Here is a 288358-nt window from a genome sequence, read left to right as displayed (position 1 = left end):
GGGCTAATAGTTGGTAACAAAGTTCAGTCTCTAAAATGTCATCTATAAATGGAGAAAGGAAAATCATAAAAGAGAAAGATGAAAACATTTACCACTCTGGTTCCCTCACACTCGGTTCCTCTTGGGTCTCCTGATTCATCAGCCAGTTAGCAGGGCAGGCAACCACCTGTACTGCTCCAGTTACCGCTGCTCTCTCCAGTATTGGCGGGGTACCATTTGTCAAAGGAGGCTCACTGAAGAATGATGGAGCATCCGTGCTGGCAATCAGTCCAAGAAAACAACTCACATTATTGAATGCCAGCCACCGAGGGTCCACTCCCCTTTCCTGCAATAACTTTAAAAAAAAAAAACCTTAATAGGCCAGCAGGTTTTTGTTGCGATAGCAAGAGTTTAAATAACCTGCCAGATCACAAGGTAAAGTTCTGCACCTGTGCCCATCTTCATAGAGGGGTTGAGAGTTAGCAGAAAAAGAAAGTGAATACTCTGCTAGCATATGCAGTTAGAAAAAGGTAATTCGGAGACATCAGACTGTATTAATACTGTTGGGATTTTGTGGTTCCCAGAGAGTCAGGTGCTGGGCAGAATCAAGGGTCTTAATTCAATTCAATTCAGTTCAATTCAATACTTTATTCAATGTGCACAAAGGGAGAGCCCCTGGTACTAAAATCAGCCAGAGCCCCTCGAGCAAGGAGCCCCTCCCCTTGCTGTTTTATAGCACATGGTTACAGGTTACATAACACAAACTTCTAAACCAATCAGATTCAACCTTTCCATATATGGCTTTGTTTGTCACATGCTTGTACTTCTCCACTCCACATGTTGAGTTCACCCCTCTCCCCTTGGCCTTTTCTAGGCTGTTGCTAGGGTGGTGAGCCACAGCATGCTTCTTTATGCATATCTACTTTCCAAACCACATTTTGTTTAAAATGAACACATGCATACCCTTCAGCTCCCCCACTTGGTTTTGGGGCTAAGAACAATTCTTAGACCCCACTAACACCACTTCCTTGTATTTATTAGGAGCTATAAGTGACCTTATCAACACTTAACTGCAGTTTTGGTAACAGAATTAAACAATACATTCAACCTTTAATACGTAATGGTATCTACACTAAAAGTAATAGTAAGTCCCCATATCCATTGCGAAAACACAACTGAAATCCATCCCCAGGGAATCTCTGTTCCCACAATAGCAAACTCTTCTATCCACTGAATCACTGCAATTGCCTTAGCACTTCTTTCATAATATCTTCCACAATAGGAAGAACGAGATGTTCAAGCCAGGCTTACCTTCCAAAGCTAAATACCCAAATCCACACCAGGTAGTGGAGTCTTTCTTCACTGTTATATCATCCATTAAATTAAACATTACATGCACCATTAAGTCAGGTCCCAACATTTGAGATAGGGCTTGTCCTGACTCCATGTTTCTTATATGCAAAACCCATCCTCACAGGATGGAACATTGGTCCCATGGGAAAGCTATATAGTTATCTTCAGCCATTATTACATACTCAGCTACACAGGTGTCTATGACATGAGAATGGGAGTGGGTGGAAGGGCTGAGCCTCCAATCCAGGAGACCAACCCACAGGAATTAACACCTCTCCAAAGATGGAATAATCAATCCAAAATGCCCGTTATCAATAGAGACCACTCCTCTGCCATCAACCAAGGTGAAGACATTCAGTCTTTGAGAACTGCAGCTCTCACCCAACAGGGCACCTGTGACACGAGCAAGTCTCCTATCAGGGCTGCAACTTTCATGTTAACACCATGCCCGTATGATAACATCATTCCAGACCAATGCTTGCTCAGACATTTTAGTAGTTTTTAATAGATGGCTGAGTACAACAGTGAGGACCTAACCAACTATGTTGCTGAGTTAAGGTGATATCTAATTAATTAGACATGAGCCCTATTCTCACCACAATAAACTGTCATCCCTGCTACTAACAAATTTTCAACCCAGTCCCTATTATGAGATTTGATAGCTTGAGTAATGGCATTTACAACTGATCCAGTGGCTCCTCCCCAGGTGACTACATCAATAAAACACTTAACAATACTGAGAATGGCCCTCAAGGAGTCCATAGGGTAAACAGAGATTATTGTGCCCTATGTTGAGTGTCACCCTTGTATACTTTTACTCGTGACAGGTGCACCCAAACTGGAATTCCAGTGACCTGGGCCGCTGAAGGAGTTACCAGGAGAACCATGTGAGGTCCAGTCCAGTCTGGTTCAAAGGTTCGTTTTCTATAGGCTTTCACCAGTACCTGATCACCGGGCTGCACCTCACATGTGTCCTCTTCGCTAGCCTTTGGGTCTGGTTCAGTTTGTGGGTCCTGTGAGACACACTGAGATAACAATTTGCAATATTCAGCAAGCTGGTCACCCATGACATACAACTCCCCCGCTCCAATGCACAGATTTCCTGGCGTCCTCATCGCCCGCCCTGTCAGCATTTCAAAAGGAGATAAGGAATGTGGATTAGTAGGACTGGATCTCATAGACATGAGAACCACTGGTAAATTGGTGACCCAGTCTTTCCCTGTAGCAGAAAACATCTGTTTGGTTAGTTTGTTTTTAATGGTTCGGTTAGCTCTTTCTACTAATCCCGAACTCTGGGGATGGTAGGGACAGTGGAATTTCTGTTTGATCCCCAGTGCCATGCATACTGTTTTCATCCCCTTCCCTGTAAAGTGGGTACCTTGGTCACTATCAATGAAGCATGGAAATCCCCATTGGGGAATTATTTCGGTCATCAATATTTTAGCTACATCAGACGCAGTGGCCTTGGCCACTGGGAAAGCTTCTACCCACTTAGTAAAGTGATCCACAATCACCAGAACATATTCTTTCCCTCTGCACCTTGGCAGAGGTCCAATGAAATCTATTTGTAACTGTGTAAAGGGCTGTGTTGGTCTTGGCTGATGTTGCATTTTCATTTTCACTGTGGGAGCAGAATTGCATTGAGCACATGTTACACACCTCCTCACATAATCATGCACATTTGCATTAAGCTTAGGATGCCACCAGGTGTCTGACATCCGGTGGATCACCCTCCGTGCTCCATTATGTCCCAACATGTGATATATTTGTATCATAGTTCCCATCAGCACATTTGGTAACACTAATGTGTTTCCTGGGCCTCTCCAAGTGTTATCATCACACAGTTTTCCCCCATTATCCATCCATAACCACTTCTCTGCCCTTGGTGCAGCATATTGGATGTTTGGGGCTTTTATGAGAGGCTGTGTTGCAGCAATCAATTGCATCTCTTTACATTCCACTGCTGCTCGTTTAGCTAGTTCGTCTGCCCTTCGGTTCCCCTTACTATGAGGGTCTGTCCCTTTTGTGTGGGCCCTCACTTTTATCACTGCTAATTCGGTAGGTTTCTGCATGGCTTCATGAAGTTTCTCCACTATTCCCCCATTTTGTATTGGGGATCCTGTACTCGTCAGGAATCCCTGATTTACCCACAAGTTAATATAATCATGTACAACCCCAAATGCATATCTAGAATCAGTATATATGTTTACAGCATGACCTTTCGCAGCTTCACATGCTGCAACTAATGCCTGTAGTTCTGCTACTTGTGCAGATGCCCCAGGCAAACTGCCATGTGCCACCAGCTGTCCATCTTGAGTACAAACGGCCCATCCTGTGTGTCGCTTGCCATCCACATAGAAAGAAGAACCATCCACGTATAGGCAAGGGGCACCAGGTATTTCAGTTTCTTTTACCAATGGAAGGTCCATGGGCTCTTCCTCAAGGCAACAATGATGTGGGTGTCCCTCATCTGGGGTAGGCATGAGGGTGGCAGGGTTTAACGAAGACGCTCTTTGCAGATGTACCGAAGGCATTAGCAAGCTCGTTTCCCATCGAGTCCATCTTGCCATATGGACTGCTGAAGATTTCTTCCCTGATAAAATAGCAAGGACAGCGTGAGGTACAACAATATTTACATCCTGTGCACCAATAAGTGGTGTGGCCTGATTTAGAGCCATAAAAGCTCCTTCCACTGCCTGAAGGCATGGTGGCATTGCTTGAGAGACAGCATCTAGTTTAGAAGAGTAGTATGCTACTGAGCACTGTTTGTCCCCATGTTTTTGCATTAACACTGCTGCCATATGTCCCTCACTGACATGCGTGTACAATGTAAAAGGCATTAATGGATTAGGAAGTCCCAACCCTGGGGCAGTACTTAGCCTTTGTTTCAATGTGGTAAATGCCTGTTCACAGTCAAGTGTCCATTCAATTGCCTCATGTGGTCCACCAGCACCCTTCAGGAGATTATTAAGAGGCTGGACAATCCTTGAATAATTGGGGATTTGAGTTTGGCAGAAATTGAATAGCCCCAACACTTTCCTAACTTCCCTGACCGTAGTTGGTCGTGGGCATGCATTAATAGCCTCAGTGCGGTCAACAGTTAAACGCTTGTACCCTTTGGATATTAGGTACCCCAGATATGATACTTCCTCCTTTGCAATCTGAGCCTTTCTAGCATTACATTTTACCGCACTGTCTGCCAAGTGCTGCAGGATCACTTCTAAGTCTTTCATGTGCATTTGGCGATCTGGTGAGGAGATAAGATCATCAACATACTGTACAACACAAGAAGCCATGTCTGGCAGCTTTGCCAGCACATCAGCTAATGCTCGATGAAACAAAATAGGTGAGTTATGAAAACCTTGGCTTAGGCGAGTAAAAGTATATTGCTTCCCTTTAACAGTAAATGCAAACCAAAATTGACTGTCAGGGTGCACAGGACATTTTGCTTTTACCATGGTGAAAACATCAAAAGCATGCAGGCCTCCCACGACCATCCACTCCTGCACCTTTTCCCAGAAGGGTAGGTTTGGGTTATTAAGCTGCAAAGATGGCAATTCTTTTAACATGCTCTGCAAGTCAGATGGACTCATAGGAATGTGCTCTAGGCGACTAACAGTAGCAGGGTCCCCTTCCCCTTGATTAGGATTAGGGACAGTGTGCACTCTCACTGGAGCCATAAAACCAGACTGATATCCCCACATTCCACATGTAGGGTCCAAAGGTGCTGAGGGACAAGATCTCTCTTCCTGCAAGGCTGTTTCTTTATAGTTTTTGGCTTCTGTTTGCAGTTTTTCTACCTCTGCTTCTAACTCTCCTACCCTTCCTTTTAGCATATCACACTTTCTAACCAGCTGTTCATAATCAACAATTAAACACATACCAGCCAATTTGTCCTTTGATAAATATTGTGGTTTATGCACAAAATCAGTGTTGCCCACTTGTAATGGGGGTTGGTCATCCTTCTTTCTTTCAGTCATACAGCCAAGATATCTCAACAAGAAAACTAATAAACTTACTGCTACAATAGTTATAAAAGCACTAATTAAACACTCTTCATATTGTGGATCACTAAATCCCTTCATCTTAAAATCTTTAAATATAATTCTGTTTACAAACTAATAACAATTTCCAATTAGGAGATCTGGGCCAGCCAACACATTAACTAGAGGTACTTATGGCTATACCTGCCCCTACACTAACTGTTGGTTCTTATGGCCTCTTTGATTTCCCACTTCAACAACACTTAGTCAGAGGAACTTACAGTTTAACCCACCCCCACACTAAGTACACTGTCTTAAGACTGCAACCAAAATGTTTCAAAACTGCAACAAACCCCTTAAATTCCCCAACACCCAGATTCACTTACTACAAAAGGTGTGAGAGTCACCAGTCAGGTCAGGGACACACAACCAAATGAAAAATGAACAAAATCACCCTCTAATTTGATTGTAGATCTTGATCCTGAAGGATATTTCTCACCCTGCTCGCTGCGCCAAGAAACTGTTGGGATTTTGTGGTTCCCAGAGAGTCAGGTGCTGGGCAGAATCAAGGGTCTCAATTCAATTCAATTCAATTCAATTCAATTCAATTCAATTCAATTCAATTCAATACTTTATTCAATGTGCACAAAGGGAGAGCCCCTGGTACTAAAATCAGCCAGAGCCCCTCGAGCAAGGAGCCCCTCCCCTTGCTGTTTTATAGCACATGGTTACAGGTTACATAACACAAACTTCTAAACCAATCAGATTCAACCTTTCCATATATGGCTTTGTTTGTCACATGCTTGTACTTCTCCACTCCACATGTTGAGTTCACCCCTCTCCCCTTGGCCTTTTCTAGGCTGTTGCTAGGGTGGTGAGCCACAGCATGCTTCTTTATGCATACCTACTTTCCAAACCACATTTTGTTTAAAATGAACACATGCATGCCCTTCAATACGTACCAATAGGCTAAGACTAATGTTGTAAATGTGGCTCCTATATTTTGCATTTTCACTTGTTCAGTCATGTGGTCCGCATGGCAGTCCCATACATGAGTTATTTTATGTGTGGTTATTTTGCTATTTCTAGGCTCGTAAAATATAGAGCCAGCTTGTGTGACCTTTGTGCACAATGAATAATATCTGACTTTCTGAGTAAATTCACTGATTTCACGAGGGCGATTCATGAAGAAAGGCATTACTAAATGAGAGAAAGGGGTTCACAGGCTGGCCCAAGGTGAGTGAAGTTGCATTTGCAGGATTGGTCCTGCCTTGGGCAGGGGGCTAGACTTGATGACCTCCTGTGGTCTCTTCGAGCTCTATGATTCTATGGACTTTTTACTAGGGCAGCAGTTGTGTTCCATTGCCGGCTACCCTATGAGTTTGAGACTGAGCTTTGAACCTGAATTCATAAGTGAATCACCAAGATTGTGCTAATTTAACCTGAGTTAGTTAACCTGGGTTGGCTTCTTTTTTTCAGTGGTGACACGCTCACTGTGTAACTAGGAGAGGCTGTGAATGGAAGGACAGCGAAGTTCTGCTCCAACCTTACCCAACATTTAATAAGTTGTAGGAATTTTTCTTGTTGAGTCTGGCACAGCAGCAAACAGACACCTGAGCATATGTAAATCAATTAGTGACTGGGGACTGCACTGGGGCTTTGTGTGCCTGTGTTGCACATTACTCAAGCTAATACAATAACTGGGATTCTTCTGCTCTGCAGACATCAGCTTCCCTGTGTTGGTCAAAAGGGAATCGATTCCTGGTTAAGCTAGTAGAAACTATGATAAGATGCTGGAATTTGTTTTTGGCATGATTTTCATTTAGCTCATTTAACTAGCCCACCTTGTGCTCATGGGGATGGTTCCTTTGAAGCGCTCTACCTGTCAATCAACAAGCTAAATTGGCATCTCCAGAAACACCACTTACTTCCAGAAGTGCTAGCCGAGTGCCAAAATTTGTGATTCACTTTGCCTTTGAAGTACTTCCAGAAAGGCTTATTTGCCGTGTCAGAGGGATGTAATGGATGTAAAAAGCTTTCCGACAAGACAAAAGGAAGTAAGACCCTTACACTTACTCAAACTGTAGCTTTTTGTCAAAGTTCAGGAAGTTGCTTTTGTTCCATGCCATTGTGAAATGTATGCAGTATGTTGTACTGGCTCAAGTAAGTGGGTGAATGGAAAGACTGCTACTTATTGTGCATGAATGACATTTTCAAGTGGCTAAAATATATTAGTGTAAGCTAGAGAGAGTCCTGAGTGGCAAAGATCTGAACTGGATTTAGGTTTTGTGATTTGGTCTCATCTATAGAGAAAATGCAATGTAAATTAAAGAAAAAGTGAATTATGAGTATGTGAATTGAAGAGAATGGAACAATAATAGAATATATTAATATAATGCCTTGCATTATGAAGGTTTCCAAAGCACTTTTCAACTAAATACATCAGCATCACTGAAATGCAACAATGTTGTCATAACTAAACCAAACAAAAAAATCTCCACAACTGGCCACCAGCAGGTGGAAGGGTTACTTGGTGGTTTTGATCACAGAAACCAGAACAAACATCAACTCTTATGAAAGGTGCCATGGCTATTCAATGTCCAGACAGCACCATTAAGTCCTCTGATCTGAAGGTCTCTTGAAAAATACACATGCTGGTAAAGCCACGGAACTTTGTACATAAAGAATGGGTGTTTCAGTAGGGAGTACTACATTCTTTCCTTGAACCAATGCTCAATTACTGTGGTAGAGAGTACATGCTTTGTTTGTTGTGAAAAAGGGTCAGAGATCTTATTCCATTGTTAAGTGTAAAGGGTTATCGCCCTTCAGAGTCTGGCGAGATTTGGGAAATACAGTTTGCCTAACTAAAATTCCCCTTGTAATTTAATTGGGTATGCTGTAGTTGACTGTGCGCTTCATTGTGTGTAAGATACTAAGTTGTTAAAACACTGCTATGTTTCTTCCTAGAGATAACTGCAGTTTGGTAGTAGGTGACACGCTCATGTAAATTAGAGATCTTCTGTGACTCTTGATTCGCTAATATTAGTCAACCACACCAACATCCTTATCAAAAGCTGCTGTTGAAATTATAGATCGGGGTTGGCAACTACATCAAAATTCTTATGTGGCTCTCTGTTGACTACAGGTGATCAACAAAGAGCCCTATAAAAATGCCCATTTGTGTGACTGAAAATATACATCTTCATATTATTGATGAATGACAGGATGATTAATGGCATAAATGAAACATTGTACTCACAGACTTTATTTAATGGGACTTCTGCTACTGGGGGTGCAGTTTGTGGATGTGGGGGTGCAGGGGTCGGGGTGCATGAGGGGCTCAGGGCAGGAGCTTGGGGTGGTGGGAGGTGCAGGAGGTAGAGCAGGGCATGGGGGTGGGTTGGGAAATAGAGTATGTGGGGGGGGGGGGGCTGAGCAGTGTTCATTCTAAGGTGTGTGGCAGCACAGCTACACAGGTGATAAATCAGCGCACCCAGTCAGTCAGCTCTGTGCATGGCGCCCTGAGCCTCTGACTAGGCTGGGCAGATTAAGCTGCCTATGGCAGCACAGCTCCACAGGGGATTAGAGGGAACACTGGCCCTGGGCCCAGATTACCTGACCTGGCTGCCGCACCCGGGCAGCAGTGGCTGGATGAGGGGCCAGGTCAGGATCGCCACAGTTGGATCGTGGCCTCCCCTCCTACCTATGCTGCATCAAGAAGGGGGCCACCACCAGCCCTTCCTGTGGCCTGATGGGGGCTGGACCACTGGGCCTGCTGCAGGATCAGGCTCATGGACAGGATGCCATGGCTGGATGGGGGCTGGGCCACCGTTGGGCCTTTTTGGCCAGGCTTCATTTTAAGTAAAGTAAAATATTCTGTCCAGCACAAAAGGTTTCAACACTGTCTTTATTTATGGCAGGGGTGGGGAACCTCTTTTGGGTCAGGGGCCCAGTACTGACCTACAGAAAAATCAGCTGAGGACCACACAAGTAAGAAGCAAAAAAACCCCATTCAGAAACCCCCAACCTTCACTTATATGGGCCCCAATTGAGAGACCTCACTCCCCTGGCGCTCCAGCCCCATGGGAGGGGGAAAAGGCAGGGAAGTCTGAGGTTCAAGGCCTCAGGCCAAATGAATTCTTTTGGGGTTCCAGGGTTAGTGGATTTTGTGGGTCTCCATAGGCTCTGGGGTGGGACCAAAAATCGGGTTAAGTGTGCAGGACAGAGAGGCCAGTGAGTGGGATAGGGATGGGGGTGCAGAATCTGGGTTGGAGGAGGGGTACTGGATGGGGGTGCAGAATCTGGGTGGGAGGAGGGGTGCAGGAGCAGTCTGGGAGTATAGTGTCTAGCAGGGAGGAGGGGAAGGTGTGTGCTCAAGGGGGAGGTTGCAGGAGCAGGTTGTGGGGGGGGGTAGGGTCTCTGGCTGGGGTCAGGTGCAGGAGTGGGCTGGGGAGCGTGGTCTTGGGGAGAGGGTGTGGTGCATGAGAGCATGTGGGTGTGGGGACAGGGCATGAGAAGGCCAGGGGGGCACTTATTTGCTTTCACACCCCATGCTGCTCCCAGGCACCATGCCTTCCACTTCTCCCATGTGCCAGATTCCAGCCAATGGAAGCAACAGGAAAACCTCCAGGCAGTGCGTCTATGTACTGCTTTTCCCCCAGTGGGGAAGGGGGAGCAGCAGTGTGTGGAGCTGCTTCTGGCTCCACTTCTTTCCCAATTGTGTAGTGAGGCTTGGGGCTTTCTCTCCCCACCCCTCCACTCCAGCAAGCCGGCACTGGGGCTTCAACCATGGGGCAGGGGAGAGCATGAGGCCAGAGTGCCAATGCAGGCTCCCCACTGTCAGGGGTGCGGGGGAGGGTCTGAGCTCAAAATGTGAGCCATATTTGGCTCCATACTGAGCCATAGGTTGCCAACGCCCATTACAGATGGTTAGGTGGTGGTAGCATTTCTCTGCACCTAGATGGATACCTTTAGTCAGTGCTGAGGGGACAAACAGAGCCCAGGACTGACTAACCCTACCTGCTGCTAAAATTATGCCATGAATGTTTCCCCTTTTTTGCATCTGCATGACATAAGGTCAGTGAAGTAGTAACTTTTACTTGGCCAACTTCTGTCAGTAAGGGTATGTCTACACTACCCTCCTAGTTCGAACTAGGAGGGTAATGTAGGCATACCACACTTGCAAATGAAGCCCGGGATTTGAATTTCCCGGGCTTCATTTGCATAAGTGGGGAGCCGCCATTTTTAAAACCCCGCTGGTTCGAACCCCGTGCAGCGCGGCTACACGGGGCTCAAACCTAGGTAGTTCGGACTAGGCTTCCTATTCAGACTAGGCTTCCTCGAGGTGTACCGGTAGTTCGGAATAGGAAGCCTAGTCCGAACTACCTAGTTTGAGCCCCGTGTAGCCGCGCTGCACGGGGTTCGAACCAGTGGGGTTTTAAAAATGGCGGCTCCCCGCTTATGCAAATGAAGCCCAGGAAATTCAAATCCCGGGCTTCATTTGCAAGTGCGGTATGCCTACATTACCCCGCTAGTTCGAACTAGCGGGGTAGTGTAGACATACCCTTAGGGACTAGCTTTTGAGCCACAGAGAGCTCTGCTTCCAGTCCAGGAAAGGTACTCCAAGGGTCACAGCACAATGCAAGGTGGAACAGATTGTTTAGTTTGTCTCTCCCTCCCAAATAGAAGTTGATGCAATAAACTGCAATATTATCTGCCACCTTATCTGAAATATCCTGGGACTGACATGGCTACTGCTGCATTGGCACCTCTTTATGGATAGTTTATGGGTTCAAGTTAGTATTAAAGCCATGACTTTGTAAGGAATTGAACCTGCTCGTAGGGAGAAAAATATTTCGTTGCCAACACAACTGCCTAAGTTCACTTATGGGTACGTCTATACAGAAACGCTATTTTGGGATATCGGAGTATCCCGAAACAGCTATCCTGCAACTTCACAGTAAGTCCATTATTTCGGGCTCCCTATTCCGACTTCCCTGTAAACCTCATTCTACAAGGAGTAAGGGACACTTTGGAATAGTGCTTTATTTCAAAATTTGCATAACTCAAATTGCATATCTTATTTCGAGTTACGATGCTGAGTAGATGCACCCTAATGTGGCAGTTAAACATGTTCCTTAAGCATTAGAAAGGGGTGTTTTCAGGACTCAAACTGAAATTCTCAACCTCAAGATGCCTTCAAAGCCACCTAAGGCATTTGGATACTTAGCTGTCCAAGTTCTTTGTGTCTTTGGAAATATCAGTTTAAAGTTTCTTCCCTGGAGTGGGGCTGTGGTTGTATATTCTGCCCATTTATCAAGCTGTATGAGAGCACCTAAAAAGAGGGAGATGGAGGATACATAGAGTGAAAATGACATAGAAAATGATAGCTGGAAAATTCTAAGAAAGCTACGTCAGAGATACAGTCTAATTACCAGGGCCTAGTAATCAATACATAGACAGTAAGTACTTGGTTCTGAAGTCCCTGGAATGATTCCTTGGTTACATCAATATTCACTGCAACTGGGATTTGTATTTATAGTTTAGTTTGTTTTCCATTATTGTAAGAGGCCTGCAAATCCCAGATAGTCAAAATATCTTTTCAGTGCTGCCTGCTGGGCATTTAACAAGAGCTCTTGTAATAGGACCCAGTACAAGTACTAACATGAATGAAAAATGCAGGGGCCAGCATAACACCACAGGCTGCAAGGTAGCCAAGTGGAGGCAGCTGGAGAAAAACAGAAAAAAGTAGACAATGACCCTTAGTGCCTCAAGGCATTGCTTCAAAAGGTGTCAACACCAATTAAATGGTAAAGGCTCTGTCAGCTTCTGAAAACTTATCCAGACAGGGAGAGACAGAACATAATCAAAGGGTCTGAAATGTGGTTTTGTATATTTCACAGTAGACCTGGTGTATACACATGTCTGACAACTTGTGATCCATACAAGATCCTTCAAAAGAAATATGGTCATGCTTCGAGACTGGAAAAGAGCGTAATCTCGCTTTTTTAGGATTTCCCAATTGTTCATCTTTAACTAGTGTTGGTGGATGTAGTTCCCAAATTAAAAATGGAAAATTCCAGGCTGATCAAAAAATGGTGACATGGTTTTTGTGGGGAAAAAAACATCTAAAGGCTAATAAACAATGAAACAAACAAACAAACTACTCTAGTCTGCATCATTCATACATTTATCTCATGTTGGACATCCTTGAAGTAAGTAATTCTCCACACGTTTGTCACCTATGTACGGTATCGGCTGTGGGCCAAAAGCAAGTTGCAATGGCTTTTCTTTCTCTTTTTTTTTTGACACACAAAATTGTTAAAGCGCCCACTCATTATTACAACTGTGACAGGATGGTAATATTTTCCATTTCCTTTTACTGCCTTGGAGGAGATTAAAATAGCTAGCAGTTCTAGGTGAAGGTATCTTATTCATGATCCAATAGATGAGGTTTAATTCTTTAGCCAGAGGATCTTTGTGATACGTATGAATGTGGTTTTCAAAATGACAGCAGAATGGTAGATTCTCATACTGACAAAAACCAGGAGGAAGTCAGTAGGCTGCGGACATTATAGCTGTATGTAAGTAGTCATCTTTGTCTCTGGTACCTAGATTGTCACAGGAGAAACTGGAGTGCCTCAGGTTGCAAGCAGATTAAATGATTCATGCTAAAAAAGACTAATTATGATCGTTAGTCTCCTCTATGCTGCTCATTAAAATAAGGAGAAAAGACCTTGCTGATTTTTTTTCTTTCCCCACTAGTTAAAACAAGGAGTTCAAAATGTGCTTGGTGTTCTTGGAATTTGTAGAGCTTCTTGTGGCAAGTCAAGTGACTGCATCATGTTAGGTCACCTTTGTAGATAGGCACAGCAGGTAACCGGGATAGCACATGCTTTGTGTCTAAGGAGTACTAAATAATGCATCATGTCAAGCCCTAACTCTTGTAATAACAAATTATATAATGATTTCATTGTTTAGACACTAAACGACTTTGCTTCTTCCTATTTGAGTCAAGAGGTGACAAAACTATGAACTAGCAATCAATCCATTTGAAAACAGTAGTGAATTTTCTTTGAATTTTTGCATTTTCATATCTGACAAGTAGGGCCTGATTCAACCTTCTGAGGCAAGCATGCAATTCCCTTGATTTCATTAGGACTGCATAAGTGTCAGGGCAGAATCTGGCCAACAAACCCTAATCATCCTTCATAAGCCTTCAGCTAAAGGTAGTACTCTCTGTTACATGCTACAAGACTTTTCCAGAATGGTAGAGGAATGAGTTCATGTAATACAAGAATCATCTTGAAAATTCCCAGAATGCTCTCATCTAACTAGAGAGGGAATTGTTCTCTAGTCTCAGATAAGTTGAAATAGGTGTAGTTTCCCATCATATTGTCATTATTAATCTGTGAACTTTCTGATGAAATACTATGAGAAATACTCCTTGCCAGAGGAGGCTGTGAAGGCTAGGACTATAATAGAGTTTAAAGAGAAGCTAGATAATTTCATGGAGGTTAGGTCCATAAAAGGCTATTAGCCAGGGATAAAATGGTGTCCTTGGCCTCTGTTTGTCAGAGGCTGGAGAGAGATGGCAGGAGACAAATCGCTTGATCATTGTCTTCAGTCCACCCTCTCTGGGGCACCTGGTGCTGGCCACTGTCGGCAGACAGGATACTGGGCTAGAAGGACCTTTGGTCTGACCCAGTACGGTCGTTCTTATGTTCTTATGAGAAACTATAAGAACTGTTTCTGGCTGAATACAAGGAAATGCCAAAAATCTTATGAGCCTGTTTCTTCTGGAGCTCAGCTCACTTTTGAAGACTCAAGATGTTCTCATAAGCTTCCAAAATGGTGAATTAAACTGAAGAAAACCATCAGACTTTATATAGAGGTCACCACTTGATACAGGGAGAGAGCCAACGTCTGTTCCTGTTTCTGTGAGGATCTTAGCAATGTCCACACAAAGCCAAATTTCTAAATAAGGTGCTATTCTGAAACGTTCCTTAACCCTTGTGCAATGAGGTTTACAGTGATGTCAGAATAGTGAGCCCATTATATTTCGATATAACAGACTTCCTCTTAAGAGGTGGAATAGCTATTTTGGGATACCAGAGGTATCCCAAAATAGCTCCGCTGTATAGACATGTTACCTTGCTATCTAACCTGTTAGAGCAGTGTAAAAGTAAGCCAGTTCCTACAGTTCTTATATGGATACAATAATTTTACTGAAGCAGCTATATGGGTTGAACCCCCATGGTCCGACACCCTGACCAGTCCTGAGCCAGGAAATTTGCGGGCTGGGGTAGGTCAACATTTGCTCCTCTGCTCCCAGGAGCCCACTCCTCTGGGGCTCCACTGCTCTGGTCTGACAGGGCCCTGCCCCCGCACTCCAAGCTACACGGCTGTTGCCCACTGGGGTGCCAGCCTCCCCAGAGCTCCACTGCTTTTGCCTGCCGGGGTTCTAGCCCTCCCTCCCCACCAGGGCTCTGCTGCTCTGGCCTTGCTGTGGCTCTGCTGTGCCTGCCCACGGGCCTGCCGGACCACAAGGGTTCTGCTCCTGGACTCCGTGGCTCCATTCTTCCTTAATCCAGCAGTGCTCCTGGCCCCAGAAAAAACCAGATTTTTCCCAGAACACCCAGGGGCTTGTTGACCATGCTAGACCAGGGGCGTTACCAAGCTAGGGAAGTCCGGGTTAATGTGGCTCAACTGGTCCCAATACAGCCCGACAGTTATACCAGTATAAAGATGCCTTATCCCAGTATGGCTCATTTCACTTGTGTATGGGAATAATTGATACCAGTATTAGCACTTTCACACTAGCATGGCTGTATTCATATTAGGGAGGACCATATTGCTTGAGGATACTGATAAAATTCTTGTGGTATAAAACACTCTCTGTAGGAATTCTTTAAAAATGCTGGAGAAGTGAATTTTTGGTGTTTAACACACTAATAATTTTACCTGCCAATATTTTTTAATGGTGACTGCTATTAACAGGAAAAATTCCTGACCTTCTGTGACATAACAGGGTACAAGCCAGACTAATGAGCATCTGTCTCACCTCTGCCCTGCAGCCGTGGGTGCCTTACAAGGCTTTGCTGTTGTAGCTCCCATCCAGACTGCTCACAAGCAGCCTTCCACATGAGAGCCACACCCGGAATGTCACAGCAGCCTGCCAGCCATTTCTGGATTACATTCTGGCTCCCCTCAGCCTGGTTATGCTGGGACCCAAATACCTCCTTCCTGCCTCATTTCCTCTCAGAAATGTACATCCAGCCCTCTTCTGGATGGTGCAAACTATTTGAAATTTATTATTCCTTAATGGGAATATCATCGCAGTTGACTATCTCAAACAGTTATTTTAGATACTTCAAATTTAAACACATTGCATTAGATAAAACAGCAAAATAAGTTTAACTACAAAAGGAGAGATTTGAAGTGAGTCTAAAAGTCAAAAATCCTTACTCGAAAAATAAAGTCTCAAGCAAAACTTCTCATCACCTACTGTCAGCAGCCTTATTGACCAAACTCTGTAGGTCAGGACCCCTCTCCCCCTCTCCTGAGTCCAACACATGCTTCCTTTGTTGCATCAGATGCATGAAGGAGAGGGACAGAGGAAGAGAGAGGGGTTCTATGAGGTGTTTGCTCTTCCTTTTTATACTCTCAGCCCCCTATGGCAGGGCAATCCAACATGTGGCCCGCAGTGCAGTTTGGGTTTATGTGGGGCTCAACACACGGCCTGCAGGTGGGATCCTTTGAACATGGCCTCCCGTGGGAACACACTCCACAAGGGCGAGGTGTCTCCCGGGTGGAGTGAGCATTGAAAGACACAAGTGGATGGGCTGGCTGGAACAGATGGGTCGGCGTTTCTAGCCCCGAGGGAGGAGGTGATGGGAGCACCAGGGCATTGTGGGAAGTGCTTTGTATTCATGCCTGTCAGTGTGAAAGAAGCTATTTGCATATATATTTGTATGGATATGCAACCACACTTAAGTTGCAGCCCTTGGCATGTGCTGTGAGTATCATTGTGGCCCCCAGGGCTTCCAAAGTTTAGTAGCCCTGCCCTATGGAAAACCATTTCTAACTGAGCATTGGGAGGTCAAGTGTCTATATGGAAGGAGATAAAGAGATTCTCTGATGGTTTGTTCCTCACCTGTTTCAACACAGTTATTTTTTGTTCCCTTCTTGCTTGGTGACTCTACTTACTACATGGATGCAAACTAAGCAGAGCACCCATTCCTTTACGATGGAGCTGTTTGCCACCTTCTGTCTGGTCAGGGCAGTGGAGTTTGATACATCTGGCTAAGGCTACACTGGCACTTGACAGCACTGGCTCAGGAGTGTAAAAAAACACTTATAGACTCATAGACTTTAAGGTCAGAAGGGACCATTATGATCATCTAATAAAGAGAAATGCAAAGTGCTCCACTTAGGAAGGAACAATCAGTTCCATACATACAAGATGGGAAGCGACTGTCTAGGAAGGAGCATGGCGGAAAGGGATCTAGGGGTCATAGTGGACCACAAGTTGAATATGAGTCAACAGTGTGATGCTGTTGCAAAAAAAGCAAATATGAGTCTAGGCTGTATCAACAGGTGTGTTGTAAGCAAAACTCGTGAAGTCATTCTGCCGCTCTACTCTGCACTAGTTAGGCCTCAGCTGGAGTACTGTGGCCCAAGTTCTGGGCGCCACATTTCAAGAAAGATGTGGAGAAATTGGAAAGGGTACAGAGAAGAGCAACAAGAATGATTAAAGGTCTAGAGAACATGACCTATGAAGCCAGCCTTCATGAACTGGGCTTGTTTAGTTTGGAAAAAAGAAGATTAAGGCGGGACAAGATAGTAGTTTTCAAATATCTAAAAGGGTGTCACAAGGAGGAAGGAGAAAATTTGTTCCCCTTGGTTTCTGAGGACAGGACAAGGAGTAATGGGCTTAAAGTGCAGCCAGGGAGGTTTAGGTTGGACATTAGGAAAAAATTCCTAACTATCAGGGTGGTCAAATATTGGAATAAATTGCCAAGGTAGGTGGTGGAATCTCCCTCTCTGGAGATATTTAAGAACAGGTTAGATAGACATCTGTCAGGGATGGTGTAGACAGAGCTTGGTCCTGCCTCGATGACCTCTCAAGGTCCCTTCCAGTTCTATGATTCTATGATCTAGTCTGACCCCCTGCACAGTGTAGGCCATAAAATCTCACCCACCCCTCCTAGAATAATCCTCTCACCTATATCTCAGATATTGAAGCCTTCAAATACTTTGAAGACCCCAAGATGCAGAGAATCCTCCAGCTGTGATCTGTACCCCATGCTACAGAGGAAGGTGAAAAACCTCCAGGGTCTCTGCCAATCTACCCTGGAGGAAAATTCCTTCCTGACCCCAAATATGGCGATCAGCTAAACCCTGAGCATGTGGGCAAGACTCATCAGCCAGACACCCAGAAAGTTCTCTAGTAATTCCTATCATCCCTCCATTGACCTATTTCCCACTGATAATGAATGGTCAATTAGTTACCAAGATCATGTTATCTCATCAAACCATCCCCTTCATAAACCAATCGAGTTTAATCTTGAAACCAGATAGATCTTTTGCCCCCACTACTTCCCTTGGAAGGCCGTTCCAGAAACTCACTCCTCTAATGGTTAGAAACCTTCGTCTAATCTCAAGTCTAAACTTCCTACTAGCCAGCTTATATCCATTTGTTCTTGTGTCCACATTGGTATTAAACTTAAATAATTCCTCTCCCTCCCTGGTATTTATCCTTCTAATACATTTAAAAAGTGCAATCATGTCTCCCCTCATCCTTCTTTTGGTTAAAGTAAACAAGCCAAGCTCCTTGAGTCTCCTTTCATAAGACAGGTTTTCCATTCCTCAGATCAACCTAGTGGCCCTTCTTTGTACCTGTTCCAGTTTGAGTTCATCCTTCTTAAACATGGGAGACCAGAACTGCACACAGTATTCCAAATGGGGTCTCACCAATGCCTTGTATAATGGCACTAACACCTTATCCCTACTGGAAATACCTCACCTAATACATCCCAAGATCGTATTAGCCTTTTTCACGGCCATGTCACAATGGCGGCTCATAGTCATTCTATAATCAACCAGGACTCCGTGGTCCTTCTCCTCCTCCGTTACTTCCAATTGATGTGTCCCCATGTTATAACTAAAATTCTTGTTATTAATCCCTAAATGCATAACCTTACACTTCTCACTGTTAAATTTCATCCTATTGCTATCACTCCAATTTACAAGATCATCCAGATCTTCCTGTATGATATCCCGATCCTTTTCTGAATTGGCAATAGCTCCCAACTTTGTGTCATCCACAAATTTTATCAGGACACTTCCACTTTTGGTGCCAAGGTCAGCAATAAAAAGATTAAATAAAATTGGCCCCAAAACTGATCCCTGAGGAACTCTGCTATTAACCTTCCCTCTGCACGTTCTCTCCTCTCCACCTCCAGCCCCCAGTGCAGCAAGTTACAGCATTTGCCAGCACTGTGAGCTGCTTCCCTTGCAGAGGTGGTTTATATAGAGCTCTGGGAGAATTTTCTCCCAACTCTCATGCCTGGGCCACACTTTCAGTTAAAGTGTTGCCTTGTCTGCGCTTTAAACTTTTACATGTAGACAAGTAAAGCCATGTGTTAATAGCACTGTAGAGAGCCATCTTGCAACTTTAAATACAATGTTGCCACATTTATGTCACCATGACAGAAGTGAACCGGAAGTTGTGAGTTTTAAAATGGTATCTCACAAGGAATACTTTGTACCAAAATTATTACAATAATGTGTAGGGTGTGCATACAGGGGAGTAGTCTTTCCCCCTCCCCCATTCAAATAATTCTTGCCTTGGGATCCAGTGCCATTAATGTGCGACACAGAATCATGTCTCAACAGGAGTTTGTAAATATTTTTCAAGACGACATAATTTTCATTAGTCAGAGCTTGCTGAGAATGAGCTCATCAGTTGTATGCTGATGGAACAGATACCCAGTTGGGCAAGCACCAAACCCCTAGTTCAGACATCCTGAATTCAACATTTGGATCTGAATTTTCCACTTGAGCCATCCCTGCAAATAGAGCCAAATGATCAGCTGGCAAAAATTGTCTTCAGTTGATCATACCATTCATATAGGGTGGCTCCATTGACAGGGTTGGGCTCACGCATTAAATCTCTAGTCATTGAATCACATACCAGCTAAAACCCAGATGGAATATTATATCCCAAAATAATTATTTTGGTTCTAGCACAATTACTAGAGTAGGGGATTTCTAGTTGAATAACATCCTTAGTAATGTATTTAAAAAAACTTATTAAAACCCAAAATAAATTGGACTGGTCCCATCACACGTCAAGGAAATGCCCTGTTTTTGTCTCCATGCCAACACCCTGGAGAAGTATACACTAGTTAGTCATTTTGTACCATCATTATAGGTATATTCTCTCACTACAGACAATAAACTTGCTTTTCCTCATATCCTCCTGATGTAGTCTATTCATTTAGAAATTGTTTCATTTTTAAAATGCTAATGTTATTCTCACCAGCTTGGCAACCCTGGGATAATAGCATATATCAGTGAATTATGTTATCTTTGTTTAAGGCATTTCTAATTTTTAATTAAAAAGAAAAGTCAGACTCTTGGTGATCACCTACAGGATTGTGACTCTCCATGGTTACCTGTCACTCAAAGAGATCTAGCTCTGAGGAATGCTAATTAGCACTGCTAAAGCACTGGTAATTGAGCTGAGGAGACAGGCTGCAGAAGAGGGCTGTTTGCATTCAGCACTGCCTTGCCATTTAAATGGACTAGCACAGTCATGAAGGTATGCTGGATAAAAGAGAAAAAAGCACTCACAGCAGACTGTAATTTTTAGTGCTGACTTCAAAGTTGTTTACTAAAATATATCTACAAACAAGTGTCCCCACAAAAAAAGAAAAAAAAAACCCAAACAAACCCTGGAACTTAGCAGCTTCACTAAAAGCCTGTATTCTAAAAGATGCACAGGAAGCTCAACTTCTATTAATTTTCATGGTATTCAAGCACTTTGTAGGAATGGGCCCTAAAATATATCCCTTGATTCTCAGGGTCTACCATCATTGCTAGATCACTGCTGGTCTTCTGATACATTGTATTTGACCAAGAAAGTAAAATAAATAAAAAAGTAGCATGAGTTTCAGAAGATCTGTATTACTGGTTTGGCCCAAGTTTTCTGTGCCTTTCAAAGTCTTTTGAATCCATTTATTTCCACTGCATGCCTGTGCTATTAGCCCCATCTTAGAGATGGGAAAATGGAGGCACATAAGTTAGCAACAGTAACGTGAGATCTGGTGCAGCTGGAAATTAACTTGGTATTTCCAAGGTCCAGGATAGTGCTTTAATCACTAGACATTCCTTCCTTTCTGGAGGTACTTTAAAAGGGCCTGATTTTCACATGGTGGGAGCTCAGAACTTTCTGAAAATCAAGTCCCTTTTAAAAGAAGTCTAAAATTGGGTGCCCAAAAAGTGAAGCATCCAAAGTCACGAGTGATATTTGATATTCTTAGTCTTAACTATGTCAGCTCTTTCATGTGTGTCATCTCAGGAGGCTTGACTCATTGTTTCAGGTCTCAAATTAATACCCAGTTCCATGAGTTAAATGTATACATGTAAATTATATATTAAAGACTTACTGACTTTGAGACAACTTGCCTTTGTAAAGCTAAATGCATGGAAATATTTCAGGATCTGGCAATTAAATTGTGAAATCTTTGGGATAAAAGATACAATATACCCAAGAATTATGCTTAAAATCCTTCTGTAAAAATAATGAATATTACTATCAATTATTTTAAGTGAACAGGTAGGGAATAACATCTCACTGATTACTTGTGGAATACTTATAATTCAATCTGTGGTAGTCAGAGTTTTGCATTTGCAAAAGTGTGTCTGGGTTATTCAGTTAGCTGAATTAAATGCCTACAGCAGTTCTTCACCTTCCATAATGAGCGATTAATATACTGTGAAAGAGAGAGAGCTGCTAACTTAATGTTTCAGGTTACTAAGAGCTTCCTTGGTTAAAACACTAATGGTCTGTCTGTCTACAGTTGAACTGGGGGTGCAAATTCCAGCTCCAGAAGATGTACTTGCTCTAGCTGTGATCCAGCTAGTGCACTAAAAGTAGTGTGTGTTTCAGCAAAGCAGGCAGAGAGTCTAGCCAGGCCAAGTATGTGCCTACTATCTGGAACTGGTATGTACTCAGGGCAGCTAGCCTCTCCTGCTGCTTGTGTTACTTGCCACAGTTCTACACATTCTCAAGCACTAGTTTGATCCCAGCTAGGGCAGGTATGTCTCCTTGAGCCAGAATGGACACCTCCAACTTAGTGTGGACATACAGTATTTTCATCATCACGTCTAAGGGTAACTATTAGTCCTGCAGGACATACCATGGGATTCTTATCAGGTACAAATCAAGCACTCACATTTGCTCTACACCCCTCACTCCTGCACATAGTGCTAACTGGCTTGCACATTATCAGTGGATGTAGTTCTGGCTCCTGCTAAAGCCAGTAAAATAAATGGGAATTTGCCAATGAAGCTAGGATTGCACCCAGTGACTTCAGTGTTCAGTAATAAGGATTTGCAGGCCAGTATCCCAAAGTCCCGTTACTATACCATGAGTACAGTGTTAAAAGCTGGGGTGAATTCTCTGGAGACATTTCCTGATTTGTTTGTTACTAAGTTCTTGTCAGCAATGTGGAGGGAATTTTCCTACACTCATTTCAAGGTGTTCCAGCTTGCTTCTTTATGCATTTTGGTATTCTTTACAAACTGTGGTTATAGAGTTATTAGCAAGGTGACCTGTCTTCTAACATACTTGAAAGACCATGATGCAGATGAAGTCTTAAATCACGATGCTATAGCATAAGAATAGCAAAGAACATTTAAAGAATTGCTTGTTATCACCTTATCAAGGGCTGTGTCTAGACTGGCAAGTTTTTCCGCAAAAGCAAGAACACTGACTTCCTACTGTCTGAAATCAGTGCTTCTTGTGGAAATACTACGCTGCTCCCATTCGGGCAGAAGTCCCTTTTGTCCAAAGCTTTTGCGCAAAGCTTTTGCGCAAAAGGGCCAGTATAGACAGCTCAGATTTGTTTTGCGCAAAAGCACGTCTAGATTGACACGGACGCTTTTCCGCAAAAAGTGCTTTTGCGGAAAAGCATCTGTGCCAATCTAGACGCTCTTTTTCGCAAATGCTTTTAACAAAAAACTTTTCAGTTAAAAGCGTTTGCGAAAAATCATGCCAGTCTAGACGTAGCCAAGGTGTTTTATCTATCTCTTTTTAAACACGCTCCCATCCATGAAATAAATGGCCCTGTTTCAGTAGTTGTATTTTAGGTACCTCAGTTATCTAACCTTTAGGAGGTGGACAGCTAAAATCAAAACAGCATGTCCCCACTACGGGGGAGCCTTGAAATTGGTCTGAGGCAGGCTCCGTTAGACACTACCTCAACTAAGAGCTCCAGGAAGCAATGGGGAGTAATTACTTTGAATTACTCTGGGGAGTAGCTATTTGAAATTAGCATTATTTCCCCAGGAAAGCAGGAGTACAGATTTTGAAATAACCAGCATGTTATTTCAAAATAATGGGCTTGGTGATGTGGATGCTCTGCTTATTATTTTGAAATAGGTGGGGTTATTTCGAAATAACTCCCTAGTGTAGATGAGAGCTCAGATGGATAAATCCACTTTCAGAGAGGCCCACATTTTCTATTTAAACTTTCTATTTTTTCTGTTATCACAAGCTATCAGCAAAGTGAAAAGGCAGCATAGCCCAAGCAGTTTTTAGTAATGTTATCTGATACACCAGCATATAAACTCAAGTAGTCTCTTAAAATGAAATCTCTGAATACGTTGTTATATTTTATGACACTGAGTCATTTTTCTTCTGTTTGCTCTCCTGGTACTAAGGTACCTTCTCTTCTTCTTGTTTACAAACCACACTGGCCTAATTAGCTGGCCTTGTGTATTTAGACTCTATGCACTTTATGGCATCTTGTCTGGAAGGTACCCAGTATATTCTGTGTGTATCATGAATTTATTCTGTGTAACCAATTATGCCTCATCTCTAATTCAAATAGCCTTTAAAATCAAAGTAGACAAGTAGTGTCCTATCTGAGCAACCACTGTGTCTATATGGGCCAGTCCAGGCCAGGCTTGATACTTCCTTTTCCTTATTGCTCCATTGTTGTTATGGAGACTTATTTCTGGCATAATGCAATTCTGTCCCTTACATGGCTCAATTTCCTGGCATGCACTGTGGTTACCATGGAAATACTTGGCCATTTATTTTGCTGCTCCTTTCAGCAGCAGATACCTTCTGGTGCCTCAGGCAGATACGTGTGATGTCACTATGTGGCTATGGGCACTTTTTAAAAAATTGCAACCAGTTCCAGCCTGTCGGCTAATCACTCAAACAGAATCCATATTAAAGTGATGCTGGGGGTCTGACTTAACCATCACCCAAAAGAAGCTTGGAGTTTAGACTGGTGTTTTAGGAATTGTTGAACCAGGAACTCCCACATTTGGAAGGTCAAGGTATAGTGCAGGAGTGTAAGGGGGAAGGCCAGACTGGATTTTCAACATCACATTGAAGCTGTGTTGGTTTTGTAATGAAATGCCCAAATAGTTTTGCAGTCGATCTTTTGGGTTTCTTACTTTCTTTTAGCCTCACAGTGTTAAATGTAGACACTTTTAATCGAATCCAGCAGACTGAAAAGTACTGTATGTCTTGGAGGTCAGATCAATAATGGTCTGTAAATGTACTTTTAAGAGCTTTTAGAATGTAGCTCATTGCCCTGTTATATTCCATTAATATCCCAGGGCAAAAATTTACTTGCGGCTCTATTTTAGGGATTTATGCACCTCTCTACAAAATTAAGAGTTGTACCTTACTTGTCCAGAAAGCGTTTTTGTCAGAATGTGAATTTGAAACTAGAAGTTGTTTAGGGCCCAGATTCTCACCTGGTATGAATCAGCACAGCTGCAATTGCTTCAGTGTAGCTGTGCTGTGCGACCCATATTCAGGGCCGGACTGAAGGAAAATGGTGCCCGGGGTGAACTTGTAGGTTGGCACCCCTGTCCCCACCCTACTCCGGGCATGGTGCCTCCCATTTCCTTTGGCTGCCATGGGGTCTCCCACCCCGGGACCCCCATCCTGTGCCCCTTTGCCATTAACTCCTGCCTTTCCTGCACCGTGCCCCTAACCCCAACATTTTGTCACCTTCACCCTCGACCTCTTTACTTCCCAAAACCATCTTCACCCCAGCCCCTGCACTTCCCTCCCACCTTCACCCCCAACTTCAGCCCTGCATGGCCAGTGTGCCTGCCACGTCGCCTCCCTGCTCAGTGTCACCCAACACCTTATGCCAGTGGTTCTCAAATGTTTCTGGCCTGTGGCCCACCTGACTCAATGCAAACCTTTCTGTGGACCATCAGTTGCTAATGGGAACTCGCTGTTAATTACATAATTACACCCGAGCCATTTTGGCAGTGCTGCTGCTAGGGAGAACAGTTTAATGTAACCATTAAGAAAGGAAATATTAATTTAAATGATTAGACAGACTAAGTACTTCTACTTTCTCATGCTTATTTAAAATGAAGTTTAATAAATCAAGTAAGATATTAATTTATGTCCAACATAAAAGGTTCCCATGTTTTTTTTATGGCAAGAGTGGGGAACCTTTTTTGGGTTGGGGGGACACTGACCCACTGAAAAATCATTTGGGGACTACACAAGTGAGAAGCCCCAAACAAACAGCAACAGCAACAACCAAAAAACCCCCAAACCCTCCAACCCCCCCCCAACACTCACTGATGTGGCCCCCAACTGAGACACTTCCCCCTCCCTTGGTGGGGCTGGAGCACGAGAGGAATGAAGGGCATGGTGGACTGAGGTTCAGGGTTTCCTATGGGCCAGATTTACTTTTCTGGGGTACCTTTCAGGGTTAGTGGATTTCATAGGGGTTGGGACAGTGTGCGGGACAGGATGACCGGCAAGAGGAATGGGGGTGCAGAATTTGGGTGGGAGGTGGGGTGTAGGAAGATCTGAATGAGAGGTAGGGTGCAGGAGCAGGCTGGGAGTAGGGTGTTTGGCTGGGGGGGAGGGAGGGCGAAACAGGAGCAAGGGAGGGTGCAGTGTGTGACCAGGAGGGAGGATGCAGGAGCAAGGGAGGATGCAGGAGCAGGCTGAGGTAGGGTTTCTAGCCAAGGGGGGTGATGCAGGAAGGAGCAGGTTGGGTAGTCTCAGCGAGGTGGTGGTGTGTGAGGGGGCTGGGAGTGCAGGGGGCTGGGCATGGGGGGTGAGGGGAACTTACTTGCTTTTGTGCCCCACACTTGTCCCAGCCCCACCTATGCTGTTCCCATTCACCGATTCCTTTGGAGCACCAGCACTGGCTTCCTACTGGGCGGGGTAGGGGGAGAAAGCCCTGCGCCTCCCTGCACAATCCAACGTGCAGGGAAGAAGCGCTGCCCGTGTGCTGCTACTCCCCCAGCCGAAAGAGAGGGAGGGGCAGTGCATCTTCCCTGGGAGCCGGATTGAGCAGCGAGGCTCAGGGCTTTCTCGCTCTCCCCCACCTCGGTGGGAAGCCAGTTCTGGCATTCCAACTACATCAGGGGGCAGGCAGGAGGGGAGGCTTCAGCACCAGTGCGGGCTCCCCGCTGTGGAGGGAAGAGGGGGACTGAGCTCGAGCCGCAGACCACATGGAAGGCAGCCACCGAGGCCTTTGGGGGACCCTAGGAGGTGAATTTGCACCCTTCACACCCCCATACAGGCCTGCAGGAAGAGAAAAGCCTGCTTGCAGGAAAAAGGAGCCAAAGGGAAGGGGCGGTTCCTACCTCCTCGCCTGGCTGCAGCGTCCTGGGCTTTGGCCTGGATTGCCCGGCCCTAAGGCTGGCACTGCGTGTATTAAAGGTGCGGCTATTTGAGTTGGAATCCAAGAGCCTGAAAACCCAGTTTGTCTGTCCCCCAGGTGAGTGATAAGCTCTTTACAATTTTTCTTTCATAGAAATGCTGAGAAACTTTTATCCGTTCTTGACAAACAAATTGGTAAGAAGATGTTCCATGCACAGCATGTGCTGTCTTTGTTGCAAGAAACGGTTTGGGATGGGGGGGGGGGGGTGCAAAGGCATCAGGCAGACACCTCATCATTGCTAACGACTGAGCCAGGTCCCCATCCTGCCAGCTATTCTGTACAGTGCAGGTCTCGGTGCTCGTGCAGAGTCATGGCCTCCAGTGGGGCTTGGTGCAGGTGTGGGATACTGACCATGAGGGCAGTTGGAGAGCTGGGCTTTTTAAAATTAAGCCTGGGGTCGTTCATTATTCACTGGATCAGGCCTACAGTCCTTAACAATGGGCAGTCTGCATCTTCTCTGTAACACTAGTACAGTGCCAGCAACAATCGGGCCTGCATTCAAATGTTAGTGATTTGATTTAAATATTGGGATTTCTTTTCTGAGTGTTAAACTCTTCCTAAGCCAGCCTTGGAAACCAATTCACAGTCTTTCCCCCTGAGCTCTCACATTGCTAGTGGCACAAGGTGCTTTGGGTCAAAGAAAGATGGCTCCCTCCAGCACCAGGCTGAGAAATTCTAGTGGTAATAAAACACGTTTTAAAAAATGCATTTCACAGTTTATTCTTAGTGCGAATTGCTTCATACATTGTGAACTTTCAAACTGAAGCTCTAAGCTGCACGGAGGCAGTTTTCCTTTAAGGCCTTTCTCCTGTGTGGAACAAATCAGGCTCTCACATTGAAACCAGGCAGGCTTTTTATCTGAACTCTGGAGAAGGTGAAAATGGAGTACTAATCAGGATGCAAACTGGTCCTACTCTTGCTGATCATAAACCCTTAGTTTATAATAGTGCGCTGAGCTTTGCATTGCCTCTTTAAATGGACCTGTTGAAAAAGACTGATTTGCTTTTATGTGGGCTAGGCCCCAGTCTTAGACTTGCATAAGGCAGTAGGCCAGCCACTGTGCCAATTGGAAGTGGATTCTTTTTCACACACCCCTCCAATTCAAATAATGCAAACCAGTAAATTAGGTACTAGTCTTGCATCAGCTAAGAGGCACATGGACTTGCTAAACCTATGAAGTACTGCAGGAAATTTGATGGGTTATGTAAATCCTACACCAGGTAACATGGGGTGAATAAACTAATAGGGGCAGGTGATCACCCTGATACATCTGTGAGAGATGTCAGAATTGGAGAGAGATACTTGGAAGAAACACAGTTCAGTTGAAAGCAAAACAGGCAGGAGAGGAAACCTTTGATCCTTCTCTTCTGGAGAGAGCTTGACTAAAGACAGGAGCTCCTCAAACGGCTGCTCCCTGATGGTGCATCCCATTTGGAAGGAGTGGCCAGATGCTGACACACACTGAAAAGGGCCTGTTCCTTTCTGTATACTTGTGAACTTCTTTTAGGGCCTCAGCCTGATGAGAGTCCTCTGAAGAAAAAGAGCCTCAACCTAGCCTTTGGGTTGTTATTTCCCCTTGTTCCTGTTCCTGGACTATCTGGAAAGGGTGCTCGCTCTGAGGTGAAGTCAGAGAGCTGAGCCTTCTAGGTCCAAAAGTGGAGCAGGAAAACCATCTGGGTATTCCACCGCACTGGCCTGGATCAATGCTAGGGCTACATCTAGAGCCCAAAGGATACCTTGTGGAAGGAACCTCTGGTGGCATGGAGTAAGTGTTAACATATCTGACTTAGAGTGGAAAACGGAGACACATACAGGCTAAGATCAATATTTTCAAACTTTGACTGGCTATGGGAATATTCACAATGAATTCCTGGAAAACAATTTAAAGACCAAAAATGAGTCGTGGATGAATCATTTAAAAAAAAACGAATGAATTGAAGAGGGGCATGAGTTGCTTCTCACAAATTCCCATACAGGAAGGTAAATATATCAGCTAAAATTGTTCACTGGTATGTACTCACTCCGCTATAGTTATAAACAATTGGACTGTGTGTGTGAGAGGGAAGAGTTATAATGAAACTAGCATATCAGTTGTTGTGGCTTATGTTATCATAGAGGATATCTGTCCAAATGCTATCTAATGACGTGTGTGTCAACCGGACACTGGAAATATCACATGTTTATTCTCTTATTGAGGGCCTTTTAACTTCTTTTTGCACATCTCATTGGCTGAACGATCTTATTGAGATTCTTCCCCTATATGTCTAAGTAGTAGGAGGGGGTATTTTGGAGTGAGGGGAATGCTTCCCTCGCTAACAAATAATTTTGTCTTTTTTTTTTAAATGGTAACTTCAGGTACATGGGGAAAAATATGTGAAAACTTGGCAGACAATAAAGAATCCACTTTGAACAGGAATAAAAAAATACATCAATAACAGATGGTACAAATGTAAATAAAGTAAGTAAACTAACTGATGTTGTTGCTTGCCCCTTTCACCTCTCCACAGTGGTGAGTAGTGTTGAGACTTTCTTTTTTGTTTTGTTTTATGTTTTGCTTCACTTGGGCAGGAATAACAGGCTGTTGGATTTTTAGACTAATTTTCAGGCAGGTAATTCCTCATTTATGTGGTATACTTCAGTGTTCACTATGGTTTGGAGACTAGTTGAGTGAGGGAGTAGATAATGGGTTATGAATGCTTTCATATCAGTTGTGTATGTGTATTACAGTAGGGTCTTAGAGGCACCAACCTAGATCAGGGCCTCATTGTGTTAGGCACTACACAGTGAAGGGCATGCATGAGTTCATTTTAAACAAAATGTGGTTTGGAAAGTAGGTATGCATAAAGGAACAGTCTAGAAAAGGCCAAGGGGAGGGGAGTGAGCTCAACATGTGGAGTGGAGAAGTACAAGCATGTGACAAACAAAGCCATATATGGAAAGGTTAAATCTGATTGGTTTAGAGGTTTGTGTTACATAACAGGTTACATAAGTTATATAATTGCCATGTGCTAAAAAACAGCAAGGGGAGGGGCTCCTTGCTCGAGGGGCTATGGCTGATTTTGTACCAGGGGCTCTCCCTTTGTGCACATTGAATAAAGTCTTGTTGAATTGTATTGAAGTATCGAAGACCCTTGATTCTGCCCAGCATCTGACTGTCTGGGAACCACAAAATCCCATCAACCGACATTCATAGAATCATAGAACTGGAAGAGACCTCAGAAGGTCATCAAGTCCAGCCCCCTGCTCTAGGCAGGACCAATTCCAACTAAATCAACCCGGCCAGAGCTTTGTCAAGCCGAGACTTAAACACCTCTAGGGATGGAGACTCTACTACTTCCCTAGGTAACCCATTCCAATGCTTCACCACCCTTCCAGTGAAATAGTTTTTCCTAATATCCAACCTGGACCTCTCCCACCACAACTTGAGACCATTGCTCCTTGTTCTGCCATCTGTCACTACTGAGAACAGCCTCTCTCCATCCTCTTTGGAACCTCCCTTCAGGAAGTTGAAGGCTGCTATCAAATCCCCCCTCACTCTTCACTTCTGCAGACTAAACAGACCCAAGTCCCTCAGCCTCTCCTCATAAGTCATATGCTCCAGCCCCCTAATCATTTTGGTTGCCCTCCGCTGGACCCTCTCCAATGTGTCCACATCCTTTTTGTAGTGGGGGGCCCACTACTGGACACAATACTCCAGATGCGGCCTCACTAAAGCCGAATAAAAGGGAATGATGACATCTCTGGATCTGCTGGCAATGCTCCTCTTAATGCAACCTAATATGCCATTAGTCTTCTTGGCTACAAGGGCACACTGTTGACTCATATCTAGCTTCTCATCCACTGTAACCCCCAGGTCCTTTTCTGCAGAACTACTACTTAACCGGTTGGTCCCCAGCTTGTAACTATGCTTGGGATTCTTCCGTCCCAAGTGCAGGACTCTACACTTGTCCTTGTTGAACCTCATCAGATTTCTTGTGGCCCAATCCTCCAATTTTTCTGAGTCATTCTGTACCCTATCTCTGCCCTTAAGCGTATCTACCTCTCCCCCCAGCTTAGTGTCATCCACAAACTTGCTGAGGGTGCAATCCATCCCCTCATCCAGATCATTAATAACGATATTGAACAAAACCGGTCCTAGAACCGAACCTTGGGGCACTCCGCTAGAAACCGACCGCCATCCTGACATCGAGCCATTGATCACTACCTGCTGGGCCTGGCCTTCTAGCCATCTTTCTATCCATCTTACCGTTCATTTATCCAATCCACAATCCCTTAACTTGCTGGCAAGAATATTGTGGGAGACCGTATCAAAAGCCTTACTAAAGTCAAGGTATATAACATCCACTGACTTCCGCATGTCCACCGAGCCAGTTACCTCATCATAGAAGCTAATCAGATTGGTCAGGCACGACTTGCCCTTTGTGAATCCATGCTGACTATTCCTAATCACTTTCCTCTCATCCAAGTGCCTCAATATGGATTCCTTAAGGATCCCTTCCATGATTTTTCCAGGAACCGAGGTAAGACTGACTGGCCTATAGTTCCCTGGATCATCCTTCCCTTTTTTGAAGATGGGCACTACATTTGCCTTTTTCCAGTCATCCGGGATTTCTCCCGATCTCCATGACTTTTCAAAGATAATAGCCAAAGGCTTCTCAGTGACATTTGCCAACTCCCTCAGTACCCTCGGATGCACTAAGTCCGGACCCATGGATTTATGTATGTTTAGCTTTTCTAAATAGTTCCTAACGTGTTCTTTACCCACCACGGGCTGTCCATCTTCATCCCATCTTGCGTCACTTGGCGCAGAAGTCCAGGAGCCGACCTTGTACGTGAATACAGAGGCAAAGAAAGCATTGAGTACTTCAGCTTTCCCCACATATCTGTCACTAGGTTACCTCCTTCATCCATTAGGGGCCGCACACCCTCTCTGATCACCTTCTTCTTGTTAACATGCCTGTAGAAACCTTTCTTGTTATCCTTCACATCCTTAGCCAGTCGCAATTCCATTTCCGCTTTCACCTTCCTGATAACCCCCCGGCATTCTCGAGCTATACCTTTAAACTCCTCCCTGGTCATTTGTCCAAGTTTCCACTCTTTGTAAGCTTCCTTTTTGTGCTTAAGTTCACCAAGGATTTCCCCTGTAAGCCAGTCCGGTATCCTACCATGTTTACCTCTCTTGCTACACGTCGGGATGGTTTCTTTCTGTGCCTTCATTGATCTACATGTGTGTATATACATGCCCCCAAATGGATCCCCATTGGATGTTGTTGTGTAGAGTTGATTGCAAGATTACACTCACAGGCTGTGATGGCCCTTGCTGTAAACAGTTGAGTCTAAACACACAAAGCACACAAAAGATGAGAGAATGTGGCAGAGCTGAGAACTGAACCTAGCTGTCCACAGTCAATGTCTTCGTCATCAAAGCATTGTTCTATTGCACTGAACTGAATCTAGCCAAAGACATTTGGAAGATGTTACCAGCAAAGGCTGTTTGTCTTGAAAGCAAGGATCCAATAAGCTAGTATTTGGAGTTTTCAGGTATATTCGAGAATCCTCTGATTAAAGGAGTATGTGGTCTTTGATTACAGACATTTCTGAATCCCATTACTACAGTGCAGTAACAATGCGTTCATCTACACTAATGTACTTGTGTACTTGAATTTTACAGTTTGTACTTAGCTTCATCATAACTATGAGGATTAAGGAATTATGATAATCACTCCCATTTACAGATAGGACACTGAGGTCTTGTGGCTAATGCAATGTTAAGAAGCTCTGGGCTCAGTTTCCAGCTTTGCCAGACACTCTGTATGTCTACACTGTGCGGCTATTTTGGGATACCAGCAGTATCTGTATAACCTCTGTGTAACCTTGGTCTTGAAATTGCCACTTAGTTTCTCTAAGGCAGGAATCTGGCTTCAGATCCAAAAGCTAGAGGATCTGGTAAATAAGGCTGGATGATTTCTGCAAAGTGCATCTGGGTTGTGATTGTATCTCAGCGGCTGCCACCAGAATCTGGAGGGCCAGGGGGCAGAGCCTTCCCCCCCACTTTTTAACAAAAGAAATATAGGCACAGAATTCCTGTGCCTCACAAATCCCCCTGAGCCAAAGAATAATATATTCTCCTGGGGAGCTGCTGCAATTACCTTTCACCCACCCAGGCTGCTGTGCCACCAGAAGAGAGGGCAGCTGGCTGACTGTAGGGCTGTGTCCAGACTCAGGGGTTTTTTCGAAAAAAGTAGCCTTTTTTCGAAAAAACCTCACCTGCATCCAGACTCAAGCCGCGTTCTTTCGAAATTAAATCGAAAGAACGTGGCTTTTCTTTCGATGGCAGTAAACCTCATTTCACGAGGAAGAACGCCTTCTTTCGAAAGTTCCTCTTTTGAAAGAAGGCGTTCTTCAATGTAAATAGGGCTTCTTCGAAAGAGAGCATCCAGACTCACTGGATGCTTTCTTTCGAAAAAGCAAGCCGCTTTTTCGAAAGTTCAACGTGCAGTCTAGACGCTCTCTTTCGAAAGAGGCTTGCAGTCTAGACATAGCCTAGGAGAGGGAAGGGCCACTTTGGCCTGGCTCTCCATTGCTACAAGGTTCCAGTGCCCTTGTTTCAGTTTTCTCTTGTTTCTCTAGGAGGGGGCAGCTGATCTAGCCAGTATCTAGGAGTGCCATGCTCACATCACCAGATTTTTGCTGTCTTTACTGGATTTCATTGTACTCCTATCAGGATCCAGCTATGTGGCCGAAGTTGTGCTAGCTTCTTCCTCCATTGCTGTAGCTTCCTCGTAATTCACCTTGCATGCTTTCCCAGTGTGTAGTTGGTGCTGCAACTCTCCTCTCCACTCAAAGATGCAGGTCCCCAAACATAAAGCTCCTAGATGGTTGGGTGCTGTAGAAAACTGCAAGAGAGAAAGTGAACATTCAGCCTTGTTATAATGCTGTGGAATTAGTGCTCTTTAAAAGAGCTTTGCTACAGATGTACAGGTCTATAGATTTGCCTTCTGTGTATTTGTAAAACAAGCAGCCTCCTCCAGGGCTGGCACTGGGTCCTTCTGCATGTGTGACATAGAAGTCTGGAGGACATGAACCAACCCACAGTGCTTATTTGACTCCTTGCATCTGCACAACCCTTAACTCAAGTGTCCTGCTTCTGAAAGACTATTGTATCTTAATCAAGCGCCCTAGTGTCCTGCTCTGGGGAGAAGTGCCACCGGATGCTTTTTTTCCTCAAGAAAGCATGATGTCTCACTCAAAACGGGTTTCATTCATACATATCCGAAGGTCATGGTATGGCCAAGTCACCTCTGTCATCTGAGAAACTTGGGAGAGAAATGAACAGGGAGTAAAGTCAAAACCAGCCAGATGGACTTGACTTAGGTGACTAGATGGTACTATGCAAAATGGGCGTGTCTGTGTTCTGTTCCATTTATGTTTCCTGACAAATATTTTAAATTCATAATTCTCATGTCTGCATTTGGATTGGGCCATTCATGGAGGCTATGGTAGCTAGCAAAAGTTCAGTTAACTGTGACTGAAAGTTTAGTGAAGACTCTGTTATGTGGGAAAATATAATCAATTCTACTCCATGAACAATATTTTATCCCAGAGCTCACTGCTACTGTAGGTTTTAACAGCCACAGAGAGGAACTTAAATCCAGCTAGAAGTCCACAGGGTTAAAACTATAACTAGGTAACAAAATGGTACTTGTTATAATAATTACATGATATGAGAATTCTGGAGAAGTAAAGGGATTTAGTTAGCCTATAAATGTCACTGATGTGATTTGTGCCACTGATGAAAATTTCTAGCAGTAAGCAGAGGCAGAAACCTCCAAATAACAGATGGGTAGATAAGATTCATACACCTACTGGATGTATGTAAAAGCATTGCTATCCCATTTAAAAGACAGCCCTTGCTTTTTTTATTGTGGGTGAGTGTGTCTTGTAGTTTGGCACATGGTTGGGAACGTGAATTCTGTTTGCTCTAAGCATTGAGTGGAATGGACAACATCCTGCTGAGGCCTGTGGGAGTTGAGGAGGAGCCGAGTGGGTGCCAATTATGTGTTCAGCAAAATAGCTATTTCGCTTGCATGGGCTGGGGTAGCTCTGGTTGAGTGAGGGGATGAAGGAGCAGCTAGATACACTGAATTGCTCCTTAGAAAATGTTTGCCTCACAGCAAGCACATGCTTCAGACTGCAGTCTGAGCCCGAACCAGCACCAACGTCTGTTCCAGCAGGCATGACATTCCTGTAGGGATATTCCTACACTGGCAAGGGTGGAAGGTGGGTCAGCCTCCTCGGGTGCTCCTGGAGAGAAGGCAGACATTTTGCTTTGCTGCACACACAGGAGGAAGAAACTTTTCTTCCATCTTACCATGGTTGTTTAGCACAGGGCATGACGTAGCCTGAAATGTGGCCACCAAGGAGCACACTAACAATGAGTACCCATAACTGGAGGGATGTGTAACCCTGCTGATGTTTCATGGTGCTCAAGGACCAGGATTAGATTCAGTTCATTTATGGAACAAATGTCAGAGAGCATTCCAGGCTCCATTGCTGTCACGTCAGCATCACTCTGCTGCCACAGTGGCAGTCTTGATTTGGTCCCCATGCTCAGCTCCTGGAGAGATTTCCCCTGATATCCTGAGTCGAATCTGAGGGGTTGACATCGTCTCTAACAAACATATTATTCTGGAGCTACGAGACAGAAATTTAAAAAAAATCCCATAGGTCGGGAGCTAGTACAGGTCACCCAGGGCAGGTTCAAGGTCAACTATGCTTTAGCAGAGCTACTGTTCTGTGCTTCACTGCAATACAGTTTATTCCAAAGTGGACTTTTTTCACAATAGAAATTTGTCTAAAGCAAATGTTTCACAATAAAAATTTGTCTTCTGATTTATATATGCCAAATTAGTGTATAATTTCTTTTTTCTTTTTCCTTTTTTTCTTTCTTGGGTTAAATTTACACCACTTGTTGGTTTCTATGTGGTTTGATGAGTTCAGGGCACCATCTAGTGTTTAGAAACAGAATTATTGTTCTTTTCTTGTCTAGAGTATCTTTGGAGGTAGAAGAAAATGCAGGGACTCATTATGTGATTAATTAACGATTCATAATCTCTTAAATACTAACAGCCATGATTTCAAAACAGCTTAGCACACAACACTCACACTGAGCACATTTGAATATCTGGCCACGTGTTTAGGTTCCAAAATGAGCACTGAGTTATTTTGAAACCTGGTCCCGAATTTATAGCAGAGCACTCCAGAGAGCACAAGGTCAGATTCCACAGCAAGTTACTGTTTTTTCAAATAATCTTTTCTTTTTAAAATCAGTAAAAGTTCCATTTTTGGGGTAGGGGGAAAGGCTTCTACACTAAATGGTGATACCAAAGTTAGTTGCCACTGACAGTTTTTTAAAAATGGAAAAGTTTGGGAAAATGCTACTGTGAATTTCCACTTTTGGAAAACAATCATAATGAATCTCTCTCTACCACATGCATACACCCAAATGCACACACCAACGCATATATGTCAACGAGGTCTAGATATTATCTTATCAAAAAAGAATCCTGCATTGCTATTCTTTTCCTGATCATAGTTGCTCAGCGATACGGATCCTGACTTCCCCCTTCTTCAAGCATCATGGCATACTCTTGGTTATACCTCCTTGGCTTACCTCCTTGCTTCTAACTGATCGATACACCTTCTCCTTCCCTAGCAGATGGGCAGCAGTACCAGTGTGAGAGCGAGGAAGCCTCTCTATGGTATGGCTTTCATTTGATTCCTGACTCCCAAATGACTCTCCCTGTGAGGAAGGAATCAGACATTCCCATAAATGCTAGACCACAGAAAATGTGAAGCAAACAAAAGGGGGGAGGGGGAATAGCAGAGTGGTTGAGTGCTAAATCAGAGTGGTAGGGAGATCTGGTTGGAATGAATTAGCTCTCCACCAGCAACTTTGTGTGTGAAAGAATGCAGAATGTAATTTAACGGCTTACTCTATCTGTATTGGCAACCTCTGCAGAAACATTTCAAACACAGCCTCTTTCTTGCCCTCTTTCTTTTAAGCTAGTGATTGCTCATTATAGCTGACCACTGTTCTTTAAATTAATAATGCTACCTTAATAGTGGCAGTGTTCCATGTATTGGGATTTATGTTAGGGAAGACTGCAAGAATGAAGGTAAATGGGAATTTTGTAAGGGAGGCCACTGGATAGACGTGAAGGAAAGATTAGCAAAGCAGAGCTGCAGAATTCAGGAATATCTGATACAGGTCACAACTGGAAGTCAGTTGGATCATTTTTCCTTGAAATAGTGGCTCTATAAAGAACTGTGAAATAGAAGCCTAGCCATAATTTCTACTGATTAATTACTATACATATTGTTATAGTAATGGGGTTAGCCAACAATGGCTGTAGTCTGTGGAAATAGATTCCTCTTTTTCTGTAGACCTATTAAAAGAATCTTACCAACAGCAGTGAAATGATTTGTTTAGAAATAGACATGCTATAAGTATGCAAGGTAGATTATAGCTTGATTGGGGAATGACTTTGTAGCAACACTCCACGTAATCCAGTTACGTTGTTTTGCACAACCTCTTAATGACAGGAGACTGAGAAACCTGTATAAAAGGCAATTACTATGTAAGAACTTAATTGAAGTGTACTGTGAGTTACCAACCACAAAATAATTATCTAGAGAAGGTCCAGGAGTTTGGGGTCAGCATTTTTAATTGAGGGTGAAAGATACATAACAGTTCTTCAGTTAAGTACTCTCTAGACACACTCCAGATGGGAGTTTTTTTCCCAACAACTGTGTCCCTTTTTAATCAAGGAGGGGCAGCATTCTCATTTAATAAGATGACTATTTAACTTTCTGTGCCTCGGTTTCCCATCTATAAAATGGAACTACCCTTCTTCACAGAAATATTGTGAAAATTAAAGATTACAAGGTGCTCAGATAATATGCACATACATATTGCTGATAGATTTTTTCACAAAAGCCCAGTTCTGTGGGCTTTCAATCGTATTTAGGTTCTGATGACACTAAACAGCATTTTTCTTGCTTTTTGAAAGTAGCTCCAGGTCAGAGGTCTGCACACTGTCCCCTGCACTACTTACTTAGGACATTTCTCTAAAAGTGAGTAGGGCTATGCAGGAGCCTCTGCCCTGCAGGAAATTTCCCCAGTGTGCTCCTTTGCATGTCAGACAGAGGGCTTGTCTCTACTTACCACAGATCAGTGCTGTGGAGATCAATCTTTCAGGGTTTGATTTAGCAGGTCTAAGAAGGACCCACTAAATGGACTGCTGATCACGCCCCTGTTGATTCTAGTATTTCACCGGGTTGAGAGAAGTAAGGGAAGGTGATGGGAGAGTATCTCCCATCAGCCTCCCACGATGTCGACACCATGGAAATTTGACCTAAGGTATGTCAATTCCAGCTACACTACCACTGCGTATCTAAGGTCGGCTTTCTCCCCTAGGCTGTGTCCAGACTCAGGGGTTTTTTCGAAAAAAGTAGCCTTTTTTCGAAAAAACCTCACCTGCGTCTAGACTGCAGCCGCGTTCTTTTGAAATTAAATCGAAAGAACGCGGCTTTTCTTTCGATGGCGGTAAACCTCATTTCACGAGGAAGAACGCCTTCTTTCGAAAGTTCCTCTTTCGAAAAAAGGCGTTCTTCAATGTAAATAGGGCTTCTTCGAAAGAGAGCATCCAGACTCACTGGATGCTTTCTTTCGAAAAAGCAAGCTGCTTTTTCGAAAGTTCAACGTGCAGTCTAGACGCTCTCTTTCGAAAGAGGCTCTTTCGAAAGAGGCTTGCAGTCTAGACATAGCCCTAGTGTAGACCTGTCTTCAGACTACTGTTCCAGTTCTTAGAAGTGTCAACTCGGGTTCAGGTCTGAACTTGAGCAGCTGTCTAAAGAAGTCCACGAATGCTAGTGTATCCATGGAGATCTCTGAACACACTTTCATAACAACCGGCTTTAGTGCAAGACTGGTTGACCTTTGAACTTTATTGCTCTTAGAATGCTGCAAGACTCCACTCTGATAATGCCAACAAAAGAGAAGTTAGGCTATACAATGTACACAAGCATATCTGCATTTATATTACACACACCATCAAACTGGTATTCACCTTCCATGGACCTGAAGTTTACAAGACAGAAGGAAAAAAAGAGCTAGAACTGGACATAGGACCCAGAGACATCAAAGAGACTCATTACATTTTATACTTGCATTTTCAAATTTAAACCAACCTACTGCTTTTTTCACGGCTTTGAATTTTAATGACACAGTTCCCCAGGAGCTGGCATCATCTGAAGGTAGGGAGGATAAGACATGGGCTAATGGTAGGGAAGTGGGGTGGATTCCAGGACCTAACTAGCATGCATGTGATCTTGCTTTTTGTCCATTTCAAATGTAACATGGCCGTTTCACAAAATTTCCTGGTATATTGAGTTGTGCCTTCATTTTTGGGTGAAACGAACTTACTCAAGATTGATAAATGATGAAGAAACATATCTCCTTTTCAAAGCATGGCAAAGAGTGTATTTTCTGGCCATAAAGAAAACTAACAATGTAGTACTCTGGGTGACTGACCTTAGTGTCTGGCAATGGGTTGTTCACATGGCTACATACAGTGCACATCTCCTTCTGAATATAACACCTTTATTAGCCACTGAAGAGTATGTCTAAAGATACATAATGAATGCTTTTCTCATGCAGTAAAGGATAATGATCAGACTAGTCCAGTCTCAACAAGTGCATTACATTTTGCAGAGCACTGTATTATAATATTAAAATACAAGATTAATTAAAGGTGTGACAAATATCCACACCTCTGAACATGGCCATCTCTATTTGTTATCTTACATCTTTACCCCCTTCTCGGGGTGTTGCTGTATGTTTTAAAATTATCCCTACTTCCAACAGATGCTAGAGCATCAAATCTTAATGCTGAAATCTATATGGAACATGCAGTTTGTGCTTTTTTACTGAGACCTTAAATGTGTCAAAGTATGCCTACACTACAAAGTTAATTTGAAATAACAGCAGTTATTTTGAATTAACTTTAATAGTGTCTACTCAGCCAAACCACTATTTTGAAATAAATTCGAAATAGTGGAGCACTTATTTCGAATTTGGTAAAACTCATTGTACGAGGAATAACATGAAATTTGAAATAGCTAATTCAAAATAAGTGCGGTGTAGACACTTATTTCAAATTAGGGGGCCTCCAGCCCTTCCCAGGGAGCCCTGGTGGCCACTCTGGGCACAACCAGGAAAACTCGTCTGCTCCCTCTCAGCCCCGGAGCCCTTAAAGGGGCAGACTCTGGCCACAGTGCCTGTGCCAGTTGCCAGCCTGCCAGCACACAGCCAGCAGACTGTGCACCTGGCACAGTATGAGCCAGCAACCCGCTGCCACCCAGCCCTCCACCGCTCCCCAGGACCAGGCTGGCAGCTCCCAGGAGCCTGCCAGGGGCTGCAAAAGGTGGCTGGTCTAGTGAGGAGATCGTGGACCTCATTGAGGTTTGGGGGAATCCTCCAGTGCCCATGATCTCTGCACTAGGTGCAGGAATGTGGCCATCTACAGACACATGGCTGCCAGCCTGGCCACCAGAGGCCACATGCACAGCCAGGAGCAGGTGCAGAGCAAAATAAAAGAACTGTGGCAGACGTATGCCAGGGCCTCCCAACCAGGGGTTGACCTGGAGGCCTGCCCCCACAGTATGAGGCCTTGGACCGCATCCTGGGGGGTCAGACGGTCCGTGCCCCGCTGGTCTTCGTTGACCCCAGGACAGAGGGCCCTGCCCCTGACACGGGAAGAGGAGAAGGACAGCAGCCAGGAGCCTGCAGGGAGTATGCCCTGAATCCAGGACCCCCGTGCCGTACTGGAGAGCCCATCAACAGCGTCATCCAAGGCTGGGGAGGCCTCCACATGTGAGTGCCATCATGGTCCCCTTATTCGGGGCGGGGGGGCGGGAAGGGGGAGCCCAGGGACCGTGCGTGTGGGCCTTGCCGACCATGGAGCATGTGGCAACTGTGCATCTGCCATGCTAGCCAGGACATGTGGCCCCAGCTGGGTGCCATGCAGGAGCCCTGGCCTGTTCCCCGCAATTGTCTACGCATGAAGGCACATGACAGGGTCCTGACCCCAATGGGAGACACTGCACACTGCCCTCCCTCCAGATGCCCCCTCTACACAGAGGCAGGGCACATCTCCCCTCTTCCCCCCCACCACACTATAGGCAGCACAAGGGCTGGGGTGCAGTCCTGGGCCAGCTCACACTCCCGGGGATAGCAGGATGTGATGGTGCGGAGACCTGCCATCCTCGCCTTGCAGAGGGGGGCTGGGTTTCACCCACTGTCCCCCCAGGGAGAACTGACCACTGCTCTTGTTTCCCTGCAGCCACAGCACCTGCGAATGCAGGGCGCACCACCCTGCCTGGAACATCCACCTGCACCCGGGCCAGCAGGCGCACTCGCAACTAGGAGGAGTACCAGAGGCAGCAGCTGCGGTTACAGGGAAGGCAGGTCCACAGCCAAGAGCAGTGGGTGCAAGAAGACCTGCAGCTGCGTCTGGAGAACTTGTGGAAGCTGTGGGAGCAGGGCTGTGACCTCTACGAGCACCTGCAGACCCTGGTGGACTGATTGCTGCCTCCTGCTGCTCCAGACCCTGCGGCCTCCCCAGCTATCGCTCTTCCTCCCAACCCTGCTCTCCTTCACGCTTCTTCTGCCACCCCGTCCCTCCTGTCCCACCCTCCATACCCACTCTTCCCCGGGAATGCCGAGGCCCCCGCACCCGCAGTGCTGCGAGACAGGAGGGCTGGCAAGACCCTCAACCCTGAGCTTTCCCTCCCGCTTCCTCCTCTCACCTCCCCCTTCCAGCTCCCTTCTCCCAAGTTTCCCTTCCCCTCTCCTGCCCTCATTCCCTCCCTCTCCTTACCCCAGTTATGTTAAATAAAAAGAGTTTTTTGTGGCAGCCAGGTGTTTTTATTGTACATTAGGGAGGGGAAAGGGGAAGAAGGTGGGGGGTGGAATGTAAGGCACAAGGCCCCAGTGGGGCACACCAGAGGGACTTCAGTCCTCATCTGCCTGGAAGTTCTCCTGCAGGGCTTCCCGGATGCGGACAGCCCCCCCAAAGGGCCTCCCAGCTGGCAGCCATGCGAAGATGTGCATACTGGCCAGCCAGGTGGTCAGTCTCTGCCATCCAGGCTGGCAGGAAAGCCTCCCCCTTCCTCTCACATAAATTGTGGAGCACACAGCATGCTGCCACCACGTGCAGAATATTGTGCTGGGTGAGGAGGCATCTAAATCGGGCTTTCAGTCGGCCAAAGGCCCCCTTGACCACAATTCGGGCCCTGCTGAGCCTGGCATTTAAGGCCTGCTAGGAGGGGTTGAGGTGTCCCATGTAGGGCTTCATCAGCCAGGGCTGTAGGGGGTAGGTCGCATTCCCCCAGCAGGCACACTGGCATGTCCTCGTCCCCAACCCTGATGTGGTCTTGCCGGACCAGCCCACGTTGATGTCCGTGAACTGGCCCCGGTGGTCAGACATGGCCTGTGGGATCATGGAGAAGTACGCCTTCCTGTTGATGTAGAGGGAGGCCTAGTGGCCTGGGGCATGGATGGGGATGGGAAGCCCAGGGCGCTGAACCCCTAGATGACCGCGTCCAGGTCGGTGAGGCGGATCACTCTGTTGATGGCCTTCACCACCTGCAGAGAGACACACAAAACCGAGGGTCACTGGGGTGCCTGGGTGGTTGAGAGTGTTTGTTCCCCGCCACTGCTCTGTGCCCCACTCCCAGGAGCAACCCCCACTGCAATCCTGGCCACCGCGGGTGGTCTGTAGCGCAGCTGGGACAGACTGAACCCTCCTGGGGAGGGCACTTATACCACCTCCCACCCGTTTTCCCTGGGGCAGCCCATCTCCTCCTTGTAGCCCCCCTCTCCTGGCCCAGTGGCTGGTGAGTGCCATACCTGCTTGAGCACCGCTCCGACGGTGGATCTCCCCATGCCGAACTGGTTTCCCACGGATCAGTAGCTATCCGGCGTGGAGAGCTTCTAGAGAGCAAAGGCCACCTGCTTGTGAAGTGGAATGGTGGGTCTTATGCGTGTGTCCTGTCGCTGCAGAGCAGGAGCGAGCCACTCGCAGAGCTTGAGGAAGGTGTCCTCCTTCATCCTGAAGTTCTGGGTCCACTGTTGGTCTCCCCAGCACTCCAGGATGATGTGGTCCCACCAGTCACTGCTGGTGTCCAGATGTGGCGAGGCACGCTGGTGTCCGGGCGCCACTCTTTCACGGCCCCTGGGGGAGCAGGGGGAAGGCCAGGGGGCTGGCCTGAAGCAGAAGGTGCCAGGCAGCCTCCAGCAATTGCTGCCAGGCTTGCAGCAAGATGTTCAACATGAGCTCCAGAGTGCCAAGTGTCGGCTCTGGCTCCATGATGCCAAGTGGTGTGGTGTCCCAAATGAGAACGACCGAAGCAGGTGGAGAGGAAAACGCTTTGCTGTCCCTTGGCGAGGTTGGCAAGCAAGCGGGAAAGCTGAGAACCGGCTGTCCAGGCAGGTCCCTTTAAGCAAGAGCCTCAGATAGCCTCAGACAGCAGCCACACAAAGCAGCTACTGACCTGATGCCCTGCTGGGAACCGGTTTTGGGTGCCCTTAAATGTGATCCAGCATCCAATCAGTGTGGACGCTCTATTTCAAAATAGCAAAGTGCTATTTCGAATTAGATTTTGTGTCTAGATGTGTTATTTCGAATTAGCTTAATTTGAATTAACTATTTTGAATTAAGTTAATTCAAAATAGCACTGTAGTGTAGACATACCCTTAGTGTGTTCCCTTTGAGGCTCCAAGTACCTTGCTGATTGGCACTAAATAAATGCTACTGATAATGAATGTAGTTATTGATCATAGGAAGCAGCAGACAGTCCCCCTGTGATTTTATGATAGCCACAGGGTGCTGCACAATGTAGAGATCCAAAGTATACCCCTTGAAAGCTGAAAAAACACTTTTTTTCAGGTGCAATGCTAAGCATCTAAAAACAAAAGTTTAAAAAAATATTTTCAAGTAACTAAAAAGGAGCAGTTTTCTGATGTATTATTCAGTTTGTAGTATGTTTATTTTTGGGGTATGGCAAGTAAAGTCGCTTTGAAATTCAATTTGAAATATCCCACTCTGTTGCATTGCTGGCACTATGTGCTAGAGAAAACATAACTGTTCCCACCTCTGATTGCAGCCCAAGGAAATCTGAGAGCTTACAAACAGGGTTTCATTTAGCACACATGATCTCAAAAAGAGAAGGTGATTCTTCCCAGTTTTCACAATCTGGTTCCCTGTTCCTTGTTCCTCTGCGAGCTCCTCCCCCCTTGTCTTGGTGGTTCTCATTGTAGCTGATACTGGATACAACAGGCTAACTAGCTCACCGTGACTCATGAGGGATACGACGGTGCAAAGTTAAGATGCTAACAAAAGAGGGACCAAATTCTCGGCAGGCGTAAATGGCATAGCTCCATTGACTTCAGCTGAGACACACATTTAAAATATTTTAGAATCTGGCCTAAGAAGTTTGTCTCATAATGACCCTTCCACATAACCAGAAAAAGTAGAAAGGGCTAATCCCAGGAAACGCAAAGGGATTGTTCAGGAAATCCCTTTAGAGCAAATTTACATTGGGGTGGATTGGCCCCCTATTGGAATCAGTGGGAGCCCTCCGACTGTAAGGTATTATACTCCACACCAGATAGCAGGATCAGGCCTACTTCCAGGAAAGGAAATCCTTGGGGAAGTGAGTTACACTAGCACAGTTGTTCTCAGTAGGGATGTTAAATATCAGTTAATTGAATAGTCGATTCATGAATTCTTATTGGTTAGTTGACTAGTCGATAGTCCTAAGGGGTGGGACCGGCAGCCAGTGTACTCCAGCCCCACTCTTGGGGAGCTCCCTGCCACTATGCACTGTTGAGTCTCTCTCAGAGGCAGCAGTGCGGGCTGCCAGGCGGGAGCTGGTCTGCAAGGGGAATCAGTTTAAAAACCAGCTCCTCTCGTGGACCAGTTGCCTGCTGCCCTGTGCTGCTGCCTCTGATACAGAGGCAGCAGCATGGGATGGCAGCAGCCCCTGTCCAGCAGGAGATGAGGAGCTGAGCTTGCGTCCTCATTTTAATGGGGTCATTAGGGTTGGCTCAGACATGTTTGGGCTTGGCAAAACCCGAACTTAAGGGCTTCAGTCTGGGGGGGGGGGGGGGCAGAGCTCCAGTTGCAGGGCCCCTGCCTTAGGAATTGTCTCCCCTCCTCCAGGTTTTGGCTCTGCCACTGGGGGCAGAAGGAGTCTGGCTTTGATCCCACCTCTTGGGGTCATATAATAATTTTTGTTGTCAGGAGGGGGTCACGGTGCAATGAAGTTTGAGAATCAAACCAAGCACTGTCTAGACCAGTGGTCTCCAACCTTTTAAAGCATGAGATCACTTTTTTAATTGAAGTGCACTCCAAGATCTACCTCATACCCAAATACCCTGGCCCCGCCTCCTATGTGCCCCTTCTCTGAGGCGCCATTAATAACTACTCTCTGAGTATGATTATCCAACCAGTTATGCACCCACCTTATAGTAGCCCCATCTAAGTTGTATTTGCCTAGTTTATTGATGAGAATATCATGTGAGACCATATCAAATGCCTTACTAAACTCTAGGTATACCACATCCACCGCTTCTCCCATATACACAAGACTCATTATCTTATCAAAGAAAGCTGTCAGATTGGTTTGACATGATTTGTTCTTTACAAATCCATGCTGGCTGTTCCCTATCACCTTACCACCTTCCAAGTGTTTGCAGATGATTGCCTTAAATACTTGCTCCATTATCTTCCCTGGCACAGAAGATAAACTAACTGTTCTGTAGTTTCTTGGGTTGTTCTTATTTCCCTTTTTATAGATGGGCACTATATTTGCCCTTTTCCAGTCTTCTGGAATCTCTCCTGTCTCCCATGATTTTCTGAATAGGATAGCTAGAGGCTCAGATACCTTCTATATCAGTTCCTTGAGTATTCTTTTGCTGATACCTCCTCTATCAGATCCTTGAGTTTCCAGCATGTCTCTTGGAGGCTCCTCCTTCTGCCTCCAATGTTCCACAGGTCTTTACCCTTGGTACTCTTCTCTTCTCTCTCTGTAGTTAATTGCTAGGTAATCTCATCTGCAAATACATCTTCAGTTACCATCTCCATGTTGCCAACACACAGACCTACCTCTACTCTGTATAAAATTAGTTTGGCTGTCTGATGTCTCCCCTTGGACATCTAATCAACAGCCCAAGCTAAACATGGCTCAAACACAGTGGTCCATGACTTGGCCTTCTAGGCAATGCAGTAATGCAGATAATAAATAATAACATTGTCATATATGCAGAACTGAGCTGTGGTTATCTCCTTCCCAAAATATAACTGGTGGAAATAGTTTAGAAGGATTCACAATGCATTAGGCATTTCTAGCGCTCTCCCATCAGCACACAGTGGCTACATGAGAGATCTTACAGTGGTGCGGTTGCATTGGTACATCTGGGCTGACAGTTAGCTCCTTATTGTAGATGTCTGAGATTGAAGCCAACTGGTAACTACCTTGGATTAGGTAAAACTTCCCTTTATGCATGTTATTCATGATACCAGATAAGACAAGCTATCGTCTTACCACTCATTGGAATTCCAATATTCCTTTAGCTATGTGATTGCAGATATGGGGACACTACTAAAAACCTGTCATATGTATCTGGAAAAAAATGGCATCTCTGTGTACCCTGCACCTTCAAAGTCAATGGCAAAACTCCCATTGACTTTCACAAAAAGGTTTGGTCCCCATAAAGACTGATTAGCACTAACCATGTAAGAATTACACTTAACCCACCAGGAGACAGAAACATACCCTGATGTCTAAGGGTAAGTCTATACAACAATTCAACTCTGATGACTGACCAATGGCAGTTGACTCAGGCTAGCGGAGGTCCGAGCTGCAGAGCTATGATATTGTGGTGTAGATGTTCAGGCATCAGAGTTGTCCAAATTTTCAGCCTCTTAGCTAAGCCCTATCTGACCTGGGCCAGGCATGCACATTTAATTGCTGTGTAGACATAACCTATGGGACCTGTCAAAATGGCTCAAGTTTTAAACATTGAATACTAATAACAAAATGCTGACAAATGAGCTACAGATCAAGAATTGTTTGCAGAAATTATTTAGTGAATACTATTAGATAAAAAATATAGTGGGTAAAATGTTGAGCTACTTACAGACAGTAGACCAATAAGCGATATGCATTGAACAAATGTTACTAATTATTTGTCCAGGCCTAGTCATGGTATTTTGGAGTAAATTCTCATTTCATACCTTTTCTTTATGTGGGTGACTCCAGTGGATATTTAAAGAACATTATAGAAGAAACATTTGTTTAAGGAAAAAAAGACGTGCTGAATGTGAATTTACTTATCACCTTACTTAATCACTAATGGAAAAGCCATTAGGGAAAATATATAGAAAGGGTTTGGCAGCATGAGTTACAAAGAATATATATTTCCCACGACACTCAAACAGAACAGTTACAAACTAATATGAAATGATGGCTAACTACCCCCGTGAAACTAACATGAGAAGATATGTTTTTGAAATGTGATAAGATGATGGAAATTGTCATTATTTCATTTATTAAACATTCTTTACTGCCAGCTCCAAACTAGCAAATCACTAATAAGATGTAAAATTCATTCTCTTGCAGATGAGGAGCCAGGGATATGTAGGCAATAATGTAACACCAGAGGTGATTAAAGGGCCACAACATATGACCAGGCAAGTTAAGAAAATTATTCTATCAGGGACATAATGGTGCTTGGAGAGATACTGCAGTATATGGACCACAATATAGGATAGCAATATTAACAGTGGTTGTTTCATAGTGTCCCCAAAAGGTGCTAGACACCTGAAAGTACTGACACCATCCAGTTCTGCAATGTACTAAGGACTTTGATCCTCATCAGGCAAGGCTCTTAAGCATTTGCTTAATGTTAAGCATGGGAGCAATCCCATTGACTTTAATGGGATTTCTCATCTGTTAAATTCAAACATTTGAAATCTCAAAGACTCTCATAGAACAGAAAAGGATTTTCCATCCAACTCTTGCTAGAATGCTGAGCCCATAATGCAGGGGTGGGGAACCTTTTTTGGGTTGTAGGCTGTTGACCCACAAAAAAATCAGTAGGGGGCCAAACAAGTGAGAAGCAAATAAAATAAAATCCCTCACTGACTTGGCACCCAACTGAGAAGCAGAAAGACACTCCTACATTCCCCTAGCGGGGTCACACTAGTAGACTTTGTGCCCCCCCAAGCTTTGGGGTGGGACCAAAATTGAAGACTTCAGTGTGTGGGAGGTAGCTGATGAGAAGTGAGCTTAAGAGGAGGAGGATACAGGAGCAGGGTTGGGGTGGGGGAGTCTGGGAAGAAGGAGGGCGCAGGAGTGGGCTGCAGGTGGTGGGTTGAGGCAGGAAGGGGTGCAGGAGTGGAATAGGGGTGTGGAGTCTAGGTGATGGGGGACACTTACCTGGCACAGTTCCCCAGGGATGTGCATGGCTCTGTGTCCCCTGCCACTCCCAAGCACCGCCCACTGCTGTTCCTATTGGCTGTGATTATAGCCAATTGAAGCAGCAGGAGAAAAGCCTCCAGGCAAGGCTTGGCTGTGCTGTTGTTTCTCCAGCCAGGGGACAGGGGAGGAGGAGTGGCAGCACATGGTGTTGCTCCTTCTCTCCACCAGTGAATTGGAACTGGTCCTGGCTTGCCCGACTGTCCCTCACATCTCCCCTGCCCTCCTGCCCACACCGCAGCGGGGATCTGACATTCATGCTCCAGCCCCACGGGCAAGGTGGGTGGAGAGAGGGGAGTGCTGCAGGGCTGGAGTACCAACATCAGCTTCCCAATGCTAGTGGGGCAGGGGGAAGGGGAGAGCTCCAAACCTCAGGGGCTGCATCCAGTCAAGCCAGGGGCCAGATATAGCTCCCAGGCTGTAGGTTCCCCACCCCTGCCATAATGCATAAGAGATCTGGTCTCCAAAGATGATCCTTAATTTTGTACATGTTTTTAAGGATCAGAATTACAGCTGTTTGGGTTTTACTAATGAAACCTTATTTCCTTAGAAATTGCCAATTTGACACAATCTCAGCCTTCCCTGTGAAAGGGTTGCTTTCAGTAAAATTCCTGCATCAAAAATTTCTTGGTGGTAAAAACATTTTAAAATTGTTGAAATAAAATGTTTTATTTTTTGGCTCAAAATGACTTAACTTGGTAATTTTTCTTATTTTATAGTAAAAAGCTAATTTCCACTTTTTTTTTATTATGGATTATAACAAAACATTTAAATTTATCCAAAGCAATTTTTTTTGGATAATCCTTTTGCAGAAATTTTGGAAAATGGTTTTTTTTTTGGTCCAGATTTTGGATAGGAAATTCTCACTGATTATGACAACTGTTTGCCATCCAGTGCCAGACAGAATGCTTAGACTTTGCAGAACTGATATCCTAATGCAAAAATAGTCTGTTCCTCAAAGACATTGCAGTCTAATTTCACATGTGAAATAATGAAAGAAGACACAAACAACAAAGAAAAGAAAAATGTTAGTAAAGGCATGTGCGCAGCATGGCTTAAGTATTTGCTATCTACCTACCTACATACTATCTATGTAAAATATAGGCATATAGAGATGCACAGAATATATATATATATATATATATATATATATATACAGGCAGTCCCCGACTTACGCGGATCCGACTTATGTCAGAGCCGCACTTACGAATAGGCTTTTCTCGCCCCGGAGCTCACGGGCGGCGGGTCACCACCCGTGTCCTCCGGGGCGAGAAAAGCTTCTTCCGCTCTCCCTGGTCTGCTGGGGGGGTCCAGCGGCTTTGCTGGACCCCCCCAGCAGACCAGGGGGACAGGAGCAAAGCCGCAGAGCACGCCCGCAGCGGGACAGCCCGGGCGTGCCTGGGCTGTCCCGCTGCGGGCGTGCTCCAAGGCTTTGCTCTCCGTCTCCCTGGTCTGCAGGGAGACGGGGAGCAAAGCCTTGGAGCACGCCCGCAGCGGGACAGCCTAGGCGCGCTTGGGCTGTCCCGCTGCGGGCGTGCTCCAAGGTTTTGCTCCCCGTCTCCCTGGTCTGACCAGCAGACCAGGGAGATGGGGAGCAAAGCCTCGGAGCACGTCAGCGGTGGGACAGCCGCAGCGTGCCTGGACTATCCTGCTGCCCACGTGCTCTGCGGCTTTGCTCTGCATCTCCCAGGTCAGCAGACCAGGGAGACGGAGCAAAGCCGTGGAGGACTTGGGTGGTCCCGCCACCCCCGGCTCCCTGGTCTGCTGGGAGGGGGTGCAGCTAGTGCCCCCCCCAGCAGACCAGGCTTTTCTTGCCTACCCCTGGGGTAGACCAGCTGGGGGCTGCCGTGTTGGTCCCGCAGCACCACTCCGGACCAACACGGCAGCACCCCAGCTGCTGGTCAGTTTCAGCAGCAGCTGAATCAGGACGCCTGGGGCAGAGCAGCTGGGGTGCTGCTGGGTTGCTCCAGTAGCGCCAAGGAGCAGCTGACTACAGGAAGCCTGAGGCAAAGTTGCTCTGTCCCAGGCTTCCTGGTATCAGCCGCTGATGAGTTTCAGCAGCAGCTGACTTGGGGACGCCTGGGTTTCTTAAGTTGAATCTGTACGTAAGTCAGAACTGGTGTCCAGATTCAGCCGCAGTTGAAACTGATCAGTTTCAGCAGCGGCTGACGCCAGTTCCGACTTACATACAGATTCAACTTAAGAACAAACCTACAGTCCCTATCTTGTACGTAACCCGGGGACTGCCTGTACATTAGATAGAGAGGCACAGAATATATATATATATATATATACATTAGATATATATAGAGAGCGAGCTAATTTCCACCTTTTTTATTATGGATTATAACAAAACATTTAAATTTATCCAAAGCATTTTTTTTTGGATAATCCTTTTGCAGAAATTTTGGAAAATGTTTTTTTTTGTCCAGATTTTGGATAGGAAATTCTCACTGATTATGACAACTGTTTGCCATCCAGTGCCAGACAGAATGCTTAGACTTTGCAGAACTGATATCCTAATACAAAAATAGTCTGTTCCTCAAAGACATTGTAGTCTAATTTCTCATGTGATATAATGAAAGAAGACACAAAACAACAAAGAAAAGAAAAATGTTAGTAAAGGCATGTGCGCAGCATGGCTGAAGTAGTTGCTATCTACCTACCTGCATACTATCTATGTAAAATATAGGCATATAGAGAGGCACAGAAAATATAAGTATTAATTATTATAAGTATTAAGTATTATATATATATATATAATACTTAATACATACATGAGATAGATATATATATAGAGAGAGAGAGAGAGAGAGAAATAACTGTTATCTCATGATAAATAGTAAGTTAGATTCTGTTGAATTTGCTGTACAATTTTTGCTTTTGTTTTCATGTATTTTTGAATAATAGCAGTACTGTATAGATTTACAAGGGTACATGGATTTTCTAGCTTGTTAAAGCTCTGTCCAATTAAAACCAATTAGTGGGATCATCTTCCTTTTGTGATCTGCATTTTTCAATTTACTGGAGAGCTTTGTTTTAGTCATATTTACAGTTTGTGGAACACTGTACTGAGCAATCATTTTGATATTTCCTGGGGTGAAAGGATAACACAGTAGCCTTTTAGGGAAGTCTGCATCATAGGTAAATGAAATATTTAAGAGAAGACGGACTTGTAGAAATCAGCATAGATAAGTAATTTATTCTCAGCACATCCTACCTAGTACTTCCAGTAAGATAAGAAGCTTGCAAGGCAGCATGAAATTCCACATGCAGTCATGTGCTGTATGTGCAATAGAGTATATTAAATAATACTCCAATGTAACATTTTCCAGGTGTTTTGCAATAATGCTGGTTGGGTCATGTATTCATAACAAGTGGTAATGTTCCTCAGGGAAGATTCCAAGTTTGAAGTCACTTTCCCTACCATAAAATGAGGGATGATCAATGTAAAAAGTACTGGCCACCATGAAAATGGCAGTAAAATGTCACATTCATGTATTGTATAAGTGGCAGTTACTTGACTTTTGTATATGCCTAGAATTCGTAAAAGCACTGCTGGTCTATGTGTTTATGTACAATGTGAGTGTATAATATTTTTCATAATGTTCATAATTGCTACTTAAACAGAGCGTGACTGTGCTTGGATATTATTATATGATTATCTCTAGCAGCAGGTGATATTGTACTGTTAATCTGGGCTTCAGCATATATTATGGAAAATCTCACTAATACAAACCCTGTTGCAACTTAAATCAGGGGAATGGAACCATTTGAGTTTACAGTATACACAATCCAACAAGTTAAAGCTGATTCAGTTTCTGAAAACTTGGTTTCCTTTTTTGTAGGGAATTGCTTAATGGTAATTCAGTAAAACATCCAACTGAATTCATTTTCTAGACAATATAAAATGAAATCACGATGTGGAAAACACTTCTTCACTTTGCATGAAGGGATTTAGATGGAGTCATAAATTTCTCATGAATAAGAATCATGCCCTTAAATCACTGTGGATCATAACTGAACATTTATCTCTAAGTGTTGCTAGCTACAGAAACTCTGTCAACACAAGTATGGCAGGATATTGTTTTTCAAGATGAAAAATCCAAAGACTTGGAAATAATTGTTCATGCCCTGAGTTATTCGGATCAGCAATTTCATTTCCTTCCCAGTTTTGGACTGTATTTCTTAGTTCTCTTTTTCTGGGGAACTTAATTAGTTCAGTTTTAAGTAATCTTTTATAGTGCATCTCTTCCTTTTAAGACAACACACATTTTTATAATTTTAGATTGGAAACCTTTAGAGGGTTTAACCAATTCTTTACTCTCTATGACAGCAGCAGTGCTACTGTGGATCCCCTCTTACTCCCACTGAAATTAACAAGTGTTTTATGATTGATTTTCAGTGAGAGCAAGATCTAGAATGAAAACAAAATTCAAAATTATGGAATTTCCCATGGAATTGAAATTTTGGTCCCTGCACAGTTGTACAGATATTAAAACCCTATTGTAACACAGAGGTCCAGGAGGAGATATGAGACTGGCACAAGGAAACCTTCATAGAGAATTGTCCGAGGCTTATTTAGCCATTGATTTCATTTGCAGGGGAGGTAGGGGAACAGCAGTTTTAAAGGTTCCAGTGGCAATTAGGCTCCCAATTATCAGTGAAAATCAATGTGTCTTTGCAAACATCCTCTTAAGTGCCCATCCTGTCCTCTGCATTTGTGTTCAGTTTCTAAACATGGATAATCCGTGTTGTTGTAAAATCTGGATTTAAACTGCAGGGCTATGTCTAGACTGGCATGATTTTCCGCAAATGCTTTTAACGGAAAAGTTTTTCTGTTAAAAGCATTTGCGGAAAAGAGCATCTAGACTGGCATGGACACTTTTCCGCAAATGCACTTTTTGCGGAAAAGCATCCGAGCCAATCTAGATGCGGTTTTGAGCAAGAAAGCCCCGATCGCCATTTTCACCATCTGGGCTTTTTTGCTTAAAACAATACCGCGTTGTTTACACTGGCCTCTTGCGCAAAAGCATTTGTGCAAGAGGGCTTTTGCCCAAACGGGAGCAGCATAGTATTTCCGCAAGAACACTGACAATCTCACATGAGATCTTCAGTGTTCTTGCGGAAATTCAAGCGGCCAGTGTAGACCGCTGGCAAGTTTTTGCAACTGCTTTTGCGGAAAAACTTGCCAGTCTAGATACAACCCAGCAGTTTAGGTTGGACATTAAGAAAAACTTCCTATTTGTCAGGGTGGTTAAGCACTGGAATAAATTGGCCAGGAAGATGATGGAATCCCCATCATTTTATATTTTTACAGCAGGTTAGACAAATCCTTTTCAGGGACAGTCACAATAATTAGTTCTGCCATGAGCGCAGAGGACTGGATCAAATGACTTCTTGAGGTCCTTTACAGTCCCACGATTCTATGAATTTCTGTCATATTATGAAATGAGCAGTGTGTTGATGAAATTGACATGGAGTTGTGGAAAGGGGTGTCCTGAAGCATACTAGAACATGGTAAGTGCGGCAGACATGTCACTAGAGCTGCTCTGTGAGAAACTCTGATACAAACATCATCACTCGAAACAAACAAAAAGATTGAAATTTCTTATATGACTAAATTTCTGCAAAAATCATTTGGATCAATCAAAACATTTTATTTTATTCTTAATATTTTCTATGAGTTAAGTGCTATTTTTACATTTTTAAAGTTATATTAAATTATATATTTAATTTGATAAATTGGCAGTCAGTATTGTAACTGGGTTGATAAGTAGAATTCTAATTGGTTTGGGGTCTGGTAATTGGTATTTTAATTGATTTGGTACTTGTTTTTCTCAATTGGTAGTCCCACTGATCACTTGCAATCGTTGTTATAATTGGTACTATTCTATTCTACGCTATATTTTGGAAAGACACAAAGGGTCAGCTGGTGTATATTGGCATACAGTACAGGTTTACCAATCCCAATTGTTCAAAAAATGTAAGTCAGGCCCCTAAAAGATACGAGATTACTTACCAACCAACCAACCAAGGAAACTAAACCAATGTTGGGTTCTTTGCATTTCCCTTCTTCTTTCTGACCCTTGGGGGTGCACTTCGATCACAGTTTCAGGCTTTTCTCTGAAGGAACAGAAACGTACTTTAAACAAAATGAAACTGGAGATACTCCTCTAATTGAATGAATCCAGGAGCTGTGATAGTTCAAAAAGCATCATATATTGTGGACTTGCAACAAAATGACACTGCTAATAATGCAGCAGTGCTGCTATACCAGTATGTATTAGTTGAAGAGCTAGTGATTAGAAACATGATAAACTTTGTCACTTTAAAGACAATATTATCATGACTGATAATAATGAACCAATCTGGAGCCAGTAAGAGTTGAAAACTTCATAAGTTTCCTATGGATAAGCAAATTGAGCCTGGAGTGTTTAGTATCTTTCAGTATTGAAACCAATATTTTTTAGAGCATCTTGAAGTGCTTTACAATGATGGAGGATTATTATCCCCATTTAACAGATAGCTAAACTGTGACACAGAGGCTGCGTCTAGACTGGCAAGTTTTTCCGAAAAACTTGCCAGCTGTCTACACTGGCCACTTTGAATTTGCGCAAGAACACTGACAATCTAATGTAAGATTGTCAGTGTTCTTCCGCAAATACAATGACTCTCCTGTTCGGGAAAAAGCCCTCTTGCGCAAATGCTTTTGCACAAGAGGGCCAGTGTAGACATCTGAGAACCGTTTTGCGCCAAAAAGCCTCGATGGCGAAAATGGCGATTGGGGCTTTCTTGCGCAAAACCGCATCTAGATTGGCACGGACGCTTTTCCGCAAAAAGTGCTTTTGCTCAGAAGCATCCGTGCCAATCAAGACGCTCTTTTCCACAAATGCTTTTAACGGAAAAACTTTTCCATTAAAGGCATTTGCGGAAAATCATGCCAGTCTAGACGTAGCCAGAGAGTTCAAGGTCACACACTGAGTCAATTGCAGAAACTGGAGCAAATTCCTGATGTATTTACTCTTACTCCATGCTCTGCTAAACTGCACCCCATCACTTCACATACTGCTGTCATTTAGTGGGCCAATTTTTTTGTTTGTTGTTTTTACAATGCAGTTCAACAATATACCAAACTGCTTCATCTTAGTGCATCAACATTCCAATAACAGGTGGAACACCTATTGGTATGTGTTTTTTCCTGACCACTTCTGTTTCTGCAGGGTAGATACCTTATTGATCAATCAGTCACTTCATAGAGCCATAGAATGCTAGAACTGAAAGGGACCTGGAGGTCAAGTCCAGCCCCCCACACTCATGGCAGGACTAAGCACCATCTAAATTATCCTTTACAGGTGTTTGTCTAATCTGCTCCTAAAAAACTCCAGTGATGGAGATTCTACAACCTCTCTGGGCAATTTATTCCAGTGCTTAAGCACCCTGACAGTTAGGAAGATTTTCCTAATAGTCAACCTAAACCTCCATTGCTGCAGTTGAAGCCCATTGATTCTTGTCCTACCATCAGGGATTAAGAAGAATAATTGTTCTCCTTCTTCCTCATAACACTCTTTTAGGTACTTCTGCTGAGCTTTCAAAATTTAATTATTGAAAAGTGGATTTCTGTTCTATTTAATAGCAAATGTTTCATTATATATTCTGTCGAATTGAATTCTTGCCTGCCTTGTATGTCCACACCCTGATTCAGATATTATTGCTGCAATATATATGCACTTTGTCTTTAAACCTCTACTTAGATGCCAAAGAGGAAGAGGTGGAGTAAGCAGGAGCTCTGTGGTAAAGCAGAGAAACAAAAGTGTGTGTGGTACTTTTAGGGACAATCTTGTTTTCTTTGTTTCTTACTCAGCATTACAAAGTGATTCTCTTTCTGAGTGTTTACTGTTAACACTCCAGTGTCCCATGAGAGATTTTCTGTGCACTTGAAAAATCAGAAAGTGGCTTCGTGGCCCTTTAGAATCCTTGTTATGCAGCCTGAACCTTATGTTGTTCATTTAAAATGTCGAAACATACTACCTCGACAAATCACACTACGCTAATTTGACTTTTGCTGTACATCTAACGGAGGGAAAACTCTCCTTTCCAGAAGGAGTGAATATGGCATGGAGCAAATTCAGAAAAAGCACATGAGCTTCCAAGGTTCAGCTCTCTCAAGAGTCTAACAGTTATTCATTGTGAATTCATCTCTTTATGTGACAGATGGTTCTTTTCACTGATCCAGGAAAGCAATCCTATTCAGAAATCTTTTGAGCACATGCTTAAGTCCCAACTGATTCATTACTTAAATGCTTTTCTGACTTGAAGCCTCTGGGACTAATCTCCCACTGTGTCCCTTGAGGAAATTTTTGGCTTTAGGGGCAGATTTCTTAGAGGTAAAACTTTGTAGAAAAAAGCCGTTATATGTGTGTTTTTTTAAAACTGAAAACAACCTGTGAACTGCAATGAAGGGGGTCAGTTTTAAGACAGAGTCCAGCAGACCTTAACTTAAAGGAACATATTCAGTGTCTATGCTCTCTGGGGGCAAAGAAGAACAGCAGCATGGCTGTATTATTTACACAGGAAGCCTCACACTTGCTGAGTGCTGACAGTGTGCTCAGTTCTGCGTGATACCCAGGGAAAGATGTGATATTTGTCTCAAGAGAATTACATTCTATGCCTTATTCACATAAACAATCCCATAGATATCATTGCAGCTACTTGAATAGCCCAAGAAGGATTTGGATCTAAAGCAAGACAGACAATGCTGGATAGATACAAAATATATCAACTGGCAGAAAAAAAGCTCAAGTTTAAAGATTATAGTAGATTGGTGGCTATGCTGGATTCACAAAATAAGTGTGATTTAAATAAAGATTAGAATAGTCTGTGTGTGTATGGGGGGAGAGGGTAATTTAGAACATATATGGACACTCACTTCTATTCAATAGAATCACAATTAAATATTGCTCAAAATAGACACACCATTTTGTGACCCTGCATTCTGCGTTTGAGTCTGTACCACTGAAAAATCTCTACGTTTATTTTTAGAAGGTGCATCGTTCGAGTGGAGAGGGATATGAGGGCTTCCTGAGAGGAAGCTAAAAAGCCATGAACTTGAGGGCAAATATCAGTGAGAGAAGAGTGGCTGTTCATGTGAGCCTAGCAGAGATTCTCAATTTGAGATCCCGAACCTGGACACAAGTGGCTAGATGTATCACAAATGGATGTGGAGAACAAATGTAATGATTTAAAAAAAAATTAACTTTTGTTCCCCTGTCTTCATAACATCAGCATAGCCACAAGCGGAGTAGTAGAGGGAGAGGCAGGGCATGAGGAGAACATGTAATTTTGCTACGCCATTGATGTCCCACCTCAAAACATCTGCAGGATTCATGCATGCTTACCTCTTGGGTCATCTCACCATACATCTGTACCTCCAAGGCCTACTCAATCCACCTAAATCTTATTTACTTTTACTCATTCTTCTCCCCTATGGCAGCACCTTTATCACTTTTGTAATTATACAGAGATACTCAGAAAACACTTCAATAGATTTCTCAGAACAGGTGCATACTTGGTTCTTGTGCGGGAGGGAGCATGATGCAATCTGAACTGTTGCCACATCCCACACAGCTGTGGGGCTCTTAAAACTGAAATCATTGTTTGCTTGTTCTGTGATGTGCACTTGTGCCTTGTTGACAATGCGTACGGTTGCATGGGAGACATTTAGGTTCATTTAGGCATTTCCCTGAAGAGAAGGTTCACTTTACAAAGTACCACTGAAATGCACTTAAAAAAACCGATCTACATGCTTCATGATTGATCTTTAGGAACCCGATTTCATTTACTTTATTGGGCTTTGAATCAGGTTCTACTTCAGAAGAGAAAAATGTCCCCAGTAGTCTAGAGTTGTACAATTAAGCTTGTTATCCGCTACATTGTAAACCAGATTCAGTTAATCCAGTTTATATTTAGAATACCTCTGTTAAAATAATGGTACATATGTTGGCCTTACACCAGAGTCACTGAAATCAGAAGATAGTCTTTTGTCTTAAAAGTTGTAAAGTTTCCTGAAAACAATTATTCTACACTTTTAGATTGCAACCATTACAAGAAATTGTCTTGCACCATTTTCCCTGAAAATTATCTTGCACCGTTTTTATCTGAATTGTTTTAACTCACAAGATATCGTCATTCATTTTGAAACATCAGAATAAGTGCTCTGTTAGCAGCTGCTAACACAATATTTTCCTCAATACCCAGTACTCTTAGGGTATGTCTATGCTGCACCACTTTTCCGGAATAACAAGTGTTATTCTGGAAAAACAATACGGCTGTGTCTACACTGGGCCACTTATTCCGGAAAAGCAGCCGCTTTTCCGGAATAAGCTGCGAGCTGTCTACATTGGTCGCTTGCTTTTCCGGAAAAGCAATGACGATCTACTGTAAAATTGTCAGTGTTTTTCCGGAAAAACTATGCTGCTCCCATTCGGGGAAAAGTCCTTTTCCGGAAAAACTGTTCCGGAAAAGGGCCAGTGTAGACAGCACAGTAGTCTTTTCCTCAAAAAAGCCCCAATCGCGAAAATGACGATCGGGGCTTTTTTCCAGAAAAGCGCGTCTACATTGGCCACGGACGCTTTTCCGGAAAAAGTGCTTTTCCGGAAAAGCATCCTGCCAATGTAGATGCGCTTTTTCCGGAAATACTTATAACGGAAAACTGTTCCATTTTAAGCATTTCCGGATAAAGGTGCCAGTGTAGACGTAGCCTACTTGTGTCCACACTGCTATTGTGTTCTTTTGACAAAAAGTCAAAAGATCGGAGGGGTTTTTCTGATGGTGATACACCTATTTCTTGGAATAAAGAGGCAGAATGCCTTTTCCAAAAAAGCTGGCCCTGCAACTGGGACATCACTGTCCTCTGGCCTGAGGACGGTTGCTTGCAGCTCACAAAGGAGGGCAAGGGCTCAGGGACAGTATCTGCACGGATAACTGACCGCCTCTCCCTCTTTATTCTCTATAGCCAGACCAGCCGTCACTGAGGGGTGATCACCGCCAGCAGAGCCAACTGCCCAACTCCGGGGGATCTGCAGGCACCAGAGAGTCCAAAAGGACCTTAATGAGGGAGCACATGGTCATCCTCTGAGACGTGCAATAAACCCTGGCCCAGAAGGTCCAGGAGGATGCTCAGTGGTGGACCCAAATGTGGGCTCAGCTGGTGCAGCAGGGCCAAAACATGTGTGCCACCCTGCGGGAGATGATGGCACACCCAGCTCTTGTCCCTGCTACTGCCTCTGCTCTCCCTGCCCTCCCTATGCCAGTTCTCCCTCCCCCTGCCATGCCTGACCCCACTCCAACCTCCCCTCCTGCCTATCCCCTGAAGGTGCATTCCACCATCTTGCGGGCATTGAATTGGTCCTTGCTAGGTTGCAGATGGCCAGTGTACAGCTTCATGAGCCATGGCATCAGGGGATAGTCCGTGTCCTCCATGATACACATCTGCATGTCCCCGACCCGAAAGTCATGCTGGAGGAAGAATGTGCCATCCTCCAGCTTCTTGTAGAGGCTGGAATTTCTGAAAATGCAGGAATCATGTGCCCTCCCTGACCACCTGACAAAAGTGTCCATGAACTGTCCATGGCAGTCGACTAGGGCCTGCAGCACCATCAAGAAATAGCCCTGGTGGTTAATGTACTGGACGGCTCGATGTTCTGGTGCTCGGATGGGGATATGGGTTCCATCTATGGCTCCCCGCAATTGGTGAACCCCAGGGTGGCAAATCCAGCCATGATAGGTTCCATGTCTCCCAGACAGATGTTCCTGCAAAGAAGGATGGAGTTTATGGTCCGCACCACCTGCAGAAGGAGACACACACAAAACAGAGAATGAGAGAGGGGGTGCCTGAGCCCTTGAGAGGTGTCCACCCTGCTTCCCTCCCTAGCCCTCCCAAACACCTCAGGAGTCACCTCCTATGAGGCCACTCCCCAGTAGCACAGCTGTGTGAGGGCGGGATGGCACAAGCCCATGGGGAAGGGGCTTTCCTTTCATCCCCCCCTCTACCGACGGTCTCCTTTATCCAACCCTGTCCTCCCCCTCCCTGCAGGGACTGCAGCCTGAGAGTGCCTTACCTCCATGATGATGGACTTCCCCATGCTAAACTGTTTGCCCACAGACTGATAGCTGCCTGGGGTGGTGAGCTTCCAGACAGTGATGGCGACCCAGTTCTCCAGGGGAGTAGTGGGTTGCATCTGGGTGGTCTGTCAATGGAGGGCAAGGGGGAGCCAGGCACACAGCTCCATGAAAGTGGCCTTCCTCATCTTGAAGTTTTGCAGCCACTGCTGGTCGTCCCACAGCTCCATCACCAGCTGGTCCCACCTGTTGGAACTGGTATCCAGGCTCCAAAATCATCTCTTCATCGGGAGGTATGGTTGCCAGGGTCTTGCTCCCGCAGTCAGGCAGAGAGTCTTGCTGATGAGGTTGGTGTCAAACTCATGCAGGACCATGAAGTCAGGCTGCGCAAAGTGCTGCAGAAACTGCAGCATGGCAGTGTGGGGCCATCACATGCCCAGAGGCAGCTCCAGCTCCATGGTAAGGAGTGTGCTGTGGTGTCCAAAAGCTGGGTAATCAGAGCACACACTGCTGAAGCTTTGCTGTCCCTCAGAGAGGTAGGTAAGCAAGCAGTAGAAACAGAGAAACGGCTGTCCAGGGGGGTCCCTTTAAGCATGTGTCTCAGCTAGCCTTAGGCAACAGCACCCAGAAGCAACTGCTGACCTAATGCCCTGGCTGAACTGGTTCCAGGTGGCCTTAAATGTGAGATAATATCTAATCCATGTGGATGCTAACTTTCAAAACAGCAAATCTTCGTTAGCAAATCAACGCTATTTCATTGTGCTTTTGCTGTGTGGATGCTCTCTTTCAAAATAAGCTTTTCCAAAAGAAGCTTGAAGTGTAGACGTAGCTATAGTCCTAGTCTTCACTGGGGAGTTATTTTGAAAGAATCCCCTCCCCTTATTTTGAATGAATAAGCATAGTGTCCATACTACCAAGCCCGTTATTTCGAAGTAACAGGCTGGTTATTTCGAAATAATAACTCCAGCTTTCCTTGGGGAATAAGCGTATTTTGATATAGTTATTTTGGGAGCTATTATTTCAAATTGAGTTATTTCAAAGTAATGTCCTAGTGTAGACATGCCCTACGTGTGGAATTCAAAACAGATATAAATTTTCATCTCTGCAGTATACTTGCATATGTATAAGTAACCACAGAAAATGAAATAATCAGTACTTGTTTTCACTAGCTGATAATATAGAATGAGGATACCATTCTTAAGGAGTTGCAAAGAGGAGTTATGTTAACTGATACAGTTTACTATGCTAGTACAGTCCCTGAATGCCATGGCACCTAGGGACTGAATGCCATGAAACCTAACTGGAACAAGGATTTGCCTATCACCCATTGACAAGAAGTGGAACACAACTTCTTTTAGTCTACATGGACTAAACATAGCATGGTAATTGTTTTGCTACTTATTGCAACTCCTTAAGGTTATGCTCCTTGTTGGGGCCTTAAAGTTGTTTGATTATCATTTGAGGTCCCTTCCAGTTCTAATATTTTATGATTCTATGCTCTAACTTGATGTAAGTTTCGAATGAAAACAAGCCTTCAACTAGGGCTCATGACATAGGGCCTGATCCAAATCCTGTTGAAGTTAATGGGAGTCTTTCCAATGACTTCTAATGGGCTAGATCAGGATGGGCCAGATTCTGCTACTCTCACCTTGAGTTGTACTTAGCTCCATTGATTTAGTGGAGTAATCTGAGGAATCAAAGTGAGTAAAGTCAGAAGAATCTGGCCCATAGTAAAAGTTACAGGATCTGGTGTCCCTAAGCAATTTGACTTCAGTGAAACGCCTCATGGATTTAGTTACTATTCAATATAAAGACCACAGAAATCAGCCTACTCATTTGTTTGCTTTAATGTATATAAAATAGATGACAGATACACAATAGAGTATCTTGAGCTAAAGCAATTTTATTAGTAGTACAAATCATTAATATTGATTTCAGCCCTAAATCAAAATCTATAGGATATATGGTACTATTTAACAGTGCAACAATTCTTTGAGAGTGACATTTACATTTTTCCAATTACAAAGAGCCACCACTATGGATAGATGAACTGTGTTATTGCATGCAATGTTGTTATTGTGTTGGTCACCCTCCAAGTCTGAATTGTGGTTTTGTTATTATTCTAGACAAGTAATTGCAAATGCATACAGGAAACTGAAACTGCTTACCCCTATATGGACCATAATGAACATTCTGTTTCCTCAAAACAAGAGAGAAGCTCTTTACTTTTAAGTAAAATAAAACTATCACATATCTGATAATTTTTAATGCACTAAGAATCGGGACAAATTATTTCATAAAACACCCCAGTTGTACAGAGGTAGTACATAGCATTTTATATAATGCCCCGGGTTGTACAGAACAGTTTATATAAGAAAGAGAATAGACACCCACTAAAAAGCTGTCGTTGTCAAATAATTATTCATTCTGCTTCTATTGACTTGCCACTGTTTAAATGACTGTTTAAATAAATGATAGTTATTATATCAATAGGAAAAACAAATCCTTTCCATCAAATGCTTGTGGAACCTTGCAGAATTTTGTTACATAAAAAATATTGTGTGTGGCTATGTACTTTGGGCTTAGTGATCTCCTTCACATTCAGACAATCCAATAAAGGAGAAGATGATTTGGATTACCAGGAAAACAGTGTGACTTCTGTTGATACATGCACACATAATGGGATTTAAACTGTGCCTCTGTAGTTTGAGTGGATTTCAGGCTTGATGTCAAATACCATGTTCAAAAGTTGTTTCATCACATTTTCCATGTACTTGTGGAAGCTACTAGTGATGTCTCGGATTTTTTCTGTTGTTTGCTCTTCTATTTTAGTGGAGAGGTTACCCTGGGATCCCATTATCTACAAAGGCAAAACAAGAGAAACTTTCTGAGCAAAATAAAGCCGTACATCACAGCTGTGTTTACTGTAGCTGAGGCAGCCTTTAAGAATGTCTTTGTCCCCAAACAAATATTATGCAAACCTCTCACAATGCTCTTTAATAGTCAGATTTAATCTAGATTAAACTGTATACATAATAAATAGGATTAATGGGAACTCATTGGAAACTAATTAGTAATGGAACACCCCACATAACACAGGTTTGTAGTGTCACTATTGCATATAATGTTTAATCTATTACAATTTTTTTCTATAATATTTTTGGGATATTTTAATTTTATTGATTAATCCATTATATTCTATCATTGATAGGTTTGTTTGAGCTGACAGAATTAATGCAAACATGGCTTTTGAAATGTGGAAGATGGGAATGCTTCCTAATAAATAAATAAAATGTTTGAAGCCTTTCTATTTCCAGAGCACTGAAATATCTTTGATAGTTAAGTGATGCATGACCCTCAATAGGCCTCATTTGAGGCCTTTGACTATTATAGTTTCTTATCTGGCCAAATACCAGACAGCTTCTGGCACAGTAAATATCAGAACATTCATTTAGAATTTAATTGGATCTTCTTTCTAAACTAACTGAACATTTTAGCAAGGTTATGTTATAAACAGGTGCCACATTCCAAATCTGTGACTGAATCCAAATCCCACTGCCTCAGCTTCCTGTGAGTATACTTCCCTCATTGGAAAGTACAAAAGAGTTTAATCAAAAATTCTATGCCCAGTTGTAGAATGGCTCAGGAAACATGGGAAAAGAAATGAATAGTGAATGATAGCCTATTAGATCTCTCTAGAATCCAACTGCTGTCATCAGCAGTAAATTCTATAGTGCTTTTCCATATGAGTTCCAGTTTTATTTTGAGCTGTTGCTAAAGATAATTCTAAAAATAGTTTAATATACAGTAGCTGCACAAAGCTAAAGAGAACAAATACCCTGTGAGCATGATGAAGGAGCGATGTATAGGACTGATCGTAGGGGGGTGTGATAGTTGGAACCACACAACCTTCCATTGTTTCAGTCGTGTGGTTCTCTTGAGCAGAGGCTACTTGTTGAGGCACATTGTCTTGTGGTTGTGTGCTGTGGTACAATGGTGACAGATACATGAGATGATATAGGTAAGCAGCAAGTCTCCAAAATGGAACATATTTTTGGAGTTTAATGTACACCCTCCTCATGAAATACCATTGAAAAATTTAGTTTTGGTGTGTTTAGATAAGTATGATATAGAGCTGTCAAGTGGTGCCTTAAACTGAAGGTGAAATTAAACAATAGTACCCAAAATGAGTGTCCTTTTTTGCACAGTTCCAGAAACCTACAGTTTTTACTGTTAAGTTAATTTCAACAGCTTAATGTGTATTGGTCAAAGCTACCAAATGAGAGTATATTGAGAAATTTAGTGGTTTTGCGTGTCCTCTTCTTTTTCTTTTCAGAAATGATGATGCTGTTTAGCATAAGCGACAAGGAGTCCTGTGGCACCTTATAGACTAACATATGTATTGGAGCATAAGCTTTCGTGGGCAAAGACCCACTTAATTAGATGTCACTTTTGCAGATCCAGACTAACACGGCTACCCTTGTGATACTGTTTAGCATGTGACAGAAAGGGCGACTATCAACATATTGCAATATACTAACATGAAATGTTTTTTGTGTCACACATTCTTAATTGTCAAAGCATCTCACAAGTGATTATAATAATTTCCTATATTTTCTATTCAGATTCGATGACCTGATCTGCGTCATGCTGAAGGCTGGGCACAGATAGTAGTAGATTATGTGCCAATGGTTTATACTACAATGGATAGATAAAAATGCATATGAATTCCTAATGCAATGCTTCTGTAAGTTCAAAAGCGTACAAAAGGAGAGGCATTACATCTTGTCTGCCTGGTAGTTTTTAATTTGTAATTGCCTATGCATGTAGTACAAGCCATTGAAATATTCTAGAATCTATCTTTTTAATTTAATTATACACAGGTTAGTATTAATGTTAGATATGGAAATACACAACTTCATGCAGGGGTTTCATCAAGTGCTTATTAAACAAATGGCAATTTTGATACTAATATAGATGTAATGTGTGCCTAATTTAGCACAAGTTTGTACATGTCTGCACAATGGAAAATGGTGGCAGTGGTTTTGATAAGGCTAACAATACTTTGGGAATTTTACCTGCACAAGGCAATATATGAAGACATGGAGGGCTTAAAGCTTATGTCATAGAATGAGACTCCCCACAAACTTTGAAAAAGTTGTTCTATTTATTAAACAATCAAAAGAAAGCAAAATTCTAAGAAGCCACCAGTGTTGAACAGAATTCTGTGATGCTTTCAGCAAAGAAGTTAGGAAAGATTAAATGTATTGGTGGTGACTGGATGAGTTTTCTAGTTTAGATAATGTGCCACCAATAGTCTATTACCACAGCTGCTTTAGGAAAAAACCAAAAGCATATAAACTTTTGGCACCATTTTCTGAGCCCAGGAAAGAAAATAGACGCTGAATCTGCTCAGAGAGAAACGTTCATATGCTTCTACGGCCCCCAGAGTAAACACATGCTCCAGTGTTGGATCCTAGTGCATTGTTTGCTTGAGAGAAACACACAAGAAAAACAAGAAATTTTGTAAATTAGAAAAATTTGCGAGAGCAATCTACAGGAGGCAGCACTCCAAAGAGGAGATGACATGTTGCACAGAATATGCGTGGAGGGCTTGATTGCTAAGGATGCAGTGTATCACTCAACATGCCTTTCTTTCTATTTATATAATATAATCTTAAAGCAAAACCATCTAATTACACTGAATTTTATCAGAAGACCAAAGAGAGAGAGAATGATATTGTGTAAAACAAGAAGACTCTTCTGGACAAGCTGCTACTTAGGTCTACTTGAAGTAGCAAATTATAGACAAGGCTGGCAAAAGCATTGTGATTTTACAGATTCATTCCATGCACAGCATGGACAAGGCAAGTCTTCCATTATTCTGTGCAGCACAATGACATTAGCTGATGGTATCCAAGCTGCTCCTAATCTGAAACAGAAACATAAACCATCCAAAAGTTTTGTGGATGCTCTTCTGGTGAGTGAGTCTGATGAACAGCTTTCAAATGAACAAGTGGTTTTGCAAATGCTACTTCAGTCCTTCTGTCGGAAATAGCCAAAATGAAACCCTCAGAATATTATCCAAAGCTGTAGCAGTTTTGATGTTAGCTATATTTGTATTCCAGTGAGTGCAGGATTTTGTCCTTGGGTTGCTAGATAAAGAGGCATATAACTCAGGCAGCAGCTAGTGTCAGACCTCAGAGAAACAAGGGAATTGCCTCACAGTTGCACAGTGCATAGTATTTAACCGTGTTCCAAAATGATCACACCACTACATACAAGCCTTGCTACACTTGTGTTTGGGTCACATAATTTAATTGACGTACAACGCCATCAACGATTCTGCATCAGTGATGGTGTCCTAAGGCCATTCATCACTAATGCTGGAAAAAAAAATAGAAAGATGCCAGTGAGGTGTGCTCATTCCACATGCAATTGAATTACTTCATACTCATGGAACTCTCACCCAAGGAGATGATAGTGATAGTACAGACCTCAACACAGAAGTCACTGATCAGAGGATCTATCACTGAAATGTGGGACAGAAAGTCACATAGTCTTCTTGGGTAATCAGGGTCTCTGATGCTGCATGCGCGGTCTTGGGAAAACTAGGACACGTCCAGAGCCAACTTGCCATGGAAGAAGTACTGTTTCCTGCTAGTGAATCCTGTCTGAGACTTTTCCTGGTGTTCTGCCAATACCAAATCATGTTGAAATTTTTATGCTCAGCTGATTCCTTTTTGGACTGGTTTCAAACACAGGCTTGCAACAAAGAAAAGAACCGACACAGTAGTTACATATGCATCTATTGTGGAAGCCAAGATAGTCAACAGGGCCAGAATCTGCTGAAATGTAAGGAAATGTCAACTGCTCTAGGATAGCAGTATGCCTTTCGCACCAATGACCCGCAGCTATAGGGTATTACTTGGGAAGTGAAATGTGCTCTCTCCAATGAATTTGGTACCAATATGATTTGTATCTGTGTTGTTTTATATTCTGGGGAGATGCAGGAATGCTAGACCTTCTTGTTGATTCTGATGTGTGTGCAGTGAGTACTGAAAATTGAACGCTTGCTAGTAAGCAATTCAGCTGTGTTCTACATGGCTTGATTTTTGCAACTGAGGCCATGAGTGCTCTATACAAATTTATTATTCTGTTTTGTTTTACCCTTTAGATTGCTATTGTGATGCTTTGAGGTCACAAAAAAAATCCAATTTTATGTCTTGGATAGAGTCATCATCTACTAGAAACAAATACAAATATTTCAAAGGGGTCATTTTAACATGTATATCGCGTCGCAGTGTATTCTCATTCCTATGATAACGGTGCCACTTGACAGCTTCATAGCCTAACTCATCTTAATAAGCTTTCAAATGATGCATGTTGAGTGTGTAGAGAGGGTATATGATGTCAAATATCAGTGGTCTCTTGCTTCTCACCAAATATCACCACATTCATTTTCCTTATGACTTCAGCCCAACTTTAGTCTTCAAAGTTGACAGGTGAGTGAATTAAGATCCTCCTGTCGAAGTTTTTACATTGAAATTATATTATTTTTCTAAGTGACATCTGGTAAGTAATTGGCCCATCAGATAGATGTAAAGCTTTTGCTAGTTTGAGAGAAATAATGGAAACAAACAAACAGAAATAAATTCTGGGAAAGGGTTATTTTTACTGGTAATAATTCTTTTATGGAGATAGAGCTAATGCTAGTTAAAATATTAACTTTGGGTCAAGGTCTGAGGGCCTTACTTGGGAAAGATCCAATCCCTTCCACACAGGGAGCCATCTTCCATGGAGAGAACTTTCTGCAAACTCAGGGTTGCTATATGTTGTCTCTAAACCAACCATATGGAAAATTCTTCAAGAAAGTTACTATGCCCTTAGGCAGAGCCTCCTCTATACCAGGGACCTCTTCCCATTAATTCATACCATAGGGAAAAATATAGTAATTTTAAGCTGATTAGTGATTGAACTTGTGCCTGGATTTTTTCCTTGTTTACTACCACTGAGTTCCAAACCCTTCATAGTATTGAACTTCATTCAATGCTGTATTTGAGTCATGATCTGTTTTGACTTTGAGGATTTTATACCAGTGTCAGACCAATGACTCTCATATGGTGTTGCTCCTAACCTTACATCTGGTATGAATGAGATCAGCATCAGGCCTTGTGTCTTCATAAGTAGGTGCCCTATGTTAATGATGTTCTGCAAACTGTTCATTTAAGTTTCAATTATCCTGGTAAATTATGCACTTTCTTAGGCTTAATTCATTAATGTTTATAAAGCTCTTTGGGATCTCGATATGGAAGGGCTATACTATTATTTTTCTATGAGAGATAGTCTCAACATTCAGAAATGAACTTGCTACACCATAAAATTATTATCTAGGGGAGGGAGTTGATTTCATTAGTTTGGCAAATTTTGGATCCAGATCTGTGCTCAAATTTTGCACATTACTAAAGTGGATCTTTCTCAACACTACTTTTACTCAACACTACTAGTTGTTTATTGTTATTGTTTATTATGGTCTCATATATTGTGGCTGGGGTGTGAGTCAGCACATAATTTTGTCCAACATGTCTCTAATGGACCACATTCAAGATGCTAAGTACAACAGTAACTTTAAAATGTGGCTGTAATTACTGTGGAATTGCAAATGTTTTCATAGAGATACATGAACTTGCACAATGAACTAGATAGGGACCACTGCTCTGGCACTGACCTTCTTACTGCCCTCCAGGCTTCGGTTAATAATGGTGTCATTCTTCTAAGAATGACAAATATCCAATACCATGGGGTCTGGGAAAGTGAAGGAGCACTGTACAACACGCTGGCATGGAAAGAGCTGTACATGCTCCTGTCATCTTGTGTAAACTGCTTCAATCAACGATCGACAGCTTTAACTGTGTGCAAATTGTGGGTGTAATGAGTGGATTGCATTCCAAGTGATGCACAGAGAAATTGTCTTCTCCTTTGCTGTTTGAGACACCCCACCACAGATTTCCCTTTCTGGTTTGGATGCAAAGATGATCATATCTGAAAGATACTTCCTTTTTTTAAAATCAGATGTAAAAATATGAAATAGCATGTGTAAGACAAATCTGCCTGCAGTATTAGGGGTGTTGATTATATTTATGTGTGTTTCAAAACCATGTTTTATTTAAATTGTGGCTGAAGTAACAAACTGATACATTTGACTTCCTACTCTGCTGCCGGCTGCTTTTCTATCCATGTCAGACGAAAAGGAAGTTTAGTAAAGAAAAGAGAATAGTTTGTGATACACCTCATGAAAACAGCAAAGCAAATGGCAAATATGCCAGCCAGATGACTTTTATTCTGAAAATGTCATAAAAATCATTTTTGAACAGATGTTGCTGTGTGCATAGTTAGAAAATAAGACTAAATGATCAGAACTAGGCAAATAGATTTTTCTGTTTACTGATCATTTAAAAAAATTAGTTGTTTGAGTTGGACTAAAAAGTGAAAAATTTTGAACATTTTTGTGAATCAAAAAGTTGAAAGAAAGATCTTTTTAAATGTTTTATATATAAGCAAATTAAGGAACATTTGCAATGAGAAGTCATTTAAAACCAAAAATTTTCCAAAATAAAATGTCCATTTCATTAGAATTCCGGGGTGGTGGTGGTGGTTTGCAACCAGATTTTGACATAAACACAAACTTGTACAGCACTGTGGTTTTGCGGAATCTCTGCATTTTTTTTTTTTTACCAAAAGAAGGTTTCTTTTCTGTAAAATTTGTCTAACACTGTAAATGAATACATTCAACAGCTTTTAAAAAGGGCCTGACCCAAAGCCTTCTGAAGTCAGTAGAAAGATCCCCGTTGACATCAGTAAGCTCTGAGTCTCTGCAGCTCAACTCTTCATATATTAGTTAGCAACCAAAACTTGTACCATACTCCTGCTTCTGCCCTTATGTTAACCGAAAATCTGCCTAGCATGAAAACAAAGGTTTTATTAAAAAAAAAGGTGCATTAAAAATATTTCCCAAGAGATGAGCCCAAAGATAACCCAGCATCTCAAACATCCTGAATTTTAATTAGGTTTACTCATAGACTCATAGACTTTAAGGTCAGAAGGGACCATTATGATCATCTAGTCTGACCCCCTGCACAGTGCAGGCCACAGAATCTCACCCACCCGCCCCTAGAATAATCCTCTCACCTATATCTCAGATATTGAAGCCTTCAAATACTTTGAAGACCCCAAGATGCAGAGAATCCTCTAGCTGTGATCTGTACCCCATGCTACAGAGGAAGGCGAAAAACCTCCAGGGCCTCTGCCAATCTACCCTGGAGGAAAATTCCTTCCCGACCCCAAATATAGTGATCAGCTAAACCCTGAGCATGTGGGCAAGACTCATCAGCCAGACACCCAGAAAGTTCTCTATAGTAACTCCTAACATCCCTCCATTGACCTATTTCCCACTGATAATGAATGGTCAATTAGTTACCAAGATCATGTTATCTCATCAAACCATCCCCTTCATAAACCCATCTAGTTTAATCTTGAAACCAGATAGATCTTTTGCCCCCACTACTTCCCTTGGAAGGCCATTCCAGAACTTCACTCCTCTAATGGTTAGAAAGCTTCGTCAAATCTCAAGTCAAAACTTCCTACTAGCCAGCTTATATCCATTTGTTCTTGTGTCCACATTGGTATTAAACTTAAATAATTCCTCTCCCTCCCTGGTATTTATCCCTCTAATATATTTAAACAGTGCAATCATGTCCCCCCTCAGCCTTCTTTTGGTTAAAGTAAACAAGCCAAGCTCCTTGAGTCTCCTTTCATAAGACAGGTTTTCCATTCCTCGGATCATCCTAGTGGCCCTTCTTTGTACCTGTTCCAGTTTGAATTCATCCTTCTTAAACATGGGAGACCAGAACTGCACACAGTATTCCAAATGGGGTCTCACCAATGCCTTGTATAATGGCACTAACACCTCCTTATCCCTACTGGAAATACCTCGCCTAATACATCCCAAGATCGTATTAGCCTTTTTCACGGCCATGTCACAATGGCGGCTCATAGTCATTCTATAATCAACCAGGACTCCGAGGTCCTTCTCCTCCTCCGTTACTTCCAACTGATATGTCCCCAGCTTATAACTAAAATTCTTGTTATTAATCCCTAAATGCATAACCTTACACTTCTCACTATTAAATTTCATCCTATTGCTATCACTCCAATTTACAAGATCATCCAGATCTTCCTGTATGATATCCCGATCCTTTTCTGAATTGGCAATAGCTCCCAACTTTGTATCATCCGCAAATTTTATTAGGGCACTTCCACTTTTGGTGCCAAGATCAGCAATAAAAAGATTAAATAAAATTGGCCCCAAAACTGATCCCTGAGGAACTCCGCTAGTAACCTTTCTCCAACTTGACAGTTCACCTTTCAGTATGACCCGCTGTAGTCTCCCCTTTAACCAGTTGCTTATCCACCTCTCAACTTTCATATTAATCCCTATCTTTTCCAATTTAACCAATAATTCCCCATGTGGTACTGTATCAAATGCCTTACTAAAGTTTAGATCCAATAGTCCCTGAAGCCTGTGAATAGAGCCTAATTTTGCAGTCCTCAGCCCCATCACTAACATTTTCAGTTAATTTTGTCATTATGACTTGTTGGACAGCTGATAGGTCGTTACTGTAGATCCTTTGTGTACAGTACACTAATACAATGTTTATTGAATTGTTTTCTCCCTCCTTTTCTTTTGTTTTTCATGGATATTGTATCAGACCTGGTGTAAAATATATATGTGAGCTTCTTACTTACATTAGATTGTTTGTGCCTAAATTCCCTCTCCCTCTGTAATCTATAGTGGTCGATCTCTGCTGTGGCTTCTTCTTTTGCTTGCTTCAGTCTCTTTCCCTTTCCTGGGCAGAGAGAAGAACAATAGGATTATTTGAAATTAGCATTGTTCCTGAAGAGATGGTTGTCTCCCTTGTCTCCAGAAGTATCTAAATGGTAGAGGAAACCTAAGTTCCGTTGAAAGCCACAGAACTTGTGCTCCTAAGACACAAATGAACCCGAGCCAACATATAATATCAGGCCCTTCTTATCTGTAAGTAAAGAACAAGCTTAAAAATGTGCAGGTTTGTCAACATTATTTCAACTGAGTCTTTTATCACAACATAAATGACAATTTCTTATAAAATAATTATCTTTGTTTAATTGGCAACGGGAGCAACCAGAGAACAGGTTTGAGTTGTCAGTGATGGGAAGAGACGTTACTGTGTAATATTTGCAGGACTGATTTGCTGCCAGGAACCCTTCAGTCTACACCAACTGGAGTCTATTTAACGCTGGCCAATTTCCAAAGTGCTTTGAAGATATGGCTCATCCACTAGCAAACTTAATGGCAACAATTACATTTTATGGCCCGCCTCTTTTTTTCTTAACATTTGTAAAATGCACAGGTGGGTGATTAAGATACAGCGCACATCAAAGCAGCTTTTGTGTACTATGTGTGAACCATGAAAGTGATGGCAAAATGAAGATTTTATTGATTGATTGATTGTGCTAAGCAACCCTTAGATTGCGGTCAAGACTAAGGCCCTGATTCTGAAATACACGTGCTTAACTTTGCACACTGTGAACAATCGCATTGACTTTGAGGAGTATTCCATGTGTCAAATCATTGCAGAATTGGATAAGCTCTATGTAACTCCTAGGCAGGGGTGATAGTAACTTACATTTCTTATGGGTACTGTCTTATCGATTGAACAGAGGTTTGTGATATGACAGTACCTGAAAGAAATTTATGTCTGGAGTGAAGTGCAGATCATGGTATTGGAATGAGTGGGGAGGGCTCAGGACAGAGTGGCACTATGGGTGGTGGTGCAGGAGCCTGGGCAGGAACTTGGGGGTGTGTGAGGCTCTGGGCAGGATGCTGGGGGTGCAGGAGTCAGGGTTAGGAGTGTGAGGAGAGGCTCAGGGCAGAAGGCTGGGGTGTGTGTGGAGGAATGCAGGAGTCAGGCAGGTCTCAGAGCAGGGAGGTTGTGGGGGTGCAGGAGTCAGGGAGCTAGGAGTGTGGGAGGCTCTGGGCCGGGGACTGGGATGTGTGATGGGGGGCAAGGCTGCCATTTATGGAGGGGACGGGGGGAGAGGAGGTGAAGACTTCTCCCGCTAGGAGAAGCTGCTTGCTCTTTCCTTTCCTGTGACTGGCAGGGAGCAAGGGAAAAGCTTGGGCCACTCACTTCTTTGTCCCCTGCAGACACACTGTGCACTTTTCTCTCCTTCCATGAAAGTGATGGGAAGGGGAACTGCAAGCTCAGAGGAAGGAACTTCAGCCCCTTGCACTCCCTAAGTGCCCCCCACGGCAAATCTCAAGGTGGGGCAGCCCCAGAGTGATGCTGGGGGTGCAGCCCGTAGCCAGCCCCTTTAGCCTGCCTGCAGCAGAGCTCTGGGAGCCAGCTCCTCCTTCAGCCAAGCGTGTCAGCCTGCTTGATCCTTCTAGGCCTGCTTAAAACTGGTGTGAGAATCCAATCAAGCCCTATCCATCCACTTTTGGTAAATGATTTAGTTCAGATGACAGCCTCAGACTTGAGGCAATCGGTCATTTCTTCTCTTTTACAGCATGCTCTAGTGGATTGATTTCAGTTTGGTACAGATGAAGCCCTATCAGATGTGTCATAGAGTAATGCAACTCCCTGAGGTGTAGCTCAAACATGAAACTGAAGTTGGGGGTAGAAGGAAGTGAGTGGGTCTATAACTGAAGAAAATTCTAGGTAAAAATGACACAGGGTAAATTCTCTACTGAGTGGACACAAACACAACATTCATTTTTTAAACCACCTATTGATATACTAACTACTTGACTCATTGATTGTGCTTATTGTGGGATTCAAGGAGAGCTCAGGTGTGCTATATAAAGAGCAATACACAGTGCAATACCTGGTGGATTTTCTGAACATCAGCCTTTCTTATGGAATGTTTTTTCACTTGTCAGAGTCCCCATGTCACTATAGATTGCTAGAAGTTTGTAGAGAAGGGCAGAGAATGGGCAATTTTTAAAATACATTCTTTCCCACAGGTTGAATTTGTTGAACCAGGCCTTGATATATCAGGTTCTCTGAGGGTATGTCTACACTGCATGCTTATTTTGAAATAAGCTATTCCGGAATAGTTATTCCAATATAGCTTATTTCGAAATAGCACATCTACACTGCAAAGAAGCCTCAAAATTAGTCCAAGGCAGGCTTCCCTAATGTGCTATCTTGATTTAAAGCCCCAGGAGGTGCTGGGAAGGTATAACTTACAAGAGCCCTAGTAAGCTATTTCGATATAGCAGCAGAGGAGCATCTACACACGCCTTATTTTGAAATAGCTATTTTGGAATAGGCGTTATTTCTCATAGAATGAGGTTTACAGACTTGGGAATAAGCTGTCCGTTATTTCAAAATTAAAATAACAGAATGGCTGTGTAGACACTTGCATTTTTATTTCTAAATAACAGTAGTTATCTTGAAATAACAGTGCAGTGTAGATGCACCCTTACTGCGCCAAATATCCAGAAGCAGTAATCATAGAACAATTGACTCATTCACATAAATGTTTGAGATTGGCATGAACCACAGAATCTGGAGCTGGGTTTGGGACTTTATTTTGAAACACAACTCCCCTAAATTTGTAGGTCTTCTGATCTGGGTTTCCATGTAAAGCTTTTTTAGAAGTTACCCCTTAATAATGAATTGATGGTGCCTGGCTCTCAGCAGATGTAAACCAGCAGAGCTCCAATTGATTTTGATGAAGCTGTGCTGATGTGCTCAAAGTCTGGGTTTGGATCTTGAGAATAAACTAAGTTAAACTAATTAACTAAGTTGTCTGGGGGCGTTTCAAATTTGTCTGGTTGGAGCATCTCCAGTATATTTGGTGCATATTCGATCACAAACAATCCCTCCTCAATCATAATAAATAAACTAAGATGCAATACAAAATTGAATTTGTGTGATTTTGGGGATTAATCTGATGAAGAAAAAAACATGAAAGTTGTTACTATATGTCCTAGTAAGTAAGAAGTGCAAGATATATTGTATATGCTGCTTGCCACCTAATTGCACAGCCATTTAGTTTCTCCATAAAACATTGGTCAGGCCACACCAGTGTCTTTGTTTTTCCTGTTTAATTAAATGGAAGAGGTGTAGGTGAATTGCTACTAGTGTAGTAGCATTAAGGATGGATTCAGCAGCTGTGCAACAAGTTGTCTTTTTCAAAGTTAGAGCTATTGTTCAGGGATACAGGCAACTTTACAAGCCAAATTCTTGGCTGGTGTATAGCAGTATAGCTTTGGCATTAGCTCTGCTCAAGTCACTGGACCTAGTCCTACGTGTTTAGTGGTGGCACAAAACAAAAATTCAGCCAAGCCTTTCTGAGAAGTGTCAGCTTGAAATATCTAAAGGCAGAAAGACCGACCTGATGACAAAGAGAGATTTGCTATATTCATTTCAGGGTGGAGCAAAAACAATCAATGACTGTAGTGAAAATAAATAAGTTGTGTGTGCGTGTGTGTATGAGAGAAAACCACTGGCTCTGCCCACTCCCCGCCTCCTCTCCTCTACCTGAATGGGACAGGACATAGCAGTTCTGCTGCAGCCACATCCCATACTGTGATGCTCCCATCCCCTGCAAGGTGATGCAAAGGGCAGTGCTCTCTTACACCTCTGTTCTATCATCATAGGGTGCGTCTACATAGCACCCAAAACTTGAAATAAGATATGCAATCTGTGCCATGCATAGCTTATTTCAAATCTATTTCGAAATAGCTTACTTTGCCATTAAGCACTGTCTGCACAGCGCCAAATTCCGAAATGAAGCACTATTTTGAGCCATCACTTATCCCCCATAGAATGAGTTTTACAGGGATGGTAAAATAGCACATTTGCTATATTTCGAAATAGCAGATGCATTCAAAAGACACAGGGTAACTATTTTGGGAAACCTCTGGTATCCCGAAATAACTTTGCTGTGTAGACATACCCATGCCGACCAGGCTGCAGTATTACCTTCTGTGATCTGGTAGTCTGTTGTTAGTCTTCATCTCCTCTATTCAGCTGGAACGTATTTTTAAATAGCATGAGGAAAAAAATGTGCTCTCAATACAGCGTTCTTTCCTTTGGTTAGTATAGTATTGGTGAGATTTTTAGGACTGCTTGCGAGGTCATGCATAAACATTAAATCATAGCAAACAGTTCATTTCTGCTAATGCTGCATTTTATTTTGGTCACAAAAATGTGTATCTTACTTTACATGAAACTAACGCTGCCTCTCTCAAATATGCTTTGAAATTTCAAATATATAATTGAGGATTCTCTGCTTTTAAGTTTCTACATGTGAATGACATGTTGGTAATTTGCCAAGCACTAGCATAGCATTCTTTAAAGAAAAATAGAGCATTTTCTTTATCCTTCAAGACTGTATTAAATTGTCTGTTATGTAGGTATTTGGAATACTCATTTTGAGGAGGATATCCTGCACTTTATAAAAAATTCATGTAGGTTAGTGGATTGGAATATGCAGTTTTTTATTAAATGAAATATATATCAGATATTAACTAAGATAAGGTCAAATATATTATTTGTTTTTAAAAACTTATTTCTAATTAGTGTTGTCCAAAAGGAGCCTTGGTGGTTAGGGTGACAATGCATGTTTATTTTTGCAATGTGTATAATTGTTAATGAAAATAGGGGAAGCTAAGGTGGTAGAATTGTAAAGATTTGGGTTCAAAGGTCGTTTTGGCAATGTATGAAATGAGCGGGTAGTGTCATTCTAGGCTCCAGAGAACATTTGTTTATCCCCATTACAAAATTCATGGGAGCAGTTGCACAACAGGTGTTTTCCAGTATAGGTCATGTTTATAGTTTACCATAGAAAGGGTCACATTAAAACAGATAGGGCAAGTTCACTGTTTTACTTTGCAACTAAGATTTGATGATTGCCAGCCTATGAGCAGGATCATCTGATGTTAACTGGTACAAATTGGCTTAGAGCTGGAGTTTTCTGAAGTGAAGCAGAATATGTTTGATTTGCTTTACAAATGACTATGTGCACAGGTTACCTGTTAAGGGATATTAGTATCTTTAAATGACTGTTTCAGAAATACTTGAGGCTTTTTCTTTATATTCTATTTTCATTCCAACCATGAGTCAAATTCTGTCTCATTTACACAGGTCTAAAATCCAGAGTGATTCTTTTGAAGTTTTTGATGTTGTTTTAATATATCTGGTCTGTGTTAAATCACTTCTGTGAAACAAGGACATTCAAACAATCAATAATAAAAACTATAATACTTTAAATTATGGTTCATAAGAGAATTCTGAAAATATCACGGGTAGACCACTGATATCATACCAGCAAAAGCCCTCGTGTAGATGCAGTTTTCTTACAGTAACCCCACTCTCCCACCCCAAAAACGAATAAAAAAATAAACAAAAAATTAAAACCAAACCGAAAGAAAACCAACACCCACCAAAGCTCCACAAAAATCCCAAAATCCCAATTGCTATAATTATTTTGTCCCCTTATTTTGTTTGGTGACCTGCTAAGATGTTTTGCCAAACATAGCTTTTTGTTGGTAACAACTGCATCTACAGTATGAAGTTTTTCTGCTATTACTATACTAATGGAGCTACCCTTTTCTACTGTAGACTATACCTACACTACTGTAGCTGTTCCTGTAAGGGAAAGAGAATACATTATGCCAATATAAAGCACCAGTTACACTGATAAAACTGTGTGCACTCTAGGAGCTGTTCCCATATAACTATTACAGTAAAAAAAGCATCCCCCTATCCAAAATGGCCAACTGGATCTTAGAAATCCCAAATGGGAATCTTGCTAAGGCCTGACCTTTCTTGCATTTAAGTCATTGAGAGTTTGGTCAGTCACATTAATGGACCCAGTTTGCAATATATAGCATAGAGACAAAGACTGTCCCTGTTATTTAGATTGTTAGTGAATCTGGTTCTTCAGATTTGTCCCTTTTAGAGAGAGGTCTTATGTTTTGCCTGTTTCTGATACTAAAGAGTAAAATAGGTCACAACAGGTTCTGGTGGCTTCCTCTTCAGCAATAATTCACAAAGAGGAGACAGACATAATTTACTTAAAATAATATAGATGAAGCAGGTATTTGAGCAATATATGTTTTGTAACATTGACAAAACACTTGGTAGCTATTTTTCTGTATTTCTGAACTCTAACTCTCATCCCAGTGAACTGCATTGTGAGAAGCACTTAGCATTCAAGTGTCAGTTTCTGTCTTCAAGGGGCTTAGGAGAAGTTCCAATCTAAAAAGACTCTGCGACAATCCCATGTGGTATGGTGCAGTGGTGACAATAGGAATGCACAGCAGAGCAAGTGCATCTGGCATTTTCGGCCCTGATTAAGTATGGGCATAGTTTAAGTGCATGCATATAATTATACTTAACAATTGTTTGGGTTCCTAATTTGGAAAATATTCCTTTTGGTTGAAATTTTTTTTTTACATTTCTCTAAATTAAAAATAAGGAGTCCTGAACTTCAAGTCATCATAACTGGGGGCCTGACTCTGTATTCCTCACTCAGATAAAAGTCACATTGACTTTATTTAGGACTAGATAATGGTGCTGAAAGGTACAATACCTTTTCTGCTTCTCATTTGCTCTTGGGGATAGTAATTTGCATCTGGGGTAAACCAACAGCAAATTACAATACCTTCCAGAGCAGTTCAGTTGTGTTGGGTAGGAAACAGAACCGAAAATTTAAAAACAAATATTGTGGGTTTTATATAATGAGTATTCAGTAGGAAAATATAATAAATCTAGGCCAGAAACTTACTCTTTTTGGCTTCTTCGAGTTTGTCTTTGGCACGTTTTTCTGCCTGTAAAAGCTGCTGGATTCCCTGAGACTGGCTGGTCATGTTGATTTTTGGGTTCGATGTGCCTTTGTATTAACTGGTAACGCAAGGGAATTATATACCATCGCTTACCTCTTCATTATGCATTTTGTTGTGTCAACATTCAGTACCAGACCCACCTAATTTGCACCAATCCAGCCTGCTTTAGCCAGATTATTGTTGCTGAAGAAAAACAAAGAAGGGAACCTGGTAAGCCACACTGATAAGTTTTTTTTAAAGAGAGATTTTCTCCTTCTCTAGGTCATACAGTACCTACAATGACTTGATTAAAGCACTGTGAAAGGAAGAGAATGACTCTCTTCCAAACAATCTTATGGCATTTATTTAAGCAGAAATCAGTGACTGAGATCAAGAGCAAAAAGATTTTGATTTACTGCAGTTTTGTTTTAATAGCAGTTTCCATGGGTTCCATGTCAGAATAATAAGGCCAACAAAGTAGACCTGGGCCAATAATAGAACTGGGCTTGTCCCTCTTTTTGTGTTTGTTTCCCCTGGAAATTTGAGTTATTTTAAAAATTAATTTCAAAGTTCCAAGGACAAGAACTTGTGGAAATTACAGTTTAAAGAAGCCTGTGTAACCCACTGTTCAGTGAACACCTTGCTGTACCCCCAGTTATGCTTGGTCTAGAGCAAGGGTTCCCAACCTTTTTCAGTTCCCATACCCTCTTGGCTTTTAGTAAACCTTCCCGTACCCCCTATTCAATATGAAAGGAAATAAATTCTAGACTCTAGAATCCACAACTTTTTTCACTAACACTACTACTTTTGGAATATTTCAATTAGGATAATCTAGTTATTGACCAAATATTCCCCGTACCCTCTTGACAAGCTTCTTGTACCCATACCCCAGGTTGGGAACCCCTGGTCTAGAGCATTATTTCCCAATTTTATTGGTCACAGAACCCTTTTAAACTTGAAAGAATTTTGTGGAACTCTTAATAACAGTCTAATACTGCATATGGAGCTGAAAAAGTAGACCACAAATAAGTAAGGATAATAATAAACAAATGCTAAACAAGGTCAACATTTAGTTTTATTGCACATATTTAAAAACAAAAATAATGTAATATTAATTATTATTTTTTTAAATCATAAAATGTTGTTGTAATGGAAGTTTCTCGCTGAACCCTTATTTTCACTTCATGGAACCCAAGGGTTTCATGGAACACCATTTGGGGAACACTGGTCTAGAGAATGAAACGGCTAGAACAACCACTGTAGAGATTTAGTGCTGTTGCTTGAGCTAGAGGCTTATGCTAATAAATTTGGGTCCTGGGTTTGATTCCAGTTAACAAGCAAAGTGAAACTCAAGCCGGTGAGTGCCAATAGTGCATGCACACTCCTCTGTTAAGATCATGCACCATTGTTTTTGTTCCTCGTCTCACAAATCACAAGCAAACAACTCAGCTCAAATTTGGAATATTTACAGACAAGCACTGTAAAGCATTCGGAAAGATATTTGAGTAACACACACTTCTATGCTCCCTCCATTCGACTGTGTGAGGGCTAGTGATCATTTGACATTGTGAGTCAGTTGGTTTATTTAGCTGAATTAATGTCCATGATTCTTTCTGCTGTTGGCTCTTGCTCCAAGGCCCTTTCTTCTCTGGAGCTCCCTAGGGCAGCTGCTCTGTACTGGTTGCATGCTGCAAGGTTGTTATCTGGCCCTTGTGAGAAACAGACTATTGTTGCTATGAAGCGTTCTTTTCCAAATGGCTGCATGCTTGAGGGAGAATGGAAAGAGAGAAACCTCTTGTCCTATTTCTCTCTTCAACTGGGCTCCAAATGGCAGGAGCCCCAGGGAGAGTGAAAAGGAGGCTGTTTCCTATTGTCACTGCAATAGTGTAGAGTGGAACTGCACTCTGAATCTTACCCAGGGGAAGTACATATTGCTTCTCCCTCCCCCCGATAGCATGTGCCCATCTCAGTTGTTGAAATCACAAGCCTGTTCTAGCTGTTCGGGACAACACTTATCAGACTCTTTGTAGAGGATTTAGCTGCATATTTTTAAAGTATGCTGTATGTTGTTCAGTTTAAAAAAAATTAAATTGAAGAACAACTGGTCACAGGGGAAACACATTTGAGGTTCACACAGAGTATGCTGTTCCACTAGCAATGCCCCAAATGTTTTTACCTGAGAGAAAAGCAGAAGGTAAAAATGCATTAGTCTCTGCTGAATCTGTTTTTAAAAATGGAAACTTGTTCAATTAGACAGGAAGAGGGAGTGTTGTCAAGTTGCTCTCTTAAGTCCAAGGTAAATCCCAGGCAAATGATTTTGCATGAACAAATGGCTATACTTGTAAGAAATGATTCAAAACTGCTACAAGACTGAGATACCGTATGGTGCGATGGGTAGAACCCTGCACGAATACAACATTTTTATCTGCCTTTGTATCTGCAAATATGAGCCACGGATATCCACAGCCACATCCCTCTCTCTTGGTCCCCTGGACTTACTGTAGTGATGCTTGGCTCTCCCTGGTGACCAGGAAGGTAACTGGATCCAATTCTAGTTGCAGTTCAGGTGCACTTTGTCTGGGCCAGTTAAGAGGGTGGGCTGCCTGTGGAGGGCTGTGGGAGACTTGGGGAGAAAGAGACCCAGTGGCCGAGCAGATGGGTTCAGTCAGGAAGGGCAGCAGATGGAAGCTCCCAGAGGGAGAAAGTAGTTCTTGGGAGAGGACTGAAGGCAAGAGAGCAGCAAGAGAGGTTTGTTGGTTGGCATCTCCAAGCTAGAGAGCCAGAGCTGAAGGCAGCAGTGACTGTGGCAGGAGATACATTTTATCTCTAAGCCATCAAAGCAGAGCCTAGGGCCAGAGAGGGCTGAAGGGGGCATGCTGAGCAGTAGGACTTACCCGTTGATGTCTCCTTACCAGAGAGCTGGGTACCAGAGACCCATAAGAGGTCAGGGCTAGCTTCCTTGGCAAGGATACTCTCAGCAGAGAAGCCTTTCCTGCTGAGAAGAGCCGGCTTGTACCTGGTGGGTAGGACAGGCAGGGGGACCCTGGATGACTGACACAGAGCCCAGCTGGGATGAGTCTGAAGTTGGATTTTACAGATAAGTCATGCTGGGGAGAATAGGGACCATGTTTTGGGGCTTTTGTCTTTTTTTTTCATTTTTTTAGTTAAGCAGCTATGGAGGAATGGAGGATAAACTCAAAAAAGTTAATGGGAACCCAAAAGGAAAACTGAGCTACGGGGGAAGGGGGCAGGGGAGGGAGTGTGTTGCTTACAGGGCTCCCACAAGGGGGTACCTAGGTCCAGGCCACACTTTTATATGATCCAAGAATGCATATGTAATAGGGTTGCAGGCAACACTTCTGCTAATGCGTGCTTGGGCTGACGGTCACTGACACACTGCCTGTCTGCTGTGGCTGTTTCCCTGAGCGCATGCATCTTTTAAAAATCACCTTTTTATATGACTTTGAAAAAGCTTATTTAAAAAAAAAACCTCAGCTACCATGGCTACCAAGAGGCATACTTTGTTCAGGCTTTTCTTCAAAGCACCAGCCTTGATACAATGATGAAGTGCTAAAATCAGCAGCATGTCAAAGAGGACAGCTGGGATGAATTTATGTGTGTGCGTGTGCACTTTTGTTTTGTTGTCTAAAAAGGACTAAGCCAAGAAAAGTGCTGTGCACACCTGCATACCTCGTTATACCACAACGAGGCCACCGTGGATATTGTTCTAACAAAACCAGAGTGACTTCAAATGGCTTAAGATACATTATATCAAGAAGAGATGCTGCAAAATTCTTCTATTAGCAGTTAATATGAGGGGGACCTTTTGCACAGCTTAAAACAGACATTGTCAACCATGATATGCTTAAAAAAAGCATGAATTTAATTTTCTCTCATAATAAAATCAGTTAACTAACATTAATAGAAAAAACCCTGTGTTATGCCTGCATGTTAGTCATTAACAGCCTGAAGGCTGAAATCCTGGCCCATTGAAGTCAATGAGAGTTTTCTCCATTGATATCAGCGGGGGTCAGAATTTTACCCTTAGGCTATGTCTACACTGGCAGCTTCTTGCGCAAGAACTCTTTTGCAGAAGAATTCTTGTGCAAAAACTCTTCCACAAGAGAACGTCTACAGTGCCATGTGCTTTTGCCCAGGAGATGTGCTTTTGTGCAAGAGCATCCATGGCAGTGTAGACACTCTCTTCAGCAAGAAAGCTCTGATGGACATTTTAACCATAGAGGCTTCTTGAACAAGAAATTCATGTTGCCAGTCTATACTGCCCTCTTGTAGAAGAGCTCTTGCACAAGAGGGCTTATTTCTTGTGGGGAGAGGAATAACTCTTCCAGAAGAAGCCCTGTTTTACAACGCTATACTGTAAATTTACTTCTGGAAGAACACTCATGCAGAGTAGACAGCCGGCAAGTTTTTGTGGAAGAATGGCTGTTCTTCCACAAGACGCTGCCAGTGTAGACGTAGCCTTAGGGTTTTCATGTTCAGAAGTGAACAGCTAAGAGAAGATAAGAACATACAATTTCTTAAATACACCTCTGTAAAATTCTTAGATATACATACATAACACATGGTAAATTCCAAAAAATACTTCTAGAATTGCCCACTAATCATCTACTCTATATTTTAGAAACTTTGTGTGTCCATCCATCTATCTGTGAGTCCATTTGTTCTAGAAATCCTCCTAAATATAGGAGCTAAGACCACCAAATTTGGTCATAACTTATCATAACTTAAACTTATATAACTTAAAGCAAGGTCAGGGTTTGATTGTGCCGGAACAATGCGATGTGCCTGGAATTTGATTGTTTCTCATAAAATGGAAAGGGGAAGGGTCTGATAAGAGGGACAGCTATACTGCAGAATGACCACAGAGGGGCAGCAAGGGGTCAGAGATGGGCATGGGAACAGCTATAGCCTCGTTGGGCCAGCAGGGGGCGGGGTGCAGAAAGGGACAGGTATCTACTATTTATGCAAAAAGTTTGTCTGTTTGCATGTCTGTCTCTTCCCCAGCCAGGAGACATACCCTACCCCCTCTGTGCCCACTGCAGCAGCTATGGACAGGTGCTTGTCACCTGGATCTAAGCTGCTGTTATGAGAAAGAGATGGGGTTGTCCTCTTTCCTCAGGGTAGCCTGCATACTGAACCTCACATCTCCAGCCCCACCACTCCAGAACAACGATTTAAACGAAGGAAAAAAAAACTTATTTAAATTAAGAACCCAAGCAGTGCTGAGTAAATAGTGTTTCTATATACTGTGTTACCTTCAACATTTTTCAGGTGTAAATCCTATAAATTGTATGTGCAACTGGGCTTATGTATGTAGTTTTTCTGACTGTTTGATTTGCACGCAGAAATGCAGTTTGTCTAAACAAATCTGAGCTTTTATGAATGCAAAAACTGGATCTAAAAATTATGCTTGCTGTTTTAGGTGGATTGCAGGCCTATTGAAAATGTTATGTGCAGACTTCATATTTATTAATAGATAATTTCAGTAGTTTAGCTATTTTTATTATCTTCTGCCAATCCAAAAAAAATGGCATATGACCCATTGATTTAATATGGTCCATGATATAATCATATATACTGTCATTTTGTCTCTGTGTTATTTGAGCTTATACGGGAAAATACAAGACGACAGGGAGATTTTTAAAGATCTAAAGTAGAGGCAGGCAAGATCTGGCCTGCCAAGCCTTTTAATCTGGCCCATACCCTGCCCCAGTGGGACCCTCGGGCACAGAGCAGCTCCACACCGCTCAAAGCAGCTGGGTGCTTCATGTGGCTCTGAGCCATGCGCTAGGGAGGGAAGAGGCTTTGTATGCTGCGCCCACTCCCAGCACAATTTCTCATCTCCTATTGGCTGGTTTTCAGTCAATGGGTGCTGAGAGATTGTGCTGGGGGCAGGCAGCGTGCTGAAGCCTCACTCCTCCCTCTTCCCCCGTAGCACAGAGAGCCACATGGAGCTGGAGCCACATGACAGATTTGGGGCTGCTGGCAGGCAGGGAACCTGCCCAAAGTTCCCATTGGGATGCTGGCCAGAAACACATCCCCCTCACAACCCATTTTCATGCCCCTGGTCACCACCACCTCCTGCCACAGATCACCACCCAAACCCTCTGCACTCTCCCTCCCCTTGCCCTGGTCACAACTCCTCCCCCCAATCTTGCACCCCCTTCTACGCCCCTCCCCCAAACCAAAATCTTCTCCTGAATCTATACCCCCTCCTGGACTCTGCACCCTAAGCCCCTGCCCAAGTTCATATCCCCTCCTTCATCCAAACTCCTTCTTGGACCCCTGACCCCTACCCCAAGTTCCCTTCTGCACCCATCCTCCATCCCAGACCTCTCACAACTTCCCTAGAAAATTGTGGCCCTTGACCTCTTACCAAAATCTTGAAGTGGTCCTCCCCCATCAAACATTATTGCCCACCCCTAACCTAAAGGATAGTTAACTACCCAAATCCAAGGGAAAGTCAATGGTAATTAAATGCCTAATTCCTATTAGTACTTTTGAAAATCTCACCCAACACCATCCAAATTCCCCAACTAGGTGGACAATGAAGAATGCTTGTGTTTCTTTCAGTAGTCACAGGTAAATCAGATTTGTGAAATCCTTGTTATTGGGAGCTTTGCTGTAGTCTTGAAATCTTCATCTTTAATTTTCTTTTGTATGAGTTCTGAATTACTTAACTACTAAGTACTTGTTTTTTAATGGTTTCCTATTCTTGAAGTTTCATTTTGACTAATGCTTCTTCTTTTCCTAGTGTAGTCCTTCTCTTCTGTCTTATTTCCCACCCTTTTCCATCTATATCACGCCTCTTCTTTTTTTCTAACTTTTACCACATCCTGTTTGACTCTGAGATGATTATTTTCTTTCTTTCTTCATAGTCCTCCCTTGCAGTAAGGAAGGCTGCGACCTCATCCTTACATTTATAAATCTCACACTAACTGAAAATTTTGCTCAAGGATGAAAAAATACCAGAAAGCAGCCTTTAAAGTATCTGGGCCACCCACTAATTCACACCCATGCAGTAAATTTACATTCCTTGGAAGAAATGTACATTTGATTTTGTTGGTTTCTACTGTAAACTTGGAACTATTGTCAGTTGCAATGGGTACTTTAGTGACCTTGGAACTGATTGTACAATTATTACACATAGCTCTAAAGAATTCTTTTACACCCTAATTGAATTGTTCCACATCACGTAGGACCTGATCCAATTCCTATTTGAGTTAATAGAAAGATATTGTTGACTTAATCAGGTCCTTACTGCTAGGGTTCTCAAACCTCCGTGTGGGGGTAGATCACAAATTAGTGGAGAGATTGTCTTTTGGACCTTCTTTCCCCTTATTTCTAGTCATGTGGACCCCTTCCCCCTCCCATTCACACTCACCACTGTGACAACTACAACAATTACCAGCGTGGATAGTGATACTCATACATCATTTAATTTTTAAAAATTCAGCTGGACATGTGGAAGCAAGGAGACAAACAAAGAGCATATGACCCTTCTGTTCTCTACAGACTCACTGGAAGAGCTGTCTGGACAATGAAGCACAGCCTATAGTGTGGGTAGCTCTGTCCTAGAGTGAAACAGCAGCCTACATGTGTTGTGCTGCGTGTCTACAGTCTCTGTCTCACTTGGACCACGAGAGGGTGGGACGAGTAGGTGGAGACAGCAGGATCGCAATGCACAGTGAAAGTCGATCTTTATACACGTTATCCATAAACAGCAAAATCTTTCCATCTGGCACACCTCCTAAGTGCCTGGTTTTGCTTCATTCCTCTCCTATGAAAAACTTTTCGAATACGAGGTACATGCTAAATTGAAGTCCATGCTAAACCATGTTGACAAATATTTTTTTCCCATTTTCTGTTGCAAAAGCCAAACTATGTGAGGAAATTGCAGTGCACACTATAAATAGCTCTGTTGAGAGCAACAAAGACACAGTAGAGAAAATAATCCAGCTTTGCGTTTGCAGCCCAGTTGAACTCTTACCTACTATTCATATTCTTCTTGCCAGGGGCTCAAAAGACAATTAATTAATTTCCCAGCCTCTGACAACCCCTTTGCCTTTGGTTCATGGATTTCACTTCAATTGTGCAAATTTTGAGCAGCACTCAATAGTAACACAACGGAAAATGGACAGCAGGCGATGAGAAGTGTCACCTTTCCATCTTTTCCTGGTGTTCAAATAAAAAAAGGAATAAAGTGGTTGGAGGAGAGGAGGGTATATAATACTGCAGGAAGGAAGAAGGGAGGAATGACATAGTCTTCACAAAGCAAAACAATTCTGGGGGGTGAGGGAAAAAACCCTGGGATGGCCAGTGAGCGTACATCTAAAAGGGAGAAGGGGTATGTCTACACTACAAGGTTAATTCGAAGTAACTTAGTTAATTCGAACTAAGCTAATTCGAACTAACGGATCCAGACTAAAAAACTAGTTCAAATTAGCATTTTGCGAATTCGAACTAGCATGTCCACATTAAGTGGACCAGGCTTAAGGATGGCCGGAAGCAGTGCCGGCAGGGCATCAGAGGAGGACTTAGAGCGTGGAGATGCTGTCTCAGGCTAGCCGAGGGCTGTGCTTAAAGGGTCCCGACCCCCACCCCGGACAGACAGTTCTCAGGGGTGCCCCACTTGCAAAGCAGTCCTGGCTTGGATTGCCCGGAGTACCCACACTGGGCACATCACAGCACTCGGCCATCAGCCTGGCTGCACTTGCCGCAGGCTGCCATCTGGGGAGAAGGGGCAATTGGGGCTGCAGGAGAGCTTCCACCCCCAGAAGCCCGCAGAGCCAGCCCAGTCCTCCCCATCAGGGGCTTGTGCCCCATTCCTCCCTCATCTCCTTCCACTTACCCTTCCCTAGCCCCCCTTCTTGATGTACAAAATAAAGATAACGTGTCTTCCAAAATGGAATCTGTCTTTATTGAACAAAACTGGGGGAGACTGGGAAAAGGAGGTGGGAGAGGGGAAGAGAGAGGCTGGGAGAGGGGAGGGCAACTAAAATGATCAGGGGTTGGGAACAGGTCCCATATGAAGAGAGGCTAAAGAGACTGGGACTTTTCAGCTTAGAAAAGAGGAGACGGAGGGGGGGACAGGATAGAGGTCTCTAAAAGCATGAGTGGGGTGGAGAGGGTGCATACAGAAAAGTTCTTCATTAGATCCCATAAAGAAGGACTAGAGGACACCAAAGGAAAGGAATGGGTAGCAGGCTTCAAACTAGTAACAGAAAGTTGTTCTTCACAAAGCAAAGAGTCAACCTGTGGAACTCCTTGCTGCAGGAGGCTGTGAAGGCTAGAACTAGAACAGAGTTTAAAGGGAAATGAGATCAAGTCATGGAGGCTGGGTCCATGGAGTGGTATTAGCCAGGGGGTAGGAGTGGTGTCCCTGCCCAAGGTTTGTGGAAGGCTGGAGAGGGATGGCACGAGACAAATGGCTTGGTCACTGTCTTCGGTCCATCCCCTCCAGGGTCCCTAGGGTTGGCCGCTGTCGGCAGACAGGCTACTGGGCTAGATGGACCTTTGGTCTGACCCAGGACGGCCATTGTAAGCTCAGGTCTCAGGGTCGGGGGTCTCAGTGGACCCCTTTGATTCTTTTGCATACCTGCTCCTGGGTGGCCAGGCTGGCAGCTCTCCTGCCCTAGCCGGCCACTTTCCTGTGCCTAGTGCGGAGATCGTGGACGAGGTCCACGATGTCTGCACTAGCCCAGGCGGGTGCCCGCCTCTTGCGGTTCCGGGCAAGCTCCCGGGAGCCGCCAGCCTGGTCCCGGGAAGAGGGGGAGGGCTGGGGGGCATCGGGTGGGTGGCTCAATCCGTGCCAGGTGCAGGGTCTGCTGGCTGGGTGCTGGCAGGTTTGCACCTGGCACGGGCACTGTAGCCAGCCCGTGCCCCTTTAAGGGGTCCGGGGCCAGGAGGGGGGCAGAAGAGTTTCCCTGGTGTTGGCCAGAGTGGCCACCAGGGAAAGCTGGGGAGGGCTAGCCTCCCACTAGTTCGAATTAAGGGGCTACACACCCCTTAATTCGAACTAGCTAGTTCGAACTAGGCTTAATCCTCGTAAAATGAGGTTTTCCTAGTTCGAACTAAGCGTTCCGCTAGTTCAAATTAAATTCGAACTAACGGAGCGCTAGTGTAGCGCCTATGAAAGTTAGTTTGAACTAATTTTGTTGTGTAGACATACCCAAGGTGACTCTCCAAAATCAGGCAGGTGCTCTCATTTTGCAGCAGGACGGTAAGGAGCCGACTGTACAAGCTCACTAAGAACTATTGAAAGCTGTGCTCTCACATTTCAGCCAGCCCCTATCACAGGTTCCTGGGCTGTTAGTCTTTCCTTTTGTTACCTCCTAAAATGCCATTTGCAGATCACTGGCTAGTAGAAATGTCCCAAAGGAAACTTAACTGTCCTGAGATTTAGCCGATGCTTGTTTCCCCCTCTCTTCATAGGATCTCATTTTGGATTTTGGTAGATGTCCTCAAACTGGAAATGGTGGAAAGGGGGGTGGTGGGTTGGGGAGAAAGAAAAAGGAAGTGAGAGCTGGATTTAGAATAGCTGTCCTCTTCTATCCTGTGCACAATTTGTAACACCTGGTACCATGCTGGCTCCTCAACAAAATGAATACAAGAACTTAAAATCACTTCAGAACAAGCAAGCATGCTGGCTAATTTTAGTGTGTTCACCACTTTCCACCATCATATTCTTGGTATTCCTGTTCTGTTTCTTTGGGTCACACCAGAAAGCAAGCCTCTCTTAAAGTGGATGGTTCATGTCTTGGTGGGATGATTTTATTCAACTCATCCAGATTTACTGCAGCAAACACACATTGCACACTGTCCTTCAGTAACTTTTAGGGGGTTATTCTTGGTTGGTTGGTTTAGTTTCACTTGTGAAAGTAAGCTACACAGAATCTGCTTTTTTATGTTAACTTTATATACTCTTGGCAAAAAGCCCAAATTCATCATCCGTTTTGCTTTCCTTGCAAATTGCTTCACTTAGCTCCTATTACAAGAAGTCACTGGAGAGCTTAGCTAAACTCTGCAGAACTACAGTAAATTGAACATGCAGGGACTTCTAGTATTATGGTTTGCAATATAATATGGTAGGGCCATTTGTCCAAAAAAGCTAGGACAATGAGAAATGCCATAAAACAGAAAGTCTGTGCTGCCATTTTAGATGGGTACAGTGAAGAATTTTACAAATGGCACAAGACGTACAGGTTTGCCAAGACATGCTGGGTGGAATGTCCCTGTTTTCTCATGCACGCTGGCACTAAGTCCTATGAGCTGATGCTTGTCTCAAATTTGCCTCTAACAAATAGTATGTAGGGAACTGACATCACAGTATTATGAACCAATCAATCTTGCTAAAATAAGGGCATCATTTTTCAGGCAATATTTAGGAGCAAAACTCTACAGGTTAAAAAAAATAAGAACATAAGAACGGCCATACTGGGTCAGACCAAAGGTCCATCTACCCCATTATCCTGTCTGCTGACAGTGGCCAATGTCAGATGCCCCAGAGGGAGTGAACAGAACAGATCATCATCAAGTGATCCCTGTCCTGTCAACCATTTCCAGACTCTGACAAACAGAAGCCAGGGACACCATTTCTACCCATCCTGGCTAATAGACATTGATGGACCTAACCTCCATGAATTTATCTAGCTCTTTTTTGAAACCTGTTAAAGTCCTGATCTTCACAACATCCTCTGGCAAGGAGTTCCATAGGTTGACTGTGGTCTGCATAAAGAAAACGTTCCTTTTGTTTGTTTTAAACCTACTACCTATTCATTTCATTTTGTGGCCCCTAGTTCTTATATTATAGGAACAAGTAAATAACTTTTCCTTATTCACTTTTTCCATATCAGTCATGATTTTATAGACCTTTATCATATCCCCCCTTAGTCTCCTCTTTTCTAAACTGAAAAGTCCAACTCTTTTTAATCTCTCTTCATATGGGACCCGTTCCAAACCCCTAATCATTTTTGTTACGCATTTCTGAACTTTTTCCAATGCCAATATATCTTTTTTGAGATGAAGCGACCACATCTACACTGCATATTTATACCTGCCTTTGGAAATTTCCACTACATGCATCTAATGAAGTGGGTCTTTGCCCATAAAAGCTTATGTTCCAACACTTCAGTTAGTCTATAAGGTGCCACAGGACTCCTCACTGCTCTCTTGAGTAGTTGTAGATAAATTATTCTCCAGGGGATCATCTAGACTACAGGGAACAGTTGAAAGAAGATATGCAAATTCCCTAGGAATTTGCATACCTTCTTCCAATTGCACTTTCAAAAGAGGAGCTTTTGAAAGTGAAAGTAATTAAAACGAGGCTTTGTCTGCGACCCCCCCGCCCTTTGTCAAAAAGCCTCGTAAACCTCCTTTTTTGAGGAAGAGTGGCTTTTAGATGACGGGGACGGTTTGCCGAAAAAGCCACGTCTTAATTACTTTCATAAGTAATTATCCACGTCTACCAGGATGTATTTGTTCCCCATCTGGGACACCTGGCCGACAGGCCCCACTATCTCTACTGCTGTCTTCTGGAACTGTTCCTCTATATGGGGTAGGGACCTGCAAGCAGCTTTCCTCTCATCTTGGGCCTTCCCCACCCTCAGGCAGGAGGCGCAGGACTAGCAATATTGCTGCATGGCTGCAAATATCCCTGGCCAGTAGAAGTGTTGGAGCAGCCTCAGCTGGGTGCACCGGATATCCTGGTGGCCCACCAATGGGACGTCATGGGCCAGATACAGCAACTTGCGGTGATACTTTTGGGGGACTACCAGCTGCCGCTGGACCCCCCATGTTGTCACCTTTCCTAGGGGAAGCCACTCCCAGTACAGGAATCCCCGCTCCCACAGGAATCTCTCCTGGACGCCTCTCCCCAGGGGCTGAGCTGTGCTGAGGCCGGCCTGGTCCCTCAGACTCTGCAAGGAGGGGTCTGCCTGAACCTCTGCCTGGAATTCAGCAGATTGGGACCTGTTCCCTGCCTAGGTCCGGCGTCCCAGCCTGGCTGGACCCCGTGTCTGCTGGAATGGGACCCTGAGCCGCATGCAGGGACCCCTCCCCTGGGTCAGGGTCGCCAGCCCCTTGCTGGCTCTGGCTACGGGTGGTGATCAGGGCCTTGTGGGGTCCGTGTGGCCACTCCTCTAGGTAACCCCCCATGATCACCACCATGGGCAAGTGCCGGTGCACCCCCACTTCCTTGGGGCCCTCATTGGCCTCCCATTTCAGATGCACCCGGGCTACGGGCACCTTAAACAGGGTCCCGTCTATGCCCCTCAGGGTCAGCTGAGTGTCAGGCACCATACGGTCTAGGGCCACTACCACGGGCCAGGCCAGCAACACCTCCACCCCCGTGTACCAGAAACCTGTCAGCTTCCTGTCGTTCACCTCCAGGGGCACGAGGCACTTGCTCCTCAGGGGCCGCCCTGCCCCCACCCAGTACTCTGAGAAATCTGCCTCCAGAGGGTCAGATCTCCCAGGGGAGGTGCACTGAGCGTCCTTTCCCTCCCCCTGAGCTGAGGTTTGTCTGCTGGCCCCTGCCTCTGGGTCAGCCTGCCCTTCCCCCAGCACCAGCCAGTTAACCCTAGAAAGTCTCAGGTCCTGGGACCTGTCCCTGTGCCTGGTGCACTGAGTCCTCTTGTGGCCTTTTTGCCCGCAGCGATGGCAAGTTAGGACCTGCGGGCCCTTTTGGGCCGGCTCTACCCGGACCCTGGCTGATTATCTGGGGTGCAGACAGATGGTCCTTGTCTCTTGGGCTCGCCTCGTAGGTGACTCTCTCTATTGCTCAGCTAAGAACCGGTCTCTGTGCGATTCCCTCTCCCGCTGCGATTCCCGTTCACACCTGGACTGGATGATGTGAACCCATCCACCAGCTTCCTGGCCTCCTGGGGGTTCCCTGGCCTTCAGTCCTTGAGCCATAGCCTCAGGCTAGGTGGGCACACTTCATAGAACTGTTCCAACATCATCAGCTTAAGCAGGTCCTCTGTGGCCTGGGCTCTGGGCCCGCACACCCACTTGCGGCAGTACTGTGCCAGGAGGGAGGCCATATCTACATAGGTCTCCCATGGCTCCTTCTGCATCCCCCCGGAACTTCTTCCTATATGTTTCCGGGGTTAGCCAGAACTTGTGTAGCAGGGCCTCTTTGACCCGTTCGTAATCACCTGGCTGCAGATCCTCCAGCTGGTTGAGCACTCCTGTGGCCTCCTGCTTCAGCAAGGGGGTGAGCTCTTGCAGCTGGTCAGCTGGGGGGAGCTGGTGCAGTTCACAGGCCCGCTCAAAGGAGCTGAGGAACCCATCCATGTCCCCCACATTTTTACACTGGGCCAACATGAGCTTCTCCAAGCATCTGGCCGCCCCGGGCCCCCTGGTGTCATCCTTACTCACTGCAGCCAGGGCCCCTTGGCTTCTCCGCTCCGCCATGGCCAGCTCATGCTGTCGCTGAGCGGTCCTCTAGTTCTTTTAGTCCCAGTTTGATCTACAGCCACCGTAGCTCTGCTGGGCTGGATCCCGCCCTGGATGAACCGCGGCTGGCAGGGCTTTGCCTGGTGGACGCCACATCTCTCTGGTGGGCTCCAGCCCTCCGTCTGGTCTGAGAGCCTGAAACACTTCCCAGGGGTGTCTGGCTGCTCCCCGCTGGGACAAAATCCAGGCCCCTGGATGGGTCATTCTTTTCCAGCCGGGCAATCAACTCGGCCTTGGTTGCTTGCCCCACAGGCAAGCCCCTCTCTCTGCACAGCCCCACCATCTCTGCCTTCAGGAGTTGGGTGTAGGCCATCTCCCCGCCGGTTCCCATGGTGTAGACTCACTGGTCTAGTGCTGCAGGGCCCCATGATTCTCAGGAACTGCTTCACTCTGGGTATGTCTACACTACCTCGCTAGTTCGAACTAGCGGGGTAATGTAGGCATACCGCACTTGCAAATGAAGCCTGGGATTTGAATTTCCCGGGCTTCATTTGCATAAGCGGGGAGCCGCCATTTTTAAAACCCCACTGGTTTGAACCCCATGCAGCGCGGCTACACGGGGCACGAACTAGGTAGTTAGAACTAGGCTTCCTAGTTCGAACTACCGTTACTCCTCGTGAAATGAGGAGTAACGGTAGTTCGAACTAGGAAGCCTAGTTCGAACTACCTAGTTCGTGCCCCGTGTAGCCGCGCTGCATGGGGTTCGAACCAGCTGGGTTTTAAAAATGGCGGCTCCCCGCTTATGCAAATGAAGCCCGGGAAATTCAAATCCCGGGCTTCATTTGCAAGTGCGGTATGCCTACATTACCCTCCTAGTTCGAACTAGGAGGGTAGTGTAGACATACCCTCTGTCTCCAGCATGCCTGGCTCTAAGCCCCTTCCTTCTATTGCGCCTTGTTACTCGCTGTTGGAAGCTCCATCCATGGAGTGCAGTGCATCCCACCCCGACACCACTGTGATGGTGCAGTCGGGGTTCCCCCAATCCTGCACCCCCGTAGCAGCATGAACAGACTCCACCAGCTGGTAGAATAGAGGGGGTTTATTGCTTCTCCAGGATACAGCACAGCATAGATATGATATGTTTACAGGATTCTGGGCCAGGATACCTCAGACCCCTTGAGATGGGGTCCCTGGGCCCCTAGATTCCAGCCCTCTCCTTAGACTGGTTCCTCCATGATTCCAGCCCAAGACTGACCCTTCCCCCAGTACACACTTCCTTTGTCCCATCTCTTCCCTTAACAAGTAGAACCGGTTTGGCCACTGTCCTGAGGCCCCTTTTGCTGGACCGTTCTTACAGACAATCGCCAGTGGGGGTTCTCCACAGCCCAAGCATAGCAACCAGCAAGGTACTGACACTGCATCATAACATGTGGGTGAGTCAGTGGGAATCACACATCACAACACAGGGGGACCATGGGATACAGAGCAGACAGCCCCCCCCCACTACACCACACACTCCTTCAACTAGACCCCATGGGATAGGAAATTGCAGCAGGTAGCTCAAGAGAGGAGGGATGGGTCAGAGATGGAGCCTTGGTGATGTGCATGGCTCCCCTCTGCCCTTGCAATGGGGGAATTTTCCTCAAAATATAATACATTCAAAAGTCCCTCTGTGGTGGAGATCCCTCTTTTGAATGGTGGGCTTGAGCAGCTGCAGTCAAGGATGTCCAAGGATTAATGGCGTCAAAAGCAACATGTTGTGAAGGCACAGGGACATTGCAGAGACATTGGTGGCCCATGTCGTGTTTTCTTCTACAGGGGCCAATCCCAGAAGAGGAAGAAGAAGGTGCTCTGTGAGGGAACCTCTTAAGGTTTCCTTCATCCTTCACGTAGGGGTACAACTTGGCTCTGCATGAATGATGTGATTTCCACTGGAAATGCTGACTTTTTAATGGAGAACATTCTCATAAATGATGCATTGAGGGCCGGAGCAAAGTCAAAGAAGGGCAAAATATCCCTTTAATGTTAAACAGAGCGCCATTCATGTGGGCTACGTCTACACTGGCCCCTTTTCCGGAAGGGGCATGTAAATTTCACCTATCGTAGTAGGGAAATGCGCAGGGGATTTAAATATCCCCCGCGGCATTTAAATAAAAATGTCCGCCGCTTTTTTCCAGCTTTTAAAAAAGCCGGAAAAGAGCGTCTACACTGGCCCCGATCCTCCGGAAAAAGCGCCCTTTTCTGGAGGGTCTTATTCCTACTTTGAATAAGAGGAATAAGAGCCTCCGGAAAAGGGCGCTTTTTCCGGAGGATCGGGGCCAGTGTAGACGCTCTTTTCCGGCTTTTTTAAAAGCCGGAAAAAAGCGGCGGACATTTTTATTTAAATGCCGCGGGGGATATTTAAATCCCCCACGCATTTCCCTACTACGACTCATGAAATTTACATGCCCCTTCCGGAAAAGGGGCCAGTGTAGACGAGCCCGTGTAGAATAGTATGAAAAAGATCTCGGGTTAATATAAACCCGAACCTAACCTACCTTAAAGGAACTGATAAAAATGACAATTAATAATGCCGTTCAGGCAGCTATGAAACACTGCCTAATCAATCTTTGAAATATGACATCAAAAATTATAAGGAGGCTTTGTGTGTGCGTGCACATGCAGTTTGGTTTGGATGGTTACTATGCAACCAGGAAGCCATTCTCTCCATTGTAGTTCCCCTTTCAGAATATCATGAATATTTGCATTGCTCTTTCTTGCCATCCTAGGTGGCAGCGGTAGCAGCAGCTTGGATTAAACCCTTTCTCACAGGGCATGGCATGTGCCGTAATGGAAGTCTTTCCAAAGGAAATTGGTCACTTTGAAAAAGCTCAAAAGATATATTAAAAAAAGAAGCTTTATGCTTATGATAAGGTAACCCTTTATAAAAAGCGACACAATGCTGGGTCTTGAAATCCTCTTGAAAAGAAATTAAATCTATTGAAATACTTCCTCTATAAAGGCCCAAAATGTAACAGCTCTTCATTGTGTCCATTTGCCCCACTGGGTCTTTTCTTCCACGCCTCGTAGAGATCCTCCGCCTCTTTCTAGGCTTTATAGCTAATATGGGTTGTTATAAACAATCATCCTAGAATTCATAACGTTATCCCAAACTGGCATTTATTTAATTGTGCATTTTACTTGTTTCGCTTTGCCAGGCAGGAATGGAGATTTTACACCAACATATTTATATTTCCAGAAATAATATTTCTGCCTCCATTCATAGCTCTGTTCACTCTCAGGGTATGTCTACAATACATGCTTCTTTTGAAATAAGCTATTTCTGAATAATAACTCCCCAAACAGCTATTTCAAAATCGCGCATCCACACTACAAATGCCCATTGAAGTAGCACAGATCTGTGTTGAAATAGCACGTCCACACTATTGGAGGCTGAATCGCATTTAACCCCACCCCACCCGGAAGCACTCTGGCCAGGGCATGAGGACAGCATTCACTCCCTGAAGATGCTGCCTGAGGCTATCTGAGGCTCGTGCTTAAAGGGGCTCCCCTCTACAGCCATGTCTCAGTCTCCTCTCCATTGCCTACCTCCTCGAGGAACAGCAAATTCTTCTCACTGCTTGCTCTGATTGCCCTTGCAGACACCACAGCACTTCTGCCATGGAGCTGGATCTGCTGCAAAGCACTCACCGGCTCTTAGACCTCCAGGTGCAGTTATTGTAAGCTGCCCACAAAGCTCTGCAGGACTAGGACCCACAACTTACTGTGGAGCACCTCCTTACCCTACTCCACATTCTGCTCCTGCAGCACAGCCCCTCCTACTCTCCCCCACACACCGTGCACCGCCATTTCTGGCAACAGGACACCAGTTCTGACTGGTGAGACCAGATTGTCATGGGATGCTGAGTTGACCAGCAGTGGCTCCAGAACTTCTGTATGTGGAGCTGTGTGAATGGCTTGCCTCTGCCCTCTGGCAACGGGACACCCATCTGAGACCCACCATCCCCCTCCAGAAGTGAGTCACCATCACTATTTGGAAGCTCACTATGCTGGACAGCTACTGCTCCACTGGGAACCAGTTTGGTGTGTGGAGATTGACCCTCAGGGCCGTGCTCATGCAGGTATGACTCTTTGTATTGTCCTAGGAAGGTGGTGAACTACTGGAATGGAGTTCCCTAGGGAAGAGGGTAGTGGAATTTCCCTCCCTGGAGGTTTTGCAGTCCCGCCTTCACAAAGTCCTGCTGGAGATGGGGTACTTGGGGATTGCTCCTTCTGTGGGAAGGGGCTTGGGCTCAAGGACCTCCCAAGGGCTCTGACAACCCTGTGATTCTCTGTTTATATCCTTCTAACATGGTGAGAGCCATCAACGCCATCCTGCTTAGCAGGGTTGTCATCCTGGGTGATGTTAACCCCATCATCATCAGCTTTGCTGCCATGGGCTTCCCCCAACTGCAGGGGCCAGGAGGGGGAAAGGAAGAGAGGGGCGGGATTGATAGTACCCACATCCCCATCTGGGCCCCCAACCACAGGGCCTCTGATTACACCAACCCAAAGGGGTACTTTACAATTGCTATAGGCCCTTATAGACTACTGAGGCTGGTTCACTGACATTCTTGTCAGGTGAGCAGGGAAGGTGCACAACATCCATATCTTCAGGATCTCCAGCCTCTTCCAGAAGATGCATGCAGGCACATTTTCCTCCAACCTCACATCGGGGTCAGGGATGTGGACATGCCCATGTGCATCATGGGCGATGCAGCCTACCTCTTGCTCTCCTGGCTAATGAAGCTCTATACGTATGGTGACCCTATTTTCTGAAACAAAATTAGGGACAGATTAGCTACACACACTAACCTCAGTTAGCCACACCCTTGACCCCCATTAGCCACGCCTTTAGAATTAACACTCTCAGGGTCAAGATGGACACATGACCAGAAGTAAAAGGTGTCATGTGACCCCCTCTAAGAACTTTTCCCACCATCCTCCTACCAATAGGGATGACTTTGGCCCCCATCGAACCCCCCCTCATGCAATTATCCTGCAATTGCATTAACTCCATTTGTGTCACATTCACTCTGGAGGGGAGGGGAGGAGGGAAAGGCTGGGGGAAGTGTTCCCTCTAAGAGTTTCCTCCCATGAGCGGAATGAATTTTGTGTTGTGCACCTGTACTGAGTTCATGTGGCTTGTTTGGATGTGCCACTGTGGCACCCAAGTTATTAATAAATATCTTATAAACCTCTACCTTTCCCCTCTGCTGCCCTGGCTCCTCCCCTTGCTCCATCAGCTCCCCCGGTGCCTGCTGCCCCCCCCACCTCCTCACCCACCTCTGCTGTCCTGACTCCTACCCTTCTCACTGCCCTCAGCCCTCCTGCAACCTGCCCCCTTCCACCAGCCCTTCTCTCCCCCCTGTGCCCACTCCTCCAGTAGCCCCACTCTGATCAGGTGAGCTACCCCTCCTCATCCCCTCTCCTAACACCTCCCTCTACACACCTGCCCTGTCTCTCTCCTCTGGTGCTGGTCCCTCCCCTGCAGGTGTCTGCCCTTCTGCTTCACCTCCAGAATCCCCTGGCACCTGCATCTTCCCTTACCCCTGCACCCTCCTTGGGCCTCCTCCTTCCCTCACTGCCCATGCTCCCCTTGCCTTCTTTTTCCCTGATGACCATCTCTTCACCACTCTCTGTCCCAATTCCCCTCATCCACTCTGTGCCCTCACACATGCCTTGCTCCATCCCTTCCTTGGAAAAAAGGAGATTAAGGGGGGACATGATAGCGGTTTTCAAATATCTAAAAGGGTGTCACAAGGAAGAAGGAGGAAATTTGTTCCTCTTGGTTTCTGAGGACAGGACAAGGAGTAATGGGCTTAAAGTGCAGCAGGGGAGGTTTAGATTGGACATTAGGAAAAAATTCCTAACTGTCAGGGTGGTCAAATATTGGAATAAATTGCCAAGGGAGGTGGTGGAATCTCCCTCTCTGGAGATATTTAAGAACAGGTTAGATAGACATCTGTCAGGGATGGTGTAGACAGAGCTTGGTTCTGCCTTGAGGGCGGGGGACTGGACTCGATGACCTCTCGAGGTCCCTTCCAGTCCTATTATTCTATGATTCCTTCCTCATGCCCATTCCTCCTTTCAACCTTTCTCCTAGCACCTATCCTTCTCCCTCTTGCCCCCAATGCCCCTCTCCTCTCTCAGCATCACCATGTCCCCTCCCTGCTCCTACTGACACTTCCCCTCCTTCCTCCTGCCCTTTTCCTCATTGTCTCCACTTTGCCGCTTGGCATTTATCTCTCCTCCACCCCTTGGTGCCTTCCCCTTTCTTCTCCTGACCTGCCCCCCTCCCCTCAGCACAAGCCCCTTCCTCTCCCACCCCTCTTTCCCCTAGTTCTCCCCCTGCCTCTCCCCCACCTTCTGCCATCCAGTTTGCAGGGCTGGAGTGTGTGGTCAGGCCCCAGAAGTCCCCACAGCCCTGGCCCCAGTTGCTTCCAGGGCAGGATTGCTTGCTGAGCCTGGAGCTGGGCCGCCTGTGGTGCTAATTTTAGTGCAGTCCCCACACCAGCTTTGACTTACATTAGCAGAAGCATGGGGGGAGCCTCCACCCCTCCAGACCCGGCTTGCAGAGCATGGCTGTGTGAGCAGGTCCGTGCACTGCCGCTCTCCCAGCAGAGTGGGAAGTGGCAGTGGGGAAGTGGCAGGGCCATGCAGAGAGCACAGCGGCAGAACCCAAACATACCCTGCTCTGCAGTGCTCCAGGCATGCTCTGCGTGGTCTCTGTCGGGACTCTGATGGCAGCTCCCAGGAGCGGCTTGCTGGGTTTGTCTCCCTCCCCCTCCAGCAGCAGTGGTGGCCGCATGTGGATGGAGAAGGCAGCGTGGCCAGGCTGGCAGTCCTGCAGCAGGAGGGAAGGGCCACGACGGAGCGGGGGGTTGAGGCATGCTGGATGGTGGCATGTGCTGCAGGGGAGCTTGGTGCTCCAGACACTTTGCACCACTGGCAGCAGCCCTAGCTGTCCACGCAAAGCAGCAAGGGAGCCGCTTACGTGCTAGGTGGAGGCGGGGCATTGCTCCTGCACCGCGCTAGCACTTGGTGTCTGTGAGAGTGTTCCGGGGGGGGGGGGGGGGGGCGGGATGGGATGGTGGTGCCATTTGTAGCTGGATCCCAATGGGTTTTCCGGGACATTTGCCACCTTTATCGGGACACTGGGACAGAATCCTTAAATCTGGGACTGTCCTGGAAAAAAAAGGACGTATGGTCACTGAACCTAAATGGGATATCTGGACCCCACCAAGAAACACTTCAATGCCAGGCTGAGCAGGGCCCGCATTATGGCTGCCTCAAAGGGACGTTATGGTGCCTCCTCACCCGCCATTAGTGAATGGAACATCCCTGAAGTGGTGGCAGCCTGCTGTGTCCTGCACAACCTGTGTGAGAGCAAGGGACAAGGAGGGTCTTTGAGCAGCCATGCACGGCTGCCATTTGGCAGGCCCAACAGGGGTTGTGTGCATCCAGGAGGCCTTGAGGGAGAGTTTCACAAGGCCAGCTATGATGCTCTCTCCTGGGCCTCCCCACAAGGGGCCTCTGCATTGCCCCGTGTGCCTTTCCTCCCCCACCACTTCCTTCCCACTTTCCTCCCTCCTCCCGTTCCATACAGACCAAATAAACCAGATTTTTTAATTTGGAACAAGAAACTGTTATTTTTATTTGGAGTAAATATAACTGGGGAGGGACTGGGGAAAGAACCTAGGAGGGGGGAGGAGGGAAATGGAAAGGGGAGAAGAGGAGGAGGAGGGGCTCAGGGATGGGGCTGAGATTGGATCCTGCCTTAGGTGGACCCACTGCCCCTTGTGTGGGTCCCTCAGTGGCCACAGGGGAAGGCAGGGGGAGAAGCCAGAGGAGTATGGACAGGAGTGGGAGCAGGTGTCAGGGCGGGGGGACTTGGGAAGGAGTGGGTGCAGAGGGGCAGCTGCTGGACTGGTGAAAGGCAGTGACCAGGTGGTCAACAGTGGTGATATATGCCACGCACATGCTGTGGGTATGTACAAACAGCTCCTGCCCTTTGGTGGGATGCAGCTCCAGGTCGGTGTCCGACCTCTGGTTCTGCCACTCCACTGCAGGGCATGGAGGCAGGCAATGTGTTCCTGCTCAAGGTCTTCCTGGGGTGGGGTGCCTGGCACAGGAGGTGTGGCTCATGCCCCACTCAGAGCTCGCCCAGCTGTGGAGAAGGGAGAGAAGGCCAGTCATCCCAGAAGACATCGAGAATGAAGGCCAGCCCTAATGTGTGAGGCGATATGTCTTGGTCCAGATGATGGTGATGTGCTTCAAGCCTGTGGCCTAGATAGTGGGCACGTTCCTGCAGCAGCACAGGTGTTCCAGGGGAACCTTGTTACCCCCATGTCCTGGGGACAAGCAGGTATGAGAAGAGGCTTAAACTGCAGCAAGGGAGATTTAGGTTGGACATTAGGAAAAAGTTTCTAACTGTCAGGGTGGTTAAACACTGGAATAAATTGCTCAGGGAGGTTGGTGGAATCTCCACCTCTGGAGATATTTAAGAGTAGGTTAGATAAATGTCTATCAGGGATGGTCTAGACAGTACTGGGCCCTGCCATGAGGGCAGGGGACTGGACTTGATGACCTCTCGAGGTCCCTTCCAGTCCTAGTATTCTATGATTCTATGAGAAGGGGCTGGCTAGCCCAAGAGCCTGTGGGAAGGATGAGGGGACGGAGTGGCTCGGCTTCCTTCTGTCCTGTGCACACACTGTGTCTAGCAGCGGCAGCCTCCCACAGGGAGAAGATTCCTATCCCTGCCTGTTGGGGCGGTGGGAAGGTGTTGGGGTGGTGTGTGTGAGCAGAAGATGCCGCTTGCTGGCAAGAGTGCTACTGGGGTCCCCTCCCCTTCCTTCCTCCCTGGCAGGATCCCATGCAGGGGCTCGATGTTCTCTGCCTCGCTGTGCTTGTCTGGAAGCCTGTGTTATGTGCGGTACTGCTGTGTGTGTCCATGACCCCAGCCTCCTTTGTGGTGGCTTGTGGTGGGAAGGAGTCCCACCACGGGGTGAGGAATAAGGCAGGCCGCTCCAGAAACGCTGTGAGCAGGAGTGCAAGGTTCCTTTGTGGCAGCCTCATGTGTCTGTCTGCTCTGGACTGGTGCTCCATGTGCACCTATGTGCACAGGCTGCTGTGTGCTTTCCCAGGCCAAGAAGGCCGAGTGAGGAGTGTGTAGCCCCTCACCGCCACTGCCAGCTCCTGTGTGTGTCTAGGAAAAGTAACGCAACTCACCTGATGACCCTTCTGCGGCTTCATTCGAGCCCTGGGTGATATCCTGGGATGGAGGGAGAGGCGGAGTGGGGGGGGGGGGGGAGGAGCGGGCCACTCCAGAGACCGGTTGAACTCCTGGCTGGCAGGCATGTTGTTGGTGCTGGTCTCCTCCTTCTCTACCTCCTCCTTGTCCATGGGCCTGCCCTTGTGGAGGCTGATGATGGGCGTGTCCAGGCTTGAGTCGATGACAAGGGGGAGGAGGGACTGACCCCCCTCCCAGGAATGGGGGGAGCGGCTCGTAATACTAGCATGACTGGGATGCCGCTCTGAAGCGGAAGCTCTGCTCCCTGGCTTTTGACTTTCATGCACAACTGCTCCTGGTGCACATGTGACCCTTCTGGGCCAGGCTGTCAGCCATCCAGCTGTACACATCAGCATTCCTGCACCTGGTAAGGAGATCCTGGAGGTTTGCCTCCTCTCCCTAGACCTCAGTGAAATCCAGGATCTCTGCACCAGACCAGGATGTTGCCCTCCTCTTCTCCTGGGCAGGGGCTTGGGAACTGTGTGTGTGTGGGGTGGGGGGGGGGGGTAGTGGGGGTGCAGCGATCTGGCATGGCAGCAGGAAAGGCAGTGAATGCTGCTGCTGCATAGCACAGGGCTGGCAGGCCTGCTTTGTGCCGTAAGCCCTTTCCCCTGTGGCTGTAGCTTTAAAGGCTGCAGGGGAAAGGAAACTATAGTGTTGTGATGGGTATGGCCCCCAGGGCAGAGTGGCCCCCAGGGCAGCTGTGAGAAGCCCCAGAGGCCAATTATTTAGAAATAACCACAGCTTCACCATCTACACACACCCTATTTCTAAATAACTATTTTGAAATAGGTAATATTATTTATGAAATGAGGGTTTAGTATTCCGGAATAAGAAGCCCGTCATTTCAAAATAACTTTGAAATAACAGGCTTGCTGTGTAGACATTCATGTTGTTATTTCAAAATAATGCTGTAGTGTAGACGTGTCTTCAAAGTTGTTCATCTAATTAAAACAAGGAGAACTTGGCTTTATGAATTATATTTTTGCATTAGCCAGTACGTGTGTCTACTACCACAGACACTGGAACCTGCACTATGCAGCAGTGGTGCCCTCTTTGGTCCCTTAAGTCTAGAGCCTAAAGTTCAATACAGCTTTTTGAGCATTGCAGCCATGCTCTATGTTCAGACACACTATCTGCTCCATCTACTGTCCTGGTCTGTGCTCTCTACAGGCCAGGGCACACTTAAAGAGGCACCAGATCAACCCAGGCAAAACCTGCTGACATAGCTCCACTGTTGCAATGATTTATATCCCGCCCCCTTCAGCACAGACTTCAGGAGCTATGGTTCTTATGTGGGTGAAATCAGACAATCGCTATGCTTTTGGATGAATTCACTTAGGAAAACGCTAAGACAAAAACACCCTATTATGTGTGGGTGAACACTTTTCACAAAACAGTCATCTGTCCTATCAGTCCTCCTCCTCAAGGAAAACCTGCATGCCATTTTCAGAAGATGAATGTGGAGTTTAAAGTCATAACTCTACTAGATAATAAAAACCATGAACATAATAAAAACGTACGGCTTATTACAACAATCTGTAATCCACTAAGCACTCTTTTTGTTCTATGGAGTGATAAGAGGCCACTTCACCTTGAATAGTCCCTTAAAATACGTGCTAACTACTTATACTAAACCTGAATGTAGCTGTAACACTTGGAATACTTTTTCCAGTCTTGGGGAAGAACTCCATATAGCTTGAAAGCATGTATTTCTCACCAACAAAAGTTGATCCTATAAAAGATCAATCCCCAACCTCTCCCCCCTCATATCGCTCTAATACCCTTCCACCAATACAGATACAACACTTCATATAAACCCATTGTCTCAGTCATATTTTTATAAATCCAGAGGGTGCAACTGCAATCCAATCCAAACCTAATGTGGAAGGCTAGATTCCTGGTGAAGTGTCCTTTGTGTGCATAGTGAACTTTGCTGGAGAATGAGAATTTTTTTCATATTTATTGTGGAGTACCAAGGGACTACTGTGATTGTGTTAAAATGGCAAATTATATCTACAGCACATTTAGTCAAGCTAGCTGGAATGGCAACAGGTTGGTATGTCTTTCCTGTAGCCATGTAGTCTAGACATACCCTAACTGAAAAAAACAAACATAAAAATCAATGACTAGTCCTGCAGCACCATAAAGACTAACAAAAAATGTAGATGGTATGTTGAGCTTTTGTGGGCACATCCCACTTCTACAGATGACTGGAGTTAAGAGGTCCAGGTTGCAAAATAAATAGCAGAAAAAGGGAGGGGATAGGGAGGGAAAGGGAAGAGGGAAAGAGAAGGGGAAAAATGGGAAAAATTGTGCAGAATAGAGAGGAAGAATCGCTTTTTGTGCCTTGCTCATAACACCCCTGTTAATGCATCCCAGAATCATGTTTGCTTCTTTTTGCAACAGTATCACACTGTTGACACAAATGTAGCTTGTGGTCCACTATAACTCCTAGATCCCTTTCTGCAGTACTTCTTCCTAGACAGTCACTTCCCATTCTCTGTGTGTGAAAATGATTGTTTCTTCCTAAGTGGAGTACTTTGCAGTTGTCCATATTAAACTTCATCCTATTTACCTTAACTCCAGTCATCTGAAGAAATGGGTTGTGCCCATGATAGCTCATGATACCATCTACATTTTTTGTTAGTCTCTAAGGTTCTGCAGGACTATTTGTTGTTTTTAGAGTTTGTTCTATACTAACCCATTCTACTACAATACACAAACCACTGGTTCATCAGAACTGTGAAGTTATAGAGGAACTAACAAGAGTTTGTCCTGTTATTCCGGAGAGCAACAGCACAGAAAACTGTGTTGTTAGGTATGCTAATGAAAGGGTGGGAGGGAGTTGGTTGCAATAGACGTAGAAGCCTAATATTTACAGTAATTATGACTTCCTCTAGATGCCTTTTGACTGTTTTGAAGAGGCCCAGACAGAGAGCTGATGTGTGAATTGCATGAACTTCCTCTTCCCCCAGACAGTTTCTGAGAATCTTGTTTTGCAGCAACAAGAAGGCCCGCCTGAAACAGACCTAAGACCTATAGTGCATCTGGCATATATTCTATGCCTTTCACAATTAAAAATCTTAATTTCCTGTAGGTTATTTGACGAGGAAGTGAGTTTGCCATTTCAGTAAATGGACTTTTAAAATAATCAGCAGCTTACAGTGGAATGCAGCCTACCTGTTTTTACAGTACAACGGTGCCTGTTTTCTGAAGTTACTCTGACATGCCAGCTCCAAGTGCATGTTGCAAATGCCTCGCCCTCTGGTCCTTACCTCTGTAATCTTTATCTGCTAACCATGCAGTTGTGCCTATCAGTCAGAATTTTATGTTGTGCCAGATAGGCACAGTGGGAGCTGTGAGAGGCACTGCTCCATGATACCTTCTGGAGCTCCTGCCACACAGGAGGGCACACCCACTTCAGCAACCTTGGACTGTGCTTGGGCAGCCACTAGTTTGGAAGGGGTGGGGCTTACAGGGCCCTGTCCTTCATTTTGGCTTTCAAACTGGGGCATAAGTGAGGAGCAAGCACTGCAGTCAGGTGAGTGGCATGACTGCACTTGTGGCTGGACGTTGCCTGGGGACATAAAGAAAAGAGCTTCTTGTAGCCACCCTGTAGCTTTGCACTGCATGAAGAGGCTGCTAGAGGACCACAGAGGCTGGAGCACCATCTTCCTGCTGATGGGGAGAGAAAGCCCCAAGGGAAACCACAAGGCACAGACACACTGCCTGGAGGATTTCCTTGCTGCTCCGATTGCCAAACTACCATCAATGGAAGCATTGGGAGGTGGATCTCTCCTATCCCTCTCATGCTCAGACCCCATACCCCACCCTCCTCACACAGTCTCTCCTTCAGAGTGTCCATGTGGCTGTGTTAAAACGTGTGCTCACACTAATATATCAGCTAGAGGCCAGCTAATGTCCAATGGTGTCCACATGATCTTATTAAATCACAGTCCCTGTCACAGAAACACTCCAACTACAGTTTGCTTACTGAGAAGAGGGAAGGTTGAAGAAGGGAACATTGGGAGTAACATCTATTGGAAGACCCATGTCCCTTAATAGTTTGTTTTAATAGACCCCTGGTACTTGTAGAGTATATTTAGGGCTTCTGATATTCAGTTTTAACTGATAAACACCAATAAAACACCCTTGTTTTTTAAAAAAGAGGTGTTTCTCCAATAAACACTGGAAATGCTTACTTATATTTAAGGGCTTGTCTACACGGAGCAGTAATGTGGATGACGGAGGTGTGATTTCTAAAGCGCACTAATGTGTTGTGCGTTAATTGGTCCTTGTGGACTCTGCTGGTGTGCTAACAGTTCCCTAGTGCTCTTTAACATACTGTTGTTTGAAACAGTATTCTGCTAATGGACACAGGGAACATTACAAAGGGATACTTTGTACAGTGCATACAGAGAGACAGACCAGGCCCTTCCTGCAACCCCCTGATTTTTGGACATGGATAAACGTTGCTAAAAAGGAATCCTCAAAAATGAAATGAATAAACCCTGAAAAATGGAAGCTCTAAATATATTCTTAAAGTTCTTCTCCTTAATTCATCCTGGCCTATAAAACATTCCATGATGCCTAGGTACTTTGGGTAAGATCCCATAGACATCAGTGGTGTTGGATTTTGCCATCCGTGTATTGTGATGGCTGTTTATAAGAAGAACTATGATATTTTCACTGTAACCTTGTCTTCTCTCTTCTTTCTCTCCTGTTTCTTCACTGTATCAAACTGTTGTCTTATGATGGGACAGGGTTATCTGTATACAGTGTGTAACTCAGTGGGGCCCTGACTGTGGCTTCTAGATGCCACTGAAAGAGAAATAACAGAAATAATAAAATAATGAAGAGATAAATGTTAGTGTGTGAACTCTGGAAACTAGTGCTGAATCTCCTTTAGTTTCCAGACCAAAATCCCAAGTTGTAAGGTTGTAAATATATATCTAAAGGAAAAAAGTTACTTAACTTTTGAGAATATATATTGTAATATAAAGCTGTACTTTGAAAAAAATAAGAAAACCATGAAGTTAATTGTATCACAAAGTGGCTGTCCATATGAATGAAAAAAGTCTAGTTCCCCTGTGCCAGATCAGGTACTCTCATTTGGCTAATTAAGAGGGCCAGGCAGGCATCACCGGTGGTCTATAAATAGTCAGGGAAGTCCCAATGAGAGGAAATACCTGAAGGAAGCAAAGAAAGAGGGTCCCAAATGAACTAGAACAGATTGGTTCAGTCAGAAAGGGCAGGTGAGAACTCTCAGGGGACTGTAGAAGGTCTCAGAAGGAAGCAAAAAATGTTTCTTAGGAGAAGACTGAAGACAGGACAGCAGCAAGCTGAGTTTGCTGGCTGATGTCTCCGGGTCAGAGAGTTTGGACTGGAGAGGATTGAAGGCAGCAGCATTGGAGGGATTTGCTTCTGGTACTAAGCAGGAACGCTAGAACCAATGGCTGGAGAAGTCTGAAGGCAGGGAAGCAGAGGAGGAGTTTACCTGTTGACATTTCCAGGCCTGGATACTGAATGCAGAGGAATTGTGAGAAGGCTGGGTAATGTTCCTGGTAATCTTTTCCATCCACATGTCAAATACATTTTTCTGTGCACCAAGGCATGTGTGAATGTGTGCAACTACTAGAAACAATAAACTAACCAACTTGGCTGTAGGTGCTCTGTTAATTATTGGGGCAGGGAACACTGGCGGAGCGAGGGGAGGAGGTTCACTGGGAACAGTGGGGTTGTGCTCCAGCTCTGATGGCTGTCTTGATATTATGACAGAACAAGACCGTGTTGGAGTGCTGAGGTATTAGGGAATGGATTATTTGGACTATGCTGGGAATTCTGGATGATGGTTGTGGGACTGTTGTTATGATTTATGTGAATGGGGTTTTCTTTTATAATAAATTATCCCCGCTAGGGCCATTTGTGCTAAGGCTGACAGTTTGGATGATTTCTGGGGACCCTAATGGAGAAACTGAGGTATGCACACTTATACTGTGGCCTGCTGGAAGAGGGCACTCCAGGGGTACGTATAGACTACAGACTTTTGTTGACAGAGACTTTGTCGACAGATACTGTCGACAAAGCTTCTGTCGAGAAAGAGCGTCTAGACTACATCCAGTTCTGTCAACAAAGCAAGCTGCTTTGTCGACATGAGAGTGTAGACGCAAAGGACAGTGTAGACGCAATAACGCCTTCTGTCGACAGAACTCTGTCGACAAAAGGCGTTATTCCTCATAGAATGAGGTTTACCACCGTTGACAAAACTGCCAAGTTCTGTCGATGTTATGTTGACAGAACTCGGCGGTAGTGTAGACGCAGGTATAGTTTTGTCAACAAAAGGTTACTTTTGTCGACAAAACCCTGTAGTCTAGATACACCCCAAAATAGGCTGCTGTTTTTACAGGTGTTTTTTTAAAAAAAACCTGAATGTATGGAAGTGTAGTACTGTATTAAGGTACTCCAAACAACTTTAGCATCACATACAATTCTTTGCATGTTTTGTGTGAAATATGCACTGTTTTCAGTTACTGTTATTTATGCAAATCCCTAAGCTCTAATTACTAACAATAAACCGATTTCAGTAACTGATTTGTTATTTTCAGAGTTCACCATCCATATGGCCACCATAGAAAAGGACGTTTCAACTTCCCATTACCTGAATTAAAAGCCATATTACAGAATCACTCTAAACTTTTGGAATGTGAATGGTTAATGCCTTGCAAATAAAAAGCATCCTTAGGTTTTCAGTGAGCGTGGTCACTTGTCTTAGCTAAATATTTGCTATTAGGGAAACGTGGTATTTGCAGCAGTCAGCATACTGGGCATAATTTTCAATAACAGACAATTACAGTTAAGCTTCTTAAACCCCAAAGTGGGTGCCTAAATAAGTACTTGATTTTCAAAAGTACAGAGCACTCAGCATCTCCTATTGATTTCAATGGCAGCTGCTTGATGCTCAGCAATATTAGTAAATTAGACCACTTATACGGGTGCTTAGAATAAGGATTTAGAAGCTCAATTTTAGGAAGCAATTTTGGAAAATATTGGACAATTCCTATAGTGAGCTCTTTGGGCCAAGGACTGGCTTTTTATTCTGTGATTATATAGTGCCTAGAATGATGGGGTCTTGGACCATGAGTGGGGCTGTTAGGTACTATGCTAGTATATATTAATGATAATATGAAGGGAAGAAAACCTAAAAGAAGTAAATACTAGACTAAAGGTTATGTCTAGACTGAAGTCTTCTTCAGAAGAAGCTTTTCCAGAAGCGATCTTCCGAAAAAACTTCTTCCAAAAGAGAGCATCCACACTGACAAAGTGCATTTAAAAAGCAATCTGCTTTTTCGACAGATAGTGTCCACACTGAATGGACGCTATCTTGCATGCAAGCTGTGATTACTATGGGTGGAGTGGCCACCAGGGCACCTGTGCTTTTTCCTCTTTCCTCTTCTTGAGAAAGAACTCCCTTTTCCCTGTCTACACACGCCTGTTTACGAAGGAGCTCTTTCACAAAAAGGCTTCTTCATCATAAAAAGAGGTTTACCAATGTCGGAAAAACCCCTCTGTTCTTTCAATTTTCTTTCAAAAGAACATGACTGCAGTGTGGACGTAACTGAAGTTTTTTTCGGCAAAATGGCTGTTTTTCTGAAAAAAACTCGGTAGTGTAGACATACCCTTAGTGAGGTGACCTTATCTAATTTGATAGGTATAATTGGCATGCATATTAAGGGCAACCACAAATTATAACCAAAATTCACTCAACAAAGAATGGAGAACATTCATACATGTAGATCACGTTTTTTAGAAGGAAAATGAACAAATACTTATACTTGCAGTAATGACCAGAGGCTTACTAGAGGAAACACAGAGAAAGTGTAGCTATTATGTAGAAATGTGATACGTTTGTTCTGACTTGTTTTTCAGCAAGATATTCTTTATTGAGCCCTGAGTGGCAGTTACACATCAGGGAAGAGGCCCCAGCAGAAAAAGAGTAATTGTGCAGCCTACTGTGTGTGTGCGTGCATGCACGTGTGCATGTTTCTGGCTGTTGGGCTTGCTGAAACTATTCTAGGAGTCCTACAGAGTGCTGGAATAATAACTTCAAATGTCTTTCTTTTCTTTTTTATTTTCCACCTTTCCTCTCAAATGTCCTTGGGCTATGCCCTTGGAAAATAAGAAACACAAAATACTAGATGCAGAATACAGAAGTATTTATGTATAAACAGCAAAAAAATGTTCTCACTTGTTTTTATATAAATAAAAGATCCAGTAACGTCTGTGAATGGTCTATTCAGAAACTGCTGTTCATCTACATCCTTTATCTCTTGCTTCTTTCTCTTTCTGAAGTACTATTTTTAATGTGTCTACAAAAGTATTATGGAGCATCTGACCATAAGAGACCACACAGAGATAACTCAAAGAGCCATCAACTAATGATACCAAAGGATGTGGTGGACTGAAGGAGAGATGATTAAAATAAAAAAGGTTGGGCTTTTTTATTCTGGATAGGTACAATTGAATCCTTTTTTTAAAAAAAATCCCCAGACTTCTAAAGCAATAGTTGTGTAAGAAATTCAAAACGTTCTAAATACAGTATGAAAGATCTTTATTGTTCATTTCTCCTGAGTTTCTAGTATAATTTCCTTTCTATTTGGACATGGCTGGTCTGTCTTCTAAACTCTTCCCAGTAGGTAAATGCTCCCCTGTGCAGAGGTCCAAGGCTTAGGTGGAACATTAAGTCTCAGTGCATAGGAGTTGGAAAGCCAGGTGAATTCTTTTGCATATGAATATCACCCAATAAGCACACAGTCACCTTGTGACATTTACTCAGGACTATATGTGGTGGGGTTGGGTGGGGAATGGATGACTACACCATTTGCGTGGGAATACTAGGAAATGATTGTGCCTCCCACTACAGCAAGGGGAGTGCATTCACTGCTAACCACCTGCAGGACGTGTAGTGTTCACCTCCTGTTCTGCCAGGCACCTCTACTGACTTGGATGTGTGGGAGGCAGGGACCAAGCTTTTATTGCATTTTTTCTTGAACATCTGCACGGAAGCCAGCCACAATCTGCCCATAATTGGCCTTATTCTACAGTCCTCTTGGGAAATGAATCTTTGGCTGAGTGAGGACTGCAGGACTGGGCCCTATGGTTTTAATTTGTGTAAGAAGGAATATCACATTTGTTTGAAAAAAAGAAGATAAAACTGGGATGTTACATTCAGCACATCAGAGTTTGGGGTAATTACCTCATGAAAATGGAAAGACTTGTAAAATGTGTATAACTACGCAGCTTCCCAAAAAGCTCTCTCATCCACTGGGGGCGGGGCCTCATGAAGGAGGGATTCTTCCAAAGAATCACATGTCTCTTAAGTAACGTAAAGATTTTTTTTTTTAAGCATTATTTGTAGATTCCCTGTCACAAGTCTCTCTTGTTAGGAATTCCATTGGAGTACTGTATTCCTGAGGGGATTCTAGTGAAAGGAGATATTTTATAGAAGAATCAGAGTAAAGTGAATGAAATCAAATTTCATCAAAGTACAGCATATGCGATTAAACAGAAGGCATGGGTGGAAAGACTAAATAAGAATTTCAAAAAAGTAAGTTTAATACCTCAGACAATTGTATCCTGGTCGACTAATGGCTCATAATATCAGAAAGACAGAGCTTCTCTATAATTGGAATAGGGTTTTTTTTGGGAGGGGGGGGAAGGAGGGGAGTAATATCTTCAGTTTAAAAAAATGTCTGCAATTTTGTTCAGTTTAAAAAAATAATTTTCTGCAATTAACTGTGGCCTTCCCTGAAAACTAATAAAAGGGCATTCTCCTTAAGATGAACTCTGCATTGCTGTAGCTGTCATTGAAAGAAATGTGAAGGTCTTGTGGTTCAGATTCATATACTCTTGTTTGTTTACAGATATTGTGCAACTTTAAGATCTTAGGCATTGCTATACTAAATCAAACTAACTCCCTATCTAGTCCAGTGGTCTGGTTCTGAGAAACATGTAACATCCTCATCATGGACAACCATGCAATAACATACCCATATGTAAAACAGGTACATCAGAACCAATGGAAATGTACTGATTCCTAAACAGAAAACAATATTTTGTCACTGGCAATGAACACTAATATCTATAATAATGATAGGGGGACCTGCATAATCATTGGACCCCCCTGTGGATCTCATGAAAGGCTGAGCTACTCAAGTTTCAGCTACTGAAGTTCACTCTACTGATTTTTAATTATATTTTGTTTGACATCCTCTTACAAAATAATTCAATCTACCTGAAATACTAAGGTTTATTTTTATCTAGATTAAGGCCTAAAATTTAGGGGAGAAAATGCTTTTATGAATAAGCTGAATAGGTCTAGATGAATGAACAAATAAAAAAAGCCCTCAACATTTAAATGAAACCAGGATTTTTATTCAGTTTCACTGTACAGTGTGGGAAACAGAGAAAAATATATATCATCTTAGATTTAAAGCAATAGGTGACAAGTTGATTACATCTGAATAAATGTTCAAATAATGCTTTCCTGGCTCAAATTTCATCTCTACCTCTCTAACATGATTGTTTGGGACTTATTTTTCAAGGATACCAGCCATAGGCAAAGAAAACTCTAAGTGCCTTCACAAACCATTTTTTTTTCTTTCAGGCTCACCATGAATAGGAACAACAAATCCCTGCACATTTTTTTAAGATTCTTCCCTCTGCTATTAAAGGTCAAGCTTTAACCTCTTCTTCTACTGCACCTGTGGTTTCTGATATAAGGCCTCCAAGAAGGAACTCTCTGGATGCCAGCCATAGAAACTTCAGCAGTAAACAGGAATGAATGCTACCTTCCTCTTGCTGGAGAGACATGGATTGCACTTTCCAAACCTAGACATCCGGTACAAAGATGTCTGTGTTGTTTCAGACAGCTGGATGTCTTCATCCCTGAGTAACTGGAGGAGTATATAAATGATCCTGATGACCTCTCGGTCTAAACCAATGGTTCTCAAACTGTGGATTGGGACCTCGAAATAGGCCATGACCCTATTTTAATGGGGTCATCATAGACTTTCTGGGGCTTGGGCCAAAGCTTAAGCCTGATGGCTTCAGCTCTGGGTGGCAGGATTCAGGTTACAGACCCCCACCTGGGGCTGAAGCCCTTGGGCTTTATCTCCCCCTCCTCCGCATGGGTCACAGGCAGGTTCAGGCTTTGGTCCCTCCTTCTGGGGTCGAAACCCTTTTTCGAAAGACTCCTTACACTTTTTTTTGCATCTAGTCTGTGGTTTCTTTTTCGAAAAACCATTTTTCAAAAAAGTGCGCTCTCACAATTATGCAAATGAAGCACAAGATTTGTAAATCCATGCTTCATTTGCATTTTCGATCGGGCTTATTTATATTCCTATTTCAGAAGAGGAATGTAGTTTAGACATAGACGTAGTAATTTCAGAATGAGGCCCCAGTGCAATGAAGTTGGAGAACCCGTGGTCTAAACATTACACAAATTTAATGCCTCTCCCCTTATTGCCCTTTTAGTACAGTCTACATCTGCACTACTGTAATCAGCTTTATCTAATGAGCTGTGCCAGTGTGACATAGCAGGGAGCCTGCTTCATTCTGTAGCCTCAGTGGAGCTGACCATCATGATGTGACACATCACATCAGAGCTCTGGACATGGGAGGAGCAACGGGGGGCACAGTGGGAGGGGAGCTAACAAGCGCTTCTAGAAGAATCTGAGGCAAGGCACGGAAAAGGTTGTGCTGAGCCCACACAATTGCACCCCACTAAGATCAGGGCCCAGAGGATTTGGATAGTAGTTGGCTGCTGCTTTCTTTCCTCTTGGCAGTTACCCCTGTCCATCCCTTTGGCAACTTGTGCATCTGAGGGTTGTAGGAAATGCAGCCATTTGCATGCAGGGAGAGATATCACTTATTATATCTGAAATATGTACTTGCTCCTGATGCAGCACATTGACCCTCTTGGCTCCCTGATGTGAGTCAGTTTGAGGGCAATTTATTTCTGTCTGTAGCATTACAATAAGTGTATTAGTAGTCTAGCAGAATGTATGTTCACTGGATTCATGTTAAATAAGGCTACCTAGATGTTGTCTTTATATCTTTGGTAGTTTACTTGTTGATACCCAAACAGACATTTTTGAGCTGTAGTATTAAGAGATTTGTAAAACAGGATTTGAACAGTCCGTCACTGAAATTATCTAATGACAGGTGAGAGAAAATCTGTTATTTTTAATAATTAGCTTGATTTGTAATGCTTATGTAAAATCCTGGAAGAAAGCTATTAATGATGGGCATGCTTTAAGCAGCTCAGATAGTCCATGTGTTTAGGTACTTATCAAAAGCATATTACCAATTTGAATCTCCTGGGGTTTGCAGCACTTGACACCTTTTTAAAACAGGCTTTCTTTCTATTGCTTCATCTTTCCATTTGGGCCAGAAACAGAGTAGTCTACCTTGGGAAGCAGTGAAGAACAGCTTTTCTTGTTTTAATTTGGAACTCCTTTTTTTCAGTTCCACCTCTTTCTCTTGCACATGAAAACAAAAGTGATCAGACCTTTTTGGAATTTCAAAAAAGTTTATTTTGAGTTCTGTTTTACTAAGGTTTGTTATATGCTGCCATTTTTATCTGAATATTTGTGTTGCAGTAGCACATGAAATGCATGTAGTACTGTGCTCATCTATAAGGAAACTGCACCTAAGAGATTATGATCTGAGAAGACAAACAATCTACAAAGGAAAAAAACTTTAAAAACGATAAATGGTCCTGCAGCACTTTAGAGACTAACAAAAAATGTAGATAATATCATGAGCTTTTGTGGGCATAACCCAATTCTTCAGCTGCTGTAGACGAAATCTATGCAGGGTGATGAATGAAACATTTAGTGCAAGTTTTCATGTTTATCCACCTGCCTTTCTACCTTGTCACTGTAGACGTATGTTTCTTGCATTCATGAGTGGGATTTGAAATATGCAGTGTTTACTGTCTTATAGGTCAATTCAATGAAGAATTCAAGGATGGCATAGAAGAAAGAGCATGGACATACATATGGGTATGTCTACATTGCAATAAAACACAACTGGCAGGGCTCTGCTGTCTTGGGCTTGCGGGACGCAGACAGCAGGACTATAACATTGTAGTCTAGATGTTCCAGCCCAAGCCCCAGTTCTAGGATCCCACTATGGGATGGTTCCCAGCTGGTGGGCTCCAGCTGGAGCCCAGACGTTGACACTGCAGTTGTATAGATCTGCAGCATGAGCCCAAATTAGATGACCTTGGTCAACGCTAAATGTTTTATTGCAGTGTAAACACACCCTAAGGGGTGAGATTGGTAATTGGGGAGGATGTTTCTATTTATTCCAACATGTTCATATGCCCTTAAGACACATTCACGCTTTTTGTGAAATATAATAGTGAAGAGTAGATTGATAGCTTTTTTTTTAAATTCATGAAGCAATGTTCTCATGGGCTATACCCAGTGTAGGGAATTCCAGGCCACGTGGCGAAATGTGTTAAACGCAAAGCCACTACACTTCATTGCTTGTTACTGATTGGTGGAGAGTAATTTGGCTCCACAAAGTCAGAGGAGCAAACTGGGAACTAATGCTGTTACCTGTATGACTTCACTGTATCTTTGTTTGTCTACGACAGGAAAAAAGAATTTAATACCAGGCAGTTAGACATAGCTCTGATTCAAGGGCTTCCAAGACTCAGTCAACAGGTTCTCTCCTCCCCACCATAAAGGCAGTATTTAATTACACATTTGTTATTGAACAAAGAATTTCAGAAATTATAATGGTGGACTTTGTTACTACAAAGGTGAAGCTAAATAATCATTGTGCGGGCTTCACCTTTTACAGTATATTTCAGTGTCTACGTAAAGTAGGAAGTGTTGTAAGAGGCTGAAAGAGGATATGCAAATATCACACTCTGATCTCCGAGGGGAGGGGATATGTTATCTCAGACTTCTGCAAATTGCAATTGGACTGCGGGTTAGCTATGTCTGAGCACGATCAGCTGGAGAGAAGAAAAACTTATTTTTGTTCTATCACAAGTGAAACAAGTGAAACATTAAAAAAAGAGACTAAACTCTAGGCCAAACTCTCTCTGAGCAGAGACTAGATTTCCATCATTATACAAACATTCTGTGTATAAGTGTGTGAGTCTTACAACAAGAAAGTTCACCTAGCTGTACAATTTTAATAGTGCTTTATGAGCATCATGAGGTATTGTTCAGAACATAGTATGCAAACAGTTTGTACATAATAGGTTTTAAGCTTTTGTTTGTTTGTTTTAGTCTATTCAGGAATTGTGTGTGCTTGTTAGAGCTGATGGTATGTGTTTCTTGAGTATTTTCTGACACAGCTACAATGAAATCAACTAATTTGTGCCAGAGTTCTTTGAGTATTTATTACAAATATAAAAAATGAAACAGAAGCAAGACATAAAACAAAGACATTTGTGAAGCAAACCCCTCAATTTCCAAGTGTTTCATTTCCCAGGTTCTGGTCTGTCTTTTTTCTAACACATCTCTTTAAATTATCTTTTAGTTTCTTGGCTCTCTGCCATAATCTACATTTCTCACAAACACCTACTTTTTAACACTTTGCTACTTGTACTTACTCTATTTTTAATCTAAAACTTCCTTTCTTTGGTTAACAGACCAGAGACTGTAATTAGCATACTTTACTAGGAGCAATAGACGAACAAATTCAGATTCAGACCTGGTCTAAATTTAACAATTAGGTTGACCTACCTGCATTGCTCAGGGTGGTAAAAAAATTTGTGCCCTCAGCACTGTAGTTTGGTTCACCTAATCCTCACTACTGTCTCTTGGAATGTTGGATTAACTACACTGATGGAAAATCTCTTTCTGTCAATGTAGGGAGCGTCTGTATGAGGCAGCACAGATGCAGCATCACAGATGGGCTGCTGTAGTGTAGACCAGTAGTTCTCAACCAAGGTTCCGCAGTACCATGGGGGTTCACAAGCCCTTACAAGGGGTCTATGGGGCCACACAGCTGAAACCCAGAGCCTACCTCCCAGTGCATCCTGCAGGGCTGAAACTTCAATCCCTGATGGCCCCAGGTAGGGGGAGGGATTAGCCCCAATTCTCAGCATCCTCTGCCTGGAGTGCTGACATCAGGAGGTGCAGGGCTGAATCCTGGAGCCCTGGGCCCCTGTACCTCCTGTGTGTCAGAACCCCTGGGCATATGGGCATTGTTCTGCTTCCCAAAGTGCAGTGCAACAGCAAGGCAGTGTAGGGGCAGCTTTACCTACTCCCAGCCAGACTGGAGGTGAGAACTCAGAGCCAGGCAGTAGAGGGCTGTGCTGCTCTGACTGGTGCCATGGAGCTAACAGCAGCAGTGTTCCCTCATCTGCTGGTGTCTGGGACTGAAGCTGCTCCTTACCTCCCACACAGGCAATAAGAGCTGACTGGGTGGAAAGACCAGTCTTCATGACTAGCAGACTCCTCCAGGAACAGAGAATATAAGCAGCCATCCGATCACACAGCCCCTAGTATTCCTCTCTCTCTACCCTTAATTAGCCCTTTCCTGCACATCAAGCTACCCCTGCCTGCACACAGCCTCTGGCCACCCTCCTTATTGTACCCACAGCCACCCCTGCCTGCATAGAGACCCAGATACCTCTTGGTGCACCTAAGCTGTTTTTGAACTTTTTGAGCTAACTTTTTGAATTGTAATTTTTGCTAGCGCCCACCACCCAGGCTTGATTGCCTGCTTAGGTGAGTCATGGCACTCCCTCCCAGGTCCTCACTATGCAAAACTGGCTCAAGCCCCGCTGGCCCCTCCCAACCTCAAACAGAAGTCAAATTACATCTGTGCCCAAGACCCCTGTTCTGAGGCCCTCTTGCCCCAACTGGGTCCTGGAATTTTTAATAGTATGTTGGTGGTGGTGGTGGTAGTGGTAGGAGGGGAGGGGAGGCAGACCAGAAAGAAAACAGTTGAAATCCCCTGGTGCAGACATATCCTCAGTAAGAAGTGACTTAGACCATTACTCAGCACTTGAACTACCTTTTGATCATAATTTGAAGTGCTTAGTTGAACTATTTTTTCATTTTTGCTCAGCTCTGCACTTCCTAGTGCAAGCTGTCTAAATATCACTGGAAAGACATTTCTGGGAACACCAGTAATCCCAGGAGAGAGTTCATTCTCACTGGATTATCAACTTTCAATTTGTAATACATTTTTATTATGAGAGGAAGAAATGGCATATTGTAAACCTTGGACGAAGAAACACAATAGTCAAGGTTCTGTGGAGGTAGCAGAGAAAAAGCAGACAATGTTAACACTCTGTTGAGTCTACATTTAATGATAACTACTGAGAAGCAACTGGCCTGTAACACAGAGACTGATGAAGCACATCTAGGAGGTACAGGAAATAACCGTTCTTCTGCTCTATTGCCTTATATCTCGTAGCCTGTTTTTTCTCCCCTCCCCATTAGTCACCTGCTATGTAAAAACTATTTTGCATCATAGATGTGTAAAGTGGAAAGGTAAGTCAAGTGATCATCTAGAAGATAAACCAAACCAGCATGAGACGGACAAAAAGGTAAATATTTATGCAGAATTATAATTGTTACACTATTGAAACAGGTGAATAAGACATTCTAATCTGCAAACTGAAAATGGATCAGTGGTGCTAGAGAAAACAATATCAATTACATCTGACACATATTTCATAGGATTTAGTTAATTAGGTTTTTGAATTGAGAAAACATATATATCCGACCTCATTTACATTTCATAATTTTTTCATATTGTTACTTCCACATTTTGGCTAATTATCCCACGGTTAAGTAAAAACTTTCTTCTTCACAGTCTGTATTTTTTGTGTCTTCAGGCCACAATGTGTTAGGTAACACATACACAGACAGACAGGCACACCAATCAAAAGGACAGTCTCTGTATCTAGGAACACCACGTGTAAGACAGGAGTTCTCTGGTCTATTATACATAGGAATTTAGGTTGAATTAGCTGCATAAGGTTAATTTTCTAAACAATGCGTACACACTACCAAACCCGTTCTGTTGACTGTAAGGGCCATTGAAGTTGATTTTGGTACTCCTGCTTTTCACAAGGAATAATGCAAAATTTGACCTCGCATGGTCAAATTTATGGTAGTGTAGACTCAGATTCAATATTGTGAAGGTTGCTGTTCTTGGTCTATGGGAGGCATCCCACATTGCCCCACTGTGACCACTCTGGCCAGAATGTGCACCTCTATTGCTCTCCAGGTGAATAGGAAAAGCTCTGGAAAAGTTTGGATTTCATTTCCCACATGGACAGTGTTGCAAGCACACCTCAGAGCAGACAGTACACCTGAGCTGCACTTGTGGCCAGTTTCATGAGTTCAAGTTCCATGAGTTCAAGTTCCATAAGCTCCAGTTCCCAGGGCACAAAAGAGCTCCATCATGGAGTGTGAAGGAGATCTAGGACCTCATCAAGCATGGAGAGAGAAATCCATCCTTTCAGAGCTCCGAACCAGCAAAAAAACTGCTGATATTTATGTGAAGATCACAAAAAGCATTGTGGAGAAAGGATCCACCAGAGACATCCAGCAGTGAAGTGTTAAAGTAAAGGAGCTGAGGCAGTCCTACCACAAGACAAAGGAGGGAAAGGGTGGTCAGGTGTATAGAGAAGTGTGCTTCTTACCAGGAGGTAGAATTCAAGATGTGACCAAGGGTCTTTCAAAACTGATTAAACCTTCAGATCGCTACCCCTTCCTGCTTCTTCATGCGGAAACTAACAATATGGTCAAGAATTACCTTGAGTAGGTCACTGCACATTATGTAGTGCTGGGAAGAAGGATCAAGGGATTTGAAGTGCAACTCCAACCTCTCTGTTGAAGGAAAAGGCCCAGGTAGGGATAGTTGAATTGTGGAAATAAATGTGTAGATGAGCAGGTGGTGTCAGAGAGAGAGGCTTTGTTTTCTTTAACCTTGGGGCTTTGTTCTGGGCATAAGGATTATTAGGAAGAGAGATGAGATCTACCTAACCAAGAGAGGAAAGAGCATCTTTACCGGCAGGCTTGCAAGCCTAGTGAGGAGGGCTTTAACCTAGGTTTGTTGGGTGATGGTGACCTAAGCCCTGAAGTAAATGGGGACCTGGGATACCGGGAAGAAACACAGGGAGGAAGAAGCAACAAAGGAGGACCCCTGATTCGAATGGAGGAGGTAGGACAATCAACTGGTTATCTAAAGTGTTTGTACACGAATGCAATACGGCTGGGAAACAAATAAGAAGAGTTACAAGCCCTGGCACAGTCAAAGGGCTGATTTGATTGGAATAACGGAAACTTGGTGGGATGACTCACATGACTGAAGCACTGTCATGGAAGGGTATAAACTGTTCAAGAAGAACAGGCAGTGCCCTTGTAACTTTTTGATACAGTGAGAACAGGAGGGAGCTTGCTGCATAGTTCCCTGGCTCTATCAGCTGTCTGGCTGGCACAAATTTTCAGGTGAAAATGGACAAGGAAAGACATGTTTAAGGAGCAAATGGGAGTGAAGGAATATGCTCCTGGAGGCAATGCATGCAGAGCAGCAAGAGAGGACAGTGGAGCGGATGGAGAGGAGAACAAGCAGGAAATAGCAAGAGAAGCATGACAACAATATCTTTTTCTCCCTGACGTCTGTGATGGAGTGCATGGCAGTGTGCCTGGAGAAGATTTCTCTCCCCCGACCATCCTTGCAGATCATCTTTTCCTCCTCACCCAATTCCACTCCCAGGGTCTCAGGACATGCGGGGGTGGAGGTTAGAGGGAGATGCAAGGACAGACTCACACTCACTTTCCAAGGCCTTGCAAGGCAAAGGGCTGTCCCTCATGAATTTCTGAACTCTCTCCCCCCCCCTCCCCGAGCCGACCACGGACTCCTTTTCTGTTCCTGCTGTCTTTTTAAAATAAAAATGCATGATCTCTGAACAACAGTCTCTTTATTGCTTGTATTGCAGGGATGAGGCAGTGGATTACAGGCAAACACATTGAATTCAGGGGCACCTTGTTGAGCATCCCATAACTGCATCACTGTGAGGTCCTACCAATCTGTGCTTATCTGATGGCACCACAACCAATATTCCACTGTTTCCAGAGGATTGATTGCCGACTGTGTTTTCAATTTGCTCAGTTCAAGGGATTGCCTGAACAGCGTGCCCATGTTGTCCTCCTCATCCTCTTCCTGTAGTGAGGTGCATACACTGTCAGCATACTCCACCATTAGGCACACTAAGGGTACGTCTACACTACATGCCTCTGTTGGCAGAGGCATGTAGATTTGTTTGTTCAGCAAAGGTAAATGAAGCCGCGATTTAAATGAACGCGGCTTCATTTACATTTACATGGCTGCCGCGCTGAGCCGACAAACAGCTGATCAGCTGTTTGTTGGCTCGCCGCTAGTCTGGACGTTCCCCCTGTCGACATCAAAGCCCTTTGTCGGCAGCCCCGGTAAACCTCATCCCACAAGGAATAACGGGGCTGCCGACAAACGGCTTTGATGTCGACAGGGGGAATGTCCAGACTAGCGGCGAACCAACAAACAGCTGATTAGCTGTTTGTCGGCTCAGCGCGGCAGCCATGTAAATGTAAATGAAGCCGCGATCATTTAAATCACGGCTTCATTTGCCTTTGCCTACAACCCTAATCTACATGCCTCTGCCGACAGAGGCATGTAGTCTAGACACAGCCTAAGGCGGACATCAGTATCACAGTGTTTTGATGCACAACGGGATAAATGGGGGGGCATGCTCATGCTGTTATGGCATCTGCGTGCTGAATTAGGGGCAAAAAGGGTGTAAAAATACAGTTTTGCATCAATCCTAAACAAGCAGGGAGGGAGTAGGTTAATGCATTATGGGATGCTGATTACATGAACCCAGAATCTCCTGTTCATACTTTTGGTCCCAGCATGCACCAGGAGAATAACCAAAATGCAAAGTGGTGCAGGTGCTGTGGGATAGCTACCCACAGGGTGTCGTGCTCAAAGTCCAATGGCAGTCTCCTTCCTGGGGATGCGCTACTTCAAAGTATGTTGAATTCTTGCACACAGTGGGGACATGGACCTTCAACTTGCAAAACTGGGTGGTAAAATTCAGCCTTATCTCATAGTGTAGACATGGCCTCTGTCCCCTTTGCAGGAGAGCAGAAAGTTACGGCTATGGTTAGTGCGGTAAGTAACCAAGAACAGCAGCTTTCTACCCTTGCTTATTTGATCACCAAGTGAAGTAATAAACTGAAATGTGACATCACAAATTGATTGATTAGTTTTAGGGATAATACTAATACATATTTACAGTTTTATAGCCTTCCAGTTGAGGATTTCAAAGCTCGCCACAAACTTTGAGCTAGTTGGGTCTCAGGAAAGCCCTGTAGTGTAAGCAAATAGAAGTTAAATGAATGACCAGAAGCACTATAATTCTTATTATCTGCAGTCTAAGGCTACAGACTGCAGTTTTTTCTAAAAGGTTTAATTGTAAGACTTTGCAGCAGCTTCACTGATTCAAGTTTGCAGAGGCAAATCCTAACTTAGGATTGTAGACATCCTCTGCGCTTTTTGCACTTCTTTAACAATGCTTCCTTGACAAACCACTGAGGAAGAAGTAATGCCTGTGAACATACCCATCTTTGGTGACATGTGTCTAACTCAGCTGGACATCCCCACAGAGGAAAATAATGTCAACACACAGAGAAGGGCTATCAGAGGCCGATTGAAAACATCACTGCAAACAGATCAGTTTATGCTAGGTTATAGTTTATGTTTGTAAGTACTCTGCTGATTGCATTTTCTGTCTGCTCTTGGAATACATTTTTATCCACGGATTACATCACAGTCTGGATGTTACTAAAGCTCATGAAATCTTACCTGCAAACTGAATGCAAATAGACTTGGGTATGAGCAGTTACATGACAGGTTGAAAAGACCCTGTATTCAACTGCTATATGAAAATGCATCCGGCTCTGGAGATGGAGCAAGCAGGGGAGCAGATAGACAGAGGTGCTAGAGGTAAAAAGTAAGTGAATTAATAGAAGTATGAAATATTTCCCAAAATAGTATCAGATGGAGCAGTGAAATGACCTTAATCGACTAAAAGAAAATGATAACAGTGTGATAAAGGGGCAGAAAATAAAAATAAGATTCAGCCTAGGAATATATAAATTATTACAGAAGAATAGTAGTAGAAATGTAGCCGTGTTAGTCTGGTGCAGCTGAAACAAAAAACAGGACTGTGTAGCACTTTAAAGACTAACAAGATGGTTTAATAGGTGATGAGCTTTTGTGGGCCAGACCCATTTCCTCAGATCAAATAGTGGAAGAAAATTGTCACAACCATATATACCAAAGGATACAAATAAAAAAAATGAACACATATGAAAAGGACAAACCAAATTTCAGAACAGAATGGAATGGGGGGGGAGGGAAAGGGGGAGATAAATGTCTGTGAGCTAATGATATTAGAGGTGATAATTGGGGAAGCTATCTTTGTAATGGGTAAGATAATTAGCGTCTTTAATCAAATTTGAGTGTAAAGTGTCGAATTTAAACATGAATGACAGTTCAGAGGATTCTCTTTGAAGTGAAGTCTTAAAAGGTCTTTGAAGCAGGATGCAGGTATTCAAGTTGTTGAGACAATGTCCTTTCTGATTGAAATGGCAAGAAACTGTTTTTTCTTTGTGATCCTGTCTGATATCTGTTTTGTGGGCATTGATCCTTGGCGAAGTGTCTGAGACATTTGTCCAATGTACATAGCGGACAGACACTTTCAGCACATGATTGCATAAATTATATTTCTGGATGCATAGGAATAAGTGTACTTGATCTCATAACTCACTTGGTTGGGTCCAATAATGGTATCAGCAGAGTGAATATGTGGACAAAGCTGGCAACGGGGTTTGTTGCAAGGGAAGGTACCAGGGTTGGTATTAATGTGGTATGTCCTGTGGTTGTTGGTAAGAATCATCTTGAGGTTAGGTGGTTGTCTATAGGAGACTATGGGTCTGTCTCCCGGAGCCTCTCGGAGTTTAGTATCCTGTTCCAGTATAGGCTATAGTTTATTGATAATGTGTTGGACCGGTTTACGTTGGGGGTTATAGGTGATGACAAGTGGTGTTCTATTGTTGGTTTTCTTGGGTCTGTCCTGAAGTAGTTGGTTTCTAGGTATTCGTCTGGCTCTTTCAATTTGCTTTTTTATTTCTTTGGGTGGGTAGTTGAGGTTTATAAATGCTTGGTAGAGATCCTGAAGTTTCTGGTCTCTGTCAGTTGGATTAGAGCACATGCGGTTGTATCGAAGGGCTTGGCTATAGATGATGGATTGTACGGTGTGTTCTGGATGGGAGCTGGAAGCATGTAGGTAACTGTATGAGTCAGTGGGTTTTCTGTAGAGAGTGGTGTCTAATTTTCCATTGCTGATTTGTACTGTGGTGTCCAGGAAGTGGATCTCTTTTGTAGAATGGCCCAGGCTGAGATTGATGGTGGGGTATAGGTTGTTAAAATCTCCGTGGAATGTTTCCAGTGTTTCTTGGCCATGTGTCCAGATCATAAAGATGTCATCGATGTAGCGTAAGTAGAGAAGGCATAAAAGGGGACGGGAGTTGAGGAAACGTTGTTCTAGGTCAGCCATAAAGATATTAGCATACTGTGGGACCATGCGTGTACCTATGGCTGTGCCGCTGATCTGGAGGTATAAGTTGTTCTCAAACTGGAAATAATTGTGGGTGAGAACAAAGTTACATAGGTCTGCTATCAGATTGGCAGTGGTGTCCTCTGGGAGAGTGTTTCTAATTGCTTGTAATCTGTCTTCATGTGGGATGTTGGTGTATAGAGCTTCTACATCCATGGTGGCAAAGATGGTGTTATTGGGGAGGTTATCAATGTTTTTTAGTTTCTTTAGGAAGTCAGTAGTATCTCGGAGATAGCTGGGGGTGTTGGTTGCATAAGATTTGAGAAGAGAGTCTACATAGCTGGATAAACCAGTAGTGAGCGTGCCGATACCAGAGATGATGGGACGTCTGGGATGTCCAGGTTTATGGATTTTGGGAAGCAGATAGAGCAATCCTGGTCGGGGGTCAGAAGGTGATTCTGTGAGGATTTGTTCCCGAGTAGCTGTAGGGAGGCTTTTAAGGAGACAGTGTAGTTTCTTTTGGTATTCCAAGGTGGGATCAGAGGAGAGAGGTTTGTAAAATGGGGTGTTGGAGAGTTGTCTGGTTACCTCCTGGTTATAGTCGGCCTTATTCATAATGACCACAGCACCCCCTTTGTCAGCTGGTTTGATTATAATGTCCAGGTTGTTTTTGAGACTCTGAATGGCATAGTGTTCAGCATGGCTGAAATTGTGTGTCGCTTGTTGTCATTTGCAAATAATGTCAGGCTGTGCGTTGTTTCAGAAGCTTTGTATATAGAAATACAGATTGGAATTGCGACTGTCAGGGGGAGTCCATATAGAATTATTTTTCCTTTGGTGTTGATAGGGGGGATCTGGTAGGTCAGATTGATGTTCATTGGTGGTTTGGAAATATTCTCGGAGGCAGAGGCAGTGAAGAAAAGCCTCAGAGTCACCACAAAATTGTATCCAGTTTGTGGGGGACGAAAGGCAGAAAGAGAGACCCCGGGATAAGACAGACTCTTCTGCTGGATTGAGTTTGTAGGTGGAGAGGTTAACAATATTATTCAGTGGGTTGAGGTAGTTGCTGTTGTAGCCTGTGGTGTGGAGCAGTTTAGAAAGTTTATTGTCCTTTCTTTGTTGTAGGGAATAGAAGTGTGTATAGAAGATTTCTTGTCTGGTGGAACAAAAGTCTTGCAAGGAGTTAGTCGGTGTGGATGTTTGTCTTGAGATGAGACCCTCTAAGTTAGAAATGTCATTCTTGATGGTTTTCTGTTTCTTGTATAAAATACTTATCAGGTGGTTCTTTAATTTCTTGGATAGTGTGAGGCAGAGTTTTTCACTGTAGTCAGTATAGTATTTTGATCTTAATGGATTGTTCACTTTCAGTCCTTTGGGTACGATGTCCATCTTCTTGCACTTGGATAGAAAGATGATGTCTGTCTGTATCTGTGCAAGTTTTTTCATATGGTTGATGGATTTCCATTCCAAATGGCTAACTGTAGTGCCTTGCATGCAGAAGAAGATAGCCCAAAATGCAGCAATTCAGTGGGAAATACTTGAAAAGCAGTAGTGGCATAAAAGGCAGAAGATATAATGTAACATAAACAGGAACACAGAAACCTTCAATGTGACACCACTGCAAGCTAACTCCTCAAAAGGCACTGCAGTTGTCAGCTATAGATACAAAGGAATCACAAAGCGAGATGATAGTCTCTTAATGCACATATTGTTCTGCACCTTTGGCATGATCTACCTAAAGGATCACATTTTAAAAATATCACTCATGATCTGTATTGTTTGTTTAAAGCACTGGCACCAAACTCATCAAACATCTAAATTTTGAAGTATGGATGAGAATGCTCTGGAAATAAGTGATAATACTGTGTCACACTGAAACCAAAACAGAAATACCTAGGAAAAGATAAGCTGTGTATCCATCTTCTTTATTGCTTTTGACCACCGGCTGCTGCTCTTAGCATTACTCAGTTCACAATCCCTGTGGCTCACAGTAAATATGGTACTGCTATGACCTCTATGTGGAAATGTGAGATGGCATCTACTGATTATATGGGACTATAAGAACATATGAATGGCCATACTAGATCAGATCAAAGGTTTCTTTAGTCTATTATCTTGTCTAGTGACCCAATCTGATTTGAATGGCTACAAGCATTTGAAGGTTGTATATGTTTCAGAGGGAGAGGAATTATAACAATCCTGTTTGTTGTAACTAAAAAGAATGAAACTGAGAAAAAGAGAATTTAGGTTGAAAATCAGGAAAAATGTACTAAAGTTGAGGTGTATTAGATTGTAGAGTAAATGTCTAAATGAAAAAGTTAAAACCCAGCCATTTGATTCTTTTAAAATCATATGGGATCAAGTGCTGGTTAGTTAACCAGCTGTCTGTCTAACACTTGATCCCATATGATCCCAATGAGGAGGTTAATTAAACAGAAAATAAAAAGTACAGGGACAAAAGTAAAATCTCTGCAAGATGCATGGAAACTTTTCAAAGACACCATAATAGAGGCCCAACTTAAATGTATACCTCAAATTAAAAAACATAGTAAGAGAACCAAAAAAGTGCCACCATGGCTTAACAACCAAGTAAAAAAATCAGTTACAGGTAAAAAGACATCTTTTTAAAAAGTGGAAGTCAAAGCCTAGTGAGGAAAATAGAAAGGAGCATAAACTTTGTCAAATTAAGTGTAAAAATAAAATAAGAAAAGCCAAAAAAGAGTTTGAAGAACAGCTAGCCAAAAACTCAAAAAGTAATAGTAAAATGTTTTTTAAGTACATCAGAAGCAGGAAGCCTGCTAAAAAACCATGTTTGTACATTTCTAGGCTGAATCTTAACAATCCATGACTGATATGGAAAAAATGAATAAGGAAAAGTTATTTACTTATTCCCACAATATAAGTAGTAGGGGGTCACCAAATGAAATTAATAGGCAGCAGGTTTAAAACAAATAAAAGGAAGTTTCTTTTTCACTCAGCACATAGTCAAACCGTGGAATTCCTTGCCAGAGCATGTTGTGAAGAATACAACTTTAATAGGGTTCAAAAAAGAGCCAGATAGATTCATGGAGGTTAGGTCCATCAATGGCTATTAGCCAGGATGGATAGGAATGGTGTCCCTAGCTTCTGTTTGTTTGGAAATGGATGACAGGAGAGGGATCATGTGATGATTACCTGTTGTGTTCCCTCCCTCTAGGGCATCTGGTATTGGCCACTGTTGGCAGACAGGATACTGGGCTAGATGGACCTTTGGTCTGACCCAGTATGGCCGTTCTAATGTTCTTATGCTCCTATCCTTTGTTAGAACACTGTAGAAAACAGTCTCCACATGGCACGGGGATTAATAAATCTCTTTTATCTTTAATTTCTATGACTTCTTGATCTTACTCTGGATTAGAGAAATAAAAGTTTCTTTATGTTTATCTAATCTTCAAGTATGATCTGGTACAAATGTTCAAAGTTTTTTTCATCTATGTGATGTAAAACCTATTATTATTGAGTAATGATAATTATTCAGCTTGGGTTGATTACTTATCTGCTTTGGGAAAGTATTCAATTTGTCCCAAGTAGAGATGTTTGAAAAATAGAAAAAATATTTCATACAAAATTTTTACAATTTCTAACCAATTTTATCTCTAGATTTAGAAAAGGGGAGATTCATTGGAAATGATGCATGAAAAATTCTAAATTAAAAATATTGGGTTTTGAGGATTTTTTCAAATATTCTGGTTTTTGCTTTTCTATTTTTTTCTCTCTTTTCCTTTCCCTCTTCTATTCTAAAAGGAGTTGAGAAAAGAAAATTCAAGGTAAAAAAGAAATCCTCAAATGTTTCCGGTAATAAAATGAAAACTGAGATATTTTAGGCATCTCAAAAACGTGCAAAACACTGGGGCTACTCTGCTAAATATAGGACTGCTGGTCCCTTCACCACTGAGTGCAAGGGCAGTTCAATACAAGTATATTTTCTTCTCTGAAACTCAGTGTATGTAATTGTTGAATTTTGGGAGAGGGCAGGAAAGAAAGACAGAGAAGGAAAGAGCATCCTTACTATCTTCTAACTTGTCAGTAATTTTTTAAAAAAAGTAAAATACTAGGCCTGTTCTGCAGCTGAGGTAAAACGACATAACAATTGAAGTCAATAGATTTTTCTGAAATCTTTGCAAGTGAAAGCTCATGGGACCCAATTGTACACTGTTCTGCATTGTGTTAAATCATTTTCATAGGGCTTTATTAATCTTTTGTGGGACCCAAGGAGCTGCTCCTGCTTGGCCTCTTACTCCCTATTTGCCCACCTGTGCTCTGCACAAGGCTTTGCCTGCCATTATCATTGGAAGGGAGGGAATGTAGAGGAGCAAGCAAGGGGTGAAAGAGGAGAAGCAAGTGGCATGTGAAGTCTCAGGGGGAAGAGGCCTGAGCAGGTGCAGGGCCTCAGGGTGAAGTAGGTGGCTGGAGCCACAATCCAAGCACCAGGAGCCGTTCTGAGTGTGGGCTCGGTGCCATTGTAAACCCCAGCATCGCAAATGTAAACTGCTACCACATAAAAATTCGCCAGTCCTCTACCCTGATGGTAGGATTCTGTTTTGTACTCACTTTACCCAATATGGAAAGACAGACCAGACCCCCAGTGATATTCATTCACTTCCCACTTCCTAAACATTTTAATTCCCTAGGGAGCCATAGTACTACTGTTTCTCTCTGGCTATGTCTACACTGCACTCTAAACTCAAAATAAGATGCAATTTGCACTATGCAAATTGAGTACTTATTTCTGGTTTATTTCGAATAGGCTATTTTAAAAATTTCTAAATAAAGTGCTATTTCAAGATATCCCTTAACCCTCATGGAATGAGGGTTACCGGGATGCCGAAATAGTGCGCTTGTTATTTCAAAAAAATATTTTGAAATAACGGGTGGCTTGTGAAGACATGGGGTAGCTATTTCAGGATATCTCTGGTATCCCAAAATCACACTGATGTGAAGGCTAATGCTGTAACTAGCTGTTGGCTTTTTAGCCTTGATATCTCAGGGTATGTCTACAGTTGCACCCTAGTTCAAACTAGGGATGCAAATGCAGGCATTCGAAATAGTCAGTGAAGCAAGGTTTTAAATAACCTCATGCGTCAGTAGCATGATCTCACCGGCGCGTTACTCCGAATGTCAGCTGTTTCGAAAGTGAAAGTGCACGCCGAAATGAGGAGTAACATGCCAGCAAGATCATGCTAATGAGTTCGAATCAAGAGGTTTGGTTCGAACTAATGCATCCTGGCGCACACTTTCACTTTCGAAACAGTTGGCATTCGGAGAGATTGTGCCGGCGAGATCATGCTAATGAAGCGCAGGATATTTAAATCCCCGCTTCACTGACTATTTTGAATTCCTGCATTTGCATTCCTAGTTCGAACCAGGGTGCAAGTGTAGGCATACCCTCAGAGTGCAGTGGCATTTTAGAAAAACTCTGTCATAAAAATTAGAATTTAATGATTTTTCCATGATACAATTGGACTGTGATTGCTAAAAGTCTGAAAACAGTGACCTGAGCCAATTGTGTGCTCAGCCTAGTGCAAAACACAGAGGAAGAAATTATCTCTGCTCCAAGGATCTTACAGTCTATAAAGAGGAATTTAGACTCCAAACAGTTTCAGATCATGCCAAATTTTATAACAACTCTCTGGAGTTTTCAGGTTTAAATCTTCAGACCTGGAAGAGTTATGAGAGGTTGTTACTAAATTTTTAAGAGGAAGTGCACAATGTGAGCTAATCTCAAGTCTCATTAAGTCATTTAAAGGACAGTGTTAAAAGCAATGGAAATACATGTTGGTTAAAAAATGCATACAGTCATGACATTTTCATTGTTGTAAAGAATTCTCTATCTTATTAAACTTTATACAATGGGTACAAATTAGGGATGTAAAAGGTTAACTGGATACCTGGTAAGCATTAGCCATACCAGCATGTTTACTGGGTAACCTGGAGGTTATCCTCCATGGTTAATCGGTAAAACATATTTTAAAATGGGTATTTACATCCCTAGTACAGATCCATATTGGTAAGCTTAGAGGTAATAAGGCCATATCTTTACCAGCTGTAAATGGAAGGAGCTCCATTGACTTCCATGGAACTAAATCAGTTTGACACCCACTAAGGCTCTGACCCATATGTTGTTCAGTATATTTTTATTGTTGGCTGTCTGTTATTCATTTGCTTGCTTGCCATGTGCCTGTTTCATTGAAGTTTACAGTGCGGTCTGTTGAGGGCCTGTGTGCTGAGCCTAGCAGCCATCTAGGCCAGGCTGCAAACTCCATAATGAGGCTGTAGCCTGTCATTCTTTGATCCCTTTAATATCCCTGGACAAGGGGGCATGGCTAACTCTGGAAGAACAGCCTGCTCATAAGTGTCCACTGGAGCCAGTAAACAGAGGAGTTTTGCAAGGAAATTTAGAGAGGATGTGTGAGTGCCAGATTCTCCTAATAAACATTTTTTAAACTATGCCACTGACTACCTCTTTCCCATCCACCGCCTCCCCCACCCCAGAAAATCTGCCTTGGGAACAAAAATAATCAGGGAGAAATCCAACAGTAATGCAGAGACTATCCAATATACTGCACTGAATGTAGCCATATATTTTGGGCAGGTGGCATAGGTGCACACACAGTTCAAGCAGCTGAAGATCCCCAGAAATCCATCATGGGCTCTTGAGACTAGTGAGGTTGAACTGAAAGAGCTAAGGGAAACAGGTCCATAGACCGGACTTTCCAGGACATAGTAAAACACTCTCACCCCCCGTCTGAGACATCACCCTCATTTTCCTGTCTTAATTATAGGAAAGATCTGTGATATCTCAGATATTATGTAGTCTCATTATTATATACATCTTTTTATAATACTCTTTGGACAGTCTTGAAAGAATTTATTATACAGGCAGTCCCCGAGTTACGCGGATCTGACTTATGTCGGCTCCGCAGTTACGAACGGCTTTTCTCGCCCCAGAGGACGGGAGTGGCGGGACGCCCAGATGCGCCGCGGTCCTTCCGCCCACGTCCTCCGGGCAAGAAAAGCTGCTCCGCGTCTCCCTGGTCTGCTGGGGGGGGGGGGGCTCCCCGCAGCAGACCAGGGAGACGGGGAGCAAAGCCGCGGAGGACGCCGACAGTGGGACAGCCACGGCGCATCTGGGCTGTCCCACTGCCTGTGTCCTCTGTGGCTTTGCTCCGCGTCTCCCTGGTCTGCTAGGGGGAAGCCCCCCCCAGCAGACCAGGGAGACGCGGAGCAAAGCCGCGGAGGATGCGGGCGGGACCGCGGAGTGCCTTGGCGGTCCCACCACCTGCGTCTCCCTGGTCTGCTGGGGGGGGCACAGGTAGTGGGCCCCCCCCCCAGCAGACCAGGCTTTTCTCGCCCATGACGCCTGGGGTAGAGCAGCTGGGGCGCTGCCGGGTTGGTCCCCCAGTGCCGCTCCTCGGTGCTACTGGACCAACCCAGCAGCACCCCAGCTGCTCTGCCCCAGGCGTCCCCAAGTCAGCTGCTGCTGAAACTGACCAGCGGCTGACTACAGGAAGCCCGAGGCAGAGTTGCTCTGCCCCAGCTTCCTGGAATCAGCCGCTGATCAGTTTCAGCAGCGGCTGACTTGGGGACACCTGGGGTAGTGCAGCTGGGGTGCTGCCGGGTTGGTCCCCGCAGCGCTGAGGTGTGGCGCTGCAGCGACCTACCCGGCAGCGCCCCAGCTGCTCTGTCCCAGGCGTCCAAATTCAGCTGCTGTTGAAACTGATTAGCGGCTGATTCCAGGAAGCCCAGGGCAGAGCAACTCTGCCTTGGGCTTCCTGTAGTCAGCCACTGGTCAGTTTCAGCAGCGGCTGAATCTGGACGCCAGTTCCGACTTACATACAAATTCAACTTAAGAACAAACCTACAGTCCCTATCTTGTACATAACCCGGGGACTGCCTGTATATAAGTAAGAAACACAAATGAATGATGATTTTCTTAGAAATCCTTCAAGCTCATGGTCCTGCTGGTAAGTATTAATAAATGTAATGCTTACTACTATACTGGTAGGACTTGGTTCAAACCCCCAATAAAAGAGGCAATCCTAGTGTTTCTTCCCCTTCGACCTCTCTTCAGCTCTTCACCATTCAACTGGACCCTAGGCAGCTCTTGGGTTGCAGTCCAGTGTCTGTGATAAGGAAAGACATCTGCAGTTCTTTGCCTACTTAGCAGGAAAGACAAAAGTCCTCCAGGACAGTTATGAGCCCTGGTAAAGGCCTGGCCCTAAGGCAAGGTGAGCAAGGCAAATGCCTTGGGCCTGGCGTTGCTGAGTATTCACCATCCACCAGCTGGGCCCGGGGCCCTGCTGCCAGCATCCTGCTTTGGACCCCACAATCCCTTTGGCTGGGCCTGCCCTGGTAAATATTAGAAATAGAATAAATATTCCATCATAAGGATGTATCAAGCTTTTATGCAACTGAGATTCAGCATTATTGTATGTGGTTGTATGAAACCCTACAGCATGTTGATTGCCTAGGTACAGAACAGCACAGCAATGAGAATATAGGCCGTCCATAGCTATTTGGTATTGAGTACTGCCATGTTAGGAAATACATTTTTGCAGAGAGACTGTTAACAAAAGTACTTTTTAGACCAATGTTCAGACGTTATTCATTTAACCAATAAGAACTTTTTTTTTTACTATGACTGTATTGTTAATATAATATGTTGATTCAGTATTTACTCAGATATTTTTTCTTGCTTGTTATAGCTTGAAAGAATACATGGTCCATGAATGGCCAGGCACTGAAATAGAGCTGAGTTACAGAAAAGCTAATAATAGAATTACTAAGATCTTTACTTAGTGTCCCATCTTTTGAAATACGAGGCTCTTTTAAACTCTTCTTCAGCTCTTCAGTAGAAATGGTTAAAAATGATCTATTTGGTTGAATTAAGGAAGTTAAGCATTAGTGCAGCAACTTAAGAAAAACCCTCTTGACTTCCTGGAAACTGAAAAAAGTGGCATTTTAAAGAAGTAGGTAAAATTGCCTCTGACATCACGTTGCTATACAGTGAGATCGCAAGTGCAGTCCCTGCGTGACAGAGGAAACTGCTCCCTGACTGATAAGCAGGCACTGCAATGTATGTGCACAGTTATTCTGCTTTTGATTCAAGTTTTGCTGAGAAATACTTTTGTAGAAAGATAACAATTATTTTGCTTTCCAGAAAGACACATGCTGTTTCATAAGGATACTCCTGATTTCCAGATATAACCATGTTTTTGTGGCTTAAACTCTTGGCATTTGGGTTTGCCCTTCTGGACAAGGATGTTTTTGTCAAAGGTAGGTACAAATTGATATTTCATTCTTAAATCTGGTACCATCAGCTTCTTTAGCCCCCCTCCCCCAAAGACACTGAAGCTTTGCAAAGAGGAGAACTAGCAACTTTTTCCAGAAAACGTAATATGTTGGTGCCGCAGCCATAACGTGGCCAATGCAAACTAGAACAGGAAGATGTGGCTTAGAATGTGCAAGAGAAAAAATGTTTCCTGTAGGCATCCTTGAATATTGTCTAAACTTTTTAAAGAAAGCTATGCATTCTATATTTTAATTATATTTTTTTCAAATTACGTGGAAAATAATTGATTTGGAGTTCTCATAAATATCTGTTCAGTAGAATCCGAGTTCATTTCTTATGTGTCAACACTTTATTTTTTCACTGCTAAAAGCATTAAAAATATCTTTAAAAAATGAAAGAATCTGAAAAAAATAATAATTTCTTTGTATTTAAGTCACTCGTTGATTCAGATTTGGTATATAGTTCCTCAAATTTAGATTTGTATTGTAAAGAGTCTAGAAAGGAATCCAAAACCTGACTGTGGTGATGGGAAATTGTAGAATTTGTGTAATTACCATTGATAGTTATAAAAAAAATTAAGTAATTTTGTTGGGACATCAGCTTTGTAGTTAGTGAAAATTAATTACGGGGACTTAAAATTTAGAATTGTGTGCAGCCACTTTCCATTATAAGTGACGCTAAATCAGTCTTTGCTTGTCAGACTTGCAAGAATGGCACTGTCGAAGGTAACTCGGAGAGCTAGGTAAAGTGCTTGCTACTGGAAGTGGTCAATTAAGTCAATGGCAGTGCCCACAGTATTATAAATGGACATCAGTGTTTGTAAAACCTGAATCCTATGATGATACAGTTTTCAATAGAAGAAAGCACAGCGTTGGAGCGTGAGTGCCCTCTACACTCTACCAACCTTCCAATTAGCTCGTTTATATAATTAAGGATGTCAACATATTCATGTTAGTTACACTAGCTGTTCGTTAAGCAATGCTCATTCTAAAAGTGTCCCTTAATCTACATAATTCCAGACTGTAGCAAATGGCATGGTCTGAGTCTCCTCTCATGTACAGCAATTTTGTATTATTATTAATAATAACTGGTGAATTATTAATAATTTACTATTACTTGATTTCAGAGGAATTACTCTTGATTTACTCTGGTGTATGTGATAGAAGAATCAGACTCTTAGCTATCGACATGTTTGTAGCTGGTTTGGAGTCTGGGTATTTGTACCATAATCCTTGAGAGCCTATAGAGTGTGGGCACTAAGTAGATCTGGTTAGTAGCTGTTGGTTATTATATGGAAACAAGTGACTACTGCACAATGAAGCAAAAAAAAAAAAAAGCAGAATTATCCTTTAAAAATGCTCTCCTGTTATTTCATTTTTATAATTAATGTCTACAGCTGCCTGCTGCTGCCTTTTCTTCATGAAGTGCAGGTCAATGCCTGCCTCTATGGCCAACCCCATTGTGGGTTGATGCATTGGCTAACAGAGGGCCCGGAAGAGGGGGAGGGAGTAGCACTGTTTTCCCTCAAAAAATAGATTTTTCTTTTCTTTTCTACATAGATTGGTCTGGCTTGGGCCAGTTTCTCCCTACCAAGTTGCTAATACAGGCAGCAAGATAAAATAAAGTCAGTAAAAGTTCAAATACTGAAATGGCCTTAATGTATGGAAAAATTAGGAGGGAAAAATGTTTGGCTTAAAACAGCTTTGCTTGGTCTCCATTTCTTGGAAGGAATTCTTTACCCTCACATCTTCCTCTGTGATTTGGGGCTAGTCACTTCACTCTTTACGTCCCCGTATTCCCTTTTGTTAAATAGGGATAAAATAATTTACCAGATTTGTAAAACATTGAAATCTACAGATAAAAGGCTGACAAGATCTAGTTATTTTTGCTTGTGATTAGCCATACCATATTAATTTACTGAATCCACTCTATTGAATATCCAACAATATAGACACTGTAGGTCCTATTGGAACTAAAACCAAAGGTGTATCTTAGAGGGAGCTTTGGGATCTGCACTGTATTCCTGTTGGTTACCAAATGGAATTTAAAACGTTGCTTTTCCCTGTACAATTTGGCACATACTTATTTGAGAGACATCTGCCCCCAAACCTTATTGCCATAATTATAATCACTCTTTGTAACCTTACTGCCCTTTGACCATACTGTGTGAAATAGCTTAAATTTGACTTTCAAGACACTTTTAATGCCTATCTATTTCCACAGTTATTGAAAAGGGAAGGGTTTGATGTAGGTGGATATTTCTGTAAGGATGGGTGTGGTGGTGGACTTGATACATCCTGTGTTGGTTATCTTTGGCTGGTAGGGATGAAGCAGGTCTTATAGGTCTTATCTGGACTGGTTTATTGCCTGTAGCATTGTACTGGTAGGGGAGTGGTGGGGGGGGGGGGCAGGATATTTAATCTTGCTTCAGGAATAGTTTGCTGGTTATTGTTAGCGAATGCTGAGTTTGTTGCTAGGTTTGTCTTTACATTATGGTTTATGGCCAATAATCAAATACACCTAGTGATTTTTTTTGAGTGGGAGCTCAATTTGTGGGGCCCAAACTGAGATATTTGAAAACAGCCTGATTTGCTTAAAGTACTGAGCAGCTCTGCCAGTCAGACACCTTTCAGGTGTCTAGGATTGGGCATCCAACCACTGAGGCATCTAGTCACATTTAAAAATCGTGACCTACATTTTTAAAGAATATCAAAGTTAGCTAGAGCCTGGGAAGGGTGCCTTTATATATATATATAGTTGGAAATTTTCATAAATGAAATATAACTTCTTCAGTGTGTAATAAATATAGAGGAACAGTAAAACCTGTGTTATCCAGCACATTCGGGGATTAGGGCGTTCCAGTTAAAAACCTGTGTTATCCAGCACATTCGGGGATTAGGGCGTTCCGGTTATCTAAAAATTCTGGTTGTCTGAGGGTCCCGCAACCTAGGAAAAACTAATGGACAATAATAGTAAAACTCAAGTTTGTAATATTGGTAGTTTTGTAGTGTGAGGCAATTGGTCTCACATTCTATTTTGAGTTAAAGTTGATTAGTACTTCTTAAATAAAAAATTGTTAAGCCAATCATGGTAAACCAAGCCAGGCCTGTGTGCATGAAGATGTGACAGTATTGTGGCTGGGGGCAATGCTGGTTAACAAAGTTTTCTGGCTAACAGAGTGCCGGATAACAAAGATTTCGCTGTAATATTATTTATAGATGTTCAGAACCCCTTTTCTAATGCATAATGAAAACTACAGTATCGATACTGAAGTAAAGCATCTCCAAGGTACCGAGTGCACTGGCTTAAGCTCTATTCCCGCAATTCAGTCTGCATAGAGAGGTATTTGCATCCATGATCAGGAATCCAGTTGAGGTCTTTATTTCAGTAAGAGGTCTCTCTCACGTACAGAACAGCTTGTAATATCGGGCCACATGGGGCATCTGACATACAATCAAAATGCAAGTCTTGTATTTCCAGAGTCTATCTGCAGTGCATTTTGGGACATCTCTTTATGAAAGGCCACAGTTCTCAGGTTTTTTTAAACACATACTGACTGAGCATCCCCTCTTCCTACTGCATCAGGTCCTTCTTTCCTACACTAAAGAATTGGCATGACATAGTTTTCACAAGCCTTTTACCCACCACTGAGCTACTTCCTGTTCACAACAAACTCTGAGTTCTGCTTCATAGTTTGGGTTTGACTTTATTCTTATTATTAACTAAAAGGCCTCTACAGCATCAGGAAAATCACTGCATAAGAAACTTCCAACCTCAACAGCTCTATTCAAATGTCTTTTCTACCTTATTTTGGCCACAACCTTCAGTAGCACTCACCCTACGTTATTAGACTCCTGCATGCCAGTTAGAGCCTGATGGAGTGTGCTGGAGTGCAGCTCAGGCTACACCTTTGAAAGGATGTAGTGGTGCCGTGTTGTAGTTCTGAATTGCAACTGTTGAAAGCCACGGCAATGCTGGCGTGGTTAGAAAAAGCAGACTTACAAAAACAAGAGGAAGAGATTAGAAGAGGAAGAGACAATGTTCTGAAATACCATATATTCTGTAACACTCTTCACTTATAATAGCCACCTGTCTCTTGAACTTGTGTCTGGCATCTCACTGCCTTGTTTTCAATAGTGCACGTAGACAGCAAGTTTGCTGAGGTAGGGACCTTGTTTGTGACAAATCACTCACTTTTCAGTGCTTTTCTCACTTCTGATACTTCAAAATATGGTGATAGGAACTAGAAGAACAAAAAGCAAGAGAGGGAGGAATGGAAGGTCGGAGAAAGAGTGAAGAACATGTGATGTGATAGGGTTATTGTTGAGAAGTAGTGGTCATTATCTACAGAATATAAGGAAAGGGATGTCAGTGCAAGGCCAATCTATTTTCTTCTCACTGTGCAAGTCACACCTGTGATTCCAATCATGTACTTCATTTAGAATTTCTTTATTAATACATTTATATTTAACAAACTGACATGCAGCAAACCACATTTAGAATGCACTACTCATAGACTTCTACAATCACACAGCTGCCATACAAAGACTGATTAGAAGGAACGTCCTTTTGGTAACACATCACACTGCAACCATGCCCTTTACCACCAAATATTTCTCCAATGTTATTATGTTTTTATATTTGTATTCCAAAGGCCCCAACATAGCATAGGGACCTAAAGTATTAAGAACTATACAAATAGTGAGACAGGGTCCCATCTTAGGCAAGACTGACAAAGGGGAGGAGAGAAGGGAAAATGGAAGTAAAGGAATTTTCCAAAGGTATCAAAAGGTCAAGGTTAGAATTAGGAACAGAACCCTGATCTGTTGATGCCTTGTTCCCTGCGCTATCTTCTATGCAAAGTGTGGGGAACCTCAGGCCTGGGGGCTGGATGTGGCCCCAGCTTGCCTGGACCCAGGTTCCAAGGCTCAGGATTTGCCCTGCCCCCAGAATAGGGGGGCCTGTGCTTGTGCTCCAGCCTGCCACTGCCTCACCATGGGGCTGGAGCACACAACATCCACTAGCCTGGGCTTCCCTAGGTTCTGTTGTGTGAGGGGAATCGGAGAAATGTCTTTCTCACTCAATCAGCCATGCATTAAATCACTGGAGGAGTACTTAATAGGTGTTTCTTCCCCTGAGGAGCTCCATGGAGATATGTTCCGTATCATGCTGAGAGTGAGACACAGGGAAGGCCTATACAACATTGGAATCAGCGATGTCCTCTCTTGGTGATCATGGTCAGATTAGATATTTTATTGAATTGTCAGTTTTCCTGAATTCCGCCACTGCTGCCTTCCTTTGCCTCTTAAGTCTTCATTTATGTGTGCTGCCTTTGAGCCTCAGTTATTTTCTCAGCAGAGCTATTTAATGGGGATTGGATTGACAGGACCCTCCAGGAAATGGCACTACAGCATAGAAGTATTTCACCTCAGATAGCCCATTGTCTTTTCCAGTACCCGAGTGTCCACTGGCACACATGGCTGTTACACTCATGTCCAATTAGCAAGCAAGAGGATGTTTGATTTAAATTAGATCACGTAATTTCAATGAAAAAAAAAACAACACTCTGGAAGTCAGGCACTAAATTGGTCTGGAATCAAACTGATGCAACATAATGGTGTAAACCCCTGAAATGGTAAATATATATAAATATGAAGATTAAACAACAACAAAAACAAGCCACTGTGCTCATTGTCAATTAGCGAAGCTTCCAGTTGGGGAGGCAGTAGCTTTCCAATCTAGGCCCTGCCCCTTCCCACTGTCTCCCTCCTCTCTTCCCTGCCCATCCTGCGTCCATGCTCATTACCTGCTTGTCAAATCCCTGAACCCAAGCAAATTATTTTTGACCCCCATCTCACTTTTCTGAAATTTCTTTCTCAACAAAATAGAGGATGTTTTGTACCATCATCCAGACATGCAGATGATACTTAATTAATAGCACTAAATTTTGGCAGATGGCAAGTCATCCCATAAAGTCCCAAATTGACATTACCCAGTAATCCAGAAGCAGTGCCTACTGCACAAATAATGCAGATAGATTTTGAAATTGTAAAAAACACTTTGCGAAATTGCACTTCTCAGCACTTTCCATCTGATGACATCAAAACACCGAACTAAAACCAATAAATTTACACAAACTTCTGTGAGGCAAGCAAGTATTATTATTATTATTATCATCACTTTTTTCAGATGGAGAAACTGAGGCACAGGATAATTAAGTTCCTTATCCACTATTTTTTTTTAAATCAGTGGCAAAACTCTCCAGAGGCCAAGCCTTAAATGATGGGTCCTAAGTTATACTGGAATTCTGTGACAGAAAGGGCATTGAGAAAACCCCTCATCTTCACATTTCTAGCAGAGGGGAGCACAGGCCACTGGCTGCATTGAGGTGGGGAGATCACCTGAAACCCCTGCATCCCGCCCCCCCCCCCCGTACAAGAATTCCACAGTGAGGCTGCACCCGACCCTGACACAGTGTAGGGGCTGGGCCTGCCCCTCTGTGCCAGGCATACCAGGTGTGGCTGGGCAGGCTCAGCCTAGCATGAGCCAAGGTTGGAGGGGTTATCGTGAGGGATCTGGGTGTGGGGCAGCCTGTGTGTGGGTGGCTCAGTGGGAAACCTGGAAGCACAGGGGCTCGGTGGGGGGTTCTGGTGTAGGGGCAATGAGACTCTGGTTGAGCTCAGTGGAGGAGCTGAGGGGAGGTTGGGTTTGCTGTGGGGTCTAGGTGCTGAGGAAGTGGGACTTCACAGGATAGGGGGTCCAGGTGCAACATGCTGGAGCTCAGTGGGCTGGGGATTGAGTCCAGGTATTGGGGAGCAGATGAGGGTTAGATAGGCCTGCTTAACAAGGGAGCCCCAGATGGTGCTGAGGGGTCACTGCATGCCGGAGTCCTGGTCCTCCCTTCCACCACCAATTCCTCATCCCCTTTTCTTCTCCATCTCTCATCAGTCCTGTGACTCCCCATTCCTTCCCCACAGCCTCTTCCCCCAACTTCTCACCCCCCATCCCCTCATTCCCACCCACCTCCACCCAACTCCACTGCAGGGCACAAAAAACAGGAAGCCAGTGGGGAGAGGGCAAGAAGGGGAGGGGATCGGGCAGTTCTTTTTGCAGAGCTCATTGGGCTTCTCCCCAAACTCCACTCACTAGCAAGGGGAAGAAGGACTATGGGTAGCGCATGTGGGGAGAGGGCAAGAGGAGAGCTCCCAGCAGCAGGCTCAGTAGCAACTAGGCTGTGAAAGAGAAACCAATCCTATCACCACACCACAGAGTAGCAAGTGGGGTTTGGGGGGAGGAGGGAAGCCAACCGAGCAGAGAGAGTGCAAAGGAGGAGAAGGGGAGGCAGCAAGGAGGAAACGCACTTCTCATCCTGAGCCAAAGTGCAGGGAAGGGCTGCTGGTTGGGGGGAAGAGGCCAAACAGGAGAAGAAACCAGCAGAGCGGGGCTAGCAAACCTCCTGGAGACAGTGAGATGGATGGAATTGCAGGATACCAAACAGCAGGAAGAGCCTCTTACTGGGCGGGGCGGATTAATCGCCTGTGAAGCTGTGCTGGGGAATCTCAGGCCAGAGGGGTGAATGCAGCCCCTAGCTTACCTGGATCCAGTCCCTGAGACTCAGCATTGGGGAGCCCATGCTGGTGTTTCAGCCCTGCAGCCCCCCCACTCACAGGGCTGGAGCACACAAAATCTACAAGCCTAGGTCCCCTTCGGCTGTGGTGTACAAGGGGAATGTGGAGTGTGTCTTTCTCCTTCTCAGTCAGGGGTTTCTTACTTTGCTTCTCACTTGTGTGTGGCCCCCAACCCTTGGCTTAGAGGGACACTGTTTGTGTCTGTAATTGGAGCCTTGTGTGTGCGTGCCAGGCAGGCTCAGGGGTGGGCTGCTGAGGAGGCTTCCTGCAACTCTGCCTTCCCAGCCCCCCTGGAACCTGCTTGAACCCACTAAACATCCCACAGCAGCCCCACGTGGCATGTGAAGGCAGGGAGGGGAGGGGTCAGCATAGCTTCAGCTGTGCCTTGTTTTGTCTTACCGACCAGACGCCCATGACTACGCTTTGGTTTTCGCAATTGAAATGGAGACTCAGACTTCTGAATTGTGTATCTAGACACATTTCTAGGTTGTTCATGCATTTGCAGACAGGTCATTTTCACTAGTGTTTCAATAATGGTTAACTCATTTATTTCCAGGCTTTTTCTCTTTCTAATAAAAACGGATTGAGGGCTTCAGTATTAGTGTTTTAAAAATTAGCTTTGTGAGCACTTCCATGCTAGCGTACAGTATTAATAATGTGGTATAGCTACAGAATCTGTTTCCTTTCATTTTTCTCAATACTGTGCTCCCAGTTATTCCTTCTGTGTCAATGCATCCTTAGTCAGCATGTATTCTTGGGTTTCTGTTTTGAAAATTCAAAGGCTTCTCTTACTACCGTGCTCCTAATTCATAACCTCACCACTCTAGAGAGAGTTATCAATCCTAACAATATATTTCATTATACATGGAGGATATTTTTGTCAAAAAAATATGGACTCTGTGGAGCAATTTTTAAATTACCTTTAAAATAGTCCTTTCCTGATGTGATGAAACATGACATATACACATAAATGAGACTAATAGTGCTACAACATAGGGGATGGTCAGGAAGAGGTCAAATCAGAATATTTCTGTACTACATATAGCAATTAGCAGATCATTAAATACATTAGCTATCTCCTAGTACCTGCAGGGCTCTAGCATCAGGAAAATTGAAGGCAATACACAAGGAGAGCAATATTCTCAGTGTCAGCAGGGTTGGTGAATTGGCATGTGGATATTATGATACTTTCAGATAATTAACTACAGGCAATCCCCGGGTTACGTACAAGATAGGGACTGTAGGTTTGTTCTTAAGTTGAATTTGTATGTAAGTCGGAACTGGTACATATTGTAGGGGAAACTCTAGCAAAACATTTCTCCAGAGCTCAGTTTTATTCTCCCACACCTCACTTCCCTCAGTCCTTTATTCTCAAGCTGAGGTATCTGCCGAGAAAAGCCGCTCCGCGTCTCCCTGGTCTGCTGGGGAGGGGGCGCTAGCTTCGCGTCTCCCTGGTCTGCTGGGGGGAAGCAGCTAGTGCGGGGTTGCCTCACCCCGTTTGTAAGTAGGGATCCGATGTAAGTCGGATCCATGTAACCCGGGGCCTGCCTGTAGTTAGTGCAAAGGCACTCACCCCCTTAAAACTGAGAATAGGATACCTTAAGCACTAGTGAGTTCCTGAGCAGTTTCTAGAGGATGAGAGTTAAGAAGGAATGAAGTGGGTAAGAAAAAGGAGAAGATGGATGATGGAGCATGGCCAAGAGGCTAGAGCACAGAACTGGGTGTCATGTTCTGTGGATTTTGCTCCAGGCTCTGTCACAGACATGGTGCGTGCTGTGTAGGGATGCAAATGCTTATCGGATAGTTGACTAGTGACTCAGTTAGTCACCTCTGTCAGAGAGAGGTAGCAAGGGGAGGGGGGAGCAGGAGCTGATGCTGGCTTAAAAGCTGGCTCCCTAGAGCACCGTCTCCGTGGGGAGAAGGAGCAGGGGCACAGCAAGAAATTGGTGGTGCTTCTGCCATTGAAAATGCTTCTGCACCAGCTGACCATGTATTCCACACTCAAACTCTCTCCCAGAGCCCACAGTCTGCTCTAGCCTAGAACCGGTACCACTCCCAGAGTCTGTAACCTACCCCTTTGCTCCAGGCTCAGCCCAGAGCCCCTCCCACACTCAAAGTCCCTCCCAGAACCTTACCTCAGCCCTCACCCAATCTGGTAAAAGTGTGTGAGGGTAAGTGAGAGCAAGCAACAGAGGGAAGGGGAACTGGAATGAGAGAGGGGTGGGACAGAGGCATGGCTTTGGGTCTGTATGATTAGACAGTTGGCAACCATACCAGATAAGCATGTATGGGCTCCAGCCAGCACACCCGGCAGCTTGCTGGACACTGGCCAGTGCAGGAACAGCACCACCCAAATGTCAGGTGGACTGTGTCCACATAGAAACAGTTTGAGCCTATGTGTGTGCCCATTGACTACTCTGCCCTGGGGCCCAGGACAGCTGTTGGCAGGCCTTGAAGAAGACCTTTTTGTGGCTGAAATGCTTCCACCTCACCACCAGCAGTTAGTCTAATAAAAGATAACATCCATCTTGTTTCGTAGACATGTAGTTTGAACTCGGTTAAATCATGTAATCTCTCAAAATCTCAGTTTCTCCCTTCCTAAACTGGAGATAAGAAAACCTACCTTATGGTGATGTTTTGACCCATAATTCATTAACATTTGAAAAGGCAACAGTTATTGACAACCCTGACATTATCACAGAAACTAACAAAGTATATAAATAGCATCACAAGCTTCTGTGGGCAATACCCGCTTCGTCAGATGAGTTCATGCTCTCTCTCTCTCTCTCTCTAACTATATATATATAGTTAGTCTCAAAGGCCATGTCTACACTAGGAAACTATTTTGAAATTAGTAAATTCAACTTAATAACTCCCGATTTAACAAATTTGAACTAGCATGTCTACACTACAGGGAAGCCTCAAAATTAGTCTGAGGTAGGCTCCATTAATGTGTAGCCCTGTCAAATCAATGGAACTATTCCAAGAGTAAAGAACTACTCAGCTTGTTTTATGTGAATTATATGTAGTCTCCAGTTTAACAAATGTGAAAATTGAGATATAGGTTAAGTGGAATGACCAAAGCCACACAGTGAGTCACTGTCAGAGGCCAGATTAAAACAGGGGTTTCCTGGCTTCCAGTCCACTGCACATATTAGAAAACCATCTCCCTCAAGAAACCATAGCCTGATTTTGAATTAAAGCCTGATTTTGAAAAATGTTTTCCATTCTGTTGGAATAAATGACACCATAAGAATTTCAAACTTGGAAGGCAATGTATATGTTTAAATAGTAACAGTTGTGGGTATAAATTATTGAAGGAATCTATTACATTTGCAAAAATAGAAACCAGGTCAAGGATCTCTTAGAAATCAGATCTCAGAAAAAATAGTAAAAGAAAGTTTTCCTGTTCATACTTCTGGACATTTCTCATAGTTCATGTACCTACTATAGTTCCTTTCTGTATTAATCTCTTTTCTACATAATTCTAGATTTTTTAAAATGAATGTCAAGTTAACATGCACAAATATAGGAGAAATAATTTTGTTTTATAATTTTTGGAGGGGATACACTAAAGGCATTTTATGCTCAGAATAGGTCCCTATTGTAAAATTAATGCCTGATGAACACATTTTCTTTTAAAAACTATATATAATTATAATACATTTGTGTTTGGTGTCTTGATGCAATGATAGAATATCATCTTAATTTTTTGGTAAACAATAGAGAGAACAACAGAATACATACAATAGAAACATTGCAATTTTTGGCATGTTGATATATGGGATAAGCTTTAAAATAGATAAGCTATTGTAAGAGGCCTTAAAATAGATAAAACTATTGTGAGGCTGTCTTGTTTGCTGATTTTTAATTTTTTAATGCTTCTGTGTTCTATTGTGTTGTCTCATCAGAATAAAAAGGCACCTCTATATCCTCTGCACCGGCTTCACATTTCACATCAGAAGCATGATATGTGGTTTAGGTCTCAATGAACAATGGGAAATGGCAATAAAGATATATCACTAGTAGGGTATTCTGGGTCTGTGCTGCTCCTCATCTAGTCGTGTTTGTTGGGGCATTTTGATTGCCTGAACAGTGAATTAAAGGATTTAGGCTGTGTCTAGACTACACTTCTCTGTCGACAGAGATGTAGATTAGGCACGTCGAAATGGCTAATGAAGCCGGGATTTAAATATCCCGCACTGCATTAGCATAAACTTGGCCGCCGCTTTTTTTCAAAACTAAGTTTTTTTTTTAAATGGCAATCTAGATGAGGATCTGTCAAAAATAAACCCTTTTTCGAAAGATCCTGTAAACCTCATTTTTTGAGGAATACAAGCTCTGTCAAAAAAGACTTTATTTTCAACAGATCCACGTCTACCCTGTTGTTTTTTCGAAAAAGCTCCGTTTAGAAAAAAAGCGGCTGCCATGTTTATGCTAATGAAGTGCGGGATATTTAAATCCCTGCTTCATTAGCAGTTTCGACGTGTTGATTTGCATCCCTCTGTCGACAGAGGGATGCAGTCTAGACGTAGCCTTAGAATATAAACCTGCCAAGAGCCTCCCCAGTAGATGCTCTATTCCCTACAGATTACTAGGGTCTATGATTACTTAAGCCAAGGTGAACTCAGGTACTGACGAGAACGCAAAGGCAGGCAAATGAGAGAGAGCTATGACTGAAGAAACTCTGGCAGGGATATGAGGTCTAAATATAATGCTGATTGTTAAACGGGGAACATTGGAATGTGGAAAGACAAACTTTTCTTGGATAACCAGTGAACTCAAAGTATTAGGGGAGACATTAATAAAATGCCATGAATTCCAGTGAAATACAGCTGTGGAGCTCCTGAATTTGTTGTTGTCAGGAATATTTGACTGTTTGGCCACTAGAATAGAGCCAATGAAAAAGAGAAGTATTTTATATGAAGAAAGATGGTGGATTGGTTTTAAAGGAGCCACCATATGATATGAAAAACATTCCTGTAGACGCCTTTTGAGTGGAACACAGGACATATTAAAACCACTGCAATGTCACAGTTCAGTTCAGGAAATAGCTTCACATCTTGATAGCAAGCCTACAAGGGTTTATGAGCTCTTTGTTAAACAAAGATAAAGATGCTCTAGCTGCATTTGTCTCCATGACATTACTAATATGTGACACCAAGATTTACCATGTTTAGTTGCAGTAGAAGACTATCTTTGTACAATACTATTTGGGATTTTAAGTACACATGGCAAAGTTGGGGAGTGGGCAGACATGGACATAATTCTGTGCCATGGAAGTCAATGGCCTCGGGTTTATCTCTAAGGAAGGCTTGTCAGGAAACCAGAGCCTCTAAAAATGACTTTTTGCTGAACAGCAATGACATTTTACCCATCACACTGTATGACACCATTGACACCATTCCCTCTCTCATTAAATCTCTTGATTTCTCTCGCCACTCAAAGTTTTATTCACCTAACCCTCACCTCCACACTGACGTCATGGAAAGTCCACAAAGGCAGCAGCACAGCACATTCAGACTTACAAGCATTTTGTCTTTGTGGTTTTTTCTTTTTTTTATTGCAGTGGTTTGTTGAATTTTCTATAGCATTATATTATAATAGGAATATAATTCTGTTGGGTTATATCCATAATAAATATTTTTTGGATTCCCAAATGCTACAGCTTTGCTTCAGCATTTAGTTGCCCATACAAGGCACTTAAGACTAGCACACACAAATGCAGCAATATGTTCAAAAGAGCTCAGCAATCATTTAGACATCAAAATAAATCTCCAGATTAAAAAAAAAAAAAAAAAAAAAAGAAGAAGCTCAGCATGGTATGTGTTGAACTCTTGAAAATCTGGTCTTTGTTTAGATGCTGAGGTGAGAGAGTATCAGAGGGGTAGCCGTGTTAGTCGGAATCTGCAAAAGCGACGAGGAGTCCTGTGGCACCTTATAGACTAACTGAAGTGTAGGAGCATAAGCTTTCGTGGGCAAAGACATGCATCTGATGAAGTGGGTCTTTGCCCACGAAAGCTTATGCTCCTACACTTCAGTTAGTCTATAAGGTGCCACAGGACTCCTCGTCGCTTTTGAGGTAAGAGAGGAGAGCCGGTACCGAGCACATGGAAAATCAAGCCTTGTATATCCTGCCATGAATTTTATATTATTGTTTTTTATTCCTACAGTTGAACCTCATGATTGCAGTTAAGATCAGGGGAACTCCATTATGCTTGGCACTGTACTAACACCGAATGAAAGACAATATCTGTCACAAAGAACTCACAGTCTAATTTAAGGCAAAATACAATGGTAGGTTTTTAAAAAGGAAGGAATAAGGGAATGAGGATTGGGATGAGCAGCAAGAGCATATGTGCATAGCCATGTTGGTTTTATATACAATTAATTTCTTCTCCTGAAGAAATGACCAGCGTTACCTTAGTCAAAGTAGCACCACCTTTGAATAATGAGTCATTCTCTGCACCCAAAATAACCTCTCACACATAGGCCCATGAACTGTCATTCTCACACTGGTCACTATGCCCTTGCAGTTTTCACACTGCAGAAGATGATACAGTACATGACTTGGTAGAGGACAGTTAAAAATAAAACTCTGCTGAAAACAAGCTTTAGACATCCCATGTAATTATTTTTATTCGCTCTTACATGAATTAACTATATAAGGACATATAAAAAAGTATTGCACCTATTTGCATTATTTTTAAGCCTCTCTATTTAAACCATCCCTAAACCCACTAGGTGTGTCTAGACAGGCCAGTTTTTCCGGAAAATCAGCCGCTTTTCCAGAAAAACTTGCCAGCTGTCTACACTGGCAGCTTGAATTTCCGCAAAAGCACTGACTTCCTATTGTAAGAAATCAGTGCTTCTTGCGGAAATACTATTCTGCTCCCGTTCAGGCAAAAGTCCCTTTTGCGCAAAGCTTTTGCGTAAAAGGGCCAGTGTAGACAGCTCAGATTTGTTTTCTGCAAAAAAGCACCGATCGTGAAAATGGCAATCGGAGCTTTTTTGAGGAAAAGCGCATCGAGATTGGCATGGACGCTTTTCCGCAAAAAGTGCTTTTGCGGAAAAGCATCCGTGCCAATCTAGACGCTCTGTTCCAAAAATGCTTTTAACGGAAAACTTTTCCGTTAAAAGCATTTCCGGAAAATCATGCCAATCTAGACGCAGTCACTATGTTTTCACACTTGCAACAGTATAGTAACTAAGCACAAATATGTAAATAAATATATTTTAATATATCTGTGGAGGTTGCAGTGTGTTGTATATGTACTTTGTATATAATATAGGAATGCCCATGTGTGTATGATGTCAAAGAGTATGAAAAGCTAAAATTTTTATGCTTGTGATATGCAATTCATATTATATCTATTCCATCTATATGGAATGCAAGTATGTAATGGCCCCCCATACCTAAATGAGCGGCCAATAGTCTAATCTAGTCTACTGTGAATCTTGTGCTATACTCATTACTGGTACTTGAGTACCCATGAAGCCAATTATAATAATAATAAGAAATGAATTCTTACATTAGATATGAGATTGGCAAGACAGATTTATTTTCACAGGAAAGTATTGTACAATAATTCTCCACTCTTCACTACATGGAAAATATATGTATGAAGGGAAAAACAGTGTTTAATAGCTAGAGTGCAAGGGTTTGACATATTTCATGAAGTGTACATTGCAGGTAAAGTAGAGCCAAAAGTACCTTTGGAAATTCTCTTCAGTGAATTCAGTAAGATCTAGATCCACATAACAATACTGTATTCAGCATTAGAAGGAGAACAAAATAATTGGAATTGTGATGCTTAGCACTTCTGAAAATCAGACCATATGCAGCTATATGTGTGTTTTGGAAATGTTTTACTTTCAAAATGCAGAGGGATTCGAGTGGCTAAGTATATTAATAAGATACAATTAGTTCTCTGAAAGGGATTGTGACAAAGTCTCGAAATATTGAAGCAGATATATGGTACAGTAAAAGAGGTGGATGAAATTTTTTCAGTAAAAGTATTGTCTCTGAAAAATGCATTTTGAAATATTTTCAAATTTCAGTCAAATTTGTTAAAAGTTTTGACTAATTTATTTTGAAATAGTACAAAAACTAGATTGACCATGTCTGAATGTTTTGGTTCCTTTTTGTTTTGTTTCAAAATGTTTCATTTTAAATATTTTAAAATGTTTCTTCTAGCCTTTGTTCCAAAATGTTGAAAGTTGAATTTTGACCATTTTAAATAAAAGTCAACCCCGCAACCAAACTACTTCATTGAAATGACAAATAAAAGCCAAAAAATTGTTGGCTGACCCAAAATGTTTTGGTCAGTTCCAAACAAAATTTTTTATGCATCCTTGCTTTGGTAAAAATATTTAAAAATATTAATTTGAGTTTGAATCAAACCAAATTTGGGAAAATTTTTGTTTGGCTCCAAAATAAAATATTATTACTTATTTGCTCAGATCTGTATAGAAACTCTGTACTAACCATAATCATTCGCTCACTCTGGAAATGCTCGGTCACATTAGCTCATCTCACAATTTTCCCACAGCTTGTCTTCATGACAGTTAGTATATTAGGAAGTGGGCAGAGGCATGAAGTCTATTTTGAAGTAATTTAAAGTCTTTATTGTAGACATTGATAGCTACCACAGTGATTGAAAGTGATACATTGTCTAATTTACATATAACACATTTTCATTCTTTGCTGAATCCAAGAGATTTCTTTTAATGGTATCTTCAGAGTGTTCCCAATATATCATTTTGATATATATTTCTTCAGAAGGACTACTTAAAAGTTTAAAACTATGCATGTGCTAAAATGCTTTGCTGAATCAGGGCCTATAGACTGAAAAGTCATAAAAAATAAAATTGAAAAAGAACAGCCCTTCTGATGTTTTCCTTTCCACATGAGAGGCTAGTTCCTATATGTTACACTGTAAAATAATTATATTTTGAAAAAAGAGCAGGTAATTGAGGTTTACTAGGTATAATTATGTCATGGGATTCTGATAATAATTAAACCAAAAGAACAAATCTCAGCAGTTTATGTTGTGGTGTACTTGAACTTTAATAGTGAACTATAGCCCCATAATTTAAAATTTGCTTATTTCCTGTTAAAATGTGAAAAATATAGTTTAGTACGTTGATCTGATTCCAAACCTATTGGTTTCCTGTTTCTTTTGAGGTGATATTACCTAATTCAGGGTAATCTTTTGGTCCTTGCTCCTTTTCTACAGAGGTGATTCTTCCTTCAGGGTTTGTCTTCACTATGCAGAAGATTGATGCTGCTTAGGTCAATCTTCCAGAGTTCGATTTAGCAGGTCTAGTAAAGATTCACTAAATCGAACTCAGAGGGTGTCCCCATTGGTGTTGGTACTCCTGCTCCTGATAGGAGTAAGTGAAGCTGATGGAAGCATTTGTTCTCATTGGCCTACTGCTGTGTGGGACAGCACAGAAACTCAAATTAAGATACATCGACTCCAGCGATGTAATTAAAATAGCTGGAGTTTCATATCTTAATTTGACCTTCCCCTTCAGTGTAGACTAGCCTGAAGAGACTTTGCTAAAATATCCTAATCTGAAATGTCAATGTGGTAACCTGTTGGCAGTCAAGGTTTCCTCTAAGCTGTGCAGCAGCATGACCCCACAGCTGCTTAATGAGCTCTGCCCAGACAGAGGCTCAAGGCTCCTGTGCATGGAGCTGCTTCACTCAGGGAGGGGCATTTCACCCACAGCAACAGCAGCAGCTCCCTGCTGAGGACTGAACAGCGAGTCTCTCCCAGCTGGTTGGGACATGTCCTCTCCCAACCAGCTGGGAGATACACACTGTTCTGTTCTCAGCAGGGAGCTGCTGCTGTCCCTGAGGGAGAAGTGCCCCTCCCCTAGTCAGGCAGCCTCGCGTGCAGAGCTCTGAGCTCCTGGCTGGGCAGGACTGATTAAGCATTTGTGGGGGCGTGCTGCCGCGCAGCTTCAAGGGAACCCTGGAAGAAGTACATAACTCTGACAATGGGACTGATGTTTAGTACAGTTTGTGGGGTCTTACTATTAATGGGTTTGATACAAAGATTTTGTGAGACCTGTACTAACTGCATAAACCAGTCAGAATACAAATAAGTGTTCCCATGAATTGCTCAGATTTTTACAGCAAATCAGTGTCACTTCTCCACTGTTTTCATATGACTTCTGCTATAGATTGTCAAACTAGTTATTATGATTGCTAGTAACATATATAACAACTAGTTTTCCAATATCTCTACCTCTCTATCATCTTTTAATGGTGTTTTGTGAAATATTTTCCTCTCAGAAAACAGAAACATTTCTCAGATTTAAAAATAAATGTAATGTGGTATTGTCATTTTTATTTTAAATAAATTACTTTGCTAGATTTGGACATTGTCAAAGAACACAGAATTAGAATTTTGATGTGAGAGTTTTGAATTGGATTAAGGACAATACAACACCAGTTTGATAGATCATTAAAATCAAATGGAAGGCTACTAAGTTTAAAAATATATATTTTAATGATCTAATCATTCTTTTCACCGGATAAATTTTTGATAAAAATTCTTTTAAATAAAATCTTTTTGGACCCAACATACCACTACTCATTCTTGAAAAGTGTACACTGGGAGGATAATCAAAAATAAAATATAAGATTGGAAAATATTTGATCTGTTCTAGTGTAACAGCTACTAAAAAAAGGGAGAATGAAGTCTTATTTCAAATATTCAGAATACTTAAAAGCTGTTCAGAAAATGTCTAGTGGCACAAATGGGTCTAAAATTGTTAAAATATATTTTAATTACTCAGTGTCAAGTCCTGATGTTAGCTGCACAGATGTAAAAAGCACCTCAAATGGAATTACTCTAGATTTATGTCAGTAATATTTACACAAGAATTGGGCCCTCTGTTCTTGAGAGAGGCTAGCATAAGGTAGATATAGTACACTCCTTTAGAATGTTTACTAGGCACATAGGGTAACCTTTTCAAGAGACTCTACAGTGACTTACGGACTTAAATCCCATTTTCAAAACTGACGTAGGTTATGTTTAGAGAGCTGTGTCCACACTGTGGTGTGTAACTACATTTGCCTGGGAAAGGCTCTGGCAGTGGGCTGCCATCAGGGAAAAGACTTTGCAGCTGCCAGAAACTTTCCCTTCTACTTCCCCCTCAACCCGTGTCTTTTCCCCACTGCTGGAATTTTTCCATGCAACAGAGTGCTGCCTTTCCCTGCAGCAGGAAGAGGTTCCAGCAACTTCCTAAGGTGGCTTTCCACACTGCTAGAGTCTTTCCCTGATGCCAGGACCAATTATTGTCACAGGAGAAGGCTCCAGCAGTGGGGAGGCGGTGGACCACTAAGATAAATAGTAGTGTAGATTGCTTGTGTATGTAGATAGCTCAGTAGGGTACATAGCTGGGTACATAACCATAGCGATCAGGAGTCTCTTTACTCTCCAAAGTGGTGGCTCACTGACTGCTTTTTATACTCTTGCATAGCATGTATGTGCAATGGAGATGTATCTTTAGGCACTAAGAATCCTTAATGTCTGTTACTTTTGAAAATGGGATTGAAATTCCAAAGGTATATTAGGTGCTTTGGAATTGAAATCTTATTAGCATAGATTTCATTATGATAACTGAAGTCTATATGTAGAAGTAAAGACTTAGGTCTTGTTACTATAAGTCTCTGTCTAATTCAGGACTAGGAAAACATTTAGGATTTCATCACCCTTTCCTGAGACTAAATCTGTGAAAGATGTTCCCCTGATGGAGTTTCTCCTGAATCATTTCACTATACGAACAAATAAGGGATTCTGTCCCTAAATCCCATAAACCTCTTCATATCAGTTTAGCTCTTCCATTAGATCTTCTACAGTGGCTTTGAGTGTGGTACTGTGACGGGGTGGGACCCGCCTACCCCCCTGAAACGGGCCCACCCCGCACTGATCCGGCGGTTGCCCTCTCGCTGCTGAGGGCCGCCCGAGGTGAACGCGGCGTGGTGGCCGGAAGTGACGTCGGGGAGAGGGAGGAGCTGGGCGAGGGGTGGAAGATACAAGGGGAGAGAAGCAGGGCAAACGGGGGGAGAGAGGAGGAGCAGAGGAGGGAGCAGGAGTGGGGGAGGCAGCTGAAGCAGGAGCGGGAGCACGAGCACAAGCATGGGAGGCATAGGGAGGCGCAGATGGGGTGGAAGTAGCCCAGGGCAGGGCGAGGAGCCGGCGCACCGGTAGGTTTCGGGTTTGGACCCCCCCCTCCCGGTGGGACAGATCCCCAGAAATACTGTCCTTAGGGCCCTGGGCTGGGGTCTGGGAGCGAGGGTGGGCCCAGACCCCCCACCCCGCATATCCTGACGAAATAAACGTATGAACTGGGGAACAGTTGAGCACTCGGAAACGGGGCAAGGTAGCACGAGAGAGAGAGGGGGTGGGACCTGAACCCCCACAGGTACCAATGCTAGAGTTTTTCCTTAGCAGCAAATTCATTTGGAATCCTTTTCCAGGGTATTTCCTACATCATAGTAGTGGGGAACACTAGGGAAGAGTTAATCAAATCCAGGCAACATTGACCCTTTTGATGTATGGCTGGTGGCTAGATAGATTGTTGTTGCATACCCTCTGATTCTATGCCGAAACCTCCCTGCTCCTTCTACCTTTCCACACATTCATCCTGGGCCCTGTGGAGATCCCTTCATGGAGACCATGGAAAGGGGTAATCCTGTACAAATCTGGGATATTTAGCTCAAAGGTGTTTGATGGCTCTCAGCACTCAACTACTGACAGGATAAGGTTCCAGTTCTGCATATAGGGCTGAGTAAACACAATCATCTCTGTGTTGATGTTGTCATGGAAATAACGGCCTTCACTTCTCACTGATTACATCTGCTTCATGTCTGAGGCACAAACACTGAAAACCTGGAACAGTTTTACTAGCATAGGTAGCTTCTTTGTTTCTAAATGAATATGGAAAATTACCTGACCTTCGATGGATGATTTGATAATGGCAGGCATACAGACCTATCATTTGGTTTCAGGATGTGTAAGCAGAATGGTACCAGTCCTGCATTATTAGTAATGGCAATAATAAAACAATAATGAACAAGTAATTCTTTTAGACACATTGTAAACTCTCTCAGTAGAGCAATTCAGAGGCACAATATCTGAATAGGTGTGTTAAAGTTTAAATAATCCCAATTTATTTTTACTTAGAAGCAGTGATGTTGCAAAGAAAATCAAATTATTTCTCACAAGTACATTTTAGTCATATCTTAATAGTGATTATCACTATAAATCATTTATTCAGAAACTAGCCTTCAATCCTCTAAACCTTATGCTGGCAAACCTCCTTTTTATGAAAGTGGGAGGTTTGCCTAACATATGGTCTATACTCAACAGTTAGATCTAGGTAGCCATATCATTCTGGGGCTATGTCTAGACTACACCTCTTTGTCGACAGAGAGACGTAGATTAGGCACATCGAAATTGCTAATGAAGCAGGGATTTAAATATCCCACACTTCATTAGCATAAAAATGGCCACTGCTTTTATCTGAAATGGAGCTTTATCGAAACCCCCTCAGGAGTCTTGATGCAGATCTGTCGAAAATAAACCCTTTTTTCGAAAGATCCCGTATTCCTCAAAAAAATGAGGTTTACAGGATCTTTCGAAAAAGGGTTTATTTTTGACAGATCCTCATCTAGATTGCCATTTTTTTCTGAAAAAGCTCAGTTTCGAAAAAAAGCGGCTGCCATGTTTATGCTAATGAAGCACAGGATATTTAAATCCCTGCTTCATTAGCAATTTCGACGTGCCTAATCTACATCTCTCTGTCGATAGAGAGGTGTAGTATAGATGTACCCTGGGAGATGAAAAATGTACAGCTCTGACCAACAACACTGTACTGATTAGATCCTCAGTGTAGATGTATCTATGTCAATGGCTGAATGATACTGCCAAAATATTTACCATCATTCTGGGAGATGGTGTTCCTGCACAGACAGAAAACCATTGTCATGGGTACAGATTGCAGCTACACTTGAAGGTTATGCTGGCATAGCTATGGGAGGTAACTATGCTAGAATAGTCTCTGTAGTGTAAACATACCCTGAGAGAGTATGACAAGGCTGCTCTCCTCATCTTTTTTCTAAAATGTTAGAGATTAGTGTTTTACAATCTATGTCCCTGACCCTGCAAAGATTTATGCAAATGTTTAACTTTAAAAATTGACTTCAGTGGGACAACTTAAATGAGTAAAGCTAAACGTGCATGGATTTGTGGGTTCAGAATTTAGTAGTTGATGATAGGGTAAAAAAATACTAAAAATATATTAAAATTACAACTCAAAATTAAATATTACATAACTATGTGTAGTATTATATTTCAGGATTACTCTAAAGATAGTAAGATTATTAGCATTCTCTCTGGATCTAAGTCTTATGTGCAGAAGCACAAACTATAGAAAATCATCATACATTAGTAGGTTTGGTTCCTGATAGATTTCTGCATTCAGGAAGGAACTTGATCTCTAGGAGTACTCAGTACATTTGCTGTGGTGGAGAGATATAATCTCAATGGTAACACCATTTGAATTTTCTAGAGAACTAGCCTAAGTAAATGAAGCAATTTCCTCCCAAGAGAAACATGTAACATGTTATATTAATATATTAACTCGACACATATTCATGTAGTTGAAGGGGAGAGTGGTTGTTTACTGCAGTGTTTCTCAACCTTTTTTTTCAAGTACCCCTTTTAAAAAAAATTATAAGTACCTCCAGTACCTACAGTTTTCAGACACACCATTTTTTTTCTACCATTGCAACACATTTTTTTAAACTATGTAATTGTAAGGCGAGCGATGAATTTTTTGAATGTAAAAAGTACAAAAATAATAAAGCCTGTAAAACTTAAACCAAAAATTCAGTTTTCTCCAAATTTCAGTTGTGTTGACGTTCCTCAAGACCTCTCTTGAGTACCCCTGAATGTACTTGAACCACTGGTTGAGAAACACTGGTTTACTGAATCTAGGCTTGCATAGTTATTGTCATAAATCATGTTACAGATCAGTTTTTCAAAGAAATGCAAGAGAAATAGATTTGGGGCACCTATTCATCATTATCAACTGTTAATTTGTTACTTTATGCATAGAGGAAATTAAAGTATTGCTGCTTAATAAACATACTATCATTGGCTTTTAGAGACCCATACTAGTTATATCTAGCTGTTATAGCACCCTTTTCATCCAAAGAGCTTTACCAAGGAAGTGGGTATCATCATCCCCAAGTTTACAGATAGAAGCAGGTACAGAGAGTCACAATAACTCACTGACAGTCAGTAGCAGAGGAATAGAACCCAGGCCTCTTGAGTCTGAGACAAGAACCATTTAGCCAAGGCCATATCGCATTCCTTAAAAAGTAGAAGATAGGAGATCTACAGTTTTTTTTAAAAAGGTAACAGATGGAACAGTGTGTTCACTTGATGTTTTTTGGTTACAAACAGAATTTATCTCTGTACAGGGGGCCAATACAAGGCCTATAGACCACTCAACCTTGACGTAAGTGGTTTTACAGAAGTCCTTTGCTAGTTCTCTGAATAGGGATACATTTCATCCTTTAGGTTGAACCTCTCTAGTCCAGCATCCTCGGGACCAGACTAGTTCAAACCAGAGAATTTTCTGTACCACAGGAAGTCAATATTGTCTAGCTGCATTACCAACACTTCCACTGCTAACTGGGATGCTAGAGGACATTTAGGGGTATATTAGAGCTTAGTAACAGCACAGAACACTGAGAGCTAGGACTGGTGATTGTAAACTAACTTTTTGGGACCACGGGAAACTTGACAACACCCCTGAAAAGTGGACATTTGGCTAACTAAAATCATTCTGGACAATGGTTGTTTCCGGACCAGAGAGTTCTGGAATAAAGAGGTTCAACCTGTGAAAGAAGGATGGTTGCAAGAAGTTATCTTGAGGACCAGCAAAGACAAAGGTAATTATACTAGGGAAAGATGAAAAGATATTAATATTTCTTACTGGCTCAGTAAGTCCATTTCTTGCTGGGAGAAGACTTCTGCTGACTTCTAAAGAAATTCTTTGCTTTTTTTCAAGTAAAAGTGGGGGTGCTAATTGGCTATCTTGAAATGTTGAGTAAGATCAAAGGGTGAACCTGCTTCAGATGTCCAAGAGCACTAGCAAATGTAAAGAGTACACCATAGGCTAGAAAACAGGAACAACACAAACAGTGTCAGCCACTTCTGTATTGTGACAGATACACCAACTTTTCTTCATTTTGTGGTTTGGAAACAAAACATCTACTAGAGCAGATAAAGAGCAAATGAGAACTAGTATGAACTAGACCAGTGGTTCTCAAACTTTTTGGCCCATGGACCACCTGGCTCAATGTAAACCTTTCTGTGGACCACCAGTTACTAATAGAAACTCCCTGCTAATTACATAATTATGCTCATACCATTTTACTAGTGCTGCAGCTAGGGAGACTGGTTTAATTTAAATTATTAAACAGAATAAGCTCTTTACCTTTCTCATGTTAGTTTATAAAACTTCATTTTAAATAAAGTAAAATATTAATTTATGTCTAACACAAAAGGTTTCAATGTTTTCTTTATTCATGGCAGATGTGGAGCAAGGGAAAGGACAGGAAGGACTGAGGTTCAGGGTTCCAATAGGCCAGATTTTCTGGAGTTAGTAGATTTTATGGACCCCCTTAAGCTCTGGGGTTGGGGTCATAAATGAGGGTTTCAGTGTGCAGGACTTCCAGTGAGTGGGATAGGGAGGGGGTGCAGGATCTGGGAGGGAGCTGGGGTGCAGAAGAGGGTAAGGGTATAAGGTCTGGGTGGGAGGTAGGGTGAGAAGTAGGCTGGGAGTAGGGTGTCTGGCCAGATGGAGTGAGCAGGAGCAAGGGAGGGTGCAAGGAGCAACCATGGATGCAGGAGAGTTTGGGGTAGGTTCTGAACAGGAGGGAGGGTGCATGGCCAGGAGAGAGGGTGCAAAAACGGACTGGGGTTAGGGTGTCTGGCCAGGAGGGAGGATGTAGGAGCAGACTAGGGGTCAGGTGTCTGGCCAGGGGCAGGGAGAAGGGAGCAAGGAATGCCTGGGGCTAAAGCTTGGGGACAAAATGGCTGAGGGGCTTTAGGGAGATGGGGGGCAGGGTGTCCCTGGAAATAGGGTTGGGGTCAAAGTGTCTTGGGCAGGGGGTTAAGTGAAATGGAGGGACAGGAAGGCTGGGTGGGGATGGCCAGGTAGGTGACCCCAGGGTGTCCATCCCTGCAGGGGTCCAATCCATGGTGCCTTTGGGGGCTGAGCTGCTGCTCAGCCCCTCCCCAGAGACTGAGTTCCTCTGGATGCAAAGCCCCGAAGGGCCCCAAGCCCCCATGTGCCTCCTATATGTCAGGGTCCTCAGTCCCAGCATCACCACCTCTCACCGCTGCCAGGTGCAGCACAGCCCAACCTGCTGCCGGGGAAGGAAAAGTGCCAGCTGCTCATGAACCACGAGAGCCCACTTGGCTGAGCCCCGTGCAGCCCAACCTGTTCCCTGCCCCACGACCAATCGAGGGATGCGCCACTCTTACCATGGTGGCAGCACTGCTCTACATGTAGCACCACAGCCCACACCGGGGGTCTGTGTGTGTGTGTGTGTGTGTGTGTGTGTGTGTGTGTGTGTGAGTTTGCTTTCTTCACCTCCCCACCTGCCAGCTGGAGCTGGTACTACAACCTCATAGCTGTGCGCCCATCATGAGACTGCAGTGGCAGCATGGGCTCCCTGCTGCATGGGGGAGGAGTGTGGGATTAGCTGGGAGGCAGCCATGGACCACACTTTGAGAACCACTGAACTAGGCTATGAAGATAGGCCCTGACCATTTGGCCCTTATTGAGTATGTCTACACTGCAGTTAAACACCTGTGTCAGCTGCCTAGCAGATGTGGGGCATAATAGAAGTGTAGACATATCACTGAGGCCAAATCTATTATATATTTTGAAAGTTTGTTTATGGACTTGTTTGTGCAAAATAAAGTCATACTTCATAATTACCTACAGATACCAAATTGCATAAACAATTCTGCCACTTAAATTAGCTGAATGCATTACTTTTTACACCAGAATATGCCGGGTGAATGGTTTAAATACTTATTTTTGTTTTCCATTGGAAAAAGTTATGACTATTATGGTCAGAGTTCATAAAAAAATTGCTACCAGAATTAAAATTGAGTTGGCTATTCAACTGTCATTTTAGTGCAAAGAAAATTTGTACTGTTACAAATCACAAAATAATTCAAATTAGTTATGGAAAGAATAACGGAAGCGTTACTAGTTTCTGATTCAAATTTACTATATATGGTAATTATTCAATACAATAAACAAAGTTTAAAAATGAAATCCTACAAATTTAAAACTGTTTTTTTACTTCCCTTTTGCAAGCACATTAATAAAAATTCCTATTCTATATATTTAATTTCTAGAACTTCTCTATATGTGTAATCTACACAAAATGACTGCTTTGTCAACAATGGACCCCACCTGCTAGTTCCTATTAAAGTAAATAGTAGTTCTGCCTGTATTAAATGTGAATAAAGACCTGAAGCTCTGGATAGCGGAATAGTCATCAATGTTTTATGAAACTCTATTAAACATGATTGTCTAGGTAGTTTAATTATCAGATTAAAGTTGCATGTTGATGTTGAAATATAGTCCTGTATCCCACGCTATGCCAATAAAATGACAGAACACACCACTGATTACTAATTATGTTGATCTATCAAACCAAAGTTTGTAAAATAGCATTCCCATAGGACACTGAAGTTTAGCTAATGTGTATATGGACCCAGTATTCATGCTGTCTTGCTACAGGAAAGTTTATTATGAAGCAAATGATCTGTGCCACAATTTGCTATTGTGTTTTTACAGAACAAAAAAAGCTCCAATGCTTTCAGCTTTGAAAACAATTCTGCCCTCCCGCCCCCAACAAAGACTTTTTCCTGGATAGATACAGATTTTATTTTGTGATGAAGACTGTTGGGAATGAATAATGTAGGATGATTATGTGAAGTTCTGCATCTTTGTTTCCTGTCACATAAATTCTGTCCCGAAGTTTCATAGAGCAGTTAAGGTAGATGGCAAATATAACTGGAAACACTCATCTGCTGCACATTCATCTGGGAGTTGTTGATGTGAAATCTATAACACGTTTTGCATTTGACCTCTTTAAATGTTTCTTTGCCAGTGATGATCAGATTCTGTATTTACTTTTATCACCTCAGTGATTCCTAGTGTCCTTTATTTACATAAAGGGATCTGTTGAAAAAGGCTTTCTTTCTCGACAGATCCCCCTCTAGACTGCCGCTTTTTGACGACAAATTGCTGAGTCGGCAAAACGCGGCAGCCATGTTTATGCAAATTAGGCACGGGATATTTATGGTTCATTATATTGATCAGAAAAGCTGGGAGCTAACATCATAGCTAATACTTTTATGCAGATGAAACTCTGAGAGGAGAAAAACTGAACAAAGATTTCATTGCAAAGTTTTCTCTGATTTGTGGTTTCATTGGGATAGGACAGGGCTTCATAGATTTTGTTTAATCACAAAACCCTTCTGACAACAAAAGAACAAAAGTTACTACACAATTTAATGGGAAGGGGGAATTAAAGCCCAAGCCGTACCACCCCAGGGGGAACCAAAGCCAAAGTCCAAAAGCTTCAGCCCAGGTGGGGAGCCTATAACATGAGCCCTGTCACCAAGGGTGGCATCCCCTGGCTTTGCCTTTGTCCCAGGCATGGGCCTGGGGTTTCATCTTCAGCCCCATACTCCAGCAGGTCTAACACCACCCTAGTAACTCAATTAAAATTGGGTCACGATCCATCCCTGGGCTAGGAGTTTCCCACTCTCCAAAAAAGAAGAAAACAGTCCCAAAAGTCTATTGATCCACAAATCCTATGGATCTCAGGACTGTATGAGTATGTCTAGACTGCATCCCTCTGCTGACAGAGGGATGCAGATTAGGCAGTTAGACATTGCAAATGAGGCAGGGATTTAAATATCCCGTGCCTAATTTGAATAAACAGGGCTGCCGCGTTTTGCCAACTCAGCAATTTGTTGTCAAAAAGCGGCAGTTTAGAGGGGGATCTGTCGAGAAATAAAGCCTTTTTCAACAGATCCCTTATGCTTCCTGCAAGAAGGTTTATAGGATCTGTTGAAAAAGGCTTTCTTTCTCGACATATCCCCCTCTAGACTGACGCTTTTCGATGACAAAGTGCTGAGTTGGCAAAACACGGCAGCCCTGTTTATTCAAATTAGGCACGGGATATTTAAATCCCTGCCTCATTTGCAATGTCTAACTGCCTAATCTGCATTCCTCTGTCAGCAGAGGGATGCAGTCTAGACATACTCATCTCCTACTGCATTGACCAGCCATGCCACAAATTTGCCATTGTCAAATCCAACTTCCAGTGCAGGGATTGTGTCCTGAGTGCATAGAACCAGCAGACTTTTCTATGAGTCGAATTGGGGTGAGATATTTTGATTAAATTTAAATCTCACTGATTTTAATCCCATGGAAGTATATGACCCTTTCTGGTTATTTTATGTAGGTCAGCTCAACTATGCAACTTTACTGAAACCAATAATTTCAGAATTAAATTGTCATAGTCTTATGAAACAATATACACAATATCATTTCTTAAGTGATATTCTGTGATATTCTTAACTTTGCAAAATAGACTACATGAGGTCTCCACTTTTATAGTTTATTTTAAATTAAAATGATCATCCTCATAAGGAAGAAACTTTTAAAAAGAAAGCAAATAAGGAAGTGTTATTTACTCTTTCACCTAACACAAAAATTAGGGGTCACCCAATGAAATTAATTGCCAGAAAGTTTAAAGTCTATCCTCACACGATGCACAGTCCACCTTGCCAAAGAATGTTGTAGAGGCCAAGAATCATAGAACCATAGAATCCTAGGGCTGAAAGAGACCTCAGGAGGTCATCAAGTCCTGCCCCGACTATAACATGGTTCAAAAACAACTAGATAAACAAACGGAGGATAGCTTCATCAGTGGCTATTAACCATGATGGGCAGGTATGGTGTACCTAGTTTCTGTTTGCCCAAAGTTGGGAATGGGCAACAGGGTATGGATCAGTTGGTGATTACCTGTTCTGTTCATTCCCCGTGGGGCACCTGGCGTTGGCCACTGTCAGAAGACAGGATAATGGGTTAGACAGACCTTTGGTGTAGCTGTTACATTCTTAAAAAGAAACTGTAGGATAAAAATGCAAATTCTTAAGAGGAGTGATAAAGTTTCATATTGAATCATAAAATTCTGTCTTCCTAGATATGTACTGTACATGAGAGCAATCTCAAGTGATAGCTGTTCAGAATTAGTGTTACATTTAAAAGTACCAACATGTTCATTTTTTCCATAATATTCTAGAACAGTATAGTAATTGGAAATGAAACTAAACGAAAATGTCTGTGTGTAAATGCCCTAATTTCCTGATAACTATTCTTTGGGGCTGAGATTTTCAGTCATGTAAGGGATTTGATAAATTCTCATTTTTCTTAGAATATTCTGAGGCTTTGAAAATTTCACAGTAGATGTGAGGCATTGAAACAAATGCTATACCATGCTACCCTGTGTCTTCACTTCTATTCTTGAACAGCAGTTCAGTGGCCTTTTGTACTGATCTGGGGTTCTCCAGCCAGTTCCTTTCGGAACATATCACACATCCCTTCAACATTTTGCAATAGTTAGCAGTGTAATGCTATGTTAGGCCAAGAAATGAATGGGAATAAAGCTCAAGCCTGAAGCTGGCTTCTATAGGTCAAGATTGAGAAACAATGTATGGGGAAACTGGTACTTCCACTAAATTCATGATAATTTTGTGCAAGTACACTGAACTTTTTCTTTCTTTCTTTAAAATTAATTTAATGTGCCTGAGAGATTAAAACACACAAATGTACATTATTTTGCATTAAAATGGCTTACATACTAGACTGGAATCTTCTGTGAGACTTCTGTCAATTCAAAAGCCAATTAAAAATAACTCTATAGCTGTGAAAACGTGTTGAAAAGGGAAGATGAGTCATTGACTAATCACGCTCTCTGGGGTTTTACTTTTGCAAAATTCTTCATTTCAAACCATGTAGGCTGAAGTGTTAATATTTTTGTATGTTGCTGCAATTCACTTTAGCTCACTGAGGAAGTTTACTCACTTGTGGGTTTGCAGGCAGCTCTGGCCATGGGAACGAGTAGGGGCTTGCTGTAGAATGCAAGCCAAGTGCTAGCTGCTTGCTGAAATGCGACTGAGCGTTCTGCACAACAGAGATAAAATTAAGGTACCCACATCCGGTGACTCTAAATTGTTCTAGCACACTGTCCCTTGTCTGGAAATAAAAATGAAATCCATTCATTCTACCCAATGTTAAATATTAAAAAGTAATTATTGATTTCTGACATACAACGTACTGCTGATCCCAAATTGCGCCCCAGACTCTCATTAGGTGAATCATCCTAAAACATTGTTTGTTATTAGTTACGCTCTCTATTCTTATAAATGCTTAGGAAAAAGCAAAATGTACAACAATCAAATTATTAAAGAATAACTGTGGGAAGTAAATATTCTCTCTTTGGAATATATGAATATTGAAATTTTAGTTACATTGTGGGCAGGGGTTCAGCACTTTCTTGTGTTGGTGAGAACAAGTTTGTAAATGTGGTACGCTCTGAAGATATAGAATACAGCGTGGGCAGTATTTTAGGGAGCCATTTTTACTGAGGCATTGAAACTGAGCATTTATGTTTGTGATGGGTAGGAGTGAGGCACAGCTGAAGGTCTGTAATTCTTTTCAGTAAACTGCAAGCAAACTGGATCAAGAATTCTGAAATTCCTTTGTAGCTCAGGGATAATTGTCTTCTGCAGGCTGTTCTCTGTAAGGGAACCATATGGTTTTGACATCCCTTGGGGTCAAACAATAAAAATGTCCTAACTGCAGTGAAAGCTGGTCAGAATTGGGGATTAAAATGTACTGGAACCACATCACTTGTGTCATACAGTGCTGCATGCTGGAAATCTAAAACACTGTCTTTATAACAAGCAGAACCAAAATACTCGATCTGATCACCTCTAAAAAGTGAGGTTTCTGAACACAAGATCTCAATCCAACATCTGTAGCAGTAGCATTTTTAATTAAATGGGGCAGAAATAACAAGTGGGGAGAGACCAACCGGCCCTAACCTCCCACAACCTGCTAGTTGAGTTAATAGTTCTAAACAATGATCATGCCCCTTACTGCTCCTGCATAGAAAACACTCAGGGTATGTCTACACTACCCCGCTAGTTCGAACTAGCGGGGTAATGTATGCATACCGCACTTGCTAATGAAGCCCGGGATTTGAATTTCCCGGGCTTCATTAGCATAAGCGGGGAACCGCCATTTTTAAATCCCCGCTGCTTCGAACCCCGTGCAGCGCGGCTACACGGGGCTCGAACTAGGTAGTTCGGACTAGGGTGCCTATTCCGAACTACCGGTACACCTCATTTCACGAGGAGTAACGGTAGTTCGGAATAGGAACCTAGTCCGAACTACCTAGTTCGAGCCCCGTGTAGCCGCGCTGCACGGGGTTCGAAGCAGCGGGGATTTAAAAATGGCGGCTCCCCGCTTGTGCTAATGAAGCCCGGGAAATTCAAATCCCGGGCTTCATTAGCAAGTGCGGTATGCATACATTACCCCGCTAGTTCGAACTAGCGGGGTAGTGTAGACATACCCTCAGTGTTTAATGCAGCAGGGCAGAGTCTCTGATTTTTCTACTTTAAGGCTACGTCTACATTGCAAGGTTTTTGTGCAAAATGGCTGCTTTTGTGCAAAAACTTGCAGTGTCCACACTCAAATGCACTTTTGCACAAGTAAATCGGCAGTAAAATGGCAGAACAGAGGGCTTTTGCCGGTGAAGGTAAGCCTCCTTCTATGAGGCATAACTCCCTTTTGTGCTACTGTTATTGCGCAAAAAGGCAAGTGTGGATGCTCCAGAGGAGTTTCTTGGGCAAGAAAGTCCTATGGGAAAAAGCACAGGTGGCCATCAGAGCTTTATTGCGCAAGAGCGTCCATGCAGCGTGGATGCTATCTTGCACAAAAGCACATTGCTTTTGCGATGCACATTGAGGTGTGGATGTGCTCTTGCACAAGATGTTTATGCACAAAAACTCTTGTGCAAAAGGCTTCTTGCGGAAGCAGTCTGCAGTGTAGATGTAGCCTCCATGGCACGAAGAGAGTGGACACTGGATATACTCCTGTAGCAGGGTATTTCTCTGGGTAGAAGGACCAGTGGATGCCTAGACCATTCTTCTGGCTGGTTGCGTCAGAGTAGAAAGTGATGTGGATAGGAGGAGGTGGGAAAGAGACATGAGCAGAATGTGCAATGCTCATCTGACAGGTTGTCTCTTGAAGATCATTACCACATTAAAGCAACCCACTAGTCTCCAGGATAAGAAACCAGGCAGAGAATCTGGGAGATGCAATCCATTGAGAAAAATACAGCTGAGAAAGTATAATACATCCTAATACATCCTTTGCACAATCACCCTGATGCTGTACAGAAATCTAGCACGAAGCTTCCCAGGACTGAAAACTACCCAAACACAACTTTTTCAGTCTTCTTTTATTAACCAGAAACATAAAAATGCTGTCAATTTAGGTAGCAAAAGAAGTAGAAGTTGTGAAAGGAAAGTACAGATGATTGAATGTTGTGTAATGAATAAATTGTTGGACCATTTTTGCCCTTACTTATTAAATGTATTTAAAAAACAATTTAATTTTTTTTAGGTATTCAATCTCTATTTAAGCAGGTCCTAGGTTACACGAGTTTTATATATGACATCAGAGCCCTAGTTATGGTCAGCAAACCATTAAACCACAAAGATGGAGTGTGACTTAATGGCCAACCAATAGCCATACACTACTGCAATGCATATGGCCCACAGGAAGAACCTGCACCAGATAAAGGGAAATGCTCCTGTTGCTAGGCCTGTGGGATTTGTACTAAGGTTGACTTAGACGGAAGTTGAACTTTATTTATGTTAACAGGCTAACTTTAATGATAGCCACATAATGTACACATATGGAGACCAAGTGCAGCAACTAAATATAACTTAGTATACCTGCAACATATGAAATAGATACCATCATGGCCGGTATTTCCAACAACACACATCTCCACTACTACCGTTACAGGGCAGTCTCTTAGCAAATTATCACTAAAAGAAAAATGTCAGGTGTTAGTTTGTAACTTTAAAAACAAAAAATAGTCCTGTGGCACCTTAGAGACTAACAAAAATATGTAGGATCATGAGCTTTTGTGGGTAAAACCCACTTGTGATGAACTGGAATGCAGACACAGCAGCATATGCAGGGCCAAATATATTTTCCTGAATATGTGGGAAGAAAGACAAATGCAAAGAATGTGATTTAATTAGGTCTGAAGTCTATTAACTTTAACTCTCCTGGAGCAGCAGTAACTGGTAGATCATGTAGATCATGATTCCCCCTTTAATTGTTTCCAATTCATGGAAGGCAGGTGTCAACCTCCCACCCTTCCATAGCTAGTACCCAGTCCACTGTTGGTACCCCAGAATTCCTCTCTTGTTTGAGCACTGAAGAGATGAGGCAGGCTTTTTTTTCATCACTATTACTAGACTTAAGCAGCTCCAATATCATTCCCCAGATTCATTAGGAGATGCCTTCCCTAAGGCACTTCCCATTCCCATCAGAGCACTTGTAGAATAAGTACTTGCACCCGCCACAGGTAAACAGCAATTAACTTGGCTACCGCACCCATTTCCCCATCCAGGTTCCCAAATAGTTAACAGTTCTCTCCCTAATATCTGCCAAAAATATATCCACCCATGTCTCATTGTCCCTGAATAACTTAAGTATCAGATATAACATTTTTAGTGGTCTGTTTCTGATCTGTCCTGTTCCTGATGATTTATGTCTTCTGGCCTTGATAGCCCCTGAAGGCCTGGGCGGCTCCTGCCTTCCTTTTGTTTCAGTATTCCAGAGCCCCCCAGGAAAAGGTCCTGTATCTGTCCTAGTTTGTTGTGTTTTCATGACTTAAAATCAGTTCCTTTCTACGCTACTTCACTAATGTTCTGCATTAGTAATGGAGTCTGTAGTCTCTGTTACCATGCATTGATTCTATTGTGGGCATAAGGAGGACCTCCTGTATACTATGGAATTTCCCTTGGAATCCACTCTTCGAAGCAGAACCATCCTGTAGCATCTTGGGTTTCACTTTGTAGAGTGTTTCTAGCTCTTTTGATTGTGCAGAAGACTTTGAAAATCTGAACTGAATGTAAAGGCGGTTAGTTTGGGTCTGCAGACATCCTGAAACAATAGTGCTCAGAAGTGAGAATGTTCTGATGCAGTATAAAATGTTTGAAAATGACAGATGGCTTTTTAAATGTCATCAGTTTAACAGAAACATTCCATTGCTAATGTGTTTGTCCTGTTAGCTCATACTGTCTCCAGGGCTCTGCCTTCTGTGCGCACAGCCTATAAAGGGGCATGCTATATAATTTGGCTTCCTCAGCCTTTTATTTCAATGAAGTTGCTTCAGAACTTGTCTAGACTACATGGCTCCGTTGATGGAGCCATGTAGATGAGTTTACTAGACATAGGGAAATGAAGTGGCGATTTAAATAATCGCCGCATCATTTACATCAAAATGGCTGCCGCGCTGTGCCAATCAGCTGTTTGGCAGCACAGAGCGGTAGTCTGGATGCGTAGCACTCAACAAGGGAAGACTTTTTCGGCCACCCCGGTATGCCTCGTGAAATGAGGTTTACCGGGGCGGTCGACAAAGGCTTCCCTTGTCAACCGCGGTGCATCCAGACTACTGCGCTGTGCCGCCAAACAGCTGATTGGCACAGCGCAGCAGCCATTTTGATGTAAATGATGCGGCGATTATTTAAATCGCCCTTCATTTCCCTATGTCTAGTAAACTCATCTACATGGCTCCGTCGATGGAACCATGTAGTCTAGACATACCCTTTGCATTCAATAGTAGGCAAAATAGTGGCTCGCATGTACTCACTAGCCAGTATGATGAAGTTTTATCAATTCTCCAAATAACTTTCTACGGTGATCCTAGGATTAGAGTCAGGTCTGAAGAATTCTGCATTGGCAATCTGCACAGGGATCCTTATTCCAGAAATCATTACTATTCAAGAAAGTACTGAAGCAGGTGCTTAAGTCTCATTGAAGTCAGAGGTTAAAATGAACTATGGAGTGTTATTCTCAACATTCATCAGAACTGTCTACCTTTTTGTGACTTTCTTGTTATATAGGACACAGATAATGTATAACAATGTGCACCTATACTTTACTGTTCTTTAAAAGGCTCCCATTCAATTTATTGTAGAAAGCTACAATGAATGGATTGAAAAGCTTTAAAGAGTAGTAAATTACTCTCCTTCGCTCTCATATATTCATCTGCATTAATTTCAGCTAGGTTTTTGTGGAGTTTAGGTTTTGAAATGGTGAAATCTTACCTCCTTTTTGATGCATCAGCTCTGTTTTAAACCAGCTTTTCCATCTGTCCTCACAACCCTACAGGTGGCATTACACCTTCTGTTAACAAACATCTTTATTTTTGTGGCTGCAAATCAAGGTTTGTTCTGATGATAAAATAAACAGTTTCGATGTCCTTCTATTTGTAAGAGTTTGTTCTTGTGGCTGTGAATTCTTGCTGGAAATACCCAAATTGCCACTGTATGCTTCAAAAATGATTTGTTGTGGACATCAGGAAAATATTTTAAGGCCTGCTAAATTCCCTGGTTTGGGTACTTCACTGCTCTGTTTGTGAGAGAGGAGGAGTTTGAGGGGAACTGGAGCATGAAAACATATCTTCTTTTATTTGTGGCCTGGGGGCTTTACCTGGATCCCTCCCTATATTTGTAAAAGTCTGTAACATACTTTTATATAATAAATTGTTGTATTACACTGTATACCTGTTAATTTTGCTTTCACTCTTCTTTGCCCATTTTTTTACTTAAGATTCCCATGCCACATATGTTTGTTATATTCAAGAGAAGGAGCAACAGTCTGCCTGTCTAAAGAAAGTGTTTTAAACACTAACTTATGTGTTCTCACTAAGGCTATGTCTAGACTGCAAGCCTCTTTCAAAAGTGGCCTTTTCGAAAGATACTTTTGAAAAAGCCTCATTTGGGAAATAGCGTCTAGACTACAATCAGTACTTTCAAAAAAGCAAGCTGGCAGTCTGGATGCTCTCTTTTGAAAAAGCAGTTTGCATTATATAGTGCCTTTTTTTGAAAGAGCTCTTTTGAAAAAAGGTGTTATTCCTCGTAAAACGAGGTTTTCTGTAGTAGAAAAACCTGCCGCATTCTTTCGATTTACTTTCGAAAGATCATGGCAGCAGTCTAGACGTAGAGGACGTTTTTTTTGAAAAAAGGCCACTTTTCCCCCAAAAAAACCCTGTACCTTTAGGGAATAAAAATCTGAGTTTTGTGCCACCCAATTTCTTTGGTAAGGTGAGTGGTCGTCACAGTTCCCATAAGTACAGACTGACAGAGTTCTTCAATTTGGAATCCCAATTTTCATTCTCTAATAGCTTTCTCCAAAAATTTCCTTTGAAACAGAAATGTTCCTGCTAGATGTTAAAATAAAATCAGATCAGCTATTTTTTCTGTTTAATTAACTATTTCTAGATACATCATTTAGATCGAAATAAAGGTCCATGTTTAATATAATTCTTAATATTGCCTGTGGGGGGGGAAAAAGGAGAGCAGTTAGGACACAAGTGTCTAAAGTTAGGCACCTATATCTGATTTACTGATTTTCAGAGAGGAAGATTACCCACAAATCTTTGTAACTTAAATGGTAATTTTGGGCACTCAGCACACTGCTAAAATCAGGTGGTTCATATTGATGATGTTTAAGCTTGCTGCAGTTCTCACAATTACTACCCATTCCAAGTTTATCTACTAAAGATCAGAGATTGATAAAGAATGGCTTCTCTATTAGTTGGATTCCTAGAATCATAGAATTGGAAGACACTTCAGGAGGTCATCAAGTTCAACCCCCTGTTAAAAGCAGGATCAATCCCAACTAAATCATCCCAGCCAGGGCTTTGTCAAGCAGGGACATAAAAAGCTTTAGGGATGGAGATTTCTCCATATCGCTAGGTAACCCATTCCAGTACTTCACTACCCTCCTAGTGAAAACGTTTTTCCCAACCTAAGCCTCCCCCACTGCCTCTTGACACCATTGTTCCTCATTCTGTCATCTGTCACCACTGAGAACAGCCTCTCTCCATCCTCTTTGGAACCTCCCTTCATGTAGTTGAAGACTGCTATCACCCCCCCCCCCTTCTCTTCTGTAGACTAAATGAGTCCAAACCCATCAGCTTCTCTTCGTAAGTTATATGATGCAGCCCCCTAATCATTTTTTTTTTTGCCCTGTGCAGGACTTTCTCCAATGTGTCCACATCTTTTCTTTAATACAGACCCAGAATTTGATGCAATACTCCAGATGATTTGTTGCTTTTTGAATTGTAATATCTTCTAAAACTCTTTGATGCATGTTTGACAGAGTTGTTTTATCTAACTCCGGCTCAGTCTACACTACAGTTCTTTGTCGGAAAAAGCTACGCAAATTGCGCTCCGCAGTAATCACACCCTTACCAAAATTATTATACTCCTACAAAATCTGTGTGCAGACTAGGTCTCTGAGAAAGGACACATTCATCCTTTTCTTTTTAAAACTGTCTGACACTGGAAGGTCCAGTGTGAGTGTAGAAACAGAAAGACGTTTAAAAATAGGAATGAGTTAAACTTGTTTAATATATTAAAAAACAGGGTTGGGTTGAGTTTTGGACAAAAGATTCAGGCCGCTTCTTTATTTGCAGAATTCTAGGCCCCTACTATGGATATTACATTTCTACTGGCAGGTGCTTCCTCATGAGAGTAATTCCTTCAGAGGGATCAGGATGACAAAAGTAAGATTTCGACAGCATGGATATGGTTGTTCTGTAACAGAGCCCTTATGTTATAAAGCACATGCACTGGCTGCCCTTGCAGTAATGTCCCAGTGATGTGAGAATTCAGAGGGAGGGTTCCAGTTCTCTGAATGATGAGTACTGCGGAGATTAGAAATGACACTGCTGAACTGGCTGAGGTCTTATGGTAGGAATGCAGTTGGTTTAATCTAGGTATTAAGCGTTACTGTGTGCCGCAGGCATGGAAAAAATGGGAACTGAGTAGGGTCTAGAACAGAGCTGGGCAAGATGCAGCCTAAGGGCCGGATCTGGCCCGCCTAACATTTTGATCCAGCCTGCAGGCTGCATCTGGCTGATTTCTATTTATATCCTGCTTCCTGTGCCACTGAATTTCCAGGCAGTGACTCAAGCATCAGAATCTATTTAAATGGCTCCCAGCTTCTAGTTGCGGTGCTACTCTGGAAGGTCCAGAGCTGTGAGCCTTTGAAATAGCCACAGCAACCTGGGTACCTGCGGTAGCAGTGGGGCCTGGAGCTGTGAGCTCTTTGTTCTGTTTTTACTTCAAAGCCGCTAGTTCCAGGCAACTCTGAGGGGAGGCTAGTCTCCAGCCCTGCCCCTTCCACCTCAAGCCCCCCCCCCCCTTCCAGGGATGGAGTTGGCCCATGACCACCTACCAAAATTCATTATGACCCCTCCCCACCCCCTGCAAAAATTATTGCCCACCCCTGGTCTAGAAAAATATAGCGAGTGGAAGATTAAAAAGAAGGGTTAATTCTGATTCTATTTAAAATAACATAATCAAGTATCCCAAACAAGCTGAATAAACAGAATCAAACATCTACTGGGGATGTTTCTGTCAAATAATCACATACATTTCAATGTCCATTGAAATCAGTGCAAAGACTTGTACATCTATGGGCTCTGAATCAAGCTGTTGTATCTTGTCATTTATAAATCTTATCTTAATTTTGTACAAGAAAAGATTGGAAAATGAATGTTGATCTTAAGGATAGTTCTGCCAAGAACCAAATGCCTTCATATCATTGTCCCTATCAATCAGCAGAAAGAAAACAATCAGTTTTCATGTCTGATTCATCTTCAGCATTCACATAGCAATAGTGAGTAAACTAAAAACTGGTGGAACTCCCCAGATACTTGACTTTGGTGTTTCATTTATCTAATCATTTCAGTTATTTTTCTATTAAAAATTGGCCCCCTTTTATCTCTAGTTGTGACAACGTGTGATGCAATATTTCTATACCCACTTTACTTCACCATAAGTAATATGTTGATGCTTCACGGAGCTGAGTAACTGTAAAGAACAGTTACTGCCAGTGGTGCTGTATCTAGGCATGGTAGGGCATGACAGCCTCTTGTGGCTTGAAATATTTCCAACATACTTGAAGTTTACAGTTTTGGTCAATGGCTTTCAACACCCCCCACTATAAAAATTGGCCCAACGCCATTATTTGCAGTCCTTACCCATGATGAGTTATTCCATACTTAAAATACCTGTGTTCTTGCTCACGTTGAATAGTATCACACGCTGTGACTTTTCCTGTTTTCTTCAGCAGCACTGCTTGTGGAGTAAGGTACCACATACCACTAAGATGGCTCAGCGTGAATGACAGAGGGTATATTCATTGTAAGACTGGCAGAACCGGATACATAAGCAACTACACTCTTTTGTATCTCACTCTCTATTTCTCTCTCTCTGTCTCTGTGGATATGTCTACACTACCCCGCTAGTTCGAACTAGCGGGGGTAATGTAGTCATCCGCAATTGCAAATGAAGCCCGGGATTTGAATTTCCCAGGCTTCATTTGCATAAAACCGTCCGGCGCCATTTTTAAATGCCGGCTAGTTCGAACCCCGTGCCGCGCGGCTTCACGCGGCACGGAGTAGCTAGTTCGGATTAGGCTTCTAATCCGAACTAGCTGTACTCCTCATTCCACGAGGAGTACAGCTAGTTCAGATTAGAAAACTAATCCGAACGTGTAGCCGCGCGGCACGGGGTTCGAACTAGCCGGCATTTAAAAATGGCGCCAGACGGCTTCATGCAAATGAAGCCCGGGAAATTCAAATCCCGGGCTTCATTTGCAATTGCGGATGACTACATTACCCCCGCTAGTTTGAACTAGCGGGGTAGTGTAGACATACCCTGTGGTATTTGTATGGCCCATATTATCTTAGTGCCTGACATTCTTTAATGTATTTATTCTCAAAGCAATCCTGTGAGGCAGGGTAGCACTATTATAACAATTTAATAGATGGAGAAATGGAGGCAGGGGCGGCAGGTTTGTATAATTTTTAGTGGTACCTCATTAGCCACACTCCCTGATCCCATTATCCATGCCCTTGACCCCCGTTAACCAGGCCACTGGAGGTAACATGCTCGGGGAAAGATGGACACATGACCAGAAGTAAAAGGTGTTATGTCATCCCTCTCGAAGGACTTTTCCCACCATCCTTCTACCAACAGGGATTAGTTTAGCCCCTACCAAACCCCCCTCATGCAACTATCCTGCAACTGCATTGACCCAATGTGTGTGACATTAACTAGAGAGCAGAGAGACTGGGGGAAGTGTTCCCTCTAAGGCTATGTCTACACTTGTGGCTTCTTGCGCAAGTACAGACGTTCTTGTTCAAGAACCCACAGAGAATCCACACTGCCCGCCTGCTGTTGCGCAAGGAAATTTACAGTACGACGTGGTAAGAGAGGGCGTCTTGCGCAAGAGCTCTGGTCTTTTCTAACAGGTGTAAGCTCTCTTGCACAAGAGGACAGTGTGAAAGCTTAGCAGGGGTTTCTTGCACAAGAAACCCCTATGGCTAAAATGGCCATCGGAGCTTTCTTGCGCAAGAGAGCGTCCACACTTCCATGGATGCTCTTGTGCAAAAGCACAGGTCATACATGGCAGTGTGGATGTGTTCTTGCACAAGACTTCTTGCACAAGAACCCTTGTGCAAGATGTTCTTGCGCAAGAAGCCACCAATGTAGACGTAGCCTAAGAGTTTCCTCCCATGAGCAGAATGAATTTTGTATTGTGCACCAGTACTGAGTTCATGTGGCTTGTTTGGATGGTCCACTGTGGCACCCATGTTATTAATAAATATTTTATAAACCTTTACTTTTTCTCTCTGCTGCCATGTCTCCTCCCCTTGCTCCATCAGCTCCCCTGGTGCCTGCTGCCCCCCAACTCCTCACCCTCCTCTGCTGTCCTGACTCCTGTCCTTCTCACTGCCCCCAGCCCTCCTGCAACCTGCCCCCCTCCACCATCCCTTCTCTCCCTTCTGTGCCCACTCCTCCAGTAGCCCCACTCTGATCATGTGAGCTACCCCTCCTCATCCCCTCTTCTAACACCTCTCTCTACACACCTGCCATGCCTCTCTCCTCTGGTGCTGGTCCCTCCCCTGAAGGTGTCTGCCTTTCTGCTTCACCCCCAGAATCCCCTGACACCTGCACCTTCCCTTACCCCAGCACCCGCCTGGTGTCTCCCCCTTCTCTCACTGCCTCTGCCCCCTTTGCCCTCTTTTTCCCTGATGCCCACCCCTTCACCACTCTCTGTCCCCATTCCTCTCATGCCCCTCTGTGCCCTCACACATGACTTGCTCCATCCCCACCTTTCTCATGCTCACCCCTTTTTTCAAGCCTTCTCCCAGCACCTCCCTCTCCCCCGCTAGTCCCCAATGCTCTTACTCTCTCCCCTCTCAGCATCACCCTGTCCCTCTCCCACTGACACGTCCCCTCCTGCCCTTTTCCTCATTGTCTGTACTTGGCCCCCTGGCATTTGTCTCTCCTCCACGCTGTCCCTTGGTGCCTTCCCCTTTCTTCTCCCTTCCCCTCCCTCTCCTCCTCCACACATGCCCCTTCATCTCCCACCCTTTTCCCTATTTTCCCCCTCTGCACAAGCCCCTTCCTCTCCCAGCCCTTCACCTATTTTCCCCCTCCCCCTTCGCACAAGCCCCTTCCCCTCCCACCCCTTCCCCCTAGTTTTCCCCCTTCCTTCTTCTCCCCTCCTCTCCCTTCTGTCTTCCACTTTACAAAGCTGGAGTCTGTGCTCGGGACCCAGAAGTCCCTGGACTCCGAACCCAGAGCTAGGCCATGTGGCGCAATGCCACACTGAGCAGTTTTAAAATCCTGGGCCATCTCCCCGCTCACCTGTAAATGCTGCACATGGCAGCTGCCGCCAGCAGCGCGCACCAGCAAGGGGCCCCAGACCGCCCCTGCCATGCGCAGCTTTCAGACCAGCTCCCCCTTGCCGGTGCACGCTGCTGGCTGCTGCTGCCATGTGCAGCGTTTACAGGTGAGTGAAGAGATGACCGGGCGTGACGTTACGTCATGTCCCAGGACTTTAAAACTACTCGGCGTGGCGTTGCACACATACGGGGGGGGGGGGCCTGCTCCAGGCAGGGCTGGGGAGAGACCCAGCTCCAAATATCGGTGGAGCAGGGCCCCTGGCTCTGAATATTGCTGGAGCATGGGCACCACAAGCCTATATAACTCGCCACCCATGAATGGAGGCAAAGAACAATTTAGCGACTTGCCTACGTTTCCACAAAGTCGTTGGAGAAGCAGAAAATTGAAAGCAGATCTAATAATTTGGAGGGCAGCACCCTATCTCGGGATCCTTTTTCCTCTCTGAACACAAGTGAGAGGAGAATTCCAAATGAACACAAGAACAGAGGATATATAGGAAGATTTGTTTTTTTTATGGTTGACAAGCATTTGTTTTTCAAGAATATGTCTACATTAGCTTCAGAGGGCTAGCTGAGTTAGTCTGTAACAGGAAAACTTAAAAAACAACAAATAGCCTGGTTGCACTTTAAAGACTAACAAAACATGTAGATGGTATCATGAGCCTTCATGGGCACAGCCCACTTCTTCAGATGACTGCAACACTCTGGTCATCTGAAGAAGTGGGCTGTCCCCATGAAAGCTCATGATGCCAGCTACATGTTTTGTTAGTCTATAAAGTGCTACCAGACCATTTGTTGTTTTTTAAATTTTTCATGTCTGCATTAGTTTATCTAGTGAGCTACAGCTGGTAGTAAACCAGAGAAAAATATATTTTGTAAAATATTTGCCCCTGCAATAGTAGTAAGTTTAACTGAATAATTTACTTGTCAAATATTTTTGCATTATTTAATTATTTCTAAAGTTCACTTAATAATAGTTGTCAACAGATTATCTGATGAGTAGCCATACAACTGAATGGCTATACCTGATAAATTGTATTCAGCAGCCCTTTCCAATGGCCCAACCTACCAAATGGCACATTGACATGTGTGTGTTTATGTGTGTGTGTGTGTGTGTGTAAAAATACTGAAATATATTATTTAAAAATAAGAGAAATACGGGTTTGCTACAGGTGCTAATCTGGGGAGGATCAGGAACCTAAGCACCAGGCATGAAGTTGAAATGAGGTAAACCTTTTTCTGCCCAGCATGATGGATTTTTTAAAAGCTCTTTAGCTTTTTGGAAAAAGATACTGGATCTCCATTAGCCAATGCCTGGTTTGATACTTTTCTTAATTTTGGAATCTGGGTCATGGAAGATGAATGAGACTAGCCATTCAGTTTAGAGCATAGTTTCTTGGTGATATGAGGGATGGGAATGAGATTCAGGAAGCACAACAATTGCTGAAGGCTGCTTGAGGCTTGAAGCAAGAAGTTGCAGAATCATAAGTGACAGTTCACTGGAAAATAAAGTTCTTTTGGAGGGTTTGGTATAATAGTATCTTTATTCTGATTCAGATACCTCTGTTGTTATGGATTCTTCAAAGCCCTCCTAGGGCTCCAGCAGGCACAGGGGCATTATAATAAAAACAATAATGCACATTACAAGTGTAGAGCAATGACATGATGATTATTCCTGTCTGAAATACAACTTTTATATCTGGCCTGATGGTTTCTGCCCAAGCTTGAAATGCACAGCCCTAGAGTAATTACAGTGATCTGTCTTGTCATCTAAACAGCAAGGTACCGTTTGATTCTTATCTGATTCAGATAAAATTCAAGTTATCTTCTCTAAGGCCGTGCTTTTGTTCCCATTAAAGTCAATAGCAAAACTCCCATTGACTTTAGTGGAGACGAATGAGGCCCAAATTTGGGGATCTCTCTATCAGTATTAAAATGAGAAGATCACATCTCCCACTATTAGGACTTTGTCTTATATAGGCAAGTATGTCTCCTTACTCCACAAAAAAGAGTTCCCAATTTTTCACATTTGTTATCTGGTCACCCTGAGTAAAGTATCATTGCAAGTCTCAAATTATTATTCTAACTGATGTTCCTAGTATCTTCATCTCTATTAGGTGAATCTCTTGTCTAAATATGTGAAGATATTCTTCATTAATTTACAGCCCCATCCAGCCACATTTATTTCAAAAGACCTCCTGGAGTCAAGTTTTGCTCTGAAGTCCTGTTCAATCTATTGAAGTGAACGAGCCTCAAGTTAGAAGCTGCAATTTCACAATAGATACATTTAGGGACAGATCCTTAGCGGGTTTAAATAACTGTAGTCCATTGAACTCAATGGAGCTACATTGAAACTTTCAAAATCAGGATCTGTTCCATAGTCAAAAACTCTATTTAGTGAATCCCCCACCTAAATAGTACCCCCACCTTCTAGAGTACAAGCGACAACACTTTGATTTTGGCAATTACAGTGAGAAATGCAATAATAATTTACACACGTAGGTAATTACATGTTCAGTGCCCCCATGATATGTGCACTTTTCATAGCCTGTTGCATCACTAATTGCTTTTTTTTTTGTGGGAGAAAGGACTAAGAGGTTAATAGTGAAACTAGGCTGTCAGAATGAGTATGTTGATTTGATCCCTTACTTGACACTATTTAAGTACTACCAACAGCACACACACACACATTTACGTGTATAATTAAATAAAAAGCACATCGTGATTCATTGTGTTTTAAGACTCAGATTATACAGTGCCCTTATGGGAAGACCTAGATACAGTATATATTTCTTTGTATTATTGCCTACTACTTTGCTCCTTAAATGTACTTAACAGTTGGTACAGATATCTGGAGGAAGGGCTGCAATGTAGAAGTTTTATATTTTATACAAATACTAGGTGTATGTACTCTTTCTATATTATGGCTTTATTTATAAAGCACACAAAAATATGCAGGCAAAACCAACAAAAATCCAGTAGCCAGAAATATTAGGATATTTTTCTTGCAAGAGTAATGGCAAACAAATGTATATCTCCATATAAACCAAAAAACCAAATAAATAGAAAACCTGAAAGAAATGGAGGAGAAAAGTAGTTTATTCCATAGCCTGAATTCTACTGGTAGGGAAAAGATGAATTGAGATTAAGGCATTAGTTTGGGATTTGGTCAATCTAGATTCTATTTCTAACATGGACTTCTTGTGTAGCTTTGTGCATGCAGGGGTTCCTTCATGGTATCCTGCACAGAGCTGGGGGAGTCCCAGCTCCATGTTGCTGGAAGGGGTGGGGCCTCAAGCAGACGAGGCGGAGCCAGTGGCAGCCACTTCTCAGCACCACCTGGACAGTGGCACCTTCCCCCAGCCCTCGGAGCCACAGTGGTTCAGTGGCAATTTAAAGGACCCAGGGCTCCAGCTGCCACTACTGTTGTAGTAGCAGTGGCAGCAGCCAGGAGCTCCGGCCATCTTTGAATTGTTAGGCCCTGGGACAACTGCTTCCATTGCCGCCCCCCAGTTGGTGGGCCTGTGGGCAAATCACTTTCAAGTTAGTCTCTCTCTGCCTCAATTTCACTGCTATAAAATTGGGACAATACTTCCTTTCTCCAATCCTTTGCTCATCTTGTCCATAGAGACAATAAGCTCTTTATGTTTGTACAGCACCTAGGTCAAAGGGGCGTTGAGCTCAGTTTTGGCATCTAGGCACTACTGTAATCCCCCCCTCCCCAAAAAAAAGTTTGGAAAGAGCATCATCTCCTGAAAAGTCACATTTTCAATTCAAACTCTTTATATACTCTTCTTACAAATTGCACCTAATGTTACAGAGAATGTGAGAGATTAGAGCAGTGTTTCTCTAAGCAGACTGTGGGCCACTCCAGTTTGTCTACTTAATGACTCTGCACCTGCAGAGCCTCATGGCTCTTATTGGCTGCAGTTCACCGTTTGCAGCCAATGGGAGCTAAGGGATGCGATGACCCAGGCCATGCTGCTTCCCGCGGCTCCCCTTGGCTACACACAGTGAACCACAGCCAACACTGGATTAGAGAAAATATTATTTTCTCTCCTTTTTATCCTGCATATTCACTTTGTGCATTTTACCACATTTGGGACCTGATTTTAAGAAGAAATGGGCCTTTGCAACTTCCACTGAAGTCAGTAAGTGTTGTGGGTGTTAGCATATCTGAAAATCAGATACTTTATCTCTTGTCTGTATCACACTTCCTCCCTGACCTGACAAGGCCAGTTTGTCAGTTTCTCCTTTTGTTTGTTTAGGAATTTCACATAGCAACAGAGGAGAAATTTTAAAAAATGGGAAAAATGATTGTACTGATTCAATAATTGGAAGAGGAACTTCAGGGAAGTTTTTTTTTTTCTGAAATTGCTTTTAATTCATTTAAAAAAGGATGAATTTCCATGGCGATCATATCCCTATAAAGGCTAATTCCTGAAGTCTTTCCATTGGCTAAAAAGATATGGCTCTAATGGTAAAGGATGCTCAATGACTTTGGATCAGATCCCAGTTGGCTAAAGTACTGTAACTGCGTTCATTATTCAACTGAGCATGGCTCAGCAGTAGGCCTGCTTGAAAAAAAATAATTTTGATAAACATTTGAAAGACGTTCCTGTTTTTCAGGAAAATGGTCTTTGGGGAATTTCCTGCAATATTCAGTACAAACAAAAAAAGTGGACTGTTTGTGGTAAAAATTAAAAAGATCAGAGAACAGTTTGGAAAGAGTGCTATATGTTTATGTTAATGTTCCCCATAAGACAAAAATAACTGAAAAATGGCCTGTTTTAAAAACACTAACAAGAAACATTTTGCGTAAAATATGTACACCAGTCATACTCAGCATTGTTGGAATGTGGTCTCCAGGCAGATATAATTTCTCTCAATATTTTCCAGATCACAGGCAGCCCTGAAATTGTAATGGGACTCGGTGGAATATAGTTAGAAAAGACATCTGAGACCCATGGTCTGACATGGAGAGCCCCACTTCTAACTAATTCTGATCCATCATAAGGCAGTGTTGGTTAAAGCCTCCTACCCTATCAAGCTGCTTCACAGTTTTGCTCTCTTCTTCACCTTTTCAATCTCCACCCCAACAGTGGAAGCTGCAGTGAGAATATTGGTGTGTGTTTTGGGGGGAGGAGGAGTCACAAGCAAGAGGCCTTTAGCAGTTTCAATCCAGTCTCCATGTTGCTTCCGTCCACAAAACCATCATATTGATCCAAATGCTAGTCTGCTCATAGTTGATTCTAGAAAGGAAGGTTGAGTACGGCAGTACCGGAAGATGCCTTGCTAAAGGTGGGTGGTGACACTTGCAAAACAAATGTTTAATATCAGATCTATTTAGGTATGATGCTCAGTCTCTCACTTTCATGAATACTGGAAAAAGCAAATAAAGATATAGTCTTTCTTTGGATTCAGCATTGAATTGCCAAATAAACATCACAAATAAACAATTGCCAATAAATACCCCTGCAATTGTTTCATATGAAAATCTATACATATACCTTTTTGGTAGCTAAGCATTTTCATTCTTTTTTGTTACATTCCTCACATACAGAGGATATTTATGACTGTGGACACAACCAAACATTTCACAGATGTCATAAATATTAAGTCAGAATTAGATCTGCTTTTTTCTTGCAGTTAGATTTCATATGTTCACAAATACTCCCTGAGAAGCACATTTCATTGTATTTCCAAAGATTACCAGTATCTTCATGCTGGAAACTCTATTTTCTATCATGTAAGTGGGCCTTACAACTAAAAATAATTAGAAATGCAAATTTGGTGAAAAGAAGTTAATCAGGAAACTACACGACTGCCCTAGAGAAGTTGTGGTTTAGCACCAAGACAGGGCTGATTACTTGAGCATGCGGGTGCTATAGTAACCCAGTTTCACCATTTGGAAGAACGTAAGCTCTAAACCACAATACGCTGCACCCTCTTCCTTTTTAGTAGGGTTCTGAAGAAGAAAAACAGAAGTAAACACAACGAGAGAAAACCACAGAGCAGCAAAGGCGTTGTAGCTGTAGTTATACACACAGTCTCCTATGCTAGCTCTAAGCTTGAGAAGATGTTGTATTATACTTTAAACTTAATGTCATCCAACTGCTGGACTTGCTTTTCATGTATATCTGAAAATAGGTGGGATTATTAAGTAATTATGATTCTAGCAAAACTTTGCTTTTAGTTTAGAATAATTGTTATGTGGGGGGAAATTACATTTGGAATGCTGCTTTTTTTTTATTTCTTTAAGAGTGTCAGGGAAGTTTCTAGTTCAATGATTTTCTGTCAGATAATGTAATTTCTGCACAATTTAAGTTTTCTATCAGAAAATTTTGATTCTTGACTAAACTGATTTTCCATCTGGAAAATTTCAGCAGTATTTTATTTTTGGTTGGCTCCACTGAAATCAGAAGTTTCATTTTTTGAACTGATCTAAGTGGATAATTTCAACAGAACATCAGTTTAGCTTTTCCTTTGTATAATACTGTCAGATGAGACAATCCTCGTCATATCTCCCATGGGCAAGGCTCCCTGGAAGACTACATCTCCCATAATGCAGTGTGGAACCAAGCTGTGTAGTTCCTCATGTGAGTCACATGCCTCTGGGTGCATTATGTAAGATATAGTTTGGATACATTATACTCAGAGCAGCAGGGCAGAGAGTTGAATGCCAGCATCAGGCTCCTGATACACAATTTGCACAAGGTAATGCGCACCACTAAGGGTAAATGCAGTTTAATATTAACTGATTAGAAACAAAGTGATTTTGGACCGATAATAAACCACCATGAAACATTTCAATTTTGGAATGTAAAAATATTTAACTTCAATCAAAAATGACAAAATAAACCATTTTTCAATATTTCCTCTCCATGACCTTCAAAATGTCAGCTTTTTGTCCCAATTTGTGATGAAAGCAAATGTTGTTTTATCAGAATTTGTCAGCTCTAATTCTCAGCTGGTGTAAAACTGATGATGTTGTCTTGAATGAATCTATGCTGATTTCCATCAGCAGTTGATAATAGGTCTGGGCACAGAATAGCTTGGAACAAAATGGAATATAACTTTCAAAACAATTTATAATAAAGAATAAAATCTAAATAGTCCTGAATCTGCAAATACTTTTGCACACAAGTAACTTTTCACATTGGATTAGTTTAATGTAGTTTGATGAGATTTATCACCATATAAACTTACTCATCTGTAAGTGTTCACATGATCAAGGCCTGTGCTAATACAGGCTTATTTGTAAAGTAGCACCATTTTCTTCATTTCCTTCACAAAGAAACACTAAAGTCTAAAAGTTCAGAGGGGTAACCACATTAGTCTATTTCAGCAAAACAAGGAGTCATCCTGTGGTACCATAAAGACTAATACATTTATTGGGATATAGAGCTTTGGTGGTCTGGAACTCACTTTTCAGATGCAGTCTCAGAGCCTCATTCTCACTTAAGGCTTTTTACACCAGGCTGGCAATGTAAAGGGGACTTAAATTGGGTGTAAATTAGATCTCAGCCCACTTGAAGTTTAAAAATAATTCAAAAGAGGCCTGCTAGAAGCAGTGTCTAAGCCTCCTTGCCTTACTCACTCTCTTCCTCCTACTAGTTGTTCCTCCCTGAGTTGCAGTTCACTCCAGCTGAGCTGACTAATGTCCTGATCGATTCTGTTTATTACAAGATTCCGCAGAAAGAGCTTCGTTTGCTCAGCTCTTCAAGTAGGTCACAGCCTTGCTTCCTCTGCTGATGTGGAAGGCTTTCACTTGGAAGAACTAATGCAGCCTGCCTTCTGCACCCCGAAAGCATTCCAGAACTCTCTTTGGTGGGGGCTCCTGTGTTCCAAGGGGCTGGAGATTTGAGGGGTGCTGGGAAACGGCAGAGGTGGGGATTTGCAACTATGCAGAATCACGGACCATTTTCCCCTGTGGAGGTGGAAATCACACCATCTGACAGTCCAACAGTAGCCTTTAGACAGAGGAGCTCCAAAGCCCAGGGGGAAGGTCCAACTCCATTGGCTCCTTATGCTTGTGTACAGCAAGGAACACAAAGTTGTTGCAATTCAATATCAGTATGTACCAAGGATGCCAGTAATCTTGAACACTGGGCACAGACCTTTGCATAGAGACACAGTAAGGCTACATCTATACTGGCATGATTTTGCGCAAGAACTCTTTTGAAGAAGAGTTCTCGTGCAAAAACTCTTCCAGAAGAGAGCGTCTACACTGGCATGTGCCTTTGCGCAAGAGATGTGCTTTTGCACAAGAGCATCCATGCCAATGTACAATCTCTTGTGCATGAAATCTCTGATGTTCATTTTAACCATAGGGCTTTTTTGAGCAAGAAATTCATGTTGCTTGTCTACACTGGCCTCTTGCGCAAGATTAGATGCGCAAGAGGGCTTATTCCTGATTGGGAGCATCGTAGTTCTTGTGCAAGAAGCACTGATTTCATACATTAGAATGTCAGTGTTCTTGCGCAAGAACTCGTGGCCAGTATAGACAGGCAGCAAGTTTTGGGGCAAAAGGTGCTGCTTTTGCACAAGATCGCACCAATGTAGACACAGCCTAAATGTCAATCCATTTCTGAGCCACTTATGGGCCTGCAAAGTAAGAAAAGAAGTGAAGAATGTGTTTGTTTTAGGAGACATGGGCGTAAGTGCTCAGAGCAAATCAGATGGCTAAGCAGCATTGCTTTCAGTTTTAAATACAGAATTGCAACTCTGTCCTGCTTGTTAGATTTTTACATCCTTTCCCACACTTGTGCTGGGCAAGATGAATCCCAATTCGTGAGAGAGAAACAATTCTGAATCTTTTCAAGCTTTTTTTTTTGTTTGAATTTCCTCATGTGATTCTACACCCAGTCAAATTAGTCTGATACAAAGAGCTTTTACACTGTCTTTTCTGAATGGACAGGATCATAAATTGGTTCTTTGTGTGACCATTGCGCAGCATAACAGAGCCACAGCCATGATTCCAGGACCAGAGCATTTGCTACTGTTTCTGAATGTCCTTGAATTTACTTCTCTTGCTTAACATTTAAAAGTTCTCTTTAAAATACCGTAGTCCTGCTTTTGCCTCTTTGCACTTGGGTGTCAGACAGCTTCCAAGAGAGAGAACTGTCAGCTCAGCTGTTTAGGGTTCATGAGGTTGGGACTCTGCCCTCCCCATCTAAAGCCTTTTTCAAGAAGCAACTGCATTTGTGCCCACCAATTAGTGGTCAGATATTGGAATGAACTAAAGCAACTAGCTAAATCTCCCATTTGGTGGCTGGGCTTCATGTGAATGTTCTTTCTGCAAATTACTTGAATAAGGCTATGATCTCAGAATAGTGATAGAGATGTAGCCGTGTTAGTCTGGGGTAGCTGAAGCAAAATGCAGGACAATGTAGCACTTTAAAGACTAACAAGATGGTTTATTAGATGATGAGCTTTCGTGGGCCAGACCCACTTCCTCAGATCAAATAGTGGAAGAAAGTAGTCACAACCATATATACCAAAGGAATACAATTAAAGAAAATGAACAAATATGAAAAGGACAAATCACATTGCAGAACAGGAGGGGGATGCAGGGGGGGGGAGGGGAGAGGAAGGAAGGTAAGTGTCTGTGAATTGATGATATTAGAGGTAGGGAGAGTGGGATGTTTGTGAGTTAATGGTATTAGAGGTGATAATTGGGGAAACTATCTTGGTAATGGGTGAGATAGTTCAAATGTTTGTTGAGTCCTTTTTGGAAAGTGTCGAATTTTAACATGAATGACAGTTCAGAGGATTCCCTTTCAAGTGCAGATGTAAAAGGTCTTTGTAGCAGAATGCAGGTGGTTAAGTCATTGAGAGAGTGTCCTTTCTGGTTAAAATGGCAAGAAACTGTTTTCTCTTTGTGATCTTGTCTGATATCTGTTTTGTGGGCATTAATCCTTTGGCGAAGTGTCTGAGATGACACTTCGCCAAAGGATTAATGCCCACAAAACAGATATCAGACAAGATCACAAAGAGAAAACAGTTTCTTGCCATTTTAACCAGAAAGGACACTCTCTCAATGACTTAACCACCTGCATTCTGCTACAAAGACCTTTTACATCTGCACTTGAAAGGGAATCCTCTGAACTGTCATTCATGTTAAAATTCGACACTTTCCAAAAAGGACTCAACAAACATTTGAACTATCTCACCCATTACCAAGATAGTTTCCCCAATTATCACCTGTAATACCATTAACTCACAAACATCCCACTCTCCCTACATCTAATATCATTAATTCACAGACACTTACCTTCCTTCCCCCCCCCCCCGCATCCCCCTCCTGTTCTGCAATGTGATTTGTCCTTTTCATATTTGTTCATTTTTTTTTAATTGTATCCTTTGGTATATATGGTTGTGACTACTTTCTTCCACTATTTGATCTGAGGAAGTGGGTCTGGCCCACGAAAGCTCATCATCTAATAAACCATCTTGTTAGTCTTTAAAGTGCTACATTGTCCTGCATTTTGCTTCAGCTATGATCTCAGACTTTCATGATTGCACATCGTGAGAGCCAGGATAGGGAGGTCTACACAAGTCTTAGTTAGAGGAAACTCTTTGCATACATTTTCTTCCCCTTCCTGAAACTGTATGTATGAGTCAATAATATCACCTAATATATTTAAGTTCAGTCTGGGCTTTCAGTAAAAGTTTGGGATGCTCCTGATTTCATCCAGACTGGTTTGCCCATCCCTAAATGTCTTGGGGGCTGTCAGACTATCTTACAACATATTGTACTTTTTGTATTCAGAAATGGTTCCATGGAGAGCTGTGGAGATATCCTTGAGTTTCATTCCTTGTACAAATTTTAGAAACATGCTTGCTGATTGATATGATGAGGAGCAGAGAGTTATTACTTCAAAAGTGATTTTGTTAATTCAAGTCACTGAGATATTTTGAATTGTAGTGGGACACATTGGAAAAGAAAGTTCATGGTAACAATACATGTATTGGAGTAATGTGATTTTTTTTGAAGATCAAGTGCACTATGATCTCCATTTTCATCTTTTTAAAAGGAGCTGTTCAGTTTGTATGGTATCTCACAACAGGATTATAATAGTAGATACAGCTGCACAATGTTTAAGAGTTTTTGGTGCTATGATGCCACCTACTGAATTAAATATTAACAGCATCTTATTCTGCTTCTGTAATAAAATTAAAAGAAAATATGAGACACATAGAATGTTTATGGCATATAATTGCCACAATAGTCTGGATGGAGAACAATACCCTCCCCCCAAAAAAGAATAAAAAAGATAACATTGTTACCATCATCTTTAGCAAAACTTTTTAATAATACTACTTATGAGTAGTCACCATTAAAGAGATTTCCAAACAATTAATGACCCCTTGAAGCATGCCATGGTAGTTAAGTTAGTACCATTTATTTCCCATTTTTCAGATGAGTATCCATACTTTTGGATACCTGTCTGTACCCAGTCTCTAAGCTTGGTCAGATTCAACAATTACGGTCTTGATATTAGTGAGAAGTGCTGGTGATTTTGGAGTATTTGTGGTGGTGCTGTATGTTAGATAACAGGAATGAACTCACTAGAAATACCCTGCTTATATGCATTATACCTGGATGGCTGTTTCAGCATTATCTTTGTACCAGTTTTATGTTAGTTCTAGTTAATAGATCTGCTCTAGCACACTTAAATATTGGCTTTTTACAAGTGTTGTTAGCATATAGGGTGCAAATTGCATATCTTATTTCAAATCTATTTTGAAATAGCTTACTTTGAAATTTGGTGTGTATACACAGTGCCAAATTTCGAAATAACGTGCTATTTCAAACCATTCTTTAGCCCTCCTGCAGTGAGGTTTATTCAAAATATTTCAAAATACCAGGCAACTTGTGTAGATGCAGGCTACCTATTTTGGGATACTAGAGGTATCCTGAAATAGCCTTGCAGGGTAGACATACTCATAGAGATCAAGGGTGAAATCCTGGCTGCTTTGAAGTTGATGGTTGCTTTTATTATTGACTTTATTGGAGTGAGGATTTCAACCTCTGGTTTCTTTCTACCTCTGTTTCAATTTTCACTTTTACATGAGCTTTTTTTCTGAGTTCTAACAGGTTCTTGGCTACTCAGCAACTGAGCTTTGTCCTGGGGTGCCTTATTTAAATTTTCTATTATGCTTTTTGTATGAAATGGGCCAGATGGATGGTAGAACTTGTGGGATCTTTTGAGCAGCAGAACCATTATGATGTTGCTTGTCAGGTTGATAACAAGAAATCCTTTCAAGTCTCTGAAGGTCTGCCTATGGTGAGCATGTGTGCTGTGAGACGAAAGACCAAGTTTTCACCCAGGCATGTCAGCAGATGGGGGAAGGGATAGCTCAGTGGTTTGAGCATTGGCCTGCTCAACCCAGGGTTGTGAATTCAATCCTTGCAGAGGCCATTTAGGGATTTGGGGCAAAAATTTGTCAGGGATAGTACTTGGTCCTGTTGTGAAGGCAGGGGATTGGGTTCTAGGTCCCTTCTAGTTCTAGGACCCTGGTCACCAGCCAGTAGATCTCAGGGGCTCTAAGAATAGCTCTTGAGCCCTCTCTGAACTGCACACCTGCGCAGTACATTTACATTAGATTTCCTCATGTAATGTAGGCAGAGCTTCAAGGAAGTGGGGGCAGGGCAGTAGATCTTTGCCTGTTCTGATACTTAAAAAGTGATCTTGGGTGTAAAAAGGTTGGAGACCACTGTTCTGGGAGATAGGCAATCTCCATTAATTTATCCCTTGTGTTCTCATTGAGTTGTGATGGTTGAGCTGCAAGCTTTGTGTTAGAGGGTTGAAAGGAGTGTGCATTTAAAGAATACTCTGGTGGTGTAAATCTAGCCAGCTCCAAGGGCTTTAGGTAGAGATATATTGATTTACATAGCCTGAGGGTCATACCCATTATATTACATCACAATTTCTTAACATTCCAGAGACATTTGTTAGTTTTTATTGCTTAAATGAAAATAAAATTTGATGTCTCCAAATTTCAGTATATACAAAAATATATAGAAATTAAGTTGCAAAGTGTTGGGCAATATAATAAAACCAGAATAAATACAGGGTTTTTTTAAAATCATTTTGCTTCTCTAAACCTTTTCCAGATGGATGTGCTTGCACTTATCATTTTCAATGTAGTTTAAGGTATGTCCACACTTCAGAGTTTTGTCAGAAAAAACGCCGTTTTTCCCAACAAAACGAGGAATATCCACACTGCAATTGCGTTCTTCTGCAAGAAAATCGAAAGAACAGAGGGGTTTTTCTGCCATTGGTAATCTTCATTCTATGAGGGAGAAGTCTTTTTGTGAAAGAGCTCTTTCGCAAAAAGATGTGTGTGGATGGGGAACAGGGAGTTCTTTCTCAAGAAGAAGAAAGAGGAAAAAGCACAGGTGTCCTGGTGGTCATTCTGTCCATAGTAATCACAGCTTGCATGCGAGATTCTGTCTGGAAGCTCTCTTTCAAAAAGCAAATCTCTTTTTTGATGCACTTTGGCAGTGTGGACACTCTCTTTCAGATGAAGTTTTTTCAGAAGATCTCTTCCAAAAAAAGCTTCTTTTGAAAGAAACCTGTAGTCTAGACGTAGCCTAACAGTGGTGTGCTTCTGGCATAGAGAGAGAGGTCAGTATGAATCAGATGAATCAGCTCTCTTACAAGTAATGACAAGAACTAAAGAGCCTAGAATTCAAGTACTTCTTGTATGCTGCAATTTAATTCATTGCCTTCTCCAAGACTACTCATTTGTTTGAATTCAGGCATGTGCTCATATACCTTCATGAGTAAGGTCCCTAAGCACTTCTCCTGCACAGTTAATGGATCTGTTTACATAGCTCTGATTGCAGGATTGGGACTTTAGTGTTGGGACAGAAATATGTATAATCTATACTATATTTATTCTTGGTTTTATTCCTTTTAGGGGAAAATATGACATCTTCCATAAATGGTAAGAGAACTGTTTTTACTTTCCTTACAAAACTGCTTCACTTTTCTATGATATTTGTTAGTATTTTGGTAGTATTAACATCCAATAATACTTTGTGTATACATGTCTTATCTTCTAGATTATTTAATGCCTTTACATTTAGAATAGTGAGATCACAGGTGAAATAGTATAGACTGGTTTAAAAAGGAGTAACCACATAAACCAATTTGCTTCTGTTTGACTTTATGGTTTACATGTATTTCACTAAACATATCTTATTCATTTAGCATATTCATTTAGAATGACTGTAAGTTCTTCAGAGTAGGGAGTGTATGTCTGTTATATGTTTGTAATACAACTAATTCATAAAAATATATTAGAATATGGTAGATTTTGAACTGTGTATGCTAAACAGAAAATGTGTTCATTATGGTTTGTTTCTGATAATTCCAGATAGTGTTTTGATATCGCTTTTATCACACAGAAAAGTTAAATGTTTACAAGAATTACAGAAAAAGCAGACAGAATTAAAAGAAAAAATTAGTTATTTAGGGACTGATCCAAAGGCCGCTGAAGTCTGCTGAAGTCTTTCCATTGAATTCACTGTCTTGGGATCAGATTTATATAGAAATAAATCCCAACAGTATTATAAAAATAACACAGCCCAGAATATGGAGCCCTAGATTTTCATAGGACACTAAAAAGAGAACCACAAAGGCTATTTGAAACCTCCTGAGTGCCAAAAGGCCAGCTCCAAAGGTCTGACCCAGTGAGTCTGGTTTATTTTTGATTGGGGAGGATGAACAGCTTTATTATACCGCATTGTTATAATGAGTCCAGATGTACAACTACTTCAGAAGGGTGACATATTCTCTGTTTAACTAATCACACTTGTCATCACTCACAACAGGAAACTCAAGTCTCTCATGGTCTAATGCCCCTTTAGACACACCTGCACATTATACTTCACTCTCCCCTGCAAGCAACCCTGAAGCAGATCTTGGCTCTGCAGGCATATTTATCATGAAGTGTTTATATTGTATTAGATCAATGTTTCTCAAAGTGGGCCATAGACCCACCTGGGTAAGCTGCCAGCAGACTATACCACTTTGCTTATCTAAAGTGTCCATAGCCATGGAGCCTCACGGCTCCCATTGGCTATGCTGCGCCATTTCCAGACAAGGGGAGCTGTAAAAAGCGGCATGGCCCTGAGAAACATTGGATTAGATGAATAATTCCAGCAATTCAGTCCTCTTGATATAACCCTGCAACCTGAGGCCAAATTTCAATTGGTTTAACTGGTATTTTTCTCTGAGTAAATGAGGCAAGGTGAAGATACAGGCAATGAAGCATCTGGATTTGCAAACAATCTCAGGATGGGTCATTGATATGTTTTCTACTTACCACTAAGAATTTCAGGTTCTTAATCCAGTAGGGGCACTTTACTACACAGTTACAAAAAAGGTGCCAGTTTTGTTTGGATGTATTCCTGGAGATTTCATTATGTGACATAATCTTTAATTAAAATTGTTCCATTCCTGAGACTCCAGGTCAGTTTTAGAGGGTTGGCAACCCAGTCATACAACCATAAGCCTTATACATAAGAAACAGAATGAAATCGTGTGTCTGCCTAGATAGAAGAGTAAGATCTAACATTATCTTTCCATGTGTAGCAGCCTTGCTTACATGTGACTTTATTGTCCATATATGTGTACGTTACGTTAGGAAGCAATAACAAACTATTGTACTTCCTTACCACAGGCACCATTTCAACAAGCAGCGCAAATCTCACCACGCATGCATACTCAGACTCTACCATAGGATCCACCAATCAGCCACACAGCATCACTGCTGCCCTTACTTCATTCACTCCTGCTACCACCACGCATAAACCATCAGGTTTGCTCTGTTCCTTTAGATGGCCCCAGGCTGTCAATAGTATAGTTGCTTGCATGACCACTGTTTAGTTCAGGAGTTGGATTCATTTTTATAACATTAATTGCTCAGCAAACTGGGAAAGTGTATTTAAGCTGCACAATTGGTGCCAGATTGCAAGGGGCTTCTGCACTTTATTTCCAGAATACAGTGCTGGATAGTATGATCTTGCAGTAATTATTCTCCTACTGCAGTCAATGACAGTTTTGCCAAAGTCAGACCTGCAGGACTTAGCATGAAGTGTGTCTGTAGGAATAAGCACTGTACTTGGAAGTAAGTATTGGGAGAATTGAGTCCTGTGGTTAGCAATATGGATGACAGTTGTGGTCTTTCCTAAATTGCCTGCAACCCGAGGCAAAATTTCAGGTGGCTTAACTGGTATTTTTCTCAGAGTAAATGATGCAAGATGAAGATACAGGCTATTAAGCATCTGGATTTGCAAATGTACTGAATGTGGGTCATTGATATGTTTTCTAATTACCACTGAGTAAGAATGTCAGGTTCTTAAGTGCACTTTACTACACAGTTAAAAGAGGGTTGCCAATTTTGTTTGGATGTATTCCTGGAGGTTTCATCATGTGACATAATCTTTAAGTAAAGATTAATCTTTAATTCGCAGAAACTGCTGGTCAATCCTGGATGGCTGGCAACCCTGTCATACAACCATTTTATTTTTACCTGGAAGTTAAGATCCAAAAGATCACGTGAGAGTGAGAATGACAGTGAGGACAATGAAACTGGGTTGAAGGCAGAGAAACTAGACTAAAATAGCAGTAGAATAATATAGTCAGAGATATCATTGTACTCCATGGACATTTAGTAGATTAACAACAGACAGTATTGTTGGATAAAAGTGGAACCATTGCAAGATGCCAAATTGATCTATATTTAAAATATTGTCCATTTTGAAGTTACGATTTACTGTCAGATAAAAGACAATTTGTTCTGTTTTCATTCTGTGAAGCAAGGATGACATCCAGTGGTCATTAGGTTATTTACAGGTATGTATTCCACAAAACCATTACAAGAAATGAATTTTAGTTTCCATTTCCCATTCAAACGGATGAAGAAAGGAATTCTGATTATAAGCCAGTGTGGGGCATATATTTATTCATAGCTTCTTTCTTCCGTGGTGGGTTCAGTATCAAGTTCAATCATGGTGGGCAGAATTTTGATGGCATTCAGGGCTCTCTCTGTAACTACGGTCTCTCTGGTGTACAGCTGTGAATAGTATTCCACCAAGAGTTCCATCTGCTAAAAGCACTCTCTTCTGAAAAAGCCCCAGGGAAAGATGGTATTCTCTCGGAAATCCTTAAATGTGCTAATGGTACCCTAGTCTCAGAGCTGTATGGAATACTCTGCCGATGCTGGAGAGAAGGCAGTGTACCGCAAGATATGAGGGATGCTAACATTGTTACTGTCTACAAGAAAAAGGGTGACAAAAGTGATTGCAACAACTATCGCGGCATCTCCCTTTTCAGCACTGTGGGGAAGCTATTTGCATGTGTTGTCCTAAAGAGGCTCCATGTTCTTGCAGAGAGAGTCTACTCTGAGTCTCAGTGTGGGTTCAGAGCTGAACGGTCCACCACAGACATGGTTTTCTCTGTTAGGCAACTACAAGAAAAGTGCAGGGAACAGAACATACCTTTGTATGTTGCTTTCATCGATCTGACCAAAGCATTTGACCTTGTCAGTAGAAAAGGTCTGTTTGCGATTCTGGCTAAGATTGGCTGTCCTCCAACTCTGCTCAGCATTATTAGGGCCTTCCATGATGGCATGAGAGGGGACCATCGTATACGATGGATCCATATCCGAACGCTTTGAGATTCTCAGCAGAGTGAAGCAGGGGTGTGTGCTGGCTCCAACACTGTTTGACATCTTCTTTGCAGTTTTGCTCAAATATGCCTTTGGAACTGCTGCAGAGGGCATCTTTCTCCACACGAGAATGGACGGCAACCTCTTCAAACTATCGAGGCTTAGAGCAAAGACCACGGTGCTTATGAAGCATCTAAGGGAGTTCCTTTTTGCTGATGATGCAGCTATTGCTGCTCACACTCAGCAGGAACTGCAGTCACTCATAACTCGCTTTGCGGACGCATGTATGGAATTCGGCCTCACAATCAGCTTAAAGAAGACCCAGGTGATGGCCCAAAGCGTGGGTAACGAGCCATTTATCAGTGTGTTAGATTACAAACTGGAAGTCATCTATGAGTTCGTGTACCTAGGCTCTACGATCTCCGACAACTTGTCATTTGATAGCGAGATTAACAAGCGCATTGGAAAAGCCGCCACAATGTTCTCCAGGCTGACGAAGAGAGTATGGGCCAATAATAAGCTCACTGTACACACCAAGGTGCAGGTCTACACAGCCTGTGTTTTGAGCACACTGTTTTACACCAGTGAAATATGGACTTTGTGCTCAAAACAAGAGCAGCGGGTCAACACATTCCATATGCGCTGCCTTAGGTGTATACTCGGTATCTCATGGCAGGACAAGATAGCCAATAGCACATTGCTTGAGAGGGCAGGCACCATCTCCATGTTCATCCTTCTCAAATAGAGGTGTATGTGCTGGCTTGGCCTTGTCTCATGCATGTTGGATGGCTGAATACTGAAGGATCTTCTCTTTGATGATCTGGCGTCTGGAAAGAGGCCAAAAGGGTGACCTAAATTGTGCTATAAGGATACGTGCAAGCGTGACCTCAGTGCTCTCTCTATCAGTGTGAACACCTGGCATTTGCTCGCCTTAGACAAGTATGTCTGGAAACAGGGAGTGAAGGAAGCTCTTGATATGTATGAAACTACCTTGGTGAAGGAAGCGGAAGACAAGAGAGCCCTCAGGAAGATCCGTGCCCATGATACCAGAGCGACATCTGCCTACTGCTGCTCACAGTGTGGAAAGGACTGCCATACCCGTATTGGACTGCACAGCCACAGAAGACGCTGCTCGAATCAGTCCAACAAGGCTGCAAACCCATGATCCTGCAGAATTGAAGGATGCCTATGAAGACGAAGCTTCTTTCAAACTAGCCTAAAAATAATTTCTTAAAACACAAGGGATCTGAACCTGGGAGGTGGGGGGAGCACTGTAAGCTACCATCAAAATAAAAGACCATTATTCTGATCCCCTTGAAGCTAATGAGAGTCTTCCACTGTGGCTTCAGCAACAGCAGTCAATCCCAGTGGGAACTCAGGGAACATGTTCAATTTGCAGGTGCTTTGTATTTCCAGTTAACTTTATATTCAAATGCATTTTGATATCTTTTTACATAAGCCTTATGCATAAGAAACAAAATGAAATTGTGTGTCTGCCTAAGTAGAAGAGCAAGACCTAACATTATCTTTCCAAGTGTAGCAGCCTTGCTTACACGTGACTTTATTGTCCGTATATGTGTATATTACGTTAGGAAGCAATAACAAACTATTGTACTTCCTTACCACAGGCACCATTTCAACAAGCAGCGCAAATCTCACCACGCATGCATACTCAAACTCTACCATGGAATCCACCAATCAGACACACAGCAGCACTGCTGCCCTTACTTCATTCATTCCTGCTACCACCACGCATAAACCATCAGGTTTGCTCTGTTCCTTTAGATGGCCCCAGGCTGTCAATAGTACAGTTGCTTGTGTGACCACTGTTTAGTTCAGCAGTTGGATTAATTTTTATAACATTAATTGCTCAGCATACTGGGAAAGTGTATTTAAGCTGCACAATTGGTGCCAGATTGCAAGGGGCTTCTGCACTTTATTTCCAGAATACAGCGTTGGATAGTATGATCTTGCAGTAATTATTCTCCTACTGCAGTCAATGACAGTTTTGGCAAAGTAAGAACAGCAGGACGTGGCTCTATGTAAAACTGAATAAATACAAATAATTGTTTCTAATTAAGAAAATAAAATTATGTTGTACAAAGTATTATGAACCTGAACTTGCAAACATCTACTACTGAGAGCAGTGGTTGTTAGCATGTGTTGTCTCTAGGAATAAACACTGTATTTGGAAGTAAGTGTTGGTGGAACTCAGTCCAGTGGCTAGAAATGTGGATGATAATTGTGGTCTTTCCTAAATTGTATCATAGGCTAAACCCTGAAGCATTTATTCTGGCAAAAATGCCATTGAATTCATAAGTGGTTTTGTCTGAGCAGTGACTGCAGAATTCAGTCCAATATAGTTCAAGATTGTTTAACCAATAGAACTGATATTATCTTAAATTATACTAAGATATTCCTGTTTTGTTTTTTTAAATGTAAATAGTAACACAACCTCATTTGCAGCTCCATTTTAGGGTTGTTGCGATATGATAATAAGAAAAAGAAAGCATCGATTAAAGCCCATTTATGATACGATTGCACAATGGAATCACTTTCCGATATTAATTTGTTCTGTTTATTTTCTTGCAGATTATTCCACTACGACATCCTTGCACAGCACCACTTCACCATCCATGACCATTACTCCAAACAGCACTACAGCAAACATGCCTGAGTCTTCCTCAGACACCTCACATTCCATGAATACGACTGCTCCACCTCTCACAAATGGTGACAAACTTGCACACAGTTATAGCATTTCTAACACCTCATGCATGAGAAATGTGTTAGCCACTGAAATGCCTTTAGCTATGAAACTTTAACAAATGTTTTATGCCACAGATACAGATGAAGAAATTGAAGTCTCTTAGGAAGCTTATTTCTTTTATTGGTTAAATTATGTTAAAAACATATTATAAGGTTCACTTCCTGGCCGTCATGAATAGCAAATATTACTTGCTTTTTTTTGGTAAAAAGGAATTGTGATGCCCAGTCTTACTGTATTCCTTACTTGCTTAGGATAATTAATGCAAAATGGGTTGATTCTTTTTGTTGAACGACAGTCAAAACTGAGACACTTCACTACCAGCCTCATGGCAGTTCTCAAAGGGGCATTGCCTTCTTGCAAATTGAGCAACCTGCATCACCGAAACTTTGTAAAAGGGCCATTCTAATTAATATATTTACTGTTCCCTTATTCTCGTTATCAAAGAGAATGATTTAGCTTGCCACATAGGTTTTCCTTATCATACCTGTAAGAAAAATATTTCCTGTGTAGAACTATAGTTCAGAAACATGTATAATGAGCAATATAATTTGCAATAAATCATGCAAAGGGGAATAATGAAAACACACTAACTATTCTTAAGAGTGAAGACAGAAATATGAGTTAATCAAAAGTACAACCATTTTAATGTATAAGGAAAAACATTATTTTGAAACAAATGTATAGTAATAGGTACAAATGTATTAAGCATCCTTCTCCAAAATTTTAATGGAATGCTGTCTTTTTCCCTCCCTTCTTACAGCGATCACTTCTTCCAAACCATGTGGTAAGTTATGTTTAATAAAGGTGAAGTGTAACTTTTGAAACCATAAGGAACACACTCTTAACTCTGATCAACTGAAGGCCCAAACAAACCAAATCGACAGGCACTTAAGCATTTTATTTTTTTTCTTGGTTTTTCTTACTTTCTTCTAATTTTATATCATTTGAGAAACAAATAAGAAAACTGCAGGCTTTAGAGGATAACTGATTATTAATTGATATAACTAGTCTTATCTGCTTTCCCTGGGCCATAGGCAGAGCATGTTGAAGTGACAGGTGAATTGTAGACTGGTCAGAATGCTGGATCAGGGAATTGCACAGTGATACACTGGTTTACAACATATCTTATAATAGGGTTTGCCCTGCCTGTGTAGATGGGATAACATCATTATAGTCATGTTAATTAATTGTGCCATGATCTGTCCATCTCATATGTATTTAGATTTCTATACTATATTCTTCATCATGGTTTCTGAATCTCTCACAAAACCCATCAAATGAATGGATCTCTGTATGACCCTCTGATTCCACAATCTGAGGAGACCATATTTTTTTAAATACACGATTTTGATGCTGCCGCCAAGAGAAGTCTGTATTAAAAAAGTGGATTTTACATTTTGTTCTGAGGGTCCAGGAGGATCATAAGAGTCCATGTAAAATATACACAGTGCTGTATTAGTTATGTGATCTTTAGCCATCGGAAAATATCTTCAAGTATTAATTAATACTTGTAGAAATGAAGCCGTGTTAGTCTTGTGTAGCTGAAACAAAAAACAGGACTATGTAGCACTTTAAAGACTAACAAGATGGTTTAATAGGTGATGAGCTTTCGTGGGCCAGACCCACTTCCTCAGATCAAATAGTGGAAGAAAATTGTCACAATCATATATACCAAAGGATACAATTAATGTGTTCATTTTTTTTAATTGTATCCTTTGGCATATATGGTTGAGACAATTTTCTTCCACTATTTGATCTGAGGAAGTGGGTCTGGCCCACGAAAGCTCATCACCTATTAAACCATCTTGTTAGTCTTTAAAGTGCTACATAGTCCTGTTTTTTGTTTTAATTAATACTTATTTCTTTTAAATTGTAATATTTAAACTGTAAATTGCATTGCCCCGGGTGGGTACTTTATTTATTTTTTGTAGCCTCAAAGAGCATTTACTCAGAATCTAGGATCCTTGTACCCATGGACAGACTAGCCCTCTGAAGAGGGCTGATCTTGTTTGCTTCTAAAGCTTATAAATACTGCACGAATGGGTACAGTAGGGTAAGGTGTTCACCTTTTGTTAGGAGGCAAGTCTGCTATTCCCTTTCCATAGATACCTCTTTCTGTCCCAAATATACCATTCTTTGGATTCCTCTTAGTCTTGTTACCATAATATGCTACCTCCCACCTCTCACCATGTCCTAATATAGCCTAACCAATTTGTGTGCTAACTTCTAACTCAACCATCACTCTACTGCTTTTTAGCTACTCTTAAACTCCTGTCTCACCTGGGTATGTGTAATGACTCTGGTGTATCTTGTATAGTCACTATGCATGACTGATTGGAATGTATTCACATCTATTTGTTTGTTAGTTTGTAATGCATAATATCAGTACATAATATTAGTTGCTTGTGACAGATGGACAGACTGTGCTGAGGAGTCTTTCTATGCACAGATTTCCCCACCCACATAGGAAAGAGCATCAGGGGACTCTAGTAATATGCCCATTTCCCATCAGGCCATGTGGAAGGCTCTGTGTATATAGAAGTGGACAGAACTGAGACTAGATAGGATAGGAGGAAGATCATTGTCTCCCACCAGTCCCATGGGACACAGTGTGGAACTGCAGTACAGTACCCAGCTTAATTATTTTATAGGTACCCTAGCTCCACTACAGATCTCCTTATATGGCTGATGCTAGGGCAGGTGCTGGCTGCAGAAGTTGATGTAACATGGTTCCTCTGGAATTACCCTGCAAGAGGACAATAATGGGATACAGGACCTTAGTGCACCTTTGTTTGCTATGGAGCCTTGTGAATCATTGGAGTTTGAGAGCAGGACCCACAATTTGTTTGGATTAGGGATGGCACCTCCCCAAGCAGTTCGGGAGGTTTCTATGCTATTTACCCCACCCCCAGGATTTTTCCGCAGAAGTGGACAATCAAGTATCTGAGTCCATTCACCCTTGGGCTGGCACTGTCTCTCCACATCTGGGGATTAGTTCACAATACCTCCCTGCTTGTTCTCCAGGAGCTTGCAGATCCCAGTCTTCATGACTCAGTGCTCTGATTGGTCACTGCATAGTCCTCCTCATCCCAGGTATCCAAGTTCCATGCATTACCTATCTGCATGCCATTCCAGATAGGCTTCCAGTCCAAGGCGAGGGCCTATTTCACTTTCCCAGCATCTGCACTAATTAGTTAGTGCCTGTTAGCATTAAGGTGTGTTGTAGCTCAGGGATCCTAAGTCTAGCTACCATGGTCTGTTTGCTCTCTGCCTTTTCACTATGACCCTGCAGTCCTTTGTATTTCCCTTCTCTGTCTTCTGCCCCCTTAGGTGTACCAGCCCAAACTCCCTCCTCCCAGAGACTAACTGCAGACTATTTCCCCTCTCTGATTGCTTGCCAGCCTCTGTAGCCGAAACAAACCTTTCTTCTTCCAGGAAGCAAGAGCAGAATGCTTACCCTGTAACAACTCAGTTCTAAGCTTGCTGTTTATACAAACTCAACCTGCCCTTGCAGAGCCAGAGTTCACCTTTACCAATCCCTGGCTTTCTTCCAACTGTGGAATATCAGATTAATTGGCTTAACTTAACCTTCTTTGTCTTGTGTGGGTTGGAAGCCTCATCACAGGATATTTTTGATAACATGCCTAGATGCTGAGAGGGGATGGAAAGGGACTTTTCTAGGGGCATGTCTACACTTAAGATGTTACAATCACACAACTGTTCTTCTGTAGCTGTTTTGCTGTAGCACTTCAGTGGGCAAGATATGATCTTTAGCTGGTGTGGGCAATAATTTTAGAAGGGGAGCCACTTCAGCAATTTTTGAAGTGGTCTTAGGCTTTCCTGGAAGGAACGGGGCCTTGGCCAGAAGGGGTGGGGACAGAACACTTCTGTGCTTCCCCGCCCATAGATTCTGATTGCCCTGGGGACGGGGGGAACACGTGAAATCCTTGCCCCCACTTCCCCAGAGATCACTGCAGCTGTTCTGAACAGCTGGTGGTTCCCTCTAGGCGGCCACCAGGAGGAGACTTTGTGCACTCCCCCTGTCCCCAGGTCAGTCAGGACCTTGGGGCAGGGGAGAATGCAAAGTCTCTTGCTCCCTGCCCAAACCCTGCAAGGAGTGTGCGGCACATAGAGTCAAACCTAGTGGTTGACTCTAAGTGCCGCACACCACAGGCAGGGGAGCAGACTTCGCATGCTTCCCTATCCCCAGGCACTGATTTGTCAGGAGGCAGGAGAGCGGCAGGGCATTCGCAGGCTGGATCAACCTGCTTGGCAGGCTGGATCAGGCCCGCAGAGATCGTTTTGCCTACCCCTAGTCTGTAGGCTGTAGGCCACGAAATATTTTCCTCTGGCCCACCATAGGGCTAGAAGAAAATGTCTCGTGGCCCAGCAAGCTGCCCAGCAAAACCTTGCTGGTTTGATGTAGCCCTGGTCATGCTATTCTCAGAAGCATCATGGCCAGAGACTTCTGACAAACATGTCTCCGTGACCCCTCTGAAGGGGGAGGTGTAGCAGGTCTTGGCATGCTGTATCCTCCTCTAGCACAATTTTCACTGCTCCCAATGGCCAGAAACCAGCCAATGGGAGCTTCAGGTCAGGGAGTGTTTGCAGACACAGGGAATGCATTGAGACCTGCTACTTTCCTCTGCCCAAGGGGTGGGGCAGAGCATGGAGACACTTTTGACAATGGTAGCTGACAGCTGTGACTAGCTGGGGCCACACTTCATACTGGCAGCCTGCCTGTCTGAATATCCTACTGTGCCATTGACTGGCAGCCACCTATGCTGATATGCATCTCGTAGCCAAGGCCAGACTCTGCACTTGGCACCTCTACACACACACCGACTCCTGCCCCAGGTCATAACTATCTGCATCCAAACTCCTTCCCAGACACTGCCCGGCCTCTGACATCCCTGCCCCAGGTCAGAACCCCCTTCTGCACTTAAACCTCTTCCTATGCCTCAGTCCCTGCCTGGAGCTTCCTCCTGAACCCAAACTCCATCCCAGACCTCACAGTCCCTCTATTAATAGAACAGACATGTTCTATTAATTAATAGAACAGACCACTCACCAAAATTCTTGGCGTGGCCTCCCTACAAATATTATTGCCCACCCCGGTATAGAGATTATCTACATTGCCATGGGGGGATTCTGTTGTTGGTGTAGGTAATCTGTCTTCCTAAGAGGTGGTAGTTATGTCAATAGATTAATTCTTAAGCCAACCTAGTGATGGCTACACCCAAGGTTAAGTTTGTATTCCTGTGTCCATCATGGTTGTATCTTTTTCACACCCCGAGAGAGGTAGTTTTACCAGTGTGATTCCTAGTGAAGACCAGGCCTAAGTTGCATAAACTTCTCTGTGTATTTTACGTTGAGATCTTTGAAGTAGAAAGTATTCTGCATTTTGGACAGATGTTTCTCTCACTGTTGTTTCCAAACCAATTTTATATCAATATCATAAAACAATGGAATCTAGTATTCACTGAAGAGAGTCTTTGTTTTACATGGATAATTAGATTTGATTTGGGCTAAAGATTTTATGTATTATATTTTATATTAACTATATAATGAAATGTACAAGTGAACAAAGCCAAAAGTGAAATTCAGTGTATGAATGAAAAATGAAAAACTGTTGTTTTAAGTGTCTGGTGTTCAACAATTTTTTCACCTCTTTCAGAACCATTTAATCTTACTGTGGAGGAGTACAATTACACCAGTAACCCAGTCAGTGGAAAATTGAAAGTTTCTGAAAAAATCACAGATATAACTTCACTCAGTCTTACATGTAACTCCCCTTGTGAAGTAAACAACAGCATTATTTACAACCTTCAGGAATGTCAAAGATACGATATTAATATAACAGATGGTAATTGCAACTCTTTATGTTCCATTGTTGTCCCACCCAGTAAGTACTGTTTTTATTCATTATAAAAATATTTTTAATAGTTTTTATTCAATATAAAATATTTGAAAATAATAGCAGAATAGTTATATATCAAAAGTTATTTGAGGCTGAAAGTTTCCCTGGAGTACTTGTGGGAGCAGAGTTGATGTCAAGGTTTCCACAATCAAGCCCTGTAAAGCTTTAAGGCCAAGAGATTCAAAAGTGAGTAATTACCTGTGTGGCAAAACTGAGACAACTTAAAAGAGCCCAATTTTTATCTGATGATTATTCAGTACTTTGGGATTATCAGACCTGTCTAAGATGTCTCAAAAAATAACTTTTGAAACTCTTGCCCTCATCTTTATGGTATATAGTAGTATAATTAGGAAAACTTTGCTTCCAGTTCTCTGTGCACAAATTTAAAACTAGAAACCAGGTGAGGATCTAGTCTTTGCTGAAGACAGTTTTTACTTTGTATGAATAATTAAATTTGATTTAGGGTAGAAGACATAATTAAAGTAGTCTCATTAGAAAAATGTGGTACATTCTATTCATGCTTTTCGTGTTTTAAAAAAAACTTTTAAAATGAAACAAGTAGTCCTATGGCACCTTAGAGACAAAAGTATATGTAGTATGAGTTTTAATGGGCAAAAACCACTTCTTCCGATGAAGAAGTGGTTTTTGCCCATGAAAGCTCATGATACACTATCTATCTAAATATATATTTGTTAGTCTCTAAGGGCACATCTACACATCATGGCTAAAGCTGAAATAAACTACGCAACTTGAGCTACGTCAATTGCATAGCTTACGTCAAAATAGCTTATTTCAGCTTTTGGCACTGTTTACACAGCAGCAAGTTTGTGTTAGAGCACTCTTCCATTGACTTCCCTTACTTCTCATGAAATAAGGGTTACAGGAGTTGGAATAAGAAGTCCTTCAGCTTGACATTATTTCAACATTATGTCAAAATAATTGCTTGTAGTGTAGACGCAGACTATGTTATTTTGGAATAATGTCAGTTACTCCAAAATAACGCTGCTGTGTAGACATAGCCTCAGGTGCTATAGTATTACTCATTATTTTCAAAATTACAAACTAACATTGTTACCGCTCTGATACTGTTAAAATGTAGTTAGGATGGGCAGTACATTCTCTCCAAAGTAAGCATTATAAACCCAGGAAATTCAGAGATCATTTTACATTTTGTATTTAAGTGTAAAATTAGCATTGAATTGTCTACGCTTCTGATGCTTTTTGGGGGAATCTCTAAGGGTATGTCTACACTACCACCCTAGTTCGAACTAGGGTGGTTAATGTAGGCAACCGAAGTTGCAAATGAAGACCGGGATTTGAATTTCCCGGGCTTCATTTGCATCTTGCCGGACACCGCCATTTTTAAATCCCCGCTAGTTCGGACTCCGTGCCTGCGGCTACACGCAGCACGGAGTAGGTAGTTCGGATTAGGCTTCCTATTCCGAACTACCAGTACACCTCGTTCCACGAGGAGTAACGGTAGTTCGGAATAGGAAGCCTAATCCGAACTACCTACTCCGTGCCGCGTGTAGCCGCGGGCATGGAGTCCGAACTAGCGGGGATTTAAAAATGGCGGCGCCCGGCAAGATGCAAATGAAGCCCGGGAAATTCAAATCCCGGGCTGCATTTGCAACTTCGGTTGCCTACATTAACCACACTAGTTCGAACTAGGGTGGTAATGTAGACATACCCTAAGTTATTGATATGCACTTTAAGCCTTAATTCTCCATCTGAATTGTTATTTTGGTCTGGGAATATATATGTTTTCAATTTAATTGTTACTAATGTGATAAGTAATGTGATATTTGTAATTATTTCGATGAAAGTAGTAACAACATTAATTTATTATTAAATTGTAACAATTTCAGTTAAGAATTACCTGCGCTTGTCTATATTCTCTGTAACCTTAACCAATTACATGGCACAATAATATTTAGTTTAATTACAAGGTAATTCCTTGAAATATAATCTATGTAACAACCTTTCAATTAAGTTTACCTATATAGAAAGTTTGAAGAATCTGTGTTTCTCCTCAGAAACAGGAAATACTGCTACAGATGCTAAAAGGCCAAGTTTTTAATCACTTTTAACTCAAAATAATCAATGGATTTACTTGTAAATTCTGAGAATATATATTCTGTGTTCAAAGAGTAAGTGCTGTAATTTCAGCAATAGCCACCATGGTCAGCAACAGGCCAAATCAGGGTCCATTTCTCTCTAGCTCTGGTGTCTCTATGGTGTAAACTTGAATTGCCACTTCCAGGTCTCTGTTGCAGTTGGCAGTTACAACCATAGTCCCTGTGCTGTCCTGTACTTCATTGTTGGCTCTCCACTGCCCTATCCTGTAATATGCCTTCTTCCCAAGAGACCTTGCCAACTGCCCAACTCCTATTCACATATCACATTGCCAGATAGGACTATGGAGACAGAACTAGCTTTCAGAGCACTGTTGCTGTTTTGATGGAGTGAGAATTCACCCCTCCTTGACATTGCCCTAATTCAGGATTTTTGTTTCATTGGAATGATACATTTGTGCTATAATTTGCGTGAATGTTTTGTCAAGAGAGATCAGTGTGACAGGATTGATGAGATACAATCCATGAAAGTTCTGAATAGAATTTGGAGCAATTGAGTAGAGAGAGAGCATAAGAAGTAGTATTGTTCTCTATCACTATGAGGGTTCCAGATTTATAGTCAATATTTGATACAGTCAATATCTAAGTACCAGAGATGAAATCTAGCTTTTTATGTCAAGTATTTGTGGTGCCAAGTATTAGAAGAGGAACTATATATATAAGGTACTCCAGATTTTTTTTTTTAACAAAAGGTTAGATTATGGCTTTAGTATCTTCTGAAAGCAAAGGGAAATATGTTTAATTGCTCCTAGTGCTGCCCTGGAGGGAAACTGTGATTCAGAGACATAATCTTGCTCCAAATTTATCCTGTATTCCAGAAAGAGAGTGTATGCTGTACTTGTGCAGTAAGCTATACCAGTCTCTTTTAGCAATATCTAGCACAGTGTAAATTCCTGGGTATGAGTGTGAGGTACAGTCAGAGCTCTGTCTATTTCCCACTTACCCACATGGCCTTGGAACATAGTGGCTCTTTCGGATCTGCTTCACCTCCAAAACTGTTACCCATGGTACAGGTGTTGCCATCTGGTCTCCCATATGCCCTTGTATGGTTGTGAAATCAAGGTCTTGTTTTAACCCCACAATTTGCACTGGGAATTCCACAGTTTAAATTTGAGGTGACAAACTTGCCTTTTTTGTTAACTAACTCACCAAAATGCCTGTTACTAATGATTTTACTCATCTTAATACTTACTTTTGGTTCCCCTGTTTCACAAACATATGCTTGTATTAATAATAAAAATAATGTTATACATGAATACATAGAATAAATACAGGTTGCAGTTCTCTAAACTGGGACTCTTTAGTAAAGCAACATCTGTTGTCTGGCAGCTGGAGAGCTGGGAATGAGGAAGCCCGGTGCATGGCTCAGCTGTGCTGTCTGGGTGAAGGGAGGTGGGAAGTCCAGTGGGGTGGCAGGGCAGGGGCAGAGGCCAGATATAACCTTCCCTGGTCTGGCAGAATCCCTTATCCTGGACCAATCAGTCCTGAGAGTGCCAGACCAGGGAGGTCCAACCCGTACCTTCAAATGCATATTAAAATAAAATCTGAATATATTGCATTATGTCTTCCTCATTACAGATAACGAAAGTTACGAGTTTGAAGCTACAGTTGTAAATGATACCACTGTAAATGTAATATGGAAAGGAACCTTCCCGCAGAAATGTAATTTGAGCTATATTTATATGTGTACGCCTGGTAGGTACTTTTATACCTTTTGTAACCATGGTTTTAATTCCATTTCTTTTTACCTGGTGGCATATTTTAATGTGAATTGTCTGATTTGAAGCAAGGTTGAACAACAGAACATAATTTTTACCTGCAATGAATGAATAAATATGCTAAGATATTATGAAATCCAGAAGGCAAATGTTTTAAAAAATCACTAGCGTTTGACATGATCCCTTATGTCACCCTTGGCTGGGTAGGGCCAGCTGCAACTAGGGCTGGGTTCAATATCTAGGGGTCCATCTCACACAGAACCGGCTCGAGCCCCCACCCAGTAGCCTGGGAAATTCACATCCCTGGGTGCCTCTGAGAGGCAGTGCTTCCCCACTCTCAAGCACAGAGTCTGAGTGTAGAAAGAAACTTCTAATGAAAGAGAGAGAGAGGGAAGTCATATGGCATTAACTGAGGAAAATACCACAAACAGAGTTCGTACCCTCTCCGCCATGAGTGACTGTCCCAGCTCAAAAAGGATTGAGCATTGTCTTTTGCCTCTCAGACTCGCTAATTCAACAAGGTAAGGGTTCCATTTACTTACCCAAACTTTCTCCGTACCCGACTTCAAACACCCCACTTACAGCTCAAATTAGTTACAATACATCATATTCCATTCCACAACTGATCATCCATCAGTTGGATTTACATAACCACACCTCGGATTCCTTCCCCCTCCTGGCATGAGCTGTATTTACATATCAACAGTTAACAGTTAATTATCTTGCAGAGCTAAACAATTTGAGTGAGCACCGCCAACCCCAGGACAGCTCCTCCTTTTAGCTGGTTGATAGCAAGCAGTAGTTTAGCCCCTGCTTACATCTAGGGAGACAAACAAGTGAAATATATATTTTAGAAATGTACATCTGTCTGTCTGTCTTTCTGTCTCTGAGTCTGTTTGATTAGAACTTGTCCTAAACTGTAAGAGATAGGACCACCAAATTTAGTATGTACTTTCTCCCCCCAATTCCTGGGCCAGGTGTGGGGTGAAGCCAGTGGGAAGGATGTGCAGCCCCTGCTCCCTGGGCCAGCCCCCTCTGACTCTAGGACAAAGCCAGCGGATGAGGTGCACAACCCCCTTAATAACAGAATGTTGGGAATCATTAAGATTGGGATTGATAATAAAACAGAAAATATCATACTGCCTTTTTATAAATCCATGGTAAGCCCACATCTTGAATACTGTGTGCAGAGGGTAGCGCCACCATCTCTACCAATCCTGGCTAACAGACATTGATGGATATATCCCCTGTGAATATATCTAGTTCTTTTTTTAATCAAGTCTTGGCCTTTACAACATTCTGTGCCATGGAGTTCCTCAAGTTGAAAGTACACTATGTCATGAAATATTTCTTTTTGTTTTTTTCCAAAACAGCTACCTATTAATATAATCTGATTACCCCTAGTTCTTGTGTTATGAGTAAATAACACTTCCTTATTTACTTTCCCCACACCAGTCATGATTTTATAGCGCTCTGTTATATCTCCCCTTAGTCATGTTTTCCAAGCTTACAAGTCCCATTCTTATTTATCTCACCTCATATGAAATCTGTTTCAGACCTTTTTCTGTATTTTTTCTAATTCCAATTTATCTTTTTATGGATGGGGCAACCACAATTCTCACAGGAATTTAAGGATGTCAACAAGTCCTTTCCCAAACAGGTCTAAGAGAAGCTCTTCAACCTCATACCCTGGAAATGCTCTCCAGTGGTCTTCCACATGTTTCCCAAAATAAACAAAGAAGGAACCCAGGCAGACCCATTATATCTGGCCACAGTACTCTGACACGAGGCGTATCAGGGCTCATAAAAGCCACCCTCAAACCACTCACCACACAAAGGGGTCAACTGACTTCCTCCAGAAACTCTGCAATATTAACTAACCTCCAGAAGAACACTATTCTTGCCACCATGGATGTCTCCTCCCCATGCAATGAATTCCTTCATTATGATGGCATCAGTCCCGGCCTCAAATAACTCATTCATTCATTTCATTGGCTATCCCTTGATTTGAGAATGATTTGTACAGTTGACTTACATAAGGATCCTCAGGTGTCTCACTAGTCTGATTCTGGAACTGCAAATCCACCCATAGTAAGGTATAGACATTTCACAGAAAGCTGGCTGCCGATTGGGATAAAGTTCTTTCTTTTTTTCCTCCTTCCCTCTTTTCAATTTCAAGGGCAAGGCAGTTCTCCTCAAAGTGAGCCATCGCCTGATGGAGGATATGGTGTCATTTGGGTTGATTGGTAACTTGTTCTTCCCAGCTTGTGATATCCCTACCAGTTCTCTTAAGATATACTTTGAGCGTGTCTTAGTAGCATTTCCTTAGACCACAGTGGGATCGCTGACCATACGTGAGCTGAGACTTAGGGACTTGTTTTGGGAGGTGAGAGTCTAATTTCTGCACACAGCGTCCAGCATATCGAAGTTGGTACAGGAGGATCATTGCTTCAATGCTGGTGATATTGGCTTCAGTGAGGATCCTGGTTTTAGTGCAGTGATCTTGCCACTTGATGTGAAGGATCTTGTGTACCTCTCCAGACTCCTGAGGTGCTGTCAATAGGCCATCCAGGTTTCAAATCCATGAAGGAATATGGGAACAACAATTGTTTTTATAGAGTTGGATCTTGGTGTCCTGCCATAGGTCTCAATACCTAAAAACACATCAGAGCACTTTTCCAAATGAATTCACTGTCAATTTTCACACCCTGCCTTGTCTCCTTTCTTAAAGACTGTAAAAATGTTAGCATTTTTCAGGTCTTCTGGAATCTTGTCAGATATGAAGAAAAAGTTCAAAAGACAAGTTAGGGAACTTAATTAATATCTCTGCTGGACACTAAAAACAGACATAACAGAGACATGGATTGCATGGCTTATTACAACAGTTTCCAATTCACCCTGCTGCCTGCTAAACCTCCATTGTCATAGGACTACAGATGTGTTAATTTCTCATTTCCTGTTAAGTGCTCTTGTACAACACTTGTGAACCCATTATGCATAACAATCTATCCCACTTTATATTTATATAGTTTAAGCAATGGGCTTAAACAAGGGAGGTTTAGGTTGGACATTAGGAAAAGCTTCCTAACTGTCAGGATAGTTAAAAACTGGAATAAATTGCCTAGGGAGGTTGTAGAATCCCCATCTCTGGAGATAGTTAAGATCAGGTCAGATAGACATCTATTAGGGATGGTCTGGATGGTGCTTGGTCCTGCCGGGAGGGCAGGAGACTGGATTCGATGACCTTTCGAGATCCTTTCCACTTCTAATATTCTATGATTCTATGATATTTAGCTTGGAGATTGGTCATCTTCCCCAGACCTGAAATAAAACACTTGTAGCTTGTCTTTTTCATCAACAAAAATTGGTCAAAACAAAAATTAGTTCATATACTTCGTTTGTCTCATATGGATTCATACCTGTTTCTTATCTAATCTTACACTGATACTTTTTTAATTCCATATATTTAATTGTTTGGTGAAAAGCATTGAGAAGATAACACATCTTTCAAAGGGTTGTTGTCCTCACATTTTTTCCACTCATCATTTGATAAGAAAGTGATAGTGAGGATAAAAGGAGCCTTTACAATATGTATAGTTAGAATCAAATTTGTAAGGGGAAGGATGATTATGGCCCACTGCTGACAGTTGAGAGGGATCTGTGAGGAATTCCTCATGGCAACAATAGGGAGAAGATAGCCCAACTTAGAGAGAGAGTTTTTCATAATCTTTGTTGCAGAAGGAGGGATTCACTACAGCTACCAAGGAGTTGGAGAGGCCTGCCAGACACTTCCGGAAAGTAATAACAATAGGAATAGCACAGGTAATCTCTGGCTCCCCCTGCCTTTCAAAATATTTAACAGGGCAGAAGCAGACGATTGACTAAAACATCAACAGTCTAGTCCAGGGCTACTCAACTTTGGAAGCCCCAGGAGCCACAATAATAGAGCACATGCTGAGGGCTGCAACTTAAGTGTGGTTGCAAATATATGCAAATAGCTTCTTTCACACTGACGGGCATGAATACAAAGATTAAGGACACAGCACACAAGCCCCATTTAAGTCAGTTCTGCTGATATTAATAAAATGCAATGTTTACCTGATTTCTACCCATATGACAACAGTTTTAATGAGCAATGGCAATCCAGAAATTTAACCACTAAAAAGCATATCACCAGATGGCCATTATATTGACTAGCTGTTGTGGAGCATGTTCTTAGTGAATGCCATGTTCAAATGATCCCACTCCATGTAAATTCAAACTGCACTGTGGGCCGCAAACAAACAGGCTGTGGGCTGCATATTGAGTAGCCCTGGTCTAATCCCTCCTGCCTTTGGAAACCATCATTCTGGTCTTTGGCTTTTCCTTGTAATCTGCTGTTCAGAGGTCCATTTTCAAGTATTGCAGGGAAAGGAGACCATGTAGGCTATGGAACTAAGAAAATGCTTGATACACATGGAGTTAAAAGGGAAGAAAAGAATTAAGAGGAGAAGAATTTAAAGGAAGGGACTTGGTCTTGATGAGTTGTGAGGAAAGAAGCAGGTGGACAGGAATGAATAATGAGCTTGATTTCAAAGAGCTCAGATAATCATCTAGACATTTAACCATATTGAATCTTTTAGAGTTTTGAGGTTTGTGCTTTGTTGAGTGTAAGGAATGGCATGAATTCTATGTATATTGAATACTGAAATTTTCCTTGGCTATATTAAAAAATCTGTATTAAAATTAAATTGAAATGCTATCCATAATTTCTAGTCTGTCTCCACTGAGAAAGAGGCTGGTCCAGAATGTATTTTGAATTGTCTCTGACCAGAATTCATTGCCGCAAACTTGTCTTTTTGGCCTCTGAGAGAATATGGAGGAAATAAGGATACATGTATGTAAGCTAAGACATTTAATTTAAAAAACGAAGTGGATACTGTGCAACTGTATTAATATGAAGATGCTGTAACTAGTGTGTATTTTAAATTAGCCACAGTGAAATGGAAATATATAATATATCAGAGACTTTGGACATGTGAAAATGTTAATAAATCTTCCATTTTAATGCAGGTTTAAACGTTCTAAACTTGAACAATAGCTTTGCAACATTCACCAATCTGTCAGCCAATGAAGAGTACAACTGTACTTCAACAATAATCTTTAATGAAAACAATGAAACAATAAAAGAAAGTAAAAAAACTATAAAAACAGATTATGGACGTAAGTAAAATATTTACCTTTATTTTATTTAAACCAAACAGAAGACAAAGCCTTTCTCTAGTAGGTACTTTCATGTCAGCAGCTAAACTCACTGTACATCGTCAAATATTTTTAACATTTTTGGGAGTTAAAAGAATCTTTTTATGCAATGAAAAATATTTACATTTTTGTGGGAGTTGAAATTTTTGACAAACTGAAAAAATATGTATTCTGTTTGTTGACCAAACTATTTTAATCCTTCCCCTCCCCCTCCATTTCTATCTTCTCTCTTTTATTCCTCTCTTTTTTTCCCCTTGTTTTTTCTCTTTACTTTTCTACCCCTTGGCTTTGTCCTTTAAAAATGGCTGAAATGCCATTTCTATTTCCTATCATTTTTTAATATCAGAAGTTTTCATTTTTAAAAAGTTTCAAAAAATGAAATTTGTGAATCCCTTTTCCTTCACTCTCAGATTGGTACATATTGAACTCTATAAACTGAAAACAAAACATAGATATAGGTATGAAGGTTGGAGAAGATGACATACTTTTGACTGAACGAGAGGCAAACTTCAATATCAATATTTTAACTGTACATTTTAAATCATTGAAAATTAGGAAACATAAATGCAATAGTTGTTATATTGAATTAATATTAAACATGGGTCCAAAACAGGTTCCATTGAAAACATCAAAAAAGTTTTAAAAATAGTTATCGGCTATTTTATTAAAAAACCATTTTTATAAATATTTTCTGTATTGATTTTGAAACATATATTACACAACATCCAATTTTTTGAAAAGTTTGAAATAAAACAAGATTGAAATTTCTAAACATTCAACACAACTACTTATTGTGATTTGTACCTGAGACTAGGGCAGTAGTGTTCTAGATGCTGTACAAAAAACAAGTGAGAGAGTCCCTGCCTTGAGGAATCTACAATCTAAATAGAGAAAGCATTGTAAAGGCCAGAAAGAAAGCAGACACAGCTACGTAAAGTGAGTTGCCAAACATTATATCAAGTCAGTGGTAAAGCTGAGAATAGAACCCAGATCCCACCCAGTACAATGACCTACCTACCTACTAGACTATGTTGCCCTTTATAAATATTTTTAATATAATTTAACATTGTTACCATTTCCTCAGATAATCTTCTAGCTTTGCCATTACATGTATAGCCACGTTGGTCAGCATCATTGCTTTGAACAAGATCTCTTTGTAATGCCACTGATGCATTTTCTTGTTGTTGTTGACCTGGGTAATTTTTTGTTCCAGATATTTTGGATTACTTCACTACAAATCTTTCTTCCATTTATATAAGTCCATTAGGGTATGTCTACACTACCACCCTAGTTTGAACTAGGGTCGTTAATGTAGTCATACGAACTTGCAAATGAAGCCCAGGATTTGAATTTTCCGGGCTTCATTTGCATGTTGCCATGCGCCGCCATTTTTAAATGTCCGGTAGTGCGGATTCCATGCCCGCAGCTACACGCGGCACGAACTAGATAGTTTGGACTAGGCTGCCTATTCCAAACTATCTGTACGCCTCGTGCTGCATCTAGTTCATGCCACGTGTGGCCGCGGGCACGGAGTCTGCACTAGTGGACATTTAAAAATGGCGGCGCCTGGCAACATGCAAATGAAGCCCGGGAAATTCAAATCCCGGGCTTCATTTGCAAGTTCGTATGACTACATTAACCACCCTAGTTCGAACTAGGGGGGTAGTGTAGACATACCCTTAGTTATGAATAACTCTTCAATACAAACATTTCACATCTCACACATTTCATGATTCCTGAAAATGTGCTACTTGTTTCTCTTCCCAGCATTATGTCTTACTGGTATAAATTCTTAATACTCATAGTACCTAATAAACTTACAATGGGCAAAATATGCTAAAAAAGCCAAGTTCCAATTGAACACAACAAGAATACTCACACATCCAATTACTTTTCTAATTTGTTACATTTTTTATTCTTAGTTATTTAAAATCACTTTACTTTTTATGAACTTTTAATTTATGTACTTATTGCTCAGGTGACTCACCCGCACTTTTCTAATTTTTCCTGTTTCTTAAATTTGCCACATTACAGTGGGTATTACAAAATTCACACTTATTCTCTGAGGGTTCGTCTACATAGCACCCTAAATTTGAAATAAGACATGCAATTTGTGCTATGCAAATTGCATATCTTATATCAAGTCTATTCGAAATAACTAATTTGTCTACATAGCACCAAATTTCAAAATAATGCACTATTACGAGCCAGGCCTTATCCCTTGTGCAATGAAGTTTACTAGGATGGCGAAATAGCATGCCCATTATTTTGAAAAATATTTTGAAATAATAGGCAGCATGTGTAGATGCAGGGTAGCAATTTCAGGATACCTCCAGTATCTTGAAATAGCCATGCAATATAGACATATCTTGAGCTGTTAATGTTTTCATTTTAAAATTTTTAATTTCTACAGTTTATGTATGCACTGCATTTGTGTAAAATAAATTAGAATTTAATGAACTTGTCCATTATTATTCACAATGGTATCTCCGGCTGGTTTCTTACGCTAATATTTAAAAAAATATTAATTGCAGCAAGTATTTTTCAATTGCTGGCATACAATGCATATTTTTCATTTCAAATTTTCTGAGCTTTAATAATTTGAAAAATAATAGCTTCTGCATTAAAACAGTGTTGTTCCCTCTCTCTTAATTTTTTGAAACAGCACCAGACAAACCTGAACTGGTACCTGATAAGGTACACATAACTCATACAAGTATATGCATTACATGGAAAAAACCATCAAAAACACCAAAAGGCCCTATTCATGGCTATAAGGTGAACTGTAGTCAATCTGAAGGCAAGTATTTCTTTTTTTATAATTACCACATAGCATAGATGAATTATGAGTTCTCTACATTATGTACAGTGCCTAGCACAATGGGGTCCTGATTGTTGACTAGAGTCTCTAGGCCAGGGGTGGGCAATAATTTTTGGCCGAGGGCCACTACAAATATTTTTGAAGTGGTCCCGGGCCCCACTGAAAGGGGCAGGGCCTAAAACAGAAGAGACGGGGCCAAGATGCTTCTAGGCTTCCCCACCCACAGACCATGATTGGAGGCAGGCTTTACGTGCTCCCCCACCCTCAGGTCACTCAGGGACTGAGGATGGGGAAACTGCACAAAGCTTCCTAAGTCCTGTCTCCGCCCTGTGTGAGTATGGCCATGCACTCCTCATGGGGCGGGAAGGGGGGAAAGGGCAGAGGAAATTTCACATGCTCCACCCACCCCCAGCCCAATCAGGGCTTGGGGATGGGAGAGTGCATGATGTCGCCTCCCGCACTGCCAGGAGCATGTGGCATTTCAAAGCACTGTATGCTCCTGACAAGGCAGGAGAAGGCATCACACGCTCCCCAGGCCCTAATTGGTTTGGGGCCAGGAGAGCAGCAGGGCCTCCACGGGCCGTTTCAATCTGCTTGGTGGGCCGGATCTGGTCTGCAGAGGCCCTTTTGCTCACCCCTGCTCTAGGCACTACCATAAAACACATAATAGTTTACCTTGCACAATCATGTCTCTAAAGGTATGTCTATACTGCATCCCTACTTCGGGCTAGGGATGCAAATGGAGACGACCGAAGTAGTTAATAAAGCAGGGATTTAAATATCCCGTGCTTCATTAACATGATCTCGCCGGCGTGCTAGTTCGAATCCCTGCTGATTCAAACCAGGAAGTGCTTGCCGGAATGCGTAAGTTCGGACTAAAGCCCTTAGTCCGAATTAATGTTACTCCTCAAAAAATGAACTAGGGATGCAGTGTAGACATACCCTAAGTTTTTTTCATTGGAAATTGTATTTGTTCAACCACATAATTTATTTTTATAGCAAAATGTTCATAATTGAGCTAGTTGGCTAGATTCACCACAGATAGCTTTCATTTTGAGAAAGTCAAGGAACTTAGCAATAGGACTCAACAACAATATCCACTAACAGGCTATTGGGGCCAGTCTTGGAACAGTTGTAAGCAATGTGCTGAAGGTAGAGTGCACTCAACAAACAGAATGATTTGGACCAATAATCAACTAAATAATATTTTTGAGTCTTAGAGGAAGGAGAACTCCACTCAAGCTCATCTGAGGAAGTGGGTTTTGCCCACAAAAGCTCATAATTATATGTGTATATGTATTTATGTTAGTCTCTGAGGGCATGTCTACACTTGCACCCTACTACAAACTAGGGATGCAAATGTAGGCATTCGAAATAATCAGTAAAGCCTGGATTTAAATATCCTGTGCTTCATTAGCATAATCTCAGCTGCACGCTATTCTGAATGCCAGCTGATTTGAAAGTGAAAGTGTGCTCTGAGCCACGTTAGTTTGAATCAAACCCCTTGGTTTGAACTAACATTACTCCTAATTTTTCGTTACTCATTTTTTGAGGAGTAACGTTAGTATCTAGTTAGTAGATATCATCTACATGTTTTGTTAGTCTATAAAGTACTACCAGACCATTTGTTGTTGTTTTTTTGTAACAGACTAACTCGGCAACCCCCTGAAGCTCTTGATTATACCTGTCAGGCTTTACTTACCTCCTAATATATAGAGTCTCTATTTTTGAGAAATTGCACCTGAAACCATATCAGTTTCTCTCATTGGTGGGTTATAACATAGTCAATCAGTTGCCCTTGTATTGGAATGTGGGTGCAGCCACATTGGTTTATATTTATCATTCTGCCTCAAGATGGTATTAATTCCGAGCAGACTGTGCTCTGCACATTTATTCGAGGAGGAGTCCGTTTCTGTTAATCAAAGGATGAGTTTGTCATATACAGACGTACAGAGGTTGATCTGATTATAGAGACCAGATCAGAGTAGAATTGCTGCTCCTTGCCTTCCTCTGTGCTGGTCAGTATAGGTTCATAGGCACTGATGATAGTGACATACTGTAGAGGATTTAAGGGAAATTGAAGTTTCATAAGCCATTCATTCAGCCCAAAAGGGAGGGCAGGGAGTGATTTCAGGATTAAGGAATGATAGTTCATGCTCCTGGGGTGAGTCTTCTTTGGTTTTTACCACTGTAGGATGGTATTTTCATTGGCAGCCACTAATTGTATCTTCCTCATTTTCTGTCTGCCCAACACAAAACACCATATCTAGATGTACTGAAATGGTGAGTGTTCATAATTAGAATTGAAGTCAGTGGTAGCTTGTCCTTTGAAACTATAAATTGCTATACAAATGCTAAATACTCTGAAAGATCAGTCCTAGCGTTTTCAAGTTTGGCACCCAGAATAAATGCACACTTGGTGATGTTGGCCTTAAGTGATCTGTGCCTCAAACTCCAGCTCTAAAATGAGACAGTAATACCACCTATTTTCACAAGATAGATAAAGTCATTAATGTTTATGAAACATTCAGATACTGCAGTGGGAGCACCATGGAGACATCTTTGAATAATTTGGATTGTGTGTTAAATAAAGCCTGGGGCCACGTGTTGAACATGGAGGATAAACATTAGTATTTAATCGCATCCCATTCACGGCATAAGGCAGGGATCCAGTGGAAAGGGCATATACATGTTTGGTGCCTAATTAAGATTTCTTTGACAGCCTTAATTTTGTCATTTCCTAACTGTTGCTTGGTACTTTCATTTTGTAAGTGTGTGTGTGTGATATGTGGTGCTAATGAAAACATATTTACAGTAGATAGCAGGGTTGGGCAATAATTTTTGCAAGGGAGGCACTGAATGAATTTTGGTACATGGTGACAGGCTGGCTTTGACCCCGGAAGAGGTAGGAGCTTGGGTGGAAGGGGCAGGGGTGGGGATTAGCCTCCTTGCTCCTGGAGTTGTCTGGGGCCGGAGGCTTAGACTTTAAAACAGAGAAGAGGCCTTGCAGCTCCTCACTCCACTGTTACTGTGTTGCCTGACAGCCGTCCTGGGTTGCTGTGGCTAATAAAAGAATCGTGGCTCCGGACCATACGTGGGAGCTGTGTGCCATTTCTACAGGATCCTGCTTCCTCAGTTGCTGCCTGGAAATTTGGTGGCAGGGACAGCAGGGTATAAATAGAAAGCAGCCAGTCCATGAGCTGGATCAAAGTGTTAGGTGGGCTGGATCTGGCCTCCTGTGCTGCATGTTGCCCAGCCTTGGTATATAGGCTAAAATATCAGTATGTTGCTAGACATAAAGCAATCACAGCTGATTGGGGTCAAGAACAATGACCCCTCTGGCCAGTTTAATTCACAACATATCCATTACATAAATTCTAGTACCTTTATTGGCCATCCTTTGGTGACAGAAATATTGTTCAGAGTAAGAAAGGCTAACTTAATCTTTCTCTTCTTTAAAAAACAGAAATAGATGTTGGTAATAAGACTTCTTATAACTGTACAAAACGTGAACCTTACACAAATTACTCCATCACAATTACGGCATACACCAATGTTACGGGAAAAAAACAACTTTTTGGGACACCTTTGACTTATAAAAACTGCACAAAGGCATCAAGTAAGTATCTTTCTTTATCTGGGAAATACAAGAATTAATATATGAATACAATCATGCTCATGGTCACTTGTATCAATAGTTAGGAATTTATTTACTCAGATTTACAATAAATTAAAAATTTTAGTTCAGACTGTTTTAATATTCACATCTTATGTTTAGTTCTTATTAAGCTTTCAGTATCTAGAATTACACCATGTTGTTTATATTATGTTGTGTAGTACTGACATTTTAACAATTCCTTAATAAAATTAAATTTTATTAAATTTTTCAACTTTATGGCTGTTTCACACTTGAACGTTTAAAGTTTAACACAATGCAAATGTAGAGTTTTTTTAAAGCATATAAATATATTTACTTTTTGTACCACAATACCTATAAAAATAAAATAAAATTGCATTCTGTGAATTGGCATAGTTAGATAGACTGGATTCTTTGACTTTGCTCAATTCAGTGTAGGGCTCAAGCTCTACTTCCACAGTTTCACTTTATTTTTTAACCCCTTCCCTATTTTCAGGGTATTGTTTGTCCTTTTAGATTGGGTTTTCATAAGGAATCGTTTGCAAAAGTTTTCTACCATTGCAGCGGTCAGTTCACTGTCACACTGTGGAAGCAGTGCTGTATTGCTACTATAGATTGTTTTCACCTTTTAACACCTAGCCTTAATCAGAGAAGAACAACATAACCTGATGGTTGCTCATGTCTTGAATATAGTGATGTTCTCCTTACTGTTTAAAAGTTCCAAGCCATTTCCGCTTCTCATCATAAAGCTCAGGATACCCTTTTTATATACCATGATTTCTTTCAACCTTCTTCAGTTCTGGATTCTCTTTCTTTTCTTTTTGCTTTCTTTCAGCTTCCTCTCTTCATCCTTCTGCTCTTAGGATGATCAGTGTTAATATCTAATAGAAAAGCTATAATGTAAAACTCTTACTTGTGCTTGCTGTGTCACCCCTTGCATCACAAGCCAGAAGTGTTAAATGGGAACCTGTCTTTAACACCTTTTCTCGGAGAAATATTACTTAACATTCTCAGTCTACTACTTCAACTTTTTGTGATAATGGTATGCTTAACCACAGTCTTAACTCCTAACATTATCCAAAAACAAAAGAAGTACAAAATTCATATGAATATTTTGTTCTCTCCGGCATATTCAACCTGTATCTAGGAACAATTAAAAGTCCTTATCAATCTTAGATCTTCTGGAAAAGAGGACAGAGCAACAGATTAGCAGGGAGATTCTGTGCTGTGATTCTAAATGCCATGGACAAGTTTTTAAGCCACCTCAGCTTCCTTCCCATTCTGGGCTGCTCCTCAGGCTGAAGCAGGACTGGCATAGTGGAAAAACCCCAGAAAGCCCTTCTGAGTTACAGCAGTTTCCCGGGGTTGCCTAGGGGATATTATGTCTGCCAAAAATCTCTACAGCTGTGTGTTCTGTGGCTGTCTCCAACACATGCCTGCTTTTCCAGCACCATCCCTGGCATGCCCCTTCTGGTTGTTAACCATAGTACACCCTCTGTGCCAGAGCCTGAAAGGGGGAACCTCGAATAACAGATGGTAGCTGTCTTCCTTAGTCCGTGCAATGGGGGAATCCTTCCCAAACTGTATTGAAGACTGTTATACCACTCTATCCCCTTTACCTATTGTGAAGGGACCAGAGCAGAGGTGAAAATCTTATTGTAGGAATCTAGAAATGTGTGATTTGATTTCTAGGGGTTACAAAAGCTCCACAAGAATCTTATGATAGAGTTTTTTACTCCATGACGGTGTTAAATGGGCATCAGTTATATAGCACATCATCCTATCAGGGAGTGTCCCTGTGCCTTCATGTTGTCTCTTAGTCATTTGCAGTATATAAAGTTTTAAGATATAGTTAGTAGCTGAAGGCCCCTTGTAGGCAATGTAATGGACAGGTTCACTGATAGTCTACTTCGATCTAGTAAATGTCCCTCTCAGGTCTCTTCCTCTTGAGGAAGCCAAAAACTCTTTGATCCTTAGGTTTCACTGGTAGGGATGTAAAAAGTTAACCTGATACCTGGAAACAGGTGATAAGTGGTTAACCAGGGAGCTGTGTGGAGAGAGGAGCACAGCCCCTCTCCTGCTGTGGTCTGGTCAGCAGTATCCCAGCTGGCTGGAGCAGTACCCTGCCTGTGGCATAGCGTGGCATGCCAGGACCCTTGCTGACCACAGCAGCCCTTTGTGGCATGGTGTGGAGTGATCCAAGCTAGCCAGTTAGAACAGCGCTGTGGCATGGTGGGACCATTGGCTGGCCAGCCGGTGCTGTTGCTTGGTGCAGCTCATCCAGACAAAGCAGCCCCCTCCCCCACACTCCAATTAACCAGTTTAAAAGAGGTTTTTTACATTGCTAATTATTGTAATAGGTTTGACCTAAATCCAGTGTCTTTGGATTCTTGATAATCTTGTTTGGGCCCTTTTGCATTCTCTGTTTACTGGCTAGCTTTGTCACTGATTATGTGTCCTCTACTTGACAGCCAGGCTAGAATTGCAAAACAAATAACAAGTATGAGCCTTCCAAAGCAACTCTCTTGGCTGTGTGATGTCAGGCATCCCATCTGAAGATTCTTCCATATCTTCAGGCCTTAACACCAAGCCTACGTTTTGGTTCATGTTCCCTTCTGTTCTTGAACTCCCTTCAGACTAAAATAGTCCCTGGTTGACACCTTCTATTTAAAAGGAGGTGCATTTCCTTATAAACCCCAGTTCAATAAAGAAATGAACAAAAAGAGAACAATGCCCAGTTCAAACTTTTTTCACAAATTTACCTGCTCTTAAAGATTTCTCCCTCACAATGTTTCTTTTTGAAAATGAAGTCTTTTGATTTTCTTCTACATTTTTCTACAATGCAATGCAATGCATTCACAATCTGGTTTTTTTCAGCCCCCCAAAAATGTTTCCCAGCTTTAGCACAGAGCCACTTTCTTTAGTAAGCAAAAGCTCACTTAATATTTGCCAAGTGGTAAACACAATGGCGTGTCTCAAGCAAAGATTGCCAGTACCTTATAATGTCCTTAAGGAGAGAACAACCTAGAACATAAGAGCAGCCATACTGGGTCAGACCAACAGACCACCCAGCCCAGTATCCTGTCTGCCAACAGTGGCCAATACCAGATGTCCCAGAGGGAGGGAACACAACAGGTAATCTCTCCAGGTGATCCCATCCCTGTTGCCCACTTCCAGAGAAAGAGAGGCTAGAGACAGCATTCCTGCATATCCTGGCTAATAACCATTGATGGACCTAACCTCCATGAATTTATTAAGTTCTTTTTTGAACCCAATTAAAGTCCTAGCCTTCACCACATCCTCTGGCAAGGAGTTCCACAGGTTGACTGTGCGTTGAGTGAATAAAATGTCTCTTTTGTTTGTTTTAAACCTGCTGCCTATTAATTTCACTTGGTAACCCCTAGTTCTTTTATTGTGGGAATAAATAAATAACTTTTCTTATTCAGTTTTCCCATTCTAGTCATGATTTTATAGACCTCCATCATATCCCCCCTTAATTTCCTCTTTTCTAAACTGAAAAACCCAATTCTTTTTACTCTCTCTTCATATGGGACCCATTCCAAACCCCTAATAATTTTTGTTGCCCTTTTCTGAACCTTTCCCAATGCCAAACTTATCTTTTTTGAGATGAGGTGACCACATCTGTAAACAGTATTCAAGATATGGGTGTACTAAGGTTTTATATAGCTGCAATAAGACATTTTCTGTTTTATTCTTTATCACTTTTTTAATTATTCCTAACATTCAGTTTGCTTTTTTGACTGCCGCTGAACACTGAGTGGATGTTTTCAAAGAACTATTCATAATGACTCCAAGATCCCTCTCTTGAGAAGTTGTAGCCAAATTAGTCCCCATCATATTGTATATACAGTTAGGATTATGTTTTCCAATGTGCATTACTTTACATTTATCAACATTAAATTTCATTTGCCATTTTGTTACCCAATAACTTAGTTTGGTGAGATCTTTTTGAAGCTCTTCAAAGTCTGCTTTGGTTTTAACTATCTTAAGCAGTTTGGTATCATCTGCAACCTAATTGGACCATTTTCTCTTTAAGAGATGAGCAAAGACACCACTTCAGTGGTGTTCTTCCCTCTCCCACAAACAAACCTCCTCAAGAAAAGCTACTTATGTCTGGAGTGCTATTTTAGTAGTGTGCCTAGTTACATAAATGCTTTCAGGATTATCTGGGAAGACTACATAGAACTCCTATATCAACGCTCAATTGAAATGAAGATTAAAGATGATACTCATGATTTCTTTCTTATTAGTTTTGAAATAATCTTTACATGAAAATCCACTCAAGGAAAATTTACCCTAGAATGAAGGGTGTACACCAACACTTTCACAGGACTTAAGCCTGGAATAGTGGTTTTATGTGTTAGTGAAATCTTGCATGAGCTTTCTGCAATGGGGTGAATTTTATCCATACAGAATGTGGATTACTGCCACTTTGATTAGCATGACTTTTTTGTGAAATATATATGAAGTATAAAACACAGACTAAATTTGTTGCCATGCTTTTTGAAGTACCCTTTAAAATGTACTATTTACTGAGCAATAAAGTATTTTTTATTATTATGCTATATGATAGTTATCAAACCCACATGCACACTCATTTATAAGGTCTTTGCCGGTGAAACGATCTCTTCTCCATAACATTTTCTCAAGTGCAGAATGATAGTAGGAGGAAATGGAGCAGTGACTGTGCCATTTATCATTATATCAGAATCGCAGGTAGATCTCTCTTATTAAACAGTCTCCTGTCAGTCTCATTCCAGTTCATGGAGGTACAGTCCAACAAAGTGTTTAAGCACATGCTTACTTGTAAGCATGTGAGTAGTACTATTGACTGTGATGAAACAGGACTAGGTGGAGAAATATATCAACTCTATCAGTGATACATGGAAATAGGGCTTAAAGAAAACATAACTTAAAATGTCTGGTTTCAAAATTTTAAAATACAAAATGGTGTCACTTTTCTTCAAACAGGCCCAGAGAAAGTAAACATTAGTAATGTAATTTACACGTCCAATAATGCCATCCATGTTAAATGTACTGGGGGTAAATCAAATGGCAGAAAAACCGAATTCATATTGAAATTGGATGAGAAAATTGTTAACAGTTCCACAAAATGTGATTTTCATCTAGCCGATCTTTCTTACTTGAAGACATATAACATTGAGGTAAGTTTTATAGAGAGAGATTTAGATTAATATAAAGTTAATTTCACCATAAAACTGTTGATAGTGGCATTTTTGTAAAAAGTTGCATGATTTCTATTTTTAATCAAAAATATTCTGCTGTGGTAAAGCTCTTTTCTTAATAGATTAAATATTTTATCATTTTAAATATTTTTAAAGGATCAATACTAGTAATGATCACCTCAGCTTTTGGTATTTATTTTATTGTTCAAACTGAGTAACATCTAATATGTCATTTTCATGTTAAGCAAAATTGCAGAAGATAAGGGTATGTCTGTGTGTGTCAGAACTTGGGTATGGCTATTAAGATAATTCTTAGTAATAAATGCTTTAAGATTTTTGACTAATTTTTCCCTATGGACACTTGAGAGTCTCAAGAGTTATTCCTGATATTTATTATATACTCAGGGGTTGATTAAGACTACTTGTGGATCTGATCTCATCCCCACCAGATGAGGCTGTGGGCAGACTTTTTACACACATCCATTAATACTTCACCTTACAGGAAAAAACCTGTTAATCCATGTGTCATGCCTGTTCAGTGCTTTGTTTTCCTTCAGTGGTGTGTAGGCTAAACAGAGATTGATTAATGTGTTCCAGCCTCAGTTAGGATATGTCGACACAGCAAAGTTATTTCGAAATACAGTCCTTATTTCGAAATAACTTTCCTAGTGTCTACACAGTGAAACCACTATTTCGAAATAAATTAGAAATAGCGGAGCGCTTATTTCAAATTTGGTAAACCTCATTCTATGAAGAAAAACACCACATTTGAAATAGCTATTTTGAAATAAGTGCTGTGTAGTCACTTATTTCAAAATAGGGGGCCTCCAGCCTTCCCAGGGTGCCCTAGTGGCCACTCTGGACTGAACCAAGAACACTCCTCTCCCAGCCCTTAAACGGGTAGACTCTGTCCACAGTGCCTGTGCCAGGTCCAAGCCTGCCAGCCTAGAGTCAGCAGTCACTGCCCCTGACCCAGTAGCCCCAAACATGAGCCAGTAAGTCACTGGCAGCCAGCCCTCCACTGCTCCCCAGGACCAGTCTGCCAGCTCTCGGGAGGCTGCCAGGACCTGGAAAAGGTAGGCGCCTTCCTGGTCCAGGGTAGAGATCATGGACCTTATTCAGGTTTGGGGGGGATGCCCCCAATGTCCATAATGTGCGCACTAGATGGAGGAACGTGGCCATCTATGGCAGGATAACTGTCAGTGTGGCCACCAAAGGCCACATGTGAACCCAGGAGCAAATTCACATGAAAATCAAGTTGGTCCAGAGAGACCCCCACCCCTGAGCCCTGAGCTTCCCCTCCTCATTCTTCCCCTTGCTTCCCCCTTCCAGTTCCCTCCTCCTACCCTCTCTCTTCCCCCTCCCACCTCCTTTGCCCAGTCTCACCAGAGTTTGATTCCCCCCTGCCCCAGTTTTGTTAAATAAAGACATTTCATGTTTATGAAGAAACCTTTCTTCATAAACATGAAATGTCTTTATTTAACAAAACTGGGGCGGGGGGAAGAGAGAGGGTAGGAGGAGGGAACTGGAAGGGGGATCCCTTTAAGCACAGGCCGCAGATAGCCTCAGGAAGCAGCAACACAAAGTAAATCCTGACCTGATACTCAGCCAGACCTGGTTCCGGCCAGCCAGTGTGAATGTGCTATTTTGAAATAGCAAAACACTATTTTGAAATGCATTTTGTGTGTAGATGCATTATTTCAAAATAACTTATTTCAAAATAACTATTTTGAAATAACATATTTCAAAATAACGCTGTAGTGTAGACATACTGTTAGAGAAGATGACTTTTTTGCTCAAGCAGTAAATGCCCACTTGTTAAGATATAGTGATCTTGGGTTCAATCCCTGCTGCTGCTGACCATACATGTCTGTATTGCATATTGAGATCATATCTGTTTTCTGAGCTGTCTTAGATAAAGTTTTTTCTCTTTTGAATGCCTCCCTTTCCCATCTTCCTTTCTGCTTTAATGGACAAAGACTGAGATTCCCTCCTGGCAGGTTATTTGTAGCATTTATTACTCTCCTTATAAAGTCTATGTACTATATCTGCCACTTCTTTGCAATATTTCCAGGCCATGGGAGCTGCTCCCATATGTTTGATCAGCTTAGAAAACATCTAGCAAGCAGGCTTGGAGCTCAGCTTGCATCGAGAATCAGTATCTGCCTTTTATCTTCACTCTTCTCCTATCTTCTTCATATCTTGCTAAAGAAAGGCATTTTGAACTCAGTGACAATCTCTTAAAAAAAAAAAGAGGGACTGAGATGGCCTAAATATTAGAATAGAATACAGTCTTCTTTTGTGGGCTTACCCTGCCTGTTATAATCCCTCTGGATATTCAACAGCTAAAATTCTCGTGTTGTTTCTAAAGAGTGTTCAGCCTGATCCTGGCTTGGGAAGTCAGATACGGTCTCCTAGGCAGCAACAGTGAGATTCTGGATCTGGGTCTACTCAAGAGTCATTGGAATTTGTTGTGCTCACAGAATATAGATTAAAATAAAAACAGAAGTAGTCTTGGACTATGTTTATACTAGGAAATTATTTCAAAATTACTATATTTAACTTAAGAACTCTCGCTTTAACAAATTTGAACTTGCGTCTCTACACTATAGGGAAGCATCAAAATTAGTCAGAGGCAGGCTCTGTTAATATGTATGCACTATCTCAGACTCATAGCTCTAGTAAGCCCTCTTGGGAGGTGTGAGAGGCCTCCTGGAGGCCAGTTAGATTGAATTAGTAGAGCTGGAGTGTCCACACTAACTTTACTTCTGACTTACAAGACAAAATTAGCATTATTCCAGATGAAAATCATCAGTACAGAGTTTAACTCCCATGGCCCATTATTCCAAAACAACAGGTTTGGTAGTGTGGACACACCACTTACAAATTCGAACCTGTGGGAGTTATTTCAAACTAAGGTCCTTGTGTAGACTAGGGCTTAGTGAAAGATTGCAATACAACAAACTACTTTCTTTCTAAGCATTCAAAATGAGAATTTGCAATAACCTTGAAATAGAAGGAGAATGATCCCTAAACAGAGAAACACAAGTCATCCCACCTCACTCTAGGCTGTCTGTCTGTTGACTGCCTACAGGGAGAAACAGAAAAATCACTCAACTCAGTCATATCTTTCCATTCCGTTTCTGTCCTCAGTAAATGATAGAACTGATTGTGGCTTCGTAGATTCACTATCCGACTGACAACTCTGATACCCCTTTAATAGGATAAAAGGAGCAGTTTCCTAATTTCTTGGTTTAACCAGATTTTCATGAGGATTTTGGGGCTTAATAAGCTTTCCTATCTTTTCCCCAATGCTGCATTTGCTGCCGCTCATCTCCTTATTATATACATACACACATCCTGCCCAAATGACGGTTCTTTTTCCAGCTCCAAAACTCAGGAACTTTGGGACTTTTGATGTTCTTCGGTTTCTCACATTGTCTATGTCTACACTGTAGCTTTTTCCAATTGCTTTTCCAGAAGACTGTAGATGGGGCCAAATGGTGGAAAGCCTCCTATTTCAGAGGAGCCCTTATACAGGTATACAGGGCTCCCCAAAAGAACGTGTCCGTTATTCTGCAAGCAAAGCAGGGCCCTTGGATCCATGTTCTGAGTGCTTGCTGACCCCAATAAGAATGATTTGCATGTGGTTGTAAGGGGACTTTGGCTCAGTCAGACCTGGGTCTAGTGTGCAATATAAACATACCCTTAGTCCAGAGAGTCCACCTAGACACCGAGGATGAAATGTTCAGGTGTATTGTGCACAAGCAGAAATAGCAGTCCTTTCAGAAAAGGTGACTACTGAGAGAACTTATTTGTCAAGTATTTAGATACAAAGAAAATTCTTGAAATCTCCGCTTCCATTTTCAGGTTTTGACTTGGTAGACTGGGTCCTGATGCAACTTTAATTGTCACTAAATTAAGTTCTTGTGTAGGTTATCTCACTTGTCTACATAGTTTTATACACTCTGTCGGGAGATGCTAGAAAATTTGGCAGAGTGAATCCTTTATGGAAGTTGCACTTTTGAAATTTTCTCTGAGAACATGTGAAGAGATTCCAAATTGGAGATTGCAAATTAACATTTTGTACTTTATATGCACAAAATTCCATGAAAATATTGCACTATTAAAGGACAATTTTTAATAAAATATACTTGTCACAGTTATTGAATAACCAACTGTATTGTTTCATTATATATTTCACATCTACTTTCTTTTGTATAGTGCAAATGCTGGTTCTATATCAGCATAAAGATTTTTAAATAGTTTATATTGCAACACACTGCCTTATGTTAGTGGCAGCCATGTTCAAGAGCTGAAAAAGATTGGAGGACAGATCCTAAACTAGTGTATATCTGCACAGATCCTTGGAAATCAAAATTTTAATTTTCTGGAAGTATTTTTGCTTAGTACAAATAATTTGAATGTGTTCATTTATTGTATCTCAGATTTTCATGCACAATGGAGATTTTGCTGGGGAGTCTGACAAAACTACAGCAACGACAAAATGTAAGTAAATATTTTCAATGGACTAGTCAATGTTTTATTTACAGACTTGTTGAAGAGTCATTGAGATGGCACACAATGTTAGTAAGCCTTTTAAACTCTTCTGTTGTCATAATGTTTAGATTAGTCACATAAAAAGTTGCACTGACTAATCATGTGACTTAAGTATTTGCTTAATGTACATGCTTATTTTTAAAACACCAGTATACAAGACCCATTTCCGTAACTTCTTTTTGAGTTTAATGAGTTGAGGGCTCTCAGCACTCTACAAGAGGTATTCAGCACATGGCAGGATCATATACAATGTTTTACCCAGTGTAAACATATGCTTTATTAATTCTTCATAGAGAAAATCAATTGAAGTAATGAAAAATGATTTAAAGGTCTGTACAGTATAAGATCATGGTTCCCATCTGTGTGATGGAGTACAGAAGCTAACTTGCACCATTAGCATTATACCATCATTTTATTTAAGAGAGAGGTTCAAGACATAAAATTCAGTTTTGGATCCAAAATTCCACAAAATTCAAGTCTGTTTGAATCTGGGGCTTTGTCTCAGATCCACCAACCTTTTTATTAAATAAATAACTGAAGAGTAGATTATACAAATCAAATTATAGCAGGAATTTAGGCAGGTAAAATGCAATGACTTAAGGTGGAATGTGACCAAGACACTGCAGTCTTGTCTGCACTAAAGAACCGAAACATATGTAATTGAATCCAGTTGTATTACACTAGTTAAAGCACTAATCGTTCACTGTGTTCACACTGATCAAGCTGAATCATGTTAAAAACGTTTATAGCTTTTTCCTATGTCCACAATAGCACTGTCCTAAACCATTTCACTTGTCCTGTGAGTATCAATCCCATAGTTTGTGGTGCACTTTCTGGAAAAAAATGTATTGTGAGATATTTGGGAAGGCCACCAGTGCACTGAGACAATAGTAACAAACACCTTGATAGCATTCATCACCATGTACTTTTAGACAGATTTCCATGCCCCTTTTTTGGATGAAAGTCCCGCCCTCTGTCCATGGTTCCAGTCATGTATGAGTTTGTCACTCTCAGCCATTTTGCATTTTTTACAAGTTATTTGTCTGTTTTTGGTTGGGGGAATTTCACATGCTTGTGTTTTGACATGTTTGGTTTATTTTAATAGAAAAATATGAAAGACTAGCAAGAGAGGCATTAAAGAAAGGAGTTTTAAAAACTGAAGGCTTGTTTGGCTAGGTTTAGTAAGGGGTATGGTTATGAAAGAAGAGAAAGTTTGTTTTGTTATATTGACTAGGGATAGCAGATACTAAGAATAATGTTATAAAAGGGTTTCACTGTTGATATGCCTGTAAACAGGGGTTGGGGAGTCGGGTCATATTGCTACATAATTATTCATTTAAAAAGCATTAGAAAGAATAATATGTGATGGGAAAAACAAATTTCTCTCTTATAGCTTTCCTCTGGTTTATTTAAAAAGCACTCTCAAGAAGAAAGTGTAGTGGGGAGAAACAGATTATCTCTTATCCACCAATTTACAGAATAAGGGGAAGAATATATAGCTCCTTTTAATATTCACCTCTTTGCCGAGCAAAAGAAAACAAACAAACAAAAATCTATGGTAAAAAGAGTTGAATCAGCTTTTGTATAAATCTAAAGTCTTCATGCAAAAGCGATGCCTTTAAACAGTTAAAGAAGTGGGAAAATACTTTTCTCTTGTATTCCCTCTTTTACAAAAAGCTGCTTTGTAAAATTTCTTTTCACAAGTTTTACTTCAGAAAATCTTTTAAGAAATCTCAAGCCTAGAGATTTCATATTATGATCTGATCATCTAACATTTGTCCTCTGATCCCTAATTCACGGGCTTCTTTTGCTTCAGCTTCAGATGGTCCTCACTAAAAAATAACCAGTGTTAGTCTAAAACATGATGAGAAAGCTTTTTGACACATTTGTCAAGTGGCTGTTACTATGGGTTTGTGGTTTTTACTATGAGATGTTTTTGTGTGCTTTTTTTTTTTGAAACGTTAAATGTTAAAGGTGTTAAATGGAGGACAAGGCAGTGGAGAAAGGTCTCTTCAAATTGGTTTGCCTTTTAAAATGCTTACTTTTCTACAAAACTTAATATCACTTGTATTTGTTAAAAGGGGGACAAACTTCTCTATTATCCAGTGGTTTACAAAATAATTTAGCTTCTTTTAATTGGTATTGCAAATAACATTCACTTCTTTGCAAAGCTAAATTAAACAAAATACATATCCATAGTTAAAAAAATGGGAGGGGACTAACACAATTAAGTTAACCTGTGTTTTGTATAGATTCTTTACAAAAGTTTTAAAACCTTCTGATCTCTAATTCATGGGCTGCTTTTGCTACAGCTTCACAGTATTTTCATTAAAAACACAGGGGAAAAAACAATTTGGTGCTTTTAAAAAATTTCTGTTAGTAAGGTCTTGTGGTTTTAATCATGGGGGTGTTTCTGTATGATCATTTTATATTGCAACACATGTAAAAGTGTTAAATGGTATACTGTTTCTTTAGATAAATATAATACAGAGGTATTGGAAAGTGAGGGGAGGAGAGACTTAGAACAGTTTCTGATTGGTTGGAGGGAGAGGCAGGACTAGCTCCCAAGACCAGCAACCACTTACATAGCTATCCCTACTCCTTTCTATACTTTCACTCTCACTAACAAAAAAGACACTCTCTTTCTCTCAGCCATGTGATGGAGTGTCTATCTTTTGCGCTTTGAAAAATAGAAGATTTGAAAAGGTGAATTCTCTGTTTCTCTCTTTCTCCATCTCTTCCAGGCAGAATTCTATACTCGCATCTCTCACTAACAAAAAAGGATCTCTATTTGTTGCTAATGTTTTCTGTACTTTCTGTCTTATAGTGTACATCTAAACTATATGTATCGAAATTGTAAATGAAGCCAGGATTTGACTTTCCTGCTCTTCATTTACATAATGCTGGCTGCGGCTTTTTTTTTTGAAAAGCGGCTTTTCGAAAAAAAGCCGTGGCTAAGACTGGATTTATAGGATCTTTTGAAATGAGGCATTCCTGTTCAAAATGCCCTGTTTTAACCACAGCTTCTTTTCGAAAAGTGGGTTTTTGGAAAAAAGCCGTGGCCACTATTATGAAAATGAAGCCCAGGAAATTCAAATCCCAGCTTCATTTACAATTTCAATACATCTAATTTACATCCCTTTATTGAAAAAGGGATGTAATTTAGATGTACCCATACATAGATATGTTCTGCTTACTTACAAAGAAGGTTCTTTTTCTCTCATGCTGTTTTCTCTATTTTACACATGCTCGCCGTGTGCTTTTTCACCCTACCTTAAATGAACTCCTGTTTTTCCTCTAAAAGCTCTTCTCTACATTTTCCTTTACATTTTCCTGTTATTTAGTTAGCCTTTTGCTTTTTAAAATTTACTTCATTTGTTCTTTTTTCAAACTTTTCCTTTAAATCCGACTCTCTCCTTAATCAACCTTACAAAACAATTTCTCAACTTTTCTCTACTTTGCACAGGCTCTCAAGCTAATTTTTCTGCTGTGTGCTTTCTTACAACTCATCTTAAAATAACTCCTGTTTTCTTCTAAAATCCCTCTTTGCCCTCTCTAACATTTCTTTATATTTTCCTAATTTATTTAATTACACTTTTGCTTTTTAAAATTTATTTCAATTTGTCATTCTTTTTTACTCTTTTTCAAACTTTTTTGCTATTGCTTTCAGTGCTTTCTATCTTTTATGCAGCTCTCTGTTCTGCTTACAAAAAAAAAGATCTTTGTATTGTTTGTTGGTATTTTTTGTACTTTCCTTCTTACACACAGCTCTGTGTTGTGCTAATTTAGAAAGAAGATTCTTTCTTTCTCTTGTTGGTTTCTTTACTTTACACGCGAGCTATCAATGTGTAGTCGACTACATGATTAACTAGCGAGCCTGGGCCTATCAGTTAATCATTTTGACTACACATACTCCTCTCCTCTCCTCTCTCCCACCCTGTTGCCTCTGTATCCCATGGAGCTACCTGCTCTCTCCAACCTCCACATTGCTGCCTTTGATAGAGAGGCAGCAGTACGGAAAATAGGGGGGAAGGTGGGAGTTAGTACATGCTGGAAGCCAGCTTTCAAGCCGTCTGCCTGTGCATATTGTCCCCCCGCGCTGCTGTCTCTCTATAAAAGAGGCAGCAGCACAGGGAGGAGGACAGGGGAGCCTGCTCCATGGGATGTCAATGCAGCCTTTGTCCGTGAGGAGTTTGAGCTCCCCACAGACAGGGGCTGCTGCCGCAGAGCAGCATCTGTCCATGGCAGGCCTGGGCTCACTGTGGACAGAGGCTGCTCCGTGGGATGCCAGCATAGCCTGTGTCCACAGGGAGCTAGCCTCTCCTCTGACAGGGGCTGCGGCTGCGGAGCAGCCTCTGATTGCTGTGGTAAAATGAGAGTTATTTTTAAATGGGCTCCCCTTGCAATCGTTAAATTAATTGATGTTTAACATCCCTACTTTACATGGGGTCTTTAGATAATTTTTTGCCATGTGCTTTTTCACCTTGCCTTAAAATAACTTTTGTTTTTCCTTTTACAGCTCCTCTTCCACCTTCCTTTACATTTTCATCTGTTATTTAATTTGCCTTTTGCTTTTTAAAATGCATTTCATCTTTAACTCTTTTTCCAAACTTTTCCTTTCAATCCTTAGATCTCTCCTTTATCGACCTAACAAAAAATCTTTCTGCCACTTGTTTTCTCTGCTTTATAAAGGTTCTCACGTTATTTTTTATGCAGTGTGCTTTCTTATACTGTCTTAAAATAACTTCTGTTTTCCTCTAAGGGTATGCCTATCCAGCACAGTTATTTTGGGATATGTCCAGTATTCTGAAATAGCTACCTCCTGTCTTTTGAATGCGCCCACTATTTCGAAATATAGCAGACGTGCTATTTCTCCATCCATGTAAACCTCATTCTACGAGGAGTGAGGGATGGCTCAAAATTGTGCTTTATTTTGAAATTTGGCGCAGTGTAGACAGTGCCAAATGATGGAATAACTTATTTTGAAATAGACTTCAAATAAGATACGTCATTTGTATAGCGCAAATTGCGTATCTTATTTTGAGTTTCGGGTGCTATGTAGACGCACCCTAAAAGTCCTCTTTGCCCTTTCTCAACCGTCCTTTATATTTTCATTTAAAAGCCTTTTGCTTTTTAAAATTTATTTCAATTTTTCCTTCTTTTTTTACTCTTTTCTATAATTTTTGGCTGGTGTTTTCTGTGCTTGCCCTCTTTTACACAGTTCTCTGTGCTGCTTCCTAACAAAAGAAAAGGATCTTTGTATTGCTTGTTCGTGTTTTCTGTACTTTCCCCCTTTTGCCCAGCTCTGTGTTCTGCTTACTTACTAAGAAGGTTCTTTCTCTCTCTTGCTGTTTTCTCTCCTTTACACTAGGTGTGGTAAGTCAGTTAATCCTTTTGACTACATGCAGTCGTCCTCTTCCCCAGTATCTCTGTATCCTGTGGAGGCACTTGCTCTTTCCACTCCCCATGCTGCTGCCTCTAGTAGAGAGGAAGCTTCATGGAGTGTAGGGTCAGGCAAGAGCCAGTACATGCCGGAAACCAGATTTCATATTGGCTGCCTGCACATATTGGACTCCTCAGAGCCACTTGCCCCTCTGCGCTGCTGTCTGTCTGTCAGAGTACTTTCTGTACTTACCTTCTTTTACACAGCTCTATGTTCTTCTTATCTACAAAAAAGGTTCTTTCTCTCTTGCTGTTTTCTCTACTTTAAACAGACTCTCTAGCTAATGTTTTTGCCATGTGCTTTCTTTATTTCTACCATGAAATAACTGCTGTGTTTTCCTCCACAAGCCTTTTTGCCCCATTTCAGACTTTCTTTATATTTTCCTCTTTTATTTAATTAGCCTTTTGTGTTTAAAGTTGTACAGGCAGTCCCCAACTTACGCGGATCCGACTTATGTCGGATCCGCAGATACGAACGGGGCTGCCCCAGAGTACACGGACTGCGGGACCTCGCGGTCCTGCCGCCCGTGTACTCTGGGGCTTTCTCTGCATCTCCCTGGTCTGCAGACCAGGAAGACGCAGAGCAAAGCCGCGGAGGGGCTCGGGCAGCCCAGGGGCGCCTGGGCTGCCCGGGTCCTCCACCCGCCCCCCCGCGGCTTTGCAAAGCCACAGGGAAGCCGGCAGCGGAGCAGTCCAGGTGCGCCTGGGCTGCCCCGCTGCCTGAGCCCCTCCCTCGGCTTTGCAAAGCCGCGGGGAAGCCGGCAGCGGAGCAGTCCAGGCGCGCCTGGGGTGCCCCGTGCCCGAGCCCCCCCTCGGCTTTGCAAAGCTGCGGGGAAGCCGGCAGCGGAGCAGTCCAGGCGCGCCTGGGGTGCCCCGTGCCCGAGCCCCCCCTCGGCTTTGCAAAGCCGCGGGGAAGCCGACAGCGGAGCAGTCCAGGTGCGCCTGGGCTGCCCCGCTGCCCGAGCCCCTCCCTCGGCTTTGCAAAGCCGCGGGGAAGACGGCAGCGGAGCAGTCCAGGCGCGCCTGGGGTGCCCCGCTGCCCGAGCCCCCCCCTCGGCTTTGCCAAGCCGCGGGGGGGCTCGGGCAGCGAGGCAGCCCAGGCGCGCCTGGACTGCTCTGCTGCCGGCTTCCCCGCGGCTTTGCAAAGCCGAGGGGGGGGGGGGTTCGGGCAGCTCGGCACCCCAGGCGCGCCTGGGCGGCTCCGCTGCCGGCTTCCCCGAGGCTTTGCAAAGCTGCGGGGGAAGCCGGCAGCAGGACAGCCCAGACGCCCCACAGCTGTCCCGCTGCCGGCGTCCTCAGAGGCTTTGCTCCCCGTCTCCCTGGTCTGCTGGTCTCCAGCAGACCAGGGAGATGGGGAGCAAAGCCGCGGAGGACCCAGGCGGCGGGACCGTGGTGTGTCTCGGTCCGCCGCCCATGTCTTTCTGGTCTGCTGGGGGGGGGGGCGCAGCTAGTACGCCCCCCCCCCCAGCAGACTAAGCTTTTCTCCGGACGCCTGTGGCAAAGTATCTGGGGTGCTGCCGGTTGGTCCCGCAGCGCCACTCTGGGCGCTACTGGTCCAACCCAGGAGCACCCCAGCTGCTCTGGTCCTGATTCAGCCGCTGCTGGTCAGTTTCAGCAGCAGCTGAATCAGGACGCCTGGGGCAGAGCAGATGGGGTGCTGCTGGGTTGGTCCAGTAGTGCCGAGGAGCGGCGCTACTAGAGCAACCCAGCAGCACCCAGCTGCTCTGCCCCAGGCGTCCTGATTTAGCCGCTGCTGAAACTGACCAGCGCTGACTACAAGAAGCTGGAGGCAGAGTTCCTCTGCCCCGGGCTTCCTGGAATCAGCTGCTGATCAGTTTCAGCAGCAGCTGACTTGGGGACGCTTGGGGTTCTTAAGTTGATTCTGTATGTAAGTCAGAACTGGCGGTCAGTTTCAGCAGCGGCTGAATCTGGATGCCAGTTCTGACTTACATACAGATTCAACTTAAGAACAAACCTACAGTCCCTATCTTGTACGTAACCCGGGGACTGCCTGTATTTCATTTTTTTACTCTTTGTAAAACTTTGTCTTTAAATCCCTGTATATTTAAGCAGCCTATCTAAGCAGTCTCTTCTTTCAGTACATCATTCCTTACACACCAAACAAAAGTGTTTTGTTTTTTTAAAACTTACTTCCTTTAAGGTCTCTTTCTAGTCTTTCTTAATTTTCCATTAAAAAAAGCATCCAGATATATCAAAACATGAGCATGCAACATTTGTCTGGCAAAATAAAATAAAATAAAATAAAATAAAACAGTTTAGTCACTTTGTTCTCCAAAGCCCGTACATGGTGTCTGAGAGCCAGCAGCTCTGTGCACTGAATGCACAAATACACACCCTGCCCATAAGGCAGGTAGTCATACATGCTGCACTACATGCATTATATTGGATAATCCCCACTCTGGATTTTTCTCTGTATTATCTTTTTACTCCTGAAGGTGGTTCCATTGTTGCAGTTTTGTTTTATCAGAGTTTTTTTGGCTTTAAGTTTACAGAATGTTAAGTGTGTCTATCTCCTCCCCCACTTTCTCCTCTTAACTATCTTGCAAAACTCCTCTGTTAGCCACAGTCAGCTTTGTCTACGGGGTCACTAGGCTCATTGCACACATGGTCACCACAGAATCCCCCAACCAAACAGACCACAGCAGTATGTTTCAGTCAAGCAGCAAGAACACAGAAACACAGGCACATATACTACAGACAGCAAACTTATCATTCACCTGGGGATCATTCTCTCAAGTCTCCCTGGTAACTGTTCCTGTTTGCTAGCTTCTCGCATTGCTTAGGAGCAGGATTTTTTTAATAGCCCTGGTCTTTTTGAGTAGCCCTTGGTTAAGGACTGATGGGTGCTAATGGGCTTAGGACTCAATTAGATGTTCTCAGCTCTCAACCTTGCCTAGCAGGATGCTAGGTTCAGCACCCACAGTCAGCACATAGTCCCCAAACTAAACAGACCACACAGGATATTTTAGTTAAGCAGCAATTACACCGCAAGCAGAGATACACATGCTACAGAAAACAAATTTACCACTAGGGTCACATAATCACTCTTCTTTTACCTGTAGAATTCCCTGACAACATTCCCAGTTGCCACTCCCATTCTCTAGTGTAACAGTGTCAGAAACTATAACCTTACATAAAATACAAATTATTTTTATATATGTTTTATTCATTCCTCACAGAGAAAATCAATTGATCTAATGGAAGATGATTCATTGGTTTGTATAATATGGGATTACAATGCTCCCCTCTGTGTGGTGGAATGCAGAAGCTAGCCTGTACCACCACCATTACCTTATGATTTTATACAGAGATAGGTACAAATTTCAGCTCTGGTTCCAAAATTCCACAAAATTCCAGTGTGTTTGACTCTGGCTTAGTCTCAGACCCATCCCCGTTTTTATTAAGTAGGTGAAGAATAGCTTATACAAATCAAATTGTGGTAGGAATTTAAGTAGGTGTAGAATTAAATTATTTGTGTTGGAATGGTCTTGTCTCTACTAAAGAACTGAACCCTATGTAATTGAATAAAGTTGTATTGCATGGATTAAAGCACTAATTGTTCAGTGTGGTCACACTAAACAAGCTAAATCATCCTACAGGTTTTTCCTATGTCCAAGACAGCACTGTACTAAACCATTTCACTTGCAATGTCCTATGAGTATTGTCCCACAGTTTATAGAAATATTTCTGAATATAAAACAGCTGTGGGACAAACAGTAATTGTAATGGAAAATTTTAATTTTGGTCAATATGTTTTGTTTTTGATGAACATTTAATGAGAAAATAAAATGCTTATTTTAAGGAAAGTATTTTGTTTTTCATTTCTCCCCCTTTCTCTCCCATTCCCCATCCCCCTCTTTCCAGCAGAAACTTTTATTTACATTTTTTCAAAAACAAAACAAAAAATTAAGTTATATTTCGCAAAATAAATTTGAAATTCTTACCGGACCTTCTACATCAAACAACACACACAAATATGATATAAAATTAGTAAATTGGTATTCTAACTCTAATTGTTTGTTCAAAATACCTTATTAATGTGCTCACTCCATGATTTTGTTGATAGACAATTCTCAAGCTCTGATTATATTCTTGGCATTCTTGATTATTGTGACATCAATTGCCTTACTGATCGTCCTGTATAAAATCTATGATCTCCACAGAGAGAAATTAAGGTGAGTTTTACTGTCCTTCAGCAACGTTTTTTCAGAAGTAGAAAAATGATTGTGAAGGTTTTATAAAAGAAAGTGATGCTTTAAATATATGTGTTGATATTTGAAAAAGAAATGTCTCTGTCTTTAAAAAAACCACAAACTAAATCATGGATATTTTAGGTAGTTTTTTATGTTAGCAAGTACAATATTAATACATGAGACGATATCTACAATTTAATCTTTTTCAAGTTGCCAAAAAACTGGGCAGTTTTAATCTTTTTGGCAAGTTGCCAATGAATGTGTTCAAAGGTGCCTCAGTTATGCTGTTGATATAGCTGGTGTCAACAGCTTCACTCTCTCCCTGAGTCAAATTTGGTGACTCATCAAGCCAGCACAGTAACTCTTATTATAATATCCTTGAATGAAGATGAATAACTCTGGTGACCCCAGTGTGGACCTGCCTCTCCTGGTACCTGGCTCCACATCTTCTTTAGACAACATGTGCGAGACACACACAATGTCACATGACCCCACTACCCAGATTCCTGCCAGCATTCACACCAGAATGTGATCAGCAGCAGCCATTCCTCACTGCTGCAGGGAAGGGGCAGGAGCTGCTTCTAGCTGCAGAGGAGAAGGGCGGGAGGGCAGCATGAAGTGATGACATGGCCTGTGTTTTTGTAGAACTCTTCTATTTCCCCTTTGCTTTCCCTCCCTCTCCCCATGTGGCTGAAAGCAGCATGTCCCTTCCATCCCACACAGTGTCGGAAGACCTGCTGCTGGCCCCCTGCATAACCCAGCCACCTCCTGTCACCCAACTACACTGCTGGCAGGAAAAGATTAAGCCCTAAGGATGCATTGTGTACCAGAGTCCAGGGAACCTGACTGCAGGAGCTTTAGTGAACCAAGGCAGAGGGATGACTCAGCAAAGGAGGGTGCCTACATATTGGAGCAGCCCTGGAGGCAGGATAGGGAAGGGGGAGGCATGGATGATGAGGGTACTATGTCCCTGCCTTAGGGGCTGCTGTGGGCCCTGCAGGTTTGGGGCATGAACAGGCTGGAAATCACTTCCCCTCTCCCTCTTCCACTACTCCAGAGATTAGCTGATGGATAGGGACAGGTTTACCTTTGCCAGCACTTTGTAGGGCTTTGGCACATACTCAGTAGCCTGAGTAGGAGGGTTTGGGCTTTCCCAGGGCACCAGTCCAGACAGAGGCAGTGGGGAAGGAAGGAGCCTGCCAGCCAGGCTGTTGGTAAGCTGAGTGCTCCAATTGGGGGCTGGTTCTCCACACGGTGCTGGTAGTGGGATACGTCATGGTGGGAGTGAGGGGGAAAGAGATAAGGAGGAACAGTAGGGTTGTGATGGATAAAGGGGCAAAAGAGGAGATGAAAGTGAGAGAAGGAGCATGTAAAGGGCCAGTGGGTGGGCAACAGAGGTGATAGGTAACTGGCCTTCACTTGGTACCTGGCCACGCTCACCAGCCACCACAGCTTACAGTCAGTACTGGCCAAAAATGGGATGGCGGGGCCCCTGCTGACCAAGAGCCAGCATACATCAGGGACTAAACTGATGGACTGGCAGGGGGAACAGTCACCCTACACACAGTATCTTTGAACTGCCACCAGCATTGAATTTCCATCCTCATTGTCACCCTGTGGATTCCCATACTCAGCATTAGTGTGTGGGTGTCTGGCAAACAGGGATCCCGCCAGCACCAGGATCTACCAGTACTGATGGGAGTGGGAGAGACAGAAAATATGGGACATTTGCCCTTTTTAAAGAAAAGACAGGACACCTGCAGGAGGGTTTAAATACGAGACTGTCTCTTTAAAATTGGACATCTGGTCACCCTAGTTATAGGTGTAGCCCCTCTTATATAGGAGTTCAGACTAGACTGGGATTAGGGATGTTAATTTTAGTTTAATCAACTAATTGATAGACAATGGATTTTCCATAGATTGGTGTATAAATGGGGGAAACTGCCCCAGGAACTACCCCACTGTGGCTCTGCCTTTGAAATGTATTAAGAGTCGAAAGGATCTTAATACATTTAAAAGGCAGGTGCGCAGTGGGGGGATCCTGGGGTGAGCTGGGAATCAGCTGTCCCAGCTTGCCCTGGGTCCTCCTCCTCCACTGCACTTCTGCTTTTTAACTGTATTAAGAGCTGGCAGGCTCTTAATACATTTATAAAGCAGAGGCGCAGCATCTGGAATGGTCATGAGCTGGGAATCAGCTGATTCCTGGCTTGCGCCCGGGTCCCCGCTACTCCTCTGTCTCCCCTGTACCCTATGGAGACAGTGCAGGGGGGAACTTTTAAGCCGGCTGCCCCCAGATTTTTCAAATGGTCAAGGTCTGCACTTTTCTATGAAGATGATGCAGGGTCTGGGACAGAGGTTGGGTGCATAAGGGTGCTTAGGCTAGGGGACTGGAGTGAAAGAAAGGGTGTGGGGTGTGACAGGGAGTTTTAGTGAAGGAGGGGATTGTGATCTGGGGCAGGAGCCTAGGATGCAGTGTCTGCGATGGGGTATGGGTACTGGAGAGGAGTCTTATCCTGGGGCAGGGTGTAGGAAGGCTGCAAAGTTGGAGGATGGGGAGTAGTGATCTTGGGGAGCAGGATGCAAAAGTCTGGGTGGTGGCCTGTGTCAGGGAGTTGGTGGGAGGGAGGGGCTGGGGTGCCAGAAGCAGGCTGTGGCCAGGAGGAGCTTAACCTGATGGTTCTCCTATAGCAGCCTTGCAGGACCTTGAGGCAGACTCCCTGCCTGCTGCAGTCCCAGGCTGCTTAAAATGTGGCTCATTCTGTGGCTGCTCGGCCAATAGAAGGTGAGAGTTTGCTGGGGAGCAGAGGCAGCACATGAAGGCTTCTCTTTCTAATGGCACCCGGAGTAGAGAGCCACAGGAAGCAGCCAGCCGCTTAAAGCAGTATGGGGCTGCTCTGATATGACTGGCTGCTTTGTGCCTGAGGGCCCTGGTGAGGTGGCCCACAGTCCAGATCCAGTGGTTTGGCAGGCTGGATCCGACCCACTGGCTGTATTTTGTCCATCCCTGGACTAGATGATCTAATGATCCCTTCTAGCCTTTAGATCAATGAATCTATAAAGGTTTTCTATACGCAGAATTCTTGCCAAACCATGAGAAATATCCAGCATTTATATTTTGGTCATATCTGAGCATTAGGTTATAGCTGTCTTTTTTTAATCTGCACAGAGATCAAGGTGCTGTAAAGACATCTTGTAGGACTATGCTAAGAAAGAAGACTTTAGAACGATGTTAAGGATCTGGGGTCTCAGGTAGAAGTTTGACCCCAGATATTTACTGGAAAATCAGAGGGCCCTGGCCAGAGCTGCAGTTATGAAATGACAGTACCATTTTAAAATCAAGGTCTCGGTTCTCAGCTGTGCCAAGCTCAGGCTAGGTCTTGCTGACACTCCTTTATCGGAAAAGGAGTTTTTTCGATTTCTTTTCCAAAAGAGGCTTTTCCAAATTGCTTTTCCGAAAGAGGCTTTTCCACCATTTGGCCCAGTCTAGTTGGGGCCAAATGGTGGAAAAGCCTCCTCTTTGAAAGAGCCCTTATTCCTCATAGAATGAGGTATTCAGGGCTCCCCAAAAGAGCGCAAAAAAAAGAGGAAGAGCAAACGCGATCCCTGAATGCGATGGAGTTTTACTGGGGTTGTATACCTGGGTGTGGTAGAGTTTTTCTGGGGTTTTACACCAGGGCTGTGTCTACATTAGCATCCCTTTCCTTGAAAGTAGGAATAAGGGATATTCCGGAAAAGGGCTTATTTTCCGGAAAATCGTGTCTACTCTGGCGCTTTTCTCCAGCAAAAACCCCGAGCCGGAAAAAAGCGGCAGCCATGTAAATGCAAATGCCGCAGGGGATATTTAAATCCCCCACAGATTTGCAATTCCGAAGTGTCTCATTAGCATCCCTTTTCCGGAAAGGGATGCCAATGTAGACAGCCCAGGGTTTTATACTGGAGGTATTCCGGAAAATCCCCATGGTCTAGACCAGTGTTTCTCAACCATGATATGAGTACCCTCAGGGGTACTTGAGAGAAGTCTGTAGGGTACGTCAACACGACTGAAATTTGGAGAAAACTGAATTTTTGTTTTAAGTTTTACAGCACTTTGTTATTTTTGTACTTTTTACACCAAAAAATTTCATCACCCGCTATGATTAAATTATTTAAATAAATGTGTTGCAATGCTAGACAAAAAATTGTGTGTCAGAAAACTGTAGGTACTGGGGGGTACTTATAATTTTTTAAATAAAAGGGGTACTTTATAAAAAACGGTTGAGAAACACTAGTCTAGGTGTAGCCTCTTGCTCAGCTTGACTAAAGATGGGGAGGCAAGAGTAATTATGATGTACTCTTCTACCTCCTCTGATCCTGAGGGTGGTAGGGGACTTCCATAAGACACAGGAATCTCTGGCTGCTTCCGTTGAACAACATAATGTCATAATGGGAATTTAATCCAGTTTGAAGATCCCTTGGCACTCCTTCCCAGTCCCCAAAGTCCTATAAGACTCTACCTGTGTATATTATTTGTGTCCTTTAATTCATTGCCATACATACATTGCCTTAGCATACACTTATGCTTTTTACAGCAATGCAGATGAAGATGTCATGCTTGTTAGGAGGGGTAAGTACATTTTCCATATAAGATATGTTTGGTAAGTGAAAATAAGTTATTAGCCAAGTGTCTTATTCCAGCTCATAGGCATCTATATTTTAGATGACTGAAGTCTAAATAATGTATGTACAGTGGAATTAGATATTAACACAGTCAAACCTTGCCCGGGCCAAAAGTAGAGGTCAGTGATTATTATTATTGAAGTGAATCACTGTAATTTTATTAAATGTTGGGAAAATTTGAAAAATCATTATTTATGATCTTAACATTAAAACTATTTCAGTATCTCAAATAATGACCATAACAGACTGAATACAGAGGCTTTAAAACACCTCGTTAGATTAATCTCTGAAGTGAACTCACCCCAAGTAGGCCTTCAAAATAAAGTCCTAATGTAGACGAGGGCTTAGAGAATCAATAATATGAAGAAATTACATGAAAGTTCCCATTGAACACATCCTGCGGTTTTCTGTGAGGCTTATTGATTTAAAAGAACCCCAAATCCACTTTTCTATGGACATATTGACATGATATAAACTTTCTTCTGGTTATAACATTAATTATACTCACTGAAAGATAGCACATTCACAGTTATGTCCGTTTGTCCTGTTTCTGTGCAGAATAGCAAAAACATTGGATTTAAATTTGAATCAAAATGCTCAAGAGTTTAACACTAATTAAAGATGATGATAGCTCAGGGAAAACGTAGAATGATTTTCAGTGCTTCACATTGACATTAGTGTAATGGTTACTGTTACTGGGCCTAACACAGTACAATATTTTACTAGCAGACGTATCCAGCATTGCCCAGGTTCTTCAGGGCAGGGCCTTGAGGATGCAGGGGGCAGGGTGTGTCTGCAGGAAGCTTGTGATGTGTGGAGATGTGCCAGTAAGAAGGGGCTGAGGGCAGGGGGTCCCCCCAACCTGCCAGGGACCTATTCTCTCTCCCCTTCATCCCCACAGCCCACTAAGAGCCAGTTCTACCCCCTCCTCCAAGACTCCTCAGTCACCAGAGACCCTTCTCTCCCCCCAAAAGTCCCCCCAGCTGTCATGGACCTTCCCCCACTCCCAGCTTGTGGCCAAGGACCGGAAGGGAGAGAAAGGGTTTGTGGCAGGGAGGCTACTTACTCAGTGTGCTCACAGGCAAGACGGCAAATGCCCCAACCCTGCTGGCTACTCCCTTGGTGGTACACTGCCACTGCCCCCTGTAGAAACTCTTCAGGATAGCACTTCCCTGTGGGACGCTGCTCCAGTGGCCACTCTCATATCCTGTCCCTTGCAACAGCAGCCTTGCCGTTTGCATGTTATGGAAATCAGTCCTTTTCCAGGGGCTTCCGGTTTCCCTGGCACAACCAAACCCTAACCTTGCTTTAAGTTAGGAAAAGAGGAAGCTGCCTACAAGATCGGTGGCCCTAGTTCTACTGTTCTTGAAGAGTTCCCGAACAAACAGACTTATAGACAAATACCCAGATAGACATTCTCTAATATAGATTACAGCTAATAAATGATTGCTTATTACTCAAATGTAATGGCAGCACAATATCACCGTTGTACCTGCTTGGGCTAAAGTGTCCTGTGCCAGCATCAGATGTTGCTATGGCCCTACTGGCAATACTCACCACTTTCCCAAGTCCGGTCTGTACGCTCAGCGTGCTGCTTCTCTGTACACAAGAGGCACAGAAGTCTTAGATTAATAGAAATAGAAATGCAGGGCTGGGAGAAACTATCAAATTCAGTCTCTTTCAGTGTGGCAGGCCCAAGTAAAGCTAGACCATCCTTGACAGATGTTTGTCCAACCTGCTTTTATTCCTTGGAAGCCATCTGTGGGGCTTAACTAACCTTAGGCTATGTCTACACTACGAGTTTTCTTGGCAAAAAATATGCAAATAAGTCAAGCAGTGTGGACATTTTCTTTTTGTGTAGAAACCCCTTTTTCCATAAGATCCTTATGCCCCCCAAAAGGAGGTATACCAATCTTGCAAAAAAGGGGGTTTTGTGTAAAAAGAAAATGTCTGCGCTGCTTGTTTTTGCGCAAAAAACCTATCGCAAAAATGGATTGGCAGAAAATATGCAAATAAGATCATGACTCATGCAAATGAGTTCTTGATTTGGATATTTTTGCCAAGAAAACTCATAGTGCAGTTGTAGCCTTAGAGTTAGAACTTTTTTCCTAATATCTAGCCTCAAAATCCTTTGCTGCCAGTTAAACCTACTACTTCTTGTCCTGCCTTCATGGAGAACAATCTTTTTAGCAGCCCTCCATATATTTGAAGACTGTTATCTGGTCTTCCATTTTCTTTTCTCAAGAGTAAACCTGGCCAGTTTTTTAACCTTTCCTCATAAGTCCGATTGGCTAGATCTTTTATTATTTTTGTTGTTCTGTTCTGGACTCTCTCCAATTTGTCCACACCTTTCCTAAAGTTCAGTACCCAGATACAGACTCAGTCTCTGTATGTCAAGTTTTTTTTGACCTGTTTCCCTAGCTGGATAAGTTCAATGACTTTGGGGGCTCTGTTTAGATGCATTTGAGGGGATAAGCCTTGGTGTAATAAATATATATGTCTTAGTTTGAATGAATGTTTCTGTTCTCATTAACTAATCTTACTCTTCAAGACGATACAAATAAATATAAACATAAAAAATAAATATAAAATATGTCTCTGTATTTAAAGATGATGACAAGCAACTGATGAATGTGGAGCCAATCCCTGCAGAATTGTTGTTGGAAGCCTACAAGAGAAAGATTGCTGATGAAGGAAGACTTTTTCTGGATGAATTTCAGGTTTGTGCCTAGTCAGAAATATAACAGAGATTCTAAACTAGATATTATGGAACATGCCATTAAAATAAATCTGTTACAGTCAATCACCAACCCCTCTGATGTTGTTTTACAAAACATCTAAAAGTAAGAACCCTTACCCGAATCTCAGAATAGCCAACAAATCTGAGATATTATAATCTTGCTATAATTCAGGCAGATTTAAGATGAGATAAGTGATGAAAACTGCTGTGGGATTTAGGAACACTCTTTTAAAATATCTTACTTTTATGAGTTGAATTTAAAAGTATGGTTATGATGATGATGATGATGATGCTTGGTTAGAGGGGCTCCATTCATGGACCAGTGCCCCTTTATGCTACATTTCAAAGCAGTTTTAAAAATTTCTGTTCAGACTAGAATCCGAAACTGAGCTTCTTTATTAGTCTTTTAAGGGAGAGTCATATTTTGGTTATATAGCAATATATTAATCTTCATATAACTTAATATTTGTTTTAAAAAGCTAATCACTAGGAATCATAATGCAATGAAAAAAGAATGTTATCTTCCAACTGTCCTTAAGAACTAATTACAACTATGTGAATTTTATTGTGAGTTAAAATTATCTAAAATATGTTAAAATGAATAAAATAAGGATTATATTTACAGAGCATTCCCAGGGTTTTCTCGAAGTACCCAATAAAGGAAGCACGTAAAAACTACAACCAAAACAAAAACCGTTACATTGATATTCTCCCTTGTAAGTACTGAATAGAAATTCCATGCATGGTTGAAAATATTTCATTGTTTTTGCTTACATCAGAATATTGAGGCAACTGAGTTAATTATTACATACTTTGTTTTAAATTATCTAAACAGATGATGATAACCGAGTGGTACTCTCAGAAATAAATGGAGACCCAGGATCAGACTATATAAATGCAAGCCATATTGATGTAAGTGACTTCTCTTGATGAATTATTGTGATGCACAAATGAAAAATGATTTATATATGTCCCATTACAGGCATCAAATGCTTGACTCTTCTAGCATTGACTCAGGGTGGGCTTTACCATGAGGTGAACTGAGGCGGCCGCCTCAGGTGCCAGACTGTGGGGGGGAAGGCCTCACTAGGACCCAGAGTGTAGAAAATTGTGTCTACTGCTGGTGCATATGTATTCTCTCTGCTCTAGATGCACTGAGATGGTGGTAGTGTGGAACAGGAAGAAGGCAGAATTGAGACCTTTCAAAGATTTGGCCCAAGCCGGGTGTCATTTGAGCTCCCTGCCTCAGGTGCCAAATGTTGTGGGCTGGCCCTGTTGACTCTTTCCACTCCTTGAGTTTTTTTGTTATACTTGGTACTATTTGGTACTATTACATTGGTGTCCATATTATCATTCATGTTAAATATATATATAAAGTAGCAATTCTTTTCACAGTTTTCGCCTACTATCTTTAAATACCTAGTAATAATATATATTTTTAAAACAGGGTTTTAAAGAACCAGGAAAGTATATTGCTGCACAAGGTAAATGTTTTTTTTTTTTATTTTATTAATTCTTCCCCAATTATCCTTTAATCAAAGTGATAGAGCCAAACTGTATTAATATATTTAAACAAAATGTGGATGACCAGCATATGTGGAATTTAATAAAGGATTGCTAGACAGCCTGTGTTTTGGGAGTTATGACCAGCTACAGAAGGAAATTTGTGGAATGCAGAAGGGAATTTTTTCAAATCATGCTTCATACATATTGGCTACAAGTATTTACTTTATTTTTACTATGGAGATTTTTTTCCCTTCTCAGTCACCACCTACATAGTTTTAGAATTATGTGAATGAAGATGATGGAATCATCATGAAATTGTACAGTCCATGGCTGTATCCATGTTATGATCTTTGGATAGCTTCTGAGCCATAATATGTATGGTCACTTTGTTCTAGACTCTTTATGGTTCATAATTCTTTCAAAGTATCTCTTATTGAGTACCTTATCTGCTAGGCCCCAAGGATGAGACCACTGATGATTTCTGGAGAATGATCTGGGAACAGAAGGCAACAATTATTGTTATGGTGACTCGCTGTGAAGAAAATAATAGGGTGAGCATCTCTTTCTCTCACACACTCCCGTTAGCTGCTATATACAGAAGGTTGATCTGTTGTGGCAAAATATGCTTTTCTTACTCATTTAAATATTTTTCTCGGGATTTAAATATTTATTTTGAACCCTTGTTCATTCTTGTTTAATCTGTATTTGTGATAGAATCTTAGGAATTGAATAACATTGACAAGCCAGCATGGTTTTGCCTTTAGACTATTTGAAGAGCAGCATAACGTAGTGAACCGTTTTTTGGGTCAGGGGCTGCTGACCTACAGGAAATCAGTTGGGGGCCCTCATGAAAATGAGAAGCAAAACAAAACAAAAACAAACAAAATCTCCTCATACACATGCACAACCCTACCAAACCTCAGTGATGTGGATGTGGCCCCTAACTAAGAAGGAGAAAGCCACTCCCAGATACTAGGGCAGGGTTGGGCCATAATTTTTGGTGGGGGGCCATGCCAAAATTTTGTAAAGTGGTCAAGGGCAGCACTTTTCTGGGGAAGGGGTGCGTGGTCTGGGGTGGAGACTGGGTGCAGAAAGGTGCACGGGATAAGGAACTGGAGTGCAGGAGATGGTGTGAAGTCTTAGGAGCTATGTCTACATTGGCAAGATTTTGCGCAAAAGCTGCTGCCTGTCTACACTGGCCGTGAGTATTTGCGCAAGAACACTGACGTTCTACTGTATGAAATCAGGGCTTCTTGTGCAAATACTCTGACGCTCCCGCTCATGGATAAGCCCTCTTGCGCAAGTATTCTTGCGCAAGAGACCAGTGTAGACAGCAACGTTAATTTCTTGCACAAGAAAGCCCGATGGCTAAAATGGCCATCGGAGCTTTCTAGCGCAAGAGAGCATCTACACTGGCATGGATGCTTTTGCGCAAAAGTAAATCTGTTGTGCAAAGGCACATGCCAGTATAGATGCTTTCTATGTGCAAATATTTTAGTGGAAAAACTTTTCAGTTAAAAGTATTTCCGCTAAATTGTGCCAGTGTAGACGCAGCCAGGGAGTTTGGCTGAAGGAGGGGGTTGTGACCTGGATCATAGTATTGGGGTGCAAGGTCTGGGAGGGTGTTTGGGTGCAGTAGAGCATTCTGGCCTGGGGGAGGAATGTAGGAGGGAGTACAGGGTGTGGGAGGGAGTTGTGACCTGGTGCAGAAGATTTGGCTGGTGGCCTGGGGGAGGGAGTTGGAGTGTGGGAGGGGCAGGGTTGCTAGAGGCAGGCTCTGATTCAGAAGTGCTAACCTAAGCCAGCAGCCCTACAGCACTCCCAAGGCAGGCTGGGCTCCCTGCCTGCTGCAGCCCCAGATAACTTTGAACTAAAGGCTTGTTCCCTCCATGTGGCTGTTTGCTTCAGGAGAGGGAAGAGGCTTGTGCCCAGGTTAGTAGATTTTGTGTGCTCCAGCCCCATAAGGTGACAGTGGGGGGGGGGGGGAGAGGGCAGGAGGGGAATTGGAGCACCAGCGCAGCCTCCCCACATCCAGCCCCCCAGACAAAAGGTTCCCCATCCCTGCTCTGTAATATTATTACCTGACACACAGCTGTAAGGAATAGAGATCTACATTCCACCTTCTTGCAAATAAACCCATAACAGGGTATAACTTGCCAAAAACTTCCTGAGTTAGAATTTGCTGAGCTGTGCCAAAATCTCTCTCCCTGTCCCACATCCTTGCAGACTTATCAGAACTATCACAACTCCCTTCCAAGTGTAATAGGGGATGATCCGTATTTGTGATTTTCCTCCCCCCTTCCCACCCAAAGCAGCCTATAATAATGTCACGGCAATGCCTCCACTCACAGCTTGGACCATTTCTCTGGTGCCCTCCTTTCGAAACCAAGTTGGGAAGCTGTGACGAGCAGTGTTCACCTCCTTGCTATGGCCACATGTTTCAGATGCATAGAGGGATATTGATACAGTGGCCCAAATCTGACTTTTTAGGTGTTTGAATGTTTAACTGACACTGTATTCATTGCTTTAAGGGATAACTATAGCATCTATTGAAAACTGAAATTGTACTGAATTATTGGTTATTTTATTGGAAATATTGATTTTATTTTATTTCAAACTTTCTTCAAAACCTTGTTTCACTGTCACTTTGATGTCATGCTGCTAATCAGTTAACTTTGCATTTTCATAGAACAAATGTGCCCAGTACTGGCCGACAACAGAGAATAGCACTGAAACTTTTGGGGACATTGTCGTGAAGAGCAATGAAAGTAAAATGTGTCCTGACTACATTATTCAGAAATTGCATATTACAAATGTGAGTTGGCTTATTAATGTGAAAATAATTTGAAGTGGTCTATATAATTGGTATAAAGAAACTCTTATCAGAGATTCTACCAGAGCAACAGTGGCAGTTAGCCTTTTCCCTTGTTTCTCCCAAGCAACATATAACTTGAGATAACACTGAGTAGATAGTAAATAATTTCTTAGGGCAAATGTGAATTGGAAACTTATCTCACTGCTATGCTACCTTTTGTTACTGTATTCTCAACAGGAACACCAGTACATTTCTCTTCCATAAGGGTGCTGATGCAGATGGACAAATTTGTATGCAATATATCGTGTTTCTGTCAGAAATTTGTCCTTTTTAAATTAAGAAAGTTTGTTACTGGCTTATGAACATAGAATAAGATACGTTTGACAGTGAGGCCACCACATTAAATATTACTGTGAGTAAGGTGGCCATATCAGCAGTGTTGAGTGCTTGGGCAAGCCACCCAGGAAAGATTCAGATGCCACCCAGCTCATTAGCAGAGTACACACAGCTGGTAGCATGTGTTTCTAATGGTGATGCACATCTGCACTTGCCTTGGTGCATGTAACAACATTTATACTGCATATGAACGGGAAAAAATTATCAACACTGCATACCAGTCCCTTAAAATTGAAGTGTTAATATAACGGTGTGGCATCATACATAGGAGAGACTCCAAATTACAGTAGCTAATGTGTTGCTGGCCAGAAGTAATGTGTATTGATTTTTTACAAGCACAGGTTGGACCTCCCTGATCTGGCACCCTCGTGACCTAAGGGGTCCCGAACCAGGGAGTTTGTTGGACCAGAGGAGGTCAATGTGTCCCTACTGGCGCCTCACTCCTTGCCTCCTCTCCCTGGTGCTCCCAAGGCTGAGGCTCCCACCCTGCTGCCCACGCTGCAGCCAGAGTTCCCCGGGGTTCTGATGGCCCCTCTGTCTCCAGGAGTTTCCCAGGGCACCCCTGCCAGGGCCATCTGGCTGCCGCCAGCCTAGCTCGGTCTCTGCGGCCACCACTGCTGCTGAATGTTCCCCAGGGCTCCACGGCCAATGCTCCCCTACCTGGCCCTGCTCCCACCAGAGGTTCCTTTGCTCGGCCACCTCAGCCCCTCTACCACTGGGGCTCTCCAGCCACCTGGCCAAGCTCCTGCCAGGAATTCTCCAGGGTTCCCAGTCTGGGGCCATTTCCCCCGACTCCAGTGCTGGGGCCAGTCCTGCTTCCACTGGAGGTTCCCAGCCCAGGACTGCCCAGCCACTGCCTGGCCCCGCTGCTGCTAGAGGTTCCCTGGCTGGGATAGGGGCTCTCCATTCACCACCTGGCCCTGCTGAAGTTGGGTCTGTGACTGGTGTGCTCTAAGACTTGAATACAGTGACTTAGAAAATCATGAGCTACCTCAGTGATTGATCTCCCCATCTCTTCTATTTTGATTTGCTGTTTGTAAACTTCCTTCATTCCTCGGAGGGTCTGTGTGACTTAGCATGTAGTTAACAGTAAAAAGGCAAAATAACCAACAAATACGACTGGCAGAACATGGGCCTATACGCTGACTTCCTGATTAGTTACAAGTGCAGAGGAGAATACATGCTACGTACTACATAGACATAAAGTAGAGCATTCTTAGGATGGAAATATTGGACATGTCCTTTCTAGATTGTCATTATATTCTTCCTTCAAAGGATGGCTTGTTCCACATGTACAGCTTTTATTTTTGATCACTCTTTTGTTATAAAAATAGGATAGGAAAAATATTCCAACTTCTGAAACCTTGTAAAGCTCATTTGACTGTAGAATCTGGCCTCACTATTGCATATTGATGCTGGATTTTTGCATGGTGCTAATGAAACAATTCCACCTCCTCCAGAGAAAGGAGAAGACACCTGGGAGAGACGTGACTCACATTCAGTTCACTAGCTGGCCGGACCATGGAGTGCCTGATGATCCACATCTTCTCCTCAGACTACGCCGCAGAGTTAATGCTTTAAGCAACTTTTTTAGTGGCCCAATAGTGATTCATTGCAGGTGAATATTGCCAAAACTCACTGCTAGTAAACAGATGCCAGCCAGAGCTATGCAGAAAGGCAAGTCAGAGAAGACTAGCAATAGTTGCTTAGGCAAGCTGGTCGCTTTCAAGTAAGACAACTCATTCCATATTTATAACTAAAAAAGAGGCCTGATTTTCAAGGGTAATAAAAACCTGCAACTCCCATCCAGATCAACGGGACCGGAGGATGCCTGCAATTTTGAATAGCAACCACTTTAGTTTGAAAATATTGTCCTCATCGGGCCTGCTAACAGGGAGAGGCAAAAGGGCAACTGTTCTGGGGCCCAGCACTTCAAGGTGGCCTGGGGCTTCACGTGCCGCCACTGCTACTGCTGCAGCTGGAGCCTTAATCCCTTATATCGTCACCAAAGCCCGTGTGGCACCCTGTAGGGCCCCGGATAGCCGTTTCTGGATGGTGCTGAGGGTGTGGGAGTGGTCCAAGCAGCACCCAGGGCCAGATGCCCTGTCCCTGTCCCTTCTTCCTGAGGCGCCAGCCCTTCCACCTGAAGCCCCACCCCTTTCAGGAATGCACAGCGGTTCCCCCTAGCTGTCAGCTCCCCTGGTCCTCATTTATGTAAAACAAAAGTTTACCAGACTTCTGAATTGTGGATTAATGTATAATAAGCCATATTGTTTGCATCCCCAAGCAGAACACTACTGATCACTCCCGACCCTTTCAATAAATATTGCTTTGTACTTATCAGTGCTGGTGTTGGCCGTACTGGAACCTACATTGGAATTGATGCTATGCTGGAGGGGCTAGAGACAGAAGGCAGAGTGGATGTTTATGGCTATGTTGTAAAGCTCCGACGGCAGCGCTGCCTCATGGTTCAAGTAGAGGTATGTTTCTAGAGCTCGTTGCTCCATTTCATTTATTAATCTCTTTCAGGATAAGCTGTGCCCAGCTAGTTCAGCGCGAGATAAAGCTACAATTACTATGATTTTCTATTGTAGCTGTCCTGGGAAATAAAAACTAGAAAGGAAAAAAAAAAGGGGAGAAAACCATCTCTGAAGCAAAATTGGTTAGCATTTTCCAAATTTTGACATTCCAACCATTTTTTTAATCTTTAGAATTTCAACATAAATGTAGGGTCAAAAATATGTAGGAGCCTACCACTTGGAAACCAAATATGAACATTTTGAGGCAAAGTTAACCATGTATATTCAACCTGAATTTTTATTTTTTTGTTTCTTTAGTGTGGGCTTTTCAGAAGTGCTTAGGAGCACAAGTTCCATTGAAAATGACAGATGGGACTTAACTTAGGTGGGTGTTTTTTGAGAACATAAGAACGGCCATACTAGGTCAGACCAAAGGTCCATCTAGCCTTGTATCCTGTCTGCTGACTGTGGCTAATACCAAATGCCCCAGAGGGAGGGATCACAACAGGTAATCATGAGATCCCTCCCCTGTCACCCACCTCCAGAGAAACAGAGGCTATGGATACCATTCCTACCATCCTGGCTAATAGCCATTGATGCACCTAACCTCCATGTATCTATCTAGCTCTTTTTTGAACTCTGTTAAAGTTCTAGCTTTCACTGCATCCTCTGGCAAAGAGTTCCACAGGTTGACTGTGCACTGAATTAAGAAAAACATCCTTTTGTTTGTTTTAAACCTGCTGCCTATTAATTTCATTTGGTGACCCCGAGTTCTTTTAATGTGGGAATAAGTAAATAACTTTTTCTTATTCATATTTTTCATACCAGTCATGATTTTATAGACCTCTATCGTATCCCCCCTTTAATCTCCTCTTTTCTAAACTGGAAAGTCCCTGTTTTATTAATCTCTCTTCATATGGGACACGTTCCACACCCCTAATAATTTTTTTTACTCTTTTCTGAACCTTTCCAATTCCAATATTTTTTTTTTGAGATGAGGTGACCACATCTGTACACAGTATTCAAGATGTAGTCATACCATTATTTTATACACAGGCAATAAGATATTTTCTGTCTTATTCTCTATCCCTTTTTTAATGACTCTTAACAGTCTATTTGGTTTTTTAACTGCCGCTGCACACTGAGTAAACGTTTTCAGAGAACTATCCACAATGACTCCAAGATCTTTCTCTTGAGTAGTTGGAGCCACATTAGTCTCCATTATATTGTATACATAGTTGGGATTATTTTTTCCAATGTGCATTACTTTACATTTATCAACATTAAATTTCATTTGCCATTTTGTTGCCCAATCACTTAGTTTGGTGAGATCTTTTTGAAGCTCTTTACAGTCTGCTTTGTTCTTAACTATCTTGAGCAGTTTGGTATAATCTGCAAATTTTGCCACCTCACTGTTTACTCCTTTCTCTAGATCATTTATAAATAAGTTGAGTAGGATTGGTCCTAGGAGAGACCTTTGGGGGACATCACTAGTTACCTCTCTCCACTCAGAAAACTTACCATTAATTCCAACCTTTTGTTTCCTGTCTTTTAACCAGTTATCAATCCATGAGAGGACCTTCCCTCTTATCCCATGACAACTTATTTTACTTAATAACCTTTGGTAAGGGACCTTTTCAAAGGCTTTCTGGAAATTTAAGTACACTATATCTACTAGTATCAAAAGGGTAGCTGTGTTAGTCTGGATCTGCAAAAGCGGCAAGAAGTCCTGTGGCACCTAACAGACTAACAGATGCTCCAATACATCTGTTAGTCTATAAGGTGCCACAGGACTCCTTGTCATATATCCACTAGATCTCCCTTGTTCACATGCTTGTTGATCCCGTCAAAGAAATCTAGTGGATTAGTAAGGCATGATTTCCATTTAGAGAATCCATGTTGAATTTTCCCCAACAAATTGTTATCTGTGTGTCTAACAATTCTCTTCTTCACTATAGTTTCAACTAATTTGATTTACTAATTCAGCTGAAGTTAGTCTTACCGGTCTGTATAGCCAGGATCACCTCTTAAGCCCTTTTTAAATATTAGCATCACATTCGCTATCTTCTAGTCATTAGGTACAGAAGCTGATTTAAAGGATAGGTTACAAACCACAGTTCATAGTTCCGCAATTTCACATTTGTGTTATTTTAGAACTCTTGAGTTAATGCCACCTGGTCCCGGTGACTTGTTACTGCTAAGTTTATCAATTTGTTCCAAAACCTTCTCTAATGACACTTCCATCTGGGACAATTCCTCAGATTTGTCACCTAAAAAGAATGGCTCAGGTTTGGGAATCTCCCCAATATTCTCAGCCGTGAGACTGAAGCAAAGAATTCATTGAGCTTCTCCTTGTGGATAAGGGAGAAGCGGTGGATGTCATATACCTAGACTTTAGTAAGGCATTTGATACGGTCTCGCATGATATTCTTATTGATAAACTAGGCAAATATAACTTAGATAGGGCCACGATAAGGTGGGTGCATAATTGGCTGGATAACTGTAGTCAGAGAGTTGTTGTTAATGGTGCTAAATCCTGCTGGAAAGGGATAACAAGTGGAGTTCTGCAAGGGTCTGTTTTGGGACCCGTACTGTTCAATATCTTCATCAATGATGTAGATATTGGGATAGAGAGTACGCTTATTAAATTTGCAGATGATACCAAACTGGGTGGGGTTGCAACTTCTTTGGAGGATACGGATATAATTCAAAATGACCTTAGCAAGTTAGAAAAATGGTCAGAGGTAAACAGGATGAGGTTTAATAAAGAGAAGTGCAAAGTGCTCCACTTAGGAAGGAACAATCAGTTCCATATATACAAGATGGGAAGCGACTGTCTAGGAAGGAGCATGGCGGAAAGGGATCTAGGGGTCATAGTGGACCACAAGTTGAATATGAGTCAACAGTGTGATGCTGTTGCAAAAAAAGCAAATATGATTCTAGGTTGTATCAACAGGTGTGTTGTAAGCAAAACTCATGAAGTCATTCTGCCGCTCTACTCTGCACTAGTTAGGCCTCAGCTGGAGTATTGTGTCCCGTTCTGGGCACCACATTTCAAGAAAGATGTGGAGAAATTGGAAAGGGTACAGAGAAGAGCGACAAGAATGATTAAAGGTTTAGAGAACATGACCTATGAAGCCAGGCTTCATGAACTGGGCTTGTTTAGTTTGGAAAAAAGAAGATTAAGGGGGGACATGATAGCGGTTTTCAAATATCTAAAAGGGTGTCACAAGGAGGAAGGAGAAAATTTGTTCCTCTTGGTTTCTGAGGACAGGACAAGGAGTAATGGGCTTAAAGTGCAGCAGGGGAGGTTTAGATTGGACATTAGGAAAAAATTCCTAACTGTCAGGGTGGTCAAATATTGGAATAAATTGCCAAGGGAGGTGGTGGAATCTCCCTCTCTGGAGATATTTAAGAACAGGTTAGATAGACATCTGTCAGGGATGGTGTAGACGGAGCTTGGTCCTGCCTTGAGGGCGGGGGGCTGGACTCGATGACCTTTCGAGGTCCCTTCCAGTCCTATTATTCTATGATTCTATGATTCTCCACTATGACTTTATCACCTTTGAGTTCTCCTTTAGCATTTTGATTGTCCAAGGGCCCTACTGGTTGTTTAGTTGGCTTCCTGCTTCTGATGTACTTAAAAAACATTTTACTATTACTTTTTGAGTTTTTGGCTAGCTGTTCTTGAAACTCCTTTTTGTCTTTTCTTATATTTTTACACTTAATTTGACAATTCATGGTCCTTTCTACTTTCCTCACTAGGATTTGACTTCCACTTTTTAAAAGATATCTTTTTATCTGTCACTGCTTCTATTACCTTGTTGTTAAGCTGTGGTGGCACTTTCTTTGGTTCTCTTACTGTGTTTTTTAATTTGGGGTATTAATTTAAGTTGGGCCTTGTTATAAGTTTCCCCTGTGGAGTTCAAGTCTCCCCACTCCCCAGAGTTGTAACTGTTTCCCTATGCCATCGTTCGCGGCTCTGTTTTCTCAGTTCCCTCCTTTTGCTATGTTGGGGTTTACAATATGGCCATATAGCCACACTGCCCGGGGACCTCACCCCTAGCACTGGGGAAGGGGGTCTGGGCCCTCCCTCTCTCCGAACCCCAGCCCACAGTCCTAAGGCGGCTCAGTGGAGGGGGCTGTGGCCCCTAAACTCCCCCACTCACGGGGTCCACGACCCTGCCCTGGGCCACTTCTTCCCCAGCCCCATACTTAATTCTGACCCGCACGGATGGGGGTGGGACTTACCGTGGTCGTTCCCTGTCCCGGGTCTTTGTGCCGTGCGTTTTGTGCACTAGTCTCTCTTCCTCCCTTGCTGTTGCTTCCTCTCCTCCTCTTTGCCTTCCTCCTCCTTCTCTGACTTTCCAAGCCCTTTTAAACTTCCCACCATGGTGTCCAGGGCCAGCCCTCCCCCAGCGTCACTGCCCCCACCTTCCAGCATCCCCTGAATGAAGTTATGGGTGATGTCATCCATGTGTGCCCGTGGCAACGGGCAGACCGCGTTCCCTGCTCTGCCGTCTGCACTCCCCTCGGCCGTTCTCTGCCTGGGGTTTTCCCACATGCCTCCGCCCCCGCTCAGCACTCCTCCGGGCTCTTCAACTTGGAGTTCAGGGTGGTTCTCAGTGCAGGGTGAAATCGCCCTGTCACAGGCCTCTATTATGGAATCTTTGAAAAGTTTCCATGTAGCTTGCAGAGATTTTACTTTTGTCACTTTACCTTTTAATTTCTGTTTAACTAATTTCCTCATTTTTACGTAATTCCCTTTTCTGAAATTAAATGCTAGTGTTGGGCTGCTGAGGTGCTTTTCTCACCACAGGGACATTAAATTTTATTATATTATGGTCATTATTTCCAAGCAGTCCAGTTATATTTACCTCTTGAACCAGATTCTGTTCTCCACTTAGGAATAAATCAAGAACAGCCTCTCCCCTTGTGGGTTCCAGAGCCAGCTGCTCCAAGAAGCAGTCTTTTAAGGAACCAAGAAATTTTATCTCTGCATCTTGTCCTGAGGTGACATAGAATCATAGAATCATAGAATAATAGGACTGGAAGGGACCTCGAGAGGTCATCGAGTCCAGCCCCCCGCCCTCAAGGCAGGATCAAGCTCCGTCTACACCATCCCTGACAGATGTCTATCTAACCTGTTCTTAAATATCTCCAGAGAGGGAGATTCCACCACCTCCCTTGGCAATTTATTCCAATATTTGACCACCCTGACAGTTAGGAATTTTTTCCTAATGTCCAATCTAAACCTCCCCTGCTGCACTTTAAGCCCATTACTCCTTGTCCTGTCCTCAGAAACCAAGAGGAACAAATTTTCGCCTTCCTCCTTGTGACACCCTTTTAGATATTTGAAAACCGCTATCATGTCCCCCCTTAATCTTCTTTTTTCCAAACTAAACAAGCCCAGTTCATGAAGCCTGGCTTCATAGGTCATGTTCTCTAGACCTTTAATCATTCTTGTCGCTCTTCTCTGTACCCTTTCCAATTTCTCCACATCTTTCTTGAAATGTGGCGCCCAGAACTGGACACAGTACTCCAGCTGAGGCCTAACTAGTGCAGAATAGAGCGGCAGAATGACTTCACGAGTTTTGCTTACAACACACCTGTTGATACAACCTAGAATCATATTTGCTTTTTTTGCAACAGCATCACACTGTTGACTCATATTCAACTTGTGGTCCACTATGACCCCTAGATCCCTTTCCACCATGCTCCTTCCTAGACAGTCGCTTCCCATCTTGTATGTATGGAACTGATTGTTCCTTCCTAAGTGGAGCACATTGCATTTCTCTTTATTAAACCTCATCCTGTTTACCTCTGACCATTTCTCTAACTTGCTAAGGTCATTTTGAATTATGTCCCTATCCTCCAAAGAAGTCACAACCCCACCCAGTTTGGTATCATCTGCAAACTTAATAAGAGTACTCTCTATCCCAATATCTACATCATTGATGAAGATATTGAATAGTACGGGTCCCAAAACAGACCCTTGAGGAACTCCACTTGTTATCCCTTTCCAGCAGGATTTAGAACCATTAACAACAACTCTCTGACTACGGTTATCCAGCCAATTATGCACCCACCTTATCGTGGCCCTATCTAAGTTATATTTGCCTAGTTTATCAATAAGAATATCATGCGAGACCGTATCAAATGCCTTACTAAAGTCTAGGTATATGACATCCACCGCTTCTCCCTTATCCACAAGACATGTACCCAATCAGTATGGGGATAGTTGAAATCCCCCATTATTATCGAGGTTTTCAATTTGATAGCCTCTCTAATCTCCCTTAGCATTTCATAATCACTATGGCTGTCTACATTGGCACCCCTTTCCGGAAAAGGGATGCTAATGAGACACTTCGGAATTGCAAATTCCGCGGGGGATTTAAATATCCCCCGCGGCATTTGCATGAACATGGCTGCCGCTTTTTTCTGGCTCGGGGTTTTGCCGGAGAAAAGCGCCAGTCTAGACGGGATCTTGCAGAAAATAAGCCCTTTTCTGGAAGATCCCTTATTCCTACTTGAAAGTGCCAGTTTCAAGTAGGAATAAGGGATCTTCCGGAAAAGCGCTTATTTTCCGCAAGATCCCGTCTAGACTGGCACTTTTCTCCGGCAAAACCCCGAGCCGGAAAAAAGTGGCAGCGATGTTCATGCAAATCCCGGGGGGATATTTAAATCCCCCGCGGAATTTGCAATTCCGAAGTGTCTCGTTAGCATCCCTTTTCCGGAAAGGGGTGCCAATGTAGACACAGCCAAACACTGTCCTGATCAGGTGGTCGATAATATATCCCTACTGCTATATTCTTATTATTGGAGCATGGAATTACTGTCCATAGAGATTGTATGGAACATTTGGGCTCATTTAAGATTTTTACTTCATTTGATTCTACATTTTCTTTCACGTAAAGTGCCAGTCCCCCACCAGCATGACCTGTTCTGTCCTTCCGATATATTTTGTACCCTGGTATGACTGTGTCCTATTGATTGTCCTCATTCCACCAAGTTTCCATGATGCTTATTATATCAATATCCTCCTTTAAAGCTAGGCACTCTAATTCACCCATTTTACTAGTTAGACGTCTAGAATTTGTGTATAAGCACTTCAATAATTTGTCACTATTTATCTGTCTCATCTGATCCGACCCATATTTCCATCCTCTCCTCCTGACTAGAACATCTCTATTAATAGAACCTCCTCTCTGTCCAATCCATGTTCTCCTCCACACCTGTCGGCTTTCCCCCAAACCTTAGTTTAAAAGATGCTCTACATCCTTTTTAATGTTAAGTGATTCCATTTTGGTTTAGGTGGAACTGGAAGCATCCTTACTGTATAGGCTCACCCTATCCCAAAAGTTTCCTCAGTTTCTTACAAATCTAAACCCCTCCTCTACACCATCGACTCAGAAGCTCTGCCTGCCTACCTGGCCCTGCGCATGGAACTGGAAGTATTTCAGAGAATGCTACCAAAGAGGTCCTGGATTTCCATCTCTTTCCTAGCAGCCTAAATTTGGCCTCCAGAGCCTCTCTCCTGCCCCAATTTCTTCATTGGACAACCTAAGTTATGCTACATTTTATTTATACAACAGTTTTGGTTAAAAACATAAAATGTTGCACTAATACAATGTTAATACAGCATTTAATTGACTAAACACAGCTAATTTAGTATAACAATAGTAATAAGAATACATAAATATTGTATTTTTAGGTAGCTAGAGCAATTTAAAATATCTCTTATTTTTAATTATTATTTGCAATTTTTGGAAATTCACCTCATCCTTTTATTGTGGGACACTAGGCACAGTACATCCTGATCCATCAAGCCTTGGTGGAGTACAATCAGTTTGGTGAAACAGAGGTCACTCTCGCTGAACTACACACCTACCTTAGTAATCTGAAGAAACGAGATCCTCAGAGTGACCCATCATTGCTGGAAGCAGAATTCCAGGTAAATAGCCCAGTTCATTCTGATTTATTGCATTCTCTTTTCTGATGGTAAACAAAAAAGTGACATGCAGTAATCTGGATTTAAATAAGCCAATAATTCAGAGCCAAATTCTGAAAACTAAACCAGTGTATTTTTGAATTTTAAATAAAATCATCAGACTAAGGAACTGCTCAAAGTGAGGATGGCAGAATTAGATCCTATATTTGGTTGCTGGGGAAGAAGGATGAGGCCAGATAGTCATCTGGTGTAAACGAGCATAGTTTCACTGTCTTAAACTGAACTAGGTCAGTTTACAAGAATCTGGCCTGAGAATATTCATAATGAGTTTTATTTGTTAAAGTATTTTTGTTGTAAATTGATATTTTGCATTTTGGGGGAAAAATATTACAGAAAATATGTGCATTTTTTTCAGTTCTTGCCTTTAGTTTCCATAGTTTTATTTCATTTTCCTTATGAGAAACTAGAGGCAAAATATAAAGGACAAATATATAATTTCCTGCGGCTAAGCCAGGAGTGTGTGTAAAATTAGAGATTTAAGCTCTGACCCTGCAAGCTTTTCCATGTGGAAGCAGAACAAGCAACTGCCCAGGGGTTTGTCTACACTACACAGCTTTTAGCAACATGTCTGTGTTGCTAAAAGACTGGCAGTGTAAATGCTTTGTTGCAGTTTTGTAGACAAAATCTCCCACTCACCACAAGGGGCATTTGCTTTGTAGGCAGGAGAAAATTCCAGCTGACAAAGCACAATATATACAGTACTCTTTGCTATAGGCAAAGCTTTTGTCCTTTGGGAAGGGGCCAGTCAGGAGGTTAAGCACCAGTGCACAACAAAAGCTTTGTCACTCAATTGCCAGTGTAAACAAAGCTTGAGTAGAACAGCTTGTAGGATCCAGACCTTAGGGAGAGGTAACATGTTTCAAATAATTGAAGCTAAAGTTAGCAATATATTTGTAGCAATAATATCTTCGTACCAATGAGAATTTGAGGGTGCAGATTACCACTAGTTATTCATGTAGTAGCCAAGAAATCAGTTTGCTTATGATGCTCACAAAGAATGGGTACCATATCTGTTAGATCATTACACTGATGTATTTTCTGTGATATATATACTCTGGCAGACTTAATACATTAACTCTGATTCATGGAAGATGTTTAAAGTGATGAAATATCTTTAAAATAGCAATTTTCCCCTCCTCTATATTAATATTGTTCATAAAATACAGCAGCAATCTTTACATTGTTTCCATCTACATGATATCTTGTGGTGTTGCATCTGGTAGGTTCAGGGATATGGAAATTGTGGTCCAGAATGAAATGAAGCAGTGATGAGCTGAGATCTGAGAGGAGATGGGCATCAGAGAGTGTCACTATTTTATTAAGCTGGCAAACCATTGTTTGGTACATGGTGTGACCTTGAATGCTTTCTTTTCTTAGAGGCTACCATCGTACAGGGGATGGCGGGGACAGAACACTGGCAATCGACAGGAAAATAAAAGTAAAAACCGGAATTCCAAAATGATTCCATGTACGTATTTGCACTGATGTTTGCAGTCAATTTATTCTAATTGTATGAAGGCTTCTTAGAAAGGATTATGGATAAAACAGTAAAATACCATATAGATATGTATTTATGTTTAAGTATGTCATTCTAGAAAGTTTAGGAAGTGAATTATTTGTTAGAATATAAATTGTGAGGAGTCCTTGATTTTTTTTTTAAAACAACCATATTGGTATATCTGTAGCTTCTATGCCATTACATAACTGATGAAGAACTGCACTTTTTCTACATTTTCTTCTCATTATAACAATGGACACTTTTCTCCCTCAGATGACTTTAACAGAGTACCAATTAAACAGGAAGAGGAGAAAAGCAGGGAGAGTGAACATGATTCAGAGGAATCATCTGATGAGGACAGTGATTGTGAGGAAGCAAGCAGATACATCAATGCATCATTCATAACTGTATGTATTTAGAGGGTAAAACTTCTTATATTTAAAATGCTTTCCACTGATAATAGCTATGCATCAATTTCTTCTCATCTTACCGTCTCCATTGATCGTAATGGTTTCATTAGCATGGTACTAGTTATGTGTATAAAGCAATCAAGATCTGGCACTTTATTTGATTGTTCATTTATAGACTTAATCACAAAACTATTGTTATATTTGCATTGGAGAAAGGCAGAACTCTTACTCTACACTGTCCTAATCAATGCAGCCTCAGAGTTAAATACTCCAATCATAATAGCCCTAAGTAGATTGGATGGCTGGATGGATAGATAGATCGATAGATATAATTTCCCTTATTTTAATTTCAAAAGTTAATTTTATGCAATTTTTGTGGTTACAAATTTGGCCTAGTGAAAACAGGATGGCACTGAAAAGCAAGCTTTTAGTGTCACATTCAGATCTAAAAGACACCATGTTTGGAGGGCAGTTGTTGGACACTAATGGATATAAATGGTTATAAGATTATATAGTGAATTGGATTATGCAGTGAATTGGATTTGTCTGACTTCTGTAGACAAAAATAGTTAGCATAGCTATTTATTGTAAATACCTATTTACTAATAGATACAATGTGAGTAGGCATTGACTTGCTTACCAACACTGATTTTGCAAAAGGCTTCACTCAGTATCAGTTTCCAATACCAGCCATGGAAAGCGAATCCTTCTACTTAATCCCAAAATGCATGTTGTCTCAGATATTGGCAGTCAACGCTTTCCCCTGTCTGTGTAAATGTATCTCAAGTTTGCCCTGTAGGAAGGACTGCTAGTTAGGGAACATCAATCCTATGCTCATTAACTCTTGACCTTTATGATGATTTTTTATTTTTGTAAAATGGATAATTGTCCTTTAGAAAATATACTAAAACCATTAATTCATTTCATGTAGGCTACAAACTTCCTTTAGAGGGTAAATACTTGTTTATGCACGACAACTGCCTTTCAGATGAATTCATAATAATAATTAAATCGTGTGTTGAAATGGTCTTTTTTAGGGATACTGGGGTCCAAAAGAAATGATTGCAACACAAGGGCCACTACCAGACACGATCAATGACTTCTGGCATATGGTCTTCCAAAGAAAAGTCAAAGTCATAGTTATGTTGACAGACCTCAAGGAAGGAGACCAGGTTAGTCTACCAACTTCAGAGTAAATTGATATGATACTCTTTATAAGAGAAAATAATAGAATTCCAATCTCTAAATTGCAATGATATTTTAATTTCCAAACCAAAAATGTGACTCTATTAGAAAGTGATTCACCCTATCAATTATTTTGTTTTCTAATAAGATTTACATTTTATGAACATATTTATCTTTCTATTTTAAATGATACAGAAATGCATTTTTGAATACACAACAGAAGTTCATCAGTAATGTATTTTAAAATACAATGAAACTGAGCATTTATAGAATGTATGCATCCTAAAAATTAATTTGGAAAGAAAGGCAAAAGCAATGAAAGACTGATTTATACCTTTTTCATTTCTAGCAACGTTGTGCACAGTATTGGGGAGAAGGAAAACAAACATATGAAGGCATAGAAGTTGAAATAAAAGATGTCAACCAGTCTTCTAGCTACACCATACGTGCATTTGATATAACACATGTGAAGGTAAAAGATGAAAAAATGACAGATGGGAATTTAAAATTTGTGTTTCTATTTTAAACTTAGACTTTTGCAGAGGGCAAACAAAATAAGGGACAACCAAAAGGCAGGAACAAATCTGTTTGGGTATGTCTACACTACCCCGCTAGTTCGAACTAGCGGGGTAATGTATGCATACCGAACTTGCTAATGAAGCACGGGATTTGAATTTCCCGGGCTTCATTAGCATAAAGCCGGCGCCACCATTTTTAAAAGCCAGCTAGTGCGAACCCCGTGCCGCGTGTAGCCGCGCGGCACGGGGTTCGCACTAGCCGGCTTTTAAAAGTGGCGGCGCCGGCTTTATGCTAATGAAGCCCGGGAAATTCAAATCCCGGGCTTCATTAGCAAGTTCGGTATGCATACATTACCCCGCTAGTTCGAACTAGCGGGGTAGTGTAGACATACCCATAGTGTTTTGATACTGATGTTTTATTAGTTCCTTGTTTTAAACTTTTTAATGGTAATTAAAATATGACTTACTATCACTATTGAATTATAAATCAGACATAAGTAAAACTAGCCAATTAGCCCGCCATAAGACGGGATTTTCAGGTCTTCTTTCCTGACCTCTCTCTCTCTGTCTCTCTCTCTCTCTCCTCCTACTGCCTCCCCCCGTCTCTCTCAGCTCTCCTCCGCCTCCTGCCTCTCTCTCCGTCTCTTTCTTTCTCTTCTCCCCATTCTCTCTCTCACGCTCCCTTTCTCTTCTCCTCCTCCTCCTGCCTCTCTCTCCCCTCCGTCTCTCCCCGCCCCTCTTCCCCTTCCCTCCCGCCGTGGTGCTTGGCTGAGTGCTAACTGCTCAGCCTGGCTGCTGTGAGGGAAGGGGGCGGGGCGGTGATGTACCCGGCAAGGGGGCGGGGCCATGTACGTCACCGCCCCGCCCCCATCCCCTCCCTCCATGGCAGCTTGGCTGAGAGTTGCGTGCTCAGCCGGGCCACTGCGGGGGATGAGGGGCGAGGCGGTGACGTACATAACCAAGGGGTGGGGCTGTCTATGTCAGCGCCCCCCCTCCTCCCATGGCAGCCTGGCTGAGGGGCACACCACGCAGCGCCACGGCATGAGGAGGAAGGGGGAGCCATGACATACATGGCCCCGCCCCCCAGCCGTATACATCACCACCCTGCCCCCCTTCCTGTCCCACCAGGGCTCAGCTGAGTTGTGCAGTGCCAGCGCCACTCAGCTGGGCCACAGCCGGGGAGCAAGCAGCGGCAAGCAGCCATTTGGGGTCCAGCTGCAGCCATGCTCTGCACCACCTCCCTCGCCAGGTCTGCTTCCCGCCCCCGCCCCTCCTCCTGTCCAGCCCCATTGCCCCCGACTCCCTCCCAGCTCTGCTTCCTGCCCTCCTTCCGGCCAGCTCCACCCCCCTTCCCCTCCCTGCATGGCGCCCAGCACTCCTTCCCCTCCCTCCGTGGCACACTGCGCCGCTCAGCTGGGCCCTTGCTGCCGCTTGCTCCTCCGCCGGGGCCTGGCCTCAGCACAGCTCAGATGGGCCCAGTGGGAGCGGCGTTCAGCTGGGCCTGGGGCGGCAAGCGGCTGTTTGGGGTCCGCGCTTCCCATGCCGGGAGCCTGCCGGGAGTACCGCTCAGGTGAGCGGTGCAGCACGCCACTGAGGGAGGGGTAGGGGGCGGGACTGGCTGGAAAGGGGGTGGGAATCTGAACTGGGTGGGGGCTTTGGGGCTGGAGGGGAGGATGGGGGGGCCCGGAGGAAGAGGAGAGGGAAGCAGCGTTGGTGGGGGGGGTGTTCAGGGGGCCGTGGGGCTAGCCGAACGGCCACGCAGGGAAGGGGGGGCGGGGCACTGATGTACACGGCCAGGGGGCGTGGCTGTGTATGTCAGCGTTACAGACACACAGACAATGGGCTACTATATATATGATGAGGATAGGGTTAGTACAGCTCCCACCTTGCTTTACTCTTGTTCCAGTGGACGGTAATTTATTGCTGTGGCCTGGTTCCACAGCAAATTATGACACACTCTGAGGTAATTCAGTCAAGTTTCCTCCCATGCCCAATCCACTTCCTAAGCATTATCGCTGAGTGCCCACAGCATTATCCCCCTGCACGGGCATAGTTCAAGTCACAGTCTAATTCTAAGTGATTATCAGGGTTTTGTTTTTAAATTCATGTGGAATAAATAGAATGTAGATAATTATGTTATCCCTTGATTTTACCATATGTTTCTCTCTGTTTTTCAGAGGAAAGAAACTCGGAAAGTATATCAGTACCAGTTCCACAAGTGGAATGGTTTGGACCTTCCTGAAAACCCCAAAGACTTAGTCACTATGATTCTGAACCTCAAACAAAAACTTCCAGAAAAAAGTATCACTGAAGACAACAGATGCAGCCGGAGCATCCCAATTGTCATTCACTGCTGGTGGGTGTGGATGCTGCACATATTTTAGTGCATTTCTAGGGTCTGGTTTTACTTGTCAATAGCAGTTTTATAAATCTTAGCTTTGCTTCAAAGCTTTCCAAAATCCTGAAAAGTAAATTCACCCTTCCAATGTATGCCAAATTCTCTCACCTGGGCTCCTATGACAGACCATTCACCCGTATCACAAGCAACATTGCAAAGTGGCCACAACCTCCCCCCCATTGAGATATGGGTGAGAGTAGAAGATGAGAACTATGTAAAAAGTAGATGCTACTGGTTGGTACAAAGACATGGCCAGAGAAAAGTCATCTCAGCACGTTCTTACAGTGTTGTATTGTCAGGGGTCCTTATGAAGCGTACAGTGGACTATAAGGCTGCACTTACCAGCTGGAAAGGCCAGCCTGGTTCAGTGGTAAATTTCACCAAAACTAGCACACAGAAGTGGGTATGGGTTTGGTTCCTTTGTTGGCCTTTATACCTCTCTCATGGCTGGCTGTTACCATTGGCATGCTCTTACATGCTCTGAATTGGGAGTGACTTGAGGCACCAATATAGTGGCACAATGCCTCTTTAGGGCTCTGTGCTCCATTGGGAGGCAATGTACTCATCTTGTAAGGCCAATCTGCTATTCTGGCCAGTAGGAGCATATAGGGGTGGAACAGGAAAGGAAGAGTTATAGCTACAATTACTCTCTACTGGTAAACATCATACTAGCAGCCCTGTAGTCCCCAAGGGCAGGAACTAAATCTGATTGATACTCACTCAGCTACAAAAAGAGAGAAGAGGCTGCTCTTCCCCCTTCTCCAAATAAAAGGCTATATAAGGGCTAGATAGTATCTAACACAATAAAAAGCCAACATCCTAACATCATTCGTGATTACAAGATCTCCTTCCAGTTAGGAATATTACAGAGATGGGAATCTTTGTGATTGTTGTCAGTACAATAAAGTAAACCTAACTGCTAGTGATAGGTTGTTCTGATTTTCAATTCAATTACTGTGTATCTTCTAGTGATGGATCTGAACAAACGGGTGTGTTTTGCGCCTTGTTGACTCTCTTGGAAAGTGCAGAAACAGAAGAAGCGATAGATGTCTTCCAAGTGGTGAAATCTCTTCGACGTGCCAGGCCGGGAATGGTCCCCTCCTTTGTAAGTAAATCCCATGATTTGACGGAACAATTCAATAGATTTGCTTATTTTTAATCATGAATTATTTTTAATCAGGGGGTAGCCGTGTTAGTCTGTAACTAAAAAAACCTTAAAAAACAACAATGGTCCTGTAGTGCCTTAGGGTATGTCCACACAGCAGGGCTAAAATCAAATGAAGCTACGCAACTTCAGCTACGTCAATTATGTAGTTCAAGTTGAAATAGCTTAATACAGCTTAATTCAGTGTACACAGCAGGAAGTCAAAGGAAGAACACTCTTCCTTTGACTTCCCTTACTCCTTGTGAAATGAGGGTTACAGAAATTGGAGTAAGAAGTCCTTCAGCTCACCATTATTTTGAACTAATAACTTGTGGTATAGACATACACTATGTCATTTTGGAATAAAGTCAGTTATTCCAAAATAATGCTGCTGTGTAGACGTACCCTTAGACACTAATAAAATATATAAATAGTATCATGAGCTTTCATGGGATATCTGAAGTGGGTCGTGCCCACGAAAGCTCATGATAGTATTTATATATTTTTGTTTATCTCTAACACAAATATATGTGTGGGCAGGGGACTGGACTCAAAGACTTCTCAAAGAGGTCCCTTCCAGTCCTAGTATTCTATGATTCTAAGATGCTACCAGACCAATGTTGTTTTTTAAGTTCTAACCAAGAATGTTCTCATAACCACTGGCATTGTTTTTACATAGGAAACAAGTATCATAACATCCCTAGTTATTCATCGGCAATTGTGAATTAGCTGATAAGAAGAAACTACAGGCTGAACCTCTTTAGTTCGGCACTCTTGGGACCTGACCAGTGCCAAACCAGAGAATTTGCCAAATCATAGGATGTTAACGATGTCTAACAGCATTACCAACACTTTCACTGGTTACTGGGCTTTTAGAAGACATTTAGGAGTAAATTAGTGCTAAATTAGAACCCTGAGACAGGACTGTTGGCTGTAAACAAACTTTATGGAACCACAGGAAACTTGCACGCATCCATGCTAAGTGCACATTAGGCTAACTAAAATCATGCCCGACCATGGTTGTTGCCTGACCAGTGAGTGCCAGATTAGAGTGGTTCAACCTATAATCTGCAACCTATCCACAGCTATAATGATCTGTTTCTTGAAACTGAAAGCTCAACAGTGTGCCCTTATAGCTAAGAAGGCTAGCAGTATACTGGAGTGTGTTAGAAAGAGCATTGCCAGCAGATCAAGATAAGTGATTATTCCCCTTTATTGGGCACTGGTGAGGCCACATCTGGAGTATTGCGTCCAATTCTGGGCCCCATTACAGAAAGGATGTGAACATATTGGAGAAAGTCCAGGGAGGGCAACAAAATGATTAGAAAGCTGGAGCACATGACTTGAGGAGAGGCTGAGGGATTTGGGCCTGTTTAGTCTACAGAAGAGAAGAGTGAAGGGGAATTGAAAGCAGCCTTCAGCTACCTGAAAGGGGGTTCCAAACAGGATTGAGCTGGGTTATGCTCAACGGTGGCAGATGACAGAACGAGGCGCAATAGTCTCAAGTTAAAGTGGGGGAGGTCTAGGTTGAATATTAGGAAAAACTATTTCACTAAAAGGGTGGTGAGGCTCTGGAATGGGTTATGGAGGCAAGTGGTGGAATCTCAAAAACTCAAAGTTTAAAATCCCATCTTGAAAAATGGGATGATTTAGTTGGGATTGGTCCTGCTTTTAGCAGGGAGTGGACTCGATGACCTCCTGAGGTCTCTTCCAACCCTATGATTCTATGAACAGTACATGTTGTAAACTGTTAACTTTGTAGGCTTGGATGTTGGCAGCTGCCTATGTTAAATCAAAGCACATCTTCCATTGAATTCTATAGGAGTCGGGTGCCTAACTCCCTTAGGCAGGCTAGAGAATGTCCTATTTATTTTCTGAAGAGTGCACAGAAGGAACTGCTTTCTTGCTTTCATTCTTCTCCCTGACAATCTGTATTGTAAATCAGAGTTGGACAGTAAGGGCACATCTACACAACAGGGATAAAGCCAAAATAAGCTATGCAATTTGAGCTAAGTCAGTTGCATAGCTTAAGTCGAAATAGCTTATTTTGGCTTTTCGTGCTGTCTATACAACAAAAAGTCCGAGAAAGAGCACTCTTCCTCCAACTTCCCTTACTCCTTCTACAATGAGGATTACAGGAGTCAGAGTAAGAAGTCCTCCAGCTCAACATTATTTTGCCATTGTCAAAATAACTGCTTGTAGTATAGACACGAACTATGTTATTTCAGAATAACATCAGTTATTCCAAAATAGCAGTGGTGTGTAGACAGGCCATCTGCAGTTCACCAGGGTTAGCCCCTCGTGGGCTAGCAGACACTTTATTTATCTGCTCACTGCTCCCATTGGGTGGGAATGGTGATCTACAGCCAATGGGAGCTGCAAGCACATGAGAACACGTATGGAAATAAAGTGTCTGGTGGCCCACTAGAGGCTAACCCTGGTAAACCCTGTCCAGCCCATGGGCTGTTTCTTACCCACCTCTGCTCTAAATCATCTAGTTGGGCTAAATCCACTGAGGTTCAGTAGAGTACTGAACAGTAGTCATGCACCTGCTTTATTCTCCTTTAAACACACTTTTGACAAGTTGCTATGTGAATCAAGAGTCCTGAATTCTGAAAAACTGCCTTGGGAATGGGGTGATTCATCAGTAGTGATCTACTGATCTACTGGAATTAGGAATACCCTCAGTGCTATGTCACTGTAAACTCAGAATCGAGCATAACAAGGAGGTGGGCCAACAGGCATGGAAATTGCCTGCTGTGTGCTTCGGTATGATGGAAAGCACTTCAATAGCTAGGATGGCTGATATTTTTTCTCTTGTCTTATCTGAATTAAGATAATTAGCGTGCATTTCATCCACACTAATCCCTTCTCTTTTTGTATTAGGAACAATACCAATTCCTGTATGATACTATTGCTAGCATCTACCCTGCACAGAATGGACAAGTAAAGAAGAACAGCAAGCAGGAAGATAAATTTGAAATCGACAATGAAGTAGAAAAAACAGATCAGGAAGCTAATTTGATTACTATCGATCTCAACTCACTGGAGTCAGAGCCCAATAGGAGTATGGAAGCGGGTGAAGATTCCAAATCTGCAGATGGCCCACAAGGAACAGAGAGCTCTGCAAATGGACCCAAGACTCCAGTTTTAACTGAGAGTGCATAGAAAAATATATTAAATTTGATATAGATTTGGATATACAAAATAATCTTTACAGAATATGTACTAGAGATTTGTTCATAATTTTTCAGAGGTACGGTATGGAAAGAATACTTGAAATGTGTGGATAATGTAATGCACTGTGAAAATATTGTGTAGATTTGGATTGTATTCCTTTCAAATTATTTGAATTAATTTTGATCTTTTTACCAATTTGTACAGTATAATTCTGATTTTAATTATGGTCTGGTATTGAGGAATGGTAAGAAAAAATGCTAACTTTTACCAATCTTATTTTTTGTTATAAGAAAGTAAGTAGCCAGGACTGAAACTTCTAATAATGTACAGTCATAAATATAAAGTTAGAAATGTGGCAAATATGATTTTTCTCAGGGACAACTGGTGTCTGTAGGGAAAGGGACTCAGGGAAACCCCGCAGAAAGGGATGGGAGTATGTGGGGGGCACCCAGATAGCAATTAACATTTTGGTGGGAGTATAGCGGGTAGTGCACCTCCCGAGTGCTACCTACAGTCACCTCTGAGGTTTTTTTTAACTAATTTTGTCTTTCTAACTTTAAATGGACTTAGTGGATAAGGAATATTGGCCTGAATTTCAGAAGTGCAATTCCTATTGACATTAGTTAGGGTTGGGGTTGTGTTTGCTTTGCAGGTACTTTGCAAAAAAAAACCAACAAAAACAAACCAAAAAAGCTCCCCATATGGAGCATAGCTTATAACTCCACTGAAGGCTTTGGGGATTTAACTGGTCCACTCATCCATACTGACCAGGAAGGAATGTAAGCTTTGCATTTTTCTAAATGGCCTCAAGATGTCCTCGTTGCTTCACACAAATCCATCTGAGGCTTTAATAGTTGATTCTGAAAAAAGAACAAGAGTATGGACTTGTAACCCACACACCTAGTGTGGTTCACTGTCCTGTGCAGTGGCACTTTGACCACGGACAGAAACAGATAAGAACAAGGGAGATCTACAGCCTGAGCTGAGAGCCAGCTGGCTTTATAGCTCAAGATATAGAGGTTCCTATGCTAAGCTCTAGAGGCCCCAGGTTCAAATTTACTTGTGAGGTTATGGAGTGATTGCAGAAACTGTGATAAAAAGTTCATTGATTTGACATCAGATGACAAGTATTACAACTGCTTTTTGTACTTTTTTTTCTAATTTAAAAGGTGTTTCTGCAAAAGTTTTTGTAGGCTCCTTATAGTATATGCTAGTTCTATAACATGCTACAGATTTTATTTAGTAGTTTTATAATATGATTATTGTTTGTATGTTACAATCTGGATTGTTATACTAGTGCTCACTGGTTTCAGCCTACACTTTTAAAGCCAAATAAAAAGGACAGTTAATACATTGCACAGTGGGAATTATTCTGAAATACGTAAAACACTCTGTAAGGTTACTTATCTGTAAAAGAATGAAGGGACCTAAAATGCACTTGCTCATTGTAGACTGTGCAAATGCGATGTTTTTATTTGCACGCAGCACATGGTTTTGTTGTTCCTGGTATCTTCACAGAATCAGTAGCATGGCTTAATTCTTGTATCAGTCACTCCTTCTGAAAAGATGAGATAATTTACAAAGGAAGGTAAGTATTAGTTTCCTCAGCTGTAACATGGAGATAAGGAATGCAGTAGTGATATGAGTTATGCAAGGTCATCCAACAAGGGGTATACCTTGGACTTCAAACTCTTCACTCCAATGTACTATTATTTGGACCACACATTCATAATAATACCTAGGTAGAAAGTCAGGCCAATAGGCTACATGTTAACTTGGTTAAAAAACACTGACTCTGAAAGCTGCCAGAAAAATAGATTGATCCCCCTGAGAGCCAAAGAATGCAAGTTTAAACTTAATTTTCCAGTTTTTCTAGGTTAGATGCTTCATTCTTTGCCTAGGCAAATAAGCATCTACTCAGCAGTTGATGAAAGAGCAGCAAGAATGCGCAGACAGTGGGACCTTCCTTACCTGCAAGTTGAACTTTCCTTTCTATCCAGCCAAACTTGCATTGGCTGATGAAACCTTTCAGTGGACAAGAGCACTTGTAGCCAGAATATGGAAACAGGTTTGGTGTCTTAAGCCTTTATTGACCTTGGCCATGTTTGCCTTGTCTCTCTGGGTACCCCTTAGAATAGGGGTGAGGTTTAACAGTTAATTCGAACTAAGGGGTTTATCTCAGAATCTCGCTTCTCTGCCGCATGTAGACATCGGCAGTTACTTCGGGCTAGTCAGTTTCCAAAATGGCGACCAGCCAGGAGTATGCTAATCAAGCGCAGGATATTTAAATCCCGCGCTTCATTAGCAATTTCGATCGCCCTCATTAGCCTCCCTAGTTCAAACTAGGAGGTTAGTGTAGACATACCCAGAGAGACAACCTGTTTCCATATTTTGTGAAGAGCAATGTAGCAGAGCTGCAAATGGTAAGGGGCATCTCTGGGGATGAAGACCTCCAAACTATTCCTGTATTTTCAGAGGCAAGAATTTGAGGAGTTTTCTGGAAAATGTGAATGCCTCCAAGGGAATGGGCTACAGATAAGGCTGAGCCCGTGTTAACTCCACGGCAAAATTCAGGTATGTCTACACTGAATGCTTATTTCAGAATAAGCTATTCCAGAAGAAACACTCTGAAATAGCTTATTTTGAAATAGTGCATCTACACAGCAAATGCCCTTCAAAATAACAATGAGCTATTTAGAAATAGAATTTCCGCATTCATTGGACACTGAGCCGCATTTAAAGCCAGCCGGAAGCACTTCAGGCAGGGCATCAGGACAGCAATTACTTCATATCTAAAGCTATCTGAGGTTTGAGCTTAAAGGGGACCCCCGTGTCTCAGGATCTTCACATTTGCCTACCTCCTCAAGCAACAGCAAAGCCTTTTCTCTGCCTTCTCTGGTACACCTCAGCTGTCTAGCCATGGAGCTGGACCTTCCTGCTAGTAGTCAATGGCTTTTACAGGTTGTGCTGTACCTCCTGAAGCTCTTTCTGCGGGATGCCTTCGAGGCCATGCAGGAATACAACCCCCAGCTCATTGCTCCTCTCTCTGTGGGCACTGCTCATGCAGTATGACCCCACCCGCCCTCTCCTGCACACCGTGGACCGCCGCTCCTGGCCTCTGGACACCAGTTCCAATTGGTAAGACTGGATCATGATGCAGCAGGGGGGCATCCAGCAGTGGTCCAGAATTTCCAGATATGGAAGAACACCTTTCTGGAACTGTGCCCCTACCTGCAGGTGATGGGACACCCACATGAGACCCGGCCATCCCCCTCCCTCCAGGTCGCCATTGCCTTCTGGAAGTTCGCCATGCTGGACAGCTACCAATTCATCAGGAACCAGTTTGGCGTGAGGAGATCAACTGTCAGGGCCGTGCTCATGCAGGTATGGCACTCTTGGCCTATTGTCCCCAGGAGGAGGAGACTTCTGGAATGGGGTTCCCTAGGGAAGGAGGTGGTGGTGGAGGAAGCTCCCTCCCCATGATGTTTTTCAGTTTTGCCTTCACAAAGTCCTGACAGGGGATGAGATAAGTAGGGGGTTGTTCCTAGTGGGGAGGAGGGAGAGGGGGCGGGGAAGAGGAGGGATGGGCTTGTGGATCTCTCAAGGGCCCTGTGATTTTCTGTTTATTTGTCTCCTTCCACAGGCCATGAAGGCCATCAACACCATCCTGCTGGGCAGGATCATCAACCTGGGAGAGGTGGACCCTATCATCATTGGTTTTGCCGCTATGGGCTTCCCTAACTGTGCGGGAAGTGGAGTGCGGATATTGATGGCACCCACATCCCCATCTGGGCCCCCAACCTCTGGGCAGCTAAATACATCAATCACAAGGGGTGATTCTCGCTGGTCCTGCAGGCCATCACAGACAACTGCGGGCAGTTCACCAACAGCTACATCAGGTGGTTGGGGAAGGCACACGACACCCTTGTCTTCCGCAACTCCAGCCTCTTCCAGAAGCTGCATGCCATCACTTTTTTCCCTGACCACACCATTAGGGTCAGGGGACAGGGACATTCCAATCTGTATTGTAGGGGAGGCAACCTACCCTCTGCTCCCCTGGACACATGGACCAAAGCAAAGGACTCTTCAATGCCAGGCTCAGCCGGGCCTGCATTGTGGTGGTGGACACCTTCGGGCGTCTAAAGGGGAGGTTCCGCTGCCTCTTCAGCTACTTGGATGTCAGGGAGCAGAACATCCACCAAGTGGCAACGGCGTGTTGTGTGCTTCACAAGATCTGTGAAAGCAGGGGGGAGACATTCCTCTCAGGGTGGGGGTGGAGGCGAATCAGATCAGCAGGGCCTTTGAGCAGCCAGTCACGGCTGCCACCCAGCAAGTTGTGCGCATCCAAGAGGCCCAGAGGGAGAGTTTTTCACAAGGACCCCAGTGACACTCTCCCCTGGGCCTCCCCACAAAGGGCCTGTGCATTGCCCCTCTTTGCCTGTCCTCCCATACCCCTCCTTTCTCCCATCCCCGCTCCCCTGAAGGGATAATAAACTACAGTATTTATTTTCAAAAAATAAACTCTTCGTTTTGAATTGGGGTAAATGTAATTTGGGAAGAACCTGGGAGGAGAGAATTGGAGGGAAGAGGGGAGGCTCAGGGCTGTGGTTGGCAGTGGTTTTAGGGTCCTGAGAGTTGCCTGAGGCAGTGCTGGCAGCTGTTGGAGGCTGGACTGGAGTGGTGGGCTCCACCATGGCAGCAGGGAAGGCTGTGCAGGGTCCTGCTGTGTGGCACAATCGAGCAGGGCCTGCTTCATGCCACAAGCCTGTCACAGGATGGAATCACCACCACCCTGCCTCCTGCTGGCCGCCTCCTTCTGGCTGGTGTCTCCTCGTGTCCTCACTTCCCTCTCCAGTCTGGACCCATGTCCCTCTTGGATCACGGTGTCCTCTTCAGAACACTGCCCACTCCAATGACTCTTGGCCCCCTTCTTGTGGGGAGAGGGGGAAAGGGAGGATGGGTTATCAGTCTCTGAACTCCAGGGGATACCCAATTTCCCTGTACCCTCTTTGCCTCAGTGACCCACTGCCAGTCTTCATCTAGCCCCTGTGTCAGGGGAAAACTGCAGTCTATAATGGCCACTTATCATTGGCAAGAGGGTGTGGACCTGCTTCCTTTTCCTATCATGGCTGTCCCCCTGCAGCCTGGTAGTGGGGTCAGGCCAAAGCTCTCCAGGAGTGCTCTACCTCCAAGAAGCTTCCTGCTTCCCAGGTAACCAGGTCTCTCCTACTTTCCAGCCAGAGCAAGAGTAAGTCCTCCTCTCTCACTGCAGGAGCCCTTCTTTATATAGCCCCAGCTGGGTCCTAATCAGCAATAACTGCCTCAGCAGAGGCTTCGCTCTTAGCCCTCGCTCAGAGCTGGGATTTTACCCTTAAAGGGCCAGTGCAGGGCAGATGCCCTATCACAAAGCCCTTTCCCTGCTGCCTGCAGCTCTAAGGGCTGCAGGAGAAGGGAAGCTATAGAGTTCTGATGAGTGTGGCAGAGCAGCCAGCAGAGCACCTGTGGGATTTCGTGGAGGCCCTTTATTTTGGAATAACTCCTCATCTAAGACATGCACCACCCCGAAATAGCTATTTTGGAATAGGCATTATTCCTGTAGAATGCGGATTACAGACTCGAAATAAGGCACCCATTATTTTGAAATTATTTGTAAATAACGGGCTTGCTGTGTAGATGCTCACATAGTTATTTATAAATATCACTAATTATTTATAACACAAAATAATGCTGTAGACATGCCCTTAGGGTGCTTGGCCTACTTCTGAAACTTGAAATCCTTTTCGTTCATCTTCCCCCTCCCATCCCCTCACTAAAATGTGGCTTTCAGCAAACCTCTCTGGCTATTTCCGACAATGTCATCCACCTAACACCAAGGCTGCATCTAGACTGGCAAGTTTTTCCGCAAAAGCAGCTGCTTTTGTGGAAAAACTTGTCAGCTGTCTACACTGGCCACTTGAATTTCCACAAGAACACTGACGATCTCATGTTAGATTGTCAGTGTTCTTGCAGAAATGCTATGCTGCTTCTGTTCGGGCAAAAGCCCTCTTGCACAAATGCTTTTGCGCAAGAGGGCCAGTGTAGGCAACACGGTATAGTTTAGCGCAAAAAAGCTCCAATTGTGAAAATGGCGATTGGGGCTTTCTTGCGAAAAACCGCGTCTAGATTGGCACATATGCTTTTCCGCAAGAAGTGCTTTTGCGGAAAAGCATCCGTGCCAATCTAGATGCTCTTTTCCGCAAATGCTTTTAATGGAAAAACATTTCAATTAAAAGCATTTGTGGAAAATCGTGCCAGTCTAGACATTGCCCAAGGGTGATATACAGTTATATAAAATGTATGAACAAAATAAAGAAGAGCATTTGGCTCTAGGGCCCAGATCCTCAAAAGATATTTAAATACTCTTGAAATCCATGGACATGAGGAGCTTAAATATCTTTTGAGAATGTAGGCCCTAGAGCAAATGTTTTTGTAGTGTAAATCAGTGTATCTCCATTAATTTAAAACATCTGAAAATCTGATAAAACTATAAAACTGAGGGGAGAACACATTTTTGCTGGACTTAGTCATTGTGGGAGTAAAGTGAGTGACAGCCTTCAAAAAGAGAGATATTTAAGAGGTACAGATACTAGAGGTGAAAACCAAGTGGGTTTGCTCTGAGGCTGCAAATCTGAACATTGATCTCAGAGATGCAAAGGGTGGGGCAGGAAGAGTTGGAAAGATGAACTCAAACTCATGTAGGAATTTTACAGCCCAGGTCCATCTGGGCCCTAGTTCCTTTACATTTCTGAAAAGGTAGAGGCTATAGGAACACTGGAGGATACTTCTTGTTTGAGTTGTTTTATAGAGGTGATTTGGTGTTCCTTTGACTTTGATGTATTAGTGCAAAAATGCATGGCAGGCTTCGCCTTATTTGTATAGACACTTGCAAAAACAGATTCATAACTCTGCAAAATCTTCTCTAATTCACACCACGATTAGGCTATGTCTAGACTACACTGATCTATTGGAAAAAAGTATGCAAATTGCGCACCTTTTTCCAATAGTTTTTTCAGAAGAAGGCTTTTCTGAAATTTAGCCCAACTACGCTCTTTCTTCCTCCTACGCTCATGGTAGGAGGAAGACAGAGCTTCCGAAAGAGCGCGTCTGCTCTTCTGCTTTTTTTTGCAAAAGAGCAAACATGTTCCCTGGATACGGTGGAGTTTTTCCAGGATACCGGAAAACCCCTGCAGTGTAGTCATAGCCTTACTTTCAAGCATCCGGTCAGGTTTCTAGTGTAAACCACTTCTGAAGTATTGCTCTTTCCAGACACTGAAGGATAGCTGAGCCTTTGGGTTTTAGTTAACATCAAATTAAATAATCACTAGCATTAAATACAAATATTATTAAAACTAAGTCTAAACAATATGAAAACAGTATAATAAAACATGAACCAGTAAACGGCAGATGACTGTTGGTTGAGGCTGCATAGCCAAACTAAGACACAGAGAAATGTTAGAATTAAAGAGCAGTTGCTTAAGCAAGTCAGATCACTTGTCTCTATAGCAGGGTAATTTGTTATAGCTGCCAAGGTCTGTTGCTTGGAAGGTTAGCAAATGGGTTTCTGGATAGGCCACAATGAGAATGCTGCAGTCAGGCAGACTGCAATGAATAGGTCACACAATCCCCCAAACTGGCAGTTTATTCTCTGATCGAATCACCAAGTCAGTAACAAAAAGAGCTTCAGTAACACCATACCAGCTATCCAGAAGCCAAATACAATCACTTCTAAGCATTCCAGGACCCTGAAATATGAGAGTTGAATGTCTTTTTATATATTTTCCCAAAATGGCCATTAAAATTGTCCAGCAATAACTTTCAAGTTTTCATTTGTCCCACAGACCTGATGGATCATTTTTCTTTAGTTAGTTCCACTATAAAACTTAGGGGAGAACACATTTTTGCTAGACTTAGTAATGGTGGGAGTAAAGTGAGTGACAGCCTTCAAAAAGAGGGATACTTAAGAGGTACAGATGCCAGAGGTGAAAACCAAGTGGGTTTGCTCTGGAGTTGCAAATCTGAACATATTGATCTCAGAGATGCAAAGGGTGGGGACTGGAAGAGTTGGAAAAATGAAGTCAAACTCATGTAGGAATTTTACAGCTCAGGTCCAACACAACAATCAATGATATTTCTAGGCCCAAGCTTTGAGGCACAAAGGGCAAGAGCTGGGTGGAAAATAGTATTTCTCTCCTATAGAAATGTATATTTTTGAGGGGGAAAAAAATCTTGAATCAAATCAAAAAAAGGAAGGAGGATTAAAATTATGTAAGAAAAATTATCTTTTGGGAAAACAGACACGGATTTTTTTTTGGTTTGCATGCAGCTGCTCAACTCCCTGAAAGAGTCACAACATTTTTAACCACTACGCCCAGAACCCTCATTGCCAGTTTTTCCTGGAGGTCTCTTCTTTTGAAAAAACAAAAACAAAAACAACCCCTCTTCCCCATCCACACACGCCTTTTATCCAAAGAGCTCTTTCAGAAAAGGCATTCTTTCTCCTAGAAAGAAGTTTACCACTGTTGGAAAAGCTCCTCTGTTCTTTTGATTTTTTTCGAGGGAACATGATTTTAGTGTGGACGTAATTGAAGTTTTTTTTTGAAAAACAGCCTTTTTCCCCAAAAAACTCTATAGTGTAGACGTAGACGGAGGGCCAGACCCAATTTGCATATTGATTAACTTTGCAAGTTATATATATTCATTTAAGTGGGTTTCATTGCATTGATATTGTTTGTCCACCAGGTTGTGCTGAAACATTTCAAATACATTGGTTTAAAACTTTATTGGCAATTCTTCATTTATTAGTTTACTGTCTTTACTTAATGTAGTACTCTTCAATGGTAATACACATGACATTTGTTTAACCAGCACTATATATGTGTGCATGTAAGAATATTTGTGTGTATAGAAGCACTACAGAACCATAATCTAGCTCCAATCTACATTGTAAATAGAATAGCCTTAATTGGTCATGTGCCCTTGCTGAATCTCTCAGCATCTCTACTATGAGGTCATAACTCCACCAATTAGTAATGGCTAGCAATGGGACCATTGGGGAGCTGCTCAGAAAAGCAACACTTCATTAACATTCATTTTGTCCCTGGGTTAACACAACATTGCCTGGTGAATAATCTTTTCTGGCATTTTCCTTCAAACCTGAATTTACCCTAGGCAAAGCTACAAATGTGGTGTTGTACATAAACCAACACACATATTGCTTAGATATTCACTCCCCCTGCAATAAATCAATACCACCAGTACTTTCCAATATGCAACTGTTAATCAACTCTCTCCCAGCCCAAGTAAAATCAGTTATTAAACTCACCCGTAACATACACACGGAGCTGGTCAAAAATATCAGCAAAATTTTCTGTTGGAAAAATACAATTTAATTGGAAATGAAATGTGTCATAGGAACACTTTCATTTTTATGAGATGTTGGATGGAAGAAATAAAAAAAATGAATATTTTCTCATTTCATTTTGATAATGCCATTGTTTTATTTCCAGAAATAAAACTTTTGAGTATCATTTTATTGCACTTTACTAGCAGACATCAGTTTTAATATATTTATATTTAGCATTCATTTATAACATTTTACCTTACCAAAATGAAATATTTTGACTCCAACACAAACATCAAAACATGAAATTTTGTAATTTCAGTGTTTCCCATCTGATTTTGGAATGAAAATGTTTGAAATATTGACATTTCTCATGGGAAATGGGAATTCTGTTTTCTGACCATCTCTAACACAACTTACTTAACAAGAAATGTGCTTCCCTTTTAAGTGAATTATGGTTTCCTGTCATCAATAAATCATTTCAGCTTTTCCCTGAATTTTTCTTTTTGTCTATCCTATATTCACAGTGCCAAGGCTCTTATCTTTCTCTCAAATAATCAATTCTGGTCTCACCTCTACACCCGAATTACTGAATTATCAACTTTCTCCCCATCTCTCTCCCATCCCACATTTTAAAAATTCAGGTTTCTTTCCTTATCCCAATAAATTCATTCTGGAATCCAATCCAAATTATTTGTTTCTATGTCCCCAATAAATGAATGAATCATGAGCTGCATATCTCAGTATAGGCTTCTTGAAGATTGCTGTTTTATTGGTCATACTGGAAGCCCTTAGCTCTCCAACTTTCTGTTCTCCATGTTGGAAATGGGTCTCTCCTCTTTTCTTAAGTGACTGGGCTTCTCCAGCTACTGACAATAAACAAGCCAGCCAGGCACCTGTGGCTTCCACTGCAGTTTCTCAGGGGTAATTCATGCTCCTTCTGCCAGCCAGTTAAGAGAAAAGAGGAAGGGGATGTTTGCATGAGCTAAGATTCTCTCCCTTCCCCTTCCACTCCATAAGGGGAAGAAGAGACAGAATTTTCCCTTTTTGATAGCAGAGGAAGAGGTTCGGCATCCACATTAATTGCCCCGCTCTTTAACTCCTATCAAACGTCCTATTGGAAACTGAATGGACACTGAAATTATTTGCTCTACAATCATGCTGGAATAATGTGAAGCCAAAAACGTCTGCATGATCTCTGCCTTGTCATCTCCAGCTGGCTGTTCTGATGACCAGAAAGAGGTCATGGAGGTCAGCAGTTGATTCATTTTATCTGTTGGATTGAGGTCAGCTGTCAGGCCTATTGTCTCAATGGTTAAAGTCGGAAGAGTTGAGGCCATGGCTCAGGCCTGTACCATGTGCCAAACAACACTCTTTTTGTGAGGTTATTGATACAACAGCTCTAGAATGCTGGGGCAATGTCTAAATAGATGCTTCTTTACTTAGGTAAGGTAAAAATCTTTGCAAGAATACTGGTTTGACACCATTAGTTTTCTGATCTGCTGTCAGGATAGGGGTGTCTCTCAGATCTTTGGATCAACACTTCTTGATGGTGGGGCTCAAGCCCCTGTGAGGTCTTTAGCTAAGTATCCTGAGCAAGATTGGCAGCTATCTAAGATATCTGCCTCTATGATGATGAGTGGGTCAGCATCTCTAACTTGCAGGGTATGACACAAAGGCATTGGTATCTCATTAAGGTCACATCCATTTAGCTTAGTGGCAGGTATCAAGCTCCCATTTGCTGGATGAGTGATACCCAAGAACATAATTCTGAGGTCCCTTTCTCAGCACTGTAAGCTTGCTGGGATGTCCCCAAATCAAAGTTCTTGAGAAGTTAGAATGTTTGGCTGATATGAAAGCAATGACCCTTGCTAGAGAGTAGCTTCATTCCTTCTAGCCTCCTGTCAACCTTTGTGGGCTCACACCTGGTGAAATATCCTGCAATTTCTGGGATTTGATGTGGGGGCCCAGGTCTTTGTGGGAACGTCTACAGTAGGAAATTATTTCAAAATAACTTATTTTGAAATAATAACTCCCAAAATAATAATTTCAAAATAGCATCCCCACACTACAGGGAAGCCTCAAAATTAGTCCAAGGCAGGCTCCATTAATGTGGACGCACTACCTTGACTTAGAGCCCCAGGAAGCACTGGGGAGTAGTTAGTTAAAAATAGTGGCTCTGGAGTGTCTACACTAACACTGTTGTGAAATAACAAGGAATAATTAGCGTTATTCCTTGTGGAAAGCAGGAGTTATTTCAAAATAACCAGCCCGTTATTTTGAAACAACAGGCTTGGTAGTGTGGACACGCTACTTGTTATTTTGAAATAAGGGGAGTTAATTTTGAAATAACTCCCTAGTGTGGACCAGGATGGTGAGATCTTTGGCTCAGAACTTCTAATTTTTACCACTTAGTCTTAAGCAAAAATCCTGTCAAAAGTTGGTGGCGTTGAGGCCAGAACTTCAGAATCTCTAGTTTATGGGCTCGATGAAACGGCTCACGGGGCTCTATGGTTAGTGCTGCAGCAGTGTAGCTGAGTTGATACCCAAAGACATAATTCTGAGGTCCTTGTCTCAGCACTGTAAGCTTGTTGGAATGTCACCAAATCAAAACTGTTGAGAAGTTCGAATGTTTGGCTGATATGAAAGCAATGACCCTTGGTAGAGAGTAGATCAGCACTTCTGGGCTGACTTTGAGGCTTCTGGTTTAGAATATGAAGCATGCTGGTCTAATGTCCTAAATTAGGTGTCTCTCTCACTGTTTATCAGTTTTATGTGAGGTTAAATCACCTCTATTTTCCTGGTCTCATGTCAGAAAACAAAGCTGTCATATCACTACTTGCTGTTTGTTAGATGAAGAACTTTACGAGGTCACTGACTCTACACTTAGGGCATGTCTAGACTACATGGCTCTGTCGACAGAGGCATGTAGATTTGTTTACTCAGCAAAGGGAAATGAAGCGGCGATGTCCGTGGTCGACATCAAAGGCTTTTGTCAACCTCCCCAGTAAATCTCATCCCACGAGGCATAACAGGGAGGTCGACAAATGCCTTTGATGCTGACTGCGGAGTGTCCAGACTATAGCGCTGTGCCGCCAAACAGCTGATTGGTACAGCGCGGCAGCCATTTTAATTTAAATGAAGCGGTGATTATTTAAATCGCCACTTCATTTCCCTTTGCCTACAACCCTAATCTACATGGCTCTGTCAACGGAGCCATGTAGTCTAGACATGCCCAGATTTACTAGCTTGAAGCTAAGGAGGCCTCTGTGGGAAGAAATAAGGAATTTTCTGTAATATTTGAGTCCCAGGTATGCCTAAGCTTCCCCATAAATTTTATCACTGCCTAGTAGGGCAGTCAGGGAAGGATTGTTGGTTAGACCAATCAGTCTTCAAACAAACAATTCTTCCTGCCCCAGGCCTTTAGAAGGAAAGGCCCATCGGTGTGAGGTGAGGGAATAAAGGGTTGGCTTCTGGGAGGAGTCTATGCTTTTGCTCATTGGAACTGACTGAGAGAGGAAGTCTGAGAGAGGCAGAGTTTGAAGGTGGGATTGACTACATCTTGGCTGGTGCTGTGGGCTGATCAGAATGGACTATGCTTAATATTCTTCTGTTTGCATAGAGAAAGGGCCTGCCCGTGCTCTGTTCCAGTTGACTATTAAACCACGCTCTCTTCAAAACATTGCCTGAGTCTCTCTGTAAATACCTGGGGAGGGGCACTAAATGCTGAAGAGTGTGTAAGTCTCCACCAGGAGTCTATCTCATCTGGACTCACTGAATAGAGACCATGGAAGTTCAGAAGCCAGAAAGTGGTGAGCCTACCTGGTGTACCCTGACGGAACAGTGGAACCCCTTGTGGGTCTGGCATATCAAACAGGGCTCCTCCAAAACACGGTCTCAAGCTGAGCAGATAGCACTGCTCCTGTGAACCTAGGATAGGGTAGCTACCAATTCAGCCTCGATGGTTAAAGTATATCAAAACAGAGTGGGAGATCATCATGTCCAGTGGTTATGTGTATTTTACGATGATGTGCTGCACTGAAGCCATGTTATGATGTGGCATTGATTATCTAATTTGACGGGATATGGAAATACATGTAATTAAAAGGTGCCCTTCTCCCCAAAGAGGCATATAGCCAATCAAAAATGGTGTATGTTTTTGTACAGATGCAGAATATGGGGCTGCCTGCCACTGTGTCCTGCTGCAGCCATTTTCTCTATCCTTTCAGCACCCCCATTCCCTATGTATGGCTGACCAGGAAGGGAAAAGGCACTCACAGGAGAATGAACATTTTCTTGCATTATAGTTAGGTTCAGAAAGCCAGTGGCAAAGCCTCCTATAGGGGGGAGAGAACCGGTGATGCCATTTTCTATCTCTTTCCCCTCTCTGCTTCCTACAACCAAGGGAGAAATACCTATCTTTCCATAGAAAACGGGCAGTCAGCAGTTTGACAGCTTGAACCAGTCTTCCCCCCTCAGGTGGCTTCAGACCTAATGAAGACCAGCTTGAGAAGAAGTAGAAGGACAGGGAGTGTGTGTATGTAACGCCGACAGGTGGCATCAAATCTGGGACGTCTGGAGCATAGTGCATGTGCCTGTATCATGTGAACTAAAAGGCAGCTGGCGCACACTAGGAGGGTGAGAACACCATAGCCAGTAGGTCTCTGGGTTACATGTACATGCACATTGGTGGGGTGGGTTAATTGTTTTTTGAGAGGAGGAGGAGGAGCTAAGAGATTCCCCATACTACTCTTTCTTCTCCATTGTCATCTAGACAAGGAACCAGAGATTCCTTTAACCCACTTCTTCAGGCAACACAGCTCCTCCACCTCCTCAGCGCATGTTCAAATGATAGTATGTTCTGGTTTATATTTAAGTATCTGGGATATAGAGCCCTCAGTACAATAGCATGAGTTACAATCAAACATAAGAAGAGTGGAAAGAGTATCCGATGACTCTTTGATGTGTGCAAAATGAATTTGGTGGCATCAGTCCAGTTCAAAAAGGGAAAATCTGTCACGGCAGCGCTTTGTTTAAGAGACAGTGGTGCATGCATATAGTTAAGACCCGATGCCAGTAGATGGTGCTCAAGTGTAAATAGCATAGTTCCTGGGTTCTGTAAGTAAAATGTGTACAGTACAACTGACTTCCTCTGCGCTGCTCTTCATAAACATTGAGCTTCTCAGCACTGGACTACAGCACAAATGCCATCCTTCCTTACAGAGGACTGAATGGGTGTGTGGTCTTTCCAGGACAAGGTGGTTGTTGTAGGAGACATATGAGCATGGGGAGAAAGCTTATACTCGTACTGCTCATGTTGTGTGTGTGTATGTGTGTATATATAGCTTCCCAGGATTTCCAGGGTGGCACGACTCATGAGCATTTCCTTCATATTTTTTTAGGAAATAAAATATCCAGTGTGTGCATAGGCCCCTGTAGCTATAGAATTTTTTCTCTTGCTTGGGGTCCCTTATATGTCGCCGTTTTTAAAAAAATTGCACCTCACATTTCAATTGCTCAACCTCAAGCTTTTACTTGTAGCTAAAAATATAAGTAAATCAGTTTCATCCCCACTGCTGAATTTTTCCTCCTCTCAACCGGCGTATTGAATTAGCCACTTCTTTGCTCAAAAATCATCAAATACAACAGGGTCCAAAGTAAATAACTGCAGTAAAGCAAGTATGATAAATTAAACGATTATAACTTAAAAATGTAAGATAAATAGAAAAAGGGAAATAATATTTATATACCGTTTATTCAGGTTTCTTTGGCAAGAGTTGGATCTTTAATAGGCACCCAGGCTGATACCTTTACCCTACTGTTTGACATCTCTTGGCTCAGAGACATAACAAACAGACTGAGCAACCATGTGATGACAACTGCTCCAAAAAGCTGTCGTTTTTGCAGATGAGGCTCCTGTCAAGTGGTTTGGGGGCAAAGACCACATATGCAGGGCCAGCATAAGTCAGCATGAGTAATACAGCGCAGATGCAAGAACAGGATGTGTCTTCAGTTTAGTGAAATGGGTTAACAAGAAATGCGGGCAGGTGTTCTGCTGCTGGACATGTATCTGGGAAATGGGTGGGCCAGTTTAAACAACAAAAACGTAACAGCCATTTGTTTGTGTAGTGGCATTTTAGCCACACTTTAAATAGCTGTGGAGTTCATGAACCATCTTGCATGCAAAACCAGTAGGAGAGTGTGGTGGGCAGGCATCTGCCCACTACTTGAGGTCTTTAATATATTAGCTTCAAACATACAATGTGATGGTACATGCACTCTAGAATGCTATAGTCCATTGGATCCATTCTGGACCACCAAAAATCCCAAGTTGGAGAGGCAGATGCAAGTACAGTGCAAGCTTTGTTATCTGGCACTCTAACCAGAAAATTTTGTTAACCTGCATTGCCCCCCGCTGCAAAACCTTCACGTCTTCAGATTTGTGTGCCTTATTCCTGCCTATGAGGCTGGCCATTGCAGGGCTTCTGAAAGCCAGGACCGTGGGCTGACCTCATTAGCAGGTGCCCCCTTCCTCCTCAGCCTGCTTTGAGCTGCTGGGAGCAGCGGGTGGAGGCGGGGGCAGAGCAGTATGCTTTGTTATCCAGCACATTCAATTAACCGGCAATTTCCCTGACCCATGCCAGTAGATCCTTCCACGAGGTGTACCGGTAGTTCGGAATAGAAACCTAGTCCGAACTACCTAGTTCGAGCCCCGTGTAGCAGCGCTACACGGGGTTCGAACCAGCGGGGATTTAAAAATGGCGGCTCCCCGCTTATGCAAATGAAGCCCGGGAAATTCAAATCCCGGGCTTCATTTGCACGTTCGGTATGCATACATTACCCCGCTAGTTCGAACTAGCGGGGTAGTGTAGGCTACCCATAGGCGCTACACATACGAACCGCTAGTTCGAACTTAATTCACTCACTTAATTCGAACTAGCGGAGCGCTTAATTCGAACTAGGTAAACCTCATTCCACGAGGACTAACGCCTAGTTCGAATTAACTAGTTCGAATTAAGGGCTGTGTAGCCACTTAATTCGAACTAGTGGGAAGCTAGCCCTTCCCAGCTTGCCCTGGTGGCCACTCTGGCCAACACCAGGGAAACTTGTCTGCCCCCCTCCTGGCCCCGGAGCCCTTAAAGGGCCACGGTCTGGCTACAGTGTTTGTGCCAGTTGCAAGCCTGCCAGCACCCAGCCAGCAGACCCTGCACCTGCCACCTGATGATCCAGCCACCCGCTGCCCCCCAGACCTCCCCCTCTTCCCGGGACCAGGCTGGCAGCTCACAGGAGCCTGCCTGGTGCCGCAAGAGGCGGGCGCCCACTTGGTCAAGTGTGGAGATCATGGACCTCATCCAGGTTTGGGGGGAAGCCTCCAACGTTCACGATCTCCACACTAGCCACAGGAACACGGCCGTCTACAGCCGCATGGCTGCCAGCCTGGCTGCCAGAGGCCACCAGTGGAGCTGGGAGCAGGTCCGCTGTAAAATTAAGGACCTGCGGCAGTCCTACTCCCGGGCCTGCCAGCCAGGGGCTGACCCGGAGGCCTGCCCCCACTTTGAGGCCCTGGACCGTATCCTGGGGGCTCACGCTGTCCATGCCCCCCGGGTGGTGATCGACCCCAGGGCAGAGCGACCCGTCCCAGACATGGAGGAGGAAGAGCAGGAGGACACCGAGAGCCAGGAGCCTGCCGGGAGCCTGCCCAGCACCCAGGACCCCGAGGCACCCCACAGAGCACAACGCCTGCGTCGTCTGAGGCCGGGGAGGCCTCCACATGTGAGTACCATCATGCTCCCCTTATGTGTATGGGGGGGTAGGAGGAGAGGGACCCAGGGACCGCGTGCCTGGGCCTTGCCCACCATAGAGCAGCAGCTGGGTGTCATGCAGGGGCCCTGGCCTCGCAGAGCAGGGCTGGGTTTCACCCACCTTGTCCCCAGGGAGAATTGACCACTGCTCTTGTTTCACCACAGCTGCAGCACCTGGGACTGCAGGGCGCACCACCCCGCCTGCAACAGCCACCCGCACCCGGGCCAGCAGGTGTGCCAGGAACGAGGAGGAGTACTTGCTGCAGCACCTGCGGTTCCTGGATCACCAGCTCTGCACCCAGGACCACTAGGTCCGGGAGGACCTTCGGCTGCGCCAGCGGAGCTTGGAGGCGCTGGAGGAGCAGGGCTGTGCCCTCAGAGGCCACCTCCAGACCATG

General features: G+C 42.7%; 3 protein-coding genes and 2 pseudogenes across 4 annotated transcripts; 2 read left to right on the top strand and 3 right to left on the bottom strand.

Annotated features, from left to right (window-relative positions):
* Nucleotides 1-61841: 61841 nt before the first annotated feature.
* On the bottom strand, nucleotides 61842-79036 carry ATP6V1G3 (ATPase H+ transporting V1 subunit G3). Its single transcript, XM_075936684.2, has 3 exons — nucleotides 78839-79036; nucleotides 71801-71901; nucleotides 61842-62855 (listed from the first exon to the last, which is right to left on the bottom strand). Exons 1-3 carry the CDS (start codon nucleotides 78918-78920, stop codon nucleotides 62682-62684), a joined length of 357 nt encoding a protein of 118 aa, XP_075792799.1. The 5' UTR covers nucleotides 78921-79036; the 3' UTR covers nucleotides 61842-62681.
* Nucleotides 79037-92680: 13644 nt separating this feature from the next.
* Nucleotides 92681-93311, bottom strand: LOC149523934 (zinc finger protein 18-like; annotated as a pseudogene).
* Nucleotides 93312-118760: 25449 nt separating this feature from the next.
* LOC149523933 (uncharacterized) lies at nucleotides 118761-134525 on the bottom strand (annotated as a pseudogene).
* Nucleotides 134251-197327, top strand: LOC149523932 (uncharacterized). 2 transcript variants are annotated; one of them, XM_089780565.1, is made up of 6 exons: nucleotides 134251-134390; nucleotides 134475-134590; nucleotides 190383-190409; nucleotides 192150-192287; nucleotides 195767-195904; nucleotides 196731-197327. In XM_089780565.1, exons 2-6 carry the CDS (start codon nucleotides 134524-134526, stop codon nucleotides 196961-196963), a joined length of 603 nt encoding a protein of 200 aa, XP_089636691.1. In that variant the 5' UTR covers nucleotides 134251-134390; nucleotides 134475-134523; the 3' UTR covers nucleotides 196964-197327. The 2 variants fall into 2 exon arrangements, with proteins under 2 accessions (XP_089636691.1, XP_089636692.1); XM_089780566.1 differs by lacking the exon at nucleotides 192150-192287 and having other exon boundaries at nucleotides 196731-196963.
* Nucleotides 197328-197561: 234 nt separating this feature from the next.
* LOC102450126 (protein tyrosine phosphatase receptor type C) lies at nucleotides 197562-271463 on the top strand. The gene is made up of 26 exons (XM_089780564.1): nucleotides 197562-197692; nucleotides 202586-202813; nucleotides 206542-206658; nucleotides 211734-211883; nucleotides 214588-214722; nucleotides 218210-218362; nucleotides 223373-223566; nucleotides 228036-228096; nucleotides 237677-237785; nucleotides 242372-242406; nucleotides 245070-245179; nucleotides 245825-245915; nucleotides 246035-246111; nucleotides 246647-246683; nucleotides 247159-247256; nucleotides 249395-249520; nucleotides 251377-251534; nucleotides 252261-252396; nucleotides 260240-260389; nucleotides 261824-261914; nucleotides 262218-262351; nucleotides 263392-263526; nucleotides 263889-264011; nucleotides 266235-266413; nucleotides 267425-267560; nucleotides 270486-271463. Exons 1-26 carry the CDS (start codon nucleotides 197635-197637, stop codon nucleotides 270765-270767), a joined length of 3303 nt encoding a protein of 1100 aa, XP_089636690.1. The 5' UTR covers nucleotides 197562-197634; the 3' UTR covers nucleotides 270768-271463.
* The last annotated feature ends 16895 nt before the right edge of the window (nucleotides 271464-288358 follow it).

Source organism: Pelodiscus sinensis, chromosome 9 (genome assembly GCF_052426305.1).
Source record: "Pelodiscus sinensis isolate ZL-2025 chromosome 9, ASM5242630v1, whole genome shotgun sequence".
Taxonomy (NCBI): Eukaryota; Metazoa; Chordata; order Testudines; family Trionychidae; genus Pelodiscus; species Pelodiscus sinensis.
Note: the sequence above shows the minus strand (reverse complement) of the source record. Positions and strands in the feature narration are given on the sequence as shown.

Coding starts and splice junctions, on each gene's coding strand:
- LOC102450126 (XM_089780564.1), top strand. CDS start 197,635: ATGGAATGCTGTCTTTTTCCCTCCCTTCTTACAGCGATCACTTCTTCC. Junction 211,884..214,587: donor TATAAAAACAGATTATGGAC/GTAAGTAAAATA, acceptor TTTTTGAAACAG/CACCAGACAAACCTGAACTG. Junction 223,567..228,035: donor TGAAGACATATAACATTGAG/GTAAGTTTTATA, acceptor ATTGTATCTCAG/ATTTTCATGCACAATGGAGA.
- LOC149523932 (XM_089780565.1), top strand. CDS start 134,524: ATGTTTTTGTGGCTTAAACTCTTGGCATTTGGGTTTGCCCTTCTGGAC. Junction 192,288..195,766: donor CACCACGCATAAACCATCAG/GTTTGCTCTGTT, acceptor TCCTTACCACAG/GCACCATTTCAACAAGCAGC. Junction 195,905..196,730: donor CACCACGCATAAACCATCAG/GTTTGCTCTGTT, acceptor ATTTTCTTGCAG/ATTATTCCACTACGACATCC.
- ATP6V1G3 (XM_075936684.2), bottom strand. CDS start 78,920: ATGACCAGCCAGTCTCAGGGAATCCAGCAGCTTTTACAGGCAGAAAAA. Junction 71,902..78,838: donor ACTCGAAGAAGCCAAAAAGA/GTAAGTTTCTGG, acceptor CTCTCTGCCCAG/GAAAGGGAAAGAGACTGAAG. Junction 62,856..71,800: donor TTAGGCACAAACAATCTAAT/GTAAGTAAGAAG, acceptor TTGCCTTTGTAG/ATAATGGGATCCCAGGGTAA.